The sequence below is a fragment of the Mus caroli genome, unplaced genomic scaffold, assembly GCF_978045245.1.
Source record: "Mus caroli unplaced genomic scaffold, Mus_caroli_1 scaffold_11, whole genome shotgun sequence".
Classification (NCBI taxonomy): domain Eukaryota; kingdom Metazoa; phylum Chordata; class Mammalia; order Rodentia; family Muridae; genus Mus; species Mus caroli.
In genome coordinates this window covers 41,915,359-42,155,863 of record NW_028227266.1, presented here as the reverse complement: position 1 = coordinate 42,155,863, position 240,505 = coordinate 41,915,359, and the positions used below count along the sequence as shown (strand labels likewise).

The following is a 240,505-nucleotide window of genomic DNA, read 5'->3' as shown; positions in this document are numbered from 1 at the left end:
GGCCCTTAAATAGTGGAAATGGAGCCTTGAATGCTAGACATGTAGCTCAGGTGTCCAAGTGCTTGCTTAGCATGCATGAAAACCAGGCTCAGTCTCCAGTGCTGTAAAATCCAGATGGAGGGGCATGCATGCACGTGTTATCCCAGAACTAGGGAGGTGGGCACAGGAGGATGGGAAGCTCAAAGTCACCCTTAGTTACTTAGGGATCGAGGCAAGCCTGGGTAATATGAGAGAGACCCTTCCTAAAGGTGGGCAGGGTGAGAAGTACAATATGGAGACCAAATCTTCTGCTACCAGACTCCCTTCTCTCAGCACTGGTCAGGGCGCTTGGTCATGGCTGGGTCTGCAAGCTGTGTGTGGACATTTATGTTGGATGCATAGGTATATTACCATAGTGGTCCATGACTCTGTCCGGGGCTCGTGGAGCCGTGGTAGTGCCTCGGGGGAAGGGAGAGTGCCAGTCAGTGGTTTTCAGAAAGGGAAATGGGAAACAGAAAAGCCTCTAGAGCAATAGTTCTTAGCCTTCCCAATGCTGCGGCCCTTTAATACAGTTCCTCAAGTTGTGGTGATCCCCAACCATAAATTTATCTCACTGCTACCTCATAACTGTCATTTTGCTACTGTTGTGAATCGTAATGTAAATATCTGATATGCAGGATATCTGATACTTGACTCCCATGGGGTCTGACCCATAGGTTGAGAAGCATTGCCCTAGAGCCTTATCTGCCTCCAGGATGGGAGTGGCAGGCACCTTACTGGGCTTACTCTAATTTTCTTTCTCTCTCTCTTTTTTTTAAAGATTTATTTATTATTTCATGTATGTGAGTACACTGTCACTGTCTTCAGTCATACCAGAAGAGGGCATTGGATCCCCATTACAGATGGTTGTAAGCCACCATGTGGTTGCTGGAAATTAAACTCAGGACCTCTGGAAGAGCAGAGCCACCTCTCCAGACCCCTAATTTTCTCTTTTCCTTTCCATTTTTTTTTTCTACTTGGCCACCTATAGCAGGGCTGAGTGATCAGTAATCAACACAACACATTAGAGGCTTGGAGTGGGCAAGGGTTCTGAGGGGTTGAGAAGGGGCTTGAGCCCTGGTGGCAGATGGCCCAACAAGCTCTGTATTGTCTCATCTTTTCTCTCCTGGGTTGGAAAATTGAAAGAACCTACTGAAACCAGCCCTGTCAGCTGTCTGGGATGCCACAGTTGTGCCACAGGTAGAGGAAGTGTTCTGGTCTGGACTAGGATCTAGACTTGTTGGGTACTCAACTGTAGACAGACTAACTTCATTTCTTACAAAGACTTGGAGCGAGGGGGAGAATTTGGGAATCTGAATTCTAGGTTGTTTGAGGGGGCATTTAGGGACCTTCTTCCTTGAGTGATGCTGATAAGGGGCTCGTCAAAAGTTAAAGGTCTCTCCATCAGCTAGTTTTCCTGCCTCCCTCCCTGCCTCCCTCCCTTCTTCTTCTTCTTCTTCTTCTTCTTCTTCTTCTTCTTCTTCTTCTTCTTCTTCTTCTTTTTTTTTTTTCTTATTTCTTGATGACATCAGGGCCTCACTCTGTAAACCTGGCTGGCCTGAAGCTCACTATGGAGGCCAGGCTGGCCTCAAACTCCAGGACCTGCCTACCTCAGCCTCTTGAGTGTTAGGATTAAGGGTCACCACACACAGATGCTCTTATTTTCTCTAATATTCGTTTTTATTATTTATTCATCTGGGTGGAGCTTCTTTCTTTCTATACAGGTTCTCATATGGTGCAGGCTGGCCTTGAACTTACTATGTCACCGCAGAGCTGTTCTAGCATTTGGTTCTCCTGTGCCTACCTACCAAACACCACACTTTCAAGCAGGTACATCTGGTTTATGCACTGAATTGCAAATTAAACTCAGGGCTGCGTGTACAGAAGGCAAGCACTATAACAACTGGGCTGTATCTCCAGGCTCCTTCCTGACCATGTAGCCCAGGTTTTCCTTGAATTCAAAGCAATTCGGTAAGTGCTGGGATTACAGGAATGAGCATTTGGCTGCAGGTTGAACCTAAGACCCTGCACATCCCCAGGCCTTTTAAAGCTGTTTTATACTTTTAGACAAGTTGGCTGTCATTGCCTGTGTTGCCTTTGAGCTCCCTCTGTAACCTAGGTAGGCCTTGAATTTATAACTATCTGTCTTCAACCTCCTAAATAGCTGGAATTACAGTCTCTGACCCTCCTTTGGTTGGTTCTCTTTTAAAATGTAAACCTGTCTTCAACCCATACCAAACACAGTCTACGCCGAGCTACACTCTAAGCCCCCAATGAAGTAGGTCTGAAATAATCAAACACCTTTGATTGAAGTTCCACAGAGACTAGAGAGGGCCCCTTTGAAGCCAGGAATCAACTTCAGGCACAGAGGATACTTGGACAACAGTTCACAGATTCACAGAGAGAGCTTTTGATTCCCACAGCAGCCCCAAGATGGGGCTAAGAGCAGTGGTACCACCATCTCCATTTACAGCAAAGGAACCTGAGGTGGGCAGAGGGCGACAGGCGAGCTCTCCAGACACTGCTCTTGCAACCTGCACATCCAGCTATATCTGGAAATGGATGCTCTCTCTCTCTCTCTCTCTCTCTCTCTCTCTCTCTCTCTCTCTCTCTTGCCCACCTGCTAGGCCTCAGAGACTGTATTCACAGCATGCTGCCTCTGTGTCAGGGCTCTCGCAAAGTGCTGGCGGGTAGAGTTGATTGAGATGGATCTCTGTGCCATGGCTCTCAGAGCACCTGGTGGCTCACACTGAGGCCAGACAACAGAGGACATGCCCACAGCATGACTCACAGTCCTCCTGTCTGCAGAGGCCAGTCAAATTATATGTTAATATAATAACCCACACAGTTGTCATACTCATAGGGGGAAGGGAATGGTTTTGCTGTGAGCAATAAACAATAATTGTAGCCAGGTCCAGGTGACAGTTGACTTCCCACGGCAAGGTAAGTGGAGAGAGACTACTGGACCCCAAATGTCACCCCTGAGACTATATCTATGGAGATGCTCATATTATTCAATCTCTGGAAGAACTTTATTTATTTATCCATCCACCATCCACCCTTCCATCTGTCCATCCATCCATTTATCCATCCTTTTCTTTTTCTTTTCAGGACAGAGTTTCTCTGTGTATTCCTGGCTATCCTGAAACTCGCTCTGTAGACCAGGATGGCCTTGAACTCAGAGATCCACCTGCCTCTGCCTTCTTGTACTGAAATTAAAGGCATGTGCTACCTCCACCCAGACTCTTTTATTTTTAATATTTAAAAAAATATGCGTAAAAAATGTTCAGCCGGGCGGTGGTGGCGCACGCCTTTAATCCCAGCACTTGGGAGGCAGGGGCAGGCGGATTTCTGAGTTCGAGGCCAGCCTGGTCTACAAAGTGAGTTCCAGGACAGCCAGGGCTATACAGAGAAACCCTGTCTCGAAAAACCAATAAATAAATAAATAAGCATATGGGTATTTTGCTTGCATGTGTATTTGTGTACCATATACATGCAGTGCCTGAAGAGGCCAGAAGAGGGCATCAGATCCACTGAGAATGGAGTTACAGATGGTTGTGAGCTGCTGTGTAGATGCTGGGAATGGAACCCAGGCCCTCTGGAAGAGCAGCCAGTGCTCCTAAGGGCCGAGCCATTCTCCAATCTTAGAAGAACATCTCTTAAAATGCAAATATGCCCTTTTCCATGCTGCCCAGTGACTTTTTTCCTTCTGACTTTTTAACAGCCAGTTCAACTGTCAGGGTCTCTGCTAGAGGCAGGTAGTAATTTTCCTAATAGTTTGCCTCAGCTTCTGAAGAAATTCATTGTCAAGTATGGTGGGTCCCTGCATGGCTTGCTCTGCTTGGCAGCCCAGGGTAAATGTTCAGTACTGGCCTAACACCACACATGGAATAAACGGACAATCACCTAGATAAAATTATCACCATTGGCCTTCTGTTCCTCCGGAGGGTAGACCACAAAAGCCTCTTCCCAGCCGGCCCTGAGGAGCCTCTCTCTCTCTGAGTTCTCTATTTCATGTCTGTTCTCTGCACATTGCACACCAGTGTTTGCATGTGGAGGCGTTCCTTGGTTGAAGGTTACTGTCGGCTCGGTTACGAGAACCTTGGGTGTTCCTTGAATGGAAGGGATGAGGGTTGGGGTTTTTAGAACACGGAAGTCCCAAGGCTAAAACCATGACGGGATGTCAGACAGGAAGAACAGGTTGGAGAAGGAAGTATCTATCGGTACCCATTCTTCCTTCCTGGCCAGAATGGTCAGAGGCCCCCCTCTAGAGTCTTGGGACTGAATGACACAGAAGGGGAGGATCCAAGAAGGGCTGTCTTCTGCCTGGAGGTAAGCTACGTTTGTGAGCAGGAAGGGAGGTCAGGATGCTCTGGGGATGAGTATCTAAGTGTAAGGAAGGCCTAGACCGGAGCTTTTGTTCTGACTCATCTAATTCCAACAGGGACGACCTGCGCCCGAGTCATTTACTCTTCCACACTTCCGTGTCTTCATCTGTAAAATGGGCTTCATCAAGTCCAGACTTGGAGGTGGATGAGGTCATCGGCTGGGCCTGACGCTTGGGAACCTGCAGGGGGCAGTACGGGAACCTGGGCCCTGGGAGGACCGGGTGGGGCCGAGTCTCCGCCCCACGCCAGCACCCCGACCCCACTTCTGCGGGTCTTTGCTCAGTGAGCTCCAGTGTCCAGGCCGGGAGGGGTGCCAGAGTGGGCCGGGCTGCGCGCTGGCTGGCGGGCGGAGGCGGCCTAGACGCGCCGTGCCGAGCGAGCCGGGGAAGCTGGGAGCCAGCGGGAGACGCCGGCCTCCTTCCCTCCGGGCCACGGCGACGGGCACCAGGGCCTAGGCAACCTGGGTAAAGGCCTAACTGGGTCGATCGCTCCTCCGGCCCCCGGCTGGACAGCTGCGCTGGGCCCCGGAAGCAAGAGCCGGGCAGCTGGGTCGCGGGAGCGGGCAAGTGGCACTGGGGGTTCTGCCTGAGCTTGGGCGCTGAATACAGGCCTACTGGCAGCTTCACTTTGCCCCCCCCCCCCGCGCCCCCAAGCCAAGTGGAAGTGGGAAAGCTATTTGGGACCCAGTTTGGTGGAGGAGCTCTGCAACTTCTTGTTGCATTCTTTCTTTTGATTAGTGCCATGACAACTGCTCGATTAGAGAATTATCCTAGACCCTGCACGTCTTGACTCAGTGGACCTGGGGCTGATTGATGTCAATCCTGGGATTTGCCAGGTTTTCAGGACCTTTCTCTAGTCCCCAGGTCTCCTGTTTCCAGCCCACTCAAGACCTCAGCCAGCTCCTGCTCTGGCTAGTTGTGCTCAATGCAGCCTCTTCCCAAGTTTGCTTCCCTTCTGCCCTAGCGTCAGTGAGGGAAGCCATGCAGGCCTAGCCGCACACGCTTGTCAAGGAGCTAGCTGAGGGGTGGGGTGGGGCAGAATAGACTCCTTGGAAAAGAGTACCTTGAGCAGTATCTTCAAAGAGTGTCTGGGATTCTGATAAAGGAGATGCTAATCAAAGTATAGGGACTGAGTTAGGAAGGTGAGAGCATGAATCCAATAGAAGTCCTGGAGGATGAGGTGTGGGCTGGGGGCAAACCTGGAAAAATAGCTTGTGTGGGCCTGGGTTTCGTAGCTGTCAAGTAGCTTAGGAGTTTAGGGAGCTGATTTCTGCAGGGGATGAGGGAGTGGAATAGGTCAACAGTGGAGGCACAGAGGACTCGAGGAAGTGGGGTTTTGTAAGGTCTGGAAGGATCTCTCTGAAATGATGAAATGAAGAGGCTGGCAAAAAGCAGTAGGGAGAGATCTGTAAGACTGCCACCGCTGCCTGTGGGGGAAGGCTTCGAATAAGGAGCAAGGGAAGAGTGTGTGAATCCAGTGCTTGGGGGAGCTCTGCCACAAAGTAAACAGAGGAGGGGGGCTGACAAGGCCAGGTTGGCATGGCTGAAGTGTGAGGCAGAGGCGGCACATCCTTGTGTCAAGCAGGAAGTTCATTCACACATCCATTTATTATTTATGCCAGCCTTACAGGCAGCTTACATAAAAGTCAGAGAGATGATAAAGTGATACAACCATTAAAACTCAGCTGTGGCACAAAAGCAGAAAGAAATGAATAAGGATGAGTGGGGGAAAAAAGCCAGGCTCAGAAAAGGCCTGCGAGTGAGCACAGGGCTCCTATCTGAGCTTGCTAGCAGTCAAGCAAAAATAAAACCTAAAAGCAGATGATTGGGCTGGAACTCGGGGCAGAGGCAGCTGTGAAACTCCAGTGCCAGGCAGGAGCTGGTAGGAGATAAAACAGAATCACTCAGGTTAGGATTATCCTTGCTGAGGAGAGCTAGAAGCCGGGGCAGGGCTTCAAAGTCTTCTTTTATACATATGAGGAAGGGCTGAGCCTCTCTTGGAGATGGCCCCTTCTTAGATACTAGGGGTAAGGGTTCGAGAGAAAACAAGAGAGGGAGGGAGAGAGAGGTGTGTGTGTGTGTGTGTGTGAGAGAGAGAGAAAGAGAGAGAGAGAGATGTATGTGTTTGTATGTGTGTATATTTGTATGTGTGAGTGTGCCATGTGTATGTGTGTGTGTCTGTCAGTGCATGTGCCTGTCTCTGTGTATATGTGTGCTGCATGTGCCATGTGTATGTGTGTGTGTGTGTGTGTGTGTATGCACATGTGTGTATGAATGTGTGTGTGTGATGGGGGAGGTTTGATGGCCATACATTCACAGTACTGTTTTTTTTTTTAAATTTACGTTATTGTTCTTACGTTTTTCTTTTATATGTTTATTTATTTGTTTATGGTGGGTGCAGTTTGGCTGTGTGCAAAGGTCAAAGGGCAACTTTGGGGAACAGTTCTACCCTGTAGGTTCCTGGGATTGAATGTGGGTCCTCAGGCTTGGTAGCAGGAGTATTTACCCCTTGAACCATTTGCCAATCCCACTCACACTTTTCTTTTTGCAGGGCAACAGGAAAGAAAGTGGCTCTAAGTGTTCCAGGCTCCAGTTTTCCTAGGATGAGGTGGGGCTACCATTTGCCCAGGACCTCTTGGGGCTCTGGCCTGGGAAGAACACCCCAGCTACCAGGTAAGCAGGAAGTGGAGTTTTCTGCTTTGACCCCGCCCCTTTCTGCATCTGGGTCCGGATGCTTCCAAAACAGCGGGGATCCAGACACAGCAGGTGCACCATTTCCAGCTGTGTAGTAATATAGCTGGGGTCCTCTGGCATGTCACCTCTTCCCCCTCCCCCATCTTAGACAAGGGGAGCAGAGCTGGCCCTCTTTTAGCTGTTTCAATCTCATTTTTTTTTAATCCAAGACATTAGCTGCATGTTGGCTCTGCACCAGACCGTGGGTTAGGTTCTTGGTATATAATTGTGACAGAGCCAGATGTGAGTCCTACTCTCATGGAGAGGGAAATGGATGATAATCAAATAATCATATGGCTAAAGAGAAGATTATGTAATAATTGCTATTTAGGAATAGCACATGCTACCATAAGAGCAAATAAGAGGGGGGGGGTTGATGTCAATGTCGGGGTGAGCACCGGAGGGGTGTGTGTGGATGGGCCTGCAGATGCTGCCTCTCTTTTCTCTCTGCAGATGAGCATATCTCCTTCTTGATCCAATGGAGCTGGCCCTTTAAAGGGGTGCATCCCCTGAGGCTCCCTAGGTGAGACCTGGGAGTGTCATGCCTCAGGACACAGCTAGACATAGCTTAGGAGATGGGAGTGGTCAGGGTCTCCTGGGAGAGAGGGTTGGGTTTCTTGGGGTGGGAAGGGTACAGGGCAACTCCCAAGGATCTAGAGGAAGTTAGCTTAGAGCATGTAGGTACATAATAATGGGGAATGGGATCGATCTGGCAGAGGTCTGTCTGAGTCTCAAGCAGGCAGCAGCAATTAGGGTTGGAGAGGCCAGGTCTCAGTCCTTGGGAAGAGCAAGAGTCCAGGCTTCATCTTAGAAAGTGCAGACTGGACTGGACTGAGCCCATGCCAGGGTTAACCCCAGTTCTAAACCTCAGACCATCCCTTGTCTTTGCTCTCAGGGCCTTTATCCGTCATCATGGAAACTCGGCAGACAGTGCTCCCCCACCAGGGAGGCATGGGCAGCTGTTCAGGAGCATCTCTGCTACAGGTAAAAGAGGGGTGTGGAAGGAAGAAGTGCCTAGGAGGATGAGGACGGGCACAGAGGATCTACCACCATCATCTACTCCCAATTCCCCTCCCTCCTGTCATCTGAGCATCAATCACACTGTGCACAAGGACCATATACAAAGCACTGTCAGAGACATTCTCTCCCTACTTTGAGACAACTTTGGGTCCAGTAGCCAGGTGTCAGGAAGCCAGTCATCCCAGGTTCAGCATAATTTGTTCAAAGACTCCATATTTTCTGTCATAGGGCTCTAAACTTTCTGAGTAACCTACTGGCTAATGGAGTTAGTTCTATGTGGTTACACCTCAACGGGTCCTTGCATCTCAGAGTTCTCTGTGTTGACTCCCTACTTTGACCTATAGCCACCCCGGGCTAGCCCGAAGAGCCGGCACCTCTAGTCCTTTACCTTGACCAATGTCCTTTGCTTTCTCATCCAGAAGCTATCCAAAGGCATCGCCGGAACCTCATCGAATGGTTTAGCCGACTGCCCAGAGAGGAGCGCCAGTTTGGACCAACCTTTGCTCTAGACACAGTTCATGTTGACCCCGTGATCCGAGAGAGCACCCCAGATGAGCTGCTTCGCCCGTCCACGGAGCTGGCCACGGGGCATCAGCAAACCCAGGCAGGCCTCCCCCCACTGGCCTTGTCTCAGCTCTTTGACCCGGATGCTTGTGGGCGACGCGTGCAGACCGTGGTGTTGTATGGGACCGTGGGTACTGGCAAGAGCACGTTGGTACGCAAGATGGTCTTAGACTGGTGTTACGGGAGACTGCCTGCCTTTGAGCTTCTCATCCCCTTCTCCTGTGAGGACTTGTCATCCCTGGGCTCCACCCCAGCTTCCCTGTGCCAACTTGTGACCCAGCGTTACACACCCCTGAAGGAGGTGTTGCCTCTGATGACTGCTGCGGGATCCCGCCTGCTCTTTGTGCTCCATGGCTTGGAGCGCCTCAACCTTGACTTCCGGCTGGCAGGCACAGGGCTTTGCAGTGACCCGGAGGAACCCGGGCCACCAGCTGCCATCATGGTCAACCTGCTGCGCAAATACATGCTTCCCGAGGTGGGTCGCCCCTTGCTATGTCCTGTCACTGCTGTTCCTTAACCTGTCCAATGAGGAATTTTACATTCTTGCCCTACATGGTCGTTGTGTAGGACAACAGTGCCTGGGTTTGTTCATCTTGGCCCTTCTCTCCTCTCCAAACTTGTGTGTTTTTCTATTCTTATTCTACACAGGTTAAGTGACATACCACATATAAAGTGCTTAGCTCAGTGCCCTGGGCCATAGTAGATAACCAGTCATTGATATAAATTTTTTGGACAGGCCGGGCATGGTGGTGCATGCCTTTAATCACAGCACTTGGGAGGCAGAGGCAGGAGAATTTCTGAGTTCCAGGCCAGCCTGGTCTACAGAGTGAGTTCCAGGACAGCCAGGGCTACATCACAGAGATCTACCTGACTCTGCTTCTCAAGTGCTGGGATTAAAGGTGTATGCCACCATGCCCAGCATTGTTAGTAATAATGTCCATAACTATGATCCTCTTCATCCTTGGACCCTCCATCTTTAGGGGCTTGAGACAGTCAGGTTTCTTGAGACACAGATATTTCTTTCTTAACCTTTAACCATCTCCTTCCCAGGCCAGCATTCTGGTAACCACCCGACCCTCCACCATTGGCCGCATCCCTAGCAAGTACGTGGGCCGCTATGGTGAGATCTGTGGCTTCTCTGATACCAACCTGCAGAAGCTCTACTTCCAGCTCCGCCTTAACCAGCCTGACTGTGGGTACGGTGCTGGGGGTGCCGGTGTCTCAGTCACACCAGCTCAGCGAGACAACCTGATTCAAATGCTCTCCCGGAACCTGGAGGGGCACCACCAGATTGCCGCAGCCTGCTTTCTGCCTTCCTATTGCTGGCTTGTCTGTGCTACTTTGCACTTCCTGCATGCTCCCACACCTGCTGGTCAGACCCTCACAAGCATCTATACCAGCTTTCTACGTCTGAACTTCAGTGGGGAAACACTGGACAGCACCCACACGTCCAATCTATCCCTGATGTCCTATGCAGCCCGGACTATGGGCAAGCTGGCCTATGAGGGCGTGTCATCCCGAAAGACCTACTTCTCTGAAGAGGATGTCCGTGGCTGCCTGGAAGCTGGCATCAAGACAGAGGAAGAGTTTCAACTGCTCCAGATCTTCCGCCGGGATGCCCTGAGGTTTTTCCTGGCCCCATGTGTGGAACCAGGGCACCTGGGTACCTTTGTGTTCACCGTGCCCGCCATGCAGGAGTATCTGGCTGCCCTCTACATCGTGCTTGGTTTGCGCAAGACGGCCCTGCAGCGGGTGGGCAAAGAAGTGGTTGAGTTTGTGGGCCGTGTTGGGGAAGATGTCAGCCTGGTATTGGGCATTGTGGCCAAGCTGTTGCCCCTGCGGATTCTGCCTCTGCTCTTCAACTTGCTCAAGGTAATGATTCCTGCCCTCAACACCTCCCCTGCCCCATACACACACATCAGAAGGCACGCACATCTCCCAAACACACACACACCTAATACTACTCAACACTACCCAACACACACACACCCAATATCACTGAACACACACACACACACACACACACACACACACACACACACACACACATGCCCCTTGCTATTCCTCCCAAGATCCCATGCGTCTGTATGCACTCCTTGTTCTTCTCCCAGTGGGTGGAGGCTGCCTCTTGCATAGATGGAAATCTTCTGGGAATTTGGCTTTTAGTGGGATTGAGGCCTAAGGAATGAGGAGAAAGAAGCCACAGGAAGGCTTGGGGGCTAAGAAGGGAATTGGGGTAACAAGGACTTTTGAAACAATCTCACAAAGATTCCTAACAAGGATTTTTTTTTCTTTCATTCTTCCCAACTTTTGCTACTGGGAGGCACAGGAGGTCAATACAGTCTCGTTCGCAGGCCCAGAAACCCCACCCCCACCACCCCTTTTTGTGGTGTTGGAGATGGAGCCCAGGGCTTTACACATGATAGGCAACTGTGCTACCACTGAGCTACACGCCCAGAAACTCACTTGTGCCTGCTCCTTCAGAGGCGGTCAGGGCCCAGGAGCAATGACTCAGCCTAACTCAATCACCGGAGTCAGGGTTATAAAGCAGATAACATTTATTCATCTGTACAGGGAGGATGAATGACATAGGTAATTGATTTAGGATGGTCCATCCTGGGTGCAGGTCCACTTCAGAAACCAGCCGGCAGGCCTGAGGGCGATGCTGTGAGCTGGGCGGATACGGGATGGTCCTAAGGGATGGGGGCTGCCGGTCTCTGCTGACGTCTGCCAGACGCTTTAGATGCTTCTGCTTTGTCTGTCCGCTGTTTGCAAATCAGCCCTGGCAGTCTGGAGATCCCTTTTTACCTTAAAGAAATGGGGCTGGAGAGATGGTTCAATGGCTGAAATGCTTGCGGCACAAGCACGAGGATTTCAGTTGGGATCTCCAGAACCCAGGGAAACTCATAGTTTCCCCCCTGGAAGGCTGGAACACAGGATCCTAGAACAGCTGGATAGCGAGCTCTTTATCCGATTCAGGGACCCTGACCCCAAAGAATATGATAAAAGAGTGATTGAGGACGATTCCTGTGATCAATCTCTGGCACACATGTGCACATGCATCTCCCCCCCCCCCCAGTACCTGCAAACATGCATACACATATAGAGAGTAGAGAAAACTTAGGTACATAAACTTGTCTGATATCACACTGATAGCGAGAGCAGCTAGGATTTGAGCTCAGGGTTTGTGATTCTGTCAAGCTGTTTCCTTCCTTGGTTAACCTTGGTGTCAGGAACTGGTCTTGAGAAGGCAGAACACTGGTTAACACTGGTTTCTCTGTATAGCTCTTCTTTCTGAGCTGGGAGTTGGGCCCCAGGGCCTACACATGCCAGGCCAATGCTTTGCCACTGAGCTACACCCTTAGCTGCCTTCATGTTGGTCCTAGTCACTCATCTTCACAAGGTGACAGTTTCTGGTTTTGTCCCCAGACCAATGCTGAGTACTATCACATCCGAGACAGGAGCCTCACATTTGAAAGCTGAACAATAACGGAGATGGGAGGAGGTGCCGTCAGACACCGTGGTTTCTTTGTGAGGATGGGCAGAGACATGGCAAACCTCTGCAGATGTAACTCATGGCTTTGTTCAATATTTCAGGCCCTGCTGTGTGTTGAGCAACGTGTTAGGTCTGTGGGGAAATTAAGCAATGACTCTGTAGGTTCCTGACTTTTCTGATTTCACAGACCAAACCCAAAAGTCGACAGGCCCACGCAGTGAAAAATGAATGCCTGTGAGAGAAGTTCCGATATTCTAAGAGAAATAGACGGCCCTGGTTCGAGTGGTCAGGAAAACCTTCTGGAAGAGCGTTTAAACTTAGTTTTCATAAGATTAGCCAAGAGGACAACTGGGGTGGCAGACATTCTAGACATGTGGAGGCACTGAAAGAGGGAGAACCTCAACACGGTGAGGAGGGCAAGAAAAGTTAGGAGGAAGGGAGCACAAGGAGCAGGGTGAAGCTTTAGGACGAAGATGAGGTCGGCAGGGGGGACTGCAGGGGACTGCGAAGCGGCAGGAGCCACATCATCACCACCGTCGCTCTGATGAGGAGGATGTTGGAAGTATTGATATATTTATAACATGGGGCCTGGACTCCAGCTGCATGCCGGAGAGTCAGCCCTTACACCTGCTGTTCCATCTCTGTGCTTCCATCCTATAGCAGACTGCAACTATAGAAACCAGATGTGGTGGTGGTGTGTGTGTACTCCCAGCACTTGGGAGGTGGAGGCAGGAGGATCAGGAACTCACAGACATCTTTAGCTACATAATGATTCCAGGTCATGCCTGGGACACGAGATCTCCTCCCTAGAGAGGACAGGAGAAGGAAAAGGAGGAAGAGGAGGAAGAGGAGGTGGTGGTGGAGGAGGAGGAGGAGGTGGTGGTGGAGGAGGAGGAGGAGAACCGGAACAGGAACAAGAAAATGTTTGACCGTCAGGGCCTAGTGTCAACTTCCTGTAATCCCTGTACTCTGAAGGCTAAACCAGGGGGACTTTGAAGTCAAGGCTAGTGTGGACTCCAGCAGTAAGAGCTTGTCTTTTTTTTTTTTCTTTCTTTCTTCTGTGTAGTCCTAACTGTCCTGGAACTTATTCTCTAGACCAGGTTGGCCTCGAACTCAAAGATCTGCCTACCTCTGCCTCCCAAGTGCTGGGATTAAAGGCATTCACCACTCTTTCTTGGCAAGAGCCTATTAAAAAAAAAGAAAGAAAGAAAAAGAAAACAAAAACTCAATAGAGGAAAAGATTTGAAAAAAGATTTCAGAGAACTAGAGAGATGGTTCAGGAGTTAAGTAATTCTTTTGCCTCTGCAGAGGACCTGAGTTCAGCACCCATGTTAAGTGGCTCACAACCACCTGTCCCTCCAGTCTTGGTGAGGCCCAACTTCCTCTGGCCTCTTTGGGCACCTGTACTCATATGCAAATACCTACACACAAACATATAATTAAAAAAAATCTTTAAAAGAAATGCAAAGAGCTAGGGAGCTGGGCAGCTCAGTGGTTGAGCGCACTTGCTCTTGCAGAGGACCTGGGCTCTTTCCCCAGTGTCCATGTGGTGGCTCACAACCATCCATAATTCTAGTCCCAGAGGAGCCAATGTCCTCTTCTGACCTCCACGGGCACCACACACACACATGGTGCACATACATACCTGCAGGTACCGTACTCATGCACCTAATAGTAAAAATAAAAATAACTAAAACCAAAGCAAATGTAAACGGAGTGGGCTGTAGTTCCGTGACTGAGCATGTGCTTAGCACCCGTGAACCCTTGGGCTCAATCCTCAGCACTGCCCCCACAAAAGGTACCTGTGTTAAACATACACAGGTCCTTTTCAACACAATACAGTGCTGTTTATCTAGCACAAATAGCTACCACATAACCATTCTATTCTTAGCATTTACATTGTATCAAGCATTTCAAGTAGTCCAGAGCTTATTTAATATACAATAGGTCGTGCATAAGTTATATGCACAAATACTGATTCATTTTACGTAAAGGACTTGAGCATCCAGGCGTATGTGATATCCCTGAGGGAACCAGAACCAACTGTGTGTGGAGGGACAACTGTATGTATTTATTCTTCTCTCCACCTCCTGGATTGGGAAATGAATTGGTACTTGGGCAAAAGGAAGAGATCCCTAACATCTGGATGCATGAGACAAGTATTCCAGGCTAAATGTTTGGAGTTTGCCTTACGGGCAGCAGGAAGCCATGGAGGGTGTCCCAGCAAGGCGTAGTAGCCCGTCCGATCTGCAAATGATATTGTGAGTTCAGGGGGAGACCCCAAGGTTAGAACAGTCTGTGTATCACTCTTGAACTGAACCTTGGAGGCTTGATTGACGTTTGGAAGGCCACACCCCATCCCATGCTTCTCTCCCCCCCCCCCCCCCGTAGTTCCGGGAGCTACACCCCCTCTCATGCTTCTTTTCCAGGTAGTTCCGCGAGTGTTTGGGCGCATGGTGAGTAAGAGCCGGGAGGCAGTGGCCCAGGCCATGGTGCTGGAGATGTTCCGAGAGGAAGACTACTACAATGACGATGTTCTGGATCAAATGGGTGCCAGCATCCTGGGTGTGGAGGGCCCCCGGCGCCACCCAGATGAACCCTCTGAGGATGAAGTCTTTGAGCTCTTCCCCATGTTCATGGGCGGACTTCTCTCTGCCCACAACCGGGCAGTGCTGGCTCAGCTTGGCTGTCCCATCAAGAACCTGGATGCCTTGGAGAATGCCCAGGCCATCAAGAAGAAGCTGGGGAAGCTGGGTCGGCAGGTGCTGCCCCCCTCGGAGCTTCTTGACCATCTCTTCTTCCACTATGAGTTCCAGAACCAGCGCTTCTCAGCTGAGGTGCTGGGCTCCCTACGTCAGCTCAATTTAGCAGGGGTGCGCATGACACCCCTCAAGTGCACAGTGGTAGCCTCTGTACTGGGAAGTGGAAGGCACCCCCTGGATGAGGTGAACTTGGCCTCCTGCCAGCTGGATCCGGCTGGGCTGCACACTCTCATGCCTGTCCTCCTGCGTGCCCGGAAACTGGGGTGAGGACTAGTCCTTGTGCACCGGTGTGAAGGGAGGAGAGGGTGGGAGGGGCAGCAGGAGAGAGAACATACTAGGGAGGCCAAAGGAGTGAAGAAGGGCCAGGGGTCATACATGAGGTGGCTTTCTGTTGCTGTAACAAAATCAAAGGCTAGCTGCGTTCTAAAGAAAAGAGGTCTGCCAGACAACACACACCTGTAATCCCAACATTCAAAAAACAGGCTGAAGTGGTGCTGTGAGTTTGAGTCCAGCATGGGCTACATAGTGAATTCCAGGCCAGCCTGGGCTATATTAAGGCCTTGACTCAAGAAAAAGGAAGGAGAAAGAGCTTACAGTTTTGGAAGCTAAAAGGCTATGCGTGGGTTCGTCTTCTGGTAAAGCTCTCTGAGGCTGGATTGCAACATGGCAGAAGAGCAGAGAAGGAGACAGCTGTGTGCAGGAAGGCCCTGAAGGCACCTGGAGAGGCCCCCGCTTTACAACAATCCACTGTATTGGGAACCAAAGCCCTCCAAGTCTAGTTAAGGCTCTGTAAGTGGAGATCTCTTCCCTACCTGATCCTAAACCAGGCTCCCTCTCTCAAAGGCTCTCCCTTCTTCCTGCAGTACAACCACAAACCTCCACAAACATAGCAGAGCACAGCAGGGCAGGATGGAGAAGTTCCTGGGCAGAGGCCACTTGAGCAACAGGGGGCAAGGAATGTGTGGGTAGTAGGCAGCAGGCTGGTAAGGAGGAGGCACGCTCCATTGGAAGACCCCATGCTGACCTGCTTGCTTGGTCTCTTGCCTCCCCTCTCCGGCCACCTTCTGCTCCAGGTTGCAACTCAACAATCTGGGCCCTGAGGCCTGCAGAGACCTCCGAGACCTACTCTTACACGATCAATGCCAGATCACCACTCTTAGGTGAGTGTCCTGTAGCAGGGGCCTGGTGGGAGGCTCGGGCTCCGATGGCCTCAGATGTGGTGAGAACAGAGGCTGCCCTGGCTCCAGTAAAGAGAGTATCTGGGCCCTGGCTGGCTCCCTGCCCAGGTCCATCACAAGAATCTGAAAGGAGCAAGGTGGTGGCACACAACCTTAATCTGAGTACTAGGAAGGCACAGAGAAGCAGATCTCTGAGTTCAAAGCCACCCTGGTCTATAGAGCAAGTTTCAGGATAGCCAGGACTACATGAGAAACTTGTCTCAAACAAATAAACAAACAAACAAACAAACAAACAAACAAACAAATGGAAATAAATATAAAGGAACAAGGAAGACACCCAGAGTGGGTGCTAAGAAAGCCTTTCTCCTGGATAATATCAGCGGGGGGCGGGGGGGGGGACAGGAAGGCTGCAGTAATTCCTGGGCCAGTTGCCTGGCAACAGAATCCCTTATCCCTGCAGGCTCATCATAATGCTGGGTACTCTCTAGTTGCTCCCAAGGTGTTGGCTGATTTCCTAGGATGCCTGGGGGGCCCTGTTTCTAATGAGAACCAGGAGAGATGAATGAGGAAGAAGGAAGGGGGCTCAAGGGGGACCCCTGGTGAGATGGCTGAGAAGGTGAAAGTGGCTGGTGCCAAGCCTGAAAAACTGAGTTTAATCCCCTGGACTGACATATTGGTTGGAAGGAAAGAACCGGTTCCCATAAGTGTCCTCTGACCTCCGTAGCCCCTCCCCTCCCCTCCCCCACTTCATTCCCACAGGCACACATGCACAGAATAAGTAAATGTTTTGTTGTAGTTGTTTTTTTAATGAAAAGGGGGTGGGGAATGTGACAGTAGAAAGATGGAACCAGAGAGGAGGGTGGACCAGATAGGAGGGAGGACCAAAGGCTGGGGAGGCTGTAAAGGAAGGTGTAAAACGACTAATAAGAACAGAAGAGCTGGGGGTGGGTGCGGGGGCAGGGGTGGGGGTGGGGGGGGCAGGATGCTAGAGAAATAGAAGGGAGGGAGAAGAGTCAACTTGCTTCCCCCCCCACCTTCTGGGCAGGAGCCGCTCTTCATTTCACTGTCCCTTTGCCTGGGCCCCATTTCTGTGTTCAGACTGGCCTCCAACCCAGATGTGCCCCCTTTGGCCAACGTCCTAACACCCAGTTTGAGTATCTACAATGCCCTCCCCCCAACCTTGCCTTGTCTGTGGCCCTTAGGCTCTCCAACAACCCACTGACAGCAGCTGGTGTGGGCTTACTGATGGATGGGCTGGCAGGAAACACTTCGGTGACACACCTGTCTCTGCTGCACACTGACCTTGGAGACGAGGGACTGGAACTGCTGGCTGCCCAACTGGACCGAAACAAACAACTGCAGGAGCTGAACGTGGCCTACAACGGTGCTGGTGACACAGTGGCTCTGGCCTTGGCTAAGGCTGCTCGGGAGCACCCTTCCCTGGAGCTGCTGCAGTAAGTCCTGTTCCTGGTCTCGTCCCAATCTGCTTGTTGCTTCTCTTTAGTGTGTTCTTCCTACCTTGGGGGTGGCATGAACCTACTCTCTGTATTCCCTTTTTGAGCCTAGTTTGCTGAGTGCTGAGCTAACCCAAGTCCTCTGGTCCTTACCCTACCACCATTTCTCCCAGGACTGCTGTCTCTGGTCACACCATATGTTTCCATCAGCTTCTACCTCTGCCTCTGGCTTATTGCAGATTCTTTTTGCGATGCTAGGGAGTGAACCCAGGGCTCTGTGCATTCTAAGCATTCTACCACCTGAGCTTCGTTTTCAGATCTTATTACACATGCTTGGCCCCTCCCATTCCCTAGCCTGTAGGGAATTGTAAGGCTTCCTGGCCCTCTGCCTATCCACCTTGGGCCTTTCTTCTCAAAAACCCTTGATGAATGACATCCGCCCATCTCTTTCTTCTCCAGCCTCTACTTCAATGAGCTGAGTTCAGAGGGCCGCCAGGTCCTGCGGGATTTGGGGGGCTCTGGTGAAGGTGGTGCCCGGGTCGTAGCCTCGCTGACAGAGGGGACGGCGGTGTCTGAGTACTGGTCAGTGATCCTTAGTGAAGTCCAGCGCAACCTCAACAGCTGGGACCCGCTCCGGGTCCAGAGGCATCTCAAGCTGCTGCTCCGTGATCTGGAAGACAGCCGGGGCGCCACCCTGAATCCCTGGCGCAAGGCTCAGCTTCTGCGAGTGGAGGGCGAGGTCAAGACTCTTCTGGAGCAGCTGGGAGGTTCTGGACACTGAGACAGTGACTGCTGTGACAGAGCTGTGGGACCACTGGCTCCCTCTGTGGCTTCCTGGCTTGTACAACTCCTTCCAGAAAGATCCCTTTAATTTTTCGGTCAAAGCAATGGGTAAAACTGTGCTGCCCCCACCCCCAACAAGTCCAGCCTAGAGTTCCCAAGGTCAAATGCGGTGAATTGATGTTGGACTTGGATAAGGAACATGTCACCTCTCCCTTAGCCTAGAAGGACCAAGGATATGGCATGTTAGTGGCCACATTGCGCTGTGATGCCACCGCCAGTCTTGCCTCTTCCTCCTCTGATTGTGTTTGCTATGCTGGGGGGTTCTGCCAGCCAGCAGATGTTCTGGACAGCTCTCCATCCTGCCTTACGCTCACCTCTGGACACAGAGTGCCCTCACACTGGTGCTTTCCCAGCCTCAAATGCACAGGATCGATGGCTCCAAGGCTACTAGGGACAAGTGTGCCCACCTTGTTGCTATTAAAAAGCTGTGTGTCTTCCACCCCCTGTGGTCTCCACTTCCTTGCCTGGTGCTTCCAAGAAAGGGCTAGTTTGGTTTACCTTCTACTGCAGATGGCCCCTGGCCACCAGACTCAGGCAGTAGCGTCGTGTTGCTGGAGTTCTCGGTGTTAATGCCTGGCCACTGGCATCCCCATCAAGCTGAGCTCTGTCACACATGCTCAGTAAGCTAAAAAGAGAATAGTGAAAAGGCAGAGAAGAAGGGCTGGAGAGATGTCTCAGCAGGTTCAGATACGCCTTGCTCTTCCAGAGGACAGTAATTGAATTCCCAGCAACCACATGAAGGCAGGGGTGGGTGGGGTGAGGTAGGTGGGGATGGGTGGAGGGTAGGGGTGGAGATGGGTTGAGGGTAGGGAGGTGGGGGTGAGTGGGGAGATCCAATACCCTCATGGCCTCTGTGGAGCAACTGCACCCTTCTGCACCCCCCTCTCTCATTCTCTCTCTCTCTCTCTCTCTCTCTCTCTCTCTCTCTCTCTCTCTCTCTCTCTCCTATCACTCTCATTCACACATGCATGCAAACACACACACACACAAATAAATGAACAAAATTAAAGCTTAGGAAAGCAGAGAAAAGAGATTTGTTTGAGGTGGTCACCCTGGGAAAGGAACAAATAAATAGGTCTGGTGACAATCCCAACCCAAGAGCTCATCTTTCAGGGTGCACCCCTGGACTTTAGTGTGCTGAGCAGTGCCGTCAGGACTGAGTGATTGTTCCAGTCCATCCAACTCGGTGGCCTGACAAATTGTCCAAACTTCATGAAACTTCTTCTTGGCAGACAAGTTCTGGCTGGCCTCGGGGCTTCATCTTTTCTCTTCCCCAGTTTAAGATTCCTGAAGGAATTCCAATCTTTGAGATCCATTGTTTGAACAGTCTGATAGGCAAAAGGAGAGGCTCAAGTATCTTTAGATAACTTTGTTGCTGGAAGGCCCGGGTGTGAGAACCTGGGATGAGGTTGCTCTTGCTGGGCCTTCGAATTCCTTTAACCCTTCATACCTACTGCCCCCAGCTCGAGATGACAGTAACCTGCTTTTTGTTGTGCATAAGAGCAACTGAGAGTCGTAAGAGAAAGGTAGGGCGCAAGACCTGGGGGCAGAAGGAACCGATATCGCACTTTGCAGAGAATAAGTCCCATTGCTGTTAACCATTACCCCAATGCTTCCTTGCAGCGTCTTCAAGAAGGCGTGACTCGGGAGGGGGCAGGTGGGAGGGTCAGCTGGTTATAATGAACCTTGTCCCTACTCTTAAGTCCTGGGTCAGTGATCCAACTATGGAGGCAGCTGCAGGTAGGAAGTGAGGCGATATCCTTGAAAGGGGACTTTGGGGTGGCGGCAGAGGGGGCAGATTTGGAATCTCTGGTTCTAGAACACACTTGCTATTGGGGCTTGGAGCCTTATAGGAATAGGAATGAGGTGGGCTTATAGATCTATCTTCCAGGCCCACACCTTCTGCTGATAGGCTCAGATTTATGTTCCACAGTACTGGGGGAGGAAAATACAGGGGAGTCAGCACCCGTGTGTGTGTGTGTGTGTGTGTGTGTGTGTGTGTGTGTGAAGACAGAGAAGCAGAATGGGAAGGGGTTGGGTTTCTCCTAAACCTTTTTGTTTTTTTTTTATCATGAGAGTCCTGGGTGGGGGGGGAGTGTGTCTCTCCTCTCATTCTCCTTTGTCCCTGCAGATCTTCGGGACACGGCCTTGTTAACTCTGTAAGTAGTCTGAGGGCTGGAGAAGAACAACTGAAGGTGGGAGGACTTTCAGCTGGTAGCAGCACCTAAAATAGAATCTGGGACCCAAGTCCAGCTCCCAGCACCTCTTATTTGCCTCTCCTGCCTCCTTACAGGAAGTTTAAGTTTAATCCAAAGCTGGGCATTGACAATCCTGTCCTCTCCCTCGCTGAAGACCAGGACCAATCTGGTAACCCCCTCACCCTTGGCAACTGATTCCTTTCCCTAGAGACACTAGGGTGCCACATAGCCTCCTATCTCCTTGGTAACTGCTAACTGCCTCCCTCTGATATCAGTAACTAAGCAGAAGTTGAGGGGGAAGACATCCCTTTGCTTCAGCCTCCCAGCCCACGCAGAGTTCATTCAGCTATAAAGCCCGCCCTCTCACTGGCTGGAAGCTGACCAGCCCTCTCACAGGAAAGCAGGGTCTGCCAGTCATTTGATGCCCCTGTACCAGGGCTGTGCCCCCTCCTTCTTTTTTTTTTTTTTTTTCTGCTACCTGTCTCCTCCTCCAGATCCCTGGAACCTGCACCAGCCTCGCTTCTGTCTGTTGAGCAAGGAGGAGGAAAAGACTTTTGGGTTCCATTTGCAGCAGCATCTAGGCAAGGCTGACCATGTGGTGTGCAGGGTCGATCCGGGCACCTCAGCCCAGCGCCAGGGTCTCCGGGAAGGAGATCGGATTCTAGCGGTGAACAATAATATTGTGGCACATGAGGACCACGCGGTGGTGAGGCTGGGCTGGGACTCCTCGTGGTACAAAAGAACATTCCATAGCACTTCATGGGCCAAGCCTCACTCTCCTCAGACCCCATGATTTGGAGGTACCTAGGGAGAAAGATTGGGTGAAGGCAACTACAGATGTGGGTTTCACAGTGAAAATGCACGCTCTGGGGGATCCTGAGATTTCAGAGGGCCAACCTTTCTCTCCTGTGGCCTCTTTTATAGGTAGTGCGCTACATCCGGGCCAGCGGTCCCCGGGTATTGCTGACGGTCTTGGCACAACACGTGCATGATGTGGCACGTGTTCTGCAGGGGAGTGACGCTTTCCTCTGTCCTACCTTAGCCTCGGGGGTCAGGCCCCGGTTGTGCCATGTAGTAAAAGATGAAGGCGGCTTTGGCTTCAGCGTCACCCACGGTGAGCTTAGGGTCTGCTATGGGTGGGTAGGGTTGGAGAGCTTAGCTTCGGTTGTAGGCAGGCAGCAGGCTGGGACTTACTTTTTCTGCCTTTAGGAAGTCGAGGTCCTTTCTGGTTGGTGCTCAGTGCAGGAGGAGCTGCTGAGAGGGCAGGGGTGCCCCCTGGAGCCAGGCTGCTGGAAGTGAATGGGGCCAGTGTGGAGAAGCTCACATACAACCAGCTCAATAGGAGGGTAGGGCTTCCTATGGTGACTCCCTACATGAACTCTCCCTCCTGACCCTCTTCTTTTCCCTATAGTTTGCATGAGGCTTGCCCTCATTCCGGGTTCCCGGGAGGAGCTAAATGCCTGCCTTTCTGTGCCACACAGATGTCCCATGCTTACATTCTTGCTCTGTCCTCACAGCTTTGGCAGAGTGGAGATCGGGTGACTCTGCTGGTGGCAGGGCCGGAGGTAGAGGAACAGTGTCACCAACTGGGAATGCCTCTTGCTGCACCCCTGGCAGAGGGCTGGGCATTGCCCGCCAAGCCCCGGTGTCTAAACATAGAGAAAGGACCTGAAGGCTTTGGGTTCCTGCTTCGGGAGGAGAAGGGCCTGGATGGCCGACTTGGTGAGTGGCAGCTCTGGGGGTTAGGCTGGCCATAAACATTCAATTGTGCTTCTCAGCGTCCAAGAGCAATGCCCCACAGCCCCCAACGGCAGCTTTCCATGCACTGTAGGGTTAGTTCCTGGGAGAGCATGGGCGTGAGTCAGGGGAGAGCAGTGAAGATGTCTCTGTCCCAGGGCAGTTCTTGTGGGACGTGGATCCAGGACTACCAGCTGACAAGGCTGGGATGAAGGCTGGAGACCGCCTGGTGGCTGTGGCCGGGGAAAGCGTGGACGGGCTGGGCCATGAGGAAACAGTGTCTAGGATCCGGGCACAGGGCTCTTGTGTCTCTCTCATTGTTGTCGATCCTGAGGCTGACCGCTTCTTCACCATGGTATGTGACAGGGTTGGGGAGAGGGCAAGAATGGATCAGGGCTCAGGTGCTACAGGTTTTTCTCCCCACACTGTACCTCCCCAGGTACGCCTGTCTCCCCTCCTATTCTTGGAGAACACTGAGATTGCTGCCCCTCCTCTGGCAGAGACCAAGGATCTTCCAGCTGAAGACACAGTTGAGCCTTCTGGCCTTGCTGGCTCCCGCCAACGCTTCTTGTACCCGGGGCCTGGAGGTGGCTATGGATTCAGACTCTGCTGTGTGGCCAGTGGGCCTTGTCTCTTCGTCTCCCAGGTGACTGATGCACCATGTGCCTTGGAATCTACCCATCATTCACCACCTACCTTTCTCTGCCCCACAGTCTGCCCAGCCGTAGAACACCTAACCAATACTTTTGTGTATCCCCTTACACTGCCAGGTGACCCCAGGAGGCTCAGCTGCCCGGGCAGGGCTGCAAGTGGGAGATACAGTTTTGGAGGTGAACGGATATCCTGTGGGCGGAGACAGTGAACTGGACAGGCTTCAGCAGCTGACTGAGGCCGAGCCACCCCTCTGCCTGAAGCTAGGAGCTAGGAATCCACAGGGCTTAGAAGCCTGGATTTCCTTGGAGTCCGGAGAGGTGAAGTCAAAGAGACAAATGGAATTATGAGAAGGGCAGAGAGGAGGGCTAACGGGTCGAGCTGTGTGGGATGTGCAGGAGGGAACCATTGCTCATAGGAGGTGGGACAGAAGGATTGAAGGACAAAGTCCTATTCCTGAGCAAAGCATGTTGGGGCAGGAAAGTGAACTCTTCTGGTTTCAGACTGACTCCCCTTCTTCTCTCCGTATGTAGGACTGGACTCTGGCTTCAGAGTTGCTTTAGGACAAGCTTACCAGCATAGACTTGCCTAGTAGTTCTCCTGCCCTCGCTCTGCACCCTGAGGTGGAGGGAGCTGGGAACAGTCTCTTGAAGTTGGAATTGGGAGCTGGAGGACTCAGAAACCACCAATCACAGGACTGCCAGGGACCTTCTCCTTTCTCATGAGTCTACCTCCAGCAGAGGGGTGTGGACAGAGACCGCAGGCGGGCTCCACAGGGAGCCTGAGATACCACAGGATGTTATATGTGGACATTTTGGGGAGCTGTGCGCCAAAGATGCAGTTCTGCTCAAGAAGATGACGCTGTGGAGCCACTGAGGATTGAAGCCATGGAGAACATAGGTTAGATGTGACTCTGTTGTCATCTGGCAGAAGGATTGATCGGAGGTGTATCTTCCTTCTACTGTGGATACCTTAGAATCTTGGGAGCTGGTTCTTGGCTATTGTAACGTCCTGTTACAGCCTTTCCCAGCTGGCTGGTGAGATAGCTTAAAAGGTAAAGGTGCTGGCTTCTAAGCCTGGCAACCGGAGTTGACTCACCAGAACCACACGGTAGAAGAAGAGAACCAGCTCCTGGAATTTGCCCTCTGACCTCTATGTGAGCACTTTAGTATACATATGCTACTGTCCAAATAAATAAGTAGATGTATGTATGTGTATACAGACACACACACAATCTGGATTTGTGTTTTATTGGTCAGGAAAAAACAAGACTGGTTTGGTTTTTTTCAAGACAGGGTTTCTCTGTACAGCCCTGGCTATCCTGGAACTCACTCTGTAGACCAGGCTAGCCTCGAACTCAGAAATCCGCCTGCCTCTGCCTTTGCCTCCCAATTGTGGGAATTAAAGGTATGCACCGCCATGACCATTTAAGCCAAGATAGTTTAAAGGGACCCAAAGTACTCCAGGCTTAAGGGAATGGGATCTAGTTTCTGCAGGAAAGGGTTTAGAACATTGTCTACTTCTTACCACTCAGTGTTTAGGACAATGGGACAACCCAGAACATAGATGTCCTTACTGCCAAAGGCCATAGTCCATAGTTCTATTGAATTCTACATCAAGTTGCTTTATTGATAGGGCTTAGGGATTAGAGGCCAGCGGCTTCAAAAATCCAGGGGGTTGAGACCAAATTGCCGCAGCTGCTCCTTGAGTCTGGTGTGGAGTCTTAGCACAGCTGCATCCCAGTGAGGCTTGACCACTCTCAGCTTGGCCAGTAGACAGTCCAGGTTGTCCTGTGAACACCCAGCTTTCAGCTCCCAGGGAGGGAGGGGACAGTGAAGATTGCCTCAGGTTGCCCGGCTTGATTACTAAGAGTTATCCACCAATGGCTTCCCCTCCCTCCCTCTCTCGGCCCCTCTCTACATTCCTTCCTTCCTTCCTTCTTTTTTAAGATAACCTTGCTTTGTAGTCCAGGCTGGTTTTGAACTCAGAATTCGCCTGGCTTAGCTTCCCAAGTGCTAGATTTCAAATGTGAACCACCATGCCTGGCTGCTACCCTGTTCCTGTCCCTATCCCTGTCCCTATCTCTGTCTCTCCAACACTTAAGATTTAACTTAAAGCCTTATACATGCTGGATAAATATACATGTCTCTAATTTTTATTTTGAGATACAGTCTCTTAATGCCTACGCTGGCCTTGGGTTTTGTGCCTAGGTTGGCCTTGAACCTATGGTTTGTCTGCCTCATTCTCCTGAATAGCAGAATTATGAGCCTGTGCCACTCCTTTCCTCCCCGTCCCTCCTCCACACTCCTCTTCCTATCCCCCGCCCCACCTCCGTGTCTGGAATTGAACCCAGGGCCTTGCATACTAGGCTAGAGGCTAGAGCAGTACCATTGACTTATATCCTTACTCTGATATATAGTGACACTGTTCTGACACTATATAACAAAGTAATACACTGATTATTATTGAGCCTAGATCTCACTGTGTAGCAGGTGCATAGTACACTGTAGCTCCTCTTGGCCTTGAACTCAAAATCTTCCTGCCTTAGCTACCCAAGTCCTGGGATTACAAGTCACTGGTTCTGTCAATGGTTGGATCTTCTGTTTACACTTAGGACAGAGCATGGGGTCATGGGTCATCACACTAATTGGAGGCATAGGGATGGTAGGTTATGAGATTATTAGAAAATGGCGGATGGGTAGTGGCACTTACATGCAAGATTTCCTCATATTTGGCCTCCATGTCTGCCACATGGGCATGAAGCTGAGCCAAGGTTCCATCTTGCTTTCTGAGGGCTCGCTCAGACTCTTCCTTCACTGTCTTAGCCTCCCTTTGGCATGTTTCTAGGGAACAGGGCAGAAAGGTAAAGGAGATAGGACAGTGACACTGTATACCAAGAACAGTAACCAAAGGTGCCTAAAGAGGCAGCTTCACAGAGGCCGTTACAGACTCCCAGGGTCATCTTCTTTCCTGAGGTCTCTCTAGACGTTCTGAGGTATGGCAGGGTGCATAGAGGTCTTGAGTTAGAAGATGTGTCCATAGTCTGCTGCTTAGTATTTAGACAGTGTGAAACAAGTCTCTCTGGATCGCCATGTCTTAAATGTTTGGCTTCGTTTTGTTTGTTTTGTTTAAGGCAGGATCTTATGTAGCCCAGACTGGCCTTAAAATCCCCATGTAGCCAAGGATAACCTTGAACTCCATATTGTTTTACCTCTCCCTTTCAGGGTTAGTACTACAGTCTTGTACCACCTAACATGGTTCAGCATTCAGTTTACCTTTATAAATTTATTTATTTTTAATTTTACATCTCAGTTTTTAAAACAATTTCCTCCTCTTCCTCCTCCTCCTCCTCCGTCTTCCTCTCCCCCCTCTGTGTGTGTGTGTGTGTGTGTGTGTGTGTGTGTGTGTGTACACGTGTACACTTGCCTGTGGAGTCCAGAGGAGGGTTGGGTCCCCTAGACCTGGAATTACGTTTTCGAGTCACCATGTGGGTGCTGGCCTCAGGAAGAGCAGCCGACTTTCTTAATCATTGAGCTCTTTCTCCAGCCCCTTCTTTATCTTTAGAGGGAAGATAACACACATTCCTTGTGCTTGCTGTGACCTTAAATGTGAAAATGGACTACAAAGCACTGTATATAGAAGGGGCTCAATAAATGTTGACTGTTAATTTGAAAGAAGGCCAAGGCCAGAGATGGAGTCCTTAGCCTGTATAAAGCAGTTCATGAATGTTTATATCCAAACCAAAGATATTTTAGGATAAGAAAACTTTGAAATAGGATGTGATGGCTCACACCTAAAATCCGACAACTCAGGAGACTGAGGCTGGAGGATCACTGTTGATTTCAAGGCCACCTTGGGCTTTTGAGGAATAAAAAAGACTCAGGAGGGGCCTGGAGCAATAGCTCAGTAGCTAAGAGCACTGGCTGCGGCTCTTTCCCAGGACCCGGGTTTGGTTTATACCACTCACATGGTGGCTCAGAACCATCCATAGCTCCAGCTCCATGGGATCTGATGCCATCTTCTGACCCTTTTGTTCTTTTTGTTGTTGTTGTTTGGTTTTTGGTTTTTCGAGACAGGGTTTCTCTGTGTAGCCTTGGCTGTCCTGGAACTCACTCTGTACACCAGGCTGGCCTTGAACTCAGAGATCCACCTGCCTCTGCCTCCCAAGTGCTGGGATTAAAGGCGTGTGCCGCCACCGCCTGGCTTGACCTCTGTTTTCTTATCTGGTTGGTCTATTCATTGATTTAGCAAGTAGAAATTTAAGGCTTTCTACCAGGTGCTTGGCTTTGAGGATACTGAAGTAAATTAAGTCTAACATTCTCTGTAGTTTGGTTGTAAAGGTTGGCTAGACTAATAAGGAATATGTTTTGCTTAGGACAGGCAAGGCAATGAAGGGGTTAACTGCTGGACTTGGGAAGAAATGGGGTGACACTTCCCTTCTTTACCTCTGTCTTAGAGTCTTCTTTTGAACTTTCTTCTTTTTTAGATTTATTTATTCTTGTTATTTTATGTGTATGAGTGCTTTGCTTGAATGTATGTATGTGCACCATGTGGGTGTCTGTGAAGTCAGAAGAGGACCTCAGATCCCCTCTAGCTGGAGTTACAGGATCTTTGTGAACTGCCATGTGAGTGCTGGGAGTTGATTGTGGGTTCTTTGTAAGAACAAGTGCTGTTAACTGTTAGCTGCTGAGCCAGCTCTCAGAGAGGCATAACTCCAGCCCTGACAGAGAGGTTTGTGTCACTGAACTCTTTGTTCAGAGGAGAGCTAGGGTGCCGGTGACCCTAGTTAAAACTCAGCCGACAGACTGTAGACATCTAGAGGAGAGCCTCTGAAGTCCACTTATCCATGCTGGGCCTTGATACTGAGCCTGGAAAAGAAGGGACAAGGATGGGAGCCTACCCAGCTGCTCCTTTAGACTTCTCACTTCCTCCTCCAGCTGTTTGCTTCGGGTCCCCAGCTCCTCCTTTAGGGCCTGCCGCTGGCGGCTCATCTCTGAGGTAGGAGCCGCAGGCATCGGGATAAAGGAGGCATAAGGGAAGGAAATAATGTTACATGTAGGGGAATGTCTCGGCGGAGACACAGAACTAAGAAACTTGGGAGACCCTGAAAATGAGGGAGATAGGAAAGAAGACCCTCTCCCCCATATCTGTTTAGGGGGGATTCTGGCCTTTCCTCCCACTTACTCCCAAAGGTGAAAAAGGTAAGGGCTGTCACCGCATTTTGTATCACGCTAACACCAAGCATGGAGCATTAGACACCCTAAAATGTGGTGATCTGTGTTCATACCAGGGATCTATCTTTGGGTCTCTGGACCCTGCCTATGCAGGGAAGGTGAGACTAGGTATGGCAGTTGGAATCCCTCTTCATTTCCCTTCCTCCAATTCCCTGACCTTCCTGGTTGACCTCCTCTGGGCCCGTCTCCTGTCCACCTGATCAAACATACCTGCATATATGGCCTTCCCTTCACTTTGGGTTCTTTCCAGTTCAGCTTCTAGCCCTTGTAACCTCTGCTTCAGCCTGTCTTCAGAAGCCTTGGCTCGGTGAGCCTCTTCCCTCTGTAGAGCTGTGAGCATCCGCAGAGCCATGCTCAGTACTGACTATGGATCTCATAGAATCATCACCATAGCCTTGAACTCTGCTTCTCTTTGGGAACTTGGCAGTGTCAACCTCTTATTCAGTGTCTCTCCCAGGACCCCTTGAAACCCACAGAGTTTTCATTCCTACAGAGTCAATAGTCTCTCCGTGTCCTGGCTACTAAAAAACAATGGCTTCCCCGAGCTGCAGATGAGCCTCACGGTAGACTACTTACTTACCTATCCTGAGTGGGGTTGTGATTGTGTTCCCAGAGTCAGGGGGAAGAACAGCTTCTTCATTAATCTTCATTGCCTAGCCCTTCCTCACAATCTTTGCCAACAGAGAATTAGCCCTGGACATAGTTCACACTTCCAGTTCCCTAAGAACCCAGACATGCTCTGTGTGCCAAGGCTGCACGGATAGTTCTATGTCAACTTGACACAAGCTAGAATTATCAGAGAGGAGGGAGCCACAACTGAGGAAATGCATTAGGCTGAAGAGATGGCTCAGCGGTTAAGAGCACTGACTACTCTTCCAGAGGTTCTGAGTTCAAATCCCAGCCACCACATGGTGGCTCACAACCTTCTGTAATGGGATACCCTCTTCTGGAGTGTCTGAAGACAGGGACAGTACACTCATGTACATAAAATAAATAAATCTTTTTTAAAAAGATTAGAAGCCGGGCATGGTGTCATACGCCTTTAATCCCAGCATTTGGGAGGCAGAGGCAGGCAGATTTCTGAGTTTGATGCCAGCCTGGTCTACAAAGTGAGTTCCAGGACATCCTGGGCTATACAGAGAAACCCTGTCTCGAAAAACAAACAAACAGGGGCTGGTGAGATGGCTCAGTGGGTAAGAGCACCCGACTGCTCTTCCGAAGGTCCGGAGTTCAAATCCCAGCAACCACATGGTGGCTCACAACCATCTGTAACAAGATCTGACTCCCTCTTCTGGAGTGTCTGAAGACAGCTACAGTGTACTTACATATAATAAATAAATAAATCTTAAAAAAAAAAAGAAAAACAAACAAACAAAAACAAAAAAAGAAAGAAAGGAAGAAAGAAAGGAAGAAAGAAAGAAAGAAAGAAAATACCTCCATAAGATCTGGCTATAGTTAAGCCTATAGGGCATTTTCTTAATCAGTGAATGATGGGGAGGGCCCAGCCCATTGTGGGTGGTGCTACCCCTTTACTGGTGGTCCTAGGTTCTATAAAAAAGCAGGCTGAGCAAGCCATGGAGAGCAAGCCAATTAGCGGCACCCCTCCATGGCTTCTGTATCAGCTCCTGTCTCCAGGCTCCTGCCCTGTTTTGAGCTTCTCTCCTGACTTCCTTCAATAATAAACAGTGCTTTGGGTGCGCAAACCAGATAAGCCATCTCCTCCCCAAGTTGCTTTGGTTGTGGTGTTTCCTCACAGCAGTGATAACCCTGAGTAGGACCTGTCATTGCTGCTGTCTCCTGAGGCTCCACACTCCTTACCCAAGCGGTCCTGAAGCAGCTCCTTCTCGAGTAGCACCAGCCTGTGCTTGGCCTCAGCCTCCACACCTGTCGTGGCAAACCATGGAATCTTAGGCTACGCTGATCTCGCCCCTGCCCTGTTTTCCTCCCGCACTTTTTGCAGGATGGGGGAAGATCACTGAGCGAGGGATACCCAATGCCAAAATCTGACAAATTCACAGCCAAGCCTTCACTGCCTTGTACTTGGTGAGTGCTCAAAAGAAGGGTGAAACAGATGACAGAGGCAAAGGGCTAGAGGGGGCTCCAGGGGGAGAGGGGCAGTCTCCGGCCCCCAGCCTGGCCGAATCTGGATTCAGGGCTCTGAAGAGGAGGGCAAGAGAGACTCACTTTAGCCAACTGTGGTGTCAATGCCTAACTAATGCTAGGCATTGTGAGCACCAGGCTGTCCCAGCACTAGGAAGACTAGGAGGATAGGTTTGAGGCTTGCCTGGGTTCCATAGTGACCCTGTGTCAAAAGAACAAAAGACAAAACCAAAACAAACTCCCTCTGTCTTGTTGCCCAGGGAGCTGGATTCCCTCTGAGGACCTTGGTGTGGACTGTGGACATGGACACACAGAGGCACCAGCCTTCATCCACGGTGACTCACCAGGACTTGAATTCTTTTTCTTCTTCCGTGCCTCAGCTTTTCTCCCCCTTCCTTTGGTTTTAGGTGGCATCCTGCTGTCCTGACGGAGGGAAGACCTTCTATGTAGGTCAGCATACAGACAGGCTTTCCTGACTCTTACACTGAGTTTGGGGTTTCTGGAGCATCAGAGTGCCCATCTCCCACTGCATCTTACACTTGTATAGAAGCTTCGTTTCTTGGTCTCTGGGACCCTTAGGGAGGGCTGGGATCACTGAGGGAGAACAATCCTACGTGCAGCAGTCAGCTTCTTAGAGAAACTTCTGGACATCCCTTCTCTCTCCCCAACTGTGTACTCTCCCCCTTCCTACCTACCTGCAAGACTTTCTGTTGCTTGTGTGGTGTCTCCCTGGGGAATGGCACCTCAAGCAGATTGAGTCTAGGGAGGAGCCTGGGTCCTGGGAGCCAATCCAAGGTGTAAAACTTCCTCAAGAGGTGGGACCAAGAACTGGGATGTTGGGTTTCTGGAGACTACTCGTTGTCCAGGCAACTGAAAAACTCAGGCAGGTGGGTGAGCTAAATCAGCTCATATAAAGGAAAGCTTCTCTTTTTACCTCCATGTCCTAGCCCTAAAGAAGAGGCTTAGGAGCTGAATAGCTATTATTCATGTCTACACAGGCACTACCTGTGGCCTGGAGACTCTCCAGGCTAGGAATCTAGAAACTTACAGTCTGGGAGAGCAGTGTTTTACAAGACATAGGGAAAGCAGGGATAGCAGCCATCACAGCTACTTTATATCCGGAGGTTTCGTGTGAACACAGTGACGTTATTTACTTTAAAACGGAAGGTTTGGGGGCTGGAAAGATGGCTCAGTGGTTGAGAGCACCTGGTTGCTCTCCCAGAGGTCCCGAGTTCAATTTCCAGCAATCACATGGTGGCTCACAACCATCTGTAATGGTATCCAATGCCCTCTTCTGGTGTGTCTGAAGACCACCAGATACATAAAATAAATAAATAAATAAATGTTTTGAGCTGGGCGTGGTGGCCTTGAAAAACCAAAAAAAAAAAAAAAAAAGGGGCTGGTGAGATGGCTCAGTGGGTAAGAGCACCCGACTGCTCTTCCGAAGGTCCGAAGTTCAAATCCCAGCAACCACATGGTGGCTCACAACCACCCGTAATGAGATCTGATGCCCTCTTCTGGTGTGTCTGAAGACAGCTACAGTGTACTTACATATAATAAATACATAAGTAAATAAATAAATTAAAAAAAAAAGAAAAAAAAAGAAATGTTTTGTTTTGTTTGTTTTTTGTTTAAAAAAAAAAAAAAAACAGGCCGGGCGTGGTGGTGCACGCCTTTAATCCCAGCACTCCGGAGGCAGAGGCAGGTGGATTTCTGAGTTCGAGGCCAGCCTGGTCTACAAAGTGAGCTCCAGGACAGCCAGGGCAATACAGAGAAACCCTGTCTCGAAAAACCAAAAAAAAAAAAAAAAAAAAAAAAAAAACCAACCTGAAGGTTTGCCTCAAAAAGGCCAGTATGGTGTGTGAGAGAAACATGTTCTGACACAGGTAGTCGAAAGTTTTCCACTTAGGAGAGGTGGAGTGGTGGACTTCAGGATGCTGACCCACAAAGAGGAACACAAATTAGGCAGAGTCTGGAGTTCAGCTACTTAATTTTGCTCAGCTTGTATTTCTTGGTGTATAAGTTTTGTAGCTCCTGAAATCCCCAGACGTCAGTGGAGTGTTTACAGGACTTCTTTTTCCCTCTCCAGTCAATCTTGCCTTCTACCCCTATTTCTTTATGAGGTTTAATCTGCAGATAGGGGTTTAGCAGCTCCCAGGCTCCCTGCAGCATAAAGTTGCTTAGGGCTCCCCCTAGTGGACTTGCTTGACCTCCTGCATCTCTTTTTTTTTTTTTTAATTTTTTATTTTTTTTGGTTTTTCGAGGCAGGGTTTCTCTGTGTAGCCTTGGCTGTCCTGGAACTCACTTTGTAGACCAGGCTGGCCTCGAACTCAGAAATCCGCCTGCCTCTGCCTCCCGAGTGCTGGGATTAAAGGCGTGCGCCACCACGCCCGGCCCTCCTGCATCTCTTAAAGTTTGCAGTTTGGTAATTTCTTGGGCAATATTGGGGGAGATCCCCTTTACCGGGTGCTTTTTAGTATCTTATGTATAATTAAAATTTGATTATTGGCAGAAAGCATAACGGGAAGCCCTCCCTCCAGCTGGGAGAGATCCGTCTGGACCTGTGCCTTCTCTGGGCACCACAATATCACCATACATAGAATTTAAACAAGCCTTCCTCCCTGTGGATTATGGAACCTACAGATCCTTTTTAGGCATGTCTGTCTATTCTAGTCCCTGAAAATGCTGGTCAATTGCATATTATTGGAAGCAAATCTGCCGAAACAGACACAAGATGCGGGTTTATGAAATCGCCCGTACAGAGCAAACAGAAGGTCAAAACCTGTTTTATTTAACTCCGTAGCACTTTAGATACTGTAGGAAAGTGTTTTAATTTTTATTTTTGATTATGTTCTATATGTGTGGGTTTGTGAGTGCAGTGCCGGAGGACGGGGGGAGGCTACAAGAGAGCTTTGGAGTCCCTTGGAGTCGGAGTTACGGGTAGTTGTGAGTGGCCCACCAGTGGGTGCTGGAACCAAACTCGAGTCCTCTTCATGAGCAGGACTCAATTTTAACTGCCGAGCCATGTCTCCAGCCCCGACTCTGGACACTTTATAGAGCAAAGAGTCCTACTTGACTTTGTGATGCTTACAGCCCCTGTAACGTAGGGCTGGTGACCCTGTACACAGGTCTCAGCTGTGGAGAAATCTCATTTTTCATCACGTTTTCATTTATTCTTCCTTCAGAATCTCTGGTTCCTTCCCTTTCCTTCCCAGGAGCTTCTCAGGGACTTCTTTTCCTGAATCTCTATCACTCACGTTGGTGCTTGGAAGGACACATTGAGGATGACAGAACACAAGCTATACCTCATGTTTTAGGAGACCGTGTATTTTACAAATGAATTCAGTCAACTGACTCTCAGGTGCAGGATCAGGATGTGGTTTGAGGTCAAGGTGAAGTGGAGAAAAAAAAAAAAAAAGGTGCCACGTGTCACGTGATGAACTGGTCCCAACGGAACCCAGAAAGGGGTTGGCGCTGTGTTCAGCAATTCAACCCCTCTTTAGAAAACAAACCTAATAAAAACTGTGAGAAAAAGGCCAACCCTCCCTTCTCTTTATATTGACTTCAGTTTAGAAGCGGCGATAGGAAAGATCATTTCAGCAGATCTCATTTTCTCTGTTAATTTTTTTTTTTTTTTTGCTGGGGAAGCTGGAGAAATGGGTCAGTAGTTAAGGGTACATGCTGCTCTTGGAGAAGACCCATTCAAGTGCACACACACATTCAGATTGTTAAAATTAAATCTTAAAAATTTGTATTTCATTTAGTGTGTGGTCAGAGGACAGCCCATTGGGAGTTGGTTCTATCCTTCTTCCATGTGGATCTGTGGGATTGAACCCAGGTCGTTGAGTCTGGCAGCACACCCGACTAAGCCATCTTGTTGGCTCCCTGTCCTCCTTTGAATAAGATCTATCCAGGGTGGCTTCTGTTTGCTTGTCTTTTGAGAAAGGGACTTACATGTAGCTCCGACTGACCTGGAACTCATAGATTGGGGCCTCTACCTCTGTTTTTTCAGGGCTGGAATTAAAGCTGTGCACCACAGCCTGATCTGGACAAGAATATTGAGGAGATATATGAGAGGGACAATCATTAACTTTTATTCAAATAGGACATTGGTTATTTATATATTAAAAGAAGTGTGACCTGATCAAAAACACAGTGGCCTTGGCCTACACCACTGGTTCTCCCCCTTCCTAATGCTGTGACGCTTTACGACAGTTCCTCGAGAACCCCAACCCCAAAATTATTTTTATTGTTGCTAAATAGCTGTAATTTTGTTATTGTTATGAATTAAAATGTAAATATCTGTGTTTTCCAATGGTCTTAGGTGGCCCGTGAGGATCCCTTAGGGGACCACAGGTTGAGATCCACTGGCCTCCAGGAACTGTGAGCTGAGCAGAGTGACATAGCTACTTGGAAGGCTCTGGGAGGAGGATGCTTTGAACCAGATATTTAATGTCAGCATGGGAAACACAATGAGACCTGTCACCAAAAGAGAAAAGGGGAAAGGGGGAGAAAAGAAAGGAAAACAACAGTTGCTTAGGACGATGAATAATAAATATTTTTCTGGTTGTAGGTGTCTCTGACTTATCATTAACTCACATGGGAGAAAGTCTGGTTCAGTGTGGCCCATGTGTGTTGCTTTTAACTTTTACAAGATTGGTGTGGGTTCAGCAAAGTGTGAGGCACGGAGCCCTGGCCCTGGCCTGAGGCGTTTCCTGTCAGGGTCCAGTCTTCTAGAAGAAAATAGGAGGGCAGCAAAGGCTGCTGCAATCCGGGGCCAGAGGGGCTACCATCAGGAAGTGGAGCCTGCCTATTGCTGATGCCTGCAAGGGTCAAGAAGGGATTTGTAAGCTTGAAAGGCTTGCTGGATGGGAGGAATTGGTCTGGTAAGGTTAGTGGAATCAGGTGGTGTGTGTGCGTCTTTCTCGGCAGGAAAAACAGCTTTGCAAAGGCCTAGAGGTATGTGGCTCTCAGATTTCTGGAATTAGAAAACTGTGCCCATCTTCTCTGGGCTGGATTTTGAGCTATTAAAAAACATATATAAAACGTAGGGTGGTTTTCAGTTCCTCTCTTTGTTTCCCTCTGGGGAAAAGAGCTGCTGGGCCCTTGGCCACTTCTCTGATGCACAGACGGGAGGTTAGAGGTATGGAGAGGTCAGGGTATGGGGACTGCCCTCTGCAGATATGGATGGCTCTGCTGACCCCTGCCTGGGGGATGGGACAGGCTTTCAGTGATTGGGTTGCTGTCTTTTGTTCCTTGAGATGGCAGCTGTGCTTCTCCCAGGAAATTGACACAGGAGTCAGTGTCAAAGTATCCTGAAGGGTGCTCAGGTTTCTGGCAGGCAAATCATCTGCCTCTCTCATGCTTAGGAGAGAGATGGCAGCCTCCAGATGAGCCAGCGGGGGGTTCTGGGTTAGAAATGACACTGGGATTAGATGTAACTCTTCATGATGCTATGTATATAGTAAATTCTGACTGGCACTTAACAGCTACGTTTACAGTTTAAATCAGAGTTTTGCTGGGGTTTCAAATTGTCTCCTCCTAATGATTCACTGCTGGTGCGCAGTGAACTCTCATGTTCCTGTAGAAATCAAACCAAACAAATCCAAGAAAGAGACAGAAATATGGCCTGCTGCAGCAGAAACCAAGTGTGTGCTACATTATTCTACGATATGCAGATTTTACTGAAGATAAGGCAGGTTGGAAATATTTTTTAATTTTTAACTTTGAGACGAGGTCTCTTAGGAGCCCTGGCTCTCCTGGAACTCACTCTGTAGACCAGGCTGGCCTCAAACTCAGAGATCTAACTGCCTCTGCCTCTTGAGTGCCGGGATCAAAGGCGTGTGCCCCCACTGCCTGGCCAGCCCAAATGATTTTTGAAGAATGACGTGGATCTTAGAAGCACACTCCAGGCAGAGGGAACACACTCAGTGATGAGGAAGAAAATGTTGCTGTTGTCACTGTGTGACTTGGTAAGTTATCCAGCAGAGAGTCTATGTATCATGAAGTAGTATACAATTTTAAGTAAGATTGTGACTGTTAATTTTATTACAGATGAAACAGTGGGGAGGGTTCAAAGGTTTGGTGTGTGTGTGTGTGTTTCTGTCAGGCTACCCTTTAGGAATGGTGACAGGCTGAAGTGTCAGTGTCAGCGAGGAGGGTTTCAATAGTCTAGGAGAGTAAGACGGAAGGCCTGCAACTAGGGAGGGGCACAGGCCTTACCAAGTTTTGATGGTAATTTTAGAGTGCTGCCTAGATTTTTCTTTGGTAGATTTTTTTTTCTAGGTAGAAAATGATAAAAGTCTGGGCAGAGTGATACATGCCTATGATCCCAGCACCCAGGAGGCAGAGACAGGAGCATCTTTGTGAGTTTAAGGCCAGTCTGTTCTACATAAAGAGTTCCAGGATAGCCAGGACTACATAGGGAGACCCTGTCTGAAAACAAAACCCCCAAACTCAACACCACCAACAAAACCAAAACAAAGAAAAAAAAAGGGCAGTCTATTGACATGAAATTATAATACAGGTTCAAAAAGGTCTTAACGATAATTGATTTGCAACCCAAAGTTGTGGGACTGAATAGCTCTGGTGTTCAGAGACTGTTTTCTTTCTTCAAGTACTGGATAAGTTCAACAACCTACCAGCCAAAGGCTTGGTGGCAGAACTGAGTACTTAATGTCACCAAATGGTTCTGGAGCTAAAAAAAATTAGCAAACCAAGGTTGGGTACTTTCTTCTTCTTTGGAAAAGAGGTTCCTATTTTCAAAGTTCTTCTAATGAATTCTGAAGATTAGGGAAGTGAAGGTGTCCGGGAGCCGAATTTCTGTTCCCTCTGTGCAAGTGGCTCACAGCCTCTGTGGGCGGGGCCTCGTGCCGCCAGCGCATTCCGCTGAGCAGTAGAATATCTTTAAAGTACATATTCAGTTCCCAGAAAAGGAATTGCTCTTCAGAAAGAAAAAGATCAAAAGGAAGTTACTTGTTTTAAAAAGGTTAAAAAGTCTGGAAGAAGCGCGTGAGACGCGAGTGTCCTTAACCTTAAACCTTTCTGGGACTTAATCAGACTGCAAAAAGCTGCAGCACCTGAATTCCCAACCTTTGAGGGTTATAAATACCAAGGAGATTTTTAATCCCTGCGCTCGGGAGGTAGAGGCATGTGAATCTCTGTGAGTTCAGAGCTACCCTGGTCTACACAGCGAGTTCTGGGGCAGCCAGGGCTACATGGTGAAACAAGATGGTGGAGTAGGGATATAGCTCAAGGTGGGGTGCTTGTCTAGGATGTGTGAGGTCGTAGGTTCAATTCCAATCACCGCAAAAATAAAAACACTAAGGGGAAGAAAACGAACTTTGGCTTTCTTTCTCCATCTTCCCACAAGATGAGGCAGATAACTCGAAGCTCAACATCCACATTTAGAAGACTCCTTCCATCCCTACCCGTCAATCTGAGCACAGCCATGACTCAACTCCCGGAGGCAACAAGCCCAGGCCACAAGGAACATGGACGGCCAGGCTTCTCTTCTGCCTAGTGCGCAGGTTCTACCTTGGACCCCACCTCTTTCCTTCCATTCCTCGCTTCTCCAGCAGAGGGCGCAGGCCCTGAGTTTTCTTTGGGCTCCGCCCCGCCCGTCCCAGTGGGTCGGGGCGGGAGCAGTGGGCGCGGAAACTTGGTCGAGGCTTTCCGGGAGCCGCGGGGCACGCGGGTGCACGCGAGCTCGTGCGCGCGTTGGGGGGTCGCCGCGGCGTGCCGTGCTTGCCCGTCTCCGGCGCGCGCCCCCGCGTTGCGCCGGCCGCGCTCGCGCCCGCGCCGGGGCGCGCCTCAGGGCGGGCGCCTCCCTCTCACTCCCTGGGCTGCGAGCGCCGGCGGTGGTTGCCGGAGAGGCCCCTCCTTCTCGCCCCGCTCCATTCCCTCGCTCGCGGCCGAGCGGGCTCCCGACCCTCCGCTGGCCATGGCCGGCAACGTGAAGAAGAGCTCGGGCGCCGGCGGCGGCGGCTCTGGGGGCTCCGGAGCGGGCGGCCTGATCGGGCTCATGAAGGACGCCTTCCAACCGCACCACCACCACCACCACCTCAGCCCGCACCCTCCCTGCACGGTGGACAAGAAGATGGTGGAGAAGTGCTGGAAGCTCATGGACAAGGTGAGCGGCCTGCGGGCGCGCGCGGCGCCGGGTGGGCGTGGGCGGTGGGGCGCCAGGGAGGGCTGCCGTTGGCAGTTGGGAACGTTGAGGTGTGGGGGAGCCAGACAAAGATGGGGTGGGGGCTGGGGGAGGGCTGGTCACCGCGCCACCCGGGCGGAAGTGCGATGGGGGTGCGGAGCTTGGGGATGTGGGTCGTCGAGTGGGCCCCGGGAGGTGGGCCTGGGGTGCTGGGGAGGGGATGTGTGTTGGATCTGCCGGCTACGGCTCCGGGTTTGGAAGAGGAGTCGCCCTGGGTGAGGGACTTGGGGTCAGGAGGCGGCCCGGCTGACTGCGGTCAGGGTGAGCTTATAGTTTTTTCTCATTAAGATGTAGCACACAGATCAAAGAAAAAGAGGTAGGTTTAAATGGGGGGGGGGGGGCAGGGAAGGAAGGAACTTCCCTTCTCCGCGAAGGATGGCTTAAGTTTTTGTCTTGCAAAGTGTTGGATGTAATCCATCGCTGCTGCTGAGATAGGCACTGGTTAAACCACAAGTTCTGGTTAGAACCATTATCTTCCGAAAGGTGGACTGACTGAGCGTGCTGAATTAATAGTCTGACTTCTACAGAACTTCCTGCTTGCTCTCGGTGCTTTTCGCAGGGCTGTAGTGTTTGATTTTTGTAACGGGCCTACCTGCTTATTATTTAAGACCCCTTTGATAGCCATTATAAAATCAGGTGCGGGGGTGGGGTTGCCTATGGTTAGCCCTTTAAGTCTGTCAATCAGGAGAATCTTACTTCCTTACACTTGTGCCTGTATAATGTAGTCTTGTAGTTGGCCCCAGTACTTAAACGTGAACACACAATCTTGTCTTAACATTTTGTTGGAAGTCATTGCTCTGTTTCCTTAACTCTTACCACAGTTACTATTTTTTTCAACATTCCTACTGCAGATAAATGTGATTAGGAGGCCCCGGCATGTAAGTGAATGGTGTTAGTTCCTCCGGGGTAAATTTGGTTTTCTTTGGTTCCTCTCTGGGCCTAGGTTCCTCTTCTGTAAAGTTCTCTATGGGTTGTTTTGGACTAGAAACAGCCAATAAAATGATTATGAAGCACTTGGCCAATGTAACTGCTATATAAATGCTTAATAAGTCTTGTGTGAGAATTAACACTCTTGCACTCCATACCAGGTTTCAGAGCCACTTTTCCAGGGCTGATTTTTTTTTTCCCCCTACATTAAGTAATTTGAATTGTGGCAGCCCCCCTCCCTGGTCCCAATTGATATTGCAATTAATGGCATAAGTATGCTGACTATTTTGGTGTTGTGGAACTGACTTTATTGAAAAGATATGCTGATGTCTTGTTTTTCTTTTTAAAATATTTGACTACTTTGGATATTTTGTGTGCATGGATGACTGTATCATATGCATGCAGTCAGATGTTGGGTTCCCTGGAACTGGAGTTATGGATGCTTTCGAGCCAGATGGGTGCTGGGAATTGAACCTGTGTCTTCTGCATGAACAACAAATGCTCTTAACCACTGCACAGTCTCTCCAGGCCCAGTATAACCAAGACTGTCTGGAGATGGCAGGGAATGTAACCATTTTGTTTGTTTGCTTTCTTACTCACTTTACATCCCTCACACCACTGTCCTTCTCCTGGTCACCCCTTTTCCCCAATCCCCCTCCCCTTCATTTCTGAGCAGGTGGGTGTCCCCCTGGGTATCCCCCTGACTCTGTCACTTGAAGTCTCTGTAAGGCTATGTGCTTTCTCTCCCACTGAGGCCAGACAAGATGCTATGGAGCCTGGGGTGGCTGCCTCCTGAGGCCCAGCAGAAGCCCTGGTGGAGTGATTGGGACACCAACCCACCCACAGAACTTTTGACTCAACATTCATTCGTGTTAGTTTCTCAAGACAAGCTTTCACTATGCATCTTCAGGCCAGTCTGGAACTCACAGCAGTCCTTTTGCCTCAGCCTGTCAAGTGTTGCCTAAATCCATGTGCCGACATCTTTACAAAAATATTGAATGTCTTTACAGTTTGAAGTTTGTAGATTTACATTTTGGGAGATTAACTGTTGGGGACTCCTGGTAGAGAAAAAGAGTTTCATTTCTAGCTAGTTTCCCATATAGGATGTGTGAGTGGGTTCATTGTATCAAAGTGATACTGATTAGTGACTTCTGTAAAATAATGAGCATTAAAACTATGTTTCTGCTAATGAAAGGTTCTAGCTATTCTACATGGCAGTCCAAGTAAACCCTCCTTTATTTGATCTGTGTTTTTATCACTTGAGCGTATTGAAATTTGAGTTTTCCTAGGGATGTTCAATCACTTACAGCCTCAGAGTTTTGATTGAACCTGTTTAGATTTTGGTGGTTTCAAGGACAGCAGACTGCTAGCTTTAACCTTCTAGTCTAGGAAGACGGGGTGTTTTACTCCTTAGTGCTTGTTTCTGAAGATGGTTTCAGCAGTGTGGCCTCTAACCCGTCACTAATTGTGCTCAGCCCTTTCTCAGCTTAGGCCTGCAGATTTGTACCACTTTTCAGACTTCCAGATTTTCTTAATACTTCCGGACTGTTACTTAATACCTAGTACTTGCTAAGTTGCGCCAACTCCTTTGCCCTTGGAGTTTTGGGGTTTCTTTTTATTTATTTTTTCTTTTTTTGTTTTTTTGAGACAGGGTTTCTCTGTGTAGTTCTGGCTGTCATGGAACTAACTCACTTTGTAGACCAGGCTGGCCTCGAACTCAGACCTCCACCTGCCTCTGCCTCCCAAGTGCTGGGATTAAAGACGTGCGCCACCACGCCCGGCTTACTTTTTTTTTTTTTTTTTTAAGGTCTTTTAAAAATACACATTGTGTTGTGTGTGTGTGTTTATGCATTCGATAGCCCATGTGTGGCCATCAAAGGACAACTTGTGAGAGTCAGTTCACTACTTCCATCAAGAGAGTCCCAACGGAGTGTTACTGCTTACTGCCCCTCCCCCAGTCTTTAAATGGGGTCATTATACCTTTTTGCTTTATACGTATGAGTGTTTTCCCTGTGTGTCTAATGTATATGCATCTCTGTATGCCTGCTGTCTATAGAGGGCCAGCAGAAGGAGTCTGATTCCCCTAAACAGAAGTAACAGCCTGCTGTGAACCTGCGTGCAGGTTCTGGGAAGTGAACCTAGGTCTTCTGCTAAGAGCAGCCAGTGCTCTTAGCTGCTGAGTGATCTCTGGAGCGCCTCATTGCATCTTCCTGATGTGTGGAATTCTGGAGTGAGTCCCTGAGTCATCACTTCATGCCTGTCCTGTTCTTGTGAAGGTTAGGTGTGTCTTATTCCAGCCCACTGTTCACCAAGCTAGCCCTGGGGACTGCTGGTCTGCTCCTTCCCCCAGTGTTGGATGTCTACAGCTCATCTAAGCTGTGGGCTTTGTTCAACATAGGCCCCGTTTGTTCAGCCTTGCGAGCCTTAAACTTGTTGGGGGAAAAATGCTTGTGTTAGAACACCCCCTAAATAAAAATAGGCATGACCAATTTTTCTTTTTTGCTTCCCCCGCCCCCCCCCCCCCCCCCCGTTAACAGGCGATTGTAGTAAGTATTATTATTTCTCTGTAAAGAAGTTGCCTAGTACTTCAAAGACTAGACAGAGAAGTGAGATGGAAAGAAGTTTCAAATGACCTTACCATGTAAATTTTAAATCACCAAGATATTTAGTTTAGAGAGATGGAAAACGCCATTGTAGAGCACGCTGGGGCTGGCAGACATCTCCGGGCAAGGGAAAGATAGTAAAGATTGGTCTTGCTGGCTATCATGCTTAATCCCATATCTGGTGGTGGTGGTGTAAGGTTTTAAAACTTAAAAACTATTCTCAGCTTGAAGATCTTTCAGGCCACAATTTTCTCCCTCTGCAGTGGTAGGATCTTAGGATCACTGTAGCCCAGGCTGGCCTTGCTTGTACTCAAAGCAGCACTCCTGCATTACAGGCAGGCATCACCATACATAGCTTTCAGTTTTTGAGGTTAAAAGAAGTATTTTCTTTTTTTTTTTTTTTTTTTAAAGATTTATTTATTTATTATATGTAAGTACACTGTAGCTGTCTTCAGACACACCAGAAGAGGGCGCCAGATCTCGTTACGGATGGTTGTGAGCCACCATGTGGTTGCTGGGATTTGAACTCTGGACCTTCGGAAGAGCAGTCGGGTGCTCTTACCCACTGAGCCATCTCACCAGCCCCTAAAAGAAGTATTTTCAAAGAAGGATGATTGGGGGGCAGTGAGATGGCGCAGCAGGCAAATGGCCCTGCTGCCTTCCGAGTTAGCCTCAGAGTGCACAAAGGGGAAGGAGACCCAAGTCCTGCACACATACAGGCACATGTGTGCATACACTAAATACTAAAAATGAAGACAGTGATTTCCTTTCCTTCTGTCATCTTTCTTTGGCCCCACCTGTTCCCTACTCCCAAAAGAACATTGGGTAAATTAGTATATTTGGAAGTAAAATGTCTTTAGTGTTTTCATTGGGCTTGTTGCCCTTCCCTCCTTGAGTTCCAGGCAGGTGCTAGGTGTTAGGCTCACACACTGCAGGAGCTGGGGAATAAGGGACTCCTGAAGTGGTCTGTCCAGAGACCTGGGGTCTCTTAGGTTTAAACACAAGACATACTTGTTCCGAGTTTACCTTAGTCTCTGAGGCTCTTCGGTGTGCGTGCCTGCTGTTTTCTTTTTTAGATGCAGTCTCACTAACCTGGAGCTCACATATCTGCCTGTCTCCATTTGCCAAGTGTTGGAATTAAATGCATACCACCACACCTGGCCTTTCGTTGTTGTTTGGAACTCCACCATGGGTATTTTTGTTTGTATACTAGATTGGCCTCCTAGATTTTCTGCGATTCTCCTGCTTTAGCCTCCTGACAGCCAGGGTTATAGCCATACAAAGGCCACCATGCCAGACAACCTCTGAAGCTTGTAAACTCCACAGGGAAAGCAGCTATAAGCTATGTAAGCAGATTGTCTGTTACACTGTTAAGGCAGGGGAGCCTTATAGCAGTAGGTACTGTGTAGGTTTTTGCTAAATTAAGTTACTTGTATGACCCAAACGAATTAACTGAAAGGAAAAGGCCTGTGGGTGGGAATTAAGTAGCTGATTTACTTATTTTGTTTTGTTGTGGAAGAATTTATTTCAGCCACAATAAGTTTATTTCTTGTCATAACTCTTTATTGGTATCATCCTTGTTTTATAGGTGGAGGTAGTTAGGTCAGAGGTTAAATAGTCTCCTGACTTGGAATCCAGGGTTAACTTACTTCCTAAGACTTTATAACTTCATCTCTTTACTTCCTTCTCAGGTATAAAACAAATTGTCAATCGCAGAAGACATTACAGTGGAGCTAAAAGGGATATTTGTCAGTCACAGCCCACATAGATGATGCTGGTCTCATGAGATAGTCACGGAGCACTTCCTTCCCTTCATAGGACATCACGCTGCTGTCTTATTGGTGCTGACACAAACCCCCTGTGAGGCCAGTCACATAGAATTACTACACTGCATTATACTTGGTAATGACGATAGATGACTGTCCCATTACTAAACTATACTCTACTATTTTAGTGTCTGTGTTCCTTCTAGTGAAGGTAAACAAACTGTATGCAGTGTTAAGCTGGGAGCAGCCTTCTAGACGCCATGTTTACAGCAGCCCTTACTTAATCAAGAGAGGCATCGTGACTAGCTGTCATCTAGGTTTGTATAGGTACATGCTAATGTTCAAGCAGCAAAACAACCTGAAGATGCATTTCTAGGAGAATCAGGATTGTGTTTCGAGAGAGACCTGTGTAGGTTCTCAACCTGGCCCTCATTTGTGTGGTGTCAAACTGTCGTTCTCTCAGTTGGTGTTAAGGTAACGTTTAACTAGTACCACTCAATGGAATAAACTTCTCTCCGAGACATCTCATCACATAGCTTTAGCTGGAATGGAACTCTGGAACTCACTGTAGTTCAGGCTGGCCTTGAACTTTTAGTCCTCTTACCTGCGCCTCCAAGCAGACGTGTGCTGCTGTGCCTGGCTTCTGGTAGCTATTGTTCGGTCAGAGTGAGGGCTTCTTCACATTATGTGCATTGGTTACTCTGTGTGGTGAGCATGGATGAGTGTACACATTATTTCCCATTATACTAATTAATGTTGTCTATGATGGCATCTATCATGCCAGCCTAAGGGGAAGAGATGAGACAGGGACTCTATGCTGCCAGGCTGTTTTTTTTTTTTTTTTTTTTGAGACACAGTTTCTCTGTATAGCCCTGGCTGTCCTGGAACTCATTTGTAGACCAGACTGGCCTCAAACTCAGAAATCCACCTGCCTCTGCCTCCCTTTAATCCCTCTGCTGGGATTAAAGGCGGTAAGGCTGGTTTTGAAATGCAAGTGATCCTCTGCCTTAAACCACCTCCTGCCCTTCCCCAGGTACTAGGACGATAGCTGTATACAACCCCACTCAGTACTTTTTACCATTTTTACTTTGACTTTGACTTTTTTTCAAGACAAGGTCTCTGGCTATCCTAGAACTTGATTCAGGACTTGATACCAGGCTGGCCTTATTACATCTGCCTCCCGAGCTCTGGGGTTAAAGGCGTGGCCACCATTCCCAGCATATCACCCGTACCTTTTATAGTTTATATGTTTTTGATTTTTGAGAGAGGCTTACATTTTGTAGCTTAGCTTGCCCTCGAACCTTCTGATTCTTGTGTCTTTGTCTTTCAAGTGCCGCGGTTTTAGGTATTTGCCACTATGCCTGGAAAATGTGCTCTTTTGTGTATGTATGCTTAGGACTCCTCCAGAGGATATGAAATTCTTCATTAACTGCATATGTGTGAGATTTAAGGCAATTAAATATTTTGTATGACTGGTGTTCAAGTTTGAAAGGTCAGAAATAGGATTAAGGGCTTGGAAGATTGGTTAGTGGTTAAGAGCACTGACTGCTCTGCCACAGGACAGACATCACACACATCTTTAACCCCAGTTTCAGGGGCTCTGATGTCTTTTTCTGGTCATCATGGCACTAGGCATACACACTGTACATAGATGAACATGCAGGCAAAATATTTGTACACACAAGATAAAAAATATTTTAAAGTAGGATTAAATCAAGGCTAAACTTTTTGATGGCTCTTACGATAGAAAAATTTGCTTTTATTTAATATGTGCTTAGCTGGTTGTGTACATATAATAAACTGATAAATCATGATCACATTGGTCCCCTTAGAGTCTTTCCCCTTAGAATTCATGTTGTATTCAAACATAAACTGTGAAAAAATTATTTCCTTAATGATTAACCTGGAACAGTCAAAGAAAAGCAGATTGAGTTTTAGTTTGAAAACAGAGCCTAAATTTTAATCACGGTTTCTAAAGAAGTTGTTAATTCTGATGTCCATTAGGTTTGTTAGGAGGGGGATTGTAACAAGCAAGTCATTGTGAAGTGTTTTCGTGATTAGCACATTTTGTGCTGGAAGGAAATAGGTGGGAGTAGTCGCTAGGAGCACTGGAAAGCAGCCTCATGCTGTCCCCCACAGTGTTCCTTCCCACAGCAGCTTCTAAAAGGGGGAAAGGGTTCTAATAATGACGTTGTGACATGTCCCTGGGGATGCAGGCCCTGCTGAGAGCAGTGGTGGCACTACCTACACATAGCCGTCAGAACCAACAGTGGTGGGCAGTGTGCTCACTCAGCATGCTCCAAGTCTTGGGGTCTACCAGGGATGGTGTGGTGGCATGGGGACAGGACATGACACAAGGTGACACACTTGTGACACAAGGACTCAGTAGTAACTCTGGATCTTTTTCTCTATATCTTTTGGAATGGTTGGTGGATAAGTGTTTAGATGAGTCTGATGCCAGAGAGCTTACGTTACTGCTCTTTTTCCTCCAGCTCTGGAAAGGCAACTTTGAACAAGGCTAATTTAATTCTCCAGTGCTGCATTGAATAGGATGGGGTCTGAATTTTTGTAATTTCCTGTTTTTTTGTTTTATTTTTAGGGATAGGACCTTGCTAGCCCAGGCTGCTCACACTTTGAGCAGTCCACCTGCTTAGTCTCTCTGATGTTAGGGTTATAGGCATTGCGGTACCGTCCTCAGGACTACTTCCTTCTTTAGATCTGCTTTGAACAGCTGTGTGGGTCTGTAGCATTTTTTTGAGAAAAAAGAAAAATACAACTGTTGTATCATAAAATGCATAAAAGAAAATGTAGAAGTCCTCATTACTTAATGCTCATACTCCAAATGAATTCCCTCTCTAGAAGCATCTAGAGTTCATTCCTCTACCCCCAGATCCTGCTTCCTAAGTGGCTCTAAGAAATTTGATGGGGAGCATCATCTTTGAGACATTTACTGCATTATTGACTTGTAACCTGTAAAGTTTTTAGCATTTGGCTCCTTTTATTTTTCTCCCCTTCTGGTACTGGAGATGAAACCCAACGCCTTGAGAATACTGTGTAAATCCTGTCTACCTGAATATTCACTCCAGACCAACAGTGACACCACAGAGGGTCAGTAATTAGCCATTCTTTATATCTTGGAGCGGTTTATAATTTCACATCTTTTTATAACTCCAGAATCTCAAAATACTTTTTTTTTTTTTTTTTTACAAGTCTCTCAGTTTGTAACTGTGTGTGTGCACGTGCTTGTGTGCTTGCAAGGCCAGAGGCCAGCCTAAGGGGTTATTCATTCCTCAGACCCTTTCCACATTTGTTTTTGTTCTGGAACTGGCCATGTAGGCTAGGCTAGCTATCTTACACCTTCGCAGATAGCCCCAGGTACTTGCCTATTTCTGCCTTCCCAGAGCTGGAATTACCCCTGCCTGACCTGTTTTTGTTGGTTGATGTTTGTAATGTGGATTTTGGTGGGTTGAATTAGGTCTTCATGCTTGCAAGGTAAGCACTGGACCAATTGAGCTCTTTCTCCAGCTCCTTTCCTTCATCTCAAGTAGCTCTCAAACTGGTGGACTGGTGAACTAGTGATCCTCAAAGTTTAAACTGGCATTTAGAGGGTTTGTTAAGTGAGAGAATCTGGTAGGTCTTGGGTGGGGCCTGGGACTCTGCATTCCTGACCCTCATCCAGGAAACAGTCTAGTTGGTCAAGGATAGAATTTGATGTAGCAAGACTCTCTATATACCACAGTTGCTTTTATTTAGAAAAGCTTGAGTTTTTTTTTGTTAAAGACATGGCAGTATGGTATCTTAAATTATGAAAGTAACACATATTTTTTCTTTTTTAAACAAACAGTGGGGTCCTACCCCCCCAACCTCCCCCCCCCCCATTGGTTTTTTCTATGTAGCCCTGGCTGTCTTGAAACTCTCTTTGTAGACCAGACTGGCCTCAAACTCACAGAAATCTGCCTGCCTCTGCCTCCCAAGTGCTGGGATTAAAGGTGTGCACCACCGTGCCTGGCAGAAACAGTGGGATTTTTACAGAATTTTTTTCTTTTATAAATTTGTTACATTTCTGAGATTTTCCCATGTTTCCATGTCCCTATAAAAGCTTTCAAAGGACTGTGTAAAATTTTATGATATGGGTAAATTTGTTTAGTCTCTGCTTCCTGAGTTGTGGGATTAAAGATGTGTACTACCACATCTGGCTATTTTTAGGTTTTAATATTAGAAACAGTTTTTGTCTTGACATAGAGTTAAACAGATTAAATAGATAAACAGAGTAAACCTAGGGTTAAATAGGTTAAATAGAGATAGCCTTAAAATATTGATTCTTGATTCCGCTTCCTAGGTACTGGGATTAGAAGTATAAGCTAACACTCCTGGCCTAGTTTCTAAGTATTTTTTTTTCTTTTTAACTTTAAATTTTTTTGTTTATATGTTTAGTGTCAGTATGAGTACAGTTTACACACACACACACACACACACACACACACACACACACACACACGCCTTTAATCCCAGGAAGCAGAGGCAAGCGGATCTCTGTGAGTTCAGAGTCATTCTGGTATACATAGTGAATTCTAGGACAGTCAGAGCTATGTACAAAGACCCTGGGTCCAAAAAAAAAAAAAAAGGTGTGTGGGGTGGGGCTGGAGACAATGGCTCGGGGTTAAGCTCACTGGCTGCTCTTCCAGAGAACCTGGGTTCGATTCCCAGTACACACCCCACATGATAGCTCACAACTATCTTTAATTCCTGTTCCAGAGGATCTGATACCCTCACACAGACATACATGCAGTCAAAACATCAGTATATATCAAATTAAAAAAAATATTTAAAGTATGCACACATATTTCTATATGTACATATGTGTGTCGACACCTCTTTAGAGTCACAGTTTTATCAAATGGAAAATCACGTGGAAGTGCTGGAGAGTTGAGATGGTTCAGTACTCACATTTAACAGTCTGTGATCTATGTAAGTGTTAATTCCTGAGGAGACAAGAGGACTGGGAATGGGACTTGTTGAGTGCCCCAGTCTGAAGTTGCACTGTGATAGCATCCAGAAGTTTTGCTAATGTTGCTTAGTCTGTCCTTTGTGTTAGCATTTGGCTTGAAGGTTAAAGCTATGTTGATTATTTCTGCATAGTTATGTTTTTCTCTTTAAAAATAGAGTCTGTATAAAAACTGAACCATAAAGTATGATTGAGCTTCAGAACATGTCGTTTTGCATTGAACGTATTTTTTCCAGAAGATGTGATAATGAAAGTGATGAGCTTTAAGTGGCGCTGTATGGTAACGTGCTGCTGGTGACTGGACAAGACCAGACAGCTACGATTCAAGAGCCTGAACAGAGCTTTGGTAAATCAACATTGGAGGATAGTAGTTAGAAGAAAGGCTTTTTCCTTTGGGCCCTAAATTATTTAGCGCTAGCAGGTTTTTATGAAAAGTATAGGTTGCAGATTTGTTTCTGGAAAATGGTCTTCAGTTCTTGTTCTTTTCTTTTAAGCTTCCCTATGTATTTACACTTGTAAAACTGTTAGACCTTCTCTGGGTCGGAGAGGGTAGGGTTGGGCTTTTGAGACAGGTCCATACACACTGTAAGCCTCTTTCTGTCTCTCTAGTACTGGGGTTACAGCTGTGTTCCATCACGCCAAGCTTGAACTTTCTATCCTTTGAAGTTTCTGTGGATTTTATTTTTTTTGTAAAAAAACACTTATTTTTACTTAGATGTATACATGTGTGTATATGAATGCAGGTGGCTGAGAGTCAGAGACATGGGGTTCCCCTGCAGGTGAAGTTACAGGTAGTGTGTGCTAGGAATTGAACTCCTGTCCTCTACCAGAACAGAAAGCACTCTTTACCACGGAGCATCTCCCTGGCCCTTTCTTTCTTTTTGTTTTTGTATTTTTATTGAGACAGTCTCTTATAGGTGATGTGGTCTTGAAATCTTGATCTTCCTGCCTTTACCTTCCCAAGTGCAGGGATTACAGTCCAAGTGTGTGCTAACTTTGACTAGCATATCCAAGCCTGGCTGGCATATTTTAAAAGACTTTAGAAATTGGCCTAGTGCTTACATCCACAGACAAAAATTGAAGTTCAAAAAGATGAGTATCTGCCCATGTTAATGTATATGTACTTATTGTCCCTTTTTTACTATTTATTTATTTATTTATTTAATGTGAGTACACTGTAGCTGTCTTCAGGCACACCAGAAGAGGACATCAGATTCCATTACAGATGGTTGTGAGCCACCATGTGGTTGCTGAGAATTGAACTCAGGACCTCTGGAAGAACAGTCAGTGCTCTTAACCACTGAGCCATCTCTCTAGCCCCCTGTACTTAGTGTCTAAAGCCACCAGACTAATGATCTTTCCTAAGGTGCCTCCTGTACTTGTGAGCAAGATTATTTTCAAAACTTAGTCAAGTTTTACATTCTGTACTGTGTATAGCTCCACTTAAGAAACATTTGTTTTTGTAATATCGCAATTTGTTCCTTTAAAAAGTGTGTATGTGCATGTGTTTGTGAGTGCATGCGGAGGTCAGGACAGCTTTTGGGAGTTGGGTTTGGCTTTCCTCCCTGTTGAGGCAGTCTCAGCTGGTCCAGGAGCCTTGGGTAGTTCTTGTCTCTATCTCCCATCTTGCTGTTTAGACACTAGGATTACAGTGTGCAGCACTGGATCTAGCTTTCCATGTGGGTTCCAGGGATGGAACTTGGATTGTCACACTTGTGTGGCTAGCAGTTTTATCTGCTGTGCCATCTCTCTGGCCCCAAAAGTTTTACTAATTTTACAGAAAAACTTGTAAATAAAAAATGTTTCATTGGGATCGGAGGAGGTGGTTTAGTGATGAAGTGCTTTGCTCACAAATCTGAGAACCAGAACCTGAGCCCAGTGCCCATGGAAGGAGCCGGGCACTGTGGTGCTTCTAATTCCAGTGCTGCGGTGGAAACAGGATTCCTGAAACTCCCTGCCAGTCAGCCTCGCCTGCTTGTTGAGTGAGATCCAGGGCAGCAGGAGACTGTCTTAAAGAAGGATGATATCTGAGGCTGTCTTGGCCTCCACCTGTGTATGTACACACATAGTGCGTACTTTTAAAAAATGCTAGCCGGGCGTGGTGGCGCACGCCTTTAATCCCAGCACTCCGGAGGCAGAGGCAGGCGGATTTCTGAGTTCGAGGCCAGCCTGGTCTACAAAGTGAGTGCCAGGACAGCCAGAGCTATACAGAGAAACCCTGTCTCGAAAAACCAAAAAAAAAACAAAAAACAAAAAACAAAAAACAAAAAACAACCCCCCCCCCAAAAAAAAAAATGCTGGTATGGGCAGGTTGAACTTTATGGAGAAAAAACATTTATTTAAAAATTATGTTGTGTAAATACTGTGACACAGAATATTTTCAGAATATTTACTGAGTGCTACACATTTGTTTTGAGAACCAAAGACACAGTTAAGAAGACAACAAATAAAAGCTCTAGCCCTTAGGAAACAAGCTTGGATATACCTTTCCTGCCTAGTTGGAAATGCAGATTCCTGACTGGTGGAGAAACTCTGTATTAGAACAAAAGCAGGCAGGCACTGTTCTCTGTGGTCTCTCACTTATAAAAATGCAGCTACATGCAGAGGGCAGGTGGCAGCTTTTCTTCTTCCACTATGTGGGTTCCAGAAATTAACCAAGGCTGTCATGTCAGGCTTACACGAACTTTCTTTCCCATCCCAGCCATCTTGCGGCCCCCCAGATGTAGCAGTTTTAAAGCTTGGTTTTACTTCTCTCTACTGTGATCATAGCGGTTTCCAGTGGTTTTTCTGTCTGTTGACTATTGAGCCTTGGCAGAGCAAAGAGAGAAGTGAAGCCAGTGAGAAGCTATTATGAATGGAGCCTGTGGCAGCTGCACAAGGACATTGTTGGATTTCCAGAGCTAAGCACGCGACGTTGACATTGTTCTGAGGGACTATAAATATATAGCTGGAAATTGTAAAAGACAGCCACTTTAGAAGGATATATATATATATATATATATCATAAAATTTACCAAATAGAGGGTAAGGCTAAGCAGAATTTTCCTTATCCTTTATGGCTTTTTGTTTGTTTTTAAAAGACAGTGTCTTGTTATATTTTTGGCTCATTTGGAACTCACTGTGAGCCCAAATTGGCCTCAAACTCATCAAAATTTGGAGGCCTCAGCCTCCCAAGTTCTGGGTTTATAGGACTATGCCACTAACATCCAGCACTTTTAGGAAAATCAAAATGATTTTTCTTTATGAAGTATTTTGATGAATGATTGTTGGTTTTTTTTTTTTTTTTTTTTTTTGAGACAGGGTCTCTCTATGTAATCCTGACTGTCCTGGAACTTGCTCTGTATATCTGGCTAGCCTTAAACTCACAGAGATCTTCCTGCCTCTGCCTGCTGTGATTAAAGGTGGCCTCCATACCAGGCTCAGCAGTATGCATTTGTGCCTAGCTTGGTTAACTAACTGGCTGCCAGTGAAAACATCTCTAAATCATAGAGGCTTGGATGTGCGTTAACTGTTCACTTGAATTTCTCACAGAGGGCCTTTTTGGATCACCTTTAAAAGGCTGCAAATGCTTAGGCCATTTTCTTTCCTTAGGGAGTACATTAAGAATACACCTACCTGGGCTGGAGAGATGGCTCAATGGTTAAGAGCACTGACTGTTCTTCCAAAGGACCCAGGTTCAATTCCCAGCACCCACTTGGCAGCTCATAGCTGTCTGTAACACCAAGATCTGACACCCTCACACAGACATACATGCAGGCCAAACACATGCACAGAAAATAAAAACCAACTTAAAAAAAAAGAAGAAGAAAAGAAAGAACACAGCTCCCGGTGTATTTATTTTCCTTATGGTCAGTGTTAATGCTCTGCAGTGGAGGACGTGGAGCTTAGCGGAATGCTGACCTCCCTGCTGATGCACTGATTCATCTCAAAAACATTTTGGAAAAAGCAGATGTTTAATCTTCAAACCTTTTTATAAGGTCATATTTTAACAAAGTACAAATAACATCTGTGAGAAGTGCATTGTATGGGGCTGGAGAGATAGTTCATTAGTTAAAAGCACTTGTGGTTTTTGCGGAGCGCTTGGGTTTGGTTCCCAGTACCCACATGGTGGCTCACAACAGTCTAACTCTGGAGTCAGAGCTTCCAGTGCCCTTTTCTAGCCTCCCTAGGCAATGGGTACATGTGGTCCCTGTACATTCATGCAGACAAAACACTCACACAGAAAAGATTTTGTTTTTGAAGTATACCATACAAGTTTAAAAATGCACAGTGAGTATTTTGGAAGCCAACTATGATGGCTCAGTCTTGTAAATCCCAGTCTGAGGCAGGAGAATTGCTACAAGTTTGAGGCCAGTCTGGGCTACAGAGTGACACTCTTAATTCAAAACAAAACAAAACACACATACACACAAAAGCAAAGAATTTTATAGATTTTTGTGTTGAGGTATGAAGCTGTCTGTTTTTAGCTCATTGTCAGTAAATACATTATATATTATAGGCTGGGCATTCATTCTATATAAAGCCAGAGTAATTTTAGTTTAATTAAAAAAACTTTTTTTTAGCTAGGCAGTGGTGGTGCACGCCAGCACTTGGGAGGCAGAGGCAGGCGGATTTCTGAGTTCGAGGCCTGGTCTGCAAAGTGAGTTCCAGGACAGCCAGGGCTACACAGAGAAACCCTGCCTCGAAAAACCAAAAAAAAAAAAAAAAAAAAAGAACTGAACTCCAGTCATTTGAAAAAAGCAAGTGTTCGCAAGCAGTGAGCCATGTCTCATGCCACACGGTTTAAAGTAGGAAGACTATCTGAGTATTTGGATATGTAAGTGTAAATGTCTTTTGTATTTACTTTTATTGTCATGTATGTCTGTGCGACATGAGTGCAGGTGCCCACGGAGGCCAGAAGGGTTAGATCCCTGGAGTTGGAGTGACAGGGGACTAGAATACTGATGACACTGGACTCTGGTTATGGAAGAACGGCAAGTATTCTTAAGTGCTGAGCCATCTCTCCAGCCCCAGTGTGAGTGATTTTGTTGTTGTTAGTGCCCTAATTTAGGTTCTGTGTATGAGGATTTTGTTTTTTGTTTCTGGCTTGAATGTATGTATGTGTATCCTGTGCATGCCGCAGGCCCACAGAGTTTAGAAGAGGGCTTCAGATTCTCTGGGACTGAAGTTATGGATGGTTTTTAGCCAAAATGTGGGTGCTGGGAACTGAGCCTGGGTCCTCTGTAAGAGCAACAATTAATTAGTCTTAACTTCTGAGCCATCTTCATCTTTATTCCCCCAATGTTGTGGATGGTTTTGGTTAGAAGTTGTACTTGGCTTGAATTTTTTTCCCCCTCCAGTTTTTTGTTTTGTTTTGTTTGAGACAGGATCTCACAATGAAGCCCTGGCTGTCCTGGAACTTGCTGTGTGTATCAGGATGACCTCAAACTCACAGAGAGAGATCTACCTGCCTGTGGGATTGAAGGCATGAGTCACTACTCCTGTCTTGGCTTCTATCGCTGAAAGTGCTTTTGCAGAAGATTGGTTCTCCTGTTGTTGTTTTACCTACAGCATTCTGCCTCTTTCTTGGTTTCTGTAGACTGTAGGACTGAGAGGGTAACTGTCATGGGCCAGGGTAGTAAGAGCAACGCTAATGGCTTCTGGGAGTCAGCAAAGGGTGTTGTGAAGTCTATCATTTTGCCTCTTGTTTATATTTTTATTTTAATGCACAAACTGTTAAATTCCTGAATATATGCAAACTCAGAAATGTGCCCCAAATCAAGGAGAGGCTAAAAGACAAGTTTGGTGCGCTACTTAAATTGGAATGCAGCATCGATTCACCAGTGCAGTCTTACTGCTGGTCAGAGAGGGGTGTGTGTGTGTTATACCCTAAGCTGGCTTTGAACTCCTGATCCTCTTAAGTCTAAGCTTCTCCTGATGTGCTCCACCTGACTTGCTGTTATAGCTTCCTGAGTCACTACAACTGCAGGTTGATGCCATTGTTCCTAGCTACCACTGTGTCTTCCTCTCAGTTCTTCAAGAGAGGTTGTATGGAAATGGGAGGGGAACTATATACATCAGAGGCTTATCATTGGTAGTTGGGAGGGCCCTTCACCAACATTTTATGAGACGGGTTTTATCTCTATAGGTAAGAGTATTGAGGCCCAGAGGTTGAGTTTATTCAAGGTAAATGACTGACACAGGATATTTTGATATGGTTGGTTGATAGAACCTTACCAAATACTAAAACCTAAGTTTAGTCTTTGTCTTATCTCCTAAGCAATTCCTAAGCAAACCCATGAATTTCTTAATCGCACGTAGTGCCTTGTTGGCTGCACTTTAGTCTAATAGACCTTTGTATTCTTCATAGTCTTCAGGTAAGTCCCAACTCATTGGTACCTTAGGACTGTTGAGGTAGGTGTCTTGTTGGCTATTCTGCTAATTTTACAGACCGGACTTTGCCCTGTGATTTCAGCCCTCAGCATGAATATCACCTAGTAGAGTCCTGTCTTCTGTTTTAAAGCAGCCACCCAGCACTTTGTTATATTACCCTACTTAACTCTGCACAGAGCCTGGTATTTCGTTTGTTGACAACCTTTCTTCCCACCCCCTGCCTGATAACTTCTGTCAGATTCAGGGACCTTTCTTTGCATTTCATTTCCCAGAATGACATATATATTGAGAAAAATTGAAACCATCAGACTCAGTTTAATTCTTCTTATTGTTTTACTAGAAACGTGTTATTGTTCTCGTTCTTTGTTGTTAGTGTGAAACATGTACAGCTTCCTCTGAAAATAAAAACCTGGTCAGGGGATGGCTCAGTTGATAGTGCTTGTCTAGTGTCTATGATGTTTCAGGTTCTATCCCTAATAGTGCATAAGAAAGCACACAGGGAGTGGGGTTACATGCCTGTAATGGTTGCCAGACCAGGATGAGACCTTGTCTTAATAAACACAAAGCTTTCAATCACAAGCTTTTGTGGTCTTTGAATCCTTTTCTTCAATTGGCACATAAAAAGAATACATATTTATGGCATATACTAAGTTCCCGGTTGCTTGGTATCAGTTTTCTCTCTACCCAAGATGCACTATACTTTAGGGTGCTACCATGTAACAGTTTTTATTATTATAAAGTATATTTTGAGTTATAGCATCAAATTTACAATGAGATTTTGGAATGTAACATAACTTGGGAATCATTTGTTTTGTTAATATGAAATTTTAATTATTGAGCTTAGAATATGTGATGTTCCTTTTTTTTTTTTTTTTTTGGTTTTTCGAGACAGGGTTTCTCTATAGCCCTGGCTGTCCTGGAACTCCCTCTGTAGGTAGACCAGGCTGGCCTCGAACCCAGAAATCCGCCTGCCTCTGCCTCCTGAGTGCTGGGATTAAAGGTGTGCACCACCACGCCCGGCTTATGTGATGTTCTGAATGGAGCCTTTTTTCTTGGCTAAGGTGCTTCCTTTTTTTAGTACCTCATTGGATGAACAGCTTCCAGAAGTAATGTTAAAATATTTATGCATCCAGCTGGAAGTGGTAGCATATGCCTTTAATCCCATCGAAAGATAGAGAGAGGCTGGTGGATCTCCACGTTAGTTCAAGACCAGCCAAGGCTACACACAGAAACCCTGTTGGAAAAAAATAAAAGAAAAAATATTTATGCATCAAGTATTTTTGATGATTTAGCTTATCTTTATTTGCTAGACTTAGGGCTATTTTCCAAGAGTATATCAGAAATGATCTACTGCTATATATTTAATATACATATTAAAGTAAAGTTTTAGAGCCTATGAATTGTGTTTTCACTTGAAGAATCCATGATGGTTGGCTATTACATTGGATTTTCGCAGTTTGTGTGTTTTTGTGGAGTCAGCATTTTTATGTAGCCCAGGTTGGCAGGGAATCAGTTGCTCCTTCCTGCCTCTGAGTATTGGCATCACCTTGGGAGTACTATAGGTGTGTGCTGTCACACCTAGCACTGGGTCTGCTTTAAGGAAGCATGGCTAAGCATGTGTATCACCTTGATACTTGTAGTCATGAAGAGTTGAAAACAACATAATTCAAGTAAAGTGGATAGCTAACATATACTTATTGAAGGAATAGTTTCGACATCACAGAAGTGTTGATAGCATGCGCTGGGACGCAGGTGCTCTGTCAGTGAGCTTGAGCTCTGCCCCAGTGTAGAGCTTCCTCTTCCTCCTTTCTCTCTTCACCCCTTATTCTCGCTCTTCCCCTTTCTTTTTGTTTCTTGAGACAGTCTTATGTATCCCAGACTGGCCTTGAACTCTTGATCCATCTACCTCCACTTCCCGAGTGCTGAGTTTATAGGAGTGTGCCATTACATCCAGATAGTAATCCAGATATTTACTTTAACATAATCCAGATATTTCCTTTTGTAGTTTAATAATTTCAACACTCAGTAGTTAGTTCTCTGTATTGATTGTAGTTTTTATTTGGTTGTTTGGTTTGGTTTGGTAGTTGTTGTTTTAGTGGTAATAGGGATGTAGGCTAACCATATATATGGGTCTTTTGGGATGAATCTTCATCCTTACTATGTTTTCTGGACAACTACATTTAGAAGCAGTATGGGACATTATCATTCCTTCTGGTCCAGACAGCTTTGTGGAGCCTGGCATCTCCGTGCGTATCTGAAGGTCCTGTCTTCTCATTTCTGGACCCACCTTGTTTAGACTATGCTTTGTGGTCCACGCAGGCCTCGAGCTTGAAGCAGGCCTGTGACAGATTTCTGACCTCCGCTGTTATAGACATAAGCCAGAGCTTTGCCAGAGCTTTTAAACTAGTCTGCTTCTAAGCAGCGACAATGAGAGCAAAGTTAGAAGATACAGAGCATTTATCTAGGCCAGTCAACCTGTGGGTTGTGATCTCTTTGAGGGCCACATAGATAGCCTACATATCAGATATTTACATTATGATTCATAACAGTGTCATTACAGTTATGAAATAGCAATGAAATAATTTTATGGTTGTGGGGGGTACCCACAACGTGAGGAACTTTAATAAAGGGTCACAGCATTAGGAAAGTTGAGAACCATTGATTTAGGCAGTAAGAAAATTTAAGGTCAAGTTCTGAAAGATGAAGCAAGCTCTAAGAACTGAGTCGTACGTTGATGAGGAAAAACATAGGAAAGGGCCTGGGAAGCACTGGGTTGGCTCCCACGAGGCCTGAATTTTAGGAATAAGAATGAAACAGAAGTTGATCGGTTTTTATAGGGAAGGAAATCTAGCCTTTAACCTGTTAATCTGCATTGGATTAAGATGTTCTAGGATAGCCTGGCAGTGGTGGCTCATGACTTTAATCCCAGCACTTGGGAGGCAGAGGCAGGTGGATTTTTGAGTTTGAGGCCAGCCTGGTCTACAGAGTGAGTCCTAGGACAGCCAGGGAGAAACCCTGTCTCAAAAACCTGAAAGAAAAGACCCCCCCCCCAAAAAAAAAACCCGAAAACTAAGTTGCAAGGCTTTGTGCGTATGTATACCTAAGCCTTGTACATACTGAACAAGTGTTTTACCACTGAACTGTGTCCCCAGCACTAAATTGATTTTTTTTTTTAATAAGAATGGTGAAGCGCTATAGGATTCTAGATCTAAAGACACAGAGACTGATTATTAACTGTTCATGGGTACTTAGCCAGATAGCGTGGTGTAGGTAAAGGCACTCGATGTCAAGCCTGATAACTTGAGCTGAAGACTTGGGTCCCTGAGACCGACATGATGTGGAGAGCCTGCAGTCTTTTTTTTTTTTTTTTTTTTTGGTTTTTCGAGAGAGGGTTTCTCTGTGTAGCCTTGGCTGTCCTGGCACTCACTTTGTAGACCAGGCTGGCCTCGAACTCAGAAATCCGCCTGCCTCTGCCTCCGGAGTGCTGGGATTAAAGGCATGCGCCACCACGCCCGGCTTTGAGCCTGCAGTCTTGAAGGTTGTTCTCTGACCTCCACAAACATGCTATGACATGTATGTGCCTTCAAACCCTAATGTAATAGAAAACTTTAAATCAGTGGGTAGATTTAGGAGCATAATTTAGGTTGAAGAAAGAGGTAGAACATGTCTAGAAAAATTCCACACTGCCGGACATGGTGGCGCACGCCTTTAATCCCAGAATTTGGGAGGCAGAAGCAGGCAAATTTCTGAGTTCGTGGCCAGCCTGGTCTACAGAGTGAGTTCCAGGACAGCCAGGGCTGCGGAGAAACCCTGTTTTTTTTTGGGGGGGGGGGGAAGAAAAAGAAAAAAAGAAAAATTCCACACTGAGGTGTCAACAAAGAGACGGGATGGATGTAGACATCATTCAAGTCCATTTCAAGTCTGAGAAAGAGTAGGCAGAAAAAGTTTTTAACAAGAAGCTGTCTGAGAAGTCTCTAATAAAAACCACAAAACTACAAATTAAGGAAGCTTTATCAGCATCAAGCAGAAAAATACAAAGCAAACACTAGCTATTACACTCTACTGTAGCACTTAGCACTGCTGAGTGCTGTTGTGGGATCTGTTTCATCCCTAGGGAAACATGCACAAGCATCTACTCATTCCAAATGGGCACTGGCAAAGTCCAACGTGGTGAACCAATGGGTTGGTGTGCATTTAATTTTAACTACGTGTATTTTAACTACGTGTTTTGCTGGCATGTATATCTGTGCACCACTTGTGTGTTTGGTGCCCATGGAGGCTGAAGAGGGCACCCACAGGAACTGGAGTTACAGATGATTATGAGCTGCTATGTGGGTCCTGGGAGTCTAAAGGGAGATTCTCTAGAAGAGCAACTGGTGCTCTTAACCATTGAGCCATCTTTTTAGTCCCAAAGAAGTAAATTTCATTGGAGTCACAAGACTGTGGGTGAAGGATTGCTTACAGAAGCAGAAATGACGCAAAGATAGCTGTATCACCAAAGCCCACCCCAGCGTGGGTGGCAGCTTACAAAATCTGGAAACCTGCAGACAGCTTATCAGATTGGAGAATATTTCTTCTAGGTAGCTCAATTGGTTGGTCTCTGCCTCTTGTAGGCATCTCTTGGCAGTTTATTTATGCTGAGGAGGGAGGACCCAGTAAATCTGGTCAGTTTCAGAGACTTCCTGAAGTCTTTGAGTTTCCTTCTTATATTTAGTAACTTTGTTTTAGTTGTGTGTGTGTGTGTGTTTTTTTTTGAGGTGCTAACTCAGGAAAGCCTAACTTGAGATATTCCCGTTTCTGCTTTGTGTGTGAAGGTCAGCAGACAACCTATGGGAATTGGTTCTTCTATGTGTGTTCTGGAAATGGAACTTAGGCTGTCAGGCTTGAGGGCAAGAGCTAATACCTGCAGAGCAGTCTTGTAGGCTCTAGATGGCCATTCTTTGGATATTAATATGATCATATACATATGCATATGTACATATATATGTAGGTATAGTGCATAAATTTTTTTTTGTTGTCTTTAGTTAGCAGAACGGGTTTCATTGACATTTTCTGTAGGCATAAATTTTTTGCAACCTACTTTTAATAAGGGTTTGACCTCTTCTCTAGCCCACCACCAAGCAGAGGTAATAGAAAAGTTATCAAGATATGGGGGAGGACTGGAGAGATGGCTCAGTGGTTAAGAGCCCTGACTGCTCTTCCAGAGGTCCTGAGTTCAATTCCCAGAAACCACATGGTGGCTCACAACCATCTACAATGGGGTCTGATGCCCTCTTCTAGTGTGTCTGAAGAGAGCAATGGTGAGTAAATAAAAAAGATATGGGGGAAGTGGACCTGTTCAGCAATAGTTCTTTGGGGGGTGAGCTCCATCCTCTTTGGTAGCAGCTCAGTCCTGTAGCAAACACCAAATATGACTCAGCAGCTACAGTCCAGCCCTCTAGGCAGGCAGACACCACGCACAAACTAGCAGCTGTAGTTCAATCCTGAGGAAACCGTAAGGTTCACCAATCGGCCTGAGGTGAGGCTGTGAAAGCAGCAAGCTGCCACAGGAACCTCATGAGCAATTCCTTGGTAAGTTTCCCTCTGGCATCACCAGTAGTGGATATCAACAACCCCATGTAAGGGAAACCAATACATGTGTGTTGTTAGGGAAGAATAGAGAGGCGGAGCTCAGTGCTCGTCTCCCACTGTGTGGGGTCATATATGTACTCCTTCATCAAGCGTCCTTTAACGTGTTTGCTATATCCAAACATCCTTTCAGCTTCAGGAAAACATTCTTTCCGTATTTGCTCCAGCAAAACCTCCTTTCACCTGTGTGCCCCAGCAAACCATCATTTGATATCCAGAGAACTAGAAGTTCCCACTTAATCTTCATTGTGTGGTTTTCTTGTTTAGGCCAATTTTGAGAGAGGCATTCATGATGCAGTTAGGATAATGCATTCTCATTGCTAAATAGTACTCTATTGTAGTAAATATACCATAATGTATGTGTCTATAATACACGTGTGTGGTCATGAGGATGGCACCCATGCTCTATGTTGATATGTGGGTTGTTCCAGTTTTTGGGTTTGTTTGTTTGTTTGGTTGGTTGGTTTTTGGTTTTTCAAGACAGGGTTTCTCTGTGTAGCCCTGGCTGTCCTGGCACTCACTTTGTAGACCAGGCTGGCCTCAAACTCAGAAATCCGCCTGCCTCTGCCTCCCGAGTGCTGGGACGAAAGGCGTGCGCCACCACGCCCGGCTTAATTTTTATTTTTTAGATAGGGTTTTCTTACGGAGCCTGCTGACTGCTGCTGATCTTCCTACAGCAATGCCCTAAGTGCTGGGATTTATAGCCTTGTACCAACATGTCTAGCTTTCTTGTTACACAGAAGTTACTTCTTTTTCTTTGCCTCTCCCCACTTCTGAAGTAGTAGAATTTAGATAATATTTTCCTTTATGGCTTATGGTTTTCATGATTCTTTTTAAGGAAAGCCTTTTTTAAATTTTAATTTAATTTAATTTTTACCATGGTCATGAAGCTAGTTTCCATGTACTGTAAAGCTCTCTAGACTTGCCCTCCCCATTCAGTGACCCATTACAGATATTCGGTTATTCTGACAATTTTTTTTTTTTTTAACACACAACACTTCCTTGATACAAATGGACAATCTGTGCACAGTCTGCCTGTGTGGTCTCTTTCTAAACTTTTGTCTAGTATTGTCTTTTTCAGACACAGGAAATACTGGTATAAAAAGCACAGATTAGTCAATAGGAATAGGTACAAATCACCAGTTTTTGTAAGAAATAGAAGATGGACCACTTAGAAGTAAAGATTGTTATGTTGTATTTATAGTATAGATTTAATTGCTGACTTTGGTGGCACACTGAGGTAATCCTGACACTTGAGAGATGAAGGCAAGGAGGATAGAGGATAGCCTCTGCTACAAGAGACCTCCAAACAGCAGAAGCAGGAGCTGGAGTGAGGGCTTAGGGGTTAGAAGCAGAGGCTGCTCTATTGGACCTGGGTCTGATTCCCAGCACCCACATGTTGACTGTAACTCCAGTTCCAGTGGACCTGACTTCCTCTTCTGGCATCCATGGGTACCAGTCACACATACTGTGCACAGACATACATGCAGGCAAAACACCCATACAGGTAACATAAAAGTAAAGTGATTTTAAAGAAATCCAAAAACAAGCAAAATTTAGTTTTAAAAGAAGCCTACCTACTTAAAATATAAGATCTCAGAAAATTGGGCTGGCAAGATGACTCAGCGGGTAAGAGCACTGACTGCTCTTCCAGAGGTCCTGAGTTCAAATCCCAGCAACCACATAGTGGCTCACAACCACCCATAACGTGATCTGATGCCCTCTTCTGGTGGCGTCTGAAGACAGCTACAGTGTACTTATGTAAAATAAATCTTTTTAAAAAAAATCTCAGAAAATTTGAAAATAAAAGATGGGAAAAAGAAGCAGAATCTGAGACTTGGGGATTTACTGAGTATGGTCCAGCAAAGTGACTCCTAACTGGCTATGACTCTACTCCTCGGCTCTCTTCTGGATTCTGCACTCATATGAACATGCTCTAACAACATGCACACGTTCCATCCCATGCACACACATACATGTAACTTAAGTAATTCAGGAAGCACCTATCTTTGTAGGAGGACCATTAGCACAGAATAATTGCCCATGGCACTGGGTTACAGATAATTTCTTAGCCTCATTTATCTTTCATATTTATGCAAACAGTACATATTTTATAGCTCATAACTTAACAGGAAAGTTGTCCTTAAGGTTCTGAGTAACAGTCTTTTTTTTCCCTTTGTTGCAGGTGGTGCGGTTGTGTCAAAACCCAAAGCTGGCGCTCAAGAACAGCCCGCCTTATATCTTAGACCTGCTGCCTGACACCTACCAGCACCTCCGCACTGTCTTGTCAAGATATGAGGGGAAGATGGAGACACTTGGAGAAAATGAGTATTTCAGAGTGTTCATGGAAAATTTGATGAAGAAAACTAAGCAGACTATCAGCCTTTTCAAGGAGGGAAAAGAAAGGATGTATGAGGAGAATTCCCAGCCTAGGTAATGGAGACATACTACACAAATATTAACTCAGGTCTGTGGCTGTCAGAATGGGATTGCTAGTAATAGTTGAGCTGCTTTGAATTTTATTTTAACGGGAATAGAAAGCTCACATTTGATAGAAAGGGTCTTGGTAAACAGTTGACCATCATTGGGTCAGGTAGATTTATCTGTGAAAGAAAGAGTGATTTACACTCCTGAGAAAGGTTGCAGGCAGTAGACCTTGAAATCCCGAAAGATAACCGACGTTTGTGGGTAGATGAGCATTTGAAAGAGGCTAAGCTGAGGTTGAGGAGAAAAGATCAGATCTCTGCAGAAGCCGCAGCAGCTTGATAAATCACAAGTGTCAGATAAGAGTAAAAAAAGCCAGTGCTTGATTCCTTTTTGTTTTTAAGTGTATGGTGTGTGTGTGTGTGTGTGTGTATAATATATGGGTAAGGATTCTTTCTCTCCACCATGTGGGTTTTGAGTCTTGAACTCAGATCAGCAGCCTTGGCAGCAAACACCTTTACCTGCTGAGCTGTTCCTTAAATAAAGCAAATTGAACTGATACTCTAAGTATTTTTTAACTAGAACAGAGGCACACCCACCATGCCTTCCCTCCCTTGCTGTTGAGGATGGACCCAGGGCTTCACACATGCTCTGTAGCTGCCCTATCATCAAATACAGTTAGATTACTTGGCCTGTTACTACCTTGCCTGTGTAAACACCTACCAGGAAAGAATTAACTAGCTCGTGGGTTCTGTCCAGTTGAAATATGGTATAATATGTCAAGGATTTAATAGAGATATGTAATGTAGTTTGGCCTATTGGATGGCATCAGAAGTGAGACAGGAAATATTAATCTGAGCTAGCTTTTGAAGGATAAGTAGGAATAGTCGTATGTCAGATGTTCTGTACATCAGATAGTTACATTAGGACTTACAACAGTAGCAAAATTATAGCTACAGAGTAGCAATGAAATAATTTTTTAATTTAATTTTATTTGCAATTCATTTTTTACAGCAATGAAATAATTTTATACTTGGGGGTTACCACAACATGAGGAACTATATTAAAGGGTGACAGCATTAGGAAGTTGAGAACCACTGATGTAGGCAGAGAAGTCAGCCTTTAACATGCTAGAAAGAACCTGCTGCTGACTGTGTGTTCAAAGAATGTGGGAAGTCTGGTTTGGCTGGAGTTACAGGAGGTGGATGAGGGGAAGTACAAGGGAGTCAGAGTGTAAAGATTGCTTTAACTCTAGACTGTCTCTTAGATAATCAGTCCCTACCACAGTTCCTACTTTTACAAAAAAAAAGCACTCAATTATATATATATATTGGGACTGAGTTGGGCTCTTGCTCTATTGTTCTTTCCCTCCCCAAGCAACTGAAAATATACGCGTGCCACTGTAGCCATCTGAGTATGTTTACATTTTTTTAAATGCATTTATTTTTATGTGTACGTGCAGGTGCACATGTAAGCATGCATGGTGTAGTGTGTCTGTGTGTAGACTGGAGAACATTGCTGGGGTTGGTTCTCTGCTGACCCCAGGTGGATTCCCGGGATTAAACTCAGGTCATCAACTAGGCAACAAACCATGAAGCTTCGTGGCAAGCTCCTTCGTTACCCACTGAGCCAACCTGGCAGCCCTGAGAGCATTTTTTATAATAAAATGGAAGCTGCCTTTTCCTTTCTTCTTAGAGCATACTTAACAGGGCTTGGTATGCTTCCTTTAATAACTGTCTTAGAGTTTCATTGCTGTGCAGAGACATTATGACCACAGCATATATTTTATGTAGGAAAATATTTAAGTGGGGCTGGCTTACAGGTTCAGAGGTTTAGTCCATTAATGCTGTGGTGGGAAGCGTGGCAGCGTGCAGGCAGCATGGTGCAAGAGAAGGAGCTGAGAGTTCTCCGTCCAGGTTGTCAGGCTGAATGTAAATGCTGCACTGGCCTGACTAGAATTCAAAGCCCACCCCCCTAGTGACTCTCTTCCTCCAACAAAGCCACACCCCCTCTGACAAGGCCACACCTCTTAATAGTGCCACTCCCTGTGAGCCTATGGGGGCCATTTTCTCTCAAATCACCACAATGACTGAGAGCCAGTATAGTATAGTGGCTAAGTAGTTAAACTCTAAAGCCAACCTGTAGGTTTTTAATCTTTTCTTAGCCGCTTTTTTAGCTATGTTATTTCTATTTCCTCATCCAGTGAATGAAATAATAATGTTTTCATTGTGGGTTGTTGGGAGTTCTTTCTTCTACATTTTTGGAGAAGGTTCTCATGTATCCCAGGCAGGCCTTGAACTCACCACAGAGTGGAGAATGACTTGACCATCTCTGATGCTTCTGTCTCTGCCTCCTGAGTTCTGGAGTCACAGGCATGCAGCCTCACACCATGTCTGTGTGGTGCTGGGGATCCAGCCAAGGGCTCAGTGCATGCACTCTACCTACCAACGAGCCACATCCTCAACCCCAGCTTTTATTGTCTTAATTATGGATTTTATCATAGAGTCAACATAGATCATTATATTGGGTTGTATATCATTAATACACAACTCTACATGAAGCATATAATTTGACATGGCTAAAATAAGTAGTTTCATATGCATTTGCAATGACTAAATGTAAATGTATACTATATAACAAAAGTATATTAATTGTTCTTATCCAAATTGGACAACTTTTATAAGTGAGTACCTTTACTGTTTCTATTCATTCCTGTCTCAATTCCAAAATATGAGTCATGGGCCTCTGGTTTATGTTCTGACTGCTACAGACTTCTTTGGTTTGGTTTTCATCTATTCTGTGTATGAGTGTTTTGCATACTATAGGTATGCATTGCCCACAATGGCCAGAAGAGGATGTTGCACTCGCCTCTGGAATTGGAGCTACAGATGTGAGCCACCATGTGTTGGGACTTGGACCCATGTCCTCTGGAAGGACAGCCAGTGCTCTTAGCCACTGAGCCCTCTCTCCAGCCCCAGACTTTTAAAAAGAAAATTATACACATTTTATTCATACACTACAAAGCTTTGTGATGATTACTTTTTCGTTACATAAGCTAGAGTCATCTGTTTGGAATGAGGGAACCTCAGTTAAGAAAATTGTCTCAATCAGCTAGGCTGGCTCTGGAGTATTTTCTTGATTAATGATTGATGTGGGAAGGCCCTACCTACTTTGGTCAGTACCACTCCTAGGCAGATGGTCCTGAATTGGTTTTGTTTTTGTTTTAAAACAAAAACAAAAAACAAAAAAGCTAGCTGAGCTAGCCAGTAAGCAGCACTCACCCCTGGCCTCTTCAGATCCTGCCTTTGAGTCCTGTCCTGACTTCTCTCAGTGATGGACTGTAACTGTGATTCGGAACCGTCCTAATGTTTCAGCCTTTAATACATTTGCTCATGTTGTGGAGAACCCCCTCCCCCCACACAAGCATAAAATTATTTTTGTTGCCATTTTATAACTGTAATTTTGCTATTGTCATGCCTTATAATATAAATATTTTTAGAGATAGTGGTTTGTCAAAATGGTCATGACCCACAGGTTGAGAACTACTGGACTATAAACACTTTACAGAGATCCTCCTGCTTCTGGCTCCTAGGTGCTGGGATCAAGGGTGTGTGCCACTGTGCCTGGCTTTTTTCTTTTCTTTTTCATCATCACAGCAGTAGAAAGCAAAACAAGAGAGCTCTTTTAAAGTATACCATTTGGTTGTATTTATAAAGTCATACAGCTGCGACAACAATTTAACTGTGGAACATTTTCAGTGCTCCAAAAGAAATCCTATAGCCATTAGCAATCGCTTTGTCAAGCTTGCTTCTAGCCCAGTCACTAATGTTTATTTTCTGTATCTGGAGATTGGACTGATGAAGACATTTTATATAAAATACATTTCGTGTAAGTGGAGCTGTATAAGGTGTATGACCATCACTTAGTGGCTGCTTTCTTTAATTCAGTGTGGTTTTACAACTTGTCCATATTTATAGTATGCATCCATACTTTCCTCTTGGGGTGGGGAGGGAAGCTAGCTGAGACAGGTGCACACTGTAGCCTGCGTTGTCCCAGAACTTGCCATGCAGCCCAGGTTGGTCCTGAGTGTTCAAGTCAAGTCCCCCACAGCCTCATTAAGGACTGGGACTTCAGGTGTGACCTCCTATACCTACTACTCCATTCATCTTGATAGTTAATTTCGATCTGTTTGAACATTTTGTTTATAGTTATTTGAGTTTAGACCTTTTAGCTATTATAAGTATTATTTCTATGAACACTTGTGTACAGATTTTTGCATGCTATTTTCAGTTCTCTTTGCTACATCCTGGAAGGGGAATTGCTGAGTTATAGAGCAACTAGTTTTTAACTTTTTGAGGAAGCTTCAGACTGTTTACACAGTGGCCTCTGTGGCACGCACTCTGCTAGCAGTGGACTAAGGTTCTGAGGGCTCACCAGCACTTGCTGCCTGTAGCCATTCTCCAGGGTGGAAAACGGTATCTGGGGGTTTTCAAGACATTTCCATAGTGAGTCATCTTCTCATGGGCCTGCGGATCTCTGAAGAAAGACCTAGTCAAATCCTTTGCCTTTTTTTAATTTAAAATTTAGTTTGCTTTTATTTATGTATATGTGCATATTATGTGTGCTGTGGAGGGAGTTGGGTTCTCTTGAGCTAGAGTTGTGAGGCATCTTGATGTGGCTGACCAAACTCAGGTCCTCTGGATGAGCAGGAAGTGCCATTAACCAAGGAGCTGTCTCTCCGACTCCCTGTTCTTTTGTTATTGTTGTCTTTTTTTTTGTTTGTTTGTTTTTGAGACATCCTAGAACTAAATATGTAGATGATGGTGACTTTGAACTCTTGATCTTCCTGCTCTACCTCCTACCTCCCAAGTTGTACAGTTAGAGGCATGCACCACTCCCCCCCAGCCTCCCAAGTTACTATCTTTTTGTTGTTTGCTTGTTTTGAGATGGGGTCTTCTATGTAGACCAAGCTGGCCTGAATGCTGGAATTAAAGGTGTAAGCCACCACATGCCTGACCTTAGCTCTTTGTTTTTATTGTTTTCAATACTGGAAACGTCATGGTTCGTAGGCCTTCTGCTCATTTTAAAATTGTGTCCATTTTATCCTATTGAACTGTAACTATTCTTTACATAATCTGCCTACTGAACTAGCATCCTATTATCTATACTGGGAGAAGTGATTTCTAAGGTTTCACTCTCATTCTGTATGTCTTTTCACCTTAGTACTATCTTCTGTGGAAACAAAATATTTAAGCTTTGATGGAGTCTAGTAGTACTTTTGTACTTTTAAGACTATGGCAAAGGCCAGACAAGTGTAGTGCTGCATGTTTACTGTCCAGCATTCTGGGAGCTGTAACAGGGGTATGACTATGAATTCAAAGCCAAACTGGACTTCGAGGACAGACTTTGCTACAGAGCCCTTGTCTCCAAACTCCTTCCCTCCATCTTACCTAATTCAAGGTTTCTCTGAGTTAACAGTCCTGGAACTGTATTTCATCTAGGCTGGCCGCAAACTCATAGAGACTCTCCTGACTCTGCCTTCTGAGCGCTGGCGTCAAGGGCTGTGTGTGTTGTTGTTTTCCCTTGTTTTTTCTTATTAGTTTTAGCGCTTGTGTTTGTTTGGTTATGAGTTCATATATTTATTGTTGGTTTTCCTTTATGAAGTAAAGGTCCAGATCCATTCCTGGCCTTTTCTTTTCTCTTCTCTTCTCTTCTCTTCTCTTCTCTTCTCTTCTCTTCTCTTCTCTTCTCTTCTCTTCTCTTCTCTTCTCTTCTCTTCTCTCCTCTCCTCTCCTCTCCTCTCCTCTCCTCTCCTCTCCTCTTCTCTTCTCTTCTCTTCTTTTGGTTTTTCGAGACAAGGTTTCTCTGTATAGCCCTGGCTGTCCTGGAACTCACTTTGTAGACCAGGCTGGCTTTGAACTCAGAAATCCACCTGCCTCTGCCTCCCGAGTGCTGGGATTAAAGGCATGTGCCACCACGCCCAGCTTCCTGGCCTTTTCTAATGCTGGCTTCTTACCAAAGAACTTCCTTACTGCACTGGGTCAGCAGCACCCTTAGTTATAGTCTCAGCTTTGGTGAACTATAGAGTAATTGATTAGGCCTGAATAGAAGCTGAAAGGGGCTGGTTACAGAGTGGAACTGGATTTAAAAACTGGCTCATATTCATTATAGATTATACTTTTCTGTTAAGTTATTCTTACCTTTTTGTGTTATCAAATTTTTGATTATCCTGTTATAATTTAGGAAAATTCAGACTTAACTAAAAGCTCATCTGCTAAGTACTCAGTAGAATCTAAGGTAGTGTTGAGTGCTTTGTGGTAGCACGTGTCCAGGAACAAGTTGGAGCGGGGTTGATAGAAGCTGGTTGACTGAAGAAGCAGCCTTTTCTTAATACTTTGCAAAGCAAGGTTTTGTTTTGTTTTTTTAAGACAGGGTCTTACTATATAGACCTTAGCTGGCCTGGAATTCACAGAGATCTGCCTGTTTCTGCCTCCTGAGCATTGAGATTAAACAAGTGTGCACCACATCTGGCTCAAAGCACACTCTTGACATTTTCCTCCAAAAAATGGTGATACTCCACAAACTGGATCATGTTTGCACACATATAGTCCTTTCTTAGAACATGTGCTAAATGCTACTGATAGATAGTGACAGTTATCTCAGTGTTCAAGAGTTAGCTTGGTGAGAAACGATTTCTAGTCATACTTGGAACATTTCTTGCATTTTGGAGAGGGGGAGGAACATGTGGCTGTCTTTTCAGTCGCAGAGAGAGATGATCATGAGCGGCTGTTAGTGGAAGGAACAGAAGTGGGCAGAATCTGTTGTTTTAAAGGGAGCATACCAGGTCTGGTGGCTTGGACAGGTGACTGAGTGGGAATAAAGGCATAGAACAGTGGAAGCCACTGAGGTTTCAAACAAGGGCAAAGCACGTGACCTTGCTGGTATTTGACAATGACAGTATCAGTTGCTGTCTGTAAGACAGATAAAGGTTTGTGGCTGTGGCAGTAATGGAAGTAGAGAAGGGAGGAGGAAGTTGAAAGAAAAACAGATAAGAAATGGATTAGAGCTAAAATTAGTAAGAATCGTTGACACATTGGGAAGTGGAGTGTAGAAAAAAGTGATGGAAGAATTGAAAGTGGCTTCTAGTTTCATTAACTCTGCTGCCCATGCTGTGTTTACTCTAGCAGAGAGCGCAGGCTGGAAGTACAGGAAGAAGCAAAGACTTTCATTTGGGGCATGTGTAAGTTTGATAAATGTGTTTGTTTGGCTTTTTTGAGACAGGGTCTCAATGTGTGTAGCATTGGTTGGCCTGGAATTCACAGAGACCCACCTGCCTTCGCCTCCCAAGAGCTGGGCTTACACTATCACATCTGGCCAAGATTTGAAATTTTATGAGCCATTTAAAGAGAGGTTAAATAAACAATTGGCAATGTGATTAGGATTTGGGCTCAGAGGGACGACTTAGAATAAAGAAAGAAGCTGGGTTCAGGGGTTTTTAGTCTTGAGAGCAGTCGGGCGTGGTGGCACACGCCTTTGATCCCAGCACTCGGGAGGCAGAAGCAGGCGGATTTCTGAGTTCGAGGCCAGCCTGGTCTACAGAGTGAGTTCCAGGACAGTCAGGGCTACACAGAGAAACCCTATCTCGAAAAACAAAAACAAAACAAAGTCGTGAGAGCAGTTTTATCTGAAAGAAGGAGCTGGAGAGGGGGCTCAGTTGGTCAAATTCAGTCCCCACTATCTATGGAAAGGGCCATGGAAAAGTCCTAGGGCTGGGAGGTGTAGACATTCAGGTCCTAATGAGAGACTGTCTCAAAACATAAGATGGATGAGCTGGGCATGGTGTTGAGTGCCTTTAATCACAATACTCAGGAGGGAGAGGCTCTCTGTAACCTGGAGGCCAGTATGGGCTACACAGTGAGACCTTGTCTCCAAAAAAGGAAGGAGGGAAGGAAAGGGGAAAGGAGAAGGAAATGGAAAGGAAGGGGAAGGTAAGGAAAAAGATAGAAAGATGTATGCCAAGGAACACTGTGGGGTTTGAGGTTGGTCACACACAGGCTTAAAGCATTTATATGAACCTAGATTCCTAGAGAGTAACTTGGCCAGAAAGCTCATGAAAGATAGGTGTGTCAGCTGGTAGGGAAATGTAAATCAAAACCACAGTGAGGCACTACTTCACACCCACTAGGAAGTGTATCATCAGAAAAGGAAAGTAATAGATACTGCTGAGGAGGTAAGAACTAGAATCATGCGTCATTAATGGATATGAAAAATTGCAACCATGTAGAAAAGTTTGGCATTTCTTCAAAAAGTTGAACAGAGAATTAGCATATCATCTTCTAGCTTTCTAAGACATATATTATTTCTAGAACTGTAAGCAGGAACTTGATCAGATATTTGTATATCCATGTTCATTGCAGAAGTGTTCATGACAAGCAGACGTGGGACACAGTCCACATTTCTCAGCAGATAAATGGACAAACGAAATGTTGGTGTACAGTTGCAGTTGCCTGGTGTTACCCAAGCCTCTGAAGTCAGCAGGCATTCACCGCAGCACTGTCAGAGCTAAGTTATGGAATGAGCTGAGGTGTCCAACAACAGGAAATAACAGAAGTGTGCCATTTGCACAGTGAAACCTTTTCAGCCATAAAGGAAAATGAAATTCTGTCATTTCAAGAAAAATGAATGCAAATGAAGGCAGTATTAGTCATAAGTGAGTTAAGCCAATCACAGAAACCCTTATGTATATCATTGTTTTCGCTTGTTTGTGGTTTCTAGATTTTTCTATAGTCAACATAAAGTCATGCACATAGATATTAAATGACAAAACTGTCTAGGGAAGTGGTGGGGACTAGTAGGGCTTAGAAAAAGGAGGGGTGTGAGTATGGAGAGGGGATATGTTTAACATATTGTATAGAACTCTAGGAAAATTAAATTTGTATTACTCTGTGTACACACACACCTCAGCAGTTGGTTCTTTCCTACCTTGTGGGGTCTAGAGATCTGAGGTCAAACTCAGGTCTTGTGCACAGGCATCTCTGTCCAAGCCATCTCACTGGCCTGGTAAGTTTCAATACTCATCTGTAAGAAGGGGTAGAATGCACATACAAGCTACAACACAGATTACTTGTGAAGACATTTTGCTGATTGAAATAAGCCAGATCTAGGGCCGGGCGTGGTGGCGCACGCCTTTAATCCCAGCACTTGGGAGGCAGAGGCAGGCGGATTTCTGAGTTCGAGGCCAGCCTGGTCTACAGAGTGAGTTCCAGGACAGCCAGGACTACACAGAGAAACCCTGTCTCGAAAAACCAAAAAAAAAAAAAAAAGAAAAAAAAAAAAAGAAATAAGCCAGATCTAAACGGATGTTTTATGATTTTACTTATGAGGTATTTAGACTGTGCAGCTTTATAAAGACAGGTATAATAGAGTTATTGGGAACTAAAAGGAGGGGGAAAGGTGGTTACTGCTTAATGGTCATATAGCCAGAATAGATGAGTTCTAGAAATGGTAGCATTGAGGCATGTTCCTGAAATTCTGGCATTTGCTGTGCTGAGACAGGAATATCACTGCAGATTCAAAGCCAGTGTGTGTTGCAAGGCTAGGGCCTATCTTAACAAACCAACTATTGCCATCATTGTAGCGCCCACCTGCAGTCTCAGCTCTCAGGAAGACCAGAGAAACTGAAGGTCATTCTCTACTAGATGGAAAGTTGTAGCCCGCCCTGGGACACATCATAACATGATGCTCTGTGTCAAAAAGATAAGGATGGGGTATATGGTCAAATGCATATATACAGATGTAAAATTTATCAAGAGTAAGCACTATTGAAGAAAAAGGGAATGTAAATAAATCTGGAAATGGATAGTGGTTATGGTGATATGATATTGTTGATGTTATGTGCTAGAAATGGCTTAAGTGATCTTAAGAAAAAAATGCCTTTTAAAAAAAGCTCGCATCACTGTTGCATTGCGTAAGTACTTTCCTAAGGTTGGCCATATTGCAACAGAACTTGGTGTTCTTCTCATTGTGTCACATAGAATGTCTAAAGAAACAAAGCACTTCACTGTGGATCTAACAGGAGTAATTATTAAAGACGTCTGCTTCACTAAGGAGATTCAGAAAGTGTGTGTGTGTGTGTGTGTGTATGTGTGTGTGTGTGTTTGTTTATAATGTGTATGTGTGGGTACATGTGCCATGGCTCATGTAATTTAAGTAAGCTGTAGGCATTGAACTTGTGTTGTCAAGGTTTAAGACGAGTACCTTTAATCACTGAGCCATATTGCAAGACTCTGTTAAGGGAATTCTTAAAGTGCAAGCAAGCAGTATTTGATTTTATTTTAAGTCATCATAAAGAATACAGCTGTGCCAGGCGTGGTGGCGCATGCCTTTAATCCCAGCACTCGAGAGGCAGAGGCAGGCGGATTTCTGAGTTCCAGGACAGCCAGGGCTACACAGAAAAACCCTGTCTCGAAAAACAAACAAACAAACAAACAAAAAAGAATACAGCTGTATTTTGACTGCATACATAGTTTGGTGTGTTGTCTTGATTGTGTCTGGAACCAGCAGTCTTGTCCACTGTTTCCTGGGCCATGAATGGGAATGTCACTAGAGTGGAAAAGGCATGTTGTGTGTAACATTATTATGGAGGTAATTTTAGTATTTCAGACTGTCTGAAAAGGCCCTGAGAACTATTGTATTCATATATTTCTAAATTAATTTATTGTAAGTTTGCACATACATGTCATGGCACACATGTGGAGGTGAGAAGGGCAGCTTGAAGGAGGTTTTGTCCCTTCATGTGGGTCTGAGGGGGCAAATGCTCGGTTGGTGGCAAGTGCTTCTCCCAGCACCAATCTGTCTCCTTAGCCCAAAACATAGCTTTGTAGTAGTGTTAACATTCTGTGGGAGCTTCCTCAAGTGCTGTTGAGATGCCAGTTTCACACTTGGGAAAGCTCCTGTCACTGTTTCTGTCTCTCCCATTTCTCCTTCAGGAGACTGCTTAATGTTCCACTGGACACCACGACTACATCGATCCCCTCCTCGGTATTTTAATTTCGAAAGTTTCTATTACTCTCTTCAGCTTATTGTTGTTTTCCACTAAAGCACTGGCTCTCAACCTGTGGGTCTCGGCCCTTCCACAAGGGTCACATATCAGATATTTACATTATGGAGCATAACACTATCAAAATTACAATTATGAAGTAGCAAGAAAATAATCTTAAGGTTGGGAGTTTCCACAACAGGAGAAACTGTATTAAAGAGTCACAGCATTAGGGAGGTTGGGAACCACTGCTCTAAAGTATTTGCTATTAATCTGCCCATTTATATTTTCATTTCTGAGACTGGAGAGATGGCTTAGTGGTTTAAGAAGACTGGCTGCTCTTTGAGAGAGCCAGGGTTTGATTACCAGCACACACATGGTGGCTCACAGCTATTTGCAACTCTAATTTCAGGGAACCCAGTGCATTCTTCTGGGCTCTGAGGGCACCAGGCCTGCATATGGTGCATAGGCATACATGCAGGCGAGACATCCATATACATAAAGTAGTAAATAAATGAGAAGCCTCTGTGGTTTATAGCACCAGCTGCTCTTCCAGACACCCTGGGTTCAGTTCTCAGCACCCACATGGCAGCTGTCTGTAACTCTGGTCTCAGAGGATCTGGCACCTTTCTCTGACCTCTGCCCCAGGCATACAAGGGCATACATGGAGGCAAAATACTCATACACATAAAAGTAAATAAAAGGACATTTCAGTGTCTTACTAAAAATAATAGAAAATTTCAGCTTTTGAGGTTGAATTATTTTAAATTTATATTATTACTGCATGTATGTAATATGAAGACATGCTTTGACACTCGTGAGAAATTGGAGGACAGCTTTGTGGAGTCAGCATTTTCCTTCTGCCTTTACATGAGAGTGAACTTGCCAGGCTTTCACCACAAGTGTCTTTACTTGCTGAGCCATCTCTCCAGGCCCTGAGTTTGAATCATTTTATATCTTCCAGGTACTTCCATGCATTTAACTTTTTATAACTTCCATAAACTCCAAATGTTGCCCCCCTTAAAAAAAAACATTTGATTTATTTTATGTGCATTGCATTGGTATTTTGCCTGTATGCATGTCTGTATGAGGATGCCTTGGAACTGGAGTTACAGACAGTGGTAAGCTGCCATGTGGGTGCTGGGAACTGAACCTGAGTTCTCTGGAAGAACAGCCAGTGAGTGCTCTTAACTGCTTAGGCATTTCTCTAGCCCCACCCCCTCCTCCTTCTCCTCTTCATCTTCTTCATTTCTTCTCTGTCTCTCTCTCTCTCTCTCTGTCTCTCTCAAGATAGGGTTTCTCTGTGTAGTGCTGGCTGTCCTGGTACTCACTCTGTAGACCTGGCTGGCCTTGAACTCAGAGATTAAAGGCGTGGGGCACCACTGCCTAGCTCTCTTTCTTTTCTTTTTGGTTTTTTTTTTTTTTTTTTTTTTTTTGAGTTTTTGTTTGTTTGGGAGGCAGGGCTTTTCTACATAGCCTGGAACCTACTGTATAGACTAGACCAGGCTGCTTTCAAACTTTGAGAGATCTGCCTGCCTCTGTCTCCTGAGTGCTGAGATGAAAGGTGTGCAGCACCACCACCAGCAGGCAACACCTTTGAAATGTCTGATTCAATATTAAAGTACAAAGACTGGGAGAAGTTAAAACATGCTCTAGTGGGCTTTTTAAAGGCATGTCTGCTGAACACAAGCATAGTCAGCTATGTATTTTACCATAGGAATGTGCAGTCACATAACAGTTCCAGTCAAGGTACTTCTGGTTAGAATACAGGCTTGATCAAGGCAGGTAGGAGAGACTCTGGAGATACTGTTCTGCTCACACAAATGCCAGTGATACTTTATAAAACCAGAGCACTGTAAAGAATCGAGCAGCGAATGTCAAGTAGAATGTGCCAAGGCTTTCTCTACTCACTCTGCTCTAATTGTGCCAGCTAAGAATTGCTCTGAACCCGTAATGCTTGTGAGGTCTACAACTGCATTTAAATGAGAGTGTGTTAAAGAAGCTGGTCACAGAAGGCCCTTGCCAGCCAGGCGGTATACAAAGCCAGCGAGGCTGCCGCTGCCCAGGATGCCTACTAGCAGGAGAGTTAGCAGCAGCTCCGCCTACCTTTTCACTTGTATTTGCCATGCACCGAATTTGAAAAAATTTCAGAAAGCTTAAGTCCAATGTATTAAATTACTAAGGAAATTGAATAAAAAGCTTTCACTGGTGGTTTTTCTTCCCCTTTTCTGTTAACTTTGCCTCTATTGCTTGTATATGCAAAACAGTCCTCCAGCCTAATGTCTAACACCAAGATGTATCTGGGTGGTTGCAATTTAAGTATTTAGATTTTATGTTCCTTAATTCATATCATTGTTGTTTTTAATGGTATTTTCTCTGGTTATTTATAGGAAATAGGTCTTCAGCAGTCTCTGTTAAGGTGGAGCAGATAATAATGAGGCCATTCTTTTTTTCCTGCTCTTAACTTCCATAAGCATGACTGAATGGCATCCTAGGAAAGGCAGCCTTCCTTCCCTTGCTGTTTGTGTTGACAGTAGCCTTAGTTCTCTTGTCATTAACTTTGGCCTAGATAAGGCTAAGTAACTATTTGTTAGTCACTGCATTAGGCGTCTGTAGATTTATCTCCCAGCAGGCCCCATTTCATACACAGTTTCAGTCCTTTTTACTCAGGAACACAGTGACAGGTTAGAAAGACATGACCCAGAGAGACGAGGTGAAGGCAGTGTAGAGGAAGAACTGGTGCCTGGCAGGGAAGCTGGATTGCCCGAATGGGAGTCCTCTGCCATGTACCTAGAGTCTGTGGAGGAGGGACTCTTCCCTCTGATGTGTGGGTGGGTGGGGGGTGGAGCTTTTGGGACACACACCCTGGGTCCTAGTTAGCTAACTGCCAAGTAACATAGACCATTTAATCAGATTCAAGACTTAGGGTGAGATAGATGGTGGTGGGCTATAACAAGGGTAATAATGGACTGACCTGAAGACAGCACAGAAAGATGAGGTTTTTCTCTGCTATAGTCTGTCTGTTTGTAAAGCTCAAGTGTCCATGTGGGGCTGGGTTATAGCTCAGTGGAGAGTGCTTGCCTAGCACACATAAAGCCTTAGGTTTCATCTGTCGTTAAAAACAAAAACACACCAGAAGTTCAAGATCATCTTTGGCTACATAGTGAGTTCCGGGCCATCTTGATGTAGTGATAAATTTCAAACAAACACATGAACCTAAACAACCATATTCTTTTTTTTTAACACCCCGTATTCTTGCATAAAACCTAATTTATAATTACATATTTTGTGATACTGATGTATATGTTTGTGTGTGTGTATGTGTGTGCATGTGCACGCATACTAAAGAGATAGAATGTTTGCCACATAAGCAGTGAAGATCCAAGTTTGATTTAGTGCCTACATAAATAGCCAGGTATGGCGCCTCATGTTTGTCATCAGGACTAGGAATACCAGTCTAGCCGAATTGGCCAGTGTAAGGTCCCAATGAAAGACCCTGTCTCAAACACAAGGTGAACAGCTCCTGGGGAGCAACCCTGTGATTGACCCTTGGCCTTCACACAAAAAAAATCTATGTTTTTACTATTTAACTAGATTAGTGATTAATAGTCACTTTAGCTTTACTGGGTTTAGGCAGTGCTACCAAGCTATACCTCCACTGTGCCTATGAGCATTCAGAAATTTTTAAAAAGTTGTATTGATAGATAAAGATAACATTTTTAAAAATGTACTGTATGAATATGATTATTTTTCTTGCATGTATATAAGCATACTGTGTACATACAGTGTCCACAGAGCCCCTGAAAATAACTTTTGTTTTGGTTTTTCGGGACAGGGTTTCTGAGTGTAACCACTCCTGGCTGTCCTGGACTCACTTTGTAAAAACTAGGCTGACCTCGAACTCATCGAGATCTATCTGCCTCTGCCTTCCAAGTGCTGGGATTAAAAGCATGTGCCACTATGCCTGGCTCTGAAGAGAACACATTCATGTTTCTTTGTTTCATATACTATGATTATGCAAGTAGTAAAATGAATAAACTTCATGCAGGATTAAAGTAGGCTGGCGGGGGGCGGGAAGCCGGCTCGGTGCTAGGAGCGCTAGTTGCTCTTCTAGAGGACCTGGCTTCATTCCCAGCACCCATATTGTGGCTCACCTGAAACTCTAGTTTCAGAAGATCTGACAAACGTTTCTGGCCTTCTCAGGCACTAAGCGTTCACATGGTATACAGAGATACATAGGCAAAACACCCATATAGAATAAAAATAAAATTTAAAAATTAAAATAAGCTTTTGCATGGAATATTCAGTACAAATTCCTTTGGAAAACTGTCACTAGCCAGGTGGTGGCCCTACATGCTTTTAATTCCAGCACTCCAGAGGCAGAGGCAGAGACTGACAGATCTCTGAGTTCAAGGCCAGCTTGATCTATGGTAAGTGGGTTTAGTTACTGTGTTTAGGAGCATTAGCTGTTGCTAGCAGTACCAACATTGCTTTCTTCTCCTGTTATCTCAGTCCAAGTTTACCTGTGAGTTATTGCCACGTCTTTGAGACCTTTCACAGAGAGCACCTTTAGATGTTACGTCTTCTCTCTATTCAAATACTGATGGCTATGGGCATGTGGTTTCTTCCTTAATTGTGTTAGTGTAATGATCGTCCGCTGTTGAAATTGACTCTTGCCCTGAACTTGTTCCTGCCTGGTTAGTTTGTGTGTTATGTTGTGTTTTGTTTGTTGTTACTGTTTTTAATCTATTAAATGGTATTAAAAGTCTACTATAAGTTCTGGTACCTAATAAGTCCTTTAAAAGTATTAGATTTTTTTTTTTTTTTTTTGCTTCCAAGCCCTTCCAGGGGACCTGGAACCCAACACCCATGTTTGGCTGCTCACAACTACTTGTAACTCCAGCTCCCAGGATTCCAATGTCTAGTTCTGGTCCTTGTGGGTACCAAAACATGGTACATACATACACTTAAATTAAAAATAAATATAAAGCTGGGTGTAGTGGTGCATGCCTTTAATCCCAGCACTCGGGAGGCAGAGGCAGGCGGATTTCTGAGTTTGAGTACAGCCTGGTCTACAGAGTGAGTTCCAGGACAGCCAGGGCTACACAGAGAAACCCTGTCTCGAAAAAAAAACCTAAATAAATAAATAAATGAACTTGTATCTGGAGAGGCAGTTTAGGAGTACTTGTATAGCGTGCCAAGAGGCTGCGTCTGTGAGCCCCGGCATGGGGAAGACGCAGTTGTTATGCTGTCTTTCCAGTTGCAAAGTCTCATTTAGGCTAACCTCTCCCCAGTCAAGCTTGAGTTCTACAGTGTCTTAGTTTACCTGGCTGGACTATACTGAGTCAACTCACTGCCTTTGTGATTTCCTCTTTATATGCATATGACTGTCATTTACAGCTTTGAAGCAGACTCTACTTCCCAGTGTCAACCATTAAGGACACCCTACTGTATTTGTGAAATCCCTTAATCTCTTAGCTGCCGCACAGTGCTGTGTCCTGTGGTCTGACCTTTTGCTGCATGACACAGCCCAGCCCCTCCCGAGGCTGCTCAAATGAACCATTTGCTTAACGTGAACTCCTTTGTCTGTAGAAATCCCACCCATTCTTTCAAGTCTAGAAAACTTCCTAAGTTACATAAAAAATTATAAAGTGTATTATAAAACTCTAAATTGATGAGATGGCCTTGATGATGAAAATTCTCTGGCTTTGATTCATTCCCCTAGATTTTTAGACTGATCTAAACATTCCACATTCTTTCCCAGTCTTTGGGGACAGAAAAACTTGGTAGCAGTAGTGTGCTTGTTCAGGGAATTCATGTGTTTAAATAGAAATGGATGCTTAATGTGTTATGTACTCAGGAGTTAAATAATTAATCATAACTGGATAAGACTTTTTACATATTTGATTAGATTCTATTAGAACTGTCTCCCATTGAGTGTGATTGGTTTTGTCTCTGTATTTTTATTTTATGTTTAAGTGCATGCCATTAGTAGCCATAAAAGATGCTTCCTTATTTGTCCTTGTGAAAGGAGGTTCTGGAGGTTTATAGAATTAGTCTTAGGGTGGAGGCAGTGAAAGTGCAGGACTTTAATCCCAGCACGAGGGAGGCAGAGGCAGGTTGGATCTCCAAGTTCAAGGCCATCCTAAGTTCCAGGTCAGCAGGGCTACCCAGAGAGAAACCCTGTCTTGAAAAACAAACTAAAAACAAAAAGTAGAAGCTGGTACAGAGAAGTGGTAACTGATATTATGGGCTAATAGGCTCTCAGCTGCAGACAAGTCCTGATCTCTAAGAGACACATAGTACATGATTCTTGAGTTATTTTATGTTTTCTAGCTACACTGAAAAAAACAGAGGTACTAACCTCCAAAATGTGTGTCAATGGTGGCTTTGATTTTTGAGATAGGGTCTTTCTATGCAGCCCATGTTTTCCCCTCCAGCTTCTTGAATTCTGGGATTACAGATGTATACTATGTAATCTGGCCTATGCTTTAATTCAAATGTGTAATATTGTTTTAAAATTTAAGTGAATTTGTTGCAAAGGAATTAGGAAAAAATAGCTACATAGTGAAGAGGCATGGTCAAGATTACTATAATTAAGTGATCAGAGTGATACCAGCAAGATACTGTGACACGTGTCAAGGGCACCCATTCCTGCTTTTTTCATGAACTCATAATCCTAGTTGTAAAAAGAAACACGTGAGTCAGATGTGTTGAAGGCATTGTACAAAAAACTGACTAGTGCTCTGAAGAACAGCTGTCATGAAAAAACAGTTAAAGATCAAGAAACTACCACAGCAGATTAGAAAAAAGAACAGTGGCTTATGGTGTCCAGGGTTGGGTGCTGATTTCTTGGGTTGGTTGGTTCATTGGGGGTACTTGCCCAAAAGCCCGTGCCGTACTGTTGAGTGTTTTAACAGGCCATTTATAGATGGGTAACCTAATTTAGAGATAAAGTAAGATGTAGATGCAGAAACAAAGTGTGCGGCACTTTCTCTGTAAGTAAGATGTAGATACAGAGAAAGTGCCACACACTTTGTTTCTGCCCCTGAAGAATTGTCTTCCAAATGGTGGAAGGAAGACAGTTATCACACAGCAGGTATGATAGAGCCATGAAACGTCTAAACAAACTGTATCATACCTGTTTGTTCAGAAGGGAAGAATAGATATTAAATATGGATGAGTGACTTTGCTCTTCCCTACCCAAGGAGGTAGGATCTGAGAACATTGAAGAACAGGCAAAGTTCCATAATGATAGTCATTGGAAGGAAAAATATGTATCATAGTAGAGATCTCCAGCTCTTGAATCACATAGATCAGTTCTGACACTTACTAACAAGCTCATGGAAGGACTAGGGCGTGGCTCAGTAATAGAGCATTTATTTTCATGTACAAGCCTCTAGGTTAGTTAGATCTCTAGCATTAAAAGGGAAAAAGCTGACTATGAAGAGATACATGTACTATTGATGTACTGCACCATGAAAGGCATGGGGCTTAGAAAGTAGAGAATATTTTGGGAGAACACTGAGTATTGTTCAGAAAGGTGAATTAGGATATGATGGTATTTTTTGTTGGTTCTTGGCCAGAGTTACATGTGACAGGAATAAAGGATCTGTATTTTAAGATTCATTTGGGAACTGAAGAGATGGCTCAGTGGTTAAGAACACTTGCTCTTGGATAGGAACTAAATTCAGTTCCCATAATCCACATGTAGACTACCAGCTATCTGTTACTTGAGTTCCAAGGGATCCTGCTCCTGCTCCTGGCTTACTCTGGCACTGCATGTACATGGCACACACATGCATATAGGCAAAACATTTATATACATAAAGGAAAAGTAACTAATTCTGCTAGCACCTTAGCTCAGTTGTAGGGGACTTGCCTAGTGCATACATACACACAGGTGATTGAGTGGGAATATAAGTATGAAGCGGTTGTTGGAGATTCGTATAGGCTGCTGCTGCCTTCTCTCCTTGGTTCCTTACTACTGTTACCTTACAGTGGGGATATCACATAAATTGGACCATGAGTATGGTATTATATATATCTTTTTTGTTTTGTTTTGTTTTTCAAGACAGGGTTTCTCAGTGTAGCCCTGGCTGTCCTAGTGCTCACTCTGTTGACCAGGCTGGCCTGGAACTTAAAAAGATCCATCTGGGAGCCGGGCGTGGTGGCGCACGCCTTTAATCCCAGCACTCGGGAGGCAGAGGCAGGCGGATTTCCGAGTTCGAGGCCAGCCTGGTCTACAAAGTGAGTTCCAGGACAGCCAGGGCTACACAGAGAAACCCTGTCTCGAAAAACCAAAAAAAAAAAAAAAAAAAAAAAAAAAAGATCCATCTGCCTCTGCCTCTCAGTGCTGAGATTAAAGGAGTGCACCACCACGCCCAACTGATATGATATATACTTATTGGGGGGGGGGATTCATTGATATGTTTAGATATATTGATTGAAAATCCCTTTCATATTTTATATTCATATGTATTTCTCTGTGTGTATGGGTTTGGGTATGGTTTTGCTATACAGCTCATACTCGCTGCTTTTGAAGTAGACATCTTCCTATTTTAACAAGTGCTGGGGTATAACAGATGTGTGCCATGACTCCAAGCTCTCTCTTCTAAAAGAACAACTTGAGTAGATAAGAGTTAGCACTTCTTCTGACTTCCTGTTGAAAGAAGTTTCACGGGCTGGAGAGATGGCTCAGTGGGTAAGAGCACCCGACTGCTCTTCCGAAGGTCCAGAGTTCAAATCCCAGCAACCACATGGTGGCTCACAACCATCCGTACTAAGATCTGACGCCCTCTTCTGGTGTATCTGAAGACAGCTACAGTGTACTTACATATAATAAATAAATAAATAAATCTTTAAAAAAAAAAGAAAGAAAGAAGTTTCATGGTATCTATTTTTAAAGTTGGTTAGAGTGTGCTGAGCAGAGGATGCTGTTACTGAGTTATGATTGTTTTCTCGGTATGTTCTTCTTGGATGACACTAGTGTTGCATGTAAAGGTTTTGGAATTTGACAGCGAAAGAACTACAGTCACTACTTGTGACAGTACCCATGCATGAAGGACTTACAGGCACTGGTCACTTCACTTTTAAAGTCCATTACCCTTATTGTTAAGGTAGCTTTATATCTAAATTTATGTTTATAATACTGAAGACTTCCCATATTTTATTAAGGAAAGCTTCTAATTATAAGAGCTTAAAATTTCTACACTTATTTAAATATTTTGTGTTGTGGGGCAATGCTTGCAACAACTGTTGTGGAGGGATTAGAGGACAACTTTGGGAGGTGTTTCCACTGTGTGGCACAGAGCATTGTGTTTGGTGTCAGGTGCCTCATCTGCAGAGTCATTGTTCTGGCCCCAATATCACAGGCTTTTTCTTGGTTTTTTTGTTTGTTTGATTGTTTATTTGTTGTTTTTAAAGATAATTTTGTAATTATATTTACATACAGAAAACCTAGCAGTGTATATTTAACCCAGTTTAGTGATGAGTTTTTTAGCCTTTGCCCTTTCCAGCTTGGCAATGGGAGCCACAGACTTAGGACCCAGGATATTGCCTCCTTTGTAGCAGCAGATCTCATCATCTGTCGTTGTAATTAGTCCTAATAGCTTTTACTATTGTCTTCCAAGTTAACCTGTATGAGGGCAACAGTGGTGCACATCTTCCTGTGGTCCAGTCACCCAGCCTGGCCTTTCCCTTGATGATTCAGTAAGAGACCCCCATCTTTCAACACAGGGCAGGCAGGAAAACCACCAGCTCAATGGGGTGTGTTGTGGGTAGTTACTATCAGCTGAGCCTTCTTCTCTACCAAAGTGGTGACTATATTGATCCCTGCTCAGTCTCTTAGTTGGGGTGTCCCCCTTGCCAGCAGCTTTCTTCTCAGCACAGGCAGTAGCCTTTGCTTCTTCTCCTACTTTGTCTCTGGCTTGTACTTATGAGCAAGCTTAAATAGCTGGCAGGAGATACTTTGAGCACCTTGTGAGATCTCTTTTGGGGTACGTGTCCTCCAAGCTCCCTGAACACTGCTACAAGCTCCTTTAATATCCTTTACCCACGCCCCCATTGGTCCCAAGAAGTCATCTCTTCTAAACAGCAGTTTCTAATTGTCTGACATCATCTGCACCAGCAAGCCTTGGTCTCTCAGGCAGTCCTTAGTTAGGTCCTTCTGCAGGAGATGCTTTTGCGGCTGTCTCGCCCCCCACCCCCCACCCCATCGTTTACACAGAGGTGGCCCCACTGTTTCTGCTACATGTCTACCCTTTTGTTTTTAGATTTTGACAGCCTAGTGGGAACTGGGGTGCCATTGCCTTGACATTGTTGACCCTACCTCAGAGGATTCCCAATATTCTGGACTATATATATCTTGGGTTGTCCTGTCTTCCAGGATCTTACCTGTCATTGACTACCAGCCCTCAAAGAGATATCAGTCCGGAGGCATGACACACAAGGGGAAGATTAGGAACAGCCTACATGGTGGTCTCATGGATCTTTGCCATCCATGCTTTGATCATTTTCTTGGGAAGAGGGGGAACGCAATCAGGACTTTCAAGAGCCATCATCAGCACCTGGAGGGTCACCTTATTTATAGACCACTGCCTGCAGATATGCTGTGTGAGACACTTAAAATAATTATTAATATGACCATTCCTTCCATCATAGCATAAGTAGCTATCCTCAAGGGGTCAAACAGCCTCTTAATTGTCCCACACTTTTCCCAAGAACCCGGAATCTAGGAAGAGCACAGATACCCTGCTTGCATTGAGGTCGCATCATGCCTAACATGATGCCATAGGTTAGATTACTATGAAAGTCCTCGATAGTCATATTGTGTAACCAATACAAAGGCCAACAGAGGAGACATCAGTGGTAAAGCAGAGAATTTCCTCCGTGGGCCAGGTGCCTGCTATTCATCGTGTAGTAGTAACTAAGTCCCTGAGAGGCAAACCCAAATTCACACTGGAAGAGAAAAGGCCAGGGTAGGCCAGGGAGTTAACTGCTAAAGGCAAAAGAATGGAAGGCAAGGGCACTAAAGCCCAGAGCTCATCGGCCCTCCCAGGCTGGAGAAAAATTAATAAAAACAGTATGTACATTACTTCTCTCAGTCCTGGACTACTTCTGGCTCCTTCATCGCCCCCTGGTCTATGGCCAGTAAGCATATCAAAAGTAATGCTAAGGTTATATTCCAAATTAATCCTAGCCTGATTCTCAGCCAAGTCATGATATGCAGACCTCCAATTAAGAAACACGGTAGGGGCCGGGCGTGGTGGCGCACGCCTTTAATCCCAGCACTCGGGAGGCAGAGGCAGGCGGATTTCTGAGTTTGAGGCCAGCCTAGGCTACAGAGCGAGTTCCAGGACAGCCACGACTACACAGAGAAACCCTGTCTCGAAAAACCAAAAAAAAAAAAAAAAAAAAAGAAACATGGTGGGGTTGAGCACTGCCTTAAGGAGATTAGAACAATCATAATAGGTCTGGATACTTGTTCAAAATAAGGGGAATCTGGGCCAGGATCGTTGGCAGCTTTTCTGATTAGTGCCAAGTCGGCCAGAGGAGTGGGAATCCAGGGCCTAGTCTCCGCATCGGGGCTCAAAGGCCTTATGCCTGGACGGTGTACCCAGGATGCGGAAGGCGGGGATGGCGGCGAAGGCGTTCGGAAGCTGATCCCTGGTACCACAGTTTGGGAGATCAGCCCCTATGTCAGGTACCAGAATAAATCCAGACCAAAAGTGAAAATGAGCAAAGAGAGAAATGTTAGCCTCTGTATACTCACCTAGACAAAGACAAAGAAGAAAAGATGGCCGCTGCGCGCTCCCCACAGCACCGAAAGACAAACAAAAAGATGGCCGCGGCATGCTAACCCTCAAACCAAACAGGGACCAAAAGCAAGGTCACTGGGACATACCAACAGAGAAGACAAGACAGAAATGAGGTCTATGCACTCACCTTCGAGGGACCTACAACAGGGGGCCAACTCACCGAAGAAGCAGACGAAGGGGGGGGGGGTGCATAGCAGCAGCACCGCGAGAAGAGCAGATGAGGCCGAAGCACCAGCGCAGTCCTTGCAGCAACAGGCACAAATGAGGCCCAGAAAAGGAGGTACGAGTAGCCAGAAAATGAGGATGATGAAGTAGTCCATCAACCGTGCTGGGTGCCAGACGTTACCTGTGCCCTGGACGCTTCCCTACCCTACCTGCACTTGGGGTTTGAAAGTGAGGTAGCACTGAATCAACAACACAGACAGGAATGCTCTCTCCAGCGCCCCCAGTGGTGCCAAGAAAGCACCTCTTCTAAATAGCAGTTCCCCATTGGCCGACAATGTCTGCACCGGCAATCCAGTTAGATTTTCCTGTAGGAGATACCTTTGCGGCTGCACAAGCCCAGAGTTTCTCTAGACACCGCCATTACTACTAAATTTTTGAACCATTTCAGATGAGTCTAATTTGAAGTGATTATGACAGTTTTTTTTAAGTGTCTTACATTTTTAGAAATCATAAATTTTTTTTAAAGCTACTTCTTAGGTTCTCCGGCTTAGGAAATCCCTAATGTGATAACAGAATAGACTCATTTTTCTAGCCTCAGGTAGGATCCATCTAACTCATTATTTGTATAAATAACATATGACATTAGTTCATTTACATTGTTGACAGGCAAAAAATAATATGCCTTTACAAATAACAAATTTTAAGTGTGTGTGTGTACGTACACGTATGTGCCTTTGCATAGGCTTGGAGGTCTGTCCTTACCTTCCACTTGTTTGAGACAGGGTCTCTCTTGTTTGCTACTGCTGGGCAGGAACCTCTGAGGACTCTCCTGTCTCCATCCCCTGTTGCCTTAGGAGCAGAGGAGCACCGAGATTCTGAGATTACAATAATTGACTAGACTTGGCTTTTTGTGGGTTCTGGGCTTTCAACTTCAGGTCCTACTCTTACACAAAGTACATTTCTTGATGTAGCTTCTGGTCGTCAGACATCCAAGTATAAGCACCGGTGATATTTTGTGTTTCTTCTTCAGTCTTAGGAAATTCAGATTACTTTCCCATTTTCAACTTGAACAGTATCTGTCCACACCTTGTTATATATAGATGGGACTATTTGTGCTTCCTTTGATAATATCTGATGTCAGACCCACAGAGGTTAAGTAACTGCCCAGGGACACTGCACGTTGACTGTTACTATAAATGTGACTCAACATTCTTGTCATCTGGAAATTTATCTCAGCAGTGCAGCTCTGACTCTTGGTCACTGTCCACTTTGACAGCTTAGAGATCATCACATTGCTTCCTGTGGAGGCTCTTCATCTCACCTCGCAGCCAGCTGTTCTTGAACTGTTCAGCATGTCTGAGGGACGAGGCATTCTTACTGACGAGAGTGTGTTACTACTTATCTTGGGGGGGGGGGGGTAAGGTCTCACCCTGGCAGACCTTGAATTCATAGAGATCCGCTTGTCTCTGCCTAGTCAGTATGTTTTTCTTTTTTCTTTTTGTTGTTGTTGGGGGTAAGGGTGGGGGTGGGGTAAGAGGTTGGGATTCAGAACAGGGTTTCTCTGTGTAGCCCTGGCTGTCCTTGGAGCTCTCTGTAGACCAGGCTGGCCTCAGACTCAGAGATCCACTTACCACTGCCTCCCAAATGCAGGGATTAAAGGCATGTACTCTGGCCCAACACAGATGCTTTTTCTTTCATGGTGGCCTTCTCTGAAGAGCACCTATTCTTAGCACTCTTCACCCTGTCCCTTTGAGACGGACTTTACACTGAGTCTGGAGTGAGGCTGCTAACCTGCAAACTTCCTGTCTCTGCTCTTCCCACGGCACTAGTGTGAGCTTTGTGTATCATCATGTCCAGTACATGGGTTCTGGGGATTTGAACTCAGGTCCTCGTGCTTACAAGACAGGTGCTTTTAAGCTGCTGAGCCATCTCCTTAGCCCTGTATTTTCACTTTCAAAGATCAAATAGGATCTGTAATTACCCATTTAATCCTTTAATGTCCTTTTGTTTTATTAGCAAGGTTCCTTATTAGGTGAAATTATACACAATATAATTATATAATTGCTACTTCAGATCTAAGGCAGGAAGACTAGAAATAATGTTGGGCTTTTTTTGTTGTTGTTTTTTGATGTTATTTTTTTGTTTTTAATTTAATTTTGTTTGGTTTGAGACAGATTCTTACTTTGTAGCTTTGGTTGGCCTAGAACTTGCTATGTAGATCAGACTGGCCTCAAATTCATAGAGCTCTATGAGAGGCAGAGCTCTGCCTCCCTAGTGCTGAGACAGATTAATCTTGACTTTTCAAAGAAGTCTTAGCATGGTAGGTCGTAATCACAGGATTTGGGAGGCTGGGGCGTGAGGGTTATTTAAGACCTGCCTGGGTGGTGACCTACACCTTTAATCCCAGGTAGGTAGTTAGATCTCTGTGAGTTTAAGGATAGCCTCGTCTGCATAGTGACTTCCAGAATAGCCAGGGCTAATGTCTCAAACAAAACAAGACCAGTTTCTGCTATATAGTCAATACCTGACCAGCCAGCCAGGAAAGACCTTGTCTCACAACCTCCTCTGCAAAAAATATTGATACTGGGCTGGGTGCGTAGTTCAGCAGCACGATGTTCCCCCTTGAAGGCACAAGGCCCTGGACTGGATCCCTCGCACTGACAAAGCAAAAGTGATTGTGCACTTAGAATGAGCAGTTGATCATGAGGAAGTTGTGAGAAGTGAAGTGGGGGGAGAGGGGGTTGTAGGTGGGGGGTGTTAGGTGTCAGAGTTGAAGGCTGTAGAGTCAGTGTGCCGTTCCTTAGATGTGGATGGTTAGAGCTAAAAGAAGTACAGAAGGACCCTCCCCTAATTCTGCTACAGACAGACTGTGTTTCTTGCAGCTATTGAGAGCTTGCAAGGAAAAGTTCCGTCTTTAGCATACATATTGCAGAAGATGAAGTGGTTGTGTTTTCTGTTGGTCTGAAGAAGAGAGAGTGTGGGAACTGCTAACCTCTGACAGGACTTTGACCAGTACTGCGTACTTAGCCATACGCCCAGATAAGCTGTCATGCTTCGTTGCTCTGTTTCCGTGTTAGATTCTGCTAAAAATAACACTGTAGACACTGAACCGCAAGTCCAAGACCTTAAAGTGTTATTGGGCAAAATTCCAGATCAGAACTCTTAGGAAACTCTAACCCATGGGATTTTAGAGACTTACTGTTTCCTCTTGAGAAGTATGGTTGTGGTATACAGCTGGTGATTTTAAGAAATGTCTACTGGCTTGGGGGAGAAGGGCTGCATTTTTGAGTAGGAAAATGTCTTAAATTGATTTTGAATAAATATTTTAGTCAGCACTTTGAACTAATCTTCAGGTAGCTGATGCCATTACATCCTTGTGGTCGATAGCTTTCCTCATCTTGTGGCTGACTTCATAGATTTATAAAAGCTTTCTGTTCATTATTATTTTGGTATGCATTTTTGTTTCTGATTGTACATAGTATTATACCTGGTAGATTTTTAGTGGAAAAATAATTTGGAGAGCAAAAGATACCAACTTGATAATGTCTTTATTGTTCCCTCAGGTTTAGCTTGAAGGTCACCATCTAGAGAGGCCTTTGAGACCTACCACCTCTGTTGAACAGACTATACATAATTTTTTAAAAATAAAATAAAAATGAAATTGATCATGAGAGCATGCACCTTTAATTCCAGCACTCTGGAGGCAGAGGGACGCAGATCTCTAAGGCCAGCCTGGTCTACAGAACAAGATCCAGGACATGGAGGGCTACACAGAGAAACCCTGTCTCAAGAAATTTTTGTTCAAATCTAATAAAAATGATTTTTTTTAGAATTGTTAGATTGGATCTGCATAGGACTAAAGTAGCAAAGAATTTGTATTAGAATAATAACACAATTCAAGGAGAACTGACAACATATTATCTTCAAAGTTGACAAAGCAAATATGAGAGTAAGGAAATGGAAGAAGCCAAAATGTTTGAGTTTGTGGGACATAAGGGTTGCATGCCATCATTAAATACAGCACAGGGGTGTGAAGAAAGGGCAGGGCAGAGAAGGAACATGAATCTGATGGTTTGTTCAAGTGCTGCTGTTGGTGGTGAAGGAAGGTGAACCGTTAGGAACCTAGCAAGCCCCAAATAAGGGATTTGTAGGGCATGGAGATATTTTATGTTTTTCAAAGATAGTGTGTGTGTGTGTGTGTACCAGCAGAGGCTAAAGACACTGGATTCCCTTAACTGGAATTACAGGTGGTTGTAAACTGTCAGATGTGGGTGTTGGGATTCAAACTCTCTGCAAGAACAGTGTGTGCTCCTAATCTCCTAACTGCCGAGCCATCTCTTCAGCCCTCTTCAAGGTAGTTTTCAAAGTCTTGTTATCAAAGAAAGAGAAGAGATTGTAGAAAATGAGAAATAGCAGAAAAGCAAATACTTGGGAATATCTCAAAGGGTTTTGACAGTTTTCACGAAGTCTGGTATAGTGAATATTATTTGTTAGGTCTGTAGATTTAAATAGTTATTATTGATAATGCTTTTGTCTTGAATGAATTACTTAATAAGTATTTTTTAATATAAAAATGTTTCTGCAGAGAGGAAATTCTACATGGATACTGCCTTTCTATCCTTTTTTTAAAGATATTTATTTATTTATTTATTATATGTAAGTACACTGTAGCTGTCTTCAGACACTCCAGAAAAGGAAGTCAGATCTTGTAACAGATGGTTGTGAGCCACCATGTGGTTGCTGGGATTTGAAAGCAGGACCTTTGGAAGAGCAGTCATTGCTCTTAACTGCTGAGCCATCTCTCCAGCCCTGCCTCTCTATTCTGATTGTGTGGTTGTGGCTGTGCAAAGTTTTTATGTTTGCTTGGTGCATCCTCTAACTGTCTCTCTGTCAGCGTAAGCTCAGAGAGTTGACTGTGGGATTTCTTCTTATTTGCTGTGTGACATTTGATTGGAGAGAGATGGAAGACATTATTTCCATCTTTCATTTGTTGCTAGAGAAAAGTAATTCTTGAAGCCCTCCCCGCTTTACATAAAGAGCAGTAGCTATCTATTGTCAAACCACGGTCCTCCTTCTCCTAGTTTAGAGTATTTCTGAGTGTTATTGACCAGAAATTATTGACCAAAATAAATTTATTTTCATGTTCATATTAGGTTCCTTTTATGGTGAATTCAGTGCACTAAAGAAATATCAGTAATTTTACATTTTAATTATTGTACTTTGCTCATTTGTAGGCGAAACCTGACCAAATTATCCCTGATCTTCAGCCACATGCTGGCAGAACTGAAAGGCATCTTTCCGAGCGGACTCTTCCAGGGAGACACTTTTCGGATTACTAAAGCCGATGCTGCCGAATTTTGGAGAAAAGCTTTTGGTGAAAAGTAAGTCTCTAAATGATGACCCTTATCTATGAGAAGCTAAAACTCATATTAGGAGATATTTGTTTAGAATTTTAAATTATGAACTATTTAAAACACAGTGTGGGGCTGGTGAGATGGCTCAGCAGGTAAGAACACTGCTCTTCCAAAGGTCCTGAGTCCAAATCCCAGCAACCACATGGTAGCTCACAACCACCCATAATGAGATCTGGTGCCCTCTTCTGGTGAATCTGAAGTCAGCTACAGTGTACTTGTGTATATTAATAAATAAATCTTTGGGCCGAAGCAAGCAGGGACTGAGTGAGTGGAGTTGACCAGAGGGAGTGGGGCCAACTGGAGTGAGCAGGGTTGACCGGAGCGAGCAGACATCCTAAAAAAATTCAATTCCCAACAACCACATGAAGGCTCACAACCATCTGTACAGCTACATACATTAAATAAATAAATAAATCTTTTTTTTTTTTTTTTTTAAGCAAAAACACAGTGGGTTAGCAAGATGGCTCAGCAGGTCAAGCATTTGCCACATTAACCCCACAGCTGTGTCTGATCCCCAGTCCATGTAAAGACAGAAGGAGAGAACTGACTCCATAGAGCTGACTCTGAAATTTATGTGTGCACCGTGGCACTTGCAGTCTGCATTCACATATAAATACATACCACCACCACCAGTAACAATGCATTTTTAATTATTATTATTCATTATTATTATTTGTTGTTGGTAACAGCTCAGGCTATCTCAACTGTAGACCAGGCTGGCCTCAAATTCATAGAAATCTGACTCTGCTCCAAAGTGCTAGGATTAAAGGCATGCACCACCACACCCAGCTAACCAAAAAAAAAAAGCCCAGGGACAATGGTGCGTGACCGTGGTCCCTTTACTTGGGAGGTGAAGGTAGGAAGATGAGAATTAACTAGCCTCAGCAACATGAGACGCCCCCCTCTCAAAAAATAAATAAATAAAAATATGACTGCCAGATGATGGTGGCGTGCACCTTTAATCCCAACACTCAGGAGGCAGAGGCAGGCTGCAGAGTGAGCTCCAGGACAACCAGGCTACACAGAGAGACCCTGTCTCAAGCAAACCTTGGAAACAAAACAGACCGTGGACAGGATTTGGGGAAGCTGTGCAGCATTGACTTCCTAGATTTGCTAGGGACACTTGTTTCTCCCATCTCTTTGAGACAGGGTTTCTCTGTGTAGCCCTGGCTGTCCTGGAACTCACACTGTAGACCAGGCTGGTCTCGAACTCAGAAATCCGCTTGCCTCTGCCTCCCGAGTGCTGGGATCAAAGGTGTGTGTCACCACGCCCAGCTTTCTCCGATCTTTTTATTTTAACCTCTTGATTGACTCTTTGTGAATGTCACAGCATGCATCCCAGTCCCACTCATCTTCCAGCTTCTTAGTTTCCTCTCTACCTCCCCCTCAAAAGAAAAACTCATTGTGTGTGTCACAGTGTGCCGCACAGGATACTCTTTGGTTCCTTGCAAGTGTTCATTGGTCTAGTTCAAGGCTCCTGGCCTTTGCTCCACTATTAACACTGGATCCTTAATACTGCTCCTTTCGGCCATCCTAGTGCTGCCCTGTGCTATGGAGATCCTGAAGCTCTGGATAGACAGGAATGGGTGTCCTCATGTGCTCCAGCAGGTCATAGATGGGGTGGATGTTGGGGTGAGCCATCTCAAAGCCCCGAGCATGGGTGGTAGCTGAGCTGATCAGGCCTTCAGCTTCCCTGCACACATGCACACCACTAGGGCTAGCACTCTCTCTTAGTGCTACAGCTGGCAATGGGTAGGGCCAGCTTACCCACCCCCACGACATTATGGCCATCTCTACTGTGCTACCCAGACAAGGTACCGAGTCCACTCTTCAGAGTGCTGCAGTTGAGGGATGGGGGTGGGAGCCCAGTCAAGCTCATGGTCGGTGCTTTTGCTACCAGGGCCAGCTCCTGTACTGCCCAGGTGAGGTGCAGGGCCCCCTCTCCTGAGAGTTACAGGGCCAGCTGTCTCACTCACTCTTGTGACCTCCTGCTGTTGACTGCTGAAAAGCTGCAGGTAGGGGAATCTGGCCTTTACTTCTCTGTATGCTCAACAGAGGAGAGGCAGAGCCAGCTTTTCCACTCCCCTCAGGGCTGACTCAGCCTCGCCCCCTCCACCAAGGCCAGCTCTACTGTGCTACCCAGCCATGGTACTACAGCTAGTGAGAGGTTTGGCTAGCTGACATCAACGGGGTCCCAGGCAACAGCCCAAAGTAGGGATAGCTGCCTGCTTTTGGTGGTAATATGAGCCATGGACATTGACACAGACCCTTGCTGCTGCATGGCCACAGGCTTTCAGTATCAATATGTGCTGGCACTTCACCATGGCCTCAGGTGGCAGGGCAGGCTACTCACATCAGGCTGTTCCTCTCCACCCCTGACCCTTCCACCCCATGTCCTCTCCCACCCCTTATCTCCAATACGGCCTCTTTTTTTAGTGCTCTAGTGCTTCTGCTTCTCTTTCTCTCCCATCTTTCTTTCTTTCTTTCTTCCTTTTTTTTTTTTTAAGATTTATTTATTGATTATATGTAAGTACACTGTAGCTGTCTTCAGACACCCCAGAAGAGGGAGTCAGATCTCTTTATGGATGGTTGTGAGCCACCATGTGGTTGCTGGGATTTGAACTCCGGACCTTCGGAAGAGCAGTCGGGTGCTCTTACCCACTGAGCCATCTCTCCAGCCCCCTCTCCCATCTTTCTACACCATACTTGCACATTGTAGTGGCTCTAGCTGTGGACCCCACGTGGTGGGCAGGCGTCTGGATGTCCTTTCTCCATCTTTAAACAACTACAACTTCAGTTTAGATAGTCCGTGTTCTTTGATTAAATATTCTTCCTTTTCTCTCCCTGTCTATCCTATTAATGAGCGTTTACATTTCAAATTATGGGCTTAAAATGTTTTTACTCTTTGTATATGTATGTGTTTATACCTGTAAATGCAGTGTCTGCAGAGGCCAGGAAGGGTGCCAGATCTCTTGGAGCTACAAGTGGCTGGTTGTGAGTTGCTAGATGCGGGTGCTGTGACTTGAACTTGTGTCTTATGGGAGAGTAGTACCTGATATTACCACTGAGCCAACTCTTTAGCCCTATAAATTATTTACTGTTGCAAACAGTGAGCAGTGTCATAATTATTTTTGTAAGCTAGAATCTCTCCTTAGTTATATAGCTAAGAATATTATTGGTAAATTGTGGAGTTTTACCTGCCCCTCCCACTGAGTATTGCGTAATTGCTTTGTATGAGTTTATATTCTTCTTTTTTGGCACTTTACAAGACAGGGTTTCTCTGTGTGAGGTTCCGGGCTGTCCTGGACTTGCTCTGTAGACCAGGCTGGCCTGGAACTCAGAGATTTGTTCTGCACAACACTTGCCTAGAATTTATGCCCAAAGTTCAGTCTTTAGCAGGGGGAAAAAATACTACTAATAAAAAAAATGTTAATGCTGAGCAAGGCATGGTAGTTCACACCTATAACTCCAGCACTTGGAAATCTGTTTGAGGCCAGGCAGCAACACAAAAGTTCTTGGTCAGCATTTTTGCCCTCCAAAACACTAATGTCTGGCTATAAAATTATAAAGAGTATACTGCTAGTCTGACATACCAGCAGCCCTGGTTCAGTTCCCAACACCACAAAAATAAAATTAAAAGTCTGTTACACAAAATAAGAACTGGTGTGATTTTCAAAGCTCAGATAAAGCCAGGTAGGATGGTGCACCTTAGGAGGGAGGGACAGGTGGATCTTTCTGACTTCTAGGCTAGCCAAGCCTACGTAGAGAGACCTCTTCTCCTGAGAAAAATTTAGTGTAGTGGTCTGCACCTCTCAGCATGGTGAAGCTGAGAAGGAGGATGGAAAGTTAAGGCTGACCAGGATCTCTATGGTAAAACTGATAAAATGAGGCATGACCTCATCTTTCTTCTGTGCTTCTAGGGTGGAACAAATGCTGTAGGAAGATGAAAAAGGGATCAATATATGATATTTTTGGCCAGGAAACTGTAGAAAGCCATCTCTGTTACTCATTAGGAAGTCAGCAGACATCCTTTACTTCCTTCTTTCTGTTCTTAGTCTAAATATAACTTGGCTTCTGAATTGGCTTGAGAATTGCTGTTAATATTGGGAGCCTAATGTGTCTTGCTTGGTGTCATTTGATGATAGTAGTGTCTGCAGTTGCCTGTTCTCACCGTGCCTTCTCACCCATCCCTCCCAGGACGATAGTCCCATGGAAGAGCTTTCGACAAGCCCTGCATGAAGTGCATCCCATCAGTTCTGGGCTGGAGGCCATGGCTCTGAAGTCCACTATTGATCTGACCTGCAATGATTATATTTCTGTCTTTGAATTTGATATTTTTACACGGCTGTTTCAGGTATGATTCTAAAGTCATTGACTAACCTGCTGCTATTTTTCTAAGGAGAAAGTGCTTTTTAAAAAAAGATAAAAGTTGAATATGGTGGTTTGCAATTATAATCCTACCACTTAGGGAGTCAGGCAGGAAGATTGCTGAGTTCAAAGCCAGCCTAGGCTATAGAGTGAGTTAGAGGCAAGCTGACAGCACCTGCTGCTCTTTCAGAGGACCCTGGTTCAGTTCCCATAGTGACTGTAACTCTAGTTCTAGGTGATACAATGGCCCTGTTCTGACCTGTGGGCATCCTAGGTACATGTAATACTCATACATACTTGCAGGCAAAATATTCCTATACATAAAATAAATTACACACACACACACACATATATATACATATAATATATATATATATATATATATATATATATATATTCATAACTCGCTAGACATGATAGCACGTTTCCTGTAATAGCAGACCAAGGGAAGCTGAGGTAAGAGAATAAAAGGTCATGACTAGCCTGAACCACAGGGTAAGTTCCAAGCCAAGCCAGATATGTGTGTGCATGCATGTACACACAGTAAGACATCTCAAACAAAACAAGATATGTGTGTGCATGCATGTACACACAGTAAGACGTCTCAAACAAAACAAAATTTTAAATGGCTATATAATCTTTTGTCTTGTGTCTTTTTGGTTGTTCTTGAATATCCTCTCACATTATTTTAATGTCATAAAACTGACAGAAAGGGATATAGTTTATCCCTTTGGGGTAGGCAAGTGGTGGCAGAAATAGAGAGTCTATTAAAAACAAGGGAAGGGGAGAGGAGGGAATAGAGACTGTAGTTGGGAAGTAATATATGAGAGAAGAGTAAACAAAAAAGGAAAAAAAAAGAAAATATAGAGGATCAAAAGTTTAATGCCAATTAAGAGAATCATCCCTACCTTGGATATTTAAATTTATGTAGTGATCCTTTTTTTGAGAACCAAAATTCTTGAGAAGGTGCTCTGTGTTGAGAAGAGACCCCGTGCCCATGTTCTCCTGGGTAAAACCCATATGCAAATACAAATGTCATCCAATAAGTTTGAGAAATGCTTTTTAAGAAGAATAAGAAGAAAAGAAAGATAAGGAAGGCATTCCCAAGAGTTGGAAAGGTGATGGGCTCAAAGCCTATCCTTTTATTCCTTTGATGTGTGTGTCCAGCTTGTTTTTTCTGTTGTTCAACTCTTTCTTTTTTTTGGGGGGGGGGGGGGGACCAAAATCGTATGTAGCCCAGAGCAGACTCAAGTTTGTTATATATCCAAGGTTAGCCTTGAACTTGTGACCCATCTGTTTCTACCTACAGAGTGTTGGGATTACAGTGTGTACCACCATACTTGGCTCCCTGTTGCATTCTAGATTGTTAACCCTAAAATGCTTTGGTATTTCAATGTGTGTGTGTGCCAGCTTGAATAAACATTCATTCATTAAGGACTTAATAATTGCATATATAGACCCTATTCTGTTTTTCTGGGTTTTATTATTATTTGACTTTAATACTGGTTAGAATTGCTGAGTAAATTTTTGTGTGTGTCATCTTCTCCCTATAAAGGCAGTTTGTATTCTTAGCTCTCAATGTTTCTACTCTCCCAAATAGATTTGTCTTCCCATAGGATGACAATAGAGAATTTGGAACAAACCTGAATTCTTAATTGAGAGTTGAGAGTTTTTTTTTTCTTTTTTTTATTCATTGTTCTAAGGCTGGGTGTATGTGTACACTGAATGGTCTGTGATGAATGTTTTCTTTCTCTAGCCCTGGTCCTCTTTGCTCAGAAATTGGAACAGCCTTGCTGTAACTCACCCTGGTTACATGGCTTTCCTGACATACGATGAAGTGAAAGCGCGCCTGCAGAAGTTCATCCACAAACCTGGCAGGTCAGTGAGCTTACAGGTCTCCTGCTGGCTTTCATGACGCTCTTAGGAGTTGAAGGAACGTAATCATGTTGGTTCCCAAGTGGCCCAGGTTTAGGGATAGGATTGATCTGTCCGAGGACTTGACTTAATCAAATCCTGTGATTTAGTAAATGTTTTTAAGCCAATCTGGAATGGGGTTTATGCTGGTCCTTGGGAGTCCCAGTGTGTAGGAGCTTGGAAGGCTGAAACAGGAAGATGGTTTGAGACCACCCTGAAATATATCACAGAACCCTATCTCTAAAATTAGAACAATGAAGTTAAATGTCTTTTGCTTCTGCTCTGAAATCATTAGAGAAGCTGATTTTTTAAATTGGAGCTTGAAGCCATGCCTGTGCGCATACTAAGCACTCACTCTCCCAAGCCACGCCCCAGGCCCTGGAACGTTAGTTTCAAGTCTCTTCAGGTTAGTGTAAAACGAAAGGAGTTTGATCATTACATTCTTATACATCGATTTTATTCGTATTCACCCTTTCCCCCATAGGAGCTATTCTTAATGATCTTTTTGATTTTGCCTTCTATTGAATACCAGCATATATATTGAAACTCGTGGTCCTCTCTGTCCTCAGTTACATCTTTCGGCTGAGCTGCACTCGGTTGGGTCAGTGGGCTATTGGGTATGTTACTGCCGATGGGAACATTCTGCAGACTATCCCACACAATAAACCGCTCTTCCAAGCACTGATTGACGGCTTCAGGGAAGGCTTGTGAGTATTGCTGCTTTCTGTTTTCTCTCAGAATCTAGGAACTGGAGGACTTCACTACCTCTTTGTTGATGGCTTCTAGTGCATATTTCTTCTGCAGGTGACATTTTAGGAATGTATTAACATGCCACCTTGCTTTGGCCTTGAGGTTGAAGCAACTTTGCTCATTTGAGGGGGTTCTCTAGGTATGAGATTGACTTTCTTTGTTGTTCTAGTTATTACTACAAATATACTTTACCTCTTTTTCCGGATAACTTAGTTTTAAAGCCAAATTAGAATTAAAAACTATGCCAAGGATCAGGACATATTCAGCTGCTTATTTAAGTAGTCAATATGAGAGTAATTAGATGTTCCAATGACAGCAGACCTTGGTTGCCTTCAACCTAGTTTTATTCTGGTTCAGCAGGTTTTTTTCAAGCCTTGGGCTTTTGTGATATATGCTAATATTTATGGCTAAGTTCTCACTCCTGAATTATTCCTGTGGGAATTCAAATTCATTTTCAGTCAATAAACACTGAAAATACTGCTGTGGGTATCAAAAATGAGCTGTGCTCTAAAGTGACAGGAAAATTGGTTTTCTATTATGTATCATCTCTTCACTGGGGCAAGAAAACATTCTGCTCCTAATACTGGAGCAGTCTAATGCCAGAAACTACTTAGAGATAGCCCCGTGGCTTCATTTGCTTTTTATTACAGCACTTGTAAATTGGTGTCACGTGAAGTTGTTAGTCAAAAGCAAATGTAAGGCAGGACATGGAGACATGCACCATAGTCAGCACTCCAAGAACTGGATGGACTAAGCGGATTGTGAGTTTGAAGCCAGCCTAGGCTACATAATGAGGCCCTCCCTTAGTAATCAAAAACAATATATTTATTTGTGGCTATCCATTGAAAATACAGGCTGACAAACTAACCCATCTGCTAGTTGTTTGATAGAACCTTCAGGCCAAGGTGATAGTGACTTGGAAGTTTTGTTTGAGATAGGGTCTCAGTTTAGGCTGGCCTAAACTCATGTGAACCGGACTGGCCTCCAGCTCAGAGATTTGCCTGCCTCTGCTTCCCAAATGCTGGGATTAAAGGTGTGTGATACTACACCTGGCTTCTTGGTGTTGCTGTTTCTGTGTATGTCTTGCCTGTGTGCATGCCTAAATAGGTACCACTTGTGTCCTATTATCTGAGGAGACCAGAAGAGGGCATCAGAATCCTGGAACTGGAATTACAGTTGTAAGCCTCCATTAGGGTGCTGGTAATCAAACTTGGATCCTCTTGACTGTAGGAGCACAGACCTTTAATCCCAGCACTCTGGAGCTAAGATCGCTTGAGGTTGAGGTCAGTCTGATCTACACAGTAAGTTCCAGGAGAGCCAGGGCTACACAGTGAGACCTTGTCTTAAAATAAAAACAAAAACAAACAAAAAACAGCACCTCCCCCCTCCCCGCACCCCCCCCCCTCGGAAGTCCTCTGGAATAGCAGCCAGTGCTCTTAACCAAAGAGCTATCCCTTCAGACCCTTGTTACTTGTTTTTAAAATGTCATAGTTCTCACTTGTCTATTTTAGTTTGTACTAATAAATTAGCCTTTGTCTCTTAAAAGCTATTTGTTTCCTGATGGACGAAATCAAAATCCTGACCTGACAGGTTTATGTGAACCAACTCCTCAAGATCATATCAAAGTAACCCAGGTGCGTTTTGTTTTATAACTATTGCTGGAGCCAGACTTTTGGATAGACTTGATGACCTCTATTATAGAGTCTAAGTAATTGCAGCAGCTAGATTTTAAACCACTGACTAGTAAGTGAGTGTGTGTGTGTGTATGTGTGTGTGTATGTGGGGGGGTTGTGTTGCATGTGCATGTGGAAGCCCCAAGTCAGCATCGGGTATCTATGTTAGTCACTCTTCCTCAAGCTCTTTTGAAATGGTTCTTCCTGACCCCGGAGCCGACTGATTGGCTTGGGTGCTGGCCGTCAAGCCTCTGGGATCCCTTTGTCTCTGTCTCCTAGCAGTGGTGTTACAGATGTGGACCACCACACCTGGCTTTAGGTGGGGCCTGGGGATCTGAACTCAGGTCCTCATGCTTACACAACAAGCAATTTTTCTCCTGTCTGTGCCATGTCTTAAGCGTCTATTGTAGCACTTGTATTTGAATAAATTGACAGTTTTTGGTTATTCTGTTGCTTATTCAACATGTTCTCTCTCATTTTTCTTTCATCAAAGGAACAATATGAATTATACTGTGAAATGGGCTCCACATTTCAACTGTGTAAGATATGTGCTGAGAACGATAAGGATGTGAAGATTGAGCCCTGCGGACACCTCATGTGCACATCCTGCCTCACGTCATGGCAGGTATGGATGTCCAAACACTGCATTTTTTCTATGAATCATTCTGAATTTATTGATAGAAAGGGTGGGGTAAGTTTAGCCTTTTTAAGTCCCCTTCTCTTTTTGCTTGCTTTCTCCCATTTTGATTTTTCAAGGTAGTGCCTCATTTAAGTACTGCTGGCTTCCAAATCAAGAATTTGACCTCAAATTCTTGTTCCTTCTGCTTTGATCTTTATGACATTACAAGGGTGGGACATGGTACCTGACTTTCCTCCTTTTCTAGATTTTTTTTAGCGATTTATTTATTTAATTTATATTAGTACTCTATATAAGAGTCTTAAGAAGTCATCACATCTCACTATAGATGGTTGTGAGCCACTGTGTGGTTGCTGGGAATTGAACTTATGAGCTCTAAGAGCAGTCAGTGCTCTTAACTGCTGAGCCATCTCTCCAGCCCCCTTTTCTAGCTCTTTTTCTGGATTCCAAGGAATGCTAAGTATACACATTACCTCTGAGCTATATCCTCATCAACTGTACTTTAACCTCTGGAAACTGTATCTTCTAGTAAGTAAGTATGTTAAGCACTTTCAGAAGTATCTGTCACTGTCATCTGCTTCTTCTGCAGGAATCAGAAGGTCAGGGCTGTCCTTTTTGCCGATGTGAAATCAAAGGTACTGAGCCCATCGTGGTGGATCCGTTTGACCCCAGAGGCAGTGGCAGCCTATTAAGGCAAGGAGCAGAAGGTGCTCCTTCTCCAAATTACGACGATGATGATGATGAACGAGCTGATGATTCTCTCTTCATGATGAAGGAGTTGGCAGGTGCCAAGGTAAGGGGGCACTGGAGATACAGCTTGGTATTAGAGTGATGTCCTGTTCAGCATTTCTATTATTGTGATAAAACATTGACGGAAAGCACGGTGAGGAGAAAAGGGTTTTTATAGCTTGTAGTTCATCGTCTAGGGGAGTCAGGGCAGGAACTCAAGGCAGTATCTGGAGGCAGGAACAGATGCACAGGCCATAGAAGAGTGCTGCATACTTCTTAGCCTATGAGAGAGAGAGAGAGAGAGAGAGAGAGAGAGAGAGAGAGAGAGAGAGAGAGAGAGCGAGAAGAGGTTATATGGACAAGGCTGGCATGTTTTTATTCTCCTGAATGCTAAGATGAAAGATGTATCCCACCATACATACCTGGCCTCAGCCTGCTTTTGTATAGGTCCACCTGCCCGAGGATCACACTCACCCACCCACAAGGGGCTAGGAACTTCCAAATCAACCAACCAACCCACCAGGTCATCCAGCCGACTAGTAAGGTGCTCTTCAGGCTTGCGTATAGGCCAATTTTATGAAGCATTTTCTCAGTTGAGGTTCCCTTCTCTCAGATGATTCTAGCTTGTGTCAAGCTGACAAAAAACTAGTCAGCCTAAGTGATTTCCTAGTATGTGTAAGACCTAGGTAAGAGCCTTACCCTGGCTAATTAATTAATTAATTAATTATTTTTGCCATATCCTTAAAGCTGAATTTGTGACTGGACATATGCTTACTTGCTGTTCTTTCTGAGGGTAGAAACTTCCAGGACTTTTATGAAATACAACTTTAAAGTTTTTAAATGAAGACTTACAAGGCGTGCATTATCCTGAAGCTTAGGTCACTGTAGGGTGTCGTGTGGAATCAGGAATCACAGATAAGACTCTTGGGGACCTAATAGCTTGCTTTCTTCTCTTTTTCTATTTTTTAAGATTTTACGTATGAGTATTATACCTATAAGTATGTCTGTGCAACATGTATATGCCTGGTCCCCATGGGCACCAAAGAGGACATTAAATTCCCCAGAACTGGAGTTGTGGGTCGTTGTTAGCCACCATGTGGTGGCTGGGAATTGAATCTGGGTCTTCCACAAGAACACGTGCTCTTTACCACTGAGCTAAGTCTCTAGTCCTAGTAGCTTTGGTCAGGAAGACAGTATAGGTGCAGGTAAAACACTGTTTAGCACAGGGAGACAGTGGATGTTGTTTCAATGGCTGGGTATATGTTTCTTAAATATTACGTGTATTTGGTAAAAGGAAAGAAATGAAGGCTTGGTGGCATGTGCCTTTAATCCCAGCACTCCAGAGGCAGAGGCAGAACCAGGTAGATCTCTTAAGTTCCAGTCCAGCCTGCTCTACAAAGTGAGTTCCAGCACAGCCAAAGCTTCACAGAGAAACTCTTGGATCTGTAGCCATGTAGAAATAACAAAACTAAAGTCCTCATTGCCACTTGGTTATCTCTGGTGATTTGAATGAAAATGGCTCATGCATTTGAATACTTGCTCCCTAGTTGGTGGAAGGATTAGGAGGTGGGGCCTTCTCACTGATAAGTGGATATTAGCCCAGAAACTTAGTATACCCGAGATATAAGATACAATTTGCAAAACACATGAAACTGAAGAAGAAGGAAGACCAAAGTGTGGACACTTTGCCCCTTCTTAGAATTGGGAACAATCACCCATGGAAGGAGTTACAGAGACAAAGTTTGGAGCTGAGACAAAAGGATGGACCATCTAGAAACTGCCATATCCAGGGATCCATCCCATAATCAGCCTCCAAACGCTGACACCATTTCATACACTAGCAAGAGTTTGCTGAAAGGACCCAGATATAGCTGTCTCTTGTGAGACTAGGCCGGGGCCTAGCAAACACAGAAGTGGATGCTCACAGTCAGCTATTGGATGGATCACAGGGCCCCCAATGGAGGAGCTAGAGAAAGTATCCAAGGAGCTAAAGAGATCTGCAACCCTGTAGGTGGAACAACATTATGAACTAACCAGTACCCCGGAGCTCTTGACTCTAGTTGCATATGTATCAAAAGATGGCCTAGTCGGCCATCACTGGAAAGAGAGGCCCATTGGACACGCAAACTTTATATGCCTCAGTACAGGGGAATTCCAAGGCCAAGAAGTGGGAGTGGCGGGGTAGGGGAGTCGGGGGGGGGAGGGTATGGGGGACTTTTGGGATAGCATTGGAAATGTAATTGAGGGAAATACGTAATAAAAAATATTATAAAATAAAATTAAATTAAAAAGGAGGTGGGGCCTTGTTAGAGGCACTGTGTCTCTGGGAGTAGGCTTTGGGGTTGTCACAAGCCGGTATCATTCTCAGCTTTCTCTGCCTTCTGGTTGTGAGCTCTCAGTTGCTGCCTCAGCACCATGCCTGCTGCCATGTTCCCTGCCATGATGGCCATGGACTCAAACCCTCTGCAACAGTGAGCCCCAAATTAAATGCTTGCTTTTTTCTTTCTTTTTGTTTATTTGGTTTTGGTTTTTGTTGTTGTTATTGTTGTTTTGTTTTTGTTTTTTGAGACAGGGTTTCTCTGTGTAGCCCTGGCTGACCTGACACTCACTCTGTAGACCAGGCTGGCCTCGAACTCAGAAATCTGCCTGCCTCTGCCTCCCAAGTGCTGGGATTAATGACGTGTGCCACCTCGCCCAGCTAATTAAATGCTTTCTTATGAGTTGCCTTGGTGTTGGTGTTTGGTCAAAGCAATAGAACAGTGACTAAGGTATCACCCCACAGTTCATTTGGTTTTTCTTAAGGGATATGGCGTTTCCAGGCTGAAACATGTTAATGTATTGTGCAAGTCTGTCCATGGGTTGGATTTGTAGCAGAACTGTGGGGTAAATGCTGTGGTGCTTGCACTGAGGAGGGCCGTTGTGATAAAGGGTGTGGTGGCGGGCACTAGGGAGGCCTCCTGCACTGAGACACATACACATTTAACAATAAACTCAGGCCAGCCTAGGCTACACTGAAAGGTTTTCTTTAAAAATAAAACTTTTGTTAGTACTGAGGAAAATAACTGAGAGAAGGTATGCATAAGAATACCACAAAGATAGTAGTATTTCAATTTCTTTAGTGAGTGACAGATAGGTAGTGTTATTCTTTGTAACTTTCAGTTTATTTTGAACTAACTTTTAGAAGGCATTAAAATCACACCTTAGAGGTGTACGAAAGCACGAAATTGCCTGTTCTTCATACTCTGGTGGCTGTCATTTGTTGTGTGTGTGTGTGTTTTTCTGAGCTGCACCTTGAATTGAGCCCAAGTGAGGCGCATGCCCTCTACCACTGAGCCCCATCATAGATTTAAGGTTTTGGGTTTTTTCTTAAATATATTTCTGTTGTATAAAGTGATGATTTGTTTTCTTCACAACCTAACTTTTTCTTGAAATAATTATTTCTCTGGTTTTTCTAGAGAAATAATATCAAGTTGGCATCTGTCACTCACTACCAAGTAAACTATGCTCTCAAGCAACTTCTCAGGAGGCTGTGCTGAAAGACCAAGGCTGTAAACATGCTGTATTGTAGTAGACAGAATACAGTACAGTGTGTGAGATGAGGGAGTCACCTGTGCTCTCTCCATCTCGACTGTCGTTCTTAAGTCTGCTTTCTGTCATCATGGGCCTTCCCCTTGCTTCTCCTGGGACATGATTGCTTCTCCTCTGTTCAAAGGCTCATTTCTTATATCCCATGTTGTCTTTTTTCCCTTTTTGAGGAAAATATGTCCTTAAAATACCTCTCCAGGAGCCTGGTAAGATGGCTCAGTGGTTAAGAGCATATACTGCTCTTATCCAAGTTGTGTTTCCCAGCATAGATGTCAGGCACTGCACAACCACCTGTAACTCCAGTTCCGGGCGGGAGGGGGGGGAAACCAACTCCTCTGACCACTTTGTGGTCACCTGCACTCAAATACAGATGCCTACACATAGACACATATACATACTGAAAGCAGTAAAAATAAATCTTAAAAACAATCTCTATAAAAAGGTGAAGTGGTAATCCTTTTTGGGCTTTGATGTATTTTTATCAGAAGTTTAGTGTGCTGGCTAGATTTATACCAGCTTGATATAAACTATAGTCATCTGAGACGGAAAAAATGCCTCCATAGATCAGGCTATGGGTCAGCCCATCATGGGTGGTACCATCCTTGGGCTGGTGGTACTGGACTTTATAAGAGAGCAGGTTGAACAAGCCTTGTGGAATAAGCCAGTAAGCAGCTGTCCTCCGCAGCCTCGACATCATCCACTCCTGCCTCCAGGTTCCTGTCCTGACTTCCTTCAGTGATGAACAGTGATGTAGAAGTATAAGCTGAAGAAACCCTTTCCTCCCCAAGTGTGATTTTCCTGGTGTTTCTTCACAATAGTAACCTTAACTAGGACAAGTGGCTAGTTCTAGGATTCTAGTTACAAACATCCCGCTGAGGGAGCTGGAGAGGTGCTCAGTGACGTAAGGGCTCTGGGTGCTCTGTGCTCTTCCAAAGGACTTGCGTTCCGGGCCTGGTGTCCTTGTGAAGTGGCTTACAGCCACCTACACTGTAACTCTAGCTCAAAAGGATCTGGTACCCTGCTCTGTCCTCTTTGGCCTCCTGCACTCAGTTCGCATTCATTCACACACACACATACAGAGACGGGCAGACAGACAGACTCTCTCTCTCTCTCTCAAAACTTAAAAATGAAATAAAAAATTTTTTCAGCTCTTTTTTAGTTCACCAGAGCTTCTTGGACTTCTGGGTCTGAGGCTTTGCTCTTCCATATCCTTGCTCTCCTGCTGGGAATCATGGTGTTTATTTTTTTGTTTTTTATCTAGTTTTCATGTTTGCCCTGCCCTTGGTTTCTTAGAAAAGTGAAGGCTGTCACAGTGCCCAGCTCAAGAAGCTTATTATTAAAGTCAGCTTAAAAGAGAAGCAGTAGATTTGAAGGTCTTTAGAGGAGATCAAGTGCTGGACTAGACACTGGTGGCTACAGAGAATATGTTACCTATTATTATTTGTGTATGTATTTTTTGTGCATGACTGTATGTGTGTATGTGTGTGGCGGCGTGCTATGGCATTACTGTGGTGGCCAGAAGACAGTTCTGTGGAGTCAGTTCTCTCCTCCAGGGCTCGAGCTCAGACTGCCAGGCTTGCAGAGCAAGCATATTTACCTAGCTTCTTGACAGTGTCCTCTTTTCCTCCAAAGATGAAGAGACAGAGCATTGTAGTGACTTTAAAACTGTAAGGTAGGTTCTTTGTGGTAGAGCTGCCTTTCTAAATGCATCTGCCTCCATGATTGACAGCGCCTGCTTATGGTGGTTACAGACATAGTCCGGGGTTTCAAAACTATCTGAGGCTTAGAGCTCTATGGGAGCCAGCTCTATGGTCACATAGTATCTGCTGCCTGTAACTTTGGGATTGAAGATGCTCTTCCCTAAACAAGAGTAACCCATTAACATCTCGTCGGTTCTAGGTGGAAAGGCCTTCCTCTCCATTCTCCATGGCCCCACAAGCTTCCCTTCCTCCAGTGCCACCAAGACTTGACCTTCTACAGCAGCGAGCACCTGTTCCTGCGAGCACTTCAGTTCTGGGGACTGCTTCCAAGGCAAAGCATTAACCATTTTTGCACTTTGCTGAGCCTCTGTTGTGTCTTAGTGGTTTTGACTTGACTTGTTTCCATCTTGTTTCCATAGGCTGCTTCTGGCTCCCTCCATAAAGACAAACCATTGCCAATACCTCCCACACTTCGAGATCTTCCACCACCACCCCCTCCAGACCGGCCTTACTCTGTTGGAGCAGAAACAAGGCCTCAGAGACGCCCTCTGCCTTGTACACCAGGCGATTGTCCATCTAGAGACAAACTGCCCCCTGTCCCTTCTAGTCGCCCAGGGGACTCATGGTTGTCTCGGCCAATCCCTAAAGTACCAGTAGCTACTCCAAACCCTGGTGATCCTTGGAATGGGAGAGAATTGACCAATCGGCACTCGCTTCCATTTTCATTGCCCTCACAAATGGAACCCAGAGCAGATGTCCCTAGGCTTGGAAGCACATTTAGTCTGGATACCTCCATGGTGAGTCCTAAATTTTAAAATATTTAGCCTAGTAGTATTTGTGAGTGGTATTTTATGGTCCAAAGTGTCTTGTTAGACTGGGCGTGGTGGCACACACCCTTCTCAGCACTTGGGAGGCAGAAGCAATTGGATCTCTGAGTCCAAGGCAACTTGGTCTACAAAGTGAGTCCTAGGACAACCAGGGCTGTAGAGAAACCCTGTCTTGGAAAAAATAAAGTGTTTTGTTGGAGTGGTTTTGGTCTCTATCCTAGGCTAGCTTCAAATTCTTGATCTTTTTGCCTCCGCTTCCTAAGTAACTGAGATTACAAGTGTGCACTACTGTGCCTTGTTTTGGGGTCAAAATTATTTGATAGGTTTTAATATAGAGTTCAGATAGCATTAATTCTTAACTCATAAGAAGTGTGTAAACTAAGGGCTGATGAGAAGGCTCAGTTTGATCCCTAGAATGAAGTAGAAAGAAGTGAATTTGGAAGGAGGGCTAAGGAACACCCAAGAAGCCAAGCGCACACCTGTAATCCTAGTACTTGGGAGGCAGAGGCAGGTGGATCTCTGAGTTCAAGACCATCCTTGTCAATGTAATAAGTTCTAGGCCAGTTAGGGTTACCCAATTAAACTCTGTCTCAGAAAGAAAGAGGATGGGGGAGAGGGGAGAAAGAAAAGTAAGAAAACACCCAAGAGCTGATACTCAGCAGGTAGACATGGTGGTGAGCCTGATGGTGCAAGTGTGGTTCCTCCACACCTATGTAATAGAAGGAGAGAAGAGAATCCTGAAAGTTATTGTATGATTTTTACACATACATACATACACACTATATCAATGGCTTTTTGTTTTTTTTATTTATTTTTTTATTTTTTATTTTTTTTAAGAGACAAGGGGACTGGAGAGGTGGCTCAGCAGGTAAGAGCACTTGTTGCTCCTGCAGAGGGCCTGGGTTTGGTTCCCAGCACCCATGTGGTATTCTCCAACTCCCTGTATGTAACTCCAGTTCTTGGAGATCCAGTGCCTTTTTCTGACCTCTGAGGGGACATGGTACACATATGTACATGCAAGCAAAACAGTCATACACGTTAAAGACATGTGGTCTCTCGTAAACTGATGCTTTGAACCTGGCTAACAGATACCAATCTGATGGGTGAATTGACAAGGAAGTTAGAAATCTAAGAAGAAATACTGTTAGAAGACTGTAATGACACTCAGATGGCCATTTGTTGGTTCCACAGAAGAGATCAAGACATTTGAGTGGCACCTAATGACATCGCATTGAGGAAGAATAACCATTTTGAGTTTAGGTATAGATTTATTTATGCTAGAAGTGGTATTTCTGTGGACAATTTTCTTCGTCTCATCCTTTTTTAGAATTAGAATGAAGAAGGTATTTTCTAGCTTTTCCTTTCTTACTCTCTCACCTGATATTTTTTTCAGAGTCAGAATCCATAAGCACTGATTCTGTCAGAGGTGCTAACCCTTGGGTTTGTGAGATCCATGTTTATGTTAATATTGTGATGGTTTTTTTTTTTTTTTTTCTTCAGCAAGCTTAGTAAGAGGAAATACTCAGCTGTAGGTGGGAAAGAGAGATTCCTTTCAGACCTTTTCTTATTTTGCAGAATATGAATAGCAGCCCAGTAGCAGGTCCAGAGAGTGAGCACCCAAAGATCAAGCCTTCCTCCTCTGCCAACGCCATTTACTCTCTGGCTGCCAGGTAAGCAGACCACATCTGTACTTCATGCTGTGCATTGGTTTGTTTGTTTTTTTCATGAGACAGATGGCCTCAAACTCACATCAGATTTAGAATGGTAAACCTGGTGTAGTTGGTGCATGCCTGTATCTCTCACTAGAGGGGTAAAATTGCTACAAGTTTCCAAGCTATCAAAACTTCTCAAAACAATAAGGGGGCTAGATAGTGGCTCGGTTGTTCAGATATTTGCTGTTCTTCCAGAGGACTTGAGTTAGATTCCCAGCATCCAGATAGGGCAGCACAGTCATCTGTAGCTTCAGCTCCAGGAGACCTAGTGCCTTGGGCTGCCTTGGGCACCTGTAGTCGTGTGCACATACCCACATGCAGACCCTCACATGGTTCATGTTTTGTTATAACTGAAGTTAATCAAAATCTTAAAACAAAAGCCACCTCACAAGTCTCCTACTTTGGCTCTCTGGGTGCTGTGATTTTTGGGTTTTTGTCATGTTTTCGTTTCATTCTTTTTTCTTTATGCATGTATGTAGGCCCACCTTGCTGAGTCTTATCATTTTTATTAATCTTTCTATAAAGAATCAATTTTTCTTATGTTTCTATGGCAAATGCCCTTAATCTTAGCACTTGGAGGGCAGAAAGAGCTAGATCTCTAAGTTTTAGGCCATACTAGTCTACATATCAAGTTCCAGGACAGCCAAGACTACATAGTGAGACCCTGTCTCAGCTACAAGCAGTAGCAGAACCTAAAGAGCTAACTCCAGAACAGCCAAGGCTACACAGAATCGCCCTGTCTCAGGAAAACCAACCAACCAACCAACTAACCAGAACAAAAACTTGTACTGCTTTCATAATCAGGAAAACATTATGTGAAAACAGAGGCAAGTAGCTGCAAGTACTTCTCGATTGTTTAAGATATGCAGAAAAGGTGAAAGAGGAAAGGAAGACAAGACACTCAGGTTTATTCCAAGATCTATGAGGCAGGGTCATTTTTTTATGCAGTCAGTATTTTGTCTTAGTCTCCTTTCCTAAGGTGGGATAACAGGGTTCTTTTTTAATAAGTTTTTTATTTTAATTGCATGTAGTTGGGTGTTCTACCTGAATATGCCTGTGTGCCATATGCAGGCAGTGCCCGTGGAGATGCACCAGAAGAGGTAATCAAATCACCTGGAAATGGAGTTGCAGATAGTTGTGAGCTGCTGAGTGGGTGCTGGGAATTGAACCCCAGTCCTCTGGAACAGCATCCAGTGCTCTTAATCTTAACCACTGAGCTATCTCTCCAGCCCTGCAGGAAGTGGAGTGAGGATTATGTAGTATGTGCTGCAACAACGAGATCTCTGAAGTAGGGGCCCAGGGATGTGGTCAGTCTAGCATGTGCAAGGTCCTGGGTTTGATCCCTGCACTGCCCCCCACCCCCACCCAAATAAAATGCATTAAGAGTCAGAAGTCTAGGATCTACTCTCGGATGCTAGCAACCAGATTACTTTTTATCTTGTTTAGATTTTTCTGGTAGGAAATATTGAAGAGAAAAGGCAGTTACACTTTTTTTTTTTTTGAGATTTATTTATCTATTTTATATATGTGAGTACACTATAGCTGTCTTCAGACACACCAGAAGAGGGCATCAGATCCCATTACAGATGGTCATGAACCACCATGTGGTTGCTGGGAATTGAACTCAGGACCTCTAGAAGAGCAGTCAGTGCTCTTAACCACTGAGCCATCTCTCCAACCCCCAGTTATACTATTGACAAACTATATACTTCACTACCATTAGGAAATTTCGTATTGGGATTTGCTATACATTTCTAGCATTCTAGCGCCTTGTAAAAGGAGCTTTATAACAAAACTTACTTACAAGTTGAGTATACTTCCCATTTCAGTTTTGTTGTTGTTGCTGTTTTGTTTTGTTTTGTTTTTCCGAGACAGGGTTTCTCTGTGTAGCCCTGGATGTCCTGGAACTCACTTTGTAGACCAGGCTGGCCCCGAACTCAGAAATCTGCCTGCCTCTGCCTCCCAAGTGCTGGGATTAAAGGCATGCGCCACCACCGCCCGGCTCCCATTCTAGTTTTAACATTTGGATGAAATGAAAATAGAATTTGTAGTCGGTGCTTGTTTTCCTAAATGCTTGCCATGGTCTGTGAAATGATAGTACCTTAGGTGTTTTGTGTGCGTGCGTGTGTGTGTGTGTGTGTGTGTTTATCAAATTGAGCTATTTCAATTCTAACTGTTTCATACTTGAAAGTTTTCCGGCTTAATTATTTTCTTCATCTTTTTTTAAAAACTCTTCCAGGCCTCTTCCTATGCCAAAACTGCCATCTGGGGAGCAAGGGGAAAGTGAAGAGGACACAGAATATATGACTCCCACATCTAGGCCTGTAGGGGTTCAGAAGCCAGAGCCCAAAAGGCCGTTAGAGGCAACCCAGAGTTCACGGTATGCTCACAGCAACCCCATTTGGAGCCAAGTGTCTTTGCTGTCTTTTACCTGCTTGTTTGCTAATTGCCAGAAGTAAAGCAGAAAGAGGGGGGCTGGTGAGATGGCTCAGTGGTTAAGAGCACGGACTGCTCTTCCAAAGGTTCTGAGTTCAATTCCCAGCAACCACATGGTGGCTCGCAACCATCTGTAATGGGATCTGATGCTTTCCTCTTTTGTGTATGAAGACAGTGACACTGTACTCATAAAAATAAATAAATCTTTAAAAAAAAAAAAAAAGCAGAAAGAGAAATCTAGACCCCAGTGCATAGGATCTAATGTGGATAAGCAGTTGTGTTGTTTCCACAGTGGCACAGGCCTCCAGAACATGCACATCTGATCTTGTCATGAGTCAGTCGTGGTAGGTATAAAGAGAATGTGTTATTTTGAAAGAATTAGGGCCTAGGACAGTTAGAAACAGGTGAGTCGTCTTAAATTTGCAAATAACAGAATTTTGTTTGTGAAGAGCATTGTACCTCTTTGTGATTCAGAGCATGTGACTGTGACCAGCAGATTGACAGCTGCACCTATGAAGCAATGTATAACATCCAGTCCCAAGCACTGTCTGTAGCAGAAAACAGCGTCTCTGGTAAGTAGCCTGTCTTCTACTTAAAAATTGATATGCCTTATGTGGTAGCACCTGTCTGTACAATGTCAGTACTTGGGCTTCTGAGGCAAAAGGATTGCAAGTTTAAGGCCAGTTTGGCCTGCATAACAAACACCCTGTCTGGGAAGAGAAGGAGACCAGAGGGTTGCTCTGTAACATTTAGTTGAGATAGCTTAAACCAAGGAGAAAATTTTTCTCAGTACTTTTGTTCAAAGGTCTTTGATTTGTGGACAAGATGGACCCGCTTATCTTTTATTTCCTTTCCAGACACTAGGTCCTGTTTTTCCCTCCTCTCAGGGCCTGGAGACATCTGTTATATGGCTATTACATGGAGATAGCTGTTCTATCTCAGTACTAGCAGCTTTCTTGTAGTTGCATTACATTGATGAAATTCTTTTGTGTGTGGGTGGTAAATACTCAGTTCCCGAGTTAAGCAGCTTGCCAAGGGGAAAGTTCAAGAAGCCTTTGACTGACCTTCTGAGGTGAGATGCAGAGGAGGCTCTAAAATAGCTCTCGGGACTCTTGCTTCAGTAGTTATTAACCATAGCAAAGGTGACTGTTGACATGTTCAACAAGAGAGCTGGTTCAGGCTTTACTCACCTCTCTCCACAGGACCTCAAACGGTATTTCATCCACAGTGGACACTTGAGTAACTGTTGAATGAAATAAATGGTTGTATGCATGTGTGAATAATGGCTGCTTCTGGATTGAAGTGTGTTGGAAAATGATGTCAGGAGAGGACAATAACTTACACCAACTTTCTACTAGGGGAAGGGAATTTGGCCACAGCTCACACTAGTACTGGCCCCGAAGAATCAGAAAACGAGGATGATGGCTATGATGTGCCTAAGCCACCTGTGCCAGCTGTACTGGCCCGCCGGACCCTGTCTGACATCTCCAATGCCAGCTCCTCCTTTGGCTGGTTGTCTTTGGATGGTGACCCCACAAGTGAGTCTCCAGGCTGTGTTGGCTAGTCCTGGATTGTTGTCTGGCCTCTGGTTTATAACTGAAAGTCATGACTTTGTCTCGTGTCAGTAAGTCAGTGAGCAGAAGTAGTGGACTGTGTCCTGTATCTATCTGTTGGAAAGCTGGTTCTAGGTCCTACATTAGGAAGTGAAACTCTGAAGATGGTGCTTAAACCACAGCTCTGCCTATAGAGGAGGGCAGGGCTTCTAGTTCTTCTGAGTATGCATGTAATGCTGGAAATTAGGCTTGATGGAAGCGATGTTATGTTTGTTTGTTTTTTCTAAGCCCTGTTCCACTGGGGAAGAAATGTGCTACCCTCCAATAACACAGTTTATGGGCCTGGGCCAGCCCCATCGGTCTCTAGTATCCAGGGCTGCTCTTATATCTGTGACTGCCTGGTAGGGCAGCAGCCAGAATAGCTGTCACTTTGGAAATTAAAGACAACTTTCAAAACAGCTGAGGGAAAAGATCTACCATCTTGTTGCCCCTCTAGGTAGCATCTCCACCCAGTCCAGCTTCCCGCTTCCTCTCTACAGTTTAAGCTGTTGTCTTCTTATTTGTAGGAGTAGTTTAGTGAGTGTTTGAACCTATTGCTAAGTATAACACCCAGTGTAGGTGTTATATGCTTTTCAAAGTCACAGTTGTTGTTAACAGCATGGGTGCATGGCATATTTAGAAGGTCCTTTACTCTGTGATAGGAGTCTAGATCTAAAACCCAGAGGCCAGCAGCAGAATACTTAACCTATCATGTGTATAGCCCTGGGTTTAGTTCTAGCACCTCAGGTTGATAAAACCCAGACTTATGCCAGGCATGGTGGTTCATAGCTGTAATCTCTGCACTTGGGGGACTGAAGCAGGAGCCCAGCTGTGAGTTTGAGTCCCATCTGGGCTATAGAGTGAACCTTTGTTTCAAAATGAACAAAAAACAGAGCCCCAGCCTTGAGACAGAAAAGCACACTACTAGCACTATTAGTAACTACTGTTACTGCTGTTAAATGTGAGCTTCCCAAGATTGGCAAATGTTTTCTTTCCTTTCTCTTTTAGACTTCAATGAGGGTTCCCAAGTTCCTGAGCGGCCCCCCAAACCATTCCCTCGGAGAATCAACTCAGAACGAAAAGCCAGTAGCTATCAACAAGGCGGAGGTGCCACTGCTAACCCTGTGGCCACAGCACCCTCTCCGCAGCTCTCAAGTGAGATTGAACGCCTCATGAGTCAGGGCTATTCCTACCAGGACATCCAGAAAGCTCTGGTCATTGCCCACAACAACATTGAGATGGCTAAAAACATCCTCCGGGAATTTGTTTCTATTTCTTCTCCTGCCCACGTAGCCACCTAGCACATCTCTCCCTGCCATGGCTTCAGAGGACCCATGAGCCAGGCTCTTACTCAAGGACCACCTAGGAAAGCAGTGGCTTCTTTTGGGACGTCACAGTAAGGTCCTGCCTTTCCTGTGGGGATCGACACATATGGTTCCAAGATTTCAATGCAGTGGAATGAAAATGGAGCAGCTAATGTGTTTCATTATTGTATTGGTCTTAAGAGTGTTTTTGTAGTCCTGCAGTCTCCAGTAGGAGAGAATGGGTTTTTATTAAATGGTAACCTATCCCAGAAACAGCACAGGAAGCAGTAGAAGCACTGTGCTGTGGCCCTAATTAAGGACTTAAGGCTTTCCTGTTAAGGATGTGTGTCTCTGTGTCTGTGTGTCCTGTCATTATAAAGATTATCCTGCTGTGTGTGAATCCAGGCAGGGAGTTAGCACAAGAGCTTCAGGAAGGAATCTCTGAAGACTCCCATCTACTGTGGTATTGCACCTAGCCCTGCTGGATACTGCAACCTCAATCCTCCCCTTTGGCTTAGATTATCATGTACTTAGCTATGTTTTATATTGTTAGAATACCCGCTGTCCTTTCCCTTGGAAAATCCTTACTTCACCTCCTCCTCATTGGTGTTCTGTAGGCTTGCTGTGACCAGTCTGAAACCAAGCAGCTTATAGGATGGTCTTTCTAATGTGTGATGGTGTTGGTTTGTTTGGTAGACTAAGTGGGAAGGAAAGTACTGTTCTGTGGTTAATTGATGCTAGCACCTAACACTGGTCACTCCAAAGTGCTGTTTCTATAGGAATGTTGAATTTGTTTTTGTTTTTTTAAAGAAGTTTTAATTCTCCTAGTTACCTAATGACCGGTTTGAGATAGAGGCCTTCATATACATTCCGTGTCCTCCCCAGGACATAGCCTGTGGGAGTCGGTTGCCTTGATGCCAGGTGTATGTTTCTGATGTCGGTCATGAGTGTTTCTGCCTAACAGGAACAGAACATTTGTTTCCAGGGTGGCTTTCCAGCCCAAAACCATAGAGCTTTTAGGAAGCGTCAGTCATATATACTATTTAGATTTACAAAATAAACAGTTAGGACTTACCTGTTTAGTCTTTCTTGCCAGTGGCTAACTTCAGCTTAGGGATTTCTCCCTTGAATAGGAGCCAGGTAAGCCTTTCAGAAATGATTTCTCCCTTTGCCCTGTGAGGAACGGAGCTAACACCAGTGAGGACAGCATTTGCTGATGGCTTCTCTAGATTGGTCACCCAGTGACTTGGTTGTCCACGTGCCTAGCTTGTCCTTTGGAATGGTCTCTCTCTCCTTTCCTTGCCTTTTTTATTGGGTCCTAGATGTAACCGCTGTGTCATCCATCTACCGTATTTAGATATCATTCATTGAAATTCTTTAGCTAGACAATTTGGAACAATGTAATAGTTTGTGTGTTTACAGGTTCATCAAGGAGATGTAGATTTGTTTTGGAGAGTCCGTTTCTAAGTCATTGTAGTGACCTCTTGGGTTCAGTTTGTTCTCTGACTGGAGTCTTGCTGGCTTCTCTGACAGCGTTGCCCTTTCTCCTGTTGAGTACGAGCTGGCTTTCACATGAATCCTCTCTGTTCTTTAGGTCCAGGCAGAAATGACCCACCAAGAACCTGCTTTCTTTCCAGTCTTTTGCAACAAAAATCTTTTGAACTCTTCTTTTAGTTTCTTGATGCTTCAAGGTCTGAATTTTATCCTCTTACCTTAAGGCTATTCAAAAGGCAGATACGGTATCTATGGTTACCCAGTGTCTTCTCTACATAGCAAATGAGTAGAAAACAATAGCTTGTCATCCACAAAAAGTTTGTGATATCCAATTTTGTGTTCATTTGAATACTGAAAGCCTAAGCCAGGCTTGGTGGCATTCAGCACCTGAGAGATGGTGGCAAGATGATCAGGAGTTCAGCACCAGCTCAAAGCTCCTGAAACCCTGTCTCAAAAATAACAGGGGTTAAAGAGATGACTTCAGTTAAGAGCAACTGTTCTTGCAGAGGACCTAGGTTTGGTTCCTAGCACCCATATGAAAGGTTTCTCAGATGTATAAGCAACTCACAACCATCTATAACTTCAGTTCAGAGCAATCTGATGCCCTCTTCTGGCTTCTGTGGGCACCAGGCACACATACGATGTGCATATATACAGGCAGGCAGAGCATTAAATAAATAATATGAAAAAATTTAAAAAATGAAAATTAAAGGCCTTAAAAGAGAAGTAGGGAAAAGCTGCAGGCTCTAGTCTGTCTATATTGGAGTGTCTTTTTTCCTTGTAGCTATTGCCCAGAATCTGAAGATGTATCAAGGAAACAGCACTGGCTACAGGCCTTTTGCCTTCTTTGTGCATCTGTCTTGTGTGGAGGCTAAGGAGATAGCTCAATTGGTTGAGTGTTTGTCTGGCATTCACAGAGCCATGGTTCAGCCCCCACTCTGCACAGAAGAGTGTGCTAAGGCACACCACTGATCCTTAGCATTCGAGATGTAGAGACTGCATCAGAAGCTCAAGGCACTCCTGGTTTAAAACTAGCCTGGGCTACATGAAACCCTGCCTCCAAAAGAAAACAAAAACCAAATCTGTGGGGATTACTGCCCATAATACTTAGGGAAATGACAATTTTGTCCTGCTGTATGCTGAGGTGTGAGCTCTGGAATGGGCGTGGATAGGGTAGGTGGGTACTGAGTCCCTAGGCTAGACAGGCACATCTCTGATTGACTTGGGTGTTGGTTTAACAGATGTATACCTGCAGGCATTAAGGTTTAAGGCCATTGTGTGTAGGCCTTTCCTTTGCTCCCAGGACACACTGAGGCCGTGTCTGGTATTATTAGGTGTCCTTAGGAAGGCTTCATGCCACTCATTTTGGATAGTCTCCAAGTTTTGAATTTCTTTTTCCTGTGAGGGCAAATTTCCTATTTTTCATTTTCTATCTGTATGGCAAGTCTTTGGCTCGCCCTCTGAGTTTACCTAAAACTGCCTTTTCATAAGCAAGCTTTATTTTGAGTCTCGCTAGCTATTTTTGGCAAGCTCACCCCCTTTCTCTGTTCTGTTACAATTAGGAAAGCCTCTTTAATGTTTCTCCTTTTCTCATTGTCACTAACCTATTTTATTCAACACAGGTCCTTGCTTTCTCTGTATCTTTGTGGATTGTTTTACACGCCACCTTATTGATGGCTCATATCTTGCCAGGACTCCGGGCAAGGCTTTTCTAGTCCAGTCCCAGAACTGGATGTCATAGCTGTCCCTCCCACTGTCCTTCTAAAGTGAAAAGTTTGGCTTTTGGATTTTTTTTTAATTGGATATTTTCTTTATTTACATTTCAGTGAAAAGTTTTTAAAATGGTTTTAAAAACTTGTAGGTTCTGAAATATACCTCTTTCTAATTTACAAACTAAACAGCTTTTGCGAATTGACCCTGGCCGGCCATTCTTCATATTCTTCTTACTCCTCCCAGCCCCACCCTGCATACTCTGCCATTTTGTCTTTCTCTTTCTAGTCTCAGACATGCCTATCACTGGACTACAATGTGTGGTAGTTGTGCTGGCATGGGGCAGCTGAGATGGATGGAAGGCACTATTCTTCATAGTTAAAATATTTATTTCCTCTGTAGGAAAGTAAGAAATGTTTTATGGTCCAAGTATCCAACTTACAAGTTAATTTTTGCAACACACCTTGCTTGCAGACCAAACCAGGGACCAGCTGTGTATTCCTTTTATGGCACCATTAACAAGATCTAGTCTTTCTGTGTTAGCCATGATGCTAATACTGAATGTTTTCCTACCTCACATCATGAGAATCAGAAGGCTACTGGCCTTCTCAGACCTTCCTTCTTTCTGTTGGCCTTTCTGAGTCTGGAATGATCACTCCATTGAATAGAGTATTCCAGCCAGTATCCTGGCTACAGATGTTTGAGTGATTACTGTGTGTCAGAAATGTCAGCTATGTGCTCTTTCCTGCCACCTCCTGGTGGTTTTCTGGTATTGGGAAGTTAAGCGTGGGCTGCCCTTGGCTCTTTTTTGCATTTGACTGTGCACATGTGTATTCACGGCTCTCTTATGTAGACTTATCTTCCCTTACAGAGCTGGTCCACTTAAAACTGGCCCGAGACTTTCCCATTAACCCTGGTTGTCTTCCTGTGGCTTTGATAATATTTGGGAGATTCTGTTGTGTATACCTCATAGATTATCCATGCTTGCTACAAAGTTTAGTGCCACTTCTTGAGTGGATGCAGAGTCCACTGACTTGAGTTGCACACTAGAGCACTAAATGTTTAAGCTGAGCTTGCTGCAGTCTCCTTTCCAGTCCAGTGCCTTTTCTATCTTTTTACTGAGCTGCTTCTGTCCTTTCTTGCTGGAAAGATTTTGTTCTGCCTTTCTGGGACTGTCACCATCTCCCATACAGTTTGGAGGGTTCTTTTTCCTGCTATTCAACAATCTAAGTAATTCTGTCTTAGAAGGGGTGAAAGGGTTGGAAAGGGCGAAGCCCTCATTCTCAGGCTGCTCTTGTAGAGGCCGGTCAGGAACTGAGCCTGGATCCTGTCCACATAAGCCTGCCTAGAGCAGCACTAGAGGGACCAGAGCTTCACTATCAATGTTCTCCTCTGGCACTTGAAGTGTCAACATGTAGCGGAAGTACTGTAGCACTACACAGAGCGTCTTGATGCAGCTTTGATTTCAGTCCACAGACACAGTCAATCCTATAGGAATGCACAGAAGACTTGGTTCTTGTATGTTAGTGGGCTGGACAACTTTAGACTTTGTCCCTCCTCCTACTCGACAGAGTATTTGTATACGTGACAAAATATGTTCCCTAGTCCTTGAGTTCATGTGATCTTCTTATGATGAATGCAGTTCTTTAGAAAAACTCAAGAATTCCTGGAAAAAATAGGAAAAAAGTTAACCCTGTATATTAATTCCATGGGCCAGCCTGGACATCCTGAGGACGACTGTGCTGGGCCTGTGTCTCCTGAGGCTATCTGCACCAACCTAGAAACCATGGAACAAGCCTGTCTTAACGGCTCTTCGGAAGTAGAAATAGGAGAATTATGAATTTTAGGCCAGCATTGGATCTATTACAAGCTGAAGACCAGACTGGACTCTGTGAGTGTCTTGCCTGTTCGTGGGAATATTTTCTCCTCTTGTTTCCAGCAGCAGAGAAAGCAGCAGCACCACCTGGCAAATGCGTGGAGGTCCTCTCTTCAAGTACACATCGCTGATGGAGTGGTTTCTTTGCCAGTGGGACTTTTGGCTCTTCCACTGTGGTTTCCTTTAAGTCTGATAGTTTGAAGGTGCAGTCTTTTACAGCGGGGCAGTCTTGAGGCAGGACCATGCGGTAACTACTAGCCACATTGCGCCTGCAGTCAAGGAGCAGTAGTGCTTGGGTATATTCTTAAGAAAGAATACACTCAGCAAGAACAGCGATTTGAGGGTCCATCCCCCACTGAACCTATAGGGAGAACAGAGAAATGATGGTGAATTGGGAGCTTAGAAGAGATATGCAAAGGAACTTCCACCGTGGAAGTACAGTTGCTGTTCCACTCTTCGCCCCTATTTTTAACTTAGTCAGAGTCACTGTCACCTTTGCTGCTAATTACTTTTCTTCTCCCTAGGAGTCTTGGCACCCAAGATTGCTTTCCTCACTCTTGAGGCCACTCTTCTGTCCTTGGATGGCATTTCTTAGCCTCCATTCAACCTCGGGTCTCTTTGATGTTACTCAGAGTGCAGACCATGGCTTCCACTGTAGCTAGTACCTTTTGGCTTGGCTCTCTGCTGGTTTTACTGCTGAATACCTGTTCATTATGTGGGCTCTTGACCTGTCTTCTGCATCCCCATCCTCTTTGTCTTCCTGTAGGGGAGCCTACAGTGATATTCTTAGCTTTACTTTCCTAGGTACCACTGGGACATTTGCTAGAATAGGGATATTTTCAGTGTCGAAAAGAGCTTGTTCTTGTGTGCTTCTTAAACAGGCTACCTGTATCTTCTCTGGTTGCTTTTTCTCTAGTCCTGTGTGGTGGTTTTGGTTTTTTGGTTTGGTTGGTTTGGTTTTCTTTTTTTCTTTCTTTTTTTTTAAGGTGTTGGGGAAGTAAAACTGCTTCTGCTTGCCTGGATCATTGGAATCCCTTCCTAGAGCCCGGCCTGAGTTTGAAGGCATATCAGATATACTACCCTGCTTTTAACTTCTAAATAGTCAAGTCATTTGGTATACACAGAAGTAACCTACTAACCCAAAGATACACATTGAGGCGCATAGGAAGGGCAAGAGCCGCTCATCAGATTTTTAATTGATGTCTGAGCTCCTGGATGAAGAGGCAGAGGGATAGTAGTGCCATGTGCCTTCACAGTGCCCCAGGAAATCTGGCTTGGCTGCAAGAGAAAGTACCAGTATTTCTTGGTTCCAGTAAGTAGCACAAGAGTTGAGATGGAGAACTAGGGACAGGGAGAGCCCTGCACATTGTTTTGTGCCTGCTGAAGAGCACTATGGGGAGGGGCCAGGGGCTGACCAACAGCTGCTTGCAGATCTTGCAGCCTCTTCTCTGCTTGAGAAAAATGTGGCTGACCACTCCTGTGTTGTCCAGAGCCCAGGCTAAGTGCCAGCCTCAGATCTCCCACTAATCTGGCTGCTGAACAAGTCAGCAAGAGTTCTGCTCACCTGGCCCTGCATTCCTGATTCAGTGCTACAACCGAATGTGAGAGGCAAACCTTCACATTGCCTTGAGTGTCCTTTCCTCTGACCCAGAATGGAGGCCAGTGAAGAGGATTGCTCAGTGCATGCTGTGCACAGCTCATCAGACTCATACTGCCTCACCACATACGCCCTAGAGTGGGGGGTGTGGAGCCTGTGTTGCTCTTCCCGCTACCTCTTACCCAGTAGTGGAGAGGGTGGCCATGTTTTGGCTGTATTTAAGTGGCAAGTGAATTCGGGGGTCTCTCTCTCTCTCTCTCTCTCTCTCTCTCTCTCTCTCTCTCTCTCTCTCTCTCCTGCTTTGTGGGCTAGTGAGCCTGCCTTGCAGTGCATGAGAGGAGACGCCTCCTGACCTCCTCCTCAGCACCCTTAAGTGGGAAGTCTGACCTCTGCTGAGACATGCTGGGCATGGCCGCTGTGAGGTACCTCCCACATCTGCTTTCTGGCTGTGCTGACTTGGGATTTTTAACCTTATATATCTTTTTCCTTTATTCAAAACAAAACAATTTTTAGCACACTGAAAAAAAAAAAAAAAGCCAAATGTTTTGTGCCTTTCTAAGGCAGCGCTGTACCCCAGGCTGCATCTTAGGACTTAATATGGAAATACCAGAGTCTGAGCTCTTCTGCCTTGAATATCTTTAGCCCTGGAGTTTTGGGGACAAGGATGTCTGGCTAGAGAGGTGGCACATTAGGTGCCTATAGTCTCCTTTCTCTGCCATGAGGTTTCACTGGAAAAGAGCATTGTTTTATTCTGGCAGCACGTGGTTGGTTCCAGGCAGCAGTTAGTGTTCAGATAACTGCTCTGGGTGCCCACTCACCCACCTCTGAGAGCAGTGCCCTGCGGAACAGAGCTGCAGGGTGAGCTCTCCTGCAAGAGGAGATGCTTCATTTGTTGTCTTTTTGTTTTGCTGGATCTTGAGCCAGCTTCAACCTCCTGCCTCTCCTCAGACTTGGCTGTCCTTTCATTTGAAGGCTTCAACCATAAAGCATGAAGTGGCTGGTGCCCATCACAGGGTCTGCTTGTACCCAGGGAGGGGCTGTGCAACCCTGAGGCCTGTCGGTCATACTGTCATAGGTTTCAACCACAAGCTTTTGTACCCCTCCCCTTCTCTCTGGTTCTCCCCTGCCTGTGGCTAACAAAGGGGGAGGGAGATGGAAACAGTTCTTTTTAAGATCTGCCTCATTTGAGATTTTTAAATTCTTGATTTGGGTGGGACAAGAGAGAACTTGATATTTTCCCCAGAATAGAGTCCCAATTTGTATATCAGTGTTAAAAAAACAAAACACAAACTTAGGTGAGATTCTCATGGACTATTTTTAAAATGTCATTAATATAAAGATTTCTATTAGCAGCATTTAACCTCTGTCCTGTAGAGTAGACAGAGGTCAATGCTCCTGCAGAGCAGTGGAGCTTTGAGACTCGTTCTCTCCGACCCGTGTTGTCTTGCCAGTGTACTGATGTGTAGAGGTCTGTTATACTAATGTTATTTATTAATTTTTTTTCATTTCCATACAGTTAACTAAAGAGCTTTTTCAAGCACCCGTGTCTGTAAAAAAAATATTTTTAAATAAAATTTCTTTTGTTGTAGCACACTTGAGTTCTGGTTCACTTGGGGTTAGGGGGAAATTACACAGGATAGCTTTGGGACTGATGGCAGTGATGCAGGTGAATAGGGGCACACAGGTGAGGGCAGAGACGCCAGCTAGCGTTTAGTAGCATGCTGCCCAGCTATGGATACTCTAGAGGTAAGGGCAGCCTTCTGGGAGCCTGTCCCTCTCTGAAAACACCTATAGTTTTGGAAGCCCCAGGTCTGTCCCTTCATAATGAATGGAACACAGCATCATGCTTTTGGGACAATAACACTTTATTTTTCTAACACATATAAAAGGAAATAATTTGCAAATTTACAGACAAAACCATATATATATATATATACATATATGTGTACACACACACACACACTTTGCAAAAGCTCTTGCCAGGCATTCTCCCACTTGGGCTCTCTAGGACCTGGCCCCCAAAGCTCACATGTAGAAATTTGGTACTAACATTCCTATAAGCCTAATCCCCATGAACAGTAGACCTTCTCTCTGTCCTGTCTCTTGTCACTAAGGGAATGCGGGAAGCTTGGGCTCAGTAGCCTTCAAAGAAAACAAAACTCAGAGAAACAGTGCCCGGCTTCCTTACACAGGGATGTGTCTGGAGGACTTACACCAGTTCCTGACTACTACCCAAAGGAAAAATGTTCCAAATGAGACCCTGAATTAGTAGCAGGCAGGAAGGTACAAAAGCAGCCGCCTCCAGACCGTGAGGTTTTCACAAGGACCAATGTGAACAGAATAATGTGACCACGTGCCCAGGTCCTTCATCATGAAGACAGCCTGTGAGGGGAGATGAGCTCAAAGAGGCAAGCCCACACAGCTGATGGCAGAAGGATTTGCCACCAATGGCTGTGCACGGGAGGGGGAAATGCCCTGGGAGACGGGCCTCTTGGGATAAGCATTATTTAGTGGACACAGAGGAGGGCTTGGTCTCTAAAACCAGGCCTCTGTGGCCAACTGAGCTCCTGCAGACCACTCCTGTCCCAGCTTTTAGCTCTCGGACCTGATGTGAGCTGTCAGGGGGGTTGAGTGTGGATCGTCCCTGCTGTCCCTCTGGAGGCTTCAGCTTAGGGTGAAGACTGAGTAGGGAGCTTCGAGCAGTGCAATGGGAGCCATTTAATGCCTCAGATCGATGTATTTCTCTCCCTGAAAATGGGTAGAGAGAAGTCACCAGAGCATGGAGGGCCAGCAAGGTTTACAGCATGACCACCAGACAGAGAGGCCGAAGCAAAAGCTGATGGGCTGCAACGTCCTTAAAGCAAGCAGCAGAAATGGGGTGGGGAAGGAAAAGACAGAAGTCCCCCAGCTAAGTCTCTACGTTTAACAGAAGGTGGCGGGGGCGTTGTCTTTCTCTAGGGTCCCTCCACCGTTTCCCCATCCTGCTACCTGTAGTAATGTTAAGGCAAGAGAGGTCTGCTCCCCATCTCTAATCAAGGATGAAGGACAGAAAGAGTTAGTGTTCAGGGACAAGTAGCATTATCCCACTACCCCCAATTCCTGAAAATTGAGCCCTGGCCTCAGGAACTGCCTCCTACCTGGTCTCCTGGAGCCCTCTTGTCACCGTTGCTGCCCTGAAGGAGAGCCATCTCTTCTGGGAGCTTATCTGACTTAACTTCAACTACAAATTCACTCTTACGAGTCGGGGGCAGCGTGCTGGGAGAAGGGAGGTGAGAGGTTGGCAACTCGGGGGCTGGGGGAGGCCGGGGATGGGGGGGGAGCCTTTTGGGAATGGACACTCTGGTGCTTTGGGGCTGGCTCAGGAAGGGAGAGTTGGGGGAGATGGTGTGGTTGGTGGCAGTTTGGTAGTGGACAGTAAAAACAGGTCCACTTTCTGCTCTCCAGGGTAATGGGCACTAGGTAGGCAGGGGGCAGGGCCCTTATGAGGCAGCAAGCTAGGCAGCCAAAAATGGGGGAGGAAAGGAGGGCATAAGCCTGGCTTACATCTCCTGTTTTCCCGAGCGTCCACATGGCAGCCTGCCCTTCTTGTAGAAGAAATAGAGAGCAGCACCCAGCACAGCAAGCACCAAGGTACACACTATCACAGCCACGATGACCACACCTTTGCTCTCTGGCTGTGGCAGCTTTTTCTCTGTCAAACAAAGACACTTGTAGTCATTCCCTGCTCCAGGCTGCCAAATGGCTGTTGCTGCCCCACCCTATCCAGCCCAGGGGGACAGATGGGCTGTTACCTTGCTCAACAGGGGAGACTGGGTACCACTGCACAGGCCCGGCTTACCTGTGGAGGTGCTGTTGGCTCTGGTGTGAGGACTGACTGTGAGGGTGCTGAGGCCAGTGGTTTGGCTGGATTCAGGTAGGAGGGTGGTTAAAGTGACTAGGAGGCAGAAGGAGTTGGGGGGTTAGTAGCACAAGTTAATGCCTGTGCCTGGGCATGCCCCTGCCAGCCTCTGCAGGGAGCCCGCTCTCACCCAGCTTCAGAACAATGGTGGTGGTGTTTGAGCCCAGGGAGTTGGAGGCTTTACACTCTGCACCTGTCTCCAGAAGCTCCGGGGTCACAAGGACATTCAAGGTGCTCACTACTGTCTGTGGATCTGGGTTCCATTCAGTTGCCTAGAAGTACATGGGCCTCTCAGAGGGCGGAAGCATCTCCGGCCATGGCCTCAAGGCCTAGGCAGGGATTAAGAGGATGGGGAGATAAAGCCTGCTCACCGAACCATTGACATTCCAGGAGATGGTGGGCTGAGGATGTCCTGAAGCCTCACAAGACAGATTCAGCACTGCATTCTCTTGCACCCACACCTTCCTCTCCTTTAATGCCATCCATGGAAACCCTTGGGGGCAGGGAAGGGTTAGACCCCCCAAATACCAAATAACCTGCTCCCCACCTCAGCTCCCACAGTACAAGCTGGCCTTTTTTTTTTTTTTTTCTTTTTTGCCTCCAACAGTTCAAAACCACGCAACTCAGGGTGACCTGGTCACTGTACAAAGGGCCTCACCAAAAATGCCCACGCTGACCGGCTGGGTACGATTCAAGCCAGGAAATCTGGGGACAGATGCCATGCAGAGATACCGTCCCCCTGCTTCCCGTCTCACGTTGTTTAGCTGGAGGACGGGCCCCTTCCCCAGCAGCTGGCCTGTCTAAGGGTGAGAGGTGGGTCAGGGGGTCTGAAAAGGAGCAAGCTCTGATTGTCCCCCCCTCCCCCAGTCTCAAAGGTGTCTGGGTACCTTGTCTCTCAGCCACTCAAACTCAAGGTCCTGGTTACTCTCTGCCTCGCAGGTCAGTGTGAGGCTCTCACCTTCCTGGACTTCAGGGGCAGCTGGATTCACTCGAACATCAGACACATCTGGAGGCATAGCAAAAAAATGTTAGCTTGACAGGAAGAGCCAGTTCCCTCTTTGCCCAGATGGAGCCTGCATCCATCCCAGGGCCTCACAGTTCACCAGCAGCTCCAGGGGGTCACTGGACAGTGTGATGGTAGTTTCCAGGTCTAGACTCTGACACTGGTAGAGCCCGCTATGGTGCTTCTCGGCAGGCTCCAAGGACAGGAGCCCATTTTCATCGGTGCTCTCCTCTTCCATCTCCCCAGTGCTGGGGTCCTGGGGGAGCACAAAGGGGTGAGGGTGAGCTGATGCCCTCCAGCTACTGTTCCCACCTCCTGCCCACACCCTTTCGCCCCCTCCATGCACCCAGCATGGAGCGCTCGCTCTCTCTGTACCTTCTTGTTGATAGTGAAGTGGGGTTGAGGGTTCCCATCTGTCAGACACCTGATTGTCACATGATCCCCTTCCTTCAGCAGCCCCACAGGCTCTACCTCCACCCACACTTTTTCTGCAGGGTCTGTTTGGGCAAAGGAGAAGGCTCTCAGTTCAAGAGGTGGCCCCAAATTTGACACAGAGGGACTAGCAGGAGTTCCCACAAGGCCCACCCCAATCCTCCCCCCACCCCCACCCCCCAAAAAAAATCCAGAGGCGCTAGGAAGTCAGCACTCACAGAAAACAGGGACAGTGACCTCCTTAGATTCCTTCATGTGGTTCCCACTGGGTAGCCGGTAGCTGAGTTCACAGTAAAACTGGGCATCTTTGTCCTCCTTAACTAGGCGTGCACTCAGAACACTCTTCAAGGTATACAAGCCGCTGGACTCGACAATCTGTGATGACTGGATATGAACTCCTGGGCAGAAGGAGGAAGCAAGGCCTGGCCTCAGGACCCCTCAGACTTCCCCTGGGGGTCAGCAGGGAGATGTCTAAAGGAGAGGCCCATAGCCGAACACAGAATGACGACCCTTCAGCCTAGCACTTTTATTGCTTGGTATTTACCCTAGAAAGCATTTACACCTTAGCATATATACAAGGATGGGGCCAGGAACACCCCAGAGACAAAGGAAAATGGAGTTGAATGAAAGGCTGAGTGGTAGAGCAAATTCTTAACATGGGTATGGCCTTAGGTTCAATACAGAATCCAAAACAAACGCCCCAAGGCGTTGAGACATTAAATGCTAAAGGAAGAGTGGAAACTCAGCCACGTCATGCACAATATAAGGCTAGGAAGCAAGGTGAGTCTATCTGAACAGACTGACCTAGGAAGGTTACACAAAGGGATGTGTGCCCAGCATGGCCACTGAGGTCAGGGCTTCTCAACTCAGCACTATTGATGTGTTGGGGCAGAATTAATTCTTTGTGGTGGGGCCCATCCTGTGCATTGTAGGATGCTGAGCTGTAGTTCTAACCTCTACATATCAGATGTCAACAGCAGCCTCCCTATTTGTGACAACCACTAATGCCCACAGACACTGCCAAGTATCCCCAGACTAGTGTGTATGCAAAAATCACTCCTGGTTAAAGACAGGAAAAACAAAAAACAAACAAACAAAAAAAAACGTAAGCCTTGTTTGAGCCAGGAACAGTATTACAGTCATGGAATCCCAGCGCTTTGAGGGGTAGGCAGAGAGGATCTGCAGTTAGGTCATCGAGCTGCATGAGTTCCTGTCTCAAAACACCACAGACAGCCCTCTACACTTCAGCAAGCATTTGTTTACGTGATGGACACAGAAGTAAGAATGAAGGAAAATAACAGTTGATAGCAGCAGTCACTTCTGGAAGAAGCCTGGGTCAGAAAGGAATTCCTAAGTTTTTTTTTATAGTCTAAATTTTTCTTCTAAAAAATTTTGTAGCCAGGTCTTTATTTAATTCCAGTGCTCAGGAGACAGAGTCAGGTGGATCTCTGTGAGTTCGAGGCCAGCCTAGTCTACAGAGCATGTTCCAGAACAGACAGGACTACATAGAGAAACCCTGTCTGGAAAAACCAAATTAAAAAAAAAAAATCCAGAAGCTTATAACAGTTTTTTGTGTGTTTGTTTTTTTGTTTTTTTTGAGACAGGGTTTCTCTGTATAGCCCTGGCTGTCCTGGAACTCACTTTGTAGACCAGGCTGGCCTCGAACTCAGAAATCCGCCTGCCTCTGCCTCCCAAGTGCTGGGATTAAAGGCGTGTGCCACCACGCCTGGCTGTTTTGTTTGTTTGTTTGTTTAATGTGTATGAATGTTTTGCCTTCGTGTGTATATGCACCACATGCATGCCTTCTGTCCTCAGAGGTCGAGGTCAGGAAAAGGCAGCAGATCCCCCTGGAAGTGGAGTTGTGAACCACGAAGTAGGTGTTGGGAACTGACCTGCGTCCTCTGCAAAAGCAACCAGTGATGTTCATGGAGCTAACTGTCCAGCCTACAGTCTGACTTATTCAGCATCACCTGTATGGTTTTTGTTTGTTTGCTTGTTTGTTTTAGTAAAAGCTCTACAAGGACATGCTAGATGGTCCTCCTGAGCCTTCTCAGTAAGGGTTACTCACGGTTCACCTCCTCTTGCAAGGGCAGTCTGTTCTTGTACCAGAGGACTTGAGGAATGGGGTAGCCGTTCCTCCCCACACAGGTAGCAACCTAAGGAGGACAGGACGAGAGTCTCCTTGCGTCTGCCACACACCACACACACACACCACACCCCTGTCCCTGCTTAGCCTCTGCCCACCATCTCACCTCCCTGAGCTCTTGCCTGTCCACATGGATGCCCACGACATTGGCTTGGATAGTTGGTTCCTCTGGGGCTTCTACAGTGGAAGGGGAATAAACAGAGACATGGAGACCCATCTTTGCTACGTGGTCCACATGACCCTGAAGGCAGAAATGAGGGGGGCACTCACTGAAGACCTGAAGCTCAACGTAGTGATCGTGGAGCCGTGGTCGCTTGCTCTTACACAGGAACATTCGCTCATCATGGGGAGTGACGTGACTCAGGGCCAGAGTAGCCACCGAGTCTTGGAGGCTAAGGCGGTGCTCATATTCACCAGGTTCACGCTGGCCCTTGCCTTGGTGCACACGGAAAATCAGGATCTGCCTCTCCTTGTGAATCTGAGGGAAAGGAGATGAGAGATGAGCTACCTACCGGAGAGACAGTTGCTTCCCACACAACTACTGCCCTCCAAAGTCCAGGCGCTCACCAAAAACCAGTCCACTTGGCTGAAGTTGCCTGAGGCCCGTGAGGGGCCACACTTGAGAAGGGCTGTGCTGCCCACTTCTGCCTCCACCAGGTCGGGCGTGAGTACTGGCTGCTTTTCCTCTCCTGGCACACCTGGGGAAAGAGAGGGGCACGCCCAGGCAGCGTTGTCAGCTCCAGCTGCTCTGTCCGGTCCCCTCCCCTCTCCTGGCTCACTGCAGCTGTCCCACTTGAAGGGTCTGGTGAGGGCCTTACCCTCTCCTTACTCTCAACTTCACCAAGCCCACACCCCCAACCTGGGTCAGACCTCTCCCAGTGTAATACGGAGTGGAACACAGACAGAGTGACTGGGTACATCTTAGAAGAAGCTGGTGGAGAGACAGATAAGAGCAACGTGGGCTCTGGGCCAAGATGAAGGCCCCTTGGCTCCTGGGCCCCTTCCTAGTCCTGGTGAGCTCAGACTAGGGGAATGTAAGGCATGTGCCAGGCTGGGGCACACAGGCCCCTTTGTGTGCCCCCCCTCCACGAAGACGTCACTATTCTACCCTCTGTCCCCCAAATCCTCTGGAAGACACAGTGAGCCAACTCTAGCCAGAGGCTATGATTTATGCTCCCACAGTAGCATGTCAAGAAATGCTGCAATACAATCTGAAGACCCCATCCAAGACTAGAGGGGTCAGAGTCTCCGCCAGGGGTTGGTTAGGTCAAAAACCAGAGAGTGGGCAGGAGTGACGTCAGTGGTGCCAGCATGCTGCCAGCCCTTTGAAGAGATGATGTCACTAAGCACAATCTGCCTGGACCCCGGGATGACTGGACTGTGTGGCTCCCAGACTGGAGGGAAGGTGGGAATAGCCTTCTACCAACAGCAGGAACTTTGGATCTCTGCTTTCTAAGGGCCAGAAGAGCAGGGCAGAGCGAAACTGAGTTTTCTGTGCTGCAATTGCCTAGCTGGGTTTAGCCCTTTCCCCAGAAATAAGGTCAGTCTGGGAGGCACTAGACTGGAGTACCCCAGGGACGTGGCTGGCACTGGGCAAGAGGCCAGCAAAGTGGGTAATGCCCATTCCTCCCCTTCCCCAGCCTGACCAGTGGCTGAGACGCGAGAAAGAGCCAAGAATAACACACGACACCGCTGCGTGTGCCCTGTAAGGGAAGCCCTGACCCAGGAAAGCATGTCTACTCGATGGCTTAAAGGAAAGCTCCGAGGTGCCAGGCTCTCTCCACCTGACTCTAGTCGACCACAGAAGCTGTTACTGTTGTAGAACTTCTCCATCTGTTGTCTTTCCCCTGTAATCCCGTCAAACCCGGAGGCGCAAGGAGACCCACAGCACCCGCTGCCCTTGCCAACGCCCAGCCCCAGCAGGAGCTGCCTCCTCCCTCGCTCACCTCCAAACTGGCGTGAGGCCCAGGCGGAGGGGGAGGGGTCGGCGGCCCCCTCCAGCTAGGGAAACTGCCTTTTCCAGCAACAGGCGGGCGCGGGATGCACGGCTTGGGGATGCGCCCCGGCCGCGCCTCTCTGCCGGGACTCCAGCACCCAGCACCCAGCACCCAGCACCCAGAGCGAGCACCTGCGGGAGGCCGGGCCCAGCGTCCTGCAGAAGCTCGGCCACACCCCTTCCCGCTCGCTGCTGCCGCAACCCGACCGGTCCGTTCCCAGAATACTCTAAAACCTAGGCTGCACACCCGCAAAGAAGTTGCACGCACGCGGGGCGCCTGGGAATCGGGGACTCTGGCAAGAAGGAGCGCCCACTGGGGTGCAGAGCCCCGACTCTACGTTGCTACCAGCTCTTATCTCCGGTACACTCGGGCGGCACACTCCGGCTCCGTCGAAGACATCCCCCAACTCCCAACGCCTGGGCTCTGAGGGACGCGGGTCGGGCCCCCCACAGCCCCCTCAACACAAAGAACTCACCCGTGGCACGGCGACAGCAGCAGCAGGCAGCGAACAAGACGCACACCAGTTTGGGCAGCCCCATGCTTCCCCGACGGAGGGCGCGAGCCAAGTGAGGAACTCGCCGCTGTCGGGGGCTGACGTCAGGGGGGCGGGGGAGGGGACCCCGGGCGCCGCCCGGCCCCGCCCCGCGTAGCCCCCCGCCCCCTCCCCGCGCCCTAGGGGGCGGGCCCCCGGCGCGCAGGCTGCGAGCTGCTGCTCCCGGATCCAGGCCTAGAGGCTAACTCCCGTTTTCTGGCTTGGAAAGGTTGAAGGAGCAATGACAGGTGTCCTGGGGCTCGAATGACTGGCCGAGGCGATAGAGGCTGGCCCGGTCGCTGTAGACTCTTGGACGCAGTAGCAGCGCTCACTCAGGTTTGTCCACTACTAGCGGGGACCCTCTAGCAGAGGAGCAACAGAGAGGTATCCCTGATAGAGGTTCCTCTACCCTGCTGTGGAAGCATGGAGCTGGCCCTGGTCGCCTTCTGGAATGACCGCTTCACTGCGGCGGCTGCCGGCTTGGCACTGTTCCAGAGTCTTCGCTGGCCTGGCAGCCTTGGAGGAAGAACTGTGCCAGGTCCCACAGACCTAGGGGTGCCTGCAAGGGGGCGGGAGAGTTGGAAACGGTGCCTTTTGGGTTATCTTTTCATATTCGAATTCTTGCAAGTCCCTCTTACCCTAAGAGGAGGGAGGAAGGGGTCTGAATTCACAAGCCCATGGTCCACGCCCTGACCCAGATAATCCTTTTTGTCTTCTGGTCTCTGTCTCGGTTTCCCTCACCTCAATGAGGAAAAGTTAATACTAACGGATGTGTGAGTCTACAGCCTGTCTCCCAGAAACCTATTACTCTCTCTAATGCTTGAAAGCTGCCTTCCCTACCCACCCCTCAACTCTCTCACGGGCAACGGCCTCAGGTTACTGAAAGCCTAAGTCTCCCACGCAGCAAGGTGCCAGGAGCCCTAGCCTCCATCCTTAATCCCAACTTCTCCCTGGGTCTTCTGGACTCTTAGATTCAAAAAGTCTCTAGCACCAGAGCTTCAAGAAGGGCTTCACCTTGGCTGGGACTCTCACCAGGGAGGGGTCTGTCACCCGGAAGGGAGCAAACAGCCTTTCTGCCGCTGCTGGAGAGAGGGAGGAGGGTTGAGGCAGCAAACCCCAGAGATGGCCAGGTGACTTGAGAGGATGCTCTGGGCTGTGTTCTGATGACTCAGATGACTGGCAAATCACATCAACCTCATCACTCAAGTCTCATTGACCCTCCTCCCTGTCCATTAGCCTCCAGACAGAGCCATGCCGACTGGCCTCCGGCTTGGGCTCTTGATGGGAGGGAGGAAGAGGCCCTTGCCTCCTCTACCCTACAGAGTGAACTGAGGAGCACTGGCCCCTGGCCCAGAGCCAAATAGGAAGATAAGCCTGTTCTCTGCAGCAATGGCTAAAGGATGCTGTCTGGCTAGGCAGGGCAAGTGCTGCACCCACCCCCACCCCCCACCCCCGTTTCTTCATTTAACACCATTAAGTTATCCTCTTCTCTGGCAGTCTGAAAAGAAAGGCAGCTAACCACCAAGGACAGTCAGTTCTGAATTCTTCCTCTTAGACGGATGCCAGCTGGGGGTTGAAGGAGTCGTTTCTGCAGTGAAAGGGAAATAAGATTACATCCCATCCTTCCTGGTGCACAGAACCAAAGCAAACAAACAGACTATACTTTTAAGAGGTCTGGCCCCAGCCGGGCGTGGTGGTGCACGCCTTTAACCCCAGCACTTGGGAGGCAGAGGCAGGCGGATTTCTGAGTTCGAGGCCAGCCTGGTCTACAGAGTGAGTTCCAGGACAGCCAGGGCTATACAGAGAAACCCTGTCTCAAAACAAACAAACAAACAAAAAAAGGTCTGGCCCCTATGGCCACTTTATATAGTAACTTGGGTTCTGAGAGCTTGGTGGCTCATAGCAAGCTCTTCATCATTTGTTTCTGTCTCGTTTCCTATTAGGGTTTTGAAGACACCCACTGGTGTCTTACCATTTGAAAAAATGAAGACCACACAGGCAGGCATCCCTTCCCTGAATTTGGCACTAACCTGAGGACTGGAAGCCTACGGTGGCATCTCCCTACGTTACTGGGATGGTGTTGATGCTTGTGGCGTTACTGCCCCCTCATCCCCATTCTGTGTCAAGTACACAAAACACGTTCTCAGCAGACTTTGCTGACACAAAGGATGTTCCTCTGTCCTGAGCCGAGAACTTCAGTCTTTCCTATGTTTCTATGTCAGGAGCTGTTAGTTTACTAGGAAAATCAAAAAGAAACCAGCACATTTCTGTGCCAGGTAGACAGCGTTAGCTGACTGGTAGATACCTGAGCTACCCTCCCAGCTACTCTCTCAGATCCAGAGCCTGAGTTTAAGAGTGGTTTGAGCAGTGTTGGGAGAACACACCACCCCTTCAGCCCACAAGACATTTACTTAACACTTATTTTGCCTTACAAGTATCTGCTTTATCTAAAGGAGCCTAATAGGATAATCTTTTTGTTTTGTTTTGTTTTGGGTTTTTTTTTTTTTTTTGAGACAGGCTTTCCTTGTGTAGACCCCGCTCTACTGGAACTCACTTTGTAGACCAGGCTGGCCTCGAACTCAGAAACCCACATGCCTCTGCCTCCCAAGTGCTGGGATTAAAGGCGTGTGCCACCATGCCCGGCCTAGGATAATCTTTAAGGACTTAAAAAAAAGAACTCTTTAAAAAATAGAATAGCAGCAGCAGCAACAAGTAGCCTCCAGCTGATAGGGAAGGACCAGGGGACACTCACTCAGCCTAGACATGGTCTATGAAGACCATCCCTTTTGAAATTACAAGCCAAAGATGGGTTAAGGACCCTGGAGAGACTCGAAGGGCTATGAACCAGAACAGAGAGCAGAGAGCGTAGTCTGGGTGGAGTGCGTGGGAGTAGAGCCTTCAGCTCATCTAAGACACCAGAGAACAGAGCTACCCCCTCATGAGGACTTCCTTGAGCTAGGAGTGAAACCAGCAGAGAAGAACCAGGTGGTGAGAGGCAGCATACTGCAGCTAGGCACACTGAGGCTGGATGGGGGAGTGGGCATCCCAGTCCAGTCAGCTACAGCCCCGTGTGGCTGGGGCTTTCCATTCCTTGTTACAGTGGGGAAGAGTAGAGTTGGAGGTAAAAAGACAAGGATGCCCACTCCCTTTGCTGGGAAGGATGGCCTGGGCGGAGGAAGGAAATGAATATAGTGTGCTTGCAGCTGTGATGAGGATATGGGGGGGGGGCGGTGAGCATCAGTCTTGGCACCCGTAGAGGTTGAGTGGCAGGGGTCTCCATCTCCCCATCCTCCCTCCCATCCTTGTCCAGAAAACAGGACCTAGGAGCGGTGGCAGGGGACTTTAAAGAGTAGGGGGAAATCTGTTCTGGGAGGAGACTTTGCAGAGTGAAAACCAGGGTGTGTGAGGAGTAGGGGTCAATTGCTCCAGAGAACACCAAGGCAGGAAACCGGATACTAGGGGTGGGTGGAAGATGTGTAGGAAGGAATTGAATGGAGGGAAGCAGGCCCTACTCCGGCCGGACACGAAGTCTCACTCATGTCCTTCGCACCTGACCCAGGGCAGGAGGAAGGAGGGCGCACACTGTATTGGGGTGCACACCAGCAGCAACATGGAAGAGGGGGAGGGTGGCTTTCTGGAGGGGGGATGGGAGGAGCTATTTTTAAACTTGGAAAAACCGTGAGTTCATCTCCACCCTGGAGGCGGCAAAGGCCCTATTGTGCAGGGGTCAGAGACGGGGTAGCCAGAGAAGGGGGTGGGGGGACTAGTGACACAAAGGGGAGGATTATGTTGGAGCAGAGTGGGGGAGGGGCGTCGGCGTCACAGCTGGCCTACTGAACCTTAGGGTTGCACCGGACTTGGGCTAGGGTGGGGACTTCCACGGGCACAAACCCCGCTGTTGGGACGCTGAGGTCTGCAGCATCCGGTGGTTCGTGCTGGGCAGGGGGCTGGATGGTGGGATTCCCACCGCCTGTCTTTCCCATGTACTGCTGGGTCTGTTCCCAGGCTCCCAACATTCCAGGACTCCCCTGGGAACTTCAGGCCTCTTCTCTTGGCCCCTTCCTTGCCATAGAGTTGGGATGTGGGGAGGCGAATATGAACGAATCAGGATATTTGCTAGACTATGAACCCTTAAAGCCAACAAGGCAGCAGTGATTGAGGTATGTTGACAGGGGTCGTGGCCCTTCCATCCTGCTCCCAGCCCTTATGTAAATATTTAGACATTAGACTGCCACTCTTGTCCCTTCTGAGCCTGGGGGTCTCTCCTTATGGAACAGTCCACAGGCCCACTTCGCAGCGCCCAGGGTCTCTAGTGCACAGAAGCAGCCGAGGCGGGAAGGCGCTGCAGCAGCCCAAAGCTCCGAGGTCCTGCCCAGGGGATGCCGAGGGGAGGCGGGGCATCCGGTCCTCCTCACCAACCCAAACATTACCAAAAATGCTCAGGCGGCTCAGTCGAGTTGGGAGGGGGACCATAGGACTCTCCGGAAATCTTGAATCCGGTCTCAGAGCCTTTCCCAGCGCGGTACTCGGCGGTGATTCAGTCGGTCTTGTCACTCCTCTGAAAGGGCGGGGTCAGGTCCCGGGGGAGAACCGGAGTGCGGTGCCGCTGTGCCTCAGGGTCCAGGGTCGAGTGGGACCCAGCGAGCAGGATTCTGCCCAGGCACCCGGTCCCAACGGCGGACTCCCTGCGCAGAGCAAGTCCAGTCGCTGGTGAAGTCCTGGATCTGAGGCTTCTAGGTTCATACCCTCGTCCCACTTCCCGGTCCCCAGCTTAAATCTGGAGTAAAGAGGGATGTAGGGGGCCCAGGCCGGATGCTGGAAGTTTATACCTACTCCCACCCCCATCACCACCCCCACCCCCAGGGAGTTTCACATCCGCTCTCCCAAGTACCACCACCCAGGGGAGGAATGTCCCCAGAGGGCTGCTTAAGTTTGATTTTGCATTGTCCGGGAGGCTGACAAGCTGGTCCACAATTGAGGAGCTTGTGGGAAATCTGGAGAAGTCACACTCTGCTGGCCCCTGTGTTCTGGGAAGACATGAGTAACACCCTCAGTCCTTAAGGCTGTCGACCCAGAAAAGGACATGACTGGGTTGGGATCTTATGGTAGTTGACTTGAGAATAAAGGACATAGATAAGGTCCACCTGCTGGCTTCCCAGACTGCATATCTAGACGGTGAGAATTTTGGTTTCAAGAGAAACAAAACAAAACAGAAATATTATAAGAATATGTTTTCATTTTAATCCCAGATATGGGATATGGGACTGCTTCAGATTGTCCATAGCTGCTAACTATGATTTGTCTCCTGCTGTAGCAGGGGTGTGGTTTTGCCAACAGCAGATAGTTTCTGGGGACTTTTCAGAGGGTATATAAATCCCAGAGCCCAGAGAGACGGGGTGGGCTATGGTTTAAGTTGTCTCGTGCAAAGAAGGAAGACAGTGGTATTAGATATCCTGACTCCAAAGCTCAAACTCTCCCTCAGGAACTCTGCCCCTGATCAGCAGGAAGTAGTCTATAAAAGTCGCCCCTTCTTCCCCTTTCTCCTTTCTCTCGCCTATCTAGTGTTAGGGGGTTGAAAGTGTGGGAAAGGGGATGGAGAAGGGTGGAAGAAAGAAGAACCCACAAGAAGCTAACACCCTGCTACTTTGGGCCATGGGGGGGGGGCTTCAGTGGATCATGGGATTTGAATCCAAACTAGCTCGGGAGGTGCAGAGCTGCTTCTCTTGCAAGCATCTGTCCTGCTGGAAGCTGTGAGGGCTCAAACACTGAAGGAACTGGTGGTCTTGAGACCAGCTTACTACCTAACAGAACCAGGACAGAGTTCTGAGGGAGGGAAGGAGCTGTGCTCTCTCTTTACAGGGAACTTTACAGCCTAGAACTTTTACTTAGGGGTCACTTTGGTGAGCCAAGTTTATCTTGATCTTTACAAGAGAAGATGAGAAAAGGTGGGTGTACTTGAACAGGCCTTTTGTCCCAGCATTTAGAAGTGAAGATAGGAGGATTGTGGTTTTGAGGCCAGCCTGGATTTATATAGTGAAATCTGATCCTTAAAAGAAAAATTAGCAGTTAGCTGGGTGATAGAAGCCAGCTTCCAATTTTAATTCCACTCCTGGGGAGGCAGAGGCAGGTGGGTCTCTGAGTTCAAGGCCAGCTTGGTTTACAAAGCAAGTTCCAGGACAACCAGAGTTCTGTTACACAAAAACACCTTGTCTCAAAACACAAAACACCAACAAACTTTCAGAGGAAACTCTGGGCAGCACAGCCCATGCTAGCCCATGCTAGCCTGGGCAAGATTTCAAAACCCTTTCCTTTTTTGTTTTTGATTTTGAAACGAGGTTTCTCTGTGCAGCCTGTCCTGGAACTCACTCTGTAGACCAGGCTGGACTCAGAAATCTGCTGCCTGCCTCTTTAATTCAAGACCCTTTTTTTTTTTTAAAGATATTTATTTATTATATGTGGGTACACTGTAGCTGTCTTCAGACACTCCAGAAGAGGGCATCAGATTTTTGTTACGGATGGTCGTGAGCCACCATGTGGTTGCTGGGATTTGAACTCAGGACCTTTGGAAGAGCAGTCGGCGCTCTTAACCACTGAGCCATCTCACCAGCCTTCAAGATCCTTTCTTTTTTTTTTTGTTTTTTTTTTTTTGTTTTTTTGAGACAGGGTTTCTCTGTATAGCCCTGGCTGTCCTGGAACTCACTTTGTAGACCAGGCTGGCCTTGAACTCAGAAAATCCGCCTGCCTCTGCCTCCCGAGTGCTGGGATTAAAGGCGTGCGCCACCACACCTGGCTTCAAGATCCTTTCTTTTTTTTTTTTTAAAGATTTATTTATTATATGTAAGTACAACTGTAGCTGTCTTCAGACACTCCAGAAGAGGGCGCCAGGTCTCGCTACGGATGGTTGTGAGCCACCATGTGGTTGCTGGGATTTGAACTCCGGACCTTCGGAAGAGCAGTCTGGTGCTCTTACCCACTGAGCCATCTCACCAGCCCTCAAGATCCTTTCTTAAACACCAAGAGATACCTGACCTAAAGTAGCTCAGCTAGTGACAGATGGACCCAGTTTTTAAAACTGTTAAAATGCATGCAGCAGACTCACTCACGTGTGTATTCCCGGCACTTGGGAGGTGGACACTCGAGGACCAAACAGTTCAAGACCATCCCCAGTGTCTGTGATCTGCCATTAGCCCGCTCCCTGCCCCCAAAATGCATACGATAAAACGTTATTTAACTACTTAAATGTGAATGTATCAACAGTGCTAAGTATATGGAGTTTTCTGGCAAAAGCCCCACTCTGGGAATAGCAACAGAGTGGACACATGCAACTATTCCAATATAACAACTAAATTGATGTGTACAGATAGATGAGGTGATATCTGCCTTGGGAGGCTGAGGCAGGAGGATTCCTTCACATTAGGAATCAGTGTGGACAAAATAGAAGAACCCTGGGTTAACCTCCCACACCCACTCAAAACAAAAGAGAAGTGGGTGGAGGACACAGGGACAAGAGGTTTTAACCCAGGCGGCCACATCTGAAAGTACAGGGACCTCGAGAGAGATTTCTTAGGAAAGAACAATAGAAAGCCCATTCAAGGAAGGCTGTCTGAGCAGGCCTTCATCGGGCCAGTGGCCTGGTTGGTCCTGATCTAAGTGCTGTATCATCCATAGGGGCAGGGCTGGGGTGAGAGGGGAGTGAGGCTGAGGGTGATGGGCTCTGGAGAAGTTGAAGGGAGCAGTCAGGGTCCAATGAAATGGCTTTTGTGAGATGGAGGTGGCCTTTCCTGGGGACCTCACGGCTGCATGGGGCAATTTTTTTCTCTTACCATAAAGATCTTCAGCAGTCAGTCCTGTAGCAAGGAGGAGGACCCTAAAGATCTAAAGTGGAGTAAGAGAAGAAGGCATGGAGGGTGTGCAGTGACCCCCTTCCCCGGCTGCAGGATCCGTATTTCTGTTATCTGTTGGAACTTCTAAATTAGCCCATGAAACTGAAAAAAAAATTAAATTTTGGGGGCTAGAGAGATGGGTCAGTGGTTAGGAGTGCTGTCTGTTCTTCCAGAGATCCTGAGTTCAATTCCCAGCAACCACATGGTGGCTCACAACCATCTGTAATCGGACCCAATGCCTTCTGCTGTGTCAGCAACAGAATGCTCATACAACATTAAATAAATAAATCTTTTTTAAAAAATTGAATTTTGTCTTGATTGGCCTTAAACTCCCTATGTACCAAGGATGGCTTTGAATTTCTGGTCTTCTAGCCCTGGTGCCCTGAGTTCTGGTATTATAGGCATGTCCCACCTTGCCTGTTTCATGCAATGCTGTGGATCAAATCAAGACTTCCTGTATGCTGGGTGAGCGAGCATCTGCCAATGAGCTACATTCCCAGCAAGCAATGAGGGTCTGAAGAAAGGTCAGCCATGAGAAGAGCCAAATTAAAGGCTGAACTCTGTGGACTCAAAAGAAGGTAGAACAGGGACTCAGAACAGGAAGTGCCAGAGCCTGGTCCTGGGGCCTCTTGCTGCCAGGAGAGTCTTTCTGGAACCGGGGAGGTATCAAAGAAAAGCCAGCTGTACAGAAAGGAGCAAGGTCAGTGGGGTGTGGCGGTGTGCACCTGCAGTCCCACTGCTTGAGCCTGGGACTTGAGAAGTACTTGAGAAGGCCAGAGATGCTGCCTTGCTGCAAAGTTGGAAGTCAGCCTACTCTACATAACAAGATCCTCTCTAAAAAAAAAAAAAAGCAAGGGCTGGCCATTCCAGGCAGGGGAAATGGCTGCAACAAAGAGAGAGGGAGGGAAGGAAGCCAGGGTGATTGCACAGACTTGTAATCCCCCAGCACTTAGGAGGCAGAGGCAGGAAAATCAGGATTTCAAGTGTCCCCTGAGGTGCATCTGAACCTAACTTAAAGCCAGAAGGGTCTGGCCTGGCAGTGCTTGCCCGTCTTAAACCCCAGAATTTGGGAGGCAGAAGCAGGTGGATCTCTGAGTTCAGAGCCAATCAAAGCTCCATAGTGAGACTCTTTTTTTTTTTTTTTTTTTGGTTTTTCGAGACAGGGTTTCTCTGTGTAGCCCTGGCTGTCCTGGCACTCACTTTGTAGACCAGGCTGGCCTCGAACTCAGAAATCCGCCTGCCTCTGCCTCCCGAGTGCTGGGATTAAAGGCGTGCGCCACCACGCCCGGCCATAGTGAGACTCTTGACCTAAAGACCAAACCAAAAAAAAAATTTCAAAAGAGAAACAAAGAGGAAGAGGGCAGAGAGCAGGGCATGTTCATTGCCAATTGCAGTTCTATGTGGAAATAGTTTTGTTTTTTTGTTTTTTTTCGAGACAGGGCTTCTCTGTGTAGCCATGGCTGTCCTGGAACTCACTCTTCAGACAAGGCTGGCCTCGAGCTCACAAGAGATCTGCCTGCTTCTGCTTCTGCTTCCCAAGTGCTGTGATTAAAGGGGTGCCCCACCACTGCTTGGGTTCTGTGTGGGATGTTTGTTGTGGAGGGTTCACCAGAGAGGACTGCTCAGGCATGGGTTAAGCCAATAGACAGTCCCTACTAGCTGGCTAGTAATATGTCCGTTGTTTGGATACCAGCATAGCCCTGAGCCTTTCTCAGCTTTTAAGCACAAAACCCATATCCTGGGTTGACATACTTCAGTTAACAAAAACAGCCAGAAGCAGTACTACAAGAAACCAAAAAGCAAGGTTAGTACATTTAGAGGCTTTTCCAGAATTATAGCCGTTGATGGATTAGGTCTTTGTTTTCATTTTGGCAGGTGGTGCTGTCTCTGTTGAGTTTTAAGGCCTGAATGGCACTTCCCTCACAGAGTCAGTTGTGCTAAGGTCTGGGACCCTGTTACAAAGTTTCCAGGCAGCTGTCTGGCTAGAAGGCAGGTGAGGAGGAGGGGACCTGTGTTGTCATTATATTTGCATTGCAAGCCTTCATTTATTCCTAATATACATGTTTACTGCAGCAGAAAATGTGGGTTACACTAGGAATGCTTATGTGAACAGGGAGTGTTACATGGCTGGCTAGTGTTTCCAATGAGGCAGAATTAGGTTATGGGGAAACACCTTGGGTTTCAAGAAAAGTTAGGCAAACCGAGGAACCACTGAAGGCTTTTGAGCAACAGCAGAATAATGTGATGAAAGGGGATTTGGCATCACATTGGTGTCTTGAGGTCTTCTTGGCCCAAGAGCGCCCCCTAGTGCTGCTCATTTGGATTGTTCTTTCATTTTATGGAGTAGGTGGGAGAATTCAGGCCTGGAATTCAGGATTTCAGAGTTACAGAAACCCAGGCTATCTGGGTCCAATTCTACTTTTTTTTTTTTTTTTTGGTTTTTCGAGACAGGGTTTCTCTGTGTAGCCCTGGCTGTCCTGGCACTCACTTTGTAGACCAGGCTGGCCTCGAACTCAGAAATCCGCCTGCCTCTGCCTCCCGAGTGCTGGGATTAAAGGCGTGTGCCACCACGCCCGGCCCAATTCTACTTTTTAATCCTGAGTGGCAACTCAACACTGTAGCAAAATGGGATGACAGAGGAGATTCGAGGTACGAAGTGGGCATGGCATGGGGGAGGCCCCCTTCTCTCTCTAACCCACCCTGTGCCTTTGGAACGGAGTCCATAGAGGGCAGCTAAGCTGGTGGGGAGTGGGGGAGATGGGTGTGTGTGTGTGTGTGTGTGTGTGTGTGAAGACAACATCCCTGCATTTGAGAAGCGTGGATTCATAATGAGACAGACAAGTACATTTATAATAAAACGTGCCAAACACTGGGAGCAGACACATGTGTGAAGCAGCTGCTGCTGACAGCCGCGTGGGCCAAGGGCAGCCTCCTGGAAGTGTGCCACCTAGCCTCATTCTGAGGAGCAGTGGGGTGTGCTGCTTTGAGGGTGGCCAAGCATGCTCTGGGCAAGGGACTGTTGGCCAATGGTCATCACCCTGTGAGGGAGGAGGGATGTTAGTGAGGGATGAGGCTGGATTACAGGCGATTTGTAAATGGTGATAAATTATTAACATCAGCAGGGCATAAACAGCATGGTTTTAAGGAAGGGAACAATACCCCCAAGCTGCTTTAAATCCATTAAATAAGTTCAGGCCCCAGCGGGCCAGAACCAACGAAGGCTTTGCTTTCTAAGATTCCATTTTCCTTCAGAGTCCCTTCCCTCCCTTAGATGGTGGAAATTGGAAATGTCTGGAAGGCAGTGTCCAACAACATATAGGGTGTAGCCTTGTTTTAGCCATTTGTCCCTGGCATGTGACTGAGGGCATTTGTTTGTTTGTTTGTTTATTTTGCAGCCTCTTCTGCCTCCCCCACGTCCACATAGAGAGAAATCCAACCCATGGCTGAGGCCTGAAAGAAGATCTGGATTCACGCCACGGAGGGGAGAGCTGCCCAGCTGTCAAAAGAACAAGCCCGGCAGCGGCAGCGGAGGGGTCAGAACGTCTTTTCCTCTCCCTCCACCCTTTTGTTTCCATTTCCTCTCCTCTTCTCCCCCTTCTTCCTCCATGCCTTCTGTTTGTTTGTTTATTTGTTTATCTTTTGCTCTGTGTGTTGTGAGACAGGCTCTCCCTTTGTAGCCTATGCACACCTGGAACTCCCTGTGTAGTCCATGGAAACGCTTCTGATTCGGCCTCCTAAATTCTTGGGAAGATGGACTGCTGGGCTGCTGCACTTGCTGCTAAGCCTGAAGACCTGAATTCACTCTCTGGAACTCACATGGTAGGAGAGAGAGAACCAACTCCTGAAAGTTGTCCTCTGGCCGCCACATGTAATGGGGACACAGGCAACTTGCCTAGTAGGCCTATGTATACAGCAGAGTGTTTGGACCAATCACAGCCATTTGTTTGGGCCAAACCCCCGTCTTGCCAATTTTTTTTTTTCTGAGACAGGGCTTCTCTGTGTAGCCCTGGCTGTCCTAGAACTCATTTTGTAGACCAGGTTGGTCTCGAACTCAGAAATCCACCTGCCTCTGCCTCCTGAGTGCTGGGACTAAAAGCGTGAGCCACCACAACCGGCTCCGTCTTGCCTCTTAGCATCGTGAAATTCCTCTAGTAAGCCACCAGGGGGAGTGTTCCACCCCTGTCGAAGGTGGAAATGGTTGCAGGGTCACCTAGAGATCATCAAGGCTTGGGATAGTGAAAATTCTGATACCTCCGGGAGCTTAGGCAATTGGCTGCAGTCTTTGTGTAGTTACTTCTGTCAGTGTTCTAGATTGCTGATTCTGGCACAGGATGATCTGATGGCTGTGAGATTTTTGCTCCAGGGAGTCAGGGAGAGCTGACATAGTCATGGAAACTGTCCCAAGCCTAATGTCTTTGCTTAGTTACAGGAAAATGATCACTGGTAGGAGTGTTCACATATAAACACATAGAACTTATTAACACTAAGAGTGATTTTAAAAAATGATTTATGTATTTATGTTATATATATATATGAGCACATCATTGCTGTCTTCAGACACACCAGAAGCAGGCATCACATCCCATTACTGATGGTTGTGAGCCACCATGTGGTTGCTGGGAATTGAACTCATGACCCCTGGAATGCTCTTAACTGCTGAGCTATCTCTCCAGCCCACTAAGGATGATTTTTAAAACAGATTGAAGAGAGTTCACCACCTGCTCAATGCCCCAGAGAGTGCTGAGTGCTCCTTATACGTGCCAGTAGGAAATCATCAAGACCTATAGAATAGCCGGGCATGGTGGCGCACGCCTTTAATCCCAGCACTCGGGAGGCAGAGGCAGGTGGATTTCTGAGTGAGTTCGAGACCAGCCTGGTCTACAAAATGAGTTCCAGGACAGCCAGGGCTACACAGAGAAACCCTGTCTCGAAAAACCAAAATAATAAAAATAGATAAAATATTTTTAAGGGGCTGGAGAGATGCCTCAGCAGTTAACAGCACTGACTGTTCTTCTGAAAGTCCCAAGTTCAAATCCCAGCAACCACATGGTCAGGCTCACAACCATCCGTAATGAGATATGATGCTCTTTTCTGGGGTGTCTGAAGACAGCTACAGTGTACTTACATATAATAAATAAATCTTAAAAAATATTTTTTAAAATTTGTTTATTATCGTTTTGAGACAGGGTTTCACTGTGTAGATCTGGCTCTCCCGAAACACACTTTCCCGTGTTTTGTCTGAATATATACATGTGTACCGTGTATGTGCTGTTGTCTGAAGTGGTCAGAAGAGGGCATTGGATCTTCTGGAACCACCTATGGAGTCATAGATTGTTGGGAGCACCCATGTAGGTGCCCTTTATTTTTTGAGACAAGGTCTCAAACTTCTTATATAGTCAAGGGTAACCATAAACACTGGAATCTTCCATCTCCTGAGGGCTATGATTATACGCAAACGCCACCAAGCCAACTTTAAGATTTATTTGGGGGTATTGTTTTAAGGCAGGGTTTCTCTATGTATCCATGGCTGTCCTGGAACTCCCCCTGTAGGCCAGGCTGGCCTTGAACAAGTTTTTTGTTTGTTTATTTGTTTTAGGCAAGATAGCTTAGTGGGTAAAGAGGCTCCAACAGACTATCAAAGCGTACTTATGTGGGAGGCTAATACAATTACAAGGCCAATACTAAGATTGCCTCATTTGAAGCCAGCCTGGGTTACATAGGGAAACCCTGTCACAAGACAAAATAAAAGCAAAACGTAAGTACTCAAAAATTCATGGTGCTGCCAGGCATGGTGGCGCACGCCTTTAATCCCAGCACGCGGGAGGCAGAGGCAGGTAGATTTCTGAGTTCGAGGCCAGCCTGGTCTACAAAGTGAGTGCCAGGACAGCTAGGGATACATAGAGAAACCCTATTTCGAAAAACCAAAAAAAAAAAAAAAAAAAAACTATGGTGCTTTTTTGTTAATACCCAGGGAACACTCTGTCTCACTTTGTAACATCATCAGTCCACACCTCTCTTCAAATGTGTATTTATTGCTAGAGTGAGGGATCCAGTAATCCCAACACTCAGGAGGCCAAGCCAGGAAGACCAGCAGTGCAAGGCCAGCCAGGCCTATATACAGAGACCTGATCTCCAAAAGAAAATACAATTAAAACTTTGAATGAACATTTTTAAAAAGAAAAAAATTTGTAACTTAAATTTTTCCAAACTTTATTTTTCATGACGGTTCTTAAACACCTTAACCTCCCTTGTAGCCCACCACCCAGCAGAGGTAGTGGAAAAGAAAGGATGTGAGGTGTGGAGGAAGAAAATGGACCTGTTTAGAAAGGCTCTTTGGAGCGACTCTCACCTGTGTCTGGAAATCGGCAGTTCAGTTCACAGGTTAGTAGCGGCAACTTGTGTCACTGGCAAATACTCCACAGATACACCAGCAGTCCAGTTCAACAGAGTCGGGATAGTAATCACGAACCGGCAGCGGAGTCACTACCTAGCCCAGACAGCCAGGCCTCAAGGGCCAGCAGGAAGGTCAGGAGAAGTTCTCAGCTGTGCCTCTCTCAGTGAAGCAAAGATAGTGAAGACTCAAGACTAACAAGCATTGCCCAGCTCGCTCTATAAGCAAGCCTAACTCAGCCCCCGCCCCGTCACTATCCATAGAGTCCTTTTGTATTCCCTCCAAACATCACATGTCCTCCAATCTTGCCTCCACACACACGTGTGTCTTGCCTCAGCACATGCATCTGTCTCAGCTGACATCACTCTGTCAATCAACCCAAGCCCAAGCATCCCATTGCTAGAAAGTTTTTGGTGTGTTTCTCTCAACGGAGACTTGACAAATGGAACTCCATTATTCAGTGTAAGGTAGACCAACACATGTGTGTTGTGAGCAAAGAATCCTTCATCATGTGCTCTTTCACGTGCTTGCCTTAGCAGAACATCCTTTCACTTGTCTGCTTCAGTGAAACGTTCCTTCACGAGTCAGCCTTAGCCTTTCAACCAGTGTCCACTTCAGGAAAGCACTCCTTCACATGTTTGTCCCAGCAAAACATCATCCAACGGACTTTCCAAAGAACCCTCAAGTTTCTACTTCATATTTTTGTGCATATGTAGAACCCAGACAGGCATCAAAATTCCCAACTCAGGCTCCAGTGTGAGTGCCTCTGATAGGAGACAAGAGGGACAGATAGGGACTCTCATATTCTTTGAGGAGGCATTTATACTTCCTACTATAGAATGCCATTTGCAGGTGCACTTTGCAAATAGCTCAACAGGAATAACACCAATGATTTGCCTGTTAACCCCTACTCCAGGTGAAGGAGGAGCAGTAGGGGATGTACCCCAGACCCTTGGGTGTATGCAAACCCAGCTGCATCCCTCCCATCAGGGGAGAATGAGGAAGAGTGTGCCAACCCTTCCCCCCTCAGAGACAAGGCTGGGCACCTGACCTGGAGGTCTCACTATTGAGCCGTGGCTGTTCTGGAACTTGCTATGTAGAATAGTCTTCTTGCGCGCATCCGACTTGCCAGCAAGAACGACACTGCAACAGGATCCTTCTGCACACGTTTATTGGGAGAGCTTGATTGTAGAGGTGAAGAGACCCCAAGCCCAGAACTGGTGCTGCTTATATAGGCCTAGGAGAGGCGTGTCTCACACTCGGATTGGTTGTGCATTCTACCTCATTTGCATGTTCCTCATCTGATTGGTTATTCTCTCTCAGTACCTCACAGAACCTCATTAACATACTCATTTGCATGTCTCACATCTGATTGGTTATTCTCTCAGTACCTCATTATCATACCTCATTTGCATGTCTCACATCTGATTGGTTAACTCTCTTAGTACTTTGCAGAGCCTCATTATCATGCCCGGGCCAGGCAGTGTTTTGGCTAAAAAAACTTTACTACATAAGTATGCATTGGTTGTTTGCCCAAACTTATGCGTGGTGGCCAGCAGTAGCCTGTGCCACCCTGCAACGGCACATGTGGCTTCCCACATCTCCCCCTTTTTGTTTTAATAAAATGAGGCTGGACTAGGCCTGTGCAATTATGTCCATCCACCGTGGCTCCTGTTTTAGGTCGTTCCTCTAATGTCACAGCCTTACCCATCATAGGGTAACCCTATCGCCACTGGGCCCCATGTCTTAGGTTGGCCTGCGCATGAGGAAAGTTGCCCGTCTCTGGATACCGCAGTGCTGTGTGACAGTAACTGCTAAATGACCTAGGGAGAACTCTACAAAAGAGGCCAGCCAAAAAATGAATTAGTGGGGAAATCATGATCACCCTATCGTGTGCAGCGATGTGCAAGGGCTGATCAATGATTGTTAAGTCTCTCTCATCCCATTGCAATGGATCCATAAATCCATGGGGTGCAAGAGCAGAGAACTCAGATGCCGACTAATTCTTGAGCATAGATAACCAAACATCAGGGGAGGCGCCGTTTTCAATAGCTAAAAGTGCCTGAGTTATAATCACCTTGTCACGTTTTTGTTGGGTTCTGAATTTGCATACCAACCAGAGCATGAACACCAGTCCACAGCATATGGCAGCACCAAACAAAATCACTCCCACCCATTCCTTAAAGTAAGAAAAAGCAGAGGTAAGCCAAGAGGTAAAGTCTCCAAAGGTCACAGGTTCCACTCTGGTTCCATTAAGGTTCAGGATCTGTATCTGCAGCCTCTTCTGCAACCTGTCCAGCTCCTGCGACCAGTTCCCCTTCAGATAATTTGATAGGTCTGTACTTTTAATAAAAGAATTATTAATATACCTATTGGGAGTAATGCATACATGCAGAGTGGATGCCACACAACTCATTTGAATGACATCCATCATCTGTTCCATGTTATGTTGTAAAATATCCCCTCTCTGATTCACTAACATTAATCCTGAGGCGATATGAGAATCCACCCTTTGCAGGGTAAGCAATGCCTCAGACGTTTTTTCTGCTATCTGACTTATGGTGTCAGCAGTATTAACTTGATTGGCCATCGCAATTCCTGCAGTAACCACTGACGCTGCAGACACCACAATGGCAGTGACAATGGCAGCTGTGATTCCAAAATCTCTCTTCTGCCTAACAAGACTCATTATTGGGAACTTCTCTGGATCTGCCTCAACAGGTACAGGGACAAAGATTGGTAGCTGTACCACTAAGGCTAAGAATTTGGTTCCATTCCAGCATTGAGTAAAAAAAACAAGTGATATTTGTACAATCTAACCATTCTGTATCATTTTGAAATTCAGCCAATATAAAGAAAAATGGAGGACTAACACAAACTTCTACTGGAAAGGTAGTCATATTTCTGATAACTCTATTAGTTGTCGCATTATTTAAATGAGCAGAGGTATTGGAAAGTGTGGCAGAAACATTCAATATCTCATGAAAGGTTCCAGTCAGCAGTGCAAAGGCTGACAGACTGGTACTAGCACCTGCCTCATTACTTAAAATCCATTGGTAATATGGCCAAATATTTTCTTTTCCTGTAGCATCTCCTTTATCATTCATTACAGCAAAATCTAATGGAGGTGACAAAACAAAACCCTTTGCTATTTTTTTTTTGAGGAAAAAATTTTGATTGACAAGGTGAAAAAACTATAGGAAAAGAGAGGTCCGGATGACACCAGGGCACGCTGCATTTAGCAGTAGCATTGCCAACAGGCCATCGAGACCTTTTGGGAATAGTCACATTTCCCTTTATCATAATAGTGGTGATGTTTATAGGTGAAGTTACATTATTTCCAACATCACCTGAGCCTAATTGCGCTCCTTGGATGACTTGTGTTAAAGCATTAAGTAACACTCCAGAGCTCACTTTATTTTGGATAATGGGATCTGCCCAATTAGAGATAATCCTTTTCTTTAAAAATATACAGGGTGTAAAAGGTTTATCCACATTATGCACAAAGTATAGTGTATAATTTAAATGAAAACTCGTACTATTATACACCCATGGCTCTTGAGGAGTTTGTTGTACACAAGGTGCATCCAGAAAACATTCTGTTGCATAAAACAAAGGCAAGGTAGAAGAATTGGAATGTACCGGTAAAGGTACTGGCCATGATCTTACTATGGCCCACAAAGGTATATTTATCCCGGTCTCAATCATCAGGAGTAATAGCAGGATCATCTTGGGATTCATCTTGCTCTTTCACGGTCCTTGTCAGTCGCGTCGGAACCCAAAATGGATTATCTTCACCCTGCGGAAAAACACAAATAGCTCCCCGGGATCTGATTAATACAGGATCCGAGCCATACCATTTATTATCAAGGACATTTTTCCATTTGACCATTTCATTGGGCGGTTGAGGCCATTGTCCATGCCTTTCGGCTGGTGATCTTCCAGCATCATCCAATTTTAAAAAATTAATAGTAAATATTGTAAGGGATAGAGCCATCTTTGGTGTCATAGCCTCTATTCCCCCTTTTTGTTTTTGCAAATATTGTTTCAAAGTACGATGGGCTCTTTCAATGATGCCTTGGCCCTGTGGATTATAGGGCAGTCCAGTAATATGTTTCACTTGCATTTGTTTGCAAAATTGGCTAAATTTAGAAGAAGTATATGCAGGACCATTATCTGTCTTTAGCACTAGGGGCTTGCCCCATGCAGCCCAAGCCTCTAAGCAGTGAGATATGACATGAACTGCTTTTTCCCCTGACAATGGAGAGGCATGTAGGACACCAGAACTGGTATCGATGGACACATGTACATATTGTAATTTCCCAAAAGCTGGGATATGCGTGACGTCCATTTGCCAAACATCTAGGGGTTGCAATCCACGAGGATTAACGCCCACGGAGGGTGCATTAATAAATTCTACACACGTATCACACTGTAGGACAATATCTCGAGCTTCTGTTCGTGTGAGCTTAAACTTTTGTCGTAATGTAGAAGCAGGGACATGATAAAGTTGATGAAAATTTTTAGCACTTTCTATAGGATTTTGTGATAGGAAAACCATATCTCTGGTGGCTGAATCAGCAATTGCATTTCCCTTAACCATAGGTCCAGGTAATGATGTATGTGCTCTAATATGTTGAATATAAAAGGGATGCTCACACATCAAAATACAATTTTGTATTTTTATCAAGATTTCAGATACAGGACTAGACTGCTTAAAATTTCTGGCAGTCTCCAACGCTAGTACAGCATTAACCACATAAACAGAATCAGAGATAATATTTATGGGCATAAGAAATCTTTTAAAGACTTCTAAAATCACCAAACATTCTACCAATTGAGGGGCTCCTGGTGTAAATTGCAACTGTACAGCCTTTTCATTAATCACATAACTTCCAATTCCTGTTTTGGATCCATCTGTATAAATATCAATGGCTCCCTTTATAGGAGTATTAGCTGTTACCTTTGGAAATATCACTGGATGCAATAACAGAAAATGTAATAAAGGATGTTTAGGATAATGATTATCAATTAAACCAGAATAACTGCATCTAAGAATGGCCCATTCATCTATAGTCGCACACAATGTTTGCATTTGTGTGGCAGTATAGGGAACAATTATGCTATCAGGCATTTTTCCAAAGTGAGTAATTGAACTTTTTATGCCTTTATGAGCCATATTTGCCACCATGGTGGGATAATGCTCTATAGTCTTATTAGGGGATATATGTGGATGTATCCATACTAGAGGACCATCTTGCCATAATACAGCAGTTGGCAAAATTATGGTTCGTAATATGCATAGGCAAAAAGGTTTTTGCTCATTTATACGATTTAGCTGTGCTGTTTGGATTGCCTTTTCTACCTTCCTAAGAACATCAGAAGCCTCAGGTGTTAATTGTCTCAATGAGGTAATATGCGATTCTCCTAGAATTTGAAATAAAGGTTTCAATTTCGAAGTAGGGATCCTTAAATAAGGTCTAATCCAATTTATATCTCCTAATAATTTTTGAAAGTCATTTAATATCTTTAGATGATCTTTTCTTATACTAATCTTTTGTGGGATGACACACCGTAAAGTAATAGTGGCTCCTAAAAATTGACAACATTAGACTGCTGTACTTTTTCTGGTGCAATAATCAAGCCATTATTTTTTAAAGTTTCAGTAAGCAAGCCATAAGCTTGCTGTATACTTTCTTCTTTAGGTCCACAAATCACAATATCGTCCATATAATGACAAATTTTTAAGGAGGGGAAACCATCTCTAACTGGTTGTAAAGCTTTTCCTACATATAATTGACATATGGTAGGGCTATTTGCCATTCCTTGGGGTAACACTCACCATTGATACCTTTTATCAGGCTCCATATGATTAACAGAAGGTAGGGTAAATGCAAATCTAGGTTTATCTTTCTTGTTTAATGGAATGGAAAAGAAGCAATCCTTAATATCTACTACTATAATTCTCCAATCCTTAGGTAGAGCTGAGAGTAGGGGGAGTCCTCTTTGTACAGGACCCATAACTTGCATTTGTGCATTAATGGCTCTTAGGTCATGTAAAAATCTCCATTTACCTGACTTCTTTTTTACAACAAAAATAGGGGTATTCCAGGGTGATTGTGTGGGTTCCACATGCCCCAGGTCTAATTGTTCTTGTACTAACTCTTTAGCTGCTTTTAACTTCTCAGAGGGTAAAAGCCACTGAGGCACCCACACCGTGTCCTCCGTACACCACGGAATGGGCAAAGGCTCCTCAGCGGCCCCTAGAAAAAACCCAGCCTTTTCTTATCTGCTTTTACTGTGGCTTTAACTGGTGAAATTCTACCTTGTAAGTTTTTTCCTAGATCTAGTCCAGGTATATATCCCATTCCTCTCATTATTTCCTTGCTTTTCTGAGAATAATCATTAGTCAGTATAAAGTTCATGGCTGACAACACATCTCTTCCCCATAAGTTTACAAGTAAAGGGAGTACATAAGGTTGAAAAAGCCCTGTCCTTCCTTCTTTATCTTTCCATTGTAAGGATTTTGCACTTATAGTTGGGGTAGCCTCATATCCTAATCCTTGTAAGCTATGTGACAATTGATTAACAGGCCAAGAAGTAGGCCACCAATTACTGGATATAATGCTTTTATCCGCTCCTATATCCATTATACCTTGAAAGGTTTTTCCTTCTATTTGTAATTGTAAAGTGGGACTATTATCCAAATCTAAAGATATGTATGCCACATTAGTTCCTGTAGAACCAAGTCCCTTATCTCCTCAGGAATCCTGGCTACTAGGGAACATGTTATGCAAACTAGGAAGAATCAGCAATTGAGCAATGCGATCTCCAGGAGAAATGGCTACGATACCTCGGGGTGCAGAACACATAATCTTAACTTGTCCCTCATAATCTGAGTCTATAACTCCAGGATGTATCATCAATCCTTTCAAAGCAGAAAAGGACCTACCCAATAGTAGGCCCACTGTATCCTTTGGTAAGGGACCTCTAAAATCTGATGAAATAGGTTGGCATCCCATTTGAGGTGTAAGAATTACTCTGGAGGTGGCACAGATGTCCAGTCCTGCTGAACCCGGAGTGGCTCTCCTCGGTCTCTGGGTGGCCTCATAGACACTGTGGTCTGGAGTGCCCCATACATTTGGGGGCCCTGGGGATGGGGGCCCCTCACTCCGTTTTTTGGCTGTTGCACTTTAAACTGAGGTATTGGCCTTCCTTTTATATCTCTGACTGATCTACATTCATTTGCCCAATGTCTTCCTTTCCCACATTTTGGGCAAATACCTGGTACTGTCTTTTCAAATCTACTCTTTCTACCCTTTGTACACTGCTTTTGCATATGACCTGTTTGTCCACAATTATAGCAGGTTATTTCTTTTGTTTGCGCCATCAAAACTGTGGCAGCCAGCCCTGCATTTAAAAGGGGTCCTCCTATTTCTCTACAGGCTTTCATCCACGCCTGTAGTCCTTTCCCTTTCCAAGGTGTGATAGCATTTCTGCATTCTTTGGTACATTGCTCATAAACTAATTGTTCAATTAGCGGCAATGCAGCCTCAGAATCGCCAAATATGCGCCCTGCTGCTTCCATCATGCGAGCCACAAATTCAGAGAACGGCTCATTAATTCCCTGAATAATTTTTGTCAAATTACCAGATACCTCTCCTCGATTAGGCAATGCTTTCCAAGCTTTCACTGCTGCCTGATTGATTTGATCATAGACCTGCACTGGGAATGCTAATTGATTGTTTGTCCATATACCCTGACCTGTAAGCATTTCAAAGCTCCATGCTGGTTGCCCTGCAGTAGCATTAGCACGGGCCTGACTCAAACACAGATCATACCATATAGACTTCCAATCTAGATACTGTCCCATCGTAAGACATGCCTTTACCACACTCATCCAATCTGAGGGAGTCATGGCATGGTGAGCCAGTCTATCAATTTGGGATTGAGTAAAAGAGGCATTGACTCCATAAGTCCTTACTGATTCTGCTAAATCTTTCACTTGTTTATGCGATATTGGCTCATAATACCGCTGTTGAGCTTGATCCTGAAAACCAGGAAAAGCCTGACATATTTTTCGCAATCCTCTAGGAGTGCAAAAAGAGGGGCCATTGCCAATTGCTTTCTTATCTGTATAAGGCGGAGGAGGTGGGGGAGCACCGAAACTCCTCCCTATTGGACCAGATCTTTCCGCCTCATACTCTGCAGCAGCCTCCTCCAAATCTTCCTCCTCCCCTGCTGATAATTCCGAGTCCTCTGAGCAAGATAATTCTAATAATTCAAAGTCCTCGAGAGGAGGGTAAATTGACTTAATTTTCTGTTCTTTATCTTTTATACTATCTTTTGTATCTTTACTTTTTGGTTTCTTTTTCTTTTCTCCTTTTATTTCTCTTCCTTTACTTATCTTTCTGCGCACACCTTCTTTTTCATATCTCTCTGTTTCTGACATACTTTCCTGTTGCTCCTGTAAAAGTCGCTGCCCTTCCTTAACAGCTAGCTCAGATTTCTTATCCTGGATACAAGCCTTAATTAATTTCCATAACGGCCTTGTTCCTGCCTTCACTTTCCCTTCAGCTTCCTCTCTCGCTATATCTCTCCCTAACTTTTCCCAACTAGGTAGTGTCAGCGACCCAATGGGGGCAAACCAAGGAGCGAGTCTGTCTATCTCTTTTAAAAATCCACTCACTGTACTTTCAGAAATCTTTAAACCTTTTTCTTTAAGCAAGGCTTGCACCGGCCCTACTAAGGGCGTAGACTGGCCAGTACCCATGATCGTCCTGGACTAAAGTGTTATCTACGTGAAATTATTCCCAGCAGATACACTCGTGCCCAGGGTGGTGACAGTTAAGGCAAATGCATACTATCAAGGCAAGAAAAAAACGAGCAGCACAACCCCAGCGACAATTATCAGATCTATTCCATAGGAAAGCATACCTCTCAGAGACTCACATTAATTTCTTTATACTTACTGGTAACACCGTTCCCCAGCTGAAGAGTTCTGAACCCGTGCAGTCGAATCCTTCTCAGCAGTCTGTTTTGCAGGAACACTTCATTAACACCGTTCCCCAGCTGAAGAGTTCAGAATCCACGCCAGATCCTTCTCAGCAGTCTGTTTTGCAGGAACACTTCATTAACCGCTCCTTCCCTGCGATGCAGTTCTGAACCCTCCCTGTAGCAGGGGGTCTTCGCTCGTGCCTGAAGATGTTTCTTCTCCTAGATTTCTCGGCACCACTTCTTGCGCGCATCCAACTCCCCAGCAAGAACGACACTGCAACAGGATCCTTCTGCACACGTTTATTGGGAGAGCTTGATTGTAGAGGTGAAGAGACCCCAAGCCCAGAACTGGTGCTGCTTATATAGGCCTAGGAGAGGCGTGTCTCACACCTGGATTGGTTGTGCATTCTACCTCATTTGCATGTTCCTCATCTGATTGGTTATTCTCTCTCAGTACCTCACAGAACCTCATTAACATACCTCATTTGCATGTCTCACATCTGATTGGTTATTCTATCAGTACCTCATTATCATACCTCATTTGCATGTCTCACATCTGATTGGTTAACTCTTAGTACTTTGTAGAGCCTCATTATCATGCCCGGGCCAGGCAGTAAAAGCTAAAAGCTAAAAAACTTTACTGCATAAGTACGCATTGGTTGTTTGCCCAAACTTATGCGTGGTGGCCAGCAGTAGCCTGTGCCACCCTTCAACAGCACATGTGGCTTCCCACAGCCTGGCCTCAAACTCACAGAGACCTGCCTCTGTCTCCCAAGTGCTGGGTTAAAAAACATGTGCTGATACATCTGGCCTGCTCGATGGGATGTGAATTCTTTCTTCTCAGACTGCTGGCTCTGTGGAAAGTCATAGCTTAGAGTCATTTCCAATCTGGGCGTATTGGCATCTGTGGTGGCAGGCAATGACTTGTGGTCCTTCTGGAACCGCAAGCTAGAAGGCAGGAACATCCAAGTGCCTCTCTTCCCTGCACAACCACAGACTGTGGCTTTTGTGTACTTCAATGACTTCATGTTTCAAGGACATGGGTTCTGATGTGCTGTCAAGAAGGAAAAAGGAAAATGAGCTTATGCAGTGCTCAACTACACTCAACCGGCCAGGGGGATACAAAGCCAGCCAATTGCTTGACCAGAAGGCTTCCTCGGGACATGATGCACTATAAACAAAGCTGTCACCTCCTAGCCTCCCTTCCTCTCATCCATCACACTCCATGCTTTTCACCCATAGATGACCCCACTCCATCAAGGAGTCTTTTCCATTTGCAAAATTAGGTCTATCTTTAAAATAGGGGACACGTACCATTCCCCAGGGCCAAGTCTGTTGAGCAGGGCTTTCCCCAGCATGCTGTAAAAATTCCTTCTTGCCCATTTGAAAATGAGGGTTTTGAGATGGAGAGTTTATATTTTCTGCTAGACCCAGACTGGAATAAAACACCATCTTCTTAAACAAACATGCATAAATTGGGAGGCTTGGGAAGGAGGATTGGAGGATTGCCTTGAGTTCAAAGGTAATCCCCATTTTAAAGTATTTGTTTTGCTTTTGCTTTGTTTTTGTTTTGTTCTGTTTTTGAGATAGGGTTTCTCTGTGTAGTCCTGACTGTCCTAGAATTCACTCCGGAGAGGGAGCTGGCCTCAAACTCAGAGATCTACCTGCCTCTGCCTCCCAAGTGCTAGGATTACAGGCGTGCACCATCACCACCCGGCTTGCTTTGGATTTTTTTTTTGTACCCCAGGATGTCCTTGATTCTCCTTAATTGTCCTGGTTCTCCTCTGCCTCTACTTCCCATGCACTTAGATTAGACGTATGCACCACCACTCCCAGCTTCCTGTTTGCCAGAAGATAAAGAGGAGCTGACAAGACTGCTCAGCAGTTAAGAGCTGCTTTTCCAGAGGATCCAAGTTCAATCCCCTGCACCCATAGAGCAGATCACAGCCATCTGTAACTCCAATCCCATGGGATCTGGGGCCCTCTTCTGGCCACCTGCATGCATGTGACAGGGAAAAGCCATTCGCATAAAGTAAGATGAAAAAACATTTAAAAAGTGGTAGTAGGGCCTCAAGGTTCCAGCTAGAAAGATGCTTATTTAGGCCAGATACTTAACTTCCAAAATGAATGCTAGAGTTGATGACGGTTCTACCCAATTATAGAGGAATTAATAGGTAACTTTTTTTTTTGAGTCATGGTTTTTCTGTGTAGTCCTGGCTATCCTGGAACTTACTCTGTTGACCAAGCTGACCTTGACCTCAGAGATCTGCCTCCTGAAAGCTAGGTTTAAGGCTGTGTGCCACCACTGCCAGGCTATTTTTTTTTTTTGTTTTAGTATCACAAAAGTTTATTTATCAAAAAATTTCAGAGGTCTGGAGAGATGGTTCTGTGGTCAGAAGCACTTGCTGCTCTTACAAAAGACCCGGGCTCCCAGCACACAGGTGGCAGCTGTGGCTTACTAACATCTGTGTAACTCCTGTCCTGCCTCTTCTGGCTTCCCTGGGTGCAGGCATACACATGATGCCCATACATACATTCAGGCTAAGGACCCCATCACATAAATAGAAGTAAATACATCTTTTAAAAATTGTATATGAAAATGCACATAACCTGATTTTAAAACAACTTTTAGCTGATTATTTTATGAATGTTTTCCCTGTATGTATATCCAGGCAGCACCTCTTTGCTCTGTCCTCAGAGCCCAGAAGAGAACATCAAACCCTTGGAAGCAGAGTGACCCTAGTGGTTGTGAGCTGCCATGTGGGTGCTAGGAAGAATAGAAGCAGGCCTTCTGGAAGAGCAACTGTGTTCTTAAACACTGAGCCATCTGGCCAGCCCTACATGACCCAATTGTAGGACATAGTGAAACGGGTCCTTTGTGAACTTTGTGAACAGGCGCTATTAACTTTGTCCCAAGCCTTCTGTTTCCTAGTGTTCTGCTGCTGCCCACCGCTTAGCATCTCCACATGGTCATCCACTGCAAAAGCCGCAAAGGGCTGGAAGCCGGCACTTCTCCATGGATACACGTCTCCCATAACTTCTTGTGCATCTGTGTCTTCAGCTTAGGAGGGTGGCCCTTGCTCATGGCAGCTCCTCGCTGGGCTGAGGGCAGCTGTGAAGAAGCAGGTGGCCTCACTCGATCCTCCATGGATTCTTTTATAGAGAGAACTTAGAATGTATGTGACTTCTAAAGCATGCATGCTACCAGAAGGGACACCTGTGGGGAGAGGGCAGGAATGAAGAGCAATGATACCCCTCTTCCTTTATCGTTCTCTGTATTTGAGACACCAGGCTAGCCTCAAATCCACATTGATCTTTCTGCCTCAGTTTCCTGAACTGGGACTGTAGGTGTGAGCCAACATGCTTGGCTTAGAATCTACCTTTGCATATAGTTTCCCCTACCCAGTGCTGGAGATTGAATGCAGGGCCTTTTACACGGCAAGCAAGAGCTCCATCATTGAGCTACCCTATCCCCATCCTAAAATAACTTTGACTTTGATTTTGACCCTGTAAATAATTTCTCTGTATACACACTCATATATACTTTCACACAGAGACTTTTACATACACAATTCTCTCTCTCTCTCTCTCTCTCTCTCTCTCTCTCTCTCTCTCTCTCTCATGCATGTGTGCACACACACACACACATGCCCATGCACACACACTGCTAGGGATGAAACCTAAGGCTTTGCCCATGTCAGGCAAATGCTCTACCACTGGGTTAGACCCTAGCTTTAATTTGCATAATTAAAAAAATAAAATTAAATAAATTAAAAAGAAAACCTTCAGCCAAAACACCTTTATCTTACTGACTGCCTGGGAGATGAAGGCGTTCACAGAACAGCCTCTTGAATTGGAGACTCTGTCCTGGTCTGAGTTCCTTAGCCCACACACACCCTGGAACTTCTAAGAAAGCCCTGTGCATGTCCAGCTGGCCTTTCTCTTACCAGGCAGAAGAAAGGCCCTGCCTGCCTGCAGTGCAGGCAGATGCCCTGGCTGCTAGCACAGGCCTGGAGGGCTTCCCTTCTCCCAGAGCTCTTTACCTTCTCAGTCCTGCAAGGAACTGCTAGGTATCAGGTTTTCTTCCGAGCTGGCAAGTAATTTAAACTTCCTCCACCAAATTTGCTGAGCTAGGATTTCCCACCGTACCCACACCTGGGACTCCGGTCCAGGGCTGTGGCTCATTAAAATGACTTTGGTTTAGTATACCTCATATCAGGCAAAAGGGTCTGTCCCAGATAGACAGGGACTGCCTTTGGGCACCCAAGGTCTCTCCCTGCTTCTTCTTTTTAAATTTTTTATCTATCTATCTATCTATCTATCCATCTAGGTATCTGTGGGAAGCCACATGTGCCGTTGCAGAGTGGCACAGGCTTCTGCTGGCCACCACGCATACATAGGCAGGAAAGTTTTTTTGCCAAGATGAGGTTTTGAGAATTAACCAAAATTGACCAATCAGATGAGAGAGAAGTTGACCAATCAGATGAGAGAAAAGTTAACCAATCAGATGAGAGAGAAGTTAACCAATCAGATGAGAGAGAAATTAACCAATTAGACATGCAAATGAGGTGGTAAGCATCAACCAAGCACAACCAATCCGGGTGTGAGACACGCCTCTCCTAGGCCTATATAAAGCAGCACCAGTGCTGGGCTCGGGGTCTATTCGCCTCTACAATCAAGCTCTCCCAATAAACGTGTGCAGAAGGATCCTGTTGCAGTGTCGTTCTTGCTGGTCGAGTCAGACGTGCGCAAGAGGTATCTAATGTGAATGAGAGCTCTATCTGCATATACACTTGCATGCCTGAAGAGGGCATCAGACCACATTATGGATGTGTTGTGAGCCACCCTGTAGTTGCTGGGAATTGAACTCAGGACCTCTCTGGAACAGTAGCCAGTGCTCTTAACTACTGAGTCATCTCTTCAGCCCCTCTTCCGACTGTGGAAAACTGGCTGCTTTGGTTTGTCACTGGTTTCTAAGTTACAGTTATTTATCTATTGGTGGAGGGGTGCTCTCCCATGCTCTCATAGAAAGCTATGTGGGTCCCTGGGATTGAGGTCATTAGGTTAGGCAGCAGCAGGCCCCTTTTACAGGCCAGCCGTGTTGCAGATCCTGGCTAGCTGTTTAATTGTAACCAATGCAGGTGTGGCAGGTGTGATTGTGGGTGTAGGGAACCGGGTCCCAGCTGTAGGTAATGCTAGCAGTCCCAGCTCTACAAACTTGGTGAAGGAAATTTAAATTGCTTCAGGATCCACACCTGACTAACTGCAGGCTGAAGACACAGGTTCACAAAAAACAAAACCAAACCAAACCCACACGTAAGGCCTTCAGAGATGGTCTAGGCACTTCCTGTGTGTGCAGTAAGAAGACAGGAGTTTGACTCTCCAGCACCAGGAACCCACTGGCCAGAGAACAGAATTAAAATAAGATGGGAAGTGATAGAAGACACCTGCCACCCTCCTGGGTCTCTAACGTGTGTGCACTTAGGTTAGCACACTCGTGCACATTTGCATGTATCTGTGGAATCGGGTCTCCCGCCTGCTGGGAATTGGGTGCAGGCCACCAGACTTTTTACCCGTATAAGCCATGGCACAGAGAAACTACTGAACTAGATTGCTCCGTGGGCAGAAAGAAAGATTTATTTGGAATCAAACTGTGAAGACCATCTCTCGGTGTGTTTGGGGGCTGAGAGGACAAACAGGGAAGAGGAGTGACGTGGCTGAAAAGCAGATTTTATGTGACGGGGAGGTGGATGTGGGGGTCTGCGCTGATACAAGCTGTCAAGATTGAACTGGATGTAGGTGCCCTTGGCAGAGGGAGTTGACCTTTGGGGGAAGGTTAAGAGAACTTCCTGGTGAACAGAAACTGCTTTAAGAGATCTGCTTTTCTAATAAACACTAACCTTTAGGCTTGGTTACCTGGTAACTACCCTGCTGCTTACCTAGCCAGAATCTGCCTAAGACAGTGAGTGTCAACAGCTCTGCTATTTGGGACCTGACAACCTGCTCAGCTATTTCTCTGGTTCCTTTCTTTCCTTCCTTTCCTTCCTTTCCTTTCCTTTCTTTTCCTTTCTTTTCTTTCCTTCCTTTCTTCCTTTCTTTTCTTTCTTTCTTTCTCTCTCTCTCCTTTCTTTCTTTCTTTCTTTCTTTCTTTCTTTCTTTCTTTCTTTCTTTCTTTCTTTCTTTTTTTCCTTTTCTTTCTTTCGAGACAGAGTCTCTATGTAGTGCTGGTCCTGGAACTTGACCAGCTCTGCCTGCCTCTACCTCCTAGGTGCTGACTTTAAGGTATAAGCTAACTGGCTGGGCTTTATTTACTTACATCCCCCCCCCCACACACACACCCCACACCCCGGAGACAGGGTTTCTCTGTGTAGCCCTGGCTGTCCTGAACTCACTCTGCAGACCAAGCTGGCCTTGAACTCAGAAATCCGCCTGCCTCTGCCTCCCAAGTGCTGGGATTAAAGGCGTGCGCCACCACTGCCTGGCTACTTATTTTTTAAAGAGAGTTTCGAGTAAGCAAGACTGTCTTTCCTTAAATGGGCTAAATATCTCAGAAGCTGACCTTCCTGTCTGTACCTCCCAAGTGCCCTTACGAAGCCTCGATGTGTAGTGCTGAGGGTGTACTTCATTCAATGCGAGGCAAGCACTCACGTCTTTCATGGGCGATGCTTGAAGGAAATGAAGGGCTTACTCACTGGTCAGAGTCGGCAACAGAGAATCTGAATTCCAAACAAGTGGGAAATTAAAAAAACAAACAGTGGTGACCAGGGGAAGGATAAGTGTCCTGTTTACTTTCTGTTACTGTGATAAAACACTGACCAAAAGCAACTGTGGGGAGGAAAAGGTTTGTTTATCTTACCGTCAGGTCACAGTACATCTCTGAGGGAGGCTGGGGCAGAAAGTCATGGCAGGCGCCTGGAGTGACACATGACCTTTGCCAACCATGGAGGCTGGGGCTAGCTAGCTGGTACAGTTCCTGGGTCACTCTCCCCACAAGCTTTCTTCTTACACGGTCCAGGACCCCTCCGCCTAGGGAATGTTGCTACCCAGAGTTGGCTAGGTCCTCCTCTGTCAATTAACAAAAGAACCCCTCACAGACAAATTTACAGACCAAACCCACCAGGGCAATCCCTTAAATTGAGGTTTCTCTCAAATGATTCCAGGCTGTGCCAAGTTGACAATTAAGGCTAACAAGTACGATAGTCACGAGAGACCTCCTGTTAAGTAGAAAACACTGGAGCTCTTGATGTATGGGTTACAGATGGCCTACATGTTGATAGGGGTCAAGGTAGAAATCAGAGCTCCTTCATTCTGTGGCTCCTTTTCTCAATGACAACAGCTCTCCCCTAACAATATTTTTCTCTTTATGAATAGCTTGAGATAAGACGATAATCTTTTTTTTATTATTATATATAAGTACACTGTAGCTGTCTTCAGACACTCCAGAAGAGGGAGTCAGATCTCATTACGGATGGTTGTGAGCCACCATGTGGTTGCTGGGATTTGAACTTTGGACCTTCGGAAGAGCAGTCCGGTGCTCTTACCCACTGAGCCATCTCACCAGCCCCAAGACGATAATCTTAAAAAGGGTTGTATTTCCAAGGCATGTTAAGTGCTTAATAAATGATAAAAATAAATGATGAATGAGATGAGGCGGGGGTCCCAGCGGGACGCGGAGGAGGTACTATCTCAGAGCCTAGCCCAGAGCTCAAAGAATGTGCGCAGGATCGAGAGCAGGTGGAGTTGGGACTTCTCGGGCCACAACACTTAAAGGCAGCCTCATTAAAGTGTGGCTCTGGCTCTTTAAGGGGCGGGGCGGGACAGGGAGGGAAAATTATACCGACATGCTAACGGACCTATCACCACCTCAAAGAGGAGGGGGCGCTTTATAAACACATTTCCACCCCTCTCATTGGACATTGTCTTTGGGCACCATTCAAAGCCACCAATGGTTTGTCGACATTTCTGCCATTGCCCCTCACTGATTGGCCAGAGGCTATAGTCCCGCCCCCTGCTTGCCACGTCCCTTCGCAAACAAGATGGCGGCGCCCAGTGGAGTCGAGGCCGCGCTCGGGGTTTGCCGAGGCTGACTCTCCGTCCCGCTCTCCCTTTGGGTGCCACTCGCCGCGAGCGGGAGGACAGGGGCCGGGCGGGGACAGGGGCACTTGCGTGGCTGGACCGCGAGCCCGCGCCCAGCCTGCGCCGCCCCCACCCGGCCCCGACCCGGCCCTTCCCGACTCCGTCCCATCCTTGCGGGTCTCCTCCCGGTCTGACCCGTGGCCCGGTCGTGTTTACCGCTCCAGGCTCCTAACGCTGAGGTGCTTCCTCCGGTCCGGGCTCGCTGTCACTTTAGAGATGTTTCACCTCTTCGCTCCCGAACATTCCGCCTTCCAAGCCGGGACGCCGCTCCCTCCTGTAAAAGTCTTCCCTGAAGCCCACTTCTGTAGCCCTTGCTTCTCCCTGGGTTAGACGTTCGCATCCCTTCCAAATTCACTCCGATCTCGCCACAATAGTGGCAACCTTGACACCGTCTTCCCTGAGGAGCCAGCCTTCCTTTTGTCCTGAACTTCGCAGCCCTATCATGGAGGCTGTCTACCTGGTGGTGAATGGGGTGGGCCTGGTGCTGGACTTGCTGACCTTGATGTTGGATCTCAACTTCCTGCTCGTGTCCTCCCTCCTGGCTACCCTGGCCTGGCTTTTGGCCTTCATCTACAATCTGCCACACACGGTACTGACCAGTCTTCTGCACTTGGGTCGAGGATTCCTGCTTTCTTTGCTGGCCTTAGTTGAAGCTGTGGTCCGATTTACCTTCGGGGGACTGCAGGCCTTGGGGACGCTCCTCTATAGCTGCTGCTCTGGCTTGGAGAGCTTAAAGCTACTGGGGCACCTGGCCTCCCACGGAGCTCTGAGGAGCCGGGAATTCCTGAATAGGGGGATCCTGAACATGGTCTCCAATGGCCATGCTTTGCTGCGCCAGGCCTGTGACATCTGTGCTATTGCCATGAGCCTGGTGGCCTATGTGATCAACAGTCTGGTCAACATCTGCCTCATCGGCACTCAGAACTTCTTCTCCCTGGTGCTGGCCCTGTGGGATGCTGTAACGGGGCCTCTTTGGAGGATGACAGACATGGTGGCTGCTTTCCTCGCTCACATCTCCAGCAGTGCAGTGGCTATGGCCATTCTCCTGTGGACCCCCTGCCAGCTAGCACTGGAGCTGTTGGCCTCAGCTGCCCGCCTGCTGGCCAGCAGTGTGGTTTTCCACCTCACTGGATTGGTGTTGCTGGCTTGCGTGCTGGCAGTGATTTTGATTGTGTTGCACCCAGAACAAACGCTGAGGCTGGCCACCCAAGCTCTCAGTCAGCTTCACGCCCGCCCATCTTACCACCGGCTTTGGGAGGATATCCTTCGGCTGACTCGCCTTCCACTAGGTCTGGAGGCTTGGCGCAGAGTCTGGAGCCGCAGCCTACAACTGGCCAGCTGGCCAAATCGAGGAGGAGCACCAGGAGCCCCCCAAGGTGGCTCCAGGAGGGTGTTCTCAGCCAGGATCCAGCCACAGGACACTCCTCCTGAAGCAGAAGAGGAGGTCATCAGAGCCGCACCGGCTAGAGGCCGAGAGCAACTCAACGAAGACGAGCCTGCAGCTGGGCAGGACCCATGGAAGCTGTTGAAGGAGCAAGAAGAGCGGAAGAAGTGTGTTATCTGCCAGGACCAGAGCAAGACGGTGCTGCTTCTGCCCTGCCGGCACCTGTGCCTGTGCCAGGCTTGCACTGAGATCCTCATGCGCCACCCTGTTTACCACCGCAACTGCCCGCTCTGCCGCCGTAGCATCCTGCAAACCCTCAATGTCTACCTCTGAGGACTCCCTCCCTGCCTGCCCATCCTCTGTGCTCCACACACCGGGACAGCATCAACACTTTGCCTCTGGGTTCTGGCCTGAGTCTTCTTTGCCCCCGAAGGCGGTGACTCTGCCAAGCCTCAAGCCATATATCCAGGATCTTGGAATACGCTGGAAGACTCCAGTCTGGGTGGGACAGAGTAACACTTTCTCTAAACCCTGTGTGGGGCCCTGAGATGCTGAGGGTGGTGAGTATGTCACTATGCAAGGGCCCTGAGACTCTGTGGTGGGCTCTTGTGCTGCGCCTGCCAGGGCTCACCCAGATGCCTGCCTCTAGGGCTGTCTTTCTCTGCTTCTGGCTCTTTTGTTGGAGTTTTTGGTCCTTTCCCCCAGGCCACGCCACGCCATGCCATATCAGTGTTGTTTGAGGATTTTGGCAACTCATGGGCCTTAGAGTGATCTTGATTCTTTTTTTTTCTTTTTTGTTTTTTCTTGGTTTGGAATGATCTTGAACCTTTATGTTCAGCCAGAGCCTCTGCCCTGATAGGTCTGGGAGTAGAAACTCGCAGATGCCCTTAGAGCCACTTCTGCCTGTCACTGTCTTTTAAAGACTCCCAACTTGACCAGGACCTGGGGTCAGGAGTTTATCCCTGAGTACAGGGGTGCAGCTACACCTGGCTTTGGGACCATTCACCTTCAGGCACCCCAGCTCCATGGGGAGCCTCGAAAGGAACAACCAGATGTCTACTCATTCCCTACATGGCATAGAACATAGCATTCCTCCTGGGCTCTCTCCGGCAGTGGAGAGGGCATTCCGCACTTTTCACTTGGGTCCAAATGAGGGGCTGGGCTTCGGGGTCATAGCTCCATTACGTCGGTCGGACTGCCCAGTTTCTGTGAATAAAGCTCTGTTGACAGCTCTAAGTGTGGTCCTTGCGAGTGGTCCCCCTGCAGCGGGTCAGCTGGTGTTGTCTCCAGGTCTTTTGAGAGTAGAGTAAGAAGCGAGCATCTGGATGGCGAGCTCCAGAGGTGGGGATGAGGCGATTATGCGACTGGCGGTGCCAGGAGGAAAGCCCACAGCAAGCATGGCTGCTTAGTGCCTGCCCTTCTGACCTGCCTTGCAGTCAGTGGTTCTGAGTCGCCTTCTCTGTACTGCGTTTTAAGCCCTTATGAGCGGAATGTGAACTTGTCCCTGTTCTTCCTGTGTTCCTACTGTGCTAACCTTTACGGTGGACAGAGCAGAATCTGCTGCCTGGAGGCCAATCTGCCCTCCCATTCCTGGAGGGGCTGGTACCTGTCTATTTTTTTGTTTTTTGTTTTTGTTTTTTTTTTTTTTTGAGACAGGGTTTCTGTGTGTATCCCTGACTGTCCTGGAATTCACCAAGCTGGCCTTGAACTCCCAATTGTTGGGAGTAAAGACGTGTGCCACTATGCCCCATGCCCTGCGTCTTATTTTGTGTCTTGATACAGGGCCTGGTACTGTGATGGGCTGGAGTGTAGGACCTTTTGCTGCAGGTGTGAACTAGAGCCCGTGGGCCTATCTGGAAGACGCAGGAAGCCTAGACCCCGCAGATACAGTTGCCCTCCCACTGCCAGCAGGAAATTAGGGGATCACCCCCATAATTTAATGTGACATGTAGATGCACAGTGTCTGCGGCTGTTTTCTGGATGAGGGAGAAGATGCCAGGTCCTGAAAGAGGTCCCTCTCCTTTGCATTGAGAAGTTGAGCAACTGGGATTGGCAAACCTGGGTGTGTTATCATTAGTCTAAGCCTGTTAAACTGAGTGTCACAAGAGGTGAGCCCTCAGGGGGCCTGTGGTCAGCCTCATACTTCATGGCTTGGCCTACCCAAGCTGTGCCTAGCACAGTGGAGACCTCAGCTTGGCAGGGCTTGCCTCCCCACCAGGGGCTTGAAGCCTGGCTCCTTGCAGTCTGTTTAATGTGGAGGATAAACATTTTATTAGGGAAGATAAACTTCCTGAGCCGGGGTGGGGCCAAGGACCTCTTTTTCTTTTACTCCCATCTGGAATTTTCTGCAGACCTTAATATCCATTCCCCTAACCACCTTGGAAGCCCAGCCCTTAAATCGGTGCAGTCTGGAGCTCGGACACCCCCTTGTGGTCATCTCAGGAACTACTTATCTCTGGTTGGGTGGCTGTGATAGCTTTCTAGTTATCTACGAAAAGTGGGTATCTTTATCACTCCCTGGCATGCAGCCAGGGCAGCCATGATTGAAAGGTCCTGGGTCTTTGTCAGACCAGACAGTGGCTGCTTCCACTTGGTTTGGCTTCTCTGAATTAGAAAAATGTGTCCCTTTTTCTGAGTGGCCATAGCCCTAAACCAGAAGTTAAGCCCTGGCCAGGCAGGGGTTCACATGTAGGTGGCAGCTCTGGGCAGCCAGTTATTCTAGGTCTGCTTGCTTGTACCTCTGTATCATGGCCCCATCCCCCCCAGGAAGCCACCTGCTCTGCATCCTCAGAAGAAAGGGAGAGACCAGTGGGAGGGTTTTAGGTTTATTAAGTGACCTCTGAGAAAAAGGCCTGCCCTGGGAGCAGCAGAGATGGAGTCAGGGACCTAGAGGGGCACACAGGACTAGGAATGGAGCATCCCACCTTGGAGTCCTGGGCCAGGACCCACAGCTGCCAGCCTACTGCATTCTAAAGTCCTGGGCAGAAACCCAGCCACTGCTCCACGCTGTCTGTCTTGACCTCAGACAGCCTCTGTCTCCATTCATTGCCAGCAGTGGGACCGGAAGTGGCTACCTCTCTTCTTAGTCATTCACAATATTCCAGGGGGCCAGCCCTCCTGGTATGCGCTGCCCCGGTCAGTGTCACACCCTCCACTGAGGAGCAAGTGCCAGCTCTGGGTTCACTGTGTTTTAAGCGAAGACTGGGGAGCTGTGCCAGTCAGAATAGACGAGAAATCCAGAGAAGGTACTGTCTGTCTTGATGCTGGCATAGATGCCAATGTAATCACCCACGCCCACCTGCACCCACACCTGGTCCTCAGGTTCTAGCCTTACCATCGCACCCCCTGAGAGCGAGGCTGGCTTGGGCCACCCCCCAAAAAACTGGAAGAAAGAGGCGATGGACTGCCCATTTTTGACAAGATCAAACTGCAAGCTGGCCCGGTAGACAGTGGCGTGCACAGCAAAGTAGTAGACGCCAGGCACTTGGCAGGTGAACTTGCCAGTAGTGGGGTCGTAATGTCCCTGCTCATTCAGCAGCACACGATCGAAGGGTAGGGGTGTGTCGGCTGGCGGAGGTACCCGGCTCTCGGATCGCTTGGCACTGAAGGCTGATCGTGGGGGCACCGAGCACTCCCCCGCAGGCCCGATAGCCCCCATGGGCCCTGCCTCTCCACGTGGCCCGGGCTCCCCACGTGGCCCAGGTAGTCCTGCAGGGGATGGAGAGGGGAAGGGGAGAAATTAGGAGCCGCAGAAGGGTGACTATTAGCCTCCCAGACTCCCTGGCTATTGCCTCCTGTGGGGGAGAAGATCTCAAGTGCCGAGTAGAGGGATTAGGGTTTCTGATTCCCTGGGGCTGACTCACCCCCCTCCATCCGCAGCCCACCTCGCCCCACTCCAGCCGACTGGAATGGAGGGAGAGTAGCGCCCCCTGGCGGGACTCTTGACCCCCAAAGGATCCACCAGAGCAGTTGCTGTGCTCTCTAGGATGTACCCATGCACTGCAACGAAAATGACTTCTTACCCGGTCTTCCGCCCTCGCCTTTCTCTCCCGGAGCTCCGGGTGCACCGTCGCGGCCATCACGGCCGTCACGGCCAGGCAGGCCTTGGCTGCCATGGTGACCTGGTGTGCCTGGAAGGCCGGGCTGCCCGGGACACAGGCTGGGGATCTTGTTGTCATCCAGAGGAGGAGAGCCTGACACCAGACCCAGAAGCAGAAGGGCAAGAAGTGGCCTCATGGTGGTGACCCGGGAGGTTCAGACTCCAGGATCCTCTCTTGTAGTCTGTAGGCTGGGCAGGACCAGAGTTGGAACCCAGAATCTTAGGACCAACCTCGCGCCCCACCCAGGTGGAACCCAGTAGGTCCCCGCCCTACAAACATGCCTTTGGGGTTGAGCACTGTGTGATGGGGTGCCCCAAACCAAGAACTGGGAAAGGAAAGGAGAGACAAGCCCTTCTCCATCCCCCTAGCTGGCACCCAGGCTTTCCCACAGTCCCCTCCCCCACTTACCCTCTTCCTCTGCCAAACTCACCCCTCCCGGCTCCCCAGCACTCCCAGCTGCACGCTTTGAATGGCTTCCTCAGACCTTCCTGCTGGCCCTGCTCCCACTCCTACCCCTACCAGGCAGCCCCTGCCCTTGCTGACTGACTCCTAGCTTCTGGTTGCTCCTTGCCGGCTCCACAGCGCTCCTCCCAGACTCCTAGAGGAAACCAGTTGTTCAGAGGCCAAGAACTCCAGGGCTGGGAAATAGCAGGGAAATAACTCGTGGTGTCGCCCGGCGGCCGGCCAAAATTGTGGGGATGTAGGGGGTGTGGAGAAAGGAGGAGGTGGAGAGAGTTGAGCCCGCATCACCAAGAGGCTGAACTGTGAGGCAGACACTTGGGACTCCAGTTCCCAGGAGCTGGAGGGAGGGAGGGGGGGGAGGAAGGAATGGGATAATGATGGAGTCCAAGATCAAAACTCTGGTGGGGGTGGGGCAGGGGTGGACAACTGGATTAGTAGGGGGCCCAGGGTGAAGAATTTCAGAAACAGCCAGTTGGACCTCTAGGCTTAGATTGTCACTCAAAACAGTTTTGCTGATTAAATGAAAAAGATTGAAGGTCAGATGACAGTGAACTTAAATGGAAAGGGAGAAGGCAGAAGACCGGGAATCAGGGTCAGAGACTTGGATAGGAAGTCTGCTAGGCTGTCCAATGGCACAGCGTGGGGCCTGGCCACTGCCTAGGGCTGTCTTGGTAAATAAGAGCTCAGGGAAGGTGGAGGAAAGATGGGATGGTCCAGATCATCCTGGGCAGGATCAGAATTGGAACTCTGGTCCTTTTCCTTTCTGAGAAGCACCAGAGAGGATGTGCAGAGTCCCTTATCCAGGCCACCCTTGCCCTTGTTTTCTACCCTGACTCCTAGCTTCTGGTTGCTCCTTGCCGGCTCCACAGCACTGCCTGCCCCGCCCACCCACCCACCCACCCACATAGGTAGAGGAGGATGGGCAGACAGAGGGTGGGGGCTGGCTTCAGGTCAGGGCTGGGAGCAAGCTTCCAGGCTAGCTGCCACAGGTAGCCTGTTGCAGTTGAAAGGCCAGGGGGTGCCCAATAATGCCAGGCTAGACTGGCACTGCTGCTCTGCCGCCTGGCAGACAGAACGACAAGGGGGTAGGATAGTGCCCAGTGAGGTGCATCGAGGCACAAGCAGCCCACAGAGGAACCTCTGGAAAGTCTGGTAGCAGGGTAGACTTGTCAGACTCTGTGGGAGGAAAGATGACCATCAGGTGTCCAGTCTCCATGTGCCCACCCTTCCTATGGTCTCCCTCCTCTCTGTTCCAGCACCTTGTAGCCTCGGAGGATGTCTGTCACCTCTGTCTGCGTGGCCAGGCCCACCCAGATGTTAGGAAAGGCCGTGGTATTGTAGCTTAGTCCAAGGCACATCTCCACCTGGACAGGTTCACAGGTCAGGTCTGTAGAGAGGAGGGTTGAGTCACTGTGGGGGAGAAGACACTGCCTGGTCGTTGTTTCCACACGCGTCATAGGCACTTCTGAGTCTCTCAAGAGGCAACCACAGAACGGTTTCACATACTCCAAGGAGCCCTGCTGTTTTCCAGAGGCTGTTGTTTGACAGCCTGGGCATCGTGTAGGCCCCTCTGATCTTAGGGAATGCGGAGCACCCAACTGGAGACCACTTAGGACCACTTCTGTCGTGTGGTCTGTGAGGTAGGCTGTGCAGAGGACTCTGGGTATCAAAGTGGATGCATCTCAAAGCCCCTCCCATTGACTCCTACATTCCTGTGTCCCTCTCAGATGACACTAGTGTACAACGCCACCACCAGCTGAGAGTCCCATCAGGACTCCTTGAAGTGGGTACAGGATGAGGAGAGAGAGGCCCAGCCATGAACTCACAAGGAGGAAGGAAGGGGGACTGAAGAAAGTGTGGTAGGGGCCCTGCCTGCTCTGACTGGCATGATTTGCTTAGAGGAAGGATCCTTACCCGGTTGTGGGGACAAGTGGCTGCTGCAGTTGTCGTTGCTGTCATTTGCACAGTCTTTCCATAAGTCACACATCCATTGCAGATCCCTATATCCTCCGCTCTGGCAGAACTCTGTGGGCCCACAAAGGTCTGTGGGCCAGGGGCCTGCCTGCACCTACTGCCCTCCAGGGTACCCTTTAATGTTCCTTGGAGGACCCTCTGTTGCCCACACCCACCTGCCCAGGGACACCCACTCTCTGTAGTATTGATGGCCTGGTAGGTGGCTAAAAAGCCCCCGCTGCTGATACCAAGATCCGTCTTGAAGATTACAGCCAGCTGGTGCATGGAGGAGACGACGTTGAGTGGTGGCTCTGCTCCACAGAACCTGCCCAGGGCAGAAAACTATCCTGGGCACAGGCCACTGGCCAGCCTTTGGGGCTCTGGGCTGGGCTCTTGGCCATGCCAGGGCTGAGTCATGGAGCTTAGGGTCTAGGGACTCAGGCTGCTTGTTACAAGACGTATGACACAACTTCTTAAACTTGAGTCACTTTGAGATGGGGAAGAGTCGGGGAAGATGGGGAAGGCAAAGGCCCTCCCTACAAGTAAGAAAAGTGAGGCCAAGCAACCGCAGAAGTGAAGGATGCCAGTAGGAGAGATCTCTAGTTTATAGAGCAGCCCGAAGACACTGAAGCGGGGGACTCCCTTGGGCCTAGCAGATGGATCCTGGCCTGCCAGATAGGGGATGGGCTGCTCACTACTCTAGCCCTGATTAGTACCTGCCCAGGAAGCTGAAGGTTCCCAGGTTGCTGGCCTCGTACACTTCCACGTAGTCAAACTTGCACTCAGCCTGTGCTTCCAGACTGAAGTTGTGGAACTCCAGTCTTATCCCGTACCCCACAGGCACTTCGATGTACCAGGTGCAAAGCTAGGGGAGGGGAGACGTGACGTAACCCACGGGGACCTGCCCCTGCCCCAGCCTGGACATACAGGGGGCTTCTTTGCCCAGAGCAGACTAGGCAAGATGTGGGTGGCTGTTGCCTACCTCACTTCCATCATGGTGCCTCTTAGAATAGGAAGTGTCATTCAGGCGTAGTGCCACACACCGGTAATCCCAGTGCTTGGAAGGCAGAGTTCAAGGCCAGCCCAAGCTAGATGTCAAGTCCCACAGCAGCCTCCTGAACTACACCTAGAGACTGTCTCAAGAAGCCATGGAGCAGGGGTATAGCTCAGTGGGCAAGAACTTGTATGACCCAGGGGTTGATCCTCAGAGTGGAAAAACAAAAAACCAATCCAGCAGATGTGGGGTAATGGTGCAGGGGTGGGGGTGCACACCTTTTAATTCCAGGCAGAGGTGGGTGGATCTCTGTGAGTTCCAGGCCAGCCATGGCTACAAAGTGAGAGCCTGTCTCAAACCAAACAAGACCCCAGACCTGGCATGGTGGCCCATACTTCTAATCCAAGGCTGGGGCAGAAGGTTTCTCGCCAGTGACGAGATCAGCACGGGCTAATGGGTGTCACATTGTCTATCCATAAATTAATGCCTTTTCAAATTGTCTAGTCTCGGAAATAGATGTGTTTACCCAGCCTGGAAATGTCTGGTATACAGTTGGTGCTTAACAATGTCTCCTGGTCTGCATAAACTTGTTTTATCAAGTACATTCCCAGGCAGACTGTTCCCAGGCACACTGACCTAGTCACGCTGGTGTCTCACCATCCTGAGGGCACTGCACTTACCTGTTGGTGAGGGTAGTGCTGTGGGTAGTATGGGGTAGAGAACACCCCATAGAGCCCAGTCAGGTTCCCTCCACACCCTGTAGAGAAGCCAAGTGGCTCATGAGTAGCCAGGCAAGAAAATTCTGGGTCAGCGCAGGGGATCCCAACCTGAACCTGGGACAGAAGCCTGAAGATGTGCCTGCCCTGTCCCTCACTGGGCCCATACCCAATGTCTTGTCACTGCAGTTGGCCTCGTCACTGCCATCGACACACTCCGTAATACCGTCACATACAGAGTCACGCTTCAGGCAGAGGAGAAGGTCACAGTGGAACTCATTATGGGCACAGCTCCCTGGGGAAGGGCAAGAACCATGTGGTGTCAGACTCCCCCAGGGTTTCCGGAAATCCCTTTTGCTGGGAGTAGCTGAAGGAGAGGTGGCTGGGGATATGAAGGGAAGTCACTTACAATGTCCAGGGGCCACTGCTTGGTACCAGGCCTGGAAACCAGACCCTTCCACATCGTTATCAGAGACGAAGGACACACGGAGGCGGCTGGTATTTGTGTTTAATGTGGCAGGAGGTGTTTTACCACACACCCTGTAAGAAAGCCAGGGAGGGGTGATGGGAGGCTCTGAACTTGGGAAAGAAACAGATCAGAGAAGGGAAGTGAGTTTCCCTAGGTCACACAGCAAGGTGCTGGCAGGGGGAGGAATCTGAGGGCAGTTGTGTTAATTTTCTTCTAGTCCAGATTTCTGTTTGAGTTCCCAGCTTCTGCACCCTCCAGACCTGTGGAATTCCCTGGAAGCAGAGGGACCCACCTGAGGAGAGGGCCTGTAGGCTCTGAGATAATTTCCAAGCGATCAAAAAGACAGGTGAGCATACTCTCTATGCTGAGGGCTTGAATCTTGAGCTGTATTGTCTGGCCTGCGGCTACCTGGATATGCCAGACACAGTGGCTGAGGGGTGGGTAGAGGTCTGGGTAGTTAGGGCTGCTGAAGAAACCACTGGGACCAGGAAGGAGGCCTCCACAGGCTGCAGGGGATGGGAGTGGGGGTGGATCAGAGGTCAGAGGTCAACAGGAGAGAGGCCTTCCCCAACCTGCAAGGTTCCTTTTCCGGTCTTTCCTCCCCAACACCATCCTGGGCCTTCTTCAGAGAGTGCCCTTGGGACTTACTGGTCAGGTGTGTAGGGCTCATGGCTGCCTCCTGCTGCTCTGTGCTTGCTGGGGTGGTGGTGGTAGTGGCGGGGGTGGTGGTGGTGGTGTTAGGGGTGGTGCTGGGAATGACACCCATGGGGGTGAGGCCTCGGGTGAGCAGTGGGTTCTTGGTAGTCCTGGGGAGGGATATAGCCTGCGACTCTGGAGGCAGGCATAGAGGAGTGTCATTTCGGGGAGCAGGTTCCTGGGGGCTGACAGAATAGCTCATGGGCTCTCCATGTAAAGCCCTCCCAGTTACTTACGAGCCAGGATGACAGCCACCAGTAGCCCCAGCAGCAGGAGCAGCAGGCCACTGAGCAGCAGAATACAGAACCAGGAGAAGTGGCAGTCGGGCTGTAGCCCCCGGAGACGCTGGGCTGTAGGGAGGACACAGTGGGTTTTGGAGAGGCACCCCTGTGTGGGGCATCCCTCACAGCACCTTAGTTCCTGGGTTCTCTCTTAGGCTCAAGCAACCCCTGACGGTTACCCTGCCAGGGGGCTTGGAGCTTGCTGCCGACATCCCTCTGTAACGCTGGCGGAGGGCAGGATGGCCCTGCTTCCGGGTCGAAAGCAGGATTGCAGAACTCTGTCTGGAATGGAAGGTAGAGCCTTATAGGCTGGGACTTGCAAGTTCCCTGGAGACAACTTGGGAGGTGGGTGCCACCTTGCCGCCTTACCTTGCTCAACTCACTCGCTTCTGGACGGAGGATGACGTCGGCATAGTCCTTCATGGTTTAAGACTCGGCATGGCTTTCTGGAGGTCCCCTGATAGCTCAAGACCTCCGAGGGTCCACTCCCTGGTCACAAGCCACCAATCAAAGAGGCGGCCTTTGCTCTCGAGGGACAAGGCTGTCAGGAGACACTGTTTCTCTTTCCGGCTGCCTTTGGCAGAGTGGTTGGTTGGGGCCCCAGGCTACTGTGGTTCCAGGTGGGGGAGGGAACTGATGCGAGAAGGAATTCACAGAAAGCACGGAATGCTCCTTAATCCAACTCAGCTGAGGATGCTGAGGTCCTGACCCTGGCACTGAGTAGCAGTCCTTAAAGGCACAGGCAGTGGCTGCAGACACAGCAGAGAAAGCTGGGTGCTCTGTGGGTTGTGGTGAGGGGCGTCACTATGCCCTCATCCTCACCCACGGTATGGAGTGCATTCTTCTGAGCTTGGTGAATATGACTGAGTGCAGGCGTCGGAGCCTGGTGAACTGAGGCAGCAAGTGCTGGGGTAGAGGCAGGCTGCAACGTTAGCAGCCCACTACTCCCCTTCTGAGTGGCAAAGTTATCAGCTTTTTTTCCTTTCCTTTCCTTTCCTTTCCTTTCCTTTCCTTTCCTTTCCTTTCCTTTCCTTTCCTTTCCTTTCCTTTCCTTTCCTTTCCTTTCCTTTCCTTTCCTTTCCTTTCCTCTCCTCTTTAAAAAATAATTTTTGTCTTTTTTTTTAAAGATTTATTTATGTATATGAGTACACTGTAGCTGTCTTCAGACACACCAGAAGAGGGCATCAGATCCCATTACAGATGGTTGTGAGCCACCATGTGGTTGCTGGGATTTGAACTCAGGACCTCTGGAAAAACAGTCAGTGCTCTTAACCACTGAGCCATCTCTCCAGCCCCTCTTTTCCTTTCCTTTCTTTTCTTCCTCTATTTCTTCCTCTCTTTCTCTCTCTCTCTCTCTCTCTCTTTCTTTCTTTCTTTCTTTCTTTCTTCTCTCTCTCTCTCCCTCCCCACCCCCTTTCTTGTGATATGGTCTCATATTGCCCAGGATAGCTTCAAAGTCTTTACGAAGGCAAGGATGACCTTGAACATTTTTTGTTTGTCATTATATATACATATTTATGGTATGTATAATATACATGGTATGTATATTATCTGAGCTTGCTTGATTTCTCTTGTCTAGTCAGCCGACCTCCTTCAGGCATCACAGATGGGGCTGCTATGCCTGACTTCCAATCACAGTGTTCCTGTGAGCACTGGACGTCTGAAGAGCACGTACCTTTTACCCACTAAACCATTTCCGCCATAGGTTCTGGGCTTCTGAGCCTCCTGTCTGTGTTCCCCAGTGTTGAGCACCACGGAGCAGGGCATGGACCCTTCATGGGGGCTAGGTTAGCACGCTACTGATGGAGCTACAGCCCCGAGTCTATCTTGTGTTGTTGTTTTGTTTGGAGATAGGATCTCGCTCTGTTGTGCTAGCCTCAACCTTGGAGCCCATCCTCTTATCTCAGCCTCCCTGGAGTTGGGAGGGACTCTTCACATGTGGGTGAGAAAGGTCTCTGCTACATCCAACATCTTTGTTACAAGACCAAGAGCGCAGGAAGCCTGGCATGGGATTGAGAGCTTGATTCTGTGTCTGGGTCCTCAAGCCTGCAGGAGGGAGGATGGATGGGAAGAGGTCGCCTGCCACTGTGGCCAGGTTGGGTGTGGAGTCTGGCTGTTGGTCCTCTTGCTGTCATGAGGTAGAAAAGACATGCTGCAGGTTCCAGTCTGGCACAGCTGTACCAGGGATAAAGGCAAGGGACAGCCAGTCTGTCTTGTTTTATCACAGGGCAGGGCAGAGATGAGAGTCTGGAGATGACGATGTCATATTCCCAGCTACTACTTGTAGAATGTCTATAATGCTTTAGGCCCCGAGCAAGAGGTCTCACACATTGTTTTCTCTTCCTTTCATACATAAATCAATGAAATAACCATTTTATAAAAAGTGGTAGCCGGGCGTGGTGGCTCACACCTTTAGTCCCAGCACTCTGGAGGCAGAGGCAGGCAGATTTCTGAGTTCGAGGCCAGCCTGGTCTACAAAGTGAGTTCCAGGACAGCCAGGGCTATACAGAGAAACCCTGTCTCGAAGAACAAAAAAAAAAAAAAAAGTGGTATTAAGGCTCTGAGATGTTAAGTAACTTCCCCAAAGTCACACAGCTGAAAAATAAAGAGAGTCATTAAAACAGCACGTTTCTGCCCTCAGGAAGGAAGTCTTTCTGCAAGTTCTCCATCTGCCCTCTCAGAGGCCTGGCTGCTTCTTCCTGGACTCTAAACATGCAGCCCAGCAGCCCTGATCTTCAGGGAAGGCCAGTTTTGGTAGTTACAGGAGCAAGTGTCATGAAGAAGCTGTGAGAGGGATCCTTTGGCCACAAGTCTTTGCCCATTCTGATTTGACCACATAGAGCAGTAATGGTCCCTTGGACCATTCAAACCCACGGGAAGAGTTCTCAATAGCTAGTCATTGTGGTGCACACCTTTAATCCCAGCACTTGAGAAGCAGAGAGGGAGATCTCTGTGAGTTTGAGTTCAAGGCCAGCCTGGTCTACAGAGTGAGTTCCAGGACAGCCAGGGCTACATAGAGAAACCTTGCCTCAAAAGAGGAGAGAGAGAGAAAGAGAGAGAGAGAGAGAGAGAGAGAGAGAGAGAGAGAGAGAGAGAGAGAGAGAGAGAGAGAGAGAAAGTGTGGCGGGGAGAGAAACAGAATTAGAACCTATAGACTGCTCTGCACTGGTCTGTGGTGATTTGGGGGTCTGAGCCCCTTGGTGTGTGATTATTTGCTGGAGTCTGCAAATATCAGGCCCAGCTGGGTGATGAAGCAGGCTGATGGAGTCGCTCTCATCTTAGTACATAGGACTTAGCAGTAGTTTCAAAGTGGGGCTCAGGGGCTCCTTAGCCTCTCCACCCCCAACTCTGTGTGGACAGGATTTATTACGACCATGACTTGGTGTGATATGATAGGTCAGCACAGTGGAAGCCCTCTGTGTACAGGGCCCAGAGGACTGTGACTGACCCCACAGCCATCAGAGATGAGCCAGGTCTCAAGTTGCCACATCTTCAAATTCCTCTCTGTTAGGCTCAGTGAAGTCCCACTTCACTAAGATGAGTCTTCTGGCAGCCAGGGGACTTGAACACCGTTCTACGCAGGGCCTCAGTGACTTGTTTCTTATTCTTCTGGTGTAAGGTCTTTTTTTATTCTATTGGTGTAGATGGGTCAGATGACCTGGCCACAGGCTGGGGCCTCCAAAAAAAAATCCATGTGCCTGTCTGGAGCCTAGGTGGAGGACAGATTCGACAGCAGAGGCATGAAGACCACTAGAAAATCGTCTCTAAGGTCCTGAGGGCAAGCCATGTCGTCTACCAAGGAGGGAGCTATCCCAGCAGCCATTGCTTCCTCTTTCTTGGTGACTTTCTTTTGAGACATCATCTATTATTTCTATGTGTATATGACTGTACCACTTGTGTGCCTATACCTATGGAGGCCAGAAGAGCCTCTCCTTGCATCATGTGGGTTCCAGGGATTGAATTTAAGTTACTAGGCTTGGTGGCAAGGGCCTTGACTTGCTGAGCTATCTTGCCAACGCAGTTCTAAAATATTGCATTATTCTCTAATAGTGCATAATTAGGTAGTAATATTATCTAATAAAAGATGTATGCGTCTCTGTGTATGAGTGGACATGCAGGTGTGAGTGTGAAAGTCACAGGTCAACTTCCAGAAACCAGATCTTTCCACTGTGGGGACTGAACTCAAGTCCACTTGTGTAATGCATGCTTTTAGGTATCCACTGTGCGCCTCTCTAGCCATAACTTCTTTCTTGGCAGGTATTTGGTCACTGTGTGCCACACTTTTTCTCATGTAGGCCTCATGATGAGTTGGTGTTCTTACCATCAGCTTAGAGACGAGGATACTGGGCACAGAGAGGGCTATGGTTGCTGCCCACTTCCCCCTGCCCTCTGCGACTGACACAGAGCTGTTGTATTCATGAATGCTGAAGGGTGGGGACCCTTGGAAGTGTCCAGCTCAAACAGACCTAGCTCGAACAGCTAGCTCATGCTGGCTTTGTTGCTGGGCACGTGTGCATGTTACATGTTACATGGCTGTTCAGTTTGCTTCCTAATGGAGTAGGAGAATTCTGTCAAGAGTCCTGCCAAATGCTGTCACCAATTCAACCAGAATTGTTTCAGATGGAGCAAGAACTAGGTGAGATCTGTCCTGTCTCAGGCATGGTCAGGTGGTGCGGCCTTTGACAGGTCTTGAACTCTCACTGTCAATAAGACAGTAGGGATGAGGTGGCTTCTAAAGGCCCAAGTCTAAACATTCAAAAAATATGAATTGGGCCACTTAATTCTGAGGCTGGAAAGATAGCTAGCACGGTATCAAATTCCCAGCACAAGGTCTATCCCTGCATTTTTAATTTTATTTTTTATGTGCATTGGTGTTCTGCCTGCTTGTCTGTGTGCGGGTGTCAGATCTTGGAGTTACAGAGAGTTGTAAGGTCCATGTGGGTACTGGAAATTGAACTCAGGACCTCTGGAAGAGCAGTCAGTGTTGTAAACCATTGAGCCATCTCTCTAGCTGGTGTGTTTGCTACTGCCTTGGTAAGGGAACTTGCTATAAAACCCATGACTTGAATTTCATCCCTGAAAATGAAGGAAAGAGAGAATTGACTCTCAAAAGTTCCATATGTATGTCATGGTGTCCACATGCTGTCCTAGAATAAATGTAAAAAAACAACAAAACAAACTATAAACTGGGCCAGGGAAGCATGGGTGTGTAAGTCCTAGTTCAAATGTTTGGAGGACGTGAGCAGAGAGAGCCCTTTGGTTTAAATGAGGCCTCGGAGGCCTACCGAGAGGGAGCTCTTGTTCAAGGTCAACTGCAAAGGCAGCACCTTCTCTCAGTGAGGGCCTGCAGGCCTGCAGGAACACCAGCTAAGAACAGGCGGAATAATCCAAGTTGCTAGGAGGCAACGCAGATCACAAAGAAACGCCTGCCTGCAACAGACCTGCTTGTGTTTGGGGTTTGGTGCAGTGCTAGGGACTGTTACCATGGGGATGAGATGGAGCCACAGGCTAGGCAGAGAAAGGAAAGCTGCTAGCAAGGGCAAAGGCTTGACTCCAGTCCCTAATTCGTTAGTCTGTCTTCTGGAGAACAGAATGCACAGGGTGGCTTCTACCATCACTGAGAAGACGAGGCACCTTTAAGTTGGCAACGAGCCAGTTTCTATTTAGGAGAGAATCTTGTTTATATGTGTCTGCCTGGGAGAAGCTACCAGCTTTGAGATAGCTTATCCTTGGTCCTGCCATTCCTAGGGTGTATGGGGGTAGGGTGGGGAGGGGGAGTCCAAGTCCCTCAGAGAGGAGTCACGGGGTTTGTTTAAATCTTTCTTCTTATGCTACAAGTGTGGTTTGCTGGGTGGAGCTCCAGCCTAGCATACCAGAGGCCCTGGGTTCAATCCCAAGTACTAACTAAAATGTTAGAATCTCAGTCCCTGCAGAAGCTCATCCGAGGCCTTAGTCAGCTCGAGGGCCACCTGTACTATATGAGATCTTGTCTAGAATAATAAAAGTTATCTTAATTCCCAGGTTAGAAAGCTGTCTTCCTTCCTCCTGGCCACCCAGGAGCACACACAGGCCCCAAGTGACACAGGTATTTGTGCTACAACAGGGATGGTTAGAGAAGACTTTGCTGTTCCAATGCCTACAGCCAGCTAGGCAGAAAAACCACCAGATGTGTCCGTTTCCCCACTGATGGCCTGGGTACCACCAGATGTGTCCGTTTCCCCGGGTTTTCAGACTGTGCCCTTGGCAGGTTCATGTCTGGAAGATGCTGCTGGGGTCTTTGGAAGTGTGATGTGCCTCATCTCTAAACATCTTGGCTAAAAGAATAAAACACGTGGACAAACGCAACCTGAGAAACCAGATGTGGTATATGGCATCTGAAATATGTACTATTTAAGGAACAAAAAATAATTGAGAAGTTTAATAAGTGGGTAAGCTAGGACACAGCACTTATGGCAAAAGCAGTGAACTGTGCGGTCCTCACTTTGATGGGAGAGTCCCGGATACAAGCCCCTCCCAAATCAAGACCGTCACACCAGCTTCCTTCTCAAAGCTACTATTTATTCTGTACAAGGCTCCACTGTACACTGGACATTCTACTCTGGCTTACATAGTAAACAAGTGCACACCAGCCCTTGGGCTCATGTTCGCAGGGTCTTCCCTAGAGAAGGGTATCAGGCCAGGTAAACTCAGGGTGTCTTGTCTTGGGTGTCCTGTTCCTGGGACACTCAAGCACTCGAGGTTCTGAGGGCATAATAAGCCAGGCCCACCTGTGGGGGGTGCAAAATGCACTGTGCGAAATGCTTTAGTGCTGAATAGCTTGGCTCTTGGGACAGCATGGAGTTTTTTTGTCTAATGTCAGGGCAAAGAATCACACAAGCTAACCCCAGCCACCCAGGCTCACACTCCCAGGACAGGGCCCAAGACTGATGCCAAGACGGGGTAAGGGGTGGTGTGGGTGTCCCTGAGAAGCTCAGTCCAGAGGGCCTTTGTCTACGAGACTCTGAGAAAGGGACAGGTGGCAGGAAGCTTGGGGGATAAGGGCACCAAGAAGAGAATAAATTAAAGGGGGGGGGTTGAGGGACAAGGAGCCTGTGCTGTCCTTCAAACAGCTGGGGAGACCGGGGTGGATGAGAGGGTGGTGGAAGAGCTTGATACACTATCTTAAGAATCACCATTTACCCACTTCCCTCTTAACCACTGCTGTGCACAACAAGCCAGGGGCTCAGGGCAGGACCCTGCAACCCCAAGTGGCTTTCAACATGGCACAGGGATAAAGGGAAGCAGCTGAGGGAGATCTCTCAGGAAGGGGAAGTTATCCCCTGGTCCCCAAATGCTATAAGGCACAATTCTTGGAGGCAACTAGATTCCATTCAAAATATTAAAGGGCAAAAGAAAAAGCAACTTCAAAGCAGAGTAACTTTAGATCCCAGGTCTACTGTGACAATGCTTGGGCCCAGCCAACACTCACCCAGCACACGGGGAATAGCATTAGGAAGGCTGTGTTTGGAGAAGAAAAAAAAAAACAAAAGAAAAAACCTAACAACAAAAAAAAGAAAACAGGGAGCCAGCCCAATGTCCCAGCTGTGAAGAGAGGTGTGAAGGACCACATCTCCAGTCGGAACACGTTCGTTACAGTTAATTTTTTTTTTAAAAATTGGGTTTTTGAAGACCCAAACCAGCTTTTTTTTTTTTTTTTTTTCAAAGATGTCACCCTCATGTGTACCCCTGGACTTAGCAGCGTTAAGAGGGCTCTTGGCTCATGGGCGTTTCCTCTCTGGACTGGTGAGCAGGCCCAGGCAAGGCGGCCTCCCGCAGGCTCCTCCCTAGCTCCATCCAGCAGCGATGCTCCCAGCAGGCTCCAGATGGCGCTGTCCTCCCAGCAGGTGTGGCACTGGGGGCAGCAGGTGGGCTGAAGGTCCTCTCCCACAGACCGCTCTTGTTTTTATTACACACAGGAAAAAACCACAAGCTTAAAAATGCAAACGAGAGAAGCCAGCCGAGGAGCCGAGGACGCCGCTGACTGTCTCCGCATCAGTCCATCTTCCTGCCAGGCGTGGCGTGGCGCAGGGGCACATGGCTCCTCACTCCAGACCCTGACCAGGCTGTATCAACTTCTGCTCGGCAGCTTTATTTTACTTTATTTTTCTCTCACTTGTCAGGATTTTGTTGGTTTTTTGTTTTTTGTTTTTTTGTGGTGTTTTTTTTTTTTTTTTTTCTGAATTTTTAAAAAAGAACTTAGGACGTGGGGCCACCACAGGGAAGAGGGAAGGGCCGCAGCTCCTCAATGCTACATACGGGAGGGTGGACTGGCCAGTTCATAGAAGAGCAAATAGGCGTCGCTGGTGCGCACTTGGCTGGAGGACATGGGTGTGACACTGTGGAAAGATCAGGGAAAAGTCAGAGCCTGTCGAGGAAAACCATGGGGGACACAGAGCAGAGAGGCTGAGCTTGAGGAAATGACTAACTTTTCTATGCCAAGGTAACTTCTGCCTCTTGTCCTTTGAGAGGTGTGTTGTTAAGATTCCCATTATTTTTAAATACCACGTGTATGTGCTTATGTATGTCCATGGTGGCCGATGGCACTACACCCCTGTTCTCTGCAACTGCAGTGGGAACCCTTAACTGCTAAGCCACTTCTTCAGTGCCAACCCATTTTTTGAGACAGGGTCTCACATAACCAAGGCTGACTTCGAACTCGCTAAGTGGCTGAAGATGACCTTTAAATCCTGACCTTCCTGCTTCACCTCTCAGGTATTTGGTTAGTGTGAGCCACCATACCTATCTATCTCTGACAGCCCCACAGAGGGCAGCACACACGTGGTGTGATGGTTCTGTCCATTCGAGATGGAAGCCATATGAGATGACTGCTGTCACAGAACCCTGCTGGAATGCCATCTCTCACCTGGAGTCATTGAAAGTGTGCCATTCGCCCGTAACCGGACTTCGGCAGTAGGCTGTATAGTGGCCTCCCATGGTGGTTCCGGAGTGATTGGACACAGCATACAGGTTGTAAACAGCATGGTCTGAGGGGGCAGCACAGGTGTTAGCATTCCTGCCCAACGTCCCCTCCCTCCCTTTTATTTCCCACTCTCCTCCCCTGGTCCCCTCTTATTTCCTTGGTGTCTGTGTATGTGTGTGTGTGTGGGGGGGGTCAAAGGGGCATCTTGACAGAGTCAATTCTCTCCTTCTGTGTGGGTTTTGGGGATCTGTCACTGGTCATCGGCACTTTGCCTGCTCACATCCTGATCTTTTGATTTTTTTTTTCCTAACTCACTTGCTTCCTGCCCCTTTGCCTCCCTCCTTCCCTCTTCCCTCCTGCTCCAGTATACTCACTGGTGTTTTCTGAAGCAAATTCTCTCAAGTCCAGGTCTCTTAGTGGGAAATTCACAAATGTTGTGAGCTTGCTGGTTCGTATCCTGGATTCTGAGAACCGCTTCAGGTCTGTGATTGCTCCGAGTCAAGGAGAGGAAGCAGGACGGCAAACAAAGACGTCTACAGAGGTTTTCTCCTTAAGCTCCTCTCCTCCCCTTTTGGTCCCTTGTCAACAGTCACCCCCCAAAAGTCAGCTCCCCACCCTGGGAGTTAAGGATACGGAGCACCAAGATCTTTGGGAACCTCTGGACAGAGAACTTTTTTATGCATCGTTTTCTGGCTCGGCAGCGGCAGCAAGTCTAAAAGACAGACACAAAAGAGGCTAAAAAGAGCTTAAGGCCTGAGGTAGGGAGACTTGGTGGCCCTTCCCCAACCAGGCCCTGTGAAGGTGGCTGTTCTGTCACAGAGGGGTGACTTACTGGCTTCTCATCACCATCCAATATATCCTCTTTGGTGAAGAGCCTCATACAATCCATTAACGTCACCTCAGGGTATCCTCTCTGCAAAGGAAAAGGGTCCAGGTCAGAGGTCACGACCTCGCTGAGCCCCGAGCGCAATGCTGACGCAGGGACCACAGCTGAGCATACCTTTGCGATGGGCAACGAGAGGTCCCAGAAGGGATCGAAGACTGTAGAGCAGTAGCCACAGTCAGTGCATGTGAGGGAGCTCTTCAGCTGCCCAACAAAGAGATCTGGGGAGAGAAAGAGAGCCAGGCCATGCTGAGCACGCGGAACGCTCGTCTTCCTTTCCCACCCACGCTTGCCTTAGTTTTGAGAGCCACAGGCAGAAGCAGGGTTCCCTGGGAAAAATGATCCTCGTGGCTTCTCGAGCAAAAGTGGGTAACAACAGAAGCAGATATCTTGTCTGTATACTTACCCCCAATCCGACTGTCTTCCCTTTCCAGATACTTCCTCCACATCTGTCGCCCCTTTTCTTCATCACTGGGAACCACAGACAGGAAGACAGGTAGGTCAGGACTCAAACCCTGGAAGTCTTTAAGGGCTCTCTCTCATCTTGAGTCTTTATGGATTTACAGACATTACTGTTTGCGGTGCTGCGTCTGGAATCCCTGGCCTCGCTCCTGGTCACACAACCCTCCTGAGCTGTACCGCCCAAGCCACGGTTCTCTTGAGCCAGGATTAACCCAGGCTGGTCTTTAATTCATAATCCTTCCTACCTCAGTCTTTGAATTCTAGGATTACAGATATATACTACCATGCCTGGCTTCAACCTTTTAATCTTCAAAAGCAATCTTAGAGGATGTAACTTAGTGGCAGAATGCTTGCCCATTGCATACAAGGACCTAGGTACACAGACCCATGCACAGTACCAAAATAAAAAGTCCGAGCTTAAAAACAAAGCAAATCTGATTGTCCCGGAATCATTACTCCTATAGAAGTAGGCACTAAGGTCAAGTTCACAAAGGCTTTGCCTGAGGCAAGACCTCCTCTTACTTACGGGAGATGATCAAGGGTCTCTGGGCTGGCCTTAGGCCTTGCTGCCACTCGGTTCACCTCATTGTGGAGACCATCCAGAAGGAAACGAAGGAATTCCTGAGCATCCTGCTGACTGAATGCAAACAAAAGTGAGCGGGTGAGCAGCGCCCACCAGACCTCGCTTGTGCTGCCAGCCACCTTGGGGAGGGTACGCATGCCAGGCCCTTACTTATAGCCCATGAAGCGTGGTGCATATCTCTGGATCTGGGTCTTGAACTCAGATGGGCTCACCACATCATTGGGGGATGACGTCCATATGGTCTGGATTAGTTTTGCAAACTCTGTTAGGAGCCATTAAAAAGGGTGAAGAACAGGTGAGATTATTCAAGATAGGGGTCCTCTGTGTAGAAATGGCTGTCCTGTAACTAACTCATAGACCAGGTTGGCCTGAAATCCAGAGATCTGCCTGCCTCCACCTCCTGAGCCCTCGGATTAAAAGTGTGCATCACAACTACCCCGCTGAGATATTTTGTTTTTTAAAAAGTTATTTTAATATGTGTGTGTATACGTGTGTGTGTGTGTGTGTGTACATGCTTATGAGTGTCCAAGGAGGCCATAGGAGGGAAACCAAGCCCTGGTCCTCTGTAACCACAGTGAGCACTTTTGTGGTACACACCCGTGGTCCCATGTTAAGGTTGGAAGATCAGGAATTCAAGGCCAACCTAGGCTACATGAGACTGTCTCAAAAACAACAAAACAAAACAAAACAAAACAAAGCAAAACAAAAAACTAAAACCAAGACAACCAGCCAAGCCAAGCACCTCACAGATCAACAACCAATGAACAAATAAGATGGAGCACTGAAGCTGGAGTCAGACATGAGGCTGTACACACTGATTCCAACACCTGGGAGGCCTAAGCAAGAGAATCATGGCTCCAACCAGGGTTACACAGGAAGGCTGTGTTTCAACAACAGATTCTGAAATTTGAGCCCCAACCAAGAACAGGCGAAAACTAGAGGGGTGGGGGTGCATCTACAACACAACACCAGTCCAGCCTGGTGGGACGGAAGAGCTGAGAAGGGGAGCGGGGCCACGCCCACACGGGCTTCCTCACCTTCCATGAGGGCCGTGTGTGCGCTGCTGGTGTGGCCGAGGTCCCGCATGTACAGCCTCTGGAGGCAGTAATCTCTCAGCTCGCGGGTGTTGCTCAGGCACTGAAGAATTGAGTTCATGAAGCACTAGGAGAGATCATCTAGCAATTAGTGGGCGTGCACAGCTCTGGGATTTTCATAAGCATGTATTCCTGGCTCGTGGCACTACTGCGATGTGGTAGCAACCTCAAGAGATGGGGCCCAGTGGGAGGCTTTCAGGTATTGGGGGCTTGCCCAGCAGAGGCCTGTAGGCCCCCTTTGTATCCTGGCCATGAAGTGAATGGTTTTGCTTTACTGTACCTGTGCCTTCTGCTTTGTCACAAGCCCAAAGCAACAGAGCCAGTAAGCAAGCCCAACACACCATCTTTATTAGATTGATTTCGCTTCTGTATCTATCGTGGGGAAAAGCTAACTGACAACACTGTGATGTGATGGGGTAGAGCCCCTTGCCCAGGACTTGTTACCTGCAACTAAAGGTTCTCTCTCTCTCTTCTACCCAAAATGAACTCTCTCACAGCTCCAGGCTCCTCCTTCCTGAGTGAAGGCAGGGCCGAGTGAGGCAAGTATGGGGGAAGGCCCTGTACTTGGCTCCTTCCTACTGAGGTGTACAAAGGGGTGTGGGCACACTGGTCAGCAGTGGGTGGGAAGTGACAGGAATCAGGAGGAAGATCCAGGAGAGCAGCAGGCTCGAAGTGACAAGGGCAACTTCCTTTTAGCAGTGCTTCCTGCTGGGGGCGGGTGAGACAGAGCCCCACAATTCACTGAAACCCCAGCCAGGAAGGGCAGGTGCTGATTGCCCTATAGGATAGGAAGCTAGCTGAAGCTGGGAGGGGACTCTATCAAATTATCCCATTCAGGAGAGGAGGGAAAGGGCTTCAGGAAAGAGGTGAGCTGGGAAGGAACTTACCGTGTTCCCAAGGTTTCGAAGACCAGCCAGACCCTGGGCACTCTTTGAATTCTGTAAGTGAAGAACAGGTCACTTGAGGGTGAGGGACAGCCCAGGGTCTGTCCTAGTTCTCGCCCAACACTTCCTTCCCTTCCCCAGCAGACTTCTCTTTTCAGCCTCTGTCTGGGCCTTGGAGAGCAGGGAGGCATGCCTATTTTCAACACGCAGACTGCTCTCTGGGACTTTGCTCTTTTATGTACTTCCCCATCATTTTGCTCTCTTGAGCCAGGGTCTCACTAGGTAGGCTAGTGAGCATAGGTGATCCTCCCGCCTCTGCCTCCCGAGTGTCGGGATTACAGGTATAAGCTACTACTACACTAGCTTTTCTATCTTTATTTTCTGCTACAGTGGAGACTAAAGATTAGAACTAGAGGCTAGGGATTCATAATTTTAGGAATTTAGTCAATTCCTCGTTAAACGAAATTGAAAGTTCAGGTCAGGCATGGTGATGAAAGCCTGCAACCCCAGCACCTGGGAAACAGAGGCAGGAGAATTAGGAATTCAAGGCCAGCCTCAGCTACACAGAGAAACCAAAGGCTAGCCTGAGCTATATGAAACAACAAAAACAGGCACTATTTCAAATGACCTATATTTATATTACATGTTCAATATATAAAGGGGCCGTCATAATTGGCATGTTAAGAAATTGAAATGACAAACCACTCTAATTGAGTTTCGATCTTCAGCTGGGGAAAACTCAAGCTGCCTGCCTGTCTGAAGTGCCAGGGACAGGTGGAATTCCTTCCAGCTGAACTCAGCTTCTAAAGGGCTGAGCCAAGGCGGGAGGAACCTCCCAGCCCTGCTTGGTCTCGGGTTTCAACATCCCGGACCGGCCACTGGCCCCAAGCTGAGGAAGCACCTGGCTGAAGGTGCCGCTCTTGTCTCAACTGTGGAGGCTGGTGAGGGGGTTGGAGAGAGAACAGGTGTGAGATTGCAGGTTCTCGGTGTTATTTGTCAAGGTCTCTTAGCTAATCCTGGGCACACCTCCTCGGGATCGAAAACCCTTCAGGCTCAAAGGGTTAAAGTGGTTGAGTTTGGGGATGAGTCTGCCACCCCCTCTTGGAAAGGGGGCCTCGGAGCAGGCAACTCTGGAGCAACACTGGCTGGGGCATGCGTGGGGCCGGCTCAACCCTGATCAGAACAGGAGCCTGAAATAACTCAGCTAAAATTACTCATGCCATGTGCTGACAGCCTATGGGGCTGTCAGCGGCTCAAAGCCCAGGAGACTGTCAGCTTGAAGGGAGGTGGGGAGAAGCAGGCCGAGGGCTTTCTCAAGAAGTGCCAGGCCCCTCCCACCATGGGTAAGAGGATCCCTCCCTCGGTCAGTTGTCAATTCGGACTCTAGCAGGTAGAAAAAACATACCCAGAAGAGACATACTTTAAACCTTCAGCTGGGGGGGGGGGGGCAAGCCTGCAGCAGCCTGTAGGGTGTAACCTCCTCACTACCCTGGCCTGCACCTTATGTGACCCTCAAATGAACTGTGAGCCCCACCATTGGGTGTCGTAGTTCAGCAGAAGGTGGCTTGACTTAGCATTTGTTAAGGTCTTGGGTTTGACCCCTGGCAATGGCAAAAACCGTGAATGTTGTCTTACTGACACTCGTGGTGGGACCTCTAAGTGGCCTACCACAGAGACAGCTACCATAGAGGCAGTCCTTGGGTACAAAGCTCTTATCAGGGCTTTGAATGAAACAGTTAAAAAAAAAAAAAAGTCTTCCTTTTCCCCAGAGCCCAGCAAGAAAGCACCCCAGCGATCTTCATGTTGCCCACTTAAGAGGCTCCCACCGCGGTGTGCCCACACACGATGCCCACTCACACCTGGTTTCGGGAGCTCTTTTACTAATCCTTACCCCCTGTGCCCGAGACGACATCGGTCTAAACAGGCTGCAGAGACAGAAAGCATCCTCCCACGGGGGAGCATGTCCACGTCCACCAGGGCAGGCTCTCAGCTCAGGTACTTATCCCAGCACTAGTGAGGGTGGGGAAAGGGGCGGGGTCACCAGTGCACAGAGGCACACCTGCCCCCCATGTGACTGGGCAGCTGGAAGGTGGGAAGTGCACCCAGCCTCCATGCTTAGTATTCTACTTCCAATGTTTCTATTGGCTTGGGGCTAGAAAGGGGAGGCTCCCCTAAATCACCATTAGGACCCTCTGAATTTTTTCTTTCTTTCCTTTCTCTTTCTTTCTTTCTTTCTTTCTTTCTTTCTTTCTTTCTTTCTTTCTTGTGTGAGGAGTCATGTTCTTATCTAAAATTTCCTCAGCTCTAAAATGCTTGTCTTCTTTCCTTTCTTAGACATGGGGTCTCACCATACACCCCTGGCTAGCCTCAAAGTCACTATGTAGTCGGGATCCTTCTGCCTCCCACGGGATTCTAGGCATTCACCACCATGCCTGACCTTACTTGCCAACTTCTTAGAGCTCTATGTAGGAGGTGGTGGTGGTGGTGGTGGGGTGATGGTTGTGGGGCTTGGGGGTGGGAGTGGATGGGGGGCAGGGGGAGCCGGGCTGTTCTAGGCCAGGCCAGATATTCTTCAGCCATGAATAGGAAATCAGGAGCTCCAGGGAAAGTCAGCACTTTCCATACCAGAGGAGAACAAAATGTCCCAGGAGTGACCTTTCTCACAGGGCAAACAATCCTACCTCTGGGCTGGCAGGGAATGAGAGGTTAGGACTGAAAAGGTGGGACAGAAACCCTGCACAGCTAGCCGCTCACAATGCCAGCGCAAGGAGAGGCTCCCAGCTGTCTGGCTGGGGCTCATGTGCAGAGGTGAGAAAGTTTGGACCTGGCGCTGCCTTACACTCAGCCATCAGCAAACCCAGCTTTGACTCAGTAGCAAGCACTGTTCTAGAGAGCAGATGCCACCTCCAGAGTAAACAGCACTCCTCTGCCAGGGCAGGAGTGGGGGCTCAAACAGCCTGTCACTGGATAATGCAGGTTGGCATCTGGGCATGGGCCTGGAAGAAAGGGGAGCTGAGATTGTGACTTCACACTGGAGACCCCAGCTAAGGGGCATTCTTGCTTTATCTGCATGGTGAGGGTCAGCCCAGTGTCCTGGCGGCAAGCAAGGAGCCCGGTGTAGCTCTGGCACGGGGCAGGGCACGCACTGCCAACACGGGAGCTGGTGCCTGTTACATAAGACCTGTCAAGCTCGGGGGCCCCTTCTCTTTCCCAAAAGGACAGTGGCCAGCCATACTTCAGCAGTACTCAGGGAGCTGCTTCAATCAAGGAATCAGCTGCCCACACCACACAACTTAAGAGGGCCGGGAAGAGAAGGGCCCATTCTCTCACCTGTCTACAACCTCTGCCCTTCACTGGGTCAAAGCGCCCTGGCAACTGACCCCTGGGAGACAGCCCATTTGAGAACAGAGAAAGGGAGGCAGGCACCCTTTGATCCACCTTCCTTGTTGGAGTTTGGTCTTGGAAGAATCACCCCCCCCCCCCAGTCCAGCGTGTTGCCTGTTCCTTCGAGTCACACATCTAGTCACACACCAGTCCTAGTCAAGGTTACTCTAGCCTGCACCTGTCTTGATATAGGTGACTGGGATTAAGAGGCCAAGAGCCCCCAGGTGCCCGGGTCACCCAGGGAAGGGGGTGAGGGGGCCTTAGGGACTTAGGCAACAGGGGATGGGTCTGCAGCAAGCCTGCGATCTCTAGGGATGGGGGCATCCCTTGCCAGGAGACCCTTGGAAAAGAGGGGGAAAAGCTGGCGAGGAACATCCCGGGGATTCAGAGACTCATGATAGACTGGGGTTGATCCCGGGAGCAAGCAGGACCCCAGACCTTCAGCGTGGGAGGTCCTAGAAAAGGGCCCGCGTACCTTGGCTTTGTTGAGCAGAAGCCCCACGAAGGTGGAGAGCAGCAGGGACGGGGACAGAGGGGAGCGCGGCCGCAGCTCCTTGGCGAGAGCGGGAAAGTGGGCGGCGGGGGGCTCTTCGGGCAGGGTCACCGTGTAGGAGGTACGCATGCTGCGGAGCGGGCGGTGGGCTATGCCCCAAACCCAACGCGGCTGCCCAAGGGGTTACGGGGAGTCCCCGTGCCTTGCTACAACCCGGACTCCGAAGCCAGCGGAGACCCCCACAGAATCCCGTCGGCGACGTGGGGCAAGTAACCGCTACTGCGGGGCCCAGCGCGCGCTTCTCCGCTTCAACCTCCCCACCTCGCGCAGCCAACCGACCGGGCACGGCGCTCGCGCTCCGGCGGACTGGCTGACCCGCCGAGCTTCCAGCTTTGCGACGTCAGCGCCGGGGAGGGGCAGGGGCAGAGCCGGACCCGGACCACGCCCCGCCCCGCCTTCGCCCCGCCCCGGGAGTCGGCACGCGGACGCCGGCGAGGTCGCAGGGCCCGCCCAAAGCCGATGACCCTGGGGCCACAGAGACGCGGGAACCCTACTGGGGCAAAGCGAGGACGCGCTATCACTGGCCAGCCCAGGGATTAAGCTCCACAGACAATCTCTGGGGTCCTTGAGAGACGCTCCCCTTAAGATCAAGTGTCAGTCATCCTGGAGCGCCTCCGCCCGGGCAGCAGGCAATTGTGAACTTGGGGTTGTGGTCCCTTTTGAGACCCTAGGGACAGCTAGTTATTTTTTAGGGCAAAATGCACAGGCACACACACTTTCGTCTAGCACGCGGGGAACCCCTGTCTTCGTGATGGACAGCATTCTCACGGTCTGCAGGGATCGAGGAGCCTTGGCTAGAAAAAGATTCTCAACCGCCTCTGGGGTTAAGCTCCGCTCCTCCTCTAAGACCTGGCCTAGCCCATTATCAAGGAAGGCGGTGCTCATTTTATCAGGTACAATAGGTTAGTGGCCCTTTTGGCTCCAGGAAAGAACCATTTCTGGATCCTCCCAACCAATTTTACCCAAATCCATCTTGTCTAGAATCTTAAATTTTAACTTTTTATAAGAGGATGGGAGAAAGACGCTCTTCTTGTACGTTGGGGATGGTCTTGTGTGTAGGTGGTCTCCGGCCCCCACGTGGGCAATGATTAAAGGCAGGGGGGTCTAGGGAGAGGGGTTTGTTTTTGATGCTCCGCCCCCTCACCTAACAGGGAAGCCAAGAATCTGCCGAGAGAAAGTATCTTGTTTGGAGCTTGCAGGCTATTTTTAGCCAGTATTTTTAGCGTTTAAAAATACTCGGAGAGGCAGCAGTGTGCGCTGTTACTCATCTGTGGGCTGCTTCTGTTCCTCCTGGCACGCTCATCCCCACATGTACACGAGTACCGCACACACGACCACAACCACATGGAGACTGCGTCCGAGATGCATGTGTGGGTTGTACCCTAGGCCGCCCACAAAATAGGAATTTGGTGCAAATAGGTGGAGAGCACGGACAGTCTCTCACCATCATGTCCTCAGCACTAGTGGCGGGAGGAGGAGGGAGCAAGAGCCACTGGGCAATGAGGGCTGTCACGGTTGGAGGCACGATCTTCAGACTTTGACCCAACCTGGACCCTGGACGCACTGCAACGGGCCTTTTCTTCAAGCTTCCGTCTTTGTAGCGACACCCTTTTCCAGGGTGCAGGTCCCACACTCTGGCACGTCAATGCTCGCTCCCATTTGATCAAAGCACTGCTGTGAGATAACCAGAGCATCTTGCACGTGGTCCAGGAGGCTGTAAAGCTGTCTATCCATAGCCTCTTTCCATTATCATTCTCCTCGTGTTTCTCTGATCCCTGCCACCAAACTACCTTGCTCCTGTTCTGCTCTTAAGAAACAGGACTGGAGCTGGGCAGACAGCACAGCAGACAAACATGCTTGCCTCCAAGACAGACTACCTGAGTTAGATCCCCAGGTCTCACATGCTTAAAGAAGAGACACAAGTTATCCTCTGACCTCTACACTTACAAAGTAAATACAATAATTTTGAGCGGATGGGTGTGTGTGTGTGTGTGTGTGTGTGTGTGTCTAACTATCTATCCCTGACTGGCCAGGACCTTGCTATGTAGCCTCATGGGGCTCCTCCTGTCTTTTGCCCTCTGAATGCTGGGATTTAAGAAAGAGAAGTAGGCTGCTGCTGGTGGTGGCGGCACATGGGCACACACACAAGCATTTCACCCAGCACTCAGGAGGCAGAGGCAGGTGGATCTCTGAATACAAGGGCAGCCTGGTCTAAAGATAGAGTTTCAGGACAGCCAGAGCTACATGGAGAAATTCTGTCCTGAAAAACCAACCAACCAACCAACTAACCAACTGAAAACAAAAACAAAAACAAAAGAGAAAGAAAGGAAATAGACCTAGCTGAGCATGTTGCCCTGTAATCCTAGCATTTAGAAGGTTGAGGCAGGAGGATTGCTAGTTTGAGGCCAGCCTGGACTGCATAGTAAGAGCCTGTCTTAACTCTTTCCTCCGACAGTGTAGCAGCTGACTGGTGTTCATATTCCTGTAAATAACCCCTATTTGTGTTCCTGTAAGTAGCACTAAGGAAACTCAGGGTCCCTAAAAGGGGGTGGGGGTAGAAGAGGGATTGCTTGGGAAAAGGAAGTGGAGCAGCAGAAGTGAGAGCTGGATGAAAGGAGGGGGACCTGGGGAAGTATGATCAAAATACATTAGATGCAGGTATGAGGATGTCATAATGAATCCATTGTTGTGTATAATTACACGTTAACAGAAAACATTAAGGAAACAATACATGAGGGCTGGTTAGATGGCGCATCTGGTATAGGTGACTGCCACCAAGCCTAACGATCTGAGCTGGAACCCTCCGTTGCACTGGTGGAAGGAGAGAGATGAATTTGGCAAGTTATTTGCCATGTGCCAAGGGCAAGGGTGTGCCCACACACAATAAGTAAATGAATGTAATAAAGACACGCATGCTAGATGCAGTTCAGTTGGTAGAGTGTTTGCCTAGCATGCACAAAGCCCTAGATTCAGTCCCCAGCATCACGTAAACATATATATATATATATATATATATATATATATATATATATATACACACACACACACATATATATTCCCATGAGATGAGAAACTCAAGGTCATCCGTAGCTATATGGCTATATAAGGCTAGCCCAGGTCAAGGCCACTCACACACACACATACACACACACACACCCCATTAAGGCCCTTGAATGACCAAGCAGCACTGGGCTATGGGCTTTATATATACTATGCTGGTTAATTTCCATCAAGCACACCGTGAAGCTTTAACTATTACTTCTCGTTGATAGGTGAGGGACTTTATGTGCCAGAGGGGCTGTGTTCAGTCAGGACCTCAAAACTAATAAATGACTGTGTAAGGCACTGAACCCAGACTTGTCTTAGAGACAAACTCACACTTTTAAAACAGGTACTAAGAAATTCTAGGGTGTTCCTCCTGTTTTTCTGTCTATTTGTAAATTATATTCAAAACTTGAGTTTTGCCAGATGTGGTGAGGCACACTTAGAGTCACAGCATTTGAGAGACAGACGCAGGACGTCTGTAAAAGCCAGGCTGGGTTACATAAGACCCTGTCTTAAAAAACACATAAGCCAGTTCCCCGAGCAGATGGAAGCCCCTGGGCTTGATCCGTTGGGCCATAAAAGCCAGACCAAATCAACTTCTGCTTGGGTTTTTTTTTTTTGTTTGTTTTTTTTTTTTTTTTTTTGGAGGGGAGGGCACAGTTCAATGGAAGAGTTAGGCCTTGAACTTAACCCCCCAGAGCTACAACAAACAAAACAGCAACTCTAAGACTTCTATAACGCCTTCCCTAATTAATTCCACCCAGTTCTAAACACCCATTACTTCATCCACTCAATTTGCACACTGTTAATTCATTCGAATATGTTTATCTTTGTTTTATAGCTGTAAAACTTGCAAACGGTCTCAGATGCTGTGTGGCTTGTCTTGATTGCTCCAGCACCTGGGATCATCCTCTAGGGCAGGGCTGGAGGTTCCTTAATGAGGGAGGTCTTAATGAAGAGGGCCAGACTGAGCTCTGCTGAGAATCCTGCATGTTGCAGTTGATCTCAAGGGGAAGGGGTGTGGCTGGTTTTACATGTTGAGCAAGTGTGCTGTGGGTGGGTGCTGTCCAAGAGATGCTCACCCACTGTAGCATGGCCTCTGTCCCCATGACTTAGACTTAATGACATGTGCACTCCCATCTTGGTGCTGTGCCAGCATGCTCTCCCTCTTTCCTGGGATGCAGGAGGTTGCCGGGGAGGTGTGGGTGTTTCTGGTAGCGGGGAGGGACAGATGGGGAAAGCTGTTGCCTGGATGTATTTTGAGAAATCTAGGGTGAGTTAAACAGCGTCCAGTCTTGTCCAGCAGGTCCGACTATTGCTAAATGCAGCCGAGGAAGATCTCTGGCTTATTCCTCAACTCGCCAAATTCCTGTGAGACCCTTTCTTCTCAGAGCCATTTCCTAAAGTGGACTCAGTAAAAGGGAGCTAGTCCTTTGGGGTCTGAATCTGATTGAGGCTCCATGACTTAAGTCTGAAATCTATAGAGCCATGTTGGGCTATGTTGAGTCTTGCAGCCCAAAGCTACCGTTTCTCTGAGCTATTTCCTGCCTCTGGTGTAGGACAGGTCATTTTCTTTACCTCAGTCGGGGTTCGCGCTACAAGGACAAGGACTGAAACTATCCTGCTGTTCTCAGACCCCAGTGGGTGGCTTTGTCCAGGGTTTGGTGACGCTGCTCAGGCTCTGGAAGATGTCTCAAGGCCAATGGCCCAGATCCTAGCAAGCATCTCTCGGCTGGCAAGACTGAGGCCTGAGAAGGCAGGGGCTCTGAGTTTTTAGGAAGGTTTTGTGGGCTTCCAGCCCATCGTGTACTTTTTAGAGGAGAGTCAGTGAACATCAGCGGTAGGAAACTATTTCCTTGTAGGAATTAGACCCCCACAGGTCAAATGTTCTGTGCTCTTTCAAGCCCCAGGAAATCTGGTCTGAACCAGTCATATTCAAGAAGCCCACACACTTCCTTCTATTGCTTATAGCTCTGTCTCGGGTGCTAGTTTTATGTATCCATTGAGGTAAGAGGGGGCAAGGGACCACGTGCGCAGCTCTGAGCTCTGAACATGATGTTTGTTTCTGAGGCTGATGGTCAGTGGGGCGGGTCCCCCAGGGGCAGGGAACATTTTGCTAGGCTTGGATTAACTTGTGTTGCTTTGCCCCACCCCAGCACCATATTAACTTAATGTGACATCCTGGAGTGTGTGTGTGTGTGTGTGTGTGAGGGGTGTGGGGGTGGCTGAAGGGAAGACAGGATGGATGGAGGGGTTCAGGACATCAACTGAGAAATGGAGCTGGAGAGTAATGACAAGGACGGCCGCCAGGTCACTGCCCACAGCGAGTCTTCCCGGGACGGAGACATTAGCACTACAGAGAGTCTAACAACCATGCCTAAACCCTCTGTTCTTCCTCCTCAGGAGCTAGGGCTTGTTCTGGTCCTGGGGATTCTCACTTTACATTTCTTCTGAGTGCCTTTAGCACAGACTGAGACCCTCAGGAAGTATGGCCTCCTTGGAGCCGTTGAGGAGGTGGATGGGGTGGGTCTGGTAAGGATGGGCTCCAGGGTCTCAGGGTGCCAGTCTGGACAAATAAGACAGAAGAGGTGCAGTCCAGTGTGGCTTGAGTCAACAGAGTGAGAAGGCAGGGGGACAGGAGAGGAAGGTCCGCTTTTTGGTTCTCAGGCAGTCTTTGCCATCCTCCACTTGTTCAAGTCCAGAGTCCCACCCGAGAGGAGGATCACGTGACCCTGGCTTATATAATCTCCCTGTCACTGAACAGCTGGAACCCAAGGCTTCAGAACATGAGTCAGCAACCCCAGTGACAGACAGGACCCAGAGACTCAGATTCCATCACTCCTAGAAGCAGTTCCCCACGCAGAGAGGAAGGGGCACATAAGATTGTGTGTGCGTACGCCAGAGAAGAGCCTAGGCGAGACCGGGGGTCTCAGTCCCTGCCTCTGTGTGAAGAGGCAGGTTCCTAGCCTGCTGACTATGCTTGGAAGGGCCCTGGGCCAACCCGTGGCTCTTCCTGGGGAGAGGAGGTGAGGCCTGGGAGGGGCAAGTGCAAGGCCTGAGGCCAGCAGGCAGCGTGCCAGGGCTGGCCACGGAGCAGCTGGGGGGTGGATCATAGGATTAGGAGGGATTGTAGGGTTAAAGCACAGGCCTGGCAGTGCTCAGTGGGAACAGCTTGTCCTTCCATAGGCCCCAGGAACAGAAGAGGTGGGGCGAGGGGGAACTGACGGGTTGTTCTCTGGCTCTCTGGCTCTAGGCGCTCTGCAGGGCTGAGCCACCTGGGCTGGCTTGCAAATCCTCACTGGAAGAGCGAAACACCTTGGTGGCTCCCGGCTCATTGCCCTGCATTTTCAGGGAAAGTGGGGCCTCAGGGGGGAGACCCTCAGAGCCCCAGGGCTGAGTTGCACCTTCAACCCACTGGCATGCCGGTGGTGCCTCCATTACACATGCTCAACGGAGCCTGTGAAGCTCCAAGCTCAGGTGGGCTGTTACTGTCTTATTGGCTGGAGATGCCTCCACCTTCATTACTTGGTTTGAGCCTTGTGGCAGTCCTGTGAGGAGGGCAGGGCAGGTGCCATCGTTCACTTTATAGAGGAGGAAATCTGTCCGAGCTGATAGGTATCCAAAGTTAAAAGGTAAGACTGTGCCTCTCAGAGGTCACGGGCAGTCTGTCTCGGCCTCAGGTGACCTCTCCCTTCCCTACCGCGGAAGACACACACACCCAGGCCTGCCTCCTGGTGTAACCAAGTAGGCATGGATTTCCTGAAGTGAACTGAAGGCAGGGGCTGGCCTGCACCTCTCTCGTCTCCTAAAACCAGCAGCAACGATGACTGACCTTTACTGAGTCCCTACTATGTGTCAGGCTCTTTCACAGTAATTTATGAAGTAGAAACTATGAGTGCTTTCATTTTACAGAAGAGCAAACAGACTTAGGAGTTAAGGAAACTGCCCAAGAAAGCCAGGTGAATGGCACAGAGTTCTCAGTTCCCCAGAGGTGTGCGCGGTACAGAGTTCAGAGCTAGAAAACAGCACTGTGAGAAGAAGCCACGCTTTTTTTGAAAGAAGCCATGCAGGGAGAACAGAACTTACGGAGAAGCGTGTGATGGGGCAGATTTCAAGGCACCCAAGAAGTTGCTCTCACTTCCTTAGGATACAATCAACCCCTGGAAGCGAGCATAAGAGGGCCAAGGTGAAGTGATGGTCTCGGGGCAGTGAGACCGTAGAGGTCTCTCCTGGTTGGTGGCACTGTACTGAGCAGAGCTCAGGATGAAACACTAGCTTGGCTTTAGGGCACTCCTGACCACCTAACAGTGCTGTGCCTTGCTTCTAGGCCGGAGGGATGCAGGTTCTGGCAACTGAGTTTGCTCAGGGTATTTGCTACCCTGTTGAAGGTCCTTTCTGAAAACAATTCTCTCCGGCCCTGGGCTGGGGTAGGGCCAGGTGTCCCCAGGAGAAATGAAGGGAAAGGGGACGGCAGACTTCAGGAAGAGCAGTAAGTAGCTGGCTGTGAGGAAGATGACAGATAACAGCAGCTGCTGGGAGTCTGGAGTGTATTGCAGCCTTTGGCCCAGAAGGCTCAGACAACCTGAAAAGCCTGTAACAGGCAGATCTTAAGGCACTGCCCTGAGAGCATTTGCTCCAGAGGGCCTGGGGGACTGTTAAGCCCACAGGTGATTCTACTGCCGCTGAATGCCTGAGGACCCCACAGAGAAGCACGCATGTATAAGAAGAGTTCCTTTCTTCCGAGCAAAGGAAGAGCCGGCAGAGGCTCCCTCCACCAAGAGGAGCCTTTTCATTGCCCATCACCTCTGTGAACAACTCTGGACGTGTTGAGAATGGACCCTACAGTGTCCTGTGCCTGTAGCCAACCCTGATGGCTAGAGTCTGAATGTCCTGTGAGACACAGCTTTTGTATCTTCCGTGGTACTTCCCAGGTGGCCCAAAACAGTTCAAGTGATACTATCAAAGTTGTCCCAAGGCCCTTTGTCATGACACACATGACACACAGCCTATGACCCAGCTATGATCCCTAGTCCCGAACAAGCTCTCTAAAGCACTATTTCATGCTATGGCATAGCTCGCCTTTACAAAAGACATATATGCTCTATAAGGAGGGGTACATAAGGAAACAGAGAACACAGCATCCAATCCTCTTACCCACACGCTTGCCTACCTATGTGTTCTTCTGCCCATCAATCCACCACCCACCCCCACCCCAGTCTAATCACCCATCCATCCATCCATGCAATCAGCAGGTCAGCTGAGCCCCGAGTTGCCAGAGGCACAGGGGAAGGAGGTAGAGATACAATCACTTTAAATCTCCGAGAGCGCGCCACCTATTGGACACACGGATAACTACAGGAGAGAAGGAGAGTAGTCACTGCCTCCCTGGCAGTGTTCAGGGATTAGATGTGAGGGAGACCATGCCAGCCCTTGGTTAATCTCCAACAGAGCCTCTCCCCTCATTCCAGCCCAGGCAAGCTGGAGCACTGAGGTATTAGATCATCTCTATCTCTGGACAAAAGACTCTACACTATTTTTCTCCAAAGATACAACCTTACTATCCAGATACCCTGAACTTAAGCCTGCCGGCATCAGGGGAAGAATCCTGCTACTCCTAATATCTCATGCCTGGACAGGGAGAGAACCACCCAGAGCAGGGATGGGGGTGGGAGGATGGCTCTCTCTCCACAGGTGACATGGTGATCACACTTCTACTGTGACATCCAGCCCTGGATGGACCAGAGCCCACAGGGGAAGACCCTGACGTTTTGGATGGGAGATCAGAGAGTGAGAAGAACAGCAGACAGGGGGGTCTGAACCTCCTAGAGCACCTTTGGACCATTCCCACGTGTGCAGGTCTTTGAAGCACGGGCCAGCCCCTTCCCCATGGCTCTGAGCCATGGGGCCACCAAGTCACGCTTGATCATCGTGGAGGATGATCTCTGTTGCTTGTCCGCCACCAATCATCAGTCAGGTTGGGAGTTCTGTTCCTAGCCTGGCTCTTTGTAACACACGCTGTCTCCCCAGTCCCTCACTGGATCCCCAAGAGTAAACTCACCATGGTGTCTCGCCCTGGAGAACTGGAGCGGCTGGGCCCAGAGGCCTGGCCCTTGCTCTTCTCCCACAGTGTGTAACGGCCACTTGGTCGGTAGGTGGGACTGAGGACTTCAGGGACTCGGGAGGGAGGAGGGGCTTGCGTGAGCACCTGTGGTGCACTGCCCTTTCGACCATAGTTCTCCAGATAGTCTGTTAGGTACTCAGAACGGCTGGCTGCTTGGTAGAGGCCCTGCAGGGCACAGAGCTCCTTACGCGTGCGGGCCAGCATGGGGCTGCGACCCAGGTTTCCGGGGTCTATCCTAAAGCCCTCTGAGGTCCGGTAGCCATCTGAAGTCCGGTAGCCATCTGAAGTCCGGAGGCTGGAGAAATCCCGGGCCAGGTCTGATTGGCTGTTTGATTTCTTCTGGCTCAGGGTCACCCCCTGGTCTCTGGCATTCACGGGCAGGTAGCTGAGGGAGTTGCTGGAAACTCCATAAGAAAATCCACTGCCTCCATTGAGTCCACTGCCCGAGGGCCTTTCATTGCCACGGGTCTGGCTCTCTGACCGCTTACTACTCCCAATGATGTCAGATCTCAGCAGGGGGCGGCCCCTGTCACAGTCCAGGATGGAGGAGGGGCCATAGGTGCGGGGCCTTGGGAGGAAGCTGGTGGGGGAGACCGGCTTAAAACCAAGTTTTTCCTTCTCCAGGAAGGAGGCGGCCAGGTTGGCCCCATAGGAAGAAGGGGTGTAGGTTCCATAGCCCGGTTTGGCATAGGGGGCATCTGTGTAGCGGGACGATTCTGTATAGCGCTTCAGGGTGGAGGAGAGCTGGGACATCCTTCAGGGTGGTACTCAGTGGGTACTGGGAGCCTCATGGGCTGAAAGATAAGGAAAGCAGCTGTCAAGGGCTCTGCGAAGCACCAGGCCCATCCTGTGCTCATTCTTTATGCCAGCTGGGCCAGGACCTTAGGGCTCAACAGGGACCACTTGGGGCCTGCCTATAATAGGCTGGCTAGCTCCAGAGAAACACACATGCAAGCAGGTATGTACATGGGTGGGTGTACCCATGTACCCACAAGAACAACCAGCAAAAGCCACAGCCTCTCCACTTCCCCAGCCCTCTACATCAGAGACTCCAGCTGAGTCTCATGTGGGTCTTCTTGTAAGTCCCGGCAGGAACCTTAGAGTTGGCAAGGGCTGGAGAATGGGGGATCCTACCACCCTCTCGGTGCACAGACTGGGGGACAGTGAGCACTCTGAGTTATAAATGCTTCTCTACCTTTGGCAAACAGTACTACCTTCAGGTATAAAATACACCCTCCACCCCCCAGAAATGACTGGAAGACTGTGAGGAAGAGGAGGGTCTCAGGAAAGGAAGTGATGGCGGGAGATGGGAAGGAATGTCTAGCAGAGGGGCTGGACCCTGGTCTCCAGACCTCCCTTAGTACTCTTCCTTGGACACAGGTACCTGCTTGGTCACACAGGGGACCACACCGGGAACACTGGTGAGGTAGAACCTGTCTATTCTCTTCCTGGAGTTTGGCTTTGTCTTCTCAGTGGAGCTTAGGAACCTACGGCCTCCTAGGAGGTTTCAGGACCCACGGCAGGGGTCAAACTGATCTCGGAGTTACTTGACTTGTGCAAGAGGCGCCCCCTAGAGTCAAGATCCTGTACTGTAGACTGCAGACACTCCCAGACTTCAAGGTTTTGTAGATTAATCCCTGAATGTGGAGGTTGGATAGCCCTAAAGGCCATGTATTGATTAACCTATTGTACAGATACGGGCATGATGCCTGCTTGTCCAAGTTCACCTGCTCTGGAGAGTCAGGATTGGAACCCAGGTCGTGGCCCCGCACCCTTTCCCACCAGCCTTGCTTCTACCATTCCTCAGCAGAGTTGGGCAGCTCTGGAGACTCCTAGAACCCCTCCACCATGTGGCAAGAGGGGAGAAGGTGCTTTGGAGAAAGGGTCACGGAGGACCAGGCTCCTTTCTTCAGGGACTCTTAAGGGGGGGGGGGCTCAGGGTGGGGTGGGGGTCTGGAGACCTATCCAGGAGTCTCAAGAGTAGCATACGATTTTAAAACTCTCTCTCCTCCCTCTCCTTCCCTCCTCCGTGTGTGCATGTGCATGTGTGTGTGAACACCACACACACACACACACACACACACACACGACACATATATGAAAGTCAGAGGATAACTGGTAGGCGTCAGCTCTATCTTCCCACCATGCATTTTGGGGGGTTCCCTGTTGGTTAGGTAAGGTTTGGTGGCAAGTGATTTTACTTGCTGAGCCATCTCACTGCCCCAGGGCTGGTTTTGACTCTCTCTAAGATGGACCAGTTGAGCAGTTACACTAGCCGTTGAACCTCTTTGAGCCCCGATTTCCTCCCTGTAAAGTTGCCTAATAACATCAGGATTCCTATCTTGCAGGGTTGTTGTGAGGACTGAGATAATAACACGGGAAAGCGCTTAACAATGACCGGCTATTATCTTCTCTCCTAGCCAGCCCAGCCAGGCCGCCCAGCTCCTCCTTTGTAATCTATAATAATGGCAGGGCTGGCCATTCCCTGGCCTGGCCGGCTAGACCTCAGCCCAGGCGCCAGGCTTCCCCCTGCCACCCCCGGTGAGTTAAGTGGGTAGTGGGTAGACATCTAGCCATTCAACAGACACTGGCTCATGCAGCCCACAGCTTACCTAGGCCAGCAGCCTAGCTCACCAGGGCAGGGAGGATGTGTGCCAAGCCCCAAACGCTGAGAGCTTGGCAGAAGGTTGTAGAAACTCAAGCCACTGAAGGCTCGGGAGAGAGGTAGAGGTGGAAGGTGAGGAGGTGGCCACAGAACGGAGTTCCTTAACTGTGCCAGAGACCTCCAGTAGTTTTCAGTCCCGGCTGGCACCAGAAAGGCTGTCCATCTGACTGTCTTCCTTGCCTGGCTCAGGGGACCCCAATACCTTGTGTGGACACTTTTTGTCCACTCTGCCCCCTTCTCCCATGGAACTTCCAGTCTGCTCTGGGAGATGGTAACTGGGTGAGGGTCTGAAGTACGGATAGTGGGAAATCACTGGGAGGTGGGGGTGGGAAACAGAGGCCTAGGGATGGGGGCAGGGGACCTGTCCTGTTCTGTTTCACTTTGGAGAACTCCATCAATAATGCAAAGTCAAAGAAACTTCAGGCCTTGGGAGCTGGGCTCTGGGACACCAGCAGCCAATCAGATTGGCCCCCACCCTCAGCATATGAGCTCATGGCTCCTCCTCCCCAGCTCTCCCTCCCTTCTCCCAGACTGAGGCTCCTAGGGAATTGGTATTCTGTGGGCACTGCCTCAAGACTGTGACCTCTCTTAGCCCAGAGGATGACGCACAAGTGCCCAGGCCAAACAAGATACAGCGACAGGGACAGACAGCACTGGCACTTTTAAGGCCTGAACCTGGAGCCCCATCTTCTAGTTCAGAGAACCCTGAGGAGGACTCCCCAATCCCTGCTCTCTTCTCTGCTCCAATCTGGCAGGGAACTGCCAAGTCTCTCCTGTCCAGATAGTTCCACCAGTTGCTCTATCCCAGCCCCTGGAAACTGCCAGCTCTGATGTCTACCTCACAGCTCCCAGGGTAGGAGAAGGTTTCTTTTTTTTTGGAGCTGAAACTTTGCACACATCTCTCCCCTCCACTAAGCCCTACTTTTGTTGGAGAAAAGTTTCAGCGCCTCAAAGGTGAGAAGACAGTTTACTACGTTAGAATCTCTTGGCGTTACCTGGTCCTGCTGTCCCTGGAGGCTACTGAATGCACCATGGGCGGGAGCTTCGGTTGGGGAATCTGCCTGTGGCCTTGCTGCGCAAGACAGGGACAGGAAGGGCAGCACTCACATGGTTTTGAGTCTCCCTGTTGCCACAGGAACGGCTGGGACTGAATGGCTCTTTCATGGGGCAGTGGGAGGCCAGCCTATTGGCTGGGATCCCCCACACTCCTCCCTGTCCACTGTGGGGCCCCTGCTGCCTGGCTCCTCTCATTGTTTTTCCAGAACTGGCAAGTTCAGGCATGTGGCTGCTGGCTGCACCTCCCCGGGTGCCTGCCACCTTGGACAACGGCGGTCGGTCCTACCCATGCTCCCTTCTTCATGCCATGTCTACAGAGATGTTGATGTCTCTCTTCTCGCTGAGAGTCTCCATCATTTTGCAGAGTTTCCCTAAGAAACTGACAATGGTGGCATAGCTTTGCACAGATGCGCTTGGCTTCCTGTGGGGACACCGGAGCCATGGAGCTGTGGCTCCCAGCCAATCGGTCCCACACACCTACAGAACAGGCATAGAACTCACTGAGGACTTTGAATGCAGCTTTTGACTTTGTCTGCCCGACAGCCTCGTCCTGTGTGCACTCCGTCCTCCCTACCCTTCCTGGCAGTGTCCTCAAAATGTAGATTCCTAAAAAAAAATCTCAGGGCAGATGCAAGCTTGAACTTTTTCAGACACATAAATTCTCAGGCTTACAAACATAAGTGTGAAGGCTATATTGTTTGCTTTAAATGAAATAGGTATCCGTATTTCTAAATGTACAAGAAATTTAAATAGTGGATTTTTTTTTTGACAAGTCTTACTTTATAGCCTAGGCTGACCTCAACGTTTCTGTCTTGTCTCATGTCCCAAGTGCTTCAGCTGTTAAGTACGAGCCCCTGCCCAATAGTGAAACTAAGTTTTATTGTTCTTATTTCAGATCTTAACAGGTCTTAACATTTAAAACTGCACCGACTTTGGGCTATAGCACACTAACTCAGCCCTTCCTTTAAGAAGTCGTGTTATCGCCGGGCGGTGGTGGCGCACGCCTTTAATCCCAGCACTCAGGAGGCAGAGGCAGGCGGATTTCTGAGTTCGAGGCCAGCCTGGTCTACAAAGTGAGTTCCAGGACAGCCAGGGCTATACAGAGAAACCCTGTCTTGAAAAACCAAAAAAAAAAAAAAAAAAAAAAAAAAAAAAAAAAGAAGTCGTGTTATCAATACATCTACCTGCAGATAAGGAAACTATTCTTTTTGCAAGTAAACAGTCAGGCTGCTGTAGTGCCGGTGCTGGCTGGGACTGAGCTCTGTCCACTACGGCTACTCTGAAGCCATCCATCCCCTGTCCCGAAAGCAGCCTGTGGAGCCAAGGGAGGACCCCTCCAGGATGCAGATGTCCTTTATCCAGCTGGGAGAGAAGACTCCTTGCGGAAGTGGCCCCTGGATTTTCCACTGTAAGTGAATGAACATGAAGCCTAGTGTAACCCGAGCTGCAGCAGCACTGATCGGCTGGGAGATGGTGAGAGAGGCCTCTATTTCATCTGCTCTGCCAAGCTCTGTGTGTCTCCTGGTACTGGCACAGGCTCCTGGGCCCCAACCTAGTGGCGGACATATCCCCCTAGCCTCCTTCCCCTAGCTGTTGTTTAGCCCACTCCCCAAGGGTACCCACACTAGGTGAGTCAGGGGTTAAGATGAACCCTGTTCCCTTGAGGCAGCCAACCACCTGGCATCATCAAGTCACTGTCATCAGTCACTGTCATTTCCTGTCGCTCACGCTCACGTGAAGGGCTCCCTAACCTGCCCAGCTAGAGGAGGGACTTAAGCCTCAAGAATCCCAGGCACTCCTGGCCCTGGAGGCAGAGGACCGGTGATGCACCACATCTTAGCAGAGTCCAAGCTCTTTTCTGTCTGGCCTGTCCGCATCTGTGGCTTTGTCACTGGCCGCACTTACCTCCTCTACCCAACAAGACACTACATGGACACACCTCAAACAGCACTAAGTCCCTTTTCTCCTACAGGAGAAAAGGTCAGGTCAGGTCAGGTCAAGGGGAGTCCCAAGTCAGTCTCACTAGCTGCTTGGGAACATCCTCAATGGTGACCTCAGGGCTTCCCAAAGCTGCTTGCTAACTGTATCAGAATGTGCTGACCCGAGGAGTAAGAGGTGAGAGGGATACCTTGTCACACCTATGACCCTTCCTCCTGGCTGCTTGGATCCCTTGCCACACTCTCTGGCCACAAGTGTCCACCCTGGCAGATGTGGAGAAAATGGCAAGAGGTATACATTTCTGCGTTATGCCTCTTGAGCCCCGAGCCTGACCCTCTGACCTGGTGCTAGCACCCCTTTCTATTAGAGGCTGGTTGATAGCAACCCACCCACTTTTATCAAAGAATCCTCTTGACTTCGGGGGAGGGGAGTCCTGTAAAGGAATTTGTGCAGGTCTCCATTTCTCTTGCGTTTAGGAGGTGCCCAGAACTTGGGAGGGGATGGGAGATGAAGAGGTAAGGTGAAGAGATCAGAGATGAAAGAGATCCTGGCTTGTGGAGAAGTGGTGGGCCCAGGAGGGCTCACTACAGGCTGTTTTTTTTTTTTTTTTTGACTTGGTGTTAGGAAGGATGGCTATCTCTACAAGTCCAAGAAAAGGCAAAGAAACAGGCTTCCTAGAAGCAGAAGGTAGCCTGCAATTTTCTTTCCCATCCTCATGCCCAAGTACCCCTCCTAGGGCTCCCTGCTCTAGAGCGTTCTCGCTCCCCTCCTTTAGGGCTTCAGTTGTCCTCTGTCCCTATACCCTGAGGAGCATTTGGTTACAGCACTCACCAGGTCCAGTGGGTGGCCTCTCAAATGCTCTCCCCCGCACACTGAGGGTTTACTCAGCTGTCCTTGAAGCTCAGACACCAAAGAGAGAGCTACTGACCTGTGTTCGGGGGCACTGGATGGAGCCTGGGGGCTTCTTTCCCCGAAGGGAAAAGACTGCCGCGTAGCCTCCAGAGGCTGGAGTCTGACAGGCCCCGGGTAATCCGGAGCTCAGGTTACGCTAGCTAGATATATATAGTATCTTATCTGACCTCTCCGAGATGGCAACTCACTTGCATTCCAAGCCCCAGGAGAATTAAAGGGGCAGTGACAAGCCCACCATCCACCCGATGCCTAGTGGCTGGAGGAAAGCTGAGAATGAACTAGAATCCTGGGAGGGAATATTTGGAAATAACAGGAAGGATCAAGGGGATGGGGGGATGGGGGGCAGAGGGCTGGGGATAAATTTGAGTCCCAAACATGGAGAAGGTGGATTCTCTAGTGCTGTCAGTCACAGGTTGAGCGAACAGGAAGAGGCCAAACTGCTAACCCAGATGCTAGAATTTTAAGATGGGGAGGACCTAGCTCGTCCTATGGACATGGACAGAGAGGGGTGGTAGATCAGCACTTGGGTTTCAGTGCACTACTATTTTTAAGGTGGACTGGAAGGTCTAGGCCTGAATTCTTACTCTTCCCCGTATTGGATCTAAGATAGCTTGTGAGGATACTCAGGTCTCTGAATCTAAGCTATGTAGTTTGTAAAACATGAATAATAGAACTAGCATGGTGGCGCATGCCTTTATCCCAGCACTTGGGAGACAGAAACAGGTAGATCTCTGAGTTCAAGGACAGCCTGGTCTACAAAGCAGATAGCCAGGGCTACACAAAGAAACTCTGTCTCAAAACAAAACCAAACCAAACACAAACAAACAAAAAACCACAAAGGAACAAACAAACAAAAACCATGAATAACAACAGTCTTGACTATGTCTCACAATGGTGAGGATAAAATAATAGTTTTAGGTCTCCTCAAACATAGCAAGAGTACAATAAACGACAAGCTTATTGGCCGTGTTCACTGTCAAGTCACTAATGCTAGTTGTAGCAGGCGACCCTTCCTAGAAGAAAAAGGCCTTGGGCCACCCTTCAGGGGACTGCTGATGGCAAATACTATTCCTGCAGTTTCCTGAAACAATCCACATCCCCCAAATGGAAAGGTCAGACAGACTTTGCTACTTTCCCAAGTCGACAGGCCAAGCCTACTTGGGCTCCTTTCCTCTTTGCTCAGAAAAAAAAAAAAAAAAAAAAAAAAAAAAAATCAAGTGTGGCTTCCCTGGGCTGCCAGGGGAATGTCTGGCTCCAGAGGAGCAGTTCCAGTCTACCTGTTGGAGGGCTCAGGGTTCCAGGGTGTCAAAGGCAGGCTGGACAGGGTCATGAGAGGACCATCGCTCTGGCCTTGGTGCACCTGTCGGCTCCCAAGAGGAGTCTTCTGCTTCTTGATGGCTCTCCCTGGAGACTGGAAGGCCCGAGGGCTGGTGCCTCCACCCTGTCTCAGCACAAGGTACTGACTCAGACTGGGTCCTGGTGATGCACTTTGGAGGACGCCCTCATTCCAATCCTCATTCCAGAGCGGCATGCGTCTACAGCATCAAAGAGTAGGGGACATCCCCCACCCCAGCCATCCATCAGTTCTCCATGCCTCTTGTTTTGTGGTTTGATGTGTGTGTGTGTGCGCGCGCGCGCGCGCAAGCTTATATGCCTGTGTTTGGGGGAGATAAGCAGCCCCTACTAGAATCTTCAACTCAACTTCATTCTCAAAAGCTCTGGGGTTAAGAGCTAGGAGTTCTCTTTTCTCTGAAGAGCTAGAAAAGGTTGACCAGGACTCCCCTAGGCAAGTTGCATGTCAGAGAACATTGCATGGCTGCTTTTGCTTTGGGATTGGTGAGAATTTCAAAGTTGCCTCTTTCTGATTTGGGATTGGTGGAAAATTTTCCCCTTCCGCTTAACTGCTAGCTTCCCCTAAGCCCCTTCCCCCGCTTTGGAAAATTGACCAAGAGATAGCCCCGGGATGTTTAACAACAGGGAGGTTGTTAGCTGCACACACACACGTGGGGAGAGGGGGTGTCAGGGTCCAGGCGTCATTCTCGGGCCACACAACACACAGGGCGGGGAGACCTGTACCCGCGGTTACAGTGTTTCCTCAGAACACATTGATCAGCACACAGATGGCTCTTCCTGGCACTCCGAGCTGTCAGCTGGCAGCCCCTCTCATACACTGGCACCCACAGCTGGAGTTTCCCCCTCCACACATCTGGCCCTCGCCCTACATTTCTCACGTCCAGACTGCCCAGGCTGCCTTTGACACCCTACTTTCCGAGTCTCAAAGCTGGTACTGACCCTGGCTTTTTCCTTCCCCGACCTGCGACAGGTGGCACGTACCTGCCTCTTCTCGGAGGATGGACGAGTCGAACCGGGCACAAGCATGGAGCTGCGGATGAGTCCTGGCTGGTACTGGCGCGGCGCAGCGAGCAGTGGCTGACGCAGAGGGCTCCCTGGCCTCGCTCGGTGCCTGCCCGCCTCTCCCCCACCTCCGCCGGGGGCCCAGAAAGGACCTCCCCGGGAAATCGGCGCCACCCAGCGGGCAGCAGCCTCATTGCGCCCGGGCCGGCCAAACCACACCCCGCGTTTGCGTCACTGATATACGTCACGGCTATTGGCTTGTTCCTATTGTTGCGTCAGTAGAGCCCCGCCCGGCGCGGGTCTCCCAGGTAACCGGGTATATACAGAGAACCACGTGGAGAAAAAGCACGCCTGTTTGGAGCCGGTGGCGCAAGGAAAGAAGTGGACTGGAATCTGATAGGTCCTGGCTCTGGGAAGACTGAGACAGAGGGTCACATCACCGGAAAAGGCAACATACCAGCTTTCCTACCAGGCTGTTCAATTCCATAGACTCTTTTTCTGCCTACTTTTTTATTTTATTTATTTATATTTAAAAATGCATTTATTTAAACGAACAACCAAGTATATCTCATAGCAATATTTATAGAGCCCCATCAGTCAATCAATCAGGTAAAAAAGATTATGTCCATTCAACATACTATCAACGTACATGACTAGTCAAGTGACGCATTCTATGGGCTACTTATTAAGTACATTGCTAGACATGGTGATAAGTACTTTGCATATATTAGTTTTCTCATTTAATCTTTTTAATGGTCCTGTAAAAGAACCACTATAGGCATCTATTGCACAATGTAGCTGAAGCCTAGGGAGACCATGTTCAGGTAGTAAGTAAATGTCATGTGTCTTGTACATGTCTACTAATGCAGTTCCTTTAGGTGACTACTGGGAGGACTTAGCCCCAGAAAGGATAGAATTTCATCTAAGCTATCAGGTTTAGAATAAGAAAAAGATGCAATTTGTATTTTCATTTTAAGCAAATGACTTTATTTTTAATCAGTTATTGTGTGCAATGGTGCTTTGCTTGCATGTATGATTGATCCCCTGGAGGTAGAGTTACAGACAGTTGTAAGCTGCCATTTATATTTTGGGAATTGAACCCTGGTCCTTTAGGAAGAGCTGACAGTGCTCTTAACTGCTGAGCCATCTCTCCAGCCTGCAAACTTGACTTCTAAGAGTTATTTATCGTTTAATTAGATAACACCCCTAAGAGAAATCAGTTATTCTTTTTAAAAAAATAATTTATTTTTATTTTATGTGCATTAGTGTTTGGCCTGCGTGTATGTCTGTGTGAAGGTATCAGACATTGGAGTTACAGACAGTTTTTTTTTTAGATTTATTTATTATTTATTTTATATGTAAGTACACTGTAGCTGTCTTCAGACACACCAGGAGAGGGAGTCAGATGTCATTAAGGATGGTTGTAAGCCATCATGTGGTTGCTGGGATTTGAACTCAGAACCTTCGGAAGAGCAGTCAGTGCTCTTAACCACTGAGCCATCTATCCAGCCCCAGTTACAGACAGTTGTGAGCTGCCATGCGGTTGCTGGGAATTGAACCCAGGTCTTCTGGGAGAGCAGTCAGTGCTCTTAACCATTGAGCCATCCATCTCTTTAGCCCCTCTTTTTTTTTTTTCCTCAAGGCAAGGTTTTTCTATGTAGTCCTGGAACTCACTCCATAGTCCAGGCTATCCTTGAATTCACAGAGATCCACCTGCCTCTGCACCAACTCACATGGTCTGAACTCCAAATGTGCATGTGCACACAAACACATAAACAAAAATCATAAAAACAAAATACATCAAAAGTGAAATGCTAATCCTGTTAAGTTTCCTCTTAAAAAAGGGCCAGGGCAAATCTTGATATATTTTCCCCCCCTTGATTATTTTTTTAAATTTTTATTTAAAAATTAAAAAAACTTAGTTTTATGTATATGAGTACTCTATCTGCATATACACCTACGTGCCAGAAGAGGGCATCAGATCCCATTACAGATGTGGTTTCTGGGAACTGAACTCAGCACCTCTGGAAGAGTAGCCAGTATCCTTAACCACTGAGCCATCTCTCCAGCCTGTTCCCACTTGGTTCTTATACCTCACCCTTCTTCCTCACTGATGAGGAAAGCTGCCCAACCAAGTAGGCTAGTGCCAAGATAAGTCCCAAGACTTCAGTTTTGCCTGCATCATTAATTCTCCTAAGCCCTTAGCTCCTCCCCTGAATTTTTTCCCTCAATATCACCATGTGTCCTCACTTTCAAGTTTCTTTTCATATTTCCCAAAGAATGTAGACACAACCAGAAGGCAATACTTAAAACCTTTTTTTTTTTAAGATTTATTTATTATTATATGTAAGTACACTGTAGTTGACTTCAGACACTCCAGAAGAGGGTGTCAGATCTCATTACAGATGGTTGTGAGCCACCATGTGGTTGCTGAGATATGAACTCAGAACCTTTGGAAGAGCAGTCAGTGCTCTTGACTGCTGAGCCATCTCTCCAGCCCCCAATACTTAAATTCTTATCAACCCTCACTCCACCTCTTCATTGAACTAGTAGGTATGGAATATACCAGACTCTGTTCTAATTTTATTTTAAATAGAGGAGATACAGCAGGTACAGTCTCTCTTTAAGGGGCTCCCATTTTAGTAGGAACAGAAGGAAAAGGAAAAAGTACAGAATCCAATGTGTGGGGTGGTGCTAGGTCGACAGAAGCCAGCTAGACAGCTAGGGGTGGTAAGGAGCATGTAGGTTGTGGTCTGAGATAGCCTAGTGAGGAAGTAACACGGGTGACCTGCAGATGGTGAGAAGTAAGCCAGGTACATATCTAGAGAAAGAATGTTCTAGGCAGAAGGGAGGCACAGACAGTAAGCGCTTCCGTTGGCCAAGTCTCCATACACTGAGATGGGAGACCTGGATCCGACTTCTGAATGGAGGATGGATCCAAAGAGAGCCAGAGCAGAACAAGGTGACTCGGCCAATTCACCTGAGGAGAGATGACAGGAACACTCACTGGGGTTGTGGAAGCAAGAGAATTGATGAGAGATCGCTGTGTCCTGGGCACGTTTTGATGTCAGCAAACGTCAGGGTTTTGTGATGGGTTAGGTAGTAAGAGGGAAAGACAGGAGTTAAGGAGAGGGAAGCTGCAGGAGGGGAGAGGGTTAGAAAGGAGCAGATAGATCAGCCTTGTTCCAGGATAGTTGATTATGGGTCTTAGAAAACCTAATTATTAGCAAAACATGAAAGCTTTATTAGATATTACGTTCGTCAGATGCAGTTACAGTTACGTATGTTCCGAAGAGACAGTTTGGGTGTGCTCTAAAAGCCAGGATAGATAAGAGTGCTAAGGAATGGAAAGTTCCTGCCTGTGTTAAGGCAAATTACTTGGGAGAGGTCTTGTGGTCTTTGTTCTGTGATCCCAGGCAAAGACAGCTGGATGGCCTTGAGCTGCCTCGCTGTAAAATTTCCATTGGCTCTCTTTGGGGCTCGATCTTTTGGTGTGGCTCTTGATTTGGGTTCTGTTTTGGCTTGGAAGAGCTTCATGGAAGACGCTCCTAGTAGGAGATAAGGATTCTCTCTCTGGCTTGTAGGACCCACAGAGAAGGCAGCTGGCGAGTCACAGGTGAAACAGGATTCTAGGAAAGAGAGCTAAGGAGCCTTCTTGGGTTTGGAGGAGCTCAAGAGAAAGGTAGGCTAGCTTGGAGGAATGATGCAGATTTCTAAAGAGCTAGCAGTTTAGTTGTAGGACCTGGCTTGTAAATAGATACTTTGTATATAGTTAAGAAAATAAAGTTACCTTGCTGAGCTAGCAGGCTTTGTTTATTTATTTTTAAATTTCATTTATCTATTTGATATATATGATGAGTACACTGTAGCTGTCTTCAGACATCCCAGAAGAGGGCATCAGATCCCATTGCAGATGGTTGTGAGCCATCATGTGGTTTCTGGGAATTGAACTCAGGACCTCTGGAAGAGCAATCAGTGCTCTTAACCACTGAGCCATCTCTCCAGCCCCACTAACAGGCTTTAAAAAACAAACAAACAAACAAACAAACAAACAAACAAACAGTGCTCCTGCCTCACCTCTTTATTGAGTACAAATATTAGTTAAATTTAAAAAGACAAATAGCCTGGCTTATTATATCATACATTTAAGACAACTTTTAGGAATCCTGATGAGTTATCAACAATGCAGATGTTGAAATCTGATGTGATCTGGGCTGGGGTTATAAATTTGAGAGCCCTCAGGTTGTTTAAAACCATGATATGAAAAGAGATTGGCAAATGTAGACAGAGAAGGGTGTGAGGTCTGGATTCTGGGATTCAAAGATGGTTGGAGCCATCTGAGAGACTGAGGAATAAATGGCCCGTGTCCTGAGAGAGTGTCCTGAGAGACAGCAGGGAGCATGTTGGATGCTCAGGAAGCTCATGGAGGAGGAGGGAGAGAGCAATGGGTCAAATGTCAGTGGTTAAGTGAATGAGTTTCAGATTGATTTAGAAGGTTGATGAAGTTCTGGTTCAAGTTGGAGAAGCATTGATCTAGGTACCTAGTTGTTTCTTCTTCTTCTTCTTCTTCTTCTTCTTCTTCTTCTTCTTCTTCTTCTTCTTCTTCTTCTTCTTCTTCTTCTTCTTCTTCTTCTTCTTCTTCCTCCTCCTCCTTTTCCTCCTCTCTCTTCCTCTTCTTCCTCCTCCTCTTCCTTCTCCTCCTTCCTCTTCATCTTTTTCCTTCCCCTTCCTTCCCCTTCTTCCCCTTCTCCTTCCCTCTCTCCCTCCCTCCCTCCTTTCCTCCTCCTCCTCTCCTCCTCTTCCTTCTTCTTCTTCCTTCTCTCTCTCTGTCTCTCTCTCTGTCTCTCTCTGTCTCTGTCTCTGTCTCTCTCTCTCTCTCTGTCTCTCTCTCTCTCTGTCTCTCTCTCTTTCTTTCCAGGAATATATTTGATGGAGTTTGGTAGAGATCAGGTGAAAATCTGACTTTGTATGAGTTCAAGAAAGAATGGGAAGAGAGAAATACTCCCTCCCTTTCAAGGTGTGTGTGTGTGTGTGTGTGTGTGTGTGTTAAGTGAACAAGAATGAGGGTCTACCATGCCATGGTGCATATATAGATATGAGAGGACAACTTTTGAGAATTAATTCTTCCTTTCCACCTTGTTTTGAGGCAGATCTGTTTCTGCATACTCCAGGCTAACTGGCCCACTCTTTGTCTCCTATCTTGCTGTTGAAACAGTGGGATAACAAGAGAGTTCTGCAGCCTTCACTTTTTACTTGGTTCCAGAGATGGGAACTCAGGGTATCAGGCTTGTGCCACAATTAATTAATTAATTAAGTTTGAGACAAAGTCTCACTGCATAGAATGTCCAGAGCAGTATCTGGATTAGATAAAGGGATGGTGTTGGGCTGGTAGCAGAGGGGCTGGCCTTGATTAGGAGAGTGAATGGCTCACCTGAAGTAACGGGAAAGAGACATAGAACCTGGACCAGGACAGGAGGTGGATGGATGTGGAGATCCGGGATGGCCTCTTTTTTAGTGACTCTGAAACGAGGCCAGCTAGTAAGGCTGGCTGAGGAAAGGCTCGGGATTTGCTGAGCTAAGGGAAGTTAGAAAGAAATAGTTATTAAGTCAGAAGTGTGTGATGCAGATCTGTAGTTTCAGCTAATCAGAGCTGAGGCTGAAGTCTTGCAAGTTCAAGACTTTCCTGGGATACAGAGTGAGGTCAAGAATCAGACTGGGTAACCTAGAGAGATATGCCTTAAGAATAGGAAGTACCTGTCATGAATGCTAGCGACACAGCTCAGTGGTAGGGCGCTTGCTTGAGGCCCTGGGTTCAAACTCCAATTTAAAAAAAGAAAAAAGATAAAGTTTGGAGCTGTGACGAAAGGATGGACCATCTAAAGACTGCCATATCCAGGGATCCATCCCATAATCAGCTTCCAAACGCTGACACCATTGCATACACTAGCAAGATTTTGCTGAAAGGACCCAGATATAGCTGTCTCTTGTGAGACTATGCCGGGGCCTAGCAAACACAGAAGTGGATGCTCACAGTCAGCTATTGGATGGATCACAGGGCCCCCAATGGAGGAGCTAGAGAAAGTACCCAAGGAGCTGAAGGGGTCTGCAACCTTATAGGTGGAACAACATTATGAACTAACCAGTACCCCAGAGCTCTTGACTCTAGCTGCATATGTATCAAAAGATGGCCTAGTAGGCCATCACTGGAAAGAGAGGCCCATTGGACTTGCAAACTTTACATGCCCCAGTACAGGGGAACGCCAGGGCCAAAAAGTGGGAGTGGGTGGGTAGGGGAGTGTGTGGGGGAGTGTATTGGGGACTTTTTGGATAGCATTGGAAATGTAAATGAGGAAAATACCTAATAAAAATTAATTCTAAAAAAATATATAAAGTATTTTCTATAAATATAAAAAAATTAAAGAAAGAATTAATAGTACGTGGACCACTAATTTTTTAAATGTTTTTATGTAGTGATAAGAAGCATTCTGAGTAGATTGTTCTCCTTCTTGTTTTATACTTATCTGTTAATCTTACTGTTAATAAACTTGTAAAATATGAAATAAAAAGGAGAAAGTAGTTACTGACATCAGTGGTTTTTCAGCTTGAGTCAGAGCCCTCTAGAAAGGCGGATAGAAGAGCCCTTTCTCTGACTCAGGAGGTCTAAGATGGTTTTGGACATTTGCATTTTCTATGATTTTGTACCCACTGTAGCACTGCTGGTCTGGGGACAACTGTCTGAGACAATATGGGCTGCCGGGGGACAGGGAGCAGGCTATGAAAAGACCTTGTGAATGGCAGACAGTATCAAGGTGATGACTCCAAGGTGTCCCTGTTCCATGTCCTTCCTTGTTCTGTAGATTTGGAGTCCTATAGCTTTGCAAACACTTTTTCTTGTGTGTGAGTATTATGTATGTGTATGGGAACATTAGCACAGCATTCATTTAGAAGTCAGTGGACAGCTTCCTAGAGCCTATTCTCTTCTACCAGGTGTGTGTGTGTGTGAATGTTTATGTGTATAGAGAGGAGGAGGGCAGGTGCATATGTGTACAGATACACATGTGTGGAAACCAGAAGTGGGCATCAAATGTCTTTCTCCTCCTCTCTCACCCCCTGCTTTATTCCTTTGAGTCAGGGTCACTCCCTGAACCCTAAACTCAACTTTGCCACTAGGCTGGTAGCCATCAAACCCCAAGCTATCTCCCTGTCCCTGCTCCCACAGTGCTGAGGTTACAGACTTTCTCAACACCATGCCTGGGTTGTCCTATGGGTGCTGAGATCCTAATTGAGATCTCACGGTGGTATAAGTGTTTGTAGCTACTGCCCTCCCTTTTACCCTCACATCCTTGATAGAGGGGTGGGTGTTAGTTTCTTAGGGCCACCTTTAAAAAAGCAGCCATGGCTGAGGGGAGGGGCTTAAGATCTGTCAAGATGTGTATTCTCTGGAGTACAAAAGTCCTAATCAGCTGGGCGTGGTGGTGCACGCCTTTAATCCCTGCACTCGGGAGGCAGAGGCAGGCAGATTTCTGAGTTCAAGGCCAGCCTGGTCTACAGAGTGAGTTCCAGGACAGCCAGAGCTATACAGAGAAACCCTGTCTTGAAAAAACAAACAAACAAACAAACAAACAAACAAACAAACAAACAAAGTCCTATTCAAAGTGTGCGCTTGTTAGTGTGCTGTCCTCAAAGCTTGAGAGGAGGTGGCTTCCTTACCCTTCCCAGCTTCCGGTGGCCCCAGGTGACTCTTCAGTCTCTGCCCATTTCCCCGTGGCTGGTTTTCCCGTTTCTCTTTGTCCTGGTTCCTCTGGTTTTATGAGGCAAGCAGGGGGCCATCCTAATCTAAATGACCTTGTAATTTAAAGACCATCTAAATGGTCTAGAGATGGTCACTTTGAGAGGGAGTGAGGACTGGGACTTGAGTGCATCTTTTCAGGGGACACAATTTTATCCACTCCTGACAGGGTAAGTCCTTCCGCCCTCTCTTCCTTAAGACCCACTCCCCCCAGGCTTCGAACCTCTGGCCTCTGGTGATGCTCTGCTCCTTTCTGTTGCCTATGGAACACTGGGTGTCGTATCCACAGCTCCTGGCCACTGTCTCCCACTACACTCTATTCCAACATTCTTGCTGATATTAGTCTCCCTGTCAGCCTGTGGGCCTCTTTGACCCCCCACTGTCTCATTGTGCGTCATCTGCCCACCCACAGGCTTCTTCATATCCATGCCCAGTTTAGTCTCTGACGTCTTGCTATATACGTTTCTTGCCAACTTCCTTGATTCTTCTGCCCTCTCCTCTGCCACTCATGTCTGGAGGCACCTGACCCTCGTTGAGCTGTCTTGCCCACCTCCTCGATACTTTTCCAGAAGAATAAAGAGACAGAAGAAGATGAACTGATTAGGGCCACTCCAAGTTCAGGATCACACTTCTCTGTGCTGTACAGCATTTCCATCATGTTTCTGGGCTTTGATGCCTGATGGATAGGCTGGGTGTTTACAAGGCCAGGGTCTCATAGGGACCAAATCAAGAATAGCACTGGGTTGGGGCTTCTGCCAGGATCCTCAGGGACAGAACCCATGTTTGACCAGGTGGCTGGCAGAATTTAGCTCCTCAGATGCTGGTGTGAGGTCCTTAGTTCCTTTCTGAGTCTTCCCTCTGTTCCTAGAGGAACATCTTCCTCTTGCTGAGACCAGACGTAGCCATGGCAACCCTTTGGTCCTTCCATTTGTGTTTTCCCTGTAGACCACTGGCCAGAGACATTTCTCTGTCCTTTCAGCCCAGGCACAAGGTGACTGAAACTCTTTCATGAGTTCGTGATTGAGGGCGTGTGTGACTTCAGGAAGAATTTTGCTCCTGCTCCCACCTTCTGCTGAATGTGATTTTATCATTTCTGTTGTTTCTTCCCATCACAGTTGTGGCAGCATTGAGCTTTAAGAGGTTAAGGTAACATGGTGAAAAAAAAAAAAAAAAGAAAGAAAGAAAAAAAGAAAGAAAAAAAGAAAAAGTTAAAGGTAGGTCTCTCTAACTACTGGGGAGGACAGCATTTAAGCTTTCCTTTCCTCCCTTTTTGAGGCAAGGATTCATGTATCCCAGGTTGACCTTGAACTCACTATGTAGCTGAGAACCACCTTGAGTTTTTTTTTTTAAGATTTATTTATTTATTTTAAGTATATGAGTACACTGTAGCTGTCTTCAGACACATCAGAAGAGAGCATCGGATCCTAGTACAGATGGTTGTGAGCCACCATGTGGTTGTTGGGGATTGAACTCAGAACCTCTGGAAATGCAGTCTCTTAACTGCTGAGCCATCTCTCCAGCCCCACCTTGAACTTCTGATCCTCTTGTCTCCAAATCACAGCTACTTGGATTATAGGTGCACACCACAATACCCAGTTCATGTGTGCCAGGACTGGACACAGGCTTTGTGCTTGTCAAGTGGGCATGTTACCAATTAAGCAGTGTCCCCAGCCCATCACGTAAGCTCTCTGTCGCACTGCTGATTTTTTTTTTCCTTTTCCAAACTTCTCCATTTCCCTTCCACCTCTCACAGCTCCTACTCCTCAGCTTGGCCATACCTTGTGTTTGAGAAGCAGAGACTCTTGCATGGAAAGCCCTGTTGTAGTCCCTTTACTGTTGCTATGACTGAATCTCAGAGACTGGGTAATTTATATGGAAAATTTACTTAGCTCAATGTTCTAAGACCTGAGTGGTCCAAGAGTATTTCTATAGAGTATATATATATATATATTTAAAGACAAGTTCTCATTGTAGCTCAGGCTGTCCTGGAACTCACTATGTAGACCAGGCTGGCTTCAAATTCATAGAAATCTGCCTGACTCTGCCTTCTGACTGCTGGGATTAAAAGCATGAGCCACCATGCTTATCTAGGACTTTCTTGTTGTACCATAATGGGGCAGGAGGTTCTAATGGAAGGACTGAGCAAATGTGCTGCCTAAGTCTCTTTCCTCTGATTTATATATATATATATATATATATATATATATATATTTATGATATTAGGGAGAGAATCCAGGGCTGTTGCTGTACCACTGATCCACACCCAGGCTTCTTATATAAAGGCATTAATACCATCATGGGAACCCCATCCTCACAGCCTTCTTAATTAACTCAAAGAGGTCCTGCCTTATTGGTTTATAGTTGTAGCAACAAAATACCTTGACAAAAGCAGCTGAGGGGAAGAAAAGCTTTCTCTGAGCCCACAATGCCAGATTATAGCCCATCACTCGGGGAAGTCAAGGCAGCAAAAACTTGAAGAAGCTGACCACATCCACAGTCATCAGCAAAGGAAGAGTGAATGTACGCATGCTTAGTGGTCAGAACCCTAAGCCTAGGGAATGGTGTCGCCCATAGTGGGCACGTCTTTCCATCTCAATTAATGTAATCAAGATAATCCTGCATGAACATGCTTACAGGCCAACCTAGTTTAGACAGTCGTTCACTGAGACTTCCTTTCTAGGTGATTCTAGATTATATCAAGCTGATAATTAAAACTAATTATCACCGGCCTGACCTCCAAATACCATTATTTTATGAATTTGGAGATTACATTTCTGATATGTGAACTTTTAGAGGACACATTCAAATCATTATCTTATGGCAGGTGCCTTGAACCTTCAAATTCACAAACCTATTGCTTATGCACCATCTTTTTTTTTGTGGGTGTGGCTGGGTCTCATGTAGCCCAGGCTGCCACTAAGCTAGCTATGTTTACATGAGATTCTTGAACTCTTGGTCTTCCTGACTACACATACCAAGTGTTGGGATTGTATGTAGATCACACCTAGTCCCCACCTATCTTCCTTGTCTTTATTTGTAGCTCTAGGTCTCTCCCCTGTTGCTTTTCCAAAGGCTCCATTTTCTTCACTTTCTTCTCTTTAGTCTTCCCTGTCTTTAGGATCTTCAGTAACCAAAACATCAACAGACAACCATGATGTAGTATTTATTACCCTTATTGTAATTATTTTTTATTTTTACTTTTTTTTTTTTTCAAGATAGAGTTTCTCTGTGTAGCCCTGGCTGTCCTGGAGCTCACTCTGTAGAACAGACTGGCCTTGAACTCAGAAATCCGCCTGCCTCTGCTTCCCAAGTGCTGGCACTAAAGGCATGTACCTCCACCACTTGGCAGTACTGACTATTTTTTAAAGGTTTGCATGTGTAGCAATGTGTGTACTTGGTTTCAGAACCCTGGAGCTGGAACAGATAATGAGCTACCATGTGGGGTCCTCTGCAATAGCAACAAGTGCCCCTGATCATTTAGTCATCTCTCCAGCCCCATAATTGCCTGTCTTTAAAACACACCAAACCTCCAGACTCTATCTCTGACTCCAGTCACAGCAACACGCCCTGAAAAACAAGTGAACAATCTCCAATTCACTTTTGCTCACCCACTTCAGCCTGGCTGCTGCTACTACATCTCCCAAGATGGCTCTTGCCAAATCATAAGGTTGTTGGAAGCTGGGCCCTTGGGCATCTCGTGGCTCATGGAATGGCTGGCAAGTGATGGTGGCTGCTGGCTGGAGCTTAAGTTAGCTGGTCCTGATGAATGGATGCCTACACATCTGCGTGACTGGGCTTCTCCATATGGAAGCTGGGTTCCAAGAGGGAGTGTCCCTGGAGTCAGCATTCCAGGAGAAGCAGTCGCAGGCATCTCATGATCCAACTTCAGAAGGCACAGCGCATGACCCTAGAGACTGCAGGTGAGACACCAGGCCATGCTACGTGCGACTGAAGCTTGCACACAGGCCGAGGTGATTTAGCAGCTGTCTTTGGAGAATTGCTACTCCAGCCACAAACAGCCTGGTCATCAGCCATCATATTGCTTCATTATTGTTATTAGTGTTGTTTTGAGTCAATGTCTCACTATGTAGTCCAGGCTGGCCGGAAGCAGAGATCCACCTGCCTCTGCTTCCTTAGGATTAAAGTAAAGGGGTGCACACCAGTATGCTTGCCTCTCCTTCCTTCCTTTCTTTGTCCTTCCTTCCTTCCTTTCTTTGTCCTTCCTTCCTTCCTTCCTTAGTTCTTCCTTCCCTCCTTCCTTCCTTCCTTCCTTCCTACCTTCCTTCCTTCCTCCCTCTCTTTGTCCTTCTTTCCTTCCTCTTTGTCTTTCTTTCCTTCCTTCCTTCCTTTTTTGTCCTTCCTTCCTCCCTCCTTTCTCCCTCCTTCCTTTCTTTGACCTTCCTTCCTTCCTTTTTTGTCCTTCCTCTTTTGTCCTTCCTTCCTTCCTTCCTTCCTTCCTTCCTTCCTTCCTTCTTTTCTTCCTTCCTTTTTGTCCTTTCTTTGTCTTTCCTTCCTTCTCTTTGTCTTTCCTTCCTTCCTCCTTTCTGCCTTTCTTTGTCCTTTCTTTATCCTTCCTTCCTTCCTTCCTTCCTTCCTTCCTTCCTTCCTTCCTTCCTTCCTTCCTTCCATGACAAGATCTTACTATGTAGCCCAGGCTTTCCTTGAACTTGGAATCCTGCTTTGGCCTCCCAAATGTGCCACCAAGCCCGGCTACAAGTCATATTTATAGACTCTGTCTTTGTCTTTGTCCTCTCTCTTTTCTTCTCTCCGATTTACTCAGCTCAGGCTGACCTTGATCTCACAGCAGTCTTCCTGTCCTAGCCTGAAGTGCTGGGTTACAGGCATGAGCCGACACTCTTGACCCTTACTTTAATCTTATTAGCAGTTAACCTAGTTGATCCTTTTTTAAAAGGTGGAGTTTCATGTATCCCAAATAGGCCTCCTACTTGCTGTGTAGTTGATGACTTTAAACTGATTCATCTGCCTCCATCTCCCTAGCGCTGGGATTATAGGCATGTGTCACCATGCCTGATCAATGTATATAATGCTGGGGATGAAACCCAGGGCTTTATGCATGCTAGGCAAGCACTCTTGTCTGTGGAGCCACACCCACATCCAGCTCTCCTCTCCACACTTGCACGTGACCGTCCAATGACATAACAAACAGCTCATATCTGGCCCTCAACCTCAACACTTCCTTGGCTTTTTCTATCTTAACAAATATGATGTTATTGTTGAAGATTGAGATTCCTTCTCACTTCCTCTCAACCCCTCCCTAAGATAAAAATGGCCATTAGTAGGCAAATCCTCAAATAGAACTGGCAGGGCATTAATAGAATTCTTTAAGCATATTGTTTTTTATAGAGACAAAAATTATTATTAGGTTTAAAGCAGTCCATTTCTCCATCCTAGGGTCTTATTTCCCTAAGTAGCCAATCTTAATTACTCAGTTCTTTTATTTGCTTGTTTTATGTATAATCTTTATATCAGAATTTAGTAAGTCAGCTTTTGGATAACAGTGGGGGCACACCTGAGAGCTGAATACCTGGTAGTTACTTGATCCTTAAGGCTGGAGCCTTGATAGCCAGAGTAGTGCTAGAATAACTGTTTCTCCCTACAGGAGAGTGACAATTGGTAGTTACTCAGTCTGCAAGGCAGGGTGCCTCATTGGTCCAGGTTTGATATCAGACATGGAAGTTTCCTGGAAACAGATATTGCTCAATAAAAGTTTGGGAGTGCTGGACATCACCATCATCATCATTATCTTCTTCCTCTTCCTCTTCCTCTTCCTCTTCCTCTTCTCCTTCTCCTTCCCCTTCCCCTTCCCCTTCCCCTTCCCCTCCTCCTCCTTCTTCCTCCTCCTCCTCCTCCTCCTTCTTCTTCCTTTTCCTCCTCCTTACCACCACCACCACCATCATCACCACCACCACCATCATCACCACCACCACCACCACCACCACCATTACCATCATCATCATCACAACAGCTTCAGGGCAAGTCAACTTAGCAGAAGGAGGGAGGCTTCCTTCTGCAATCTCCCTTTTATCTCTGCTGCTACCAGAAGGTGTTGCCCACAATCCCAGTGGCTCCCCCCATATCAATTAAGGGGATCAGGACAGTCCTTCAGGTGAGGCTCCCCACTAAGGTGACTAATTTGTGGCAAACTGACATTAAAACCAACCAGGATGCTTGTATATTTAAAATTTTCTAGTATGTACAAACACTTTAAAAATTGATGTTGTGTTCCCTATTGCTTTAAGCTTGTTTACTTGTTTGTTATATGTATGTGAGTGTGCCTCTGGAGATGGGACTCAGGTTGGCATGCAGTGTGACAGGCACCTTTTCCTACTGAGTTATCTTTTGGTCTCAGCTTTAAGCTCTTTTGTAGACTCAATTCCTGCCTAACCAAATACAATTCCTTATTTATTTATTTATTTATTTGATTCAGAGTCTCACATAGCCCAGTCAGGCCTTGAACTCACTACATAGCTAAGGATGACATTGAACTCCTGATTTCATCACCAAGATTACATTTAACTCATTTATTTATTCCCTAAAATATTCCTAAAAATATTTATTATCTGTCTATCTATCTATCTATCTATCTATCTATCTATCTACACACACACACGCACACGCACACGCACACGCACACGCACACGCACACGCACACACACACACACACATACATGGAAGCCAGAGGAGGATGTTCAGTGTCTTTCTCTATTGCTCTCCATTTTTATTATTTTTTTAGACAAGTTTTTTTTTTTGTGTGTGTTTTCTGTTTGTTTGTTTTTTAATCAAACTTGGTTGGTCAAGCTAGCCATTTCAGCTAGGCTGGCTAGATACAGGTACTGGAATTTGCCTGTCTCTGCTCCCCAATGCTGGGGTCATAGGCATGGGAGCTACACTTGGCTTTTGCATGAGTGCTGAGAATTTGAACTCAAGACCTTCACAGCAAGCACTCTAACTTACTGAGATACCTCTCCTCCTCCTCCTCTTCCTCCTTCTTCTCCCCCTTCATCCTTCCTCCCCTTTCTCCTTCATCCTATCTCTTATTCCTTATTATTTTTCTTGAGACAGGGTCTTACTCTATAGTCCTTGCTACCCTAGAATTCCCAATGTAGACTAAGGTGGCCTCAAACTCCCAGAGATCTGCTTGCCTCTGTCTCCTGAGTGCTGGGGTTAAAGCTGTGCCCCTTGTACCTGCTGCTAATTCACGTTCCCCTCTTCCCCATACAGCTTTGCTGTGACTTTTGGTTAAGACAATATTTAATGTTATCTTAGTCCATTCTATCTGCTATAACAGATACCATAGACAGGATGGCTTACAAACAAGTGACAGAAATTCACTTCTCACATACTCCAGCCACTATGCTAGGGCGTGTGTGTGTGTGTCTTTTCATTAAATCTTTGTAGCAATTTAAAGGATGAATATAATGGAGAAGAAAAGATTACTCCGACCCTGAGAGGGTGAAATGATAAAGATAGCACAAGGGAGGCTGGAGAGATGGCTCAGGGCTTAAGAGTACCTGCTGTTCTTCCCGAGGACATGGGTTCAATTCCTAGCACCAGATGGCAGCTCACAAACATCTGTAACTTCAGGTCCAGAGGATCCGGTGGCCATTGTACCCTTGAGATAGGAGGTTAGAGGTCTTATATACCCTTGACTTGGTTTCCCCCAGTGGTAGCAGCTTGTATAACCAGTTCAGTAGCAAAGTGGGGACAGATTCGTTCCAGTTTCACCAGCCCTCTGTTATAACTCTAAGCAGCTCTCCAAGAAGTCCCCACTTTCCTTTATTTTCTCTCTGCAGCTTCTGTCCGAGGCACCATCCTCACTTTGGACTACTGCAATATCTAACTCTCCTCTTCCCAAGACAGCAGCCCACTCCTCTGTCCAGGCTAGCCTCACTGTATCACCCATTCTGGCCCCCAAACCATGGCACTTCTCTTGCTTTAGCTGCCAGTTACTGGGCTTGCAGGGGTAAGTTTCTACCCCTTGGTTTCCCATTGGCCCTGGATCTTCCATCTGCCAGGCAAGAGGTACTTTCTGTCCAAGGATGAGGTAAGATTTGGGGCTACAGAGTCTCTGGAGACCAAGAACAGTGGACCTTGGTGAGGACAGCTGTACCATTGTTACCCTGAGTACCTTGGGTACTGAGCAGGAGAGGGCCAGAGATGTCCATGCTAGTACTCAGAAGGAACTCAGCCTCGTGTTCTATCAGGGGTGTTTATGGGAAGATGTATATGCCCCACAGCACAAAAGCTATATGCTCAGGCAGGAGTTTGTATTTTGTGCCAAGGAGGCAGGAAGATGCATGTCACATCTGTGACATGTATTCCCTGTTGGCCAGTGAACCACCCTCCTCTCCCCCCATTTCATGGAAATCCCCTTGGCCTTCCCAAGAGAGCTCCGGATGTCAGGGGGACAGCTACAGTGATGGCCTGTGTACTCTGTCTCAGTGGGTAACACCATTTGGATGCAGGGTACACAGAGGGGTAGTAAAATACATTTTAAGTAAACTTTCTGAAGAACAGTTGTGTGTGAGTGTGCATGCGTTCACAGGCAAGTGAATCACTCAGGATAGCTTTTAGTGTTTGGTTCTCTCTTTCCACCAATGTGCATGCCAGGGATTGAACTCGGGCCATCAGACTTGGTGGCAAGTGATTTACCCACTGAGCCATCCCACCTGCTCCAAGGCAGGGGCATTTGATGCTCTTGAGCAAGAATTCTAGGACTTAAGGTAGGGAACTAAGTGGCGGAAGGTAGAGAGAGGATAAGGACAGTGAACGAGTGGGTGGGTGGGTGGGGGCGGGCCTAGGACATATGAGCAGGAGTCCCAGGTCTTCCAGGCTTGCTGACTTGGCCAGAGGGACAGATGGGTGTCATGGCCAGCTGCTGAAAGCCTTTAACATTCCTGCCTGCATTATGATTGTCTTTGGTTGGTTTCATCACAAGGCCTATCTGATGGTTTTTCCTCCCTTCTCCTCTTCTGCCCTCCTGGTCCATGGTCCTCTGTGGCTTCCTAGGCTGACTGTATTCACTCTAGGCCTCAGAATCTGCAACTTTGAGATAGCCTCAGAGAGCAACCGCAGCTCCCTAACAACTGAGAGTGTGGCCACGGAGATGTCCAGGGAAGAGCACCCAGTGTGACAGAGACCACATGAGGAATGTTACCTGGGTGCCAGTGTCTCACACTGATCTCTCTTCTGAGGCTTCCTATCTGCTCTCCCATCACTCGAAGGGTGGGGCTTCCTAAACTTGCCCGGTGTTGAGTCACCCCCCTTTTCCCTGAAAAGGTTTTCTTAGAGACTTTTCTGGCATGACACTTGTAGCTCCAAATCAGTGCTGATCAGGGGGCCTGGGTCTTGAGAGTGTCCCTTTCTGGAACAGCTCAGGCTTGGCTGCCCCTGCCAAGTGGCTGGCAGTGTCGTGGCCTGAGGTGGGTGGCTTCTCCAGCCTTCTTCAGGCATGGCCAGGCAGGAGGCCGGCGCAAAGGCAGGAAGACTGGGAGCGAGTGGTGGTAATTTAGATATGGATGTTTAAGAAAAATGTTCAGGGAATTATTCTATTCATGCTAAATACCAAGTGATTCAACCTCCTCCCCTGCATTGCCTGTCACAGTATGGCTGGGCTGTCTCAATAGTTCTCTGCAAATGGATCCCATTACAACCCAAACCCAGAATGGCCTGGGGTACCTGTTCATATTTTACTCATTACTCTTTGAGGAGGGATCCAGGGATGGGACCCCATGTTTTGTACTCCAGCCCATTCTCAGGTGGTTGCTTTTGGACTGAGGGCCTGATGCCTGCCATCCTCCGTTCCTCCTCCCACTGTGCCTGCTTCAGGGCTCCAAGGCGTGTCCTCTCAGCAGACAGGCCTTCAGGCTGCATTTCTGCAGAGCTAGGACTGTGAAGAAAAGGCAAGGTACATACTTCTGCACAAAGCCCCTGACACTTCCAGAACCAGGGTTTGGCTACATGGCTGGGCCCATGTGTTGGCGGGCGAACTCAACTGCTGTTGCCAGATGACTCAGCAGAGAGAATGCACATTGATTTGGGCAAAGATTTCACATCAGAGTCACTCTCCAGAGAAGCCCAGCATAGGGAGCTATAAAAAGCGGGAGACAGGAGGCAAGGGAGTAGGGAGGGCCGGGGTACCCCAGAGTCTGGTTGGACCTTCTGCACACAGAAGTGCTCAGCCAAGCTATCCAGGTTGAAGCGTGTGGTTTTTGTTTCTGACCTTGGAAGAGCACAGAAGAGACAGACACCAGGACACAGAAGAGACAGACACCAGGACACACTCCAGAGGCTTGGTTTTATTGTGCAGTTTTCTTTCCTCGGTGAGATGCCGTAAGCAGCGGTGGTATTATACATGGTGATGGGACAGGCAGAGCTGCCAGCGGGGAAGAGGATACTTGGAAAAGCTATCTTCCAAAAAGTGTGCACACCGGATCTCACTCCACCACCTGCCCCTGAGATTAGGAGGTCTTGGAAGAGGCAGGTTGCAAGACTCTCGCTGTCTGGGGGATCAGGGACAGCAAGAGGGGCTGGCACAGAGGGGCAAGGGAAAGAAGAATAAAGGCTCTCCCTTGGTAAGCTGGGTCCAACCGGATGGCTCTAGGATCCCCTTCCTGCACGGACTTAGATCCTGGAGTCAGAGTTCTGGCTCCTTGGGAGGGGACTTGTCTTCTTCTGCCACCTTCACTACAGGCAGTGGCCTTTGGAGACAGCAGGCTCATGTTTTAGAGGAGGGGGTGATCCCTCCCCCACCTCCTACCCCTTTCCCCAACATTCCCTGACTGAACCTGCATCTTTACTGAGTGTGCCCTGGCCCAAAAGCCCTAGGGGGGCTTCTTCAGTGATGGCAGGGGGCTTGTGTGTGGTGGCTGAGAATGACCTGGTAGAATCTAAGCCCTCATTCTCATTGGACGGTCCACAAAGGCTCAGCAGAGCTCTCCTAGCTTGAGCCTCCCTCCGCCCCCACCCCACCCACTGGATGATTCTTTCAACAGAGTATGACTGTACCAGGTACAGACAACAGTCCAACTTCCCTCATCCATATCTCTTTCAGGCATCTGGCTTGGTTGGCAGGGAGGAACTTGCCCCAGGGACTGATATCCTGCCTCCCCTACCCACCATACGCCCTTATGTTCTAACAGGTCTCCAGGGAAGAACAAACTAAATAATCAGAAGCAGCCCTGGAATAAATACAGAGTACAAAATGACAGCTAATGGTATGCATGGAGGGTGAAGTGGTGGGGGTAGGGGATGGGGGCGAGGGTGGGGGGATGATGGCATGCAGCACTGGGGTTCCTTAGGAGGGGCAAGGTCTCCGTTTCTCCCCATGTTCTGAGATATTTGAAGGACTTGGGGAGGGAATCAGCTGACCGGGAGAAGCAAGACCTCTGCAGCGGAAGGACCTCGAGGGCTCCTGTTTCTCCTTGGGCCCAACCAGTCACAGAGAAATGAAGTCCAGGGCTTGAAGGAGGGAGAGGGAAAGCAGCAGCATCAGCATCCAGGAAGTGTTCTGAACCAGCAGGCTTATGCCGCCACACTTGACCAGCTTGTCTGTGGATAGAGAAGGGGTGCGGGGAGGAGGGGAGATCAGGACTCAGGTGGGCAAAGGCAGGTGTCAGCTGTTCAAGGCAGCTAGCTGGTGCTTTCTCATCTTAGCGGCTCCACCGGATGCTGTAACAGAACCTCCACACCACAAGAATCACCACTGTTCTGCCTTTCCCATTTAGTTTCCTCAACTGTGCTTTTACTACAAGCTCCCCCCTTTCTGGCCCCTAATCTTGCCCCACTCACATAGACAGCAGCGGTTTCCCAGGAGACCAGCTGTTAGGGGAAGGGTAATGGAGGTGCCCTTTTTGTAGGTTTGGTTTTTTTTGTAGGCTCATTGGCTACCCCAGCCTGGCTAACCTGGACATTTTATCTTTCTGGGAACCAGTCTCACCTCTATACACACTGATACTTTTATTGGAGCTTATGGGATTCGCGCCCGAGACTCGAAGCTCACAAAAGTAGTCGCCCTCATCCTTGGTGGTGAAGTTGGCTAGGGTAAGGACCTTGATATAGGGCTGGTTGGAGAGGGTGACGCGGGAGCGGTACGTGTGCTCGGGTATCCCGAGGGTGCCTGAGAGCACGTGCTTCCTCTTCTCTCGGGTCAGGCTGAACTCATGCTGGATGGAGTTATCCTTGGTGTTATTTTCATGACGGCAGTCCAGGCGAAGGTTCTGGTTCACCAGGCAGGCTGTCAGGCTGGTCACCTTCTGCCCTCGGGACACCTGCAAGACTGGCACAGCAGTGCCTTCTCTGAATTTGGGGAGACACAGACCCGGGGCCTCCCACCTGCAGGAAAAGTACACTTGAGCTGGGAGGATGTGGGGTTTGCACTCGCCCCTGAGGTATTGGTGGGATGTTCCACCACCTGCAGACTCCAACTTCCATCAATCTACTGAAGTTCTGGGTCCCAACAATGTGTTTCAAGAAGGAGACCAAGAGGAGTATGTTGCTTTTTTTTTTTTTTTTTTTTTTAATGGTTTTTTCAAGAAAGGGATTCTCTATCTTGAGAATAGCTCTGGCTGTCCTGGAATTTGCTCTGTAGACCAGGCTGGCCTCAGACTAACAGATCTACCTGGCTCTGCCTCCTGAGTGCTGGGATTAAAGGAGTGAACCACAACCACCACCACCCAGCAAGAGGAGTTCCTAGATCCACTATGGAGTTTCCAATATGTCAAAGACCACCACTGGTGAGGTAGAGGCTCCTCCCCACCCCCCATCCCCATATCCCCCAACCACCTGTGCCTCTGAGACTATGTCAAAGAGGCTACTTCCTGGAATGGGAGGAAGCCAGATGCCTTAGAATGCCAGCCCTGACCCTTGCCCAGTACCTGAGAGCAGGAGAGCGATGCTGATGGCTGGGTTCATGGTGCCAAGAGTTCCGACTTGGATTCTGTGGTGGGGAAAGCTATGGGTCAGCCAGCTGGTAGGACAGGTGGGTCCCCATTTACCTTGAGGGCTTGAGATCCACAGAGCACATGACGAACACCTCAGCCCCTCTCTTTATCCCCTTCTCTTGGGGAGTGGCACTGCCTAAGGTCCTTTGCCACTCCGAGAAAGCCAAGGAAGTGGGAGCCCATGTCCTGGGTGTGTGTGTGTGCTGTCCCTGAGCACCTCCCTGCTGGGTGACTTCATTACTTTCTTCTGGAACTTAAGACCTACAGAGCTCACATCTTTGATCCCAGTACTCAAGAGGCCAAGGCAGAGGTAGATGGATTTCCAGGCCAACCTGGTCTACAGAGTGAGTTCAAGAACAGCCAGGGCTACACAGACAGACACTCTCTTGAAAATACAAATTTTTAATTTGGTAAGCTATACATACCTTTTATTGTCTAATTGGTCTGACTGTATGCTTTAGGGGTGTTAAGCTCAGTCATAGCGCTGTGTAGCCAGTCTCTAGAACTCAATCAGTCTTCCAAATGAAAACTTTCAGATCCATTAAACAAACAAAAAACCCCAAACACCTCCCTCTTGTTCAGAATATGACCCCTAATGTCCAGGTCAGCCCTAGCATATAGTAGATACTCAAATACTTGCTTACTTATTTACTGACAGACTTTCACTGTGTTTCTTGGGCTGGCCTCAAACTCACTAAGCTGCCACCATTTCCTGAGTGGTGGCGTTATAGACATGTACCTCCACCTGACCTATTCTTTTATCGAAACTGTATCTCCTCTCCCAGTGTATCTCAGGATGTCCTGCCTCAGCTCCCTGAGAGCAGAGTAAAAGGCATTTACTGGATAAATGAGGTTCTCCGACCCTTATACTCAAATAGGATTGTGATAGGGTCTAAGAAAATGGTAGGTATCCAGCATTATGCCCCCAGTGATAAGTGATACAGAAAGCTTACCGGCTAGGGATGAGATCAGGCAAGTGAGGTGCCACAGAGGCCTGTATAGGACATGGGACATGAGTGAGAAGCATGGAGGCCAGAAATGCTTGCAAATGGCCAGCTTTTGAGCGTTCCTAGGGTTGCAATTTTCTGGTCCTGTGTTCATAGCTGCCCTGCACAGGTTCTCTGCCTTCCCCGCAGTGCCACAGCTCAACACACTGGCAGGCTGTCTAGCCTGTCCTTGCCCAAGAGAGGCACAGTCTGCGAGTTCTCGAGCTCCACCTAGGCTAGGAACATCCTTTGCACAGGGTGGGCCACTCTGCCATTCTCTCTGCAGTTCAAGATCCATGGGGAAATAGACTAGGGCTCCCGGATGGGCTATGGCGGTGAATGTCAGCCTGGGGTGGAGGGAGCTGCGGCCAGGAGCCAGATCCCAAGGTTCTGTGGCAGAGAATTAATTAATTAATTAACTAATTAATCAATTAATTTTAGAGACAAGGTCTCCTTAAGAAGCCTCGGTGAGCTTGGAACTCGTGATGTAGCCCAAGTTGATCTCAACTCCACCGGTCTGCTTCCGCCTCCTGAGGGTTGTTGGGTGGCAAAGGACTTGGATTTGATAACAGTGGGTTAATGGAGGAGGAAGTGTGGGCTTGAGATTCAGGGGAGGGATGGGGGAACACTAGAGAAAAGAATTGGGGCTGGGGCTGGAGAAGCCTGGCAGAACTGGATAGAGGGGTAGCGTGATCTGGCAGAGGCGCAGCAGTTTGTTTTCGGCGCCCCAATCTCATACCCAGCCCACCTAAGCCCACACCGAGACAAACTTTGCGCCCTTTCTCTGAGGCCCGGCTTGGCTAACCCCACCCTGATGCTATTTCCTCATTTTAATCTTCCTCTACCAGTTGAGATTCTCCGCTCCCCTCCCCGCTCCCCCCTCCGCTCCCTCGCATCCTTTCTAGCTTTCCCCTCCCCCGCGCCTGCCACCCAGTCCCCTCCCGCAACATTGCGGTTTTCTTACCTGCGGTGCCCCGCACCCAGCCAGCCACGAGGTCACCCGGCGGGGACTCCCTCCAGTTTGCAACCCACCTCCTCCCTCTATTCGCACCACTAAAGCGATCTGAGCTTGGGGACCAAAGGCTGTCCTTGGTGTCCTTCCTCACGGTTCTCCCCGGCACCCACTCGTCGAAAGCGTCCGTTAGCAGGGGGAAAGCCCTTGACCCCGCACTGCCTTCCTCTCCCACCTCGTCCTGGGAGCACCTTCTTTCCCCAGTTCCCGCGCCCCCATATGGGAGCGCCCTAGTATCCTTTCCCAAAGCTGTAGCTGGGGAAGGCTTGCATCCTCGCCCTGCGGCTGTCCTTGCATGTGCGGGTCCCTCCCGCCGGCCTGCTCTCACCTGGACTCCCCTAGCTGCAGCCTCCTCCTGGTGCGCCAACGCCTCCAGTTGCTGCACCCAGCGCGAAGCCCGCAGTTTTCACCAGGGGTGGGGAGAAAGGGGGGAGCAGGGAGGGACTCTAGATTCAGCCAATCGGAGGCTGAGGGAAAAGGATGGAGGGGGTGGGGTGGTCGGCGAGGGCTGACTGGAGGTGTTCCATTTGGGTGTCCGAAGTGGCTTGCTGCTACTAAAGAGGCACTCTCAGTCCTGTAATTGGGATGACTCACCCAGGGAAAAGCCGGTTAGGGACCCTGGGGGTCGGGGGTGGGGCAGCCTTCTACCCATACCCCGGGACGCTCTCCTTTTAAGGTTGTAACCCTTTCTTTGCTAGAACCTTCAGAAGCCTGGATAACCAGAGGGAGGCCCTCCAGCTTCCCCCTTTTCTTTGCCTCTTGGCTGGAGATCTGCTCTTGAGCCTCCAGTGACAGGTTTTGGCTTTGGAACCTGTTATATCAGCAAAGGGAATGGATTGGTTGTTTTCCATGTTTTCCATGCTACTGCAGCCCTTCGGAAGCAAGGCAAGGGGTGCATCTGCCTGGCTTGTCTCTGCTTCCCAGGCATCATGCCCACCTTCAGTTACTCAAAACACTTAGCCCTGTAGGGAAACAGTGCATTCTGCTTGTAACTCCGGATCTTGAAGTCGCACCTATTTTCCTTCCTTCCTTCCTTCCTTCCTTCCTTCCTTCCTTCCTTCCTTCCTTCCTTCCTTCCTTCCTTCCTTCCTTCTTTCCTCTCTTTCTTTCAGATTTTCCACCAGGATTTTTCTGTGAAACTCTGGCTGTCCCAAAACTCTCTCCATAGAGCAGGCTGGTCTTGAACTCACAGAGATCCACCTGCCCCTGCCTCCTGAGGACTGGAGTTAAAAGCATGCACCACCACCTCCAGGTGAACTTGCACGTTTTTGGCCCAACCAGCTAGAATGTTCTCCCTTCTGTGAGTACAAGATGATCCTGTTTGGTCTCCAGACAAGGAAAGGAGGCATGCCTTCTAGCCAGCATTGCTGGGGACATTATATCCATGGTCACTTACTAACACCACTCCCATCCCAACAGACTCAGCCCATCCACTCCTTGTTTCTTCATGGCCGGCTAGTAGTCAGGCTGACCAGTTGTAGGACTTTGGAACTCAAGAGCCCAGTGCTGAGCCACTCCACTCTTCAGCTAGTGGCAGAGAAAAGAGAGAACTCTCAGAATGGGGAAAGGCTGAGACCCAGTTTTGGGTCCTCAGGAATGAGACCCCATCAACACCATCAGCTTGATGTCACCAAGAGGCTCTTTCTAAAACCTGTGCTAATGATTTTGTTTACAAATTATTTTTAAATGAAATTAAAAATTGTTTATACTATTTGTGTGTGTGTATGCATGTGTGTGTGTGTATGCATGTGTGTGTGTGCATGCATGTGTGTGTGTGAGTGCACGTGTTTGCAGAACAGATTTCTAGAGTTGGTTGGTTCTCTCCTACCATGTAGTTCGTGGGGACTGAACTCAGGCTGTCAGGCTTGTTGGTAGGCACCTTTACCCACTGAGCCACCTTGCTGGCTCCTGTATTTATGTTTTTTAAAGGCTAGATTGGTTCCCGGTCTCTGAATTCTGGGTGGGGAAGTCTTGTGGCCTGGCTCTGCCTCTCAGCCATCTGCCTGCCCGGTCTCCTGTTTCTTCATAGAAGTTGGCCCTGGCACGGTCACTGAAGCTTTCAATACAGTAAATGGCACTGTTGGAAGCCATCCCTGGGCCTGCAGATGCAATTTCAGTCCCCTCCCTTGGAGAGCTAGGTGCTTCCACAGTGCTGGAGATAATGGGACATTCTAACAGGAGTGGGGGCTATTTTTTCTGGTAAGCCACTTTATGCAAAGTTCCCCAGGGCTTGGGTTCTAAGGAACAGGGGCCCTAAAGACCACCCCCTTCACAGATGACTCCCCTTCACAGCTTTACTGGGTGGGTTCTTAGACATGCATAGGGGAATTTCTAAGGTCCCCAGGTGCCCTGGCCTCAGCTGCTCCCTCAGAACCCCATTCTTTCTCATTCACTCAGCCTCTTGTCTTTCTCACTCCATGTATGCTGTAGTCTCCTGTCCCTGAACTGCTGTGTGTTCCTTCCTGCTTAGTGGCTTTTGAATCAGGTTCAGGGATCTTTATCGGAGAACTATTGCTTCAGTTTGATACTTTCTCCTCCCACAGCCTGGGAGCTGGTTGGTTCTTTTATTTTGGGGCAGGCTTAGACTACTCAGAGGGCTGTTAGATATGTCAGGGCTCAGGCAGCCTGAGGCCCTGAATGCTGCTCTGCACGCCCATACCAGGCCTAGCTGTGCTATTTTGCCAAGGTTTCCAGGCCCTGGCCTACTTTCTGGGTCCCCAGGCATTCTGCCTCAGGAAGGGGAGGGGAGCCTGGCCTGTTGAGAGCTTGCAACTTTGTAACTGCTTGAGCAACCTCTCCAGTCGGTTAGAATCAAAGGCTCAAAGAAGACAACCCAGGATTCGGAAAGGGATGATGGATGGAGACAGAGGAGACTAAAAGTCTCTCATTTCCGAATGGACAAGTCGGAAGCTGAAAGCTGGAAAGAATTGAATCAAGGTAAGATGGCCTCTTGTTGGTCCCAGGTGGGTCCCTCTCCTTTGTCTCCAGTAGCTCTAGCTTGGGACACATGGGTAGCAAACTCAAGATTAAAACAACAGCAAAAATACTTTTCTTTAGAACAACCCAGAGGGCAGTCACCCTTTATAGTCATATAAATATAACCATGTAGGATTTTTCTATTAGTTAGGGGTTTATTGTTGTTCTGAGACACCATGACAACAACAACTCTTAGAAAGGAAAACATTTAATTGGGCCTGGCATATAGTTCAGAGGTCTAGGCCTTTATCATGGCAGGAAGCATGGTGGCACACAGGCAGACATGGTGCTGGAGAGTTAGCTGACAGTCTACATCTGGATCTACAGGCAGCAAGCTACTGGGCCTGGCTTGAGCTTCTGAAACGTCAAAGATCACACCTCCAACGTCCTCCAACAAGGCCACACCTACTCCAACAAGGCCATGCCTCCAATAATGTAATTCCTAATGCGTCTGTGTGTGGGGGGGGGGAGAGCCATTTTCATTCGGACCACCACATTTCATAAATGCTATTAGAGTGTTGGCAGAATCATCCATTCCTTTTCTTCTTCCTGAAGTGGTCGCAACAGGTGTGTTCTGTGTCTTTAAAGATGAACCAGAGTTGCTCATGGGTGGTAGGTTGCCACATTTGTAGCCCCCAAAGAATTAAGCCTTCAGCATCTATACCAGTTCTAGGTGAGGCCAGGCGACACACTTGGTGTGATGCAAACACATGCCTAAGCACTGTTTTTGTGTTGGCAGTTGCTTTCTTGGAAATTAGTGTCTGTGTGAAGAAGTCTGAGCTACATATGTGGAGAACTGACTGTGAGTCACCATTTGGGATTGTTTAGCTCAGAACTGATTGTGAGTCACCATTTGGGATTGCCTAGCTCAGACAGCTCCCAGGTGACATTTTGGGTATACATGACCATAAAAGTATGTGTAATTGTGATTCAATATACAATAGAAGGGAGGCTGGGGATGTAGCCCAGTGGGTAGAATGTTTACCCAGTATGAATGAATTCCAGGGGCTAAACCAGGTATGGTGCTACATGTCTGAAATCCCAGAACCCAGGAATTGGAGGCAGGAGGGTCAGGAGTTCAAGGCAATGCTTGTCTACATAGAGAGCTTGAGGCCAGCCTGGTATATATGAGACCTTATCCCCCAAAACCAACAATGAATGAATGAATGAATGAATTTCTCAAAACAAACAACAAATAGTATACCCCAGGTCAGCCCATGTTGATTCTAAAACATAGATGCAAATTATTATATATTTCTTCACTAAGAAATGAAGTCTGGGGGCTGGAGGGATGACGGTTCAGTGGTTCAGAGCACTGACTGCTCTACCAGAGGTCCTGAGTTCAAGACCCAGCAACCACATGGTGGCTCACAACCATCTGTAATGGGACCGGATGCCTCTTTTGGCATGCAGGTGTACATGCAGATAGAACACTCATATACAATAAATAAATAAATAAATAAATAAATAAATAAATAAATAAATAAAAAAAAAACTAAACAAACAAAAAACACAGCCAAACAAACAAACAAACAAAAAGAAGTGAAGACTAGACATAGGGAGACCCTGGTGTGTGTGTGTGTGTGTGTGTGTGTGTGTGTGGTGTGTGTGTGTGTGTGTGTGTGAGAGAGAGAGAGAGAGAGAGAGAGAGAGAATCTCTCTGTCTCTAACTTGCTATACAGCTGAGGATGACTTTGAATTCTGACTGTCCTGTTTGTACCTCCCAAGTGCCGAGCATACAGTGTGTGCCACCACAGCCCTTTGTGTCCCCTTCTCGGCTATCCAGGGGCTTCTGATTACTTCAGTCAACAGGTCATGCAGAGGTGATGCCAAGAGATTCCTGCATATGACTATTAGAGAGCCATGCATTTTGTCTCTGATTTGCTGGAACATTCTCTCCTGGGGCCCATAAGGAAAAAGCCTGCCTGTTCTGTAGTTACCTGATTGGTCCCAAGCTTTCTTACTAAGGAAATTACAGGGCATCTGGAACAAGAGTGCTTGTGCTATGTAGTGGTTACACAGTTGGAAAAACACTGGGTGTGGTGATCTAGAGGACAGGAGATCGTCCTGCTGTGGTTCAGATGTGTGTGAGCCCCCCAGACATCCACTCTAGAAGCTTGGTCCCCAGTACAACCGTATGAATATGGTGGGACTCTTAAAAGGTGGAAGGTAATTTGGCCACAAGGGTTCCATCTTCATGAGTGGGTTAATGAAGGACTGGAATAGTCTCATCTCATTTTTGCTTCCACTCCGTGTGATCTTCCTTCCTTGTGAGTCTTCTATAAACTCCCCAGAAGCAGCTGGAAGGAAGGGTCCTACCAGATACTGATCAGATGGGTCTACAACCTTGGGCTTCATATTCCAAATCAGTGAGATAAGCACATCTCTTTTCTTCTAGTTTTTCCTTTTTGCTAAACCAAAACCAACCAACCAACCAAACAAACAACCAAACAAACAACCAACCAACCAACCAAACAAACAAAAACCCTTGAATTTAAGTATATGGTGATGTGAATAGGAATGGTCCTATAGACTCATATATTTGAATGCTTGGTCATTGGAGTGGCACTACTTGAGAAGGACTAGAAGGTGTGGCCTTGTTGGAGGGAGTGTGTCACTGGGGCTGGGCTTTGAGGTTTCAAAAGCCCAAGTCAGGCCTGATGTCTCTCTCTTCCTGCTGCCTGTAGATCCAGATGCAGAACTCCGAGCTCCTTCTCCAGCACCATATCTGGCTGTGTGCTGCTTTGCTCCCTGTCATGATGATAATGGAGTAAACCTCTGAAATGGCAAACCAGCCCCAATGAAATGTTTTCTGTTGTAAGAGTTGATTTGGTCATGATGTCTCTTCACAGCAATAGAACACAGGCTAAGACAATTTTTTTCTTTATACTTTATTGTTTATGTTCGTGTATGTCCTTTTGCATGCCATGGCCATGTGTGGCGATCAGAGGACAATTTGCAGAAGTTGGTTCTTTCCTACCATGCGGCACCCAGGGATTAAACTCGGGTCATCAAGTTTTGTGGCAAGCACCTTGAGCCAAAGACCCACCTCAAAAACGCTTTTTTCTTTTTTCTGAACTGTGCAGCTCAGGCTGGCTGCCCTGGCTAGTTTTAAGCCAGTTTGACACAAGCTAGAGTCATCAGAGAAGACAGAAACTCAATTGAGGAAATGCCTCTATAAAAGCAGGCTGTAGTTAGGCCTATAGGACATTTTCTTAATTAGTGATTGATGTGGAAGGGCCCAGTCCATTATGGGTGGTGCCACCCCTAGGCTAGTGGTCCTGGGTTCCATAAGAAAGCAGACTGAGAAAGCCATGGGGCTCAAGCCTTTAAGCAGCACCCCTCCATGGCTTCTGCATCAGCTCCTGCCTGCAGGTTCCTACTCTGCTTGAGTTCCTGCCCTCACTGCTTTTGAAGGTGAACAGATACATGGAACTATGAGAGAAAACAAAGCACACCACAGCCTTTCTTCCTCAGATGGCTTTTGGTTAAGGTCTTTCATGACCGAAACAGTATTGCTGTGAAGAGACACCATGACCACGGCAACTCTTATAAAGGAAAACATTTAATTGGGGCTGGCTTGAGGTTTTAAGATTTGGTCCATTATCATCGTGGTGGGAGCATGGCAACAGGAAGCAGATGCGGTGCTGGAGAATGAGCTGAGAGTTCTGCATCTGAATCTACAGGCAGCAGGAAGAGAGAGCCACCAGGCCTGGCTTGAGCTTCTGAAACCCCAAAAGCCCATCCCCAGAGACACACTTCCTCTAACGAGGCACCTCATAATAGTGCCACTCCCTATGGGCCTGTGGAGGCCATTTTTTTTTTAAAGAATTGTTTATTTATTATTTTATGTAAGTACACTGTAGCTGTCTTCAGACACACCATAAGAGGGTGTCAGATCTCATCATGGATGGTTGTGAACCACTAAGTGGTTGCTGGGAATTGAACTCAGGACCTTTGGAAGAGCAGTCAGTGCTCTTTCCCGCTGAGCCACCTCTCCAGCCCTGGAGGCCATTTTTATTCAAACTACTATACTTCCCTCCTCTTCTTCCTCTTCCTCCTTTTCTCCCTCCTCTTCCTTCTCCCCCCTCCCTCCGTTTTTTTTGTTTTTTTTTTGTTTGTTTTTTTTTTTAAGACAGGGTCTCTCCATATGGCCCTGGCTGTCCTGTCTTACTCTATAGACCAGGCTGGTCTCCAACTAAAAGATCCATTTGCCTCTGCAGGGGATCCCGAGTGCTTGGATTAAAGGTGTGTATCACCACCACGTGGTCAGGCTGTGCTTTAATGAAGTTGTGAGTTCTAAAGGAATCTAGAAAGAGTGCTGAAAGTGACATTTGGATGCTTCTAGCTGTGTGACTATTGAAAGGGTGTGGCAGTGGGAGGGGTGGGACTCGCTAAGTAGGTCCTGCCCAGTTTGTGCTTTGGAAAATAAAACTGTCCCTCACTCTCCGTCTGTGAGGGACTGGATTCTCAAAGTAAGAAAATGGCCTAAAGAAAAGATTAAACCAAGAGTGTGGCTGCAGGGCCTTTGGTAAGACCCCAGGAAGTATTTCATGGTGTTTTGCAGACTCTTTGAGTTCAACAGAGGGGCTTCCAAGAATATTAAAGATTCAGCAGCCTACGTAGAGTCTTTCTGAAATTAATCATGGGTGTGGCATTTAGTGCACACATGGGTTCAAGATGCAGTCACAGAAAGCCCATAAGGTTTTAAAGAATATTATATTAGACAAAGCTGCAGAAAGCTGGATGCCAAAGGACTGGGAAAAGTTCAGGGTGAAAGTGGATCCCAGCTTCCTTTGGACAGGAAGCTTTTTCTCGGGAAAAGAAGGGAAGGGTCTGGGAGATGAAAGTGGGAGCAAAGGGAGGGCCTGAGTTTGATTGACAGCACCTACTTAAAAAGTTGGGTGTAGCAGCATATGCCTAGGACTCCGACACTGAAGGCGTGGGTGGTGGTGGTGGAGACAGAAACAGGTAGATCTTGGGAGCTCAGTCTAGCCTAAATGATGAACACAAAGTTCAGTGAGAGACTCTGTCTCAAAACCTAAGGTGGAGGTGGCTTATCAGTTAAGAGCTCCTGGCTACTCTTAAAAAAGATTAGAGTTAGTCCCTCACACCCATGTCAGGCTGCTTACAATCACCCATAATCCCCGCTCCAGAAGAACTGATGCCCACACACGCACACACATGAATACAAGTTTTTGAGAACAATAAAGTTGAGGGTAATTGAGGAAGACATCTGGACCCAGCCTTTGGCCTCTACGTGTCTGAGTGCCCAGGGGAGTGTATCTGTACATAACTCACATATACCACACAAGAAGAGGGGAAGAAAAGGAATAGAAGGAAGGGATGCTTAGGAGGTAGGACCAAGAGCCAGAGGGTGTGGCCAAGAGCTAAGAAACCTGGGGATCTCTTTAGCTGCAATACCGCCTCTGGAGCATGGTTTTGACTCCATGTTCCTGGATCAAGTTCAGAACTGCCTTGGACAATTCTCTGTGCTTATTTCTCCCCCTCTGGCAAGCAGATCCCATCCTTGCTTCATATGGGGGGCGTAGATTACTTACGGTTTTAGTTCATGGACCTCTGAATCAAGAGGATCCCCCTCTAAGGAGTGTCCTGGAGGAACCCCACCCTACTGGAGGTTAGATGCATATTAGAGGCTATGCTATGGACTTGTTGGACTGACAGTATTATGGGTGGCTCGTGAAGGACAGGTCTACTGTACTTGTGAAGGCTTGTGACACATTAGCAGGGGCAGACTACAGCTGAT

The 240,505-nt window shown here is 47.3% G+C and overlaps 10 protein-coding genes across 28 annotated transcripts; 4 read left to right on the top strand and 6 right to left on the bottom strand.

Annotated features, from left to right (window-relative positions):
* Nucleotides 1–4,638: 4,638 nt before the first annotated feature.
* On the top strand, nt 4,639–18,894 carry Nlrx1 (NLR family member X1). The gene is made up of 10 exons (XM_021171651.3): nt 4,639–4,870; nt 6,957–7,078; nt 7,592–7,661; nt 8,034–8,122; nt 8,578–9,197; nt 9,773–10,594; nt 14,648–15,243; nt 16,054–16,140; nt 17,361–17,612; nt 18,072–18,894. Exons 2-10 carry the CDS (start codon nt 7,009–7,011, stop codon nt 18,391–18,393), a joined length of 2,928 nt encoding a protein of 975 aa, XP_021027310.1. The 5' UTR covers nt 4,639–4,870; nt 6,957–7,008; the 3' UTR covers nt 18,394–18,894.
* Nucleotides 18,895–20,179: 1,285 nt separating this feature from the next.
* Nucleotides 20,180–24,271, top strand: Nherf4 (NHERF family PDZ scaffold protein 4). The gene is made up of 11 exons (XM_085828311.1): nt 20,180–20,195; nt 20,587–20,614; nt 20,749–20,822; nt 21,148–21,359; nt 21,578–21,767; nt 21,863–21,999; nt 22,171–22,375; nt 22,549–22,745; nt 22,830–23,036; nt 23,161–23,361; nt 23,575–24,271. The coding sequence occupies exons 1-11, from the start codon at nt 20,180–20,182 to the stop codon at nt 23,602–23,604; spliced, it is 1,497 nt and encodes a 498-aa protein (XP_085684437.1). The 3' UTR covers nt 23,605–24,271.
* A 4-nt stretch (nt 24,272–24,275) lies between these two features.
* Drc12 (dynein regulatory complex subunit 12 homolog) lies at nt 24,276–31,116 on the bottom strand. Of its 5 annotated transcripts, none has more exons than XM_021173413.3 (7): nt 31,071–31,116; nt 30,720–30,798; nt 30,094–30,159; nt 28,486–28,605; nt 27,942–28,034; nt 25,754–25,884; nt 24,276–24,831 (listed from the first exon to the last, which is right to left on the bottom strand). In XM_021173413.3, the coding sequence occupies exons 2-7, from the start codon at nt 30,787–30,789 to the stop codon at nt 24,703–24,705; spliced, it is 609 nt and encodes a 202-aa protein (XP_021029072.1). In that variant the 5' UTR covers nt 30,790–30,798; nt 31,071–31,116; the 3' UTR covers nt 24,276–24,702. The 5 variants fall into 5 exon arrangements, with proteins under 5 accessions (XP_021029072.1, XP_029337681.1, XP_029337680.1 ...); XM_029481821.2 differs by having other exon boundaries at nt 30,720–30,793; nt 31,071–31,091; XM_029481820.2 differs by lacking the exon at nt 31,071–31,116 and adding an exon at nt 30,913–31,059.
* Nucleotides 31,117–38,176: 7,060 nt separating this feature from the next.
* On the top strand, nt 38,177–120,443 carry Cbl (Cbl proto-oncogene). Of its 2 annotated transcripts, XM_021171454.3 has the most exons (16): nt 38,177–38,506; nt 63,071–63,318; nt 91,566–91,712; nt 95,943–96,099; nt 97,870–97,991; nt 98,597–98,734; nt 100,324–100,411; nt 100,944–101,075; nt 101,677–101,880; nt 107,301–107,432; nt 107,521–107,898; nt 109,504–109,598; nt 111,880–112,020; nt 112,551–112,648; nt 113,435–113,614; nt 114,677–120,443. In XM_021171454.3, exons 1-16 carry the CDS (start codon nt 38,318–38,320, stop codon nt 114,967–114,969), a joined length of 2,742 nt encoding a protein of 913 aa, XP_021027113.1. In that variant the 5' UTR covers nt 38,177–38,317; the 3' UTR covers nt 114,970–120,443. The 2 variants fall into 2 exon arrangements, with proteins under 2 accessions (XP_021027113.1, XP_021027114.1); XM_021171455.3 differs by lacking the exon at nt 107,301–107,432.
* A 3,062-nt stretch (nt 120,444–123,505) lies between these two features.
* Mcam (melanoma cell adhesion molecule) lies at nt 123,506–131,698 on the bottom strand. 2 transcript variants are annotated; one of them, XM_021172233.3, is made up of 16 exons: nt 131,601–131,698; nt 129,696–129,826; nt 129,399–129,606; nt 129,235–129,305; nt 129,051–129,138; nt 127,201–127,380; nt 126,926–127,047; nt 126,644–126,806; nt 126,435–126,553; nt 126,206–126,347; nt 125,919–126,040; nt 125,678–125,819; nt 125,488–125,583; nt 125,193–125,340; nt 124,787–124,904; nt 123,506–124,397 (listed from the first exon to the last, which is right to left on the bottom strand). In XM_021172233.3, exons 1-16 carry the CDS (start codon nt 131,662–131,664, stop codon nt 124,368–124,370), a joined length of 1,944 nt encoding a protein of 647 aa, XP_021027892.1. In that variant the 5' UTR covers nt 131,665–131,698; the 3' UTR covers nt 123,506–124,367. The 2 variants fall into 2 exon arrangements, with proteins under 2 accessions (XP_021027892.1, XP_021027893.1); XM_021172234.3 differs by lacking the exon at nt 124,787–124,904.
* Nucleotides 131,699–162,923: 31,225 nt separating this feature from the next.
* On the top strand, nt 162,924–165,684 carry Rnf26 (ring finger protein 26). Its single transcript, XM_021173131.2, has one exon. The coding sequence runs from the start codon at nt 163,507–163,509 to the stop codon at nt 164,779–164,781; it is 1,275 nt and encodes a 424-aa protein (XP_021028790.1). The 5' UTR covers nt 162,924–163,506; the 3' UTR covers nt 164,782–165,684.
* Nucleotides 165,685–167,260: 1,576 nt separating this feature from the next.
* C1qtnf5 (C1q and TNF related 5) lies at nt 167,261–169,183 on the bottom strand. Of its 4 annotated transcripts, none has more exons than XM_021172445.3 (3): nt 168,957–169,183; nt 168,471–168,736; nt 167,261–168,156 (listed from the first exon to the last, which is right to left on the bottom strand). In XM_021172445.3, the coding sequence occupies exons 2-3, from the start codon at nt 168,682–168,684 to the stop codon at nt 167,639–167,641; spliced, it is 732 nt and encodes a 243-aa protein (XP_021028104.1). In that variant the 5' UTR covers nt 168,685–168,736; nt 168,957–169,183; the 3' UTR covers nt 167,261–167,638. The 4 variants fall into 4 exon arrangements, with proteins under 4 accessions (XP_021028104.1, XP_021028105.1, XP_021028106.1 ...); XM_021172446.3 differs by having other exon boundaries at nt 168,979–169,183; XM_021172447.3 differs by having other exon boundaries at nt 169,096–169,181.
* Nucleotides 169,184–169,943: 760 nt separating this feature from the next.
* Nucleotides 169,944–174,708, bottom strand: Mfrp (membrane frizzled-related protein). Of its 5 annotated transcripts, none has more exons than XM_085828257.1 (13): nt 174,489–174,708; nt 174,299–174,401; nt 174,075–174,188; nt 173,791–173,973; nt 173,435–173,648; nt 173,079–173,213; nt 172,843–172,964; nt 172,638–172,714; nt 171,680–171,828; nt 171,158–171,288; nt 170,925–171,053; nt 170,270–170,397; nt 169,944–170,186 (listed from the first exon to the last, which is right to left on the bottom strand). In XM_085828257.1, exons 1-13 carry the CDS (start codon nt 174,540–174,542, stop codon nt 169,962–169,964), a joined length of 1,764 nt encoding a protein of 587 aa, XP_085684383.1. In that variant the 5' UTR covers nt 174,543–174,708; the 3' UTR covers nt 169,944–169,961. The 5 variants fall into 5 exon arrangements, with proteins under 5 accessions (XP_085684383.1, XP_029336979.1, XP_021028099.1 ...); XM_029481119.2 differs by having other exon boundaries at nt 171,140–171,288; nt 172,843–172,968; nt 173,083–173,213; XM_021172440.3 differs by having other exon boundaries at nt 170,925–171,035; nt 171,140–171,288; nt 172,843–172,968; nt 173,083–173,213.
* A 5,948-nt stretch (nt 174,709–180,656) lies between these two features.
* Nucleotides 180,657–209,225, bottom strand: Usp2 (ubiquitin specific peptidase 2). 5 transcript variants are annotated; one of them, XM_021171859.2, is made up of 13 exons: nt 208,993–209,225; nt 200,025–200,881; nt 186,988–187,038; nt 186,044–186,167; nt 185,157–185,268; nt 184,950–185,060; nt 184,368–184,432; nt 184,079–184,182; nt 183,911–183,991; nt 183,712–183,790; nt 183,453–183,560; nt 183,022–183,142; nt 180,657–182,494 (listed from the first exon to the last, which is right to left on the bottom strand). In XM_021171859.2, exons 2-13 carry the CDS (start codon nt 200,838–200,840, stop codon nt 182,407–182,409), a joined length of 1,860 nt encoding a protein of 619 aa, XP_021027518.1. In that variant the 5' UTR covers nt 200,841–200,881; nt 208,993–209,225; the 3' UTR covers nt 180,657–182,406. The 5 variants fall into 5 exon arrangements, with proteins under 5 accessions (XP_021027518.1, XP_029337572.1, XP_085700674.1 ...); XM_029481712.2 differs by lacking the exon at nt 208,993–209,225 and adding an exon at nt 206,675–206,696; XM_085844548.1 differs by lacking the exon at nt 208,993–209,225 and adding an exon at nt 203,748–203,870.
* Nucleotides 209,226–227,104: 17,879 nt separating this feature from the next.
* On the bottom strand, nt 227,105–232,172 carry Thy1 (Thy-1 cell surface antigen). Of its 2 annotated transcripts, none has more exons than XM_021172977.3 (4): nt 232,091–232,172; nt 229,699–229,760; nt 228,762–229,100; nt 227,105–228,373 (listed from the first exon to the last, which is right to left on the bottom strand). In XM_021172977.3, exons 2-4 carry the CDS (start codon nt 229,733–229,735, stop codon nt 228,261–228,263), a joined length of 489 nt encoding a protein of 162 aa, XP_021028636.1. In that variant the 5' UTR covers nt 229,736–229,760; nt 232,091–232,172; the 3' UTR covers nt 227,105–228,260. The 2 variants fall into 2 exon arrangements, with proteins under 2 accessions (XP_021028636.1, XP_029336939.1); XM_029481079.2 differs by lacking the exon at nt 232,091–232,172 and adding an exon at nt 231,715–232,084.
* Nucleotides 232,173–240,505: the final 8,333 nt, after the last annotated feature.

Coding starts and splice junctions, on each gene's coding strand:
- Nlrx1 (XM_021171651.3), top strand. CDS start 7,009: ATGAGGTGGGGCTACCATTTGCCCAGGACCTCTTGGGGCTCTGGCCTG. Junction 15,244..16,053: donor CTGCGTGCCCGGAAACTGGG/GTGAGGACTAGT, acceptor CTTCTGCTCCAG/GTTGCAACTCAACAATCTGG. Junction 16,141..17,360: donor TGCCAGATCACCACTCTTAG/GTGAGTGTCCTG, acceptor TGTGGCCCTTAG/GCTCTCCAACAACCCACTGA.
- Nherf4 (XM_085828311.1), top strand. Junction 21,360..21,577: donor CACATGAGGACCACGCGGTG/GTGAGGCTGGGC, acceptor CCTCTTTTATAG/GTAGTGCGCTACATCCGGGC. Junction 22,746..22,829: donor CTGACCGCTTCTTCACCATG/GTATGTGACAGG, acceptor GTACCTCCCCAG/GTACGCCTGTCTCCCCTCCT.
- Drc12 (XM_021173413.3), bottom strand. CDS start 30,789: ATGCCACCTAAAACCAAAGGAAGGGGGAGAAAAGCTGAGGCACGGAAG. Junction 28,035..28,485: donor AGGGAAGGCCATATATGCAG/GTATGTTTGATC, acceptor CTCCTACCTCAG/AGATGAGCCGCCAGCGGCAG. Junction 24,832..25,753: donor AATATGAGGAAATCTTGCAT/GTAAGTGCCACT, acceptor GGGTGTTCACAG/GACAACCTGGACTGTCTACT.
- Cbl (XM_021171454.3), top strand. CDS start 38,318: ATGGCCGGCAACGTGAAGAAGAGCTCGGGCGCCGGCGGCGGCGGCTCT. Junction 63,319..91,565: donor GAGGAGAATTCCCAGCCTAG/GTAATGGAGACA, acceptor GCTCATTTGTAG/GCGAAACCTGACCAAATTAT. Junction 101,881..107,300: donor AGGAGTTGGCAGGTGCCAAG/GTAAGGGGGCAC, acceptor CGTCGGTTCTAG/GTGGAAAGGCCTTCCTCTCC.
- Mcam (XM_021172233.3), bottom strand. CDS start 131,664: ATGGGGCTGCCCAAACTGGTGTGCGTCTTGTTCGCTGCCTGCTGCTGC. Junction 127,048..127,200: donor GGTCACTGTCCCTGTTTTCT/GTGAGTGCTGAC, acceptor TTGCCCAAACAG/ACCCTGCAGAAAAAGTGTGG. Junction 125,820..125,918: donor CCTGGAATGTCAATGGTTCG/GTGAGCAGGCTT, acceptor ATGTACTTCTAG/GCAACTGAATGGAACCCAGA.
- Rnf26 (XM_021173131.2), top strand. CDS start 163,507: ATGGAGGCTGTCTACCTGGTGGTGAATGGGGTGGGCCTGGTGCTGGAC.
- C1qtnf5 (XM_021172445.3), bottom strand. CDS start 168,684: ATGAGGCCACTTCTTGCCCTTCTGCTTCTGGGTCTGGTGTCAGGCTCT. Junction 168,157..168,470: donor AGGCGAGGGCGGAAGACCGG/GTAAGAAGTCAT, acceptor CATCCCCTGCAG/GACTACCTGGGCCACGTGGG.
- Mfrp (XM_029481119.2), bottom strand. CDS start 174,542: ATGAAGGACTATGCCGACGTCATCCTCCGTCCAGAAGCGAGTGAGTTG. Junction 174,402..174,488: donor AAGCGAGTGAGTTGAGCAAG/GTAAGGCGGCAA, acceptor CTTCCATTCCAG/ACAGAGTTCTGCAATCCTGC. Junction 172,715..172,842: donor CTGCAGTGACAAGACATTGG/GTATGGGCCCAG, acceptor GCTTCTCTACAG/GGTGTGGAGGGAACCTGACT.
- Usp2 (XM_021171859.2), bottom strand. CDS start 200,840: ATGTCCCAGCTCTCCTCCACCCTGAAGCGCTATACAGAATCGTCCCGC. Junction 185,061..185,156: donor CCACGCTTCATGGGCTATAA/GTAAGGGCCTGG, acceptor GTTTGCATTCAG/TCAGCAGGATGCTCAGGAAT. Junction 183,791..183,910: donor TGGATGGTGATGAGAAGCCA/GTAAGTCACCCC, acceptor TCTGTCTTTTAG/ACTTGCTGCCGCTGCCGAGC.
- Thy1 (XM_021172977.3), bottom strand. CDS start 229,735: ATGAACCCAGCCATCAGCATCGCTCTCCTGCTCTCAG. Junction 229,101..229,698: donor CATCGCTCTCCTGCTCTCAG/GTACTGGGCAAG, acceptor CTGCTGTGCCAG/TCTTGCAGGTGTCCCGAGGG. Junction 228,374..228,761: donor AAGTATCAGTGTGTATAGAG/GTGAGACTGGTT, acceptor CTCTATCCACAG/ACAAGCTGGTCAAGTGTGGC.